Source organism: Rhinichthys klamathensis, unplaced genomic scaffold (assembly GCF_029890125.1).
Source record: "Rhinichthys klamathensis goyatoka isolate OS25496 unplaced genomic scaffold, OSU_Roscu_1.1 h1tg000184l_1, whole genome shotgun sequence".
Lineage (NCBI taxonomy): Eukaryota > Metazoa > Chordata > Actinopteri > Cypriniformes > Leuciscidae > Rhinichthys > Rhinichthys klamathensis.
This window is the reverse complement of record NW_026606712.1, coordinates 1-282,305: the sequence shown is the minus strand read 5'-3', so window position 1 is coordinate 282,305 and position 282,305 is coordinate 1. Positions and strand designations below refer to the sequence as shown.

Below are 282,305 nucleotides of genomic sequence, written 5' to 3'. Positions count from 1 at the left end.
AAATGTGTGCAATGTCCTGTACCAGCCTGTAGGCTGCCTATAGCTTCCTATATAAATACATAGAAAGGCTTTTTGATTAATTTTGTTGTTTTAGACATGATTTCTCTATCTTATTCGTTTTTTTTAATTTAGATATACATTTAGATATTCTAAAAGACTACTTCTCTATTTTTTTAACAAATTTTTTTAGGTATCAGGTTTTGCATTATGATTACAATCAAACTATAGCATTTGGTTAGAAAGGGAACACAATGCAAACATGTTTGTTACTCAGTATTTGATCATTCAAATAATTGAACAAAATAAGGGATGGTTAGTGATAATTCAAAACACTTTATACAGATGTGTCTTATCAATATATGCATGAGTGTATATGCATGCTATTTTTGTTGCTTGTATATTTTTCGTTTTTTTATTGTGATCAATAGATTCGTTGCTGAGAACCATGTGAGAGATGTGCCCTAGCAATATATGCATGAATATATATGCATGCTATTTGGTGCCTGTGTGTTTTTTGTTTTTTGTTTTTGTTTTTTACTGTGATTTATAGTTTTAGTACTGGGAACCGTGTGAGAGGCGTGTCTTAGTAATTACCTGTGTAGACCTTCAACACCTGTATGAATACTTGCACCTGTGTTTGTTTCTACTAGTGTGTCTTTGTTATTATAAGATCAGTTTTCTATCTGCTTCACTATGCCCTGAAGAAGGCTCCATGCCGCTACGCGTGGGTGTTTTAAAATTGTCTGTTTAGGACATGTCATTTTTCCAATAAAGACATTTTAACTAAGGAGTGCCTCGGTCATCAGAGATTTCTTTTCTCTACACTGTCTCTAAAGATGTTCTACCTTGGACCGAAGAGCACCCAAATTAAACTCAAAAGGAATTGAGCACGCCATTCATCCTGAATCTAAACTTTATACAGACATTTTGCAATAAATTGGTATTTTTGCATATTCTCAAAATTTTCTGTTGTAGTCTTACCAGTTAATCTCTCTCTCTCTCTCTCTCTCTCTCTCTCTCTCTCTCTCTCTCTCTCTCTCTCTCTCTCTCTCTCTCTCTCTCTCTCTCTCTCTCTGTGCATTTGAGCAAGACTTTTTTTTTAATTTATTGATTTTATTTTGCATATTCTACAAATTTGCTGTTGCAGTGTGTGTGTGTGTGTGGGGTGGGGGGGGGGTCTTATTTGCACTCTTGATGTTTTAGAGTGTCACCCCTTCATTGCTGTACACTTTTTTTCTGCACAGTGGCTGATCTGTAGCTTGTACCACCAAAAGTTTCTCTGAGTTTTCCTATTTTTTCGTATTTCCCATTCATTTCCTATGTCGGTCATTTTTGACCGGGAGGAAGCTAAGTGTGACTATTTTTTTACGACCCTTTAACATATCAGAATCATCTCCTTGATTTTTTTGTGTGTTCATATAGGTAATACAACAAAAGTCACCAAGTTTCACCCCCGTCCGACGAAACAAAAAAATTAAACAATTCAAAACGTTAAAGTTTTCGGTCATTTTCGGACGAAGAAGCCCAGAGGGTTAAATGTCCAACTTAGACTTTGATCAACTTAGCTCACGATGTGTTTGAGAAATGCAGCCCTGGGCAGTGGAGTTGTAGTTCCCAGCATGCTTTGCAAGGGACTGCACTATAGTGAGACTATAGAGAGTAAATTTAGGGATTATTTTGTGTGTTTTACAGTAAATGGAAAGGTGTTGGGACATTTAGAGGAGTTTCTGTTGAATTTTGTGGTTATACCATTGTGTGAAGAGTATTTTTTATTTTTTATTTTATTTGTTTATTTAACAGGGACAATACACTAAGCATTGTTACACATAGACAACCGATGCTGTGTACATAGGGCATATAGCATAAAGCTAGTTTGCGGCCCGCGTCCCTGGTTAGGCTTTTACATAAAATCAAAACATCCAAAAAACAAAACAAAAAAACAAACAAACAATCATCACAAGAAACAAAACAAATACAAATACACACATGTATACATGTGTGCACATGTTGTACCCAAACAAATCAACAATGACATATTGACATATCTAAACACATCAACTTCATAAAAATAACGTAACTAATCTAAAAAAAATAAAAAATAACCTCAATGTTCACATCGCTGTATAGATTTCAGCCATTGTTTCAGCTTTGTACAGAAAACCCTAAGTTCTGGTTGCAACTTTAGATTCACCAGCATGGTGTTCCATAGAGTTGTAGACATCCATTAGTGCTGTCAATTGCGATTTTCAGTTTGACGCAACCTAATGTGTTTAATAACCTCAAATCACAATTTCTCATTGAAGCAATATTTGCAAAGCAGCAAAGAGCAGGTGTGCATGTGTCAAATGTGTCCATCCTGAGCTTTGATGGAAAGTGTATGTTGGATCAATGTAACTCTAATAAGTGAAAACAGCATTCCCTTGCTTTACGTTACATCAAACTGATTGAAGTAGGTTACAACAACAAAATTAGAATTTGTAGGTATAGAATCAGGTAGAATAGATACAATTGAATAATACAACTGCATATGTTTACTTTTTACAGTGTATATATACAAGGGTCCTTCTTAAATGGAAGTCTGCATCCTGTGAGGCTGTGTTTAAGGAAAAGTTCACTTCAAAATGAAAATTCTGTCATCATTTACTCACCCTCAAGTTGTTTCTAACCTGTATGAATATGAACACAAAATAAGATATTTTGAAGAATATCGGTAACCAAACAGTTGATGTCAGCCTGGGAAAACCCAGACAACTTCCGGCAAATTTAGATTTGCTCTGAAAGTTAGTCTGGCAAAGAGCTCATTCAAGCCCATTTCCAATCCGTCGAAATCGTGGCACCAATCAGAAACGTTGGGGCGGGCGTTACACGATGACGACAGCGCTGGGATTTTGAAGCAGATTTTGTAGCCTACATTACAAAGATGGATGCCGCCGTCGAACATCACTCGTTCGAATCAGCTAGCGTGTCTGTTTTAAGCGATTTGAACGTTTCCTTTTTGTTAAAAACCGAGCAAAGAACAACACTCGGAGATGTTTCTGCCGCTCTGCATACGTCATCTCCTTCATCGCTCTGGAGTGCGTTTCCCGAAAGCATCGTTATCCAACTATGATCGCAATTTCCATTGAACTCTATTGGTAACGACGGAACTTGCGACCAGTTGGCTTTGGGAAATGCACCCCTGATTGGTTTTAGGTCTATCCGCGACGTCCATTGGTGACGCCCCTCTGGAAATGATTTGCCTATGACGCTTTGCCAGACCATAACTCAGTTACAACTGAGAATGGTCTGGTTTTAACCAGGCTAAGTTGATGTAGTACCCTATTGATTTCCATATATAAATGACGACAGAATTTAAATTTTAAAGTGAACTATTCCTTTCAGCGTGCATGGCTACATCACACATGTTCCTGTCGCCACGGTCATGGCACAAAAATGCTATTAAATCTTATTTTTGGAAAAATACTTTGTATTAAAAATCTTTATATCAACTGGTTTTCTATTAATGCAATACAGTGAGTGACAGCCATCTGCGGTCTCCCAGTGGCTTACATTACTGGCAGTTTAGTGTTTTTTACATATAAAAACAAAAGATAACATTTATATGCCTTCATCTTCAAACACATTATTTTTGTCTTACACTTCATAATAAACTCAGATAAGCTCAGTTCCGACTCGTTTTCCGTCATTTCTTTTACGTGAATTGGAATGTGTGCAAGGCATTGTGGGTGATTGAAGGACGTGAAGGATACACTTGATGCATCCTTCAACATGAGCTGAATGAAGGACACGAAACGAAGGCTGCCTTCCGAGGATCCTTCAAACTGAGACGGCCTTCAGGGGCACTTCAGCTTAGCCCCAACCCTGATCAAACTCACCTGCCTGTAGCATGTAATCCTGAAGACATTGATTAGCTTGTTCAGGTTTGTTTGTTTAGGGTTGACACTAAACTAGAAAATGGATCTCGAGGGCCAGAGTTGCCCAGCCCTTGTACACACCAATGGATAACATTTTGTGTTTTCTTAGAGAGTGCTTCAGTTGTGTCGTCTGCTGCTTTAATACATAAAGTCAGGTGGATTCTGATTGGCTGTCACTGTTTTTATAGTTCATTAGCTGAAAAAAAAAAAAAATTCTGAAAGTGATTCCAATGATATTGCTGTCACAGAGTCAGCCACACGTCTCAGCCCCAATCATCAGTCAATCACCAGGACCCGCCCACTCGTTCACAATCACCAGAGTACTGACTCGCTGCACCTGCACTCATCAACACACCCTTTATATGCCCCAATCTACTCACCTGAGATCGTCTCGTCCTGTGTCCAGTCTGTCTTCCATCCGTCATCCTGATCGCCTGTCTTCGTGTTCACTCGTCACCTGCACTGAGAATCAACTTTAGTCATCGCCAGCTAAGTCACCATCCTCTCACCATCATCTGGTTCCTGTTGTTCCACCACCACTCTGCTTCTAATAAACACCATGTGCACCTAAACCTGTTTGTCTCCTCCTGTATTTGTGACAGAAGACCAGACCATCATGCAGAGTCCTCCACCGGATCAGTTTGCCGAACCTGTGCTAACTCTGTGTTCATCTAGCGGCTGAAATGAGACGGCCCTGTTGATAGCCTTTCACCAGGGTCTGAACCCGTAAGTGCGTCACCAGATTGTAATTTATGACGACACTGTCAGTTTGGAGAGTTTCATTCAGAAAGCTGTGCGTATCTCTCAATGTCTTTCAGCCCACTCATTGGATCAACCCGCTTCGCATCCTCCGCTCATCTCTCCATTTGTCGCCCTTCCAGCACCAGAACCCATGCAGGTAGACACTTACCATCTGTCCAACACTGAGCTACAAAGAAAACTAACACCGCACTTGTGTCTGTATTGTGGGGGAGAAGGTTATATCATCACCAACAGCCCGATATGACCAGCATGCCCAGCTGTGAGTACAACACAGTCTCATCCCAAGACGTCATATAACTGACGTCTTGGGACGTCTTTTGACCATACGTCAATATCCGCCTTTTTAGGGTACCCTTAAACGTCGGTTAGATGACGTTATCGGATCCTAACTCTACCCCAGACCTAAACCTACCCCTAAACCTACCCCGTCACCTAACTGACGTTAAAGGTAAAGCGTCAGTTGTATGACGTCCCAGGATCGTCATAAACCAACGTTTAAGGGTACCCTAAAAAGGCGGATATTGACGTAGTCACTCGCATGCCTGTCCAAATTTGAACCCTTAAACTTCTTGTTTCAGCGCAAGCGCTCATCAACTCCGGGTCTGCAGGGAACTTCATTTCTCATCAACTTCCCCATAGACTCAACCTCCAGAGGAAAGGCTGCTGACAAGAATTAGCCATTCCTCGGCAAGCCGCTGGGCCGGGGTCGTGTCCGCCACTTCTCCCCCACAGTCACACTACGTGTTGGCTGCCTGCATGAGGAGAAGATCTCATTCTTGGTGCTGGAAGGATCCACTGTCGACATCATTCTGGGACGCCCCTGGATGACGCAGTACGAACCCACCATCAATTAGAACTATGGAGAGATTCTACAATGGAGTAATTCCTGCTTCAAAAACTGTCTGTCATCTGTGATCAAACCGCCTACACGTCGAACCTGTCGACATCTCTCAATCTTTATCCAGTCTCCAGTTGAACTCCACCTCTATCGAAAGCCCATGACTGAGAATAAAACTGAAATCCCTACAGAGTACCGGGCGTTCCAGGATGTATTAAGTAAACGGTTGGCAACCCCGTCTACCACCTCATCGGCCATGGGACTGCGTCACCTGCACTGAGAATCCACTTAGCCAGCTAAGTCACATCATCTTTCTACAAGTCATCATCCTCTGGTTCCTGTTCCACCACCACTCTGCTTTTAAAAAACCCTGTGTGCACTTAAACTTGTCTGTCTCTTCCTGTGTTTGTGACAATTGTTCCTCTGTGCCATTATTGTTATAATTGTGGTGTGGACTGCTATTCTTTTACATTTAGAACTATTTTTAAATCTTTCTTTCTCATTTTAGTTATCATCCCTGGTGTAAGCAGGCCTTTATAATGTGTATTAAAACTATATAGTAATGGTTAACTTTTTGGTTATCGTCCTTGGTGTGAATGGGCATTTACATTTTAGACTAGACCAGAGATTGGCAACTCGAGTCCTGGAGGGCCACTGACCGAGTTGAGTTCCATCCCTATAATACATCCAAGAAGTCAAACTTTTGGGCCTGGTTACTTCATGCATTTTTACCAAGGCGGTAATCCAAACGAAGCTTCCCTGGGGGCCGCCATTGATTAGCAAGCCATCCCCTGCTGTTAGCATTCCATTAGTCTCGCGTAGCCAGACCTTCAGACTGACAGCTGAAGGTCTGCAATTCATAGCAGCTTTCTTTGGCCAAGGCCCGCCCATAAGGCCGTTTGACCGACATGTAAAACAACCAATTACAGATCGTTTAGTTCAGCATCACGTTTCGGGGCGTGGAAATGTCCCCACAACAACAGACCGGCGTGCAACAAGTCAGTCAGCATAGAAAATCAAAGGAGGAGAAAACTTCAAGAGTCTATGCCGTGAACCTCGCATACTTTTGAGAATCCTACGTTTAGCTCAGGGGTCTCAAACTCAACTTAACTGGGGGCCGCTGGAGGTAGAGTCGGGGTCAGGCTGGGCCGCATCAAGTATTCCACAAAAAATAGTATTCAAGTATTCCAAAAAAGGAGCACAACTGATCCAATCTTCTCAATATTTATTATTAACGTTTCTTCTGAACTGTTCCTCTGAATTTGAACATTCCTTTCTGTACATTGGTTCTTCATGAGCTGTCCTTCTGACAGTTGAAGTTCATTTTACAAACTTTCTTTATCTTTTCCTTATAACACATATTTGTGATATTTATATTTGCTTATGTCCTTTTTATTTTCTTTATACAACACATTAATGATATTGAATGTTTTTTTTTTTGGAAGGCACATTTCCTTTTATTATACTTAGAAAAACAATTATTGCTTTTGAAATACAAATATTTGCAGTCATGTCTGCCCGTCTTATTGAATTCTTTCTACACATGTAGCTGCTATAGTGTCTCAGGCAAATACTGCACAAATCAAAGCAAACCTTCTTATCAACCTGTTGGACACATATTACAAGCTCAAAATGATTATTCTCACATTGTTTTAGAGCAGGGTCTCTCTCCAACACGTCGCTCCCGTTCACATATCGCGCTCACATATTTTGCGCGCTCAAGTTCGTTATTTCAAATGTAGGTGCGCGGCAAGCGCGCTCATAATTGAAGCGACGCGCTCATTTTTTCCAGGCGCAGTATGTTTGTACTTCGCGGTTGTCTATGACAACTATTGACAACAAACCCACCGTAAACTGTCACGAGACTATCTATGGTAGCCCATAAGGGATAAAAAAAAATATATTTTTTTAAAAAACGCGGCACACGCAACGACGGGCCGCACTAACATTAAACTTTAATGTCAAGTAGGGGGCCACAAAATATCACCCATGTCACTCATGTAAACACAACAGTTTTTCTTCCGCAATCACACGTCTGCGCTTTGTTTCCCGGCGGACCGAAAATAAACGCGACACTCGCGCCCCCTCGAAAATCCGATAAAATTCAACCAATCAGATGACGACTTCGACATTCCTGAAGTGTTTCCAGTTAAGTGTACCATATGCAGGCTGAGACTAGCATTCCATTGACTCCCATTCATTTTGGCGTCACTTTGACAGCGAATAACTTTACATCTGAGGCGTTTAAAGACTCCATTTGTCCATTGTTTATTTCTAAAGAAACACGACAATGTATAAAGCTCATGCTAGTCCTGTATCCAGTCTCCTGTCTTCCGTCCATCATCCTGATCCAGATCGTCTGTCTTTGTGTTCACTCGTCACCTGCACAGAGAATCCACTTCAGTCATCGCCAGCTAAGTCACCATTATCATTCTCCATCCTCTCACCATTATCTGGTTCCCGTTTGGAATGTGTCTCAAACCACCTCCTGAAGTGGTTTGAGTAAACAAATTTAAATCCATCTCGAAAGCATTTCAGATATCGGATAGTGTGGTATCCATCAGGAGTTAAGCAAAGAGACACATGAGACAGGAGCAGCGATCTTCATCCATCTTTTTTACTCTTTCACTTCTGTTCTCACATACTACGTCATTAATTACACAGCACTTCAAAATAGTTGTCACAATATAATTCAGGCATGAACACAACAGATAGCTATCCAATCAGAGGAAACACATGAACTGATCAAAAGTAAACAGGCCCCAAGGCTTCAGGATTGCTTGAAAAATGCAGGCAGGTGTGTTTGGAAAATTTTGATAAATGCATTTTTAAAATACTGCTGGACACACCTTAGCACATTTCAATTATGAAATAACAGGTTTGGCTTCATGGTCTCAAGTTCAGCACTTATCTCCACTTCACATCTGAACGTCTCCCCAACAGCCCAATTACTCACATCATGTCATGGTTGAATGTGCTTCTTTCTGCTGACAGACCAGTTTGACGCATGGAATGAAGTTCTCCATGCAGTGAGGAGAGATGCACCATTCATTTATTTAAAATCTATTTTATCAGTTAGTGCCCACCCCTTTTACTCTGAGTTTGAGATTTTACCCTCAGGCTTGCAGTTAAAATTTTCCTGTTAAGAGCAATGGATATATATACTCATTTATTCCCACAGCAATTTTCCTTCTAAATTTAGGAAAAGGCGGTAAGTAGGGTCAGCATTTTATTCAGGGTCAGGGGGAGTGGGGGCGGGGGGAGTTATAATTATATTTTTTCTTGTATTTTGTTATGGTTGTCTGTCTGTATGTCTTGCCGTAAAACTAAATGCCCCCCTAGGGGACATAAAAAATATTTTATTTATTGTTAAGTGTATTTAAAGCCTGATGTATACGTACACATCTTTTCCTTTTCAAGCTGGTCTTGCCTTAGGCAAACATAATGGAAAAAAAGTGGATTTAGTGAGAAAAGATTCCGATTTCTGTCAGTCTTGTGACTCTATATTAGACTTGCCAGAATATAAATTTGACAAGTTTACTTTCTGCTTTTTTTTTTTATCAAGAGCAAAAATTGTTTTCTCTGTTCACAGTGACTATGGTTCTCTGATGATTAAAATAGTTATTGGATTTGATTCTTAGATCAGAGTTTTGGTGTCTAAGCAGAAAAAGTAGTTTTAAAAAGTTAATTGTGTTCTTTTGGCATTACATTGTGAAACTCTTTCTGGTGTATTTTTAATAATGTAGTTTATTACTCTGTGTCTTTAAATAAACAGCACTACTTGATATCATATTGGTAAATATATATATATATATATATATTAATAGAAAAAAGAGGTATGACTATGATATTAATAAAATAACACAATTAATAAAATGTAACTCTCTTTATTTTATGTTAGCCACATACCTTATTGTAATCATAAATCTGAAAACATTGTTCTAAAACCCATAGGAAATTCCTGAGGGAACCCATGGCTCAAAAGAATTATAATTCTCTTCAGGTTTCAGCACTATAATCAGCTCTATTGTGGAAGGTAAATTGTCTTCGTAATTTATAAGCATGTGTATTTGTGTAAATACACGTGTATAAATATTTATATCACTCATTCTTAAAGTATATGTAAAAAGTAAATGCATGTGTTTGTACAGACAGATTTTCATAGCTTAAATTTATTTAAATGAAAATACACTCTTAGCTTGTTTTATTTGGAATATACACTGTTCAAAATTTCACCTTAATTACTTTATTCAAATTCAGGATTTTTTTAAACTTATTAACTAATGCAAAAACAAATAATCTATAAATGCCCCCATAATGTTAGTTAATTCAGTGATAAAAGTGACAGATGACAGCTTTAATAAATGGCCTGGAGGACTGCTGGGAAAGAGAGCAGCAGGATGCAGGTGAGAGAGAGGGGTGAGAATGACTCCACCCCATCCAGAATAGATGGGTATTCCCTGATAGTGTTAATCAAGAAGTCGGCGAAGGGAGAGGTCCTGATGAAGACTGTGCTGTTGGAGAATTGCGAGTTCATGCCACTCCCAGGGGTAATGGACAAAAGGCCAGCCTGGATCCACATGTCATTCATTCTACACAGCAGGGGGATGCCGTTATCATTCTGAATGAGAGTAAGAAAGATCGTTACTAACTTCATACTAAACACTCAGTGGAACATAGCCAGGAAACATTACAATTGGACAAGGTGGTATGTAGTATCTCAAATGTGTTTCAGTCTGGAAAATCAAAAGACAAGCCTGCAGATACCTGCTGAAAGCTCAAAGGCAGTTGCTCTGTGCAGATGTTGATCAGTGAGGTGCTTGAAGGATCGCAGTTTACAATGGTGGTCTGGAGTTCCTGAAAAGATGGTTCCCCTTAGGAGGAAAGAAAAACGAATGGGAAATAAATATAATTCTAAACAAAACTTTGAATTTACTGAGATAAAAATCTGCATAAGTGGTTATATAAACTCACATCCTGAATTCAAACCAACTACTGAACATTGAGTACCAGGGCCAAAGCTTGAATGATACATGTCAATCGGAAGATTGGCAGTGTAATAAAACGGATTAGACAGTTCCACAAGTGCTACACCATTGCCGTAAATATCTTCGAATAAGACGTTTGCCACGCGAGCCGACATGACGTTGCTGGAACAGTCCCACTGGACAACATTGAAGCTCACTGTCCATCCATCCGTACCCATGAATCTGAAGAATGAGATATTGAGGTCAGGGCGCAAATCTATGTCAACCTATGTTTAGGTCACTGGTTTCATATGAAATTAAGTTTTCCTGTTTTGATTACCTGGAAAAGCAGCTAGCAGAGGTCATGACGAATCGGTCATGAACCAAAGTTCCTACACACATAGGATAACCGTTAAAAGCTAGAGTAGCCATCCATGGCCATGCACCTGCAGAACCTCCGCACAATGTCGCTGGAGAGAAAAGAGAGAGAGAAAGGGTAAATAGAGCTTACTTGCACTTTCCCATTAGCTCCCAATTTCAATAATATAATTTTGCTTTATCATGGTGATGTTAACAAACTTACGTGTAGTAGGGCAGTTCACAATCTCGTCTGGAAGAGGAGCGGTGGAGGTAAAAGTGACGAAACCAGCTCCGTCCTGTCCGATTTGTCCACTGATCCACTGCTGGTACTGAGAAACTCTGGCATACACACCAGGAATTTGAGGCAGAGCACAACCTTCGCCAAAACTCACAACGCCAGCCTGGATCCATGTAGAGCCCTGTTTGATGACCATTGGACCTCCAGAGTCACCCTGTACAATGACAAAGAATTAATATCTATCTCTCAGATATTTACTATTTCTAATAAATGTAGACAAATCATTCCATGTTGATCTTGTTGATACAAATATATATATATATGTGTGTGTGTGTGTGTGTGTGTGTGTGTGTGGTCCTGGTAAACCCTACGTTATGAGGCAAAAATGTCATGTGAGGGCCTTTTTTGGTCCCCGTGAGGAAAATTATTAATCAGCTTATAAATCAAATTATGTTTTTTTGGAAAATGTAGAAATGCTGAACATTTTCTGTGATGGGTAGGTTTAGGGGTAGGGGTTGGGGTTGGGTTAGGGGATAGAATATACATATATTATTATGATTAAATATTATTAAATTAAGGCAAGGCAAGTTTATTTCTATAGCACATTTCATACACAATGGTAATTCAAAGTGCTTTACATAGAAGAAATTTAAATAATCAAAACAAATAAGAATAATTAAAACAGTTTAGAATAAAAAATAAAATAAAGTAATACTGGTCCACGTCAATTTGGGTCACAACTTCTTTTATTTTTTTCTCGGAATCGTTCCTGATGCATCCCTGGCAAACAACCCTATGTTTTGTTAGTATCCCTAACTGCCTGATTCACTAAATTCGGGGATCCCCTATCTGAGAGGGAAGAGATTGAGCCGGTTTACGGTGCCACTGGACCTCTAGCCCAGGGACGTACTCTGCTGGGGTGGTGCTACACCAGTAATGCCCAGCGGGGCCCCCACAGAGCACGCTTCGTGTGCGCTGTCTGCTGCCGTTACCCTTAACGACGCTCTCAGCGACTTCTTATACTCTCAGCAGTATAATCAACTTACTCATTCACTCGCCTCATCGGAGTGAAGACTCTCACGCTCTCCTTCAAAATCTCTTCCAGAGATTATAAAAAAAAAAAAAAAAATTAAAGCAGTACAGTAAAAACAGTCAGACGAACAGTGGCACAGTGCTCATTCAGCAAATGCACAGCTAAACAGATGTGTTTTGAGTCTGGATTTGAAAGTGACTACTGTAGGAGCACATCTGATCTCTTCTGGAAGCTGGTTCCAGCTGCGGCTGGCATAATAGCTAAAAGCAGACTCTCCGTGCTTAGAGTGAACCCTTGGTATTTCCAGCTGATGTGATCCTAATGATCTGAGTGATCTGTTAGGTTTATATTCAGTGAGCATATCTGCAATATATTGAGGTCCTATTGAATGATTTATATACCAGTAATAATACTTTAAAATTAAATGAACTTAACAAGTACAAGCCATGTACAATTGATACCTGGCAGGAATCTTTTCCACCTTCCGGCAGTCCAGCACACATCATGTTGTCTGTTATTGTTCCACTATAAAGACAGTTACATTTACTATTTCCAACCAGGGGCACATCCACCTCCTGTAGGATTTGAGGTGAAGGAAGGGATACTGGGAAACAGAAAAACTCATCAGTAACACTTAAATAACAAGCTGAGATGATTGATTGATTCTGTTTCTAAAGATCAGTATATTACTCAATCACATTGACCCTATTTACACCTAACATTAAAGGAATAGTTCACTCAAAAATAGGAATTCTGCCATTAATTACTCACCCTCATGTCGTTCCAAACCCGTAAGACGTTCATTCACATATGATGAACAGATTGAATTTACATTAAATTTACATGAAACGTTCATGAACTCACACATCAGTTGTGGTAAACAGAAGCTCAAGCGGTAACACTTTATAATAATGGTCCGTTATTAATAACTAACTATGCAGGAAGTAATGCAGGACTAAGGAGTAGTTCTACATTAACACTTCAGCTACTACTATTAACTAATATACAAGCTTAACTAATCAGTAAGTAATATCAAATTTAGGAGATTATTCCTTATTAGGTAATCAATAATTACTTAATGAGATTAGCCTCATTAATAACTATTAACTAACTGACAAATTATCAAGAACATTATCGTGTGTCTGAGACGTAATCATCATTTTTACTATGAATATAGTCATAAAATACATCACTATTTACTCAAGTGTTACCCTAGTCGGTAACACTTTATAATAACTACACGCTAATAATCATTAGTTAAGCATGAGTAAACAGTTAATTCATCATTCATAAAGCATTAATAGACATTAATAAGCAGTTTATAAATACAGCTATAAATGCTTTCTTCTTGATTTACAAGCATATAACTATAATTTATTTAATAATTGTATTTTCATCCTTTATTAATGATCAATGTATTATTTCTAAATGAATAATTGCATTTTTTATAAACCAGTTGTTTAAGAGTTTTCAGTGGTTCATTACATTACTTAGAACGTGTAAGTAAATGATTAATAAACTATTTAAATGTACATTCATACATCTTATTATTCAGGTGATGGTTACTTAGTGTGTTAATAAATGCTTTATTAACATGTATTTATGCTGTAATTCAGGGTTAATTCGGGTAGTTATAAAGCATTTAGTAGTGGTCAGTTAACTATGTTTGTGAGCTCATCTAAAGTGAGGACTATTCATGCCTTGTAAAGCATTTATAAAGGAGATTTAAAGGCTGTTAAATATTTCTATGTTCTGTATCACTGTGTTGTGTTTGTTTCATTTTACTGTTTAGAAGATTGATGCGCCTTCAAATCTCCTTTATAAATGTTTTACAAGGCATGAATAGTCCTCACTTTAGATTAGCTCACAAAATAGTTAACTGACCAATACTAAATGCTTTATAACTACCTGTATTTACTACATTTACTTACACTTTCTAAGTGATCTTATGAATGACTGACAACTCTTAAATAACTGGTTTGTAAATAATGCTATACTTCATTTAGAAATTATTAATTGATCATTAACAAAGTATGAAAATACAATTATTAAACGCATTATAGACATGCTTATAAATCAAGAAAAAAAGTGTTTATAGCTGTATTTATAAACTGCTTATTAAAGTCTATTAATGCTTTATAAATGATGAATTAACTTTTTACTCATGCTTAACAAATGATTATTAGCATGCAGTTATTATAAAGTGTTACCCATTATTCTAAAGTGTTACCGCTCAAGCATGTTTGGTTGATGTGAGAGAACAAATGAGGTTCATTCCCATGTGTTACGCAACAAAAACAATGAGGTTAGTTCTGGCGCATCAAGCAGGTTCAGTTGAACTTCAGTTTATGTTCGCTCATGTTTATATGTGAATAAAAGTCTAAGTTCAATCTGTTTATATAATGCGATCGAAACGCTTAAGGAAATTTGGACTAAACCGCTCGATTCATATGTATTAGTTTTACGACCTCTTCATGAACTTTTTGAAGCGTCAAAGTGGTAGTTGTGTAGCTGTCAATGGAAGGACAGAAATGCCTCAGATTTCATTCAAATATCTTCATTTGTGTTTTGAAGATGAACAAAAGTCTTACAAGTTTGAAACAACACGAGGGAGTGATTATATAATTGAAATTTTTGGGTGAATCCTTTAACATGCCTTTTGGTGATTGGATTGCTATTGTCATCATTAAAAGCCAGGTTTAAATGCATCCAAGGTGCATTTTTGAATGCAAATGCGAAATTTAAAGGGGCCGTAGACCAGTTATTTATCCTTATTATGTATCATTGATTATAGTTTTTTCGTTGTAATTAGTTTTTAAATTTCCGATTTTAATTTTAGTTACAGTTGTAGTCGTTTTGATAGTGTTAGGCCTATAATAACTCTGCCATAGACTCTGTAAGAGTGTCAAAAGATCACATGCTTTATGTTACGACTTTAACATAACCCATCTCTTTTATATTAATTTTTTTAAAATCTTTTTGTCTTGATCTTAGGAATATTTAAAAAAAAATTAAATTCAACAATAACAGGCTTGGCAATCTCCTGCATTTTAATCGCTGTCACCATGTGTCCACTGGTTCGGCGCTGAGTGGGCATTGCCAATACATGCTTGTGCGGTATCCCATAGTGGTATCCTATAGTGTAAAAGTAGTAAGAGTAGTATGCTAGTATTCTTAATTCAACCATTGCTCAACTTTATGCATATGTGGCATAATGAGCTAGAAGCCCATTTGTCCGCATTATAGTAAGTGACGTCATTAATCTCTGCACTTGTATTTAGGCTTGAGCGCGTCTTTAGCATAGACAGTATAAGAAGTGGACAGAGCCATCTCATTGGAACTCAGTTCAATATTAAAGGTTCTCTAAGCGATCCTGGGTGACGTCACTTCTTGTTGACGTTCGAACTATTGTCAAACAAAACGGAGGCTAGCTAGACCCTCCCTCCTCCTCATCCGCACACTAACCCCCCAAACCCCGCCCCCAAACCCTTCTTGTCGGTCATTGGCTGGAACAGTTTGTTATGTTTCGTGGTGCGGGTAAGCCCAGTTTGTTTTTGTTGCTGTTTGTGGAGCCTGGGGTGTCTGCAGAGACCGCGTTTTTTTACGGTGTGTTCAGGGGACAGGCAGCTAGCGGTAAGTGAGGAGATGTTTACTGTATGTGACAAAAAAAGGTTTGGCTTAAAAAACGCGTGACATCGCTTAGAGCACCTTTAAGGCCTGTTGGTGGATTAACTCTTTTTTTTCTTTTTCTTTTTTTTTTTCTTAATCCACCTGCTAGCTTGTGTAACCCTCTCTCTTTTCTTTTCTTTGTGGTATGTGTGTGGTGTGGAGAGTGTGTGTCTTTTAGGAACTGCGGCCCTTTTTGCTTGGGGAATTGACCGTTCCTCTCCCTGTTTTGGTGGTGGTGTTTACACCGTGTGCCGTGACTGATGACTTCACTGGGGCTCTTGTGCTGTGAGTGTGTAGTGCGTTTGAGGGGAACGTAATATCTTTTGCGAGGGCACCTCTAAATAGAGGCCGCAGTTTTCTTTCTGTGAACATTGTGTTTGTATTTGATTGTCTGAGGCTTGTCGCCTTTCTGTGTCTGGGTTTTTATTATAAATTATAATAATATATATATATATATATATTTTTTTTTTTTAAACAAGGACGCTAAAGACTCCAGTCTCTAGCTTCAGTCACTATAGTGCGCCTCTTGAGATCAAGTGAGTGAGGTCTGCAGTGCACAGCTCTTACTAGCTGGCCTCCGTAATATACACATGGTATATATATGCATGGCCCCTAAAGTGTCAGACATCGAGCACCAAGTGGTAAGCATAAAACATTTTTCTTGATTCTTACCTCCTGAATAAATGGTTCCCCAACCTGTGACCCACATCGTGTCATTGTTGAAAGTGCTTCCCTCTGCAGCCAGACAGACTGGTCCGATGTAATTAGTGAAGTTCACAGGTGAGGAGAGTTGCAACAGAGCCATGTCATTGTTATGAGTTTGTCCATTGCCATAGCTTGGATGAACTATGAGTTGAGAGACGTTTCTGGACACCTCGTTTGGATTGGGTTGTTCTTGAGACTGTCGCCCCAGGTACACAGTAATGCTTGAAGCATCAGTCCTGCAAGGAGGACATGACCAAGTGATTACAATCATGATATTCATCAAGAAGAAGCAAACATGTTATTGAAGATCTTTGTGTTGGTTACCCTGGAAAGCAGTGAGCTGCTGACAGAACCCATTGATCGTTGATTAGTGATCCACCACAGAAATGACTTCCATCCGCGTGAAGGCTGACCTGCCATGGCCAAGCGCCAGCGGACGCATTAATTCCCCCCACGATCTTTGTGTTGAGAGGGGCTCTGCCACATGCTTCAAACAAGAGAGATAAAGGAACTTCATTCTGACGCTCTCAGGAAAAAAGTGAATATGTTACTCAATACATTTTATTATTATGTGATGATAAATTATTTACCCGGCTGGCAGTCGCACCCTAGAGAAATTGAAACAAGACCAGTTATTAAAAAAGACAAACCGATGTTCAACAAAAGTATCATGGGTTGCTTTAGTAAAATCCAAGGAAGATATGCATGATGCACAATGAACAAATAAATGATATTTAATATAGACAGAGAGCAAGATTACACAGCCCATTCTCATCCCTAGGCGTCATGAAACTGACGCCTTGGGAATCATTTTGACCATGCTTCAATATTCGACGCTTTAGGCACCCTTTAGCGTCAGTTACATGACGCGATCCTAGGGCGTCATCTTACTGACGCTTTACCTTTAACGTCAGTTAGATGACGCTATCTAATCGTAACCCTACCCCAGACCTAAACCTACCCGCGTCATCTAACTGACGCTTAGGTAAAGCGTCAGTAAGATGACGCCCTAGGATCGCGTCATGTAACTGACGCTAAAGGGTGCCATATTGAAGCATGGTCAAAATTGTCATTTTAGTGACGCCTTGGGGTGAGAATGCGTTGGATTACACCACACATTCCAAATAATGTTAACACATGACAATGAACTGAGCAAGAGGCTTAAATACACAGGATGATAATAAATGGAATGAGGAACAGGTGTGTCACTAGTCAGAAACCATAGGCGTTTCTCAATATCAAGTACGCAAAGTTCGGACTTGCCAAGATCAAACTCCTGAGAACGGGAGGACGCAAGTGCAAATATATATAACAAAACAAACTATAAAACACAACCCTGCCTCCTTTCGTTAACATAAAAAAACATATTAATATGTGGTTCAGGCAATATGTGCATATCTGATAATCTTCACTGTAATAAAATAAAATATGACATAAAACACAACCCTGTCTCTTTTTTGTTAAATGTCAGTTTTAATGATCAATAATAGCCATTTTAAAAGTAAAAGTAAAGGTATAAGAAGCTATAAAATAAAGTGAAACAATTCGGTCAAACGTACAATGTCAGCGGTCTAGTAGGCTACAATGGTAACGTTGAATAGCCTAAATATATAAAGTTACGAAACTTTCCAAAACGATGTGACGGAACAAATGATAGATTCATGAGACCAAAGATCGCCAGTTAGATATACACAAGACAAATTATATCTCAAGTTTAACCACTACAGAGCCATTAGAGTCAGCGGCAAACATCAGAAGGACTAGCCGAGGTAAGGATGTTCTCGGCGGGGTTAATGAGCACGGAGCGCCCGGTGATCGCCTGAATCTTACAACTCCGAAAACGTCAGATCAAATTTTCAAATAGGAGCTCTCTTTATAAATAAACCACAGACTTAAGCTTTAAACAACTACATTCTTGCCTGAAAAACTCTTAAAATTACATTTCGTGACACAATGACAGTAGTATTTTTAAATTACGCGGGTGGTACGTGCAAGATGCATTCTGGGATACCTGGATGACTTAAGTCCGCACAAGTCACCTCTCGATGCATCCTTGATAAAAGGGGCGGATCAAGAACACATCCGGGGATTTGAACTTTACTTGGGTGAACTTTGAATAGGCTTTATGCACAGCTTCACTACTTCCTGAACTTCAGCCAGCCCTTTATTTCCTGTCTGTCATTATTGGACAAACTGATTAATCCAGGTGTGCCTGATTATTGTTACTGAGGCCAGGCACACCTGGATTAATCAGTTTGTCCAATAATGACAGACAGGAAACAAAGGGCTGGCTGAAGTTCAGGAAGTAGTGAAGCTGTGCATAAAGCCTATAGGTCAGGGGTCTCAAACTCAACTTAACTGGGGGCCGCTGGAGGTAGAGTCTGGGTCAGGCTGGGCCGCATCAAGTATTCCACAAAAAATAGTATTCAAGTATTCCAAAAAAGGAGCACAACTGATCCAATCTTCTCAATCTTTATTATTAACGTTTCTTCTGAACTGTTCCTCTGAATTTGAACATTCCTTTCTGTACATGATTGGTTCTTCATGAGCTGTCCTTCTGACAGTTGAAGTTCATTTTACAAACTTTCTTTGTCTATAACACATATTTGTAATATTTATATTTGCTTATGTCCTTTTTATTTTCTTTATACAACACATTAATGATATTGAATGTTTTTTTTGGAAGGCACATTTCCTTTTATTAAATACTTAGAAAAACAATTATTGCTTTTGAAATACAAATATTTGCAGTCATGTCTGCCCGTCTTATTGAATTCTTTCTACACATGTATAGTGTCTCAGGCAAATTACTGACTGCACAAATCAAAGCAAACCTTCTTATCAACCTGTTAGACACATATTACAAGCTCAAAATGATTATTCTCACATTGTTTTAAAGCAGGGTCTCTCTCCAACACGTCGCTCGCGAGCTACGAGTAGCTCGCGGCCTGATTGGTGGTAGCTCGACAAGGGGCAGTTCACATATCGCGCTCACATATTTTGCGAGCTCAAGTTCGTTATTTCAAATGTAGGTGCGCGTGCGCGGCAAGCGCGCTCATAATTGAAGCGACGCGCTCATTTTTTCCAGGCGCGCAGTATGTTTGTACTTAGCGGTTGTCTATGGCAACTATTGACAACAAACCCACCGTATGGTAGCCCATTTAAAACGCGGCACACGCAACGACGGGCCGCACTAACATTACACTTTAATGTCAAGTAGGGGGCCACAAAATGCGGGCCGCGAGTTTGAGACCCCTGCTATAGGTCTTGGGCAGCGACCGATGACGTTTCACAAGTCCACAAGAACACGAGTACAGACAAGAACACATATTGAGAAACGGCTCATGACAGCGAAGGAATGACTAGAACTAAGGTAAATGGTGACAATGAAAACTTAAAACTAACGTAAAACTTTTCATGCGTTTTGATTGTTGATTTACACGACAACAGCGTTTTGGAAATGCAAGCGTTTGAAAATGTGATTCAAAGTGCAAGTTTTGAAAAAGATACCGTTATCATCTCCTTGTAAACTACAAAAACACGAATTTGTGAAAACGGTGACGTCATGCGTATTACGTGTTCAGTCTATAGGCGCGTACTAGTGTTTCTTTACAAAGTGACCTCGCAAACTACTGGCCTGAATAATGCAGCGTTTTTAAACATTTTCGTGGATCCGTGTGAATGGGGAATGTTTTGACAACACTGTGTCTGTATGTCACGATTAACAGTTGGAGTGCCCTTGATAGCCACCAGAGGGCACTCCACCCCAGACTATTGCCACATTGCCCCGGACTACATTATACCCATAACCCACTGTCCGGACTAATCAACCATGATTGTCATCAGCTGTTCCTCATAGCCTTGTAAACTCTGTGTATATAAGCCTGGTTCACTCTGTCATTCACTGTGAGGTTTTGTTAGCCGTTTACTCTGCATCTCTGAGCATTCTCCCAGGTTTCATTGTCTGACTTGGTTCTTGGATTTTTGCCTGTTTCTAGGGTTCCCTTTTTGCTCTGACCCCTGTTTGTTTGTTTGTTTGGACTGCCTTCCTGTGCTTGACCCTTTGCCTGCAAGATTACGATTCTGGATTACTCAAATAAAGCTGCATTTGGATCTCAAGCTTTGTATCTCAGTCTCAGAGCAGTTTGTAACAGAGTATGTGAAAAAAACAAAAGGAAAACCTTTTCTGGTTTTAGAACATCGTTGTTGTGTAAACGTACACTAGACTGAAAACTAAACAAGACAGAAACTAAACATGACGTGACATGAAGTAGCTTATAGTATGTGAGACTCATATTATCTGCTAAGTAATCTCAGATATGAATTGGAAGGAAAAAAAATTATTGTAAAAGTAAAAGCTATCTATTCAAGAATATTTTCTGCAGAATAATTTAGAAATTGACTATTAATTACTGTATTTGGTAACACTTTATAATAAGTATACAGTAATAAAGTACTTAAAAATCATTTGCAAACTATTAGTTTATAGTTAATTCTTGTAGTTTCTCTACATTGTTAATATATCAATATTTACATTTACATTTATTCATTTAGCAGACGCTTTTATCCAAAGCGACTTACAAATGAGAACAATAGAAGCAGTTAAACTAACAGTAGGACAACAATACGTAAGTGCTATAACCCTTCTCAGTTTAATTTTAGTGGAGAATGAAAATATGGCTAATAAAAATAGTGAGATCTTCGTTGATTGTCACAATTATTATTGTTTAATTAGCTCATATGTAAAGAGTTAGATATTGAGTTAGATAATGTTTTTTTATGCTTTAACTTATTAACTAAATAGTTCTCACTTTAGATTAGGTCATGGAACATAGGAAAATGTCAATTATGCCTAGAGTTCCCGTAAACCACATATATCAACATGTATGTGTGTGCTTAATGTATTTGTAAACATTTTAAGGAACACTGAATATGAATGCCATTAATGTCTAATACAGGCCTAATAATGTGTAATAAAGCACTTAATTAATGACATTTTCCCATTTTCCATGACCCAATCTAAAGTGAGAATTGTTTACGCCAATAACCAATTAACAATTTCTTTACTACAAGCTACTTAAACAATAATAATTCATTAGTGTTAATTACAGTGACAATAAATGAAGAACTCACTATTTGTGTATAACCTATTAATGTAGAGAATACAATATATTAACTATGAATTAACTATAGACTAATAGTTTGTTAATGAGTTGTAAGTACTTTATTACTGTATACTTAGACAAATAATTGGTAACACATTATAAGGACCACATGAAATAAAGTATTCATAACTTTATAAATAATTATAGTATTTCGTCAAATGCTATATTTTCTTCTATATTTAATATAAGTAATAAAAAAACAGTCATTAAGAAATATAATAAATATAAGTAACTCAACTTGTAAAAAATAGTTTTTGTATTTTTTAATTGTATTTATTTTGTCAGGAGTAAGTGAAAGAATTTCTAAAGAAAATTTCTATTGAGATAGGCATTTACCTTTGAATAGGAGAGTGACCACAAACACCAAACTCAGTTTCCAGAACATCTTCATATTGCTGATATCAATGATGACCGTGCCCTTATATATCCCTTATGGCCTGATGCCTACACGCCTCATTTCCTCAGTGAAGTCCGGGTTACCTTTGGCACACCTCAACAATTCTTGGAAAGCATTCAAGCAAAGATTCTTTCACATAAATGAACAAACTTGACTCTCAACACATACCAGCATATGAGCTTTAAAGGACATTTTGATGTTCATGTTTTATGTACTTGCTTTAGAAAACAATAACTTTACGAAACAAAATTAAACCTGTAATGTTTGACTTTCTTAAGCATCAAAGCTTTGTCTTTAGATCATTATTTTGAATAATGTAGTTACTCTTATATTGAATAATTATAGTTATTCTTCTAGTATTCGTATAGTGCCTTTCCAAACATAATATTGATATCAATGTACAATATTATAATTCATTAATCAAGTGCAAAAAGAAAATATGAAAACCTCATTGCTTTGAAATTCTCCCATAAATAACAAGTTCTCACATATTTATTTTACAATGAAACTGGTTTCCCAGGTTTTCAAAGAAAATCACATGTCAAGTCTCAATCAAAACTATGCAGTATCATAATAGATAGAGTTGAAAAGAAGGTGTGTTCACTTATTTTTTTTTACTGTTATTTTAGTATGTTTAGAATGGCCTTAAAAGTCTTTGTGGTGTCAGATCTGTATGTGTACAAAGGTGCAATGCTAAAAATGACAAGCACAATGAAATGAAATCTTTCATCGGAAAGGTTTCTTATATAACAATGATATATGCAAAAAATATAATTTCAGCTTAATTAGTTAAAAACTTAAAGTATATATTATTTTATTATGTTATACAGTAGTGGCCAAACGTAATGTCCTTTATTCAAATATCATTAAAAAGGTGTTAAAGATAAAGTAAGCATATTGCAATTGTTTTATTTTTGATAACGCAATGAAACATGCCAAATTGTGTGGACATCATTTTTGACCGGGCAAGAATTGATGAAAACATGCAAAAAGAGAACCAACGAAATATTAACAACTGATTATGTTGTAGTGAATGTTTTTTCCCTTGAGCTTTTTGTTTTTCAATGCATTTCTTTTTGCATATAAAATAAAACCTGTTGCTGTATTTTGCTTCTTTTTTTTTACCAAATAATTTTGTCAGATAAATACCTTAACCAGGTTTAATGTTTTGTTCCTCCCTCATATTTAAAATAAATAAATAAATATTAATAATGTAAAATAATATGATTAATCCCCTCCAGACATCATTTTGTCCACTACTGTACATTGTGCTTATTTATTTTCTTTTAAACATACTTAAGGACATAATATCTTATTTCTTACTCTTGGGAAGGCTACTTTAGTTTTCTATGTTTTTAGTCTTTTTACTTTTAGTTTATACTTTTAGTATTTTTTTAGTAAGTTAAGTTCCAAATTACAAATTAGTTCCAAATTATTCATTCCTTCTTTTTTCATGGGACCAATTACACTGTTTTTGCTTTTTGGAAAATGAACAACAATGGATTATATGAACTTAATGAACAGACAATAATTGAGAATATAGGAATATATCCAAAGTAAAAATGCTCCGTCTGATTTGACTTTTTTGCATAGGTTGTTCATGGTTTTCTGTGCTTTGAGCAATCAAAGAGCAAACACTTTAGAAAGTACAAGTCAGGAACCATCGCATACAATGACAATGTATGGCAACTGAATGTGGACAGTTCATTCAAACACCTATAATTTATTACATATTTCCTGTAGATGTCAATTTGATTGGATTATAAGAACATTTAAGCATTTATTGTATATTTTATTGTAACTATATTTTAAAATTAAAATTTAACTTTTGTATGTAATGTAAATGAATTTGTTAAAAGTCGTGCAAATCTCAACACTTTATCTTAAGTAGGCTAAAGCACCAAGTCTTCGTACATGCTTTTGGTTTGATTTTGAACCCTGGCCAACTGGCTGCAATCTATCTATCTACCTATCTATCGCTAAAGAACATTTAGTTACGATATTCACAGGAATGTCAATCAACACAGGTTTGTTTTTCTGTCATGCTGTTTACACTGAGCTTATTTCCTCTATGCTCTACCTCTAAATCTAACCATCAGACAAAACGTCTGCATTTTGAGGTGTTCATTGAGACCCTGAAAGTGAATTCATAGCTTTATGCCAATCCCGGTTTGATTTTAAAATTCTTTGAGAAGATACAGATGTAAAAGGAGTTTCAGCACAGTGAATGGTATGCCACAGGTTGGCTTGTTAGTTGAAGCTGATAATGGAAATGGGTGAGGTGAAACAATTGAAAGTATGCTTGTTTGATTCAACAATGCATGCTGAACATGCGATGTCAAACCTGACATGATACTGGTTTAAAGTTACAGACTCAGGGATGGGCTGAGTAGTGTTATACCCTGAAAGTACCACAGCACCTGAGCAAATATCACAATATCATTTACTCTGAGGTAAGATTATTTGAGGAAAGACAAACAAGAGAATGTGTGATAACACTTTTCAGCTGAACAGTTGATATGCTTGACAGAGTTCTGAGATACAAGTTAATGTGGGTAAAGATGACATTTAAATTTGTTTCGTGTTCACTTTATAAGTGTAAATTCTCATAAATACTTACGAATGAATTTGTCAATGTTTGCTTTAAGAGATTTTTATAAACTACAAAGGCTAATTTTCTTACCACAATAATTATTTAATTTACAGCCATTTTGAATTTAAGAAAACTATGTTTACTATTTAAACCCAGGCTGTTTATCCAATTGCATGGAATTTCTTTGCATCATCTAAGTACCCTTGTGACAAACACAGATATTCTCATGTCTAGTTTTGAGTTATTTCATGGTCATGTTTCATGTTACTAGTTTTGGTTTTTGGTTCATGTTTCATGTCAGTCATGTTTCCTGTCTTGTCATGTGATTCCCTTGCCCTCATGTGATCCTAACATGTGCTTCCCTATAGTCTTTTGTGTCATGTTGGCTGAATCCGAAATCGCCCCCTAAACCCTCAATAACTAATCCCTATGTTAGTCCACTAATAGGCCTACTGTTCACTTTTTTTTTTGTGATCAATATTTTTTATTTTAAGTTAACATACCAGATACAAATCAAAGCTCACTGAACTATATACAAACAGATGCCATGAAAACTCTCCACCTATAAGAGTATATATATATATACAGTATATAAAAATAAAAATAATAAAAAAAAAATATATAAAAAAATAAAAATAGTAATAACAATAATAATATATATATAAATAAGGAATTACAGAGAGAGGGAGATGTAGGATGTCAAAATCTTAGTTCTTCTAACAGAATGTTTGCAATTTTTGTCCAGCTCTGAATAGTATTGTCATTTGCGCCATTGACCTTGGCAGTGGTGCCTTCCAACAATACAATGTCTCTGAAATACGATAACCAGATGAAAGATGTTGGTATGGATGGCTCTATCCATAGCTTTAAAATAGTCTTTTTAGCAGCCGTGCTAGCTGACAGTAAGGCCCTTTTTTGATGAGCATTCAGCTGAAGAGCGGAGTCATCTAAAAGTAGAAAAATCAAGGGGTCTTGAGGTATGTCCAAAAGAAGGATTTTTGAAAGAACAGTATTTACATAGGTCCAAAAAGGAACCACCTTTGGGCATTCCCAAAACATGTGTAAATAGGAACCTATTGTAGCAGAGTTGCATAAATGACAGTATGGATCAGATCTAGCCTTCATCCTAAATAATACACTAGGATAAGCCCTATAATACATTTATAATGAATCATCTGGTGAGCCAGGTTCTTAGATGCAGTGAAACATCTGGCCCATACCACATCCCAGTCAGGTTTAGCTAAACCATCCCTTTCCCAGGAGTGGACAGCTGGAATATATGAGTATTGCAGAACAAGAATTGAATTATAGATCTTAGAAACTAAGCCCTTGGAGGAGGTATTAGGGTCCAGCCATTTCCATAATGGATGAGGTAAAATGTCAGTGGTCCAAGGAACGCCATATGCTTTCAGAGCTGACCTCAGTCTCAAATATAAAAAAAAAAGAAAATCCAGGTAAAGAAAATTCTAAACTTAATTCCTGAAACGATTTGATGCCATTTTCACAGAAAATGTCCTTCAAGGTAAAAATTCCAGCATCCGACCAAGCTTTAGACAAAAGGTTTTTTACCAGTACACAGACAAGAGTTGTGCCACAAAGGTGTAACTTTAGTGTATAAGAAGGGGCCTCCCATACTTTTCTCAACCTTTTTCCATACCTCGAGGGAGTACTCTATGATTGGTCCATACATTTTCTTAGAGGATTTAGAAACACTTACAAAGGGTAAATCCTGTAGGCGAACCGGATGGGTGATATTCACTTCTAAATCTCGCCACGGAACCCGGGAATCAGGGTTAACCCAGGTTTGGATTGTTCTTGTTTGGAAGGCTAGATTATAAATCTTAAAATCAGGGAATGAAAGACCTCCATCAAGTTTCTTACGCTGCATCGTTTTAAGTCGGATTCTGGGTTTGTTCTTAATCCAGATGAAACTAGAGATAGCCGCGTTGAGTTCTTTGAAAAATAAAACAGGTGGTGCTAGCGGTATCATAGAGGACAAAAAGTTTACCCTTGGAAACACATTCATTTTAATAGTAGATATTCTTCCATGAAGAGCTAAACATAAGGGGGACCACCTATCTAAATCTTCTTTGATCTTATTCAGGAGAGTTTGATAGTTAGATTTAGAGATAAGATGAATTGAAGGAGATATAATGATGCCCAAATATGTAAACTGTTTGACTACGGGGATCAAGGGAGGTAAGTTACTGGATTCCTGATTCGCTGCGTCATTAAGGGGCATTAATGCTGATTTATTCCAATTAATTTTGTAACCCGAGAGAGTACCAAATAAATTAAAAAGTTTTAAACGTTCAGGAACAGACTCAGAAATATTGGAAACATAGAGCAAGATATCGTCAGCATAAAGAGAAATTTTGTGCGAGGTATCTACACAGATAATGGGATGTATGGCTGATGACTGACGTATTGCTTGAGCCAAGGGCTCCACTGATAAAGTGAAAAGTAAAGGCGATAATGGACAGCCTTGACGAGTACCCCGACTAAGAGCAAAGGGTAAAGACATTAAGGATCCCGTAAGAACACGAGCTGAACAGCTATTGTAAAGAGTTTTAACCGTTTTAATAAATCCTTGTCCAACCCCTGCGTATTCAAGGACTGCCCAGAGAAAGCTCCATTCAATTCTATCAAAGGCCTTCTCTGCGTCCAGTGAGATAACTGCGGAGGAGGCTGGATAAGAATCGGATCTATGAATGATATGTAAAAGTCGCCTGATATTATCGGACGCCAATCGGCCTTTGAGAAAGCCAGACTGATCAAAGTGAACGATACTGTGTATGCATTTATTCAGTCTGAGAGTTAGAACTTTAGCGAAAAGTTTAGCATCGGTGGGGATTAAACTAATAGGACGGTAGCTAGCACATTCTAAAGGATCCTTTCCTTTTTTAAGTAAAAGGGTTATCAGAGCTGTGTTTTGGTCCCTATGTAGGGCTCCGTTTTCAACTGCAAAATTAAATGAGTTTAAAATAAGTGGTAATACTATATCCCAGATAGCAGAGATTAATTCAGGGGGGATTCCATCAATTCCTGGAGATTTTTTCTTGGGCATAGAGTCTAAAGCCAACTTCAATTCTTCAAGAGACAAGGGACAATTTAACATCTCCTGATGATGTTCATCAATTCTAGGAAGATTAAGCTGTTGAAGAAAGGATGTATGTTGCTGATAACTTGAAGAATTCGAACTGTATAGTTGTTCATAATAAGTTTTAAAAGTCTGCTTTATATCTTCAGGTTGGGTGCATAAAGTGTCTTTATTCTTTATAGCGTGTATGACTGCTCTATTTTCCATTTGTTTGATTCGTAGTGCTAATAATTTACTTGGTCTCTCACCGTTGAAATAATAAGATTGCCTTGTTCGATGCATAATGAATTCAGCTCTGTGCGAAAGCAATCCTTTTAGCTCATATTTAATTGCACAAAGTTCTTTCTCCTTCCGTTGACAATGCTTGTTTTTAAGGTCCTGTTCCAATGTCTGAATCTGATCCTCCAACTCATTTATGCGGCCAATTCTAGATTTTTGACGAAAAGAAGAGAAAGAAATGCATTTCCCTCTAATAAAGCATTTTGTTACCTCCCATAAGGATTGCGGGTTGTTTGAAGAACTCCTATTCAAATCAATAAACTCAACTAAGGAGGTGCGCAATTGTGATATAAATTTTTGGTCATGAAGTAAGGATGTGTTAAATCTCCAACGTTTACGTCCAGAGGGAGAGGAAAATGGGAAAAGACATAAAGTTACTGGTGAATGATCTGAAAGAAGAAGGGGTAATATATCTGCGTTGTCAATAAATGGAATATATACAGGAGATACCAGCAGATAATCAATGCGTGAGTATGATTTGTGGCGTGCTGAAAAGAATGTATAGTCCTTAGCGCTATCATTCTTTAGTCGCCATATGTCACACACATTGACTTGTTTTATAAAATCATTAAACAACTTTGAGGGGGTTAGATCAGAGTGAGATATTTGGGACCTATCAAGTAAAGGATTATGCACAGCATTGAAGTCACCACCTATCACAAGATAATAGTCACCAAAACTTAGTATCATTCGAACAAGCTGTTGATAAAACTCACTATCATTTTCATTTGGGGCATAAACTGAAACAAAAGCGCATTTAATATTGGACCATGTACCGAGTATACAAGTAATACGACCTTCTGCATCACTCTTTGAACAGTGAATGGAAAAAGGAAGGCGCCGAGCTACCAATATCAAAACCCCTTTAGTTTTCTTGGTAGACGAAGAAAAAGAAACTAATTTATAGTGCCTATTCTGAAAACGATGCACGTCACAAACTTTCAAATGAGATTCCTGTATTAATACAACGATGCTTGTTTAGTTCGTAAATAATCCAAGCATTTAGTTCTCTTAATGGCGCCGTTTAAACTATTAACATTCCAAGATACTACTTTAAGAGCCATAAATCATTAGAAATAAGGTGCCTCCCTTTTAATATAAAACAAACAATTGTGGACTTATATGAAAAAATCATGGCATCTGAAACTCTAAAGGAACAACAACAGGAACAGGATGAGAAGGCAGAAAGCAGAGAGTTTGAACGAACTCTCCTGCCTGCCAAAACAGAAACCTCGTCTAGATACGCGGCCAACATAACAGTGGATCCCTCGAGTCCGAAGGTCGACTCGGCGTCATCGTTCACCAATGAAGTGCTTGTCACAGTCGCGGCGTTAGATTTAGTAGAACCTTTAAATCCGTTCATAGAAGTTACGGGCAGTCGGAGTCCGTAAGCATTTCCGCAGGAGTGTCATCAGATACGGGCAGCAGTGGCGTAGCAAATGCCTGTTGCTGTGCTGCATACGATTCCACTTCAGCCGGCGTTTCGAGAAGGGAGGTTGATCCGCGATGCATCACTTTGATCGTAGAGGGATAAATCATGAAGGATGTGATCCCCAGTTGCGTGAGCTTTTTCCTAGATTGGTTCATCTCGCGCCTTTTCATGGCGGTTTGGTTACTGTAATCGGGGAAGAAAAGAAGCGAGCTGCTCCTATATAGAATTTGGCCCACAGATCGGGCTCCTTTAAGGATCGCGTTTCTGTCCTGAAAGCGTAGCAATTTGAAGATCAATGTTCGCGGGCCTTTTCTGCTGCTATCCCCCGCATAAATGCGATGAGCCCTTTCTATCTCTATCGGTCTGTCTTTAAGAGAGGGAATCCACAGGGGTATTTGAGTCTGCATGAAGCTTACCGCGTCGCTGCCCTCTTCCCCTTCTTTAAGACCAACGAGGCGAATATTACATTGACGACTCTTGTCTTCCAGCCTTGCCATTTTGTCTTGAAGCGTATCAACGGCCAACTTAACTGCAGCCGAATCTTGCTTAACTTTCCGAACTGCCGTCTGAATATTATCAAAGCTGTTGCTAATCATCCTCATCTCTTTCTCCAGGGAACCGATTCTTTCTGCGATCGGTTGAAATTCCTCCTTAAATATTTCTCGCACGACACCAAGCTGTAGTTTCAATTCGTCGGCCACCATGACCCGCATTGTGTCGTTATCAGGATCCTTCAACCGTTTTTTCTCGGGAGAGGCTGGTAAAAGTTGACGCTTAGCCATCACCACTGGTAACAGACCTATATGCTGCGATAGTGCCAAGGTTAGAACTTAAACGGATGATTAATTGACGCCGAGTTGGGAGCTCAAGACTCAGGCAGCCATCTCTGTCAGAGGGTCACGTGATCTCCCCTACTGTTCACTTGAAGGAATGAATGAAAAAGAGCGGGCAAATTCGGACAGCCATTGAACGTACATCGGCTGTTCACTCGTTATTGCGGTGCAATGTGGGATAGAATGAGTGCACTCAATAACATCCACTTGGTTACATATTATATTGTTATATTCAGGGTTTGAAATTAACTTTCACTCACCGGCAAATTTGGCTAAATAAAAGAAGAAATGAACCAGAATACACACACATACACAGTCTGCCGGAAGCTCTACGCCCTAAAAGTATGAACTCTTTTTGTGAAGAAAAAGTAGATACTTTTGAGCGTGTCGCAAAAAGTAGACAAGCTTTGGGAGATACTTGTCATGGTTGGCTTAGATAGGAAGACGAAGACAAATAGAGCAAGATCAATATACATCTAGTTTAATGAAAGTTCTCCAAGCAAGCAGGATAAACAAAACCATACCTAATGGAGATCAGACAAAGACAAAGTGACCGGGAGGAACTAAATAGCAAACACAGATGATGGTAATTAATAGGACACCGGTGATACAGATGAACTAATGATAACCAGGGAGACAGACTAGTGGTGGGAAACTGAACAAAGGAACATGTGACAAATGACAAATGACAACTACCTGAAAAGTCCATGAACAGTGGTGACAATACTATCACGTCATACAATTGCGTCTTTAACGGTTGCTCTCCGTCGCATCCTGTCACGGTAAACTGGCCTGTCAATCATCTTGTCACAGTTAAAATCCTCCACATTTAATCTAATTTCCTACCGTATCGGAAAGAAATAGCACGTTGATCTGCAGTCACGTGTCTTACATGTGTGGAGAACTATCCTCTTTAATGCATAATGATGCATTTAAAAGTTAATGGCCAAACGGATCTTTATAAAAGTCCATAATTGTTATTGCAGATGGAATATAACATTATAACGGATAACATTAAATAAATATTTTTTATCAGGTTAAACTTTGATTAGTCACTCAAACCTTTATCTGAACCTCACACCGTGGGTCGTGCATATCCGCCATTTTGTAATTTTTTAACACTTTTTAGTTCAGTTTGTAATTCCTCATCCAAAGCACAATGGGTTGTGGGGAATATTAGCTTTTATAGTGAGCACGGATCCACACTTCGAAAATCCACTGGAAATAGTCAGCCCGTTCTCATCCCAAGGCGTCATACATGTGACGCTTTTGACATTTCGTCGAAATCTTACGCACATGGCATCCTTTAGCCCCAATAAGAGACGCAGAACCCAAGGCGTCATACAGGTGACGCTCGTCTAAATCCGACGCACATGGCATCCTTTAGCGTCAAAATGAGACGCAGATCCCAAGGCGTCATAACCGTAACCCTACCCCAGACCTAAACCTACCCATAACAGTGCGTGTTATATTGACGCTAAAGGATGCCATGTGCGTAAGATTTCGACGAAATGTCATATGGTGTCACCTATATGACGCCAAAGGATGAGAATGTGTTGAAATAGTAGACCATCCGGGGACTTCTGGCATACTCTTTTCAACATAGCCTATATGCTTTGGGACACACTTACAGAGGCGGACAGAGTACAGAGCTTTGTTACTTGAGTAAAAGTACAGATACCCCTTGCTAAATTTTACTCAAGTACAAGTAAAAGTACTACATTCAGATGTCTACTTAAGTAAAAGTATTAAAGTACTTGTTTTTAAAAGTACTTGAGTATCAAGAGTACAAGAGTAGATTTTCTAAATATTGCATTACTAATCTACTGCCACAGTGCTTACATTTATGCACAGAAACGTCCTACATGGAGTTATGAAAAATGTTAATGTTAATACCTTGGAGAATGTAAAAGGAATTGAAAGTAAAATCAAGTCATTTTCATATTTTTACCATGTAAAAATACCTTTATTTAATTTAATTTAATTTTTGGGGGTCCCATCTTTAAATGCGGGGACAACACACACACACACACACACACACACACCACATGTAAGGGTGGCGCTGCCAATAAAGCACCTAAAAGCTGTCACATAGAACCGGCAAAAGGAATGATTATGAATATGTAAAATATAGCAAGGAGATATTTTAATTGTTTATTAATAAACACTTGTTAATAAACAAGTGTTTTCTTTGTCAGTGTCGGCTAGATGAAGTTGACGATGCTGACTCGCGATCTTCAGCAGTGAACGAGCCAGAGAGAAATGCACATTTCATACGGATTACATAAGCAGAGAGCAGTCTGTAGTCTGTTTTCTTTCGTTTTGATTTTTTTCTGTTTAAAAGTAGACATGTCTGTGAGAGGCAAGTAGGCGACCTTATACACTGAGTTTCGGTTCATTTATGAGACGAGATCCAGTTCACGTGCCGGCGCCTCCGTTTCTTATCTATCGTCTGCTATTTACTTCTTATTTATTAAACCCAGGCAATTGGTTGATGAAACATTGATTAAAATTAAGATACAATTAATGCAAAACGACATTCAGGTTAAAGAAAGGTTTTGTGTTTTCTGTTTGATGTCGCCGTGAAAGTTTTAAAGCATTTTTTATGCCGCTTTCAGAGCGCTCACGTCCGTAACGGAGAACACGACGTCCATAACATTGTTTTTTCCTCATAAATGCAAACCGGAAAAATAAAATAAAACAAAATTAATATTTTATGTACTGTGGAGACTAAGCGCCAACCCTTCTTCATTCGCTGGGTAGTAGCCTACTTTGGTTTGCGCAGTGTAATTCACATAATCAGTAAAAATATATTTTGCCTCCTAAAGTTTTTTTTTTAAGAAATCAGAAATCCCTCGTGGCTACGCTACTGCCACATTTGAACCTGACTGTGTTAAACACACCACATACTCAAGAACATCAAACCAAATGCTTGGCTTACATTAATGTGTAATATAAAATCTGACCATGGAGTTGACTTTGGCGGAAAGCTGAAAGTAGCCGCGTTTCCATTACCCTTCAAATTGCGCAAATTGAAATTGCGAATTGAAATTACGCTCAATGGAAACACGTCAATTTCGCAAAAACTCCCATTTATCGCAAAAAAGTTTTTACGCTCGCATGAGGAGGTTTTTCAGGCAATTCGAAAAAGGAATATTTCGCAAAACTGCAATGGAAACAGTTTTTGCGCATTTACAGTCACCTGACTTAGAAGACGCGGTGTGTTTGGGGTCCGTCCGTGGTATACGCAAATAATAATGGGCTAATAATTATCATCATTATTATAACATTTATTAGGCTACATATTTAGAAGATGCTTTTATCCAAAAAAAGGAACAAAGCAATTCGTCAAATGTCATTCATAATGGTTAGACAAAATAAAATAGTAATAAATAATAAAATAAAACAATCATGCGCGCTTTCATGATCTCCGTGAAAAAAGCTAAAGCTTGAAATGTCCACTTTAAAACGAACAAATTCGAATCGAAAGCTAATACCTTCTGATTATGTAATCCGTATGAATGGTGCATTTCTCTCTAAAGGTGCATTCGCGCGGCGCGCCTCAGCGGAGATGGAGATGTTTTTAGCCGACACTAATTTAGAAAACAATAGTTTATTAATAAAATTAAAATGCCTCGTTATTCTTTCAGACACATTTATTATCATTAGCCTATAACTCACCTAAATCACCTTTCTGTAGGCTGTGGTTCCAGAGACATAGGCCTAAATATGGCTCTTCTCATTCAGCACTGCGGGAAAAATATAATTTTCAGGTTCTAATTTGGCCTTAGAAAACCATTAAAATCTAAAAAAAAATTGTATTAAGTTGGGAATATTTTAAATGTTTAGTAAAGGGGCAAAAAGTCATAAACAAACATCTGAAATTTAGTCGATTTTTTTTTTTTCGCAGCATTTGTGTACAGTTTAAATTTAAAAAAAAAAATTGGTGTTCAACTTTGCATTTAAAAAACAACAACCACCGTTCATTTTTCGTTTTGCAATACGGGTTAAATAAGGAAAAACGAATGGACACAAATGTACACTGACCGTTTGGACAGAGTTCTTTATTAAATTCATAAAAGAAACAATAGGCTACAGGAATACTGGATTCTAAACCTCAAAGAAATGCCACAATCAGACCTCGGAGCAGAAATGAGGGAGAAACACCCAGAAACTCCTTATGCCGTTCGCAGTATACGGGTCTTTCCCTGCCATTAATGCTTGGATAACACACCACGTCTCCTTCTATTAATAATAATGTCTAGTGTGGTGGTGCGGTGGCTGTGATATAGGGATATAGGCTATAAACCTACCCGTTGATGTTTAAATGACTTATCGCGAGAGGGGAAAAAGTCGCATAACATCAGTTAATGGAAACGCCGTCATTTCGCAATAGTTTTTTATCGACATTTAGAAAAAATCGCAAAAGTTTTGCGCAAATCTGTAATGGAAACGCGCCTAGTGATTGCTCATAGGCTGTCCCAATCAGTGGCGCCTGCACAATCCAATCACGTTTGAGAGGGAAACAACAAATTGAGGGTTTCCGAGATTTTGCTTTTTTTTTTACCTTTTTTTTTTTTTTTTTACTCGGGTACTCACGGTTATGGATAGAAATGTATTGGAGTAAAGAGTACAATATTTGCCTCTCAAATGTACTTGAGTAAAGTCATGAGTACTCCCCAAAAATGATACTCGAGTAAAGTACAGATCCCTCAAAATTGTACTTAAGTACTGTACTCAAGTAAATGTACTCCGTTACTGTCCGGCTCTGCACACTTAGGCCTATTTTAATCTCACATACTGTTTAGAATGGATAGTATGGACATTGAGACGCAGGGAGTGTTCAACGAAGCCTCGATCTGCCCATAACATTAAATCAATGTTTTTTTTATCAGGTTAAACTTTGATTAGTCATTCAAACCTTTAATCTAAACCTCTCACCGTCGGTTGCGCATATCCGCCATGATTTTGTGGGTTTTTTTTAAACACTTTTTACTCGTGTTTGTATCCAAAGCGCAATGGGTTGTGGGCAATATTAGCCTTTAGAGTGTGCACGGATCCACACTTCGAAAATCTGCCGGAAATAGAAGACCATCCGGGGACTTTTAACATACTCTTTTCAACATGCTTTGGGACACACTTATTCTAACCCCTTCAGACCTGAATTATGTGTCTGAAAAATATAAAAGTACATTTTCCCAGCTCATGAGGCTTCTATAAATGAGACCAAATGAAAATAATAATAATAATAATAAAAAAATTGGCTTTCATTGTAATTTTTTTTGTCCATTCCAATGGACGTCAGGTCAAAACAGGTGTACTTCCCAAAAATGTACCAACGTGAAATAAATTAATAAACGTAAAAAATTGTTGTCCTATACTTTTTTTCTCAAGGTCAAAAACTTTTCAGCAGTATACCATTTCAACTTTAATTTTGAGGTTTTTGTTTTACAGATTGCACATTGTTTGTAACAAACTAAATATCTTCGAATCAATCAATATGGTCATATTAGAGTCATTTTCTGTGTGCATCTTTCTTTTTTTTTAGATCAAAAGCTTGAACATTATAACATTTCAACTTTAATTGTAAGGTTTTTGCTTTATAGATCGCACATTTGTTTATTCATAACAAAATAAACCAAGGAATCAATCAATGCATTCACATTAGAGTCATTTCCTGCATCTTTGAAACAATTTCTCTGTTAACGGTTTTCTTGTATTTTTACAATACATTACTGGCAGCACGGTTGCCAGCAAGTTACTGTATTTCGATTTCCAGTAACTGTAGTGTAATTCACTTTACAGTACACAAGATCAGTACTGCAAACTACAAAATAGTACTTTACTGTATTTTTACTGTATTTCGTAATTTGGTCTGCTTCTGCTGTAATTAATTATACGGCATTGTACTGTAATATACATTACCGTTCAAAAGTTTGGGGTCAGTGAGAATTTTATTTTTATTTTTTGGAGGAAAGAAATCAATACTTTTATTTATCAAGGAATAATTAATTTGATCGAAAGTGACAGTAAAGACATTTATAATGTTACAAAAGATTCTAACCCTAACCCTATTCATCAAAGAATCCTAAAAAAAAAAAAAAAAAAACTGTACAACTGACAGACCAACAACTGTTTCAACATTGATAATAATAATAAATGTTTCTTGAGCATCAAATCCTCATATTATACTGATTTGTGAAGGATCATTTGACACTGAAGACACTGACACTGGTGATGCTGAAAATTCAGCTTTGATCACAGGAATAAATTACACTTTACTATATATTCACACAGAAAACAGCTGATTTACACTGGAATAATATTTAATACTATAACTGATTTTTGTTGTATTTTTAATCAAATAAGCGCAGCCATGGTTAGCAGAAGAGAATTCTTTTAAAAGTATTTAAAATCGTACCGACCCCAAACTTTTGAACGGTAGTGTATATATTGATACATTACTGCTAAATATTATTGTAATTTTCAAAATAATTACTAATAATGATAATATTATATTATAATATTAATAATATAATATGTAGTTATTAGGAAAATATATAGTAGGAAAAAAATACTATGGAAGTCAATGGCTACTGTCAACTGTCTTGTTACCGACATTCTTTAAAATCTCTTATTTTGTGTTCAGCAGAATGAAGAAACTCATACATGTTTGGAACAACATGAGGGTGAGTAAGTGATGACAAATATAATTTTTGGGTGAACTATACCTTTAAAGGGATAGTTCACCCAAAAATTAAAATTAGCCCATGATTTACTCACCCTCAAGCCATCCTAGGTGTATATGACTTTCTTCTTTCAGACGAATACAATCGGAGTTACCGCATATTGTAAAATGTCCTGGCTTTTCCAAGATTTATAATGGCTGTGAATGGTTGTTTCTGTTTCAAAAGTCCATAAAAGTGCATCTATCCATCATAAAAGTGCAGCTATCCATAAAAAAATATCAATATAAAATAAAATATGAAAAATATTCATATTCAAGTTGCGCTTTAGATTTAAAGGTGCCATGTGTAAGAATTGAGGTAAAAATATCCAAAAAATGAGCTACACGCATCAAAAGAATGAGAAGAAATAAGGGCGTTGATGTCATTAAAAAAATGACAAGTTATAGTGCTGCTGAGATATCAACCTGAATTAGCATGCTAAATTACTAGCCACGGCCCGACAGGTGTCATAATACCAGTTTCGGCCATAGGAGGCGGTATGCGGGCAACATAACCACCAGCCAAACTGCAATACACGAATAACTCGCACGGCTTGTGGGCGTACTTGAACCTGATGTCAATCGTGTGGAAAGTACAGCCCACTACTACATTTCAGTTCAGGGAAGAGAGCGGAAGAATGGCTGAAGCCCTTGGCGAGAAACGTACTCGTTTACTAACGTAACCTCGGTTCTCTCTAGAGAGGAAACGAGTACTGCGTAATATCTTACGCTATGGGGGAAAACCTCTTTTCCACGAGATATTGAAGCCAAAAATTATCCTTAATTCTGATTTAATGTAAAACGCTGTGCAGCAGCATGCAGACATAGGCAAGACTGCTCGCGCGCCTATTGGCTGCCCTGCGGCAACAGCAGCAGCCTATCGAGAGAGGCCCTGCGGGACGTGATACCCAATGGGGGCGCTTCGCGCCCATTTCGTCATGTTCCGCCAGAATAGGCGTGGCCTTGGCCTATAAATACACTCGACAGGCTGATACAAACTGGTTTTCATCGCTGAAGCGAACCAGCGCTGTTGTATGCACGGCAAGATACGCAGTACTCAATCCCTCTCTAGAGAGAACCAAGGTTACGTCAGTAACCGAGTACGTTCTCTTATGAGAGTATCTCTCGTACTGCGTAATATCTTATGCTATGGGGAACACAATGCAACACGCCGTGCGTTAGGGATCGACCGATATGGTTTTTTTAGTGCCGATACCGATACCGATTTTTTTCCCATCCGCCTTAGCCGATGACCGATACGGGCTGCCGATTTTCTTGAGCCGATATTTGGAGCCGATACATTTTGCTCCCTCAATTTACATAATAAAAATGACATGATGTTAACAAATGTTACAGGTCTCAATTTAATAAAAGTAACATTTATTTAACGTAAAAAAACAATATTTAAAAAATAGTAAAAACATGTGAGGTAGAACAAGAACAAGTAGATAAACAATATTTAACAAATATTAAAAACATGAGGTAGAACAAAAAAAAGTTCACTGCTGAAAATAAATATTTAAGCATAAATAAAATAATTACACTATTGCACACAGTAGCAACCAGCATAATAAAGTGCACAGTGCACACTGTACTTCATTTTAAAAGTAACGAACTATTTACTGCCATGGTTTAAATTTTTCTACATAAAATAAAATGAGCATGTCTAGTCTCTAATATCACTGCGATGGCGAGAGAGACACACACCACACGCGTCCTGGTGCCACACACCCAACCTCAGCCAGGTGGTCGCTGAATAAATCTCCCACAAAAAGCACGGAACAACGTTGGTATTACTTAATCCTATGACCAGTGTTCGTAACAGCTACCGTACGCATACTAGGGCTGTCAAAATTGCTCAAATGGCGTTTGTATATTCCCTCTAAAAAAACATATTTGAACATATCGTCGTGCATTTGGTCAATGACGCGCATTACGTCAATAACAGGACAAATTAATACAAAGAGACATAACTACTAGTATTAAGTAGCTTATTTGAGTTTAAACATATTTGACAACGTATTACTACAAAAAAAAAAAAACGAGTAAATCAACTAATGGCCAAGACCGCAGAGCTCACTCTGGCTCGCCCGGACTCGCAGGCGCACTCTCTCTCTCTCTCTCTCGAACTCACCCTCACGCTCTCCGCGCATACCGGTTTAAATGAACAACAACAAACAAATGTTGAGTGCTGATCAAGAGTTTTGTGCAAGCAATTTAAGGTATATAGCAGGCTTCATTCAGTGATTGAAACAAATACATTAATTGAAGTTTCACAGTACATAGAACCGACACTGAGTGCTCCGAGCGAGCTGTGCTGTGGTAACGATAGTCTGCTACCGCGGGCGTGTTTTTCCACATTCGAATATTAATTTTCACCTTTTTCACCTTCAGTTTTTTTTAACTATATTCGAATATATATTCGTATTTAGAATATTCATTGACAGCCCTAATGCATACTGAACGGATAGCCTACAGCTATTTGCAGCTCCCTAAATACAATGGCAAGCAAGCAGTTTTATAGACGAGTCATTCGCGTTTTCCATTTGGACCCACAAACTTGCTTAGCTATATAGTTGCAACCACATAACAGTTATAGAGCAACGTGTTTCCATTTTCAAAGTGTTTGACAATGTTTCAGCCGTCAAACAGTTAAAAGATGCTTTGAAAGTTTAAAAGTTACAGTTATCTTGAAGCGCAGGTTGCACTCTGCTAGTGGGGGAGGGGCAGTGCAGGGTCTGCACATGAACTGCAGCGTCTCCAGCAGCACAGAGCTGCCTGTGGATGCCTGTCTATAAATAATGCCGGGAAAAAACTATCGGCGAACGCAGCAGCCGCGTATCGGCTGATTCTGATACACGTAAAAACCGCAAATATCGGCCCGATATATCAGCCGGCCGATATATCGGCCGATCACTACCGTGCGTACTGGGATCCGACACCAAAGTCCCAAGGGCAGTAGCCCGGGGCTCATATAGTGCATAATCACCGTAGACTCACAGAGAGTCGGAGAAGAGAGGCTACAAGCATCATTCCCCATGAAATAGTATCCCACAGGAGCTAGTTATGTTAACAGTATTTCACGCAGACAGGGTGAACGTGTTCAGCCTGAACTGGGTATAAGTACGGGTTATTCAACACCCATGGAACTGTTCTATCGATCAGTGAGCGATGCCCAAGCAAAACTCAGCATTCTGCGCCAGCGCAGCGGGGCAGATAGTACTGAATTCTAGACCGACAGCAGCTTGGCCTGTAAGGCGGGAACCTCTAGGTTATAAAACCTTATAAATGTAGACGGCGAGGCCCAGCCTGCCGCCATACAGATATCTTGCAAGGGAATCCCGCTAGACCACGCCCACGACGAGGCCACGCCTCTCGTGGAGTGCGCTCTGACACCCAAAGGACACTGCAGGCCCTTAGAAGTGTAAGCCAGCGCTATGGCATCAACTATCCATCTGGATAGGCTCTGTTTTGATGCGGCCAGTCCCTTGGAGCGCCCACCAAACAAAACAAAGAGCTGCTCGGTCTGTCTGAAGACAGACGAGCGGGACACATAAGCTCTCAGCGCCCTGACGGGCCAGAGGAGATTAGCATCCTCCTCCTCATTATTCACCGGGAGGGCGCACAGCGAAATAACCTGGGCCCTGAACGGTGTGTTGAGGGATTTGGGCACGTACCCGTGCCTTGGTTTGAGTATGACTTTAGAGTCATTAGGCCCAAACTCCATACATGACGCGCTTACTGAAAGCGCTTGTAAGTCCCCTACGCGCTTCACTGAAGCAAGAGCCACAAGAAATACCGTTTTGAAAGACAGGTGTTTCATGTCTGACAAATGGATCGGCTCGAATGGGGCACCTTTCATGGCTTCCAGAACCGTAGAAAGGTCCCACACAGGGACTGAGGGGGGTCTGGGAGGATTCAGCCTCCGAGCTCCCCTGAGGAATTGTACGACCAGGTCGTTTTTCCCCAGTGACTGGCCAGACGTTGGTTTTGCAAACGCTGCTATGGCCGCCACGTATACTTTGAGCGTGGATGGGGTTCTACCCTTATCCAGCAGCTCCTGAAGGAAGGAGAGCACTTCCGTAACCCCGCAGTCTACGGGTGAAAAGCCCTGAGCTTGACACCAGATAGAGAACACCGACCATTTTGAGGCGTAGAGCCGTCTAGTAGACGGGGCTTTAGCCTGCGTGATCGTGTTTTGTACTCCCTCCGGGAGGTTAGCGGGTACCCGTTGATGGCCCATGCGTGTAGGGACCATAAATCCGGCGAGGATGCCAAATTGAGCCCTTTGCCTGAGAGAGGAGGTCTACCGGTATAGGCCATGGGGCAGTGCTGGTCAGCTGCATCAGGACTGGGAACCAAATCTGGTTCGTCCAGAGCGGAGCCACGAGCAGCACTGGGCATCCGTTTTCCCTGATTCATTCCAGCACTTGAGGCAGGAGCGAGACGGGGGGAAAAGCATAGAGGGGGCAGCAGGGCCATTCGTGGGCCAGCGCATCCCTGCTCTTGGAGAAAAAGTCCGGACAGTGAGCGTTTTCCTGGGACGCGAACAGGTCCACCTGCGCTCTGCCGAATGTCTCCCACAGTAGTTGGATCGTCTGCGGGTGCAGCGACCATTCCCCTGCTGGGACATTGTCTCTGGACAGTCTGTCTGGTCCCAGATTCAGGTGACCAGGCACATGCGCTGCTTTCAGTGAAAGCAGATTGTGCTGAGCCCAGACCAGGAGGCGTTCCGTCAGCCTGTAAAGATTTCGGGACCTGACGCCACCCTGGCTATTTATGTGTGCCACCACTGACATGTTGTCCGACCGGACTAGGACGTGGTGGCCTTTTATCTGGGGACAAAAACGCCGTAGCGCGTTGTCGACTGCCAGCATTTCCAGACAGTTTATGTGTAGAAGCTTTTCCCGTACCGACCACTGGCCAAAGAACGGTCTGCCCTCGAGCAGCGCTCCCCATCCCGAGGTGGAGGCGTCCGTAGACACCACCGTCACACTCGAGGGAGTCCCCAGACTCACGCCTGACTGATACCAGTCGGCTATTTTCCACGGTTCCAGAGCCGAAACGCATTTCATGTCGACCCTGAGGCGAAACAGACCAGGGGTCCACGCCCGGGGTGGAACTCGCGCTTTCAGCCATAACTGCAGTGGGCGAATGCGAAGCAGGCCCAGCTGAAGTACCGAAGATGCTGAGGCCATGAGACCCAGCATTTTCTGAAATCTTTTGAGCGGGACTATAGAGCCCTATATATAGATGCTGAATGTCCAGTCCGCGTTCCGGCGACAGACGTGCTGTCATAGACAGCGAGTCCAGCACTGTTCCCAGAAAATAAATTTTCTGGCTGGGAAACAGCGAACTCTTCGCCCAATTGACTGTAAGACCCAGCCTCTCGAGATGCTCGAGTAATGTGGTCCTGTATTCTATGAGCTTTGAGTGTGATCGAGCTGTGATCGAGCTAGAATCAGCCAATCGTCCAAGTAGTTCAAAACTCGCATGCCCTGAAGTCTCAGGGGTGCGAGAGCCGCGTCCATGCACTTCGTAAATGTACGGGGTGCTAGGGACAGGCCGAACGGTAGTACTGTGTATTGATATGCCTGGCCCTCGAAGGCGAATCTCAAGAATCGCCTGTGACGTGACGCAATCTGTATTTGGAAATAGGCGTCTTTCAGATCTATTGACATGAACCAGTCTCCCTGGCGAACTTGCGCGAAGATTTTCCTGGTTGTCAGCATTTTGAACTGGCGCTTCAAAAGTGCTCTGTTCAATTGCCGCAGATCTAGAATGGGTCTGAGACCCCCGTCTTTTTTGGGCAACAGAAAATATCTGCTGTATAGCCCCCCTTCGCTCTGAGCCTGAGATAAAGGTTCTTTGGCCCCTTTGCTCAGCAGTTTCGCTATTTCGGCTCGAATTAGATGAGATACTTCTTTGTTTACAGTGGTTTCGACACGCGCCGTGTAACGGCGGGGACGTTGAGCGAACTGTAGCGAATAGCGTCTCTTTATAGTATTCAACACCCATTCTGATACCCCGGGAAGCTTTGCCCATGCATTTGCGTGAATAGCTAGAGGTAGAATGCGATCCGGGCTCTGGCTGCGTCACAGCGGCGGCTCCAGAGCTTCGGTGTGCTGAGACATAAACACTGTGTTTAAAGTGTGCGAGGCGGGGGGCGTCCACAGAGCTCGCCCAATCCTCACTGTCCGATGCCAGGATAGAACAGGCCTCGGCTATTTCGTCGATCTCAATGGCGGAAGCGGGGGCAGACGGCGGCCGCCGTCCGTCGGTGAGCGACTCGAGCGATGCCGGCGAAGCTGGCGGGCGAACCGGCGAGCTTTGGCGGGCAGGAGAAGGCTCGGGAGCGCGCTGAGCACGCCGCTTTTTACGGCGCGGCGTAACAGCGGGCTGAAGTGCAGGCTCTGAGAAGGATGCCAGGCGAGTCCTCAAAGTCACCATAGGCAGCAGCTCACAGTGAGGGCATCCGCCGTCGACGAGAGCGAGAGCCGCATGATCCTCACCCAGGCAGGAAACGCAGATGGCATGGCGGTCCCCGTCGCTGAGTGTGGCTCTGTACGAGCCGCAGGATTTTTGCATCTTTAAAAAGACACAGCTCTTTTAGAATTAATAGAGAGAGTGTGAGTCGCAGCGGCGAACACACACCAGCAGTGAAAAAGGATATCAACACCGGAAAGCGTAGCAGGTACGGCGGCTTCAGACTCGAAGGCACGTCTCGCTGTAGGCTTGCACTCAGACGGCGCGGCTTCTCACTCCGGATCCAGCGATGCAGTAGTGCTTCGCTGAAGAGATGAAAATCAGTTTGTATCAGCCTGTCGAGTGTATTTATAGGCCAAGGCCACGCCTATTCTGGCGGGACATGACGAAATGGGCTCGAAGCCCCCCCATTGGGTATCACGTCCCGCAGGGCCTCTCTCGATAGGCTGCTGCTGTTGCCGCAGGGCAGCCAATAGGCGCCCGAGCCGTCTTGCCTATGTCTGCATGCTGCTGCACAGCGTTTTACATTAAATCAAAATTAAGGATCATTTTTGGCTTCAATATCTCGTGGAAAAGAGGTTTTCCCCCATAGCGTAAGATATTACGCAGTACGAGAGATACTCTCGTAAGTGAACCCTTACCACCACCACAACCACCCGCTGCAGGAAAAAAAACGTGCTCGGAATCACAAATAGAATCGGATAAAAAAAGGAGCAGAACCAGAGTAAACATTGGCACTGCTTTCCATCGCTGGAGACAACTAATGGACATGAAAGAAATGAGGTTCGACTCCGAACTTGCAACATTTCTTTTGGATTGGTAAGTAAGATGCTGTTAGTATTTCGCTAGAAGTTTGTTTTATATGTTTGTTTAGTTTTTTCGGGAAGTTATAACATAGAAATGTATCGAAGGCTGTTCGATAAAAGTGCTAATGTTAGCGATGGCTAACCGTATCTGTTAGCGTTTGATAGTTAGTTCTACCCACAGATCCGATCCGGTTTTTACCTGTTATCTACCAGAGCCCGTCTCTTGAATTGCGTAATAAAATTGACAGAATCTGAGAGCTGAGATTTTTTTTTATATCATAACTAACCTGCTCTGTCTAGTCTGTCGGTCTCCGTGTCCTCTTTGCTTTGCGATTTTTCTGTGCGTGACAAAATTGATGTGTGGCGTGAGAGCGTGTGAAAAGTGTCAATTGCATGTGTCTCACGGTGAATTCGTGAGAGTTGGCAGCTCTGAATGGCGCTAGCTTGGTCAACATCAGCGAATGCTGTCTGTCAAATTAATGTAATTCAAACTAACAATAAAAATGTAATATGAACAAAACGAATATGAACATATTCACTGGTAAAGGTGAAGGGGAGTAGCTTGAAGATGTCTTATTTAAAAATCACTTGACATCAACCAACGTTCCTCTGGAGTCAAAACGTCCTCTATTAGGAGTTGGCTCGGCTTCGGCTATGGCTCTAGGGTCGTTGTGAAGGTAGGGGCGGAGCATAGAGACCGTTTCTCGTTTGTTACTCTAGAGTAGACCAACTCACTTTCTGGAGGTATACTGCCCCCCAGGGGCGTAGCCAGTATTGGGCCAGGGCGGCACTGGCCCGCCCACATTACTCACTGGCCCGCCCAGTGTTTGATAAAAATACATTTTTAGTTTATTTTTATTATTCAAATGTATTTATGAAAATATATTCATTTATACATGATTAATTGTTGACTGCTGTGTGTGTTTAATTTGTTTTCCGAATAAAATTGAACTGGTGAAGCAAGTTGTAGAAAGCCTCTCTCCGGAACGTTATTGGTTGCTATGGTTGCGGGGGGTTCCGACAGGAAAACTGTCAGCGGCGTCGGCGCCACAATAATAGCTAAACAACTTTCTTTAATGTGCTATTTGAAAAAAAGCAAGAGTTGAGGAAGAAGACATGCCACTGCCTTCATCTTCCGAGTCCACCCAGCCCAGTTCTTCCGACTCATTACCCCAGGAGAAGGCTAGTCAGGTGCTGGCGCCGGCCGCTTCTTGCTCCCTCTCTCCCCGTCAGCCTGACGCGGGTTTATCCGCCGATCTAACTGTGATATGATTATTTTAGCTTACTTTATTTTCGGGTGAACTGTATTTGCACTGCTGAATAGAATAAAAACAGACAGGTTATTGTCTATACTGGTTTGTCCAGCCTTTATTGAGCTCTGTTGGTTGAACATGATGATTTGCCGAATATAAAGGTCTGTTTTTTCAGTTTGTCTATTAATGTTAATTATTATTGAAGTCATTTTTCAATAATTATTATTATTGAAGTCATTTTTTCTAGGAAAAACTATAGGCCCAGTCACATTTTCAGTGGCCCACCCAAAATACAATTTCTGCCTACGCCACTGCTGCCCCCATCTGGTATGAAATGTGGAGTATGAATGGATTTTTTGGCGGACATTACACAAGGCACCTTTAAATCAAATCCGTATGTTCGTTTGGCCGGAGCTAGTTATTTTACTTTATAAAGTTTTAAATATGGATATTTTTCTTACATCTCCATCTTCCTCATCACTCCACATAAAGTCAACATCTGAGATATTTCCATCAGCTATATGTTCAAGCACTTCAAGAACTGTATATTCTGCATATGAAAAAGTTTCAAAAATGTATCGGTACTGTGATATAGATTTTTTTATATAAGAAATTTCAAGCAGCATTACTGGACATGTGATTTCAGTAACAGGCTTTTGAACCCAGCTGTCCATTCTAATGGACAGACACATTTGAAAAAATCCTGATTTAAAACGTGCAAATCTACAATCGATTTTCAACTTTAATTAATAAGTTCAACTTTCTATTTTACAAACTATGAAATACTGGTAAAAATATATAAAAAATGTAAATAAAGCCATAGAAAATGTTGCTTGCTTCTATGTTTGGAGTGAAGTGCTGCCATGCTTCTCTTCAATGTAGTGTTTTGTTTTATAATTAATACATGCAGAGCTTTACTGCCATTTGATTGGATGACAAACGTCCAATCTCATGGACTGCAGGCTTTAAACTAGGAGAAATGCTTCAGAAAAAAAAAAAAAAAAAAGGGGGCTGACATGTGATGTCCATTGTAATGGACGCAGGGTCCGAATGCGCTAATCTCACATACTATTTAGGATGGATAGTATGGACATTGGGATGCAAGGTAAGAGTCAATGTGGGTGAAACTTAAGCATAATCTTGACAAGATATAAGACAAATAATTGGTGTGACGTGTGACCCACAATTACTATCTTTAAGTCCAACCTAAGTAAATTGCCAATCTTCATCAAACATGATATACCTAATGTTTTTTTTGTGCCCCAAAATATTTGGCCATAGTACACAGCAGTAGGCTACAATTTCATAAAGGAATGTAAGAAACTTTTCAACTGGTTCTACTGTAATTAAAGAGGTTGCTACGATTTTTTTTTTATGACTTAGGCTAGGCTATGTAAAATTTGTATGTTATGTTTATATGCTAGTCTGTTCTTTGACGTTCATGTGCTTAAGATCACATATACCATATAGGCCTATATAAAAATCTAAATGGCCAAATATTCTCATTGCAAATAAAAACATGAGTATTTCAGTCGGGAGCACTCAATGAGGGAAACTTCACTGAAAAATGAAACTAATGTCAACATTTCTTTGTTCCAAACTTTAGTTCCAAATAGTTTCCAAACTCTATCACTTTCTTTCTTCTGCAGAACACAAAAGAATATTTTCCAAAGAATGTTGGTAACCAACTGTCTGTAGAGATACAGGTTTGGCCAAACAGGGACCTAACCCTTTAACTATTCCTCTAAGTCAACCTGACTTGGCTTAAGTTATAACTCATGACCGATATGGAATTAAATGACATTAGGTTGAATTAACAATGAGGTTCATTACATGAACGTTCTTCTGTCCAGTCTCTATCAGTTTATATATCAAACAGGTTGTGCTGGTTGTCATCATGGCCCCATTTGCCCCTGTTGGTAGATGTTGTAGCTACACCATCTGGTTCATAGGGGTTGGGTTACTGGAGGGGCGTGGTTTGCGTACTTTCGCACACTATGAGAAGCGATGTCTTTAAAAATAAGGAAACTTTTCAGAATGCATTATAATGGATTAGAATTCCCCCAAATCTTTAATTAATAGCCTACATAAAGATTTCATCTGTAAAACTGTACATTTTACATCCTAGCCTGCAAGTAGCCTACTGAAACAGTACTAATAGTATTAGTATTAGATGCCAGATATATTCCTTTACAGCTTAATTTATTACTCTGGATAATCAGTAGGCTATTTTAGAATAGAGATCAAGGTACAGCCACAATTCTAAAAACAAAACATTAGGCAACCAAACAAAATAATATTATAAATGTGTCTTTTTATAAATGTCTAAAATGTTATAAATGAGTCTATTAAACGTCTTGAAATGAATTCATTAGGTAAAAAACTCGTTTGAATTTTTTTTTTAATTAAAGTTTCATTTGAATGAATTCAGTGATACAAATACAACAGTTACTCATAATGTAGCAGACTTATCTTTATTTCAAGCGTAACATACGTTTCAATTAGGCTATTGTTTTGAGTCTCCGGACTATAAACTTTTATCCCAGTTGCCTACTTTGTTTATTATGTAGCCTAATGTTTGCAACACAGAAACAGTAGGCTAATAGATGTGTAGTTGAAAAGACTGTTTGTGAAACTGTTTCAAACATAAAGCTTATAGCGGAATCATTGTCATATGATTCGGAATAAGATCAAGTGTGTGTTAGAATTGAGATCGCGATCTTTTAATAATTATATATCCTACATCCATGAGCCAGTCTATCAACATCTGAACTTGCAGCTTCCTCCCTTCAGAGCCAGAGGTCACCATTGGACTGGTTTTTTTTTTTTTTTTTTTGGCAAAACCATCATACAAATGACAACAATCATCATTGTTTCGTGAGGCTAAAATAATGAAGCCAGTGGATAGATAAATGACCTGCTACGGTAGCAATGACCTATACGGCTTAAATCATTCAAAGGTTTGAGGTCTCAAGCCCCTCATTACCACAAATGACCAACACATTGATTCATTGATCGCCTTTGGTGCCCATATCTGTAGCTCTCCAAAATGGCATGTCAACAGATCATCTCATCAGGAACGCACTTCAGATATTGTTCTTCATTTCATCTTCACTTCTGTTTTTCTCGAGACACCTTAAAAAAAAAGAAAGAAAAAAAAAATATATATATATAAAAGTCTTGATTTCATACCTTATTTTAGCTGCCCTGCTCAAATGTCCCAAACTGCACTTTTTAAAAACACGTTCAGTCTGACTGTAACACATTTAAATAATGCCCATGTTTAACATCATCAACACTGTTTTTGATGTTTTCTGACTCAAGCCATTGTGTATAGCCTATCTAATCTGTTGTGTGTTGTATTTTGCACCGTGTGCACAAGGCCTGGATTCTGTTGTATTGTTTTATTTAAGTTGTCACATGATATTGCACGCAATCTTCCAAATATTTCGCCTGTATAGGCACCAGACAACAGAGTTTCACAACTATGCTGATATTCAGACCAACAGCAGGAATGTCACTGTGATATTGCTTTTATACAAGAGTTCAAAAAACAAGAAGTTAATAATAATAATCTTATATTTTAGACACAATATATCTAGATACTCTTTTTTTTTTGGTGATGATTACTGTAACTGCTACTAATTAATGTACAGTCAGGTGATGATCACTATAGCAAAATAAATCCAGGTATATTTAGCCTAGCTTTTGTTTTGGTATATTCTGGTATAAAACAGTCCAATTTAGGCAATTGTCTGTTTGTTAAGGCTGAGTGGAAAAACAAGAGAACCAGAAATTCCGGTGCTTTCTATTAAAAGGTTTTTGACTTTAGACAGACATCATGTCACTGAGTTATCAGGAACATAATAGCTGATAATGTACTATTGAATAATCCACATTCACCCAACAAATATGGTTTGTGATTAATTTACATGAACTTTAAAACCAAAAATCATGTCATATCATTGTCTAAAAGCCACATAACTTTAGTTCTGATGGATGGGGTCTTTCACCTAAAGTGTTGTTGTTGTTTGACAACTAAGTATGTAATGTATTAAACTAGAATGTTTGTCACATCTTTTATTGCTTTTCACAGACTTTGTTTACAACCTGCTCTCTTGATGAACTCACTGTCAGACCTTTAGATAAACAGATGAATCTGTAGTTCTTGTTACATGTATAAGCTTCAAATGAATCGTCCTCTGATTTATGAAGTAGATGATATAAAAATCATGTCAATATAAATGTATTTATATACAGAAAATCTGTATTATCCTGCTCTATTACACAACTATACTGCTGTCATATTTCACATATTAATCTGTACTGTGACTCTATTTTAAAACAACACTGCATATTTTACCAGACTATGAATTCATCACTTATCATTAATTACTGAGCAGGTTAGAAATGGAATTTTGAGCCTTTTTAAAATTTGTTTTCCTGACATTACAAACACTGTACGGTTATTAAATACCATATGATGATGATTAATTATTATATTAATCAGTGTTTTCATAAATCCTCTCAATTACACGAGTTGATGGTGCACAACCAGGTCATTGTGCAATTGTTGAACTTTCTGTTGCTGGCAGACAGACCGGTTTGAGATACTTACCGAAAGCGTTGACCGAAATTAGTTGTGAAGTGATTGACATTCATTGTAATAATAATAATAACAACAACAATCATACCATTAATTTGTGAGTCACACCCTGGACAAACTTAAACTAGATCAGTTAATAATAAAACCACTAAAGGGAAAGTTGGTAAACCTTGACCACAATCACCACCACCAGTTCCCTGAATATCTTCATCATCTTCATCATCTTTCTCACTTAGACAAATCTGTCACTTTTTACAGTGATATTTGGTTGGCTATTACAGACAGTTTGAACAAAGAACAAAAGGACATAGTATGACACAATCAGTATTTGAAAACTTCCTTTCATTGTGCCTTTTTCCATGCTAACCTTTAATATGATGATCTGTGTTTGAACTGTTACACACGCTATGACAAAAATGCCACCCAATAAACAGATGATTGCTACATAACTACCTATTCTTTTATATGACAATTCATGTGCTGTTCAACAAAAAGCTCAATGAACCCGTCTCTCAAGTAATTTAGGAACTTTAGATAAGCATCTTCTAAATTACAGAGTGCACAGTGTATGTATATTCTATATAGAGTATATTCTATCAGTCTGATTACATATAATCTGGTTATAATTTATAACCTACAATGCAATATTTGAGTTTATGGCTGATGGAGTGCTTATATATCTTCATCCGCATCACTCTCCCTTTGTTTTTGTATACCATGAAAACAAATTTGTGATCCACACTTCTGAATGTGGTGATGAACCATGTTTAAAACAAATAATTATGCAAGTTACTAAACAATGTTTCTGTTAGTAAATTATTTATTCATTTTAATTTGACATTTTTTAATGATTTCATTAATTATTAACTTTTATCAACTTTTAAACCACCTGCAGTTCTTTCAAGAACCCATAGCCTAAAGTAATATTTCATGCACTTCATGATGTTGATAGCAAAGAATGGAATACATTTTCGGTAACACTTTACAATAAGGTTCATTAGTTAACATTAGTTAATAACTAACATGAACTAACAATGAGCTAATACTACTATATTAGTTTATCTTTGTTAAAGCTGCAGTCCGGCGTTTTTCCTCTTTGTCGCCATCTCTGTTCAAAATCTGCAATTGCAGTCATTCGCGGAATTATCAACTTTACGTGAGTTGTACTTCGACACCCTCGACACGGCACAGCGCGGATGAACACAATGTTTGAGGAGACTGTGAGGCTGTCAGTCACCGCCGGTGTGGATACTGGCATTCAGAATCACAGATTATTCTTTTTGGAAGTATGACCAACATAAGATTTTTCACCGGAAAATGTCATCTGAACTAGTAAGAAACATCCACTTTTTTTCTGGTTCTGACATTGCAGTAAATCGCGCTGATCTAACAATCGCTTATAAGTTATCATATCACGCAAAACCGTGCAAATTATACTTTGTTCTCAAATTGTTAATGTTAACAACGTCAGCAAGCATTGTGTGACTACATGTAATGTCCTTCCGATATTTATCCTTGTCTTCGCATGGGTCCGGTTGCAGTCTCTTTTGTTCTGTAGTCTTTTGCATTTTACAGCGGGTGAGTCTCTAGTTGTCACTGATGATCGTCGCTTGAACCTTTCTGGATCCGCCATCATTTTGATAAGTTTAATTATATCAAGTGCTGTGAGAAAAGGCTATAAATCTCCACCTCCAGCATCCTCACTCGCAATATAGCCTACTAGCCGAGACTCCTTCTTTATGTGTATAAATGTGACGTAATGATGCAAAGACATGCTCGAATCTCCCGCGGAAATCCACCAGTACCACTGAAATTAAAAACATTATTACAAGCTTACCGCTTTGAATCGAGCTAAGGCAAGCGGATAGTTTTGAACACTGGCTAGTTATGTATTTTCTCAAACATGTATTTTGGATAATTTCTAACCAAAAAAAAAAAAGCTAGGGACTGCAGCTTTAATGTTAATAAAAATACAGCTGTTCGTTGTTTGTTCATGTTAGTTCACAGTGCATTAACAAATGTTAACAAATACAACCTTTGATTTTAATAATGTATTAGTACATGTTGAAATTAATATTAAGTTAGATTAATAAATTCTGTAGAAGTATTGCTCATTCTTAGTTCATGTTAACTAGGGTAGTTAACAAATGTTAGCTAATGAACCTTATTGTAAAGTGATACCATATTTTCTTTGTCTTGGGTTCTAGATATGGAAATATATACATATTCCTGTGATGCATGGCCATTCGTCCAGGGTGTCCTCTGCCTGTGGCCTGAGGCGGTGGGATAGGCTCTACAATCCCTGTGACACAAATTGTATGCAACTCAAATTTGTAACACAAAAGTAAAAAGGTCAGAAACTGCATGAGGTCTGGTGGGTTGGATGTGTTGACACTATATCATTCAGTGTTCGAGAGTACAATAGTTCAGTTAATCCAGCCACAGTATGAGCAGAACCTGTCTGTACCTATAGTGCACGTCAGAAACCTACGCATTCTCAGAAACACACGTTGAGGAGAAGGACACAGTAAATAGTTAAGCAACCACCCACTATTCAAATTTTTTCTTACATCTTCACATTTTAAATCAATGCTCAGTTTTTACACAAGCAAACCTGGGGAATTCAGACGCCGTATTCAAAGCTGTCACGTGTCTTCATCAGAATGCGATTAGTGACCCTGAATGTGTCACGGTAGACATATTCTCCGTTCCTTCTAGTCTTGTGTTTATGTTGTTGTGTGAGTGCACGTGTGTAGTGGGCGTGAGTGTATGACATCACCTGATCCACTCCAGCTGATCGTCATTCATCACCAGCTGCAATCAATCTCACAACTCCTTAAATACTTACCGCTGTTCTATCATCCCTGTCAGATCGTTGTTTGATGTCCTGCGTGTTGGTGTTCTGGTGTTCTGTTCCTGCTTCATGTTCCTGTTCCTCGTCGTTCGCATCTGGGTCTCCTGTCTTCTCACCGTCACCTCTGCACAGCACCTCATCACGGATCCTGGCCATCGAAGTCCCTGCGTCACTGTGTTCCACCTGCTTGTACTGTTCTCATCTTATCACTCATTAAATCTGTTAACTTGCGATTGTTTCCTGTCCTTCATACAGACATTATGACAGAACGATCTGACCCGCAAATGGAAGCAGCAAGTTCGTCTTCGGGATCTTTAGAAGAGTTTATCCAACACAGCATTCGGAGGATGGATTCTCAACAGCGGGATATCGGCGACACGGGCCGGGCAGTACAAGCATTAGTGACGCAGGTGTCCGAGCTCACCCAGCAGATCCAACGCCTACAGAATCCCGCTGCGCCGCCCACGCCGGCCGTTCCCCCACCACCCCCAGTGAGATCATCGCAGACCGAGCCCCGCCTACCGGTACCGGAGTCATATGCTGGAGAACCAGCATTTTGCAGAGCGTTTCTTACACGCTGCTCTATGCACTTCGCTCTTCAGCCACACACTTTCAACACGGAACCGGCAAAAGTGGCATTTGTATTGACATTGCTTACCGGGAAGGCGGCGCTTTGGGGGACGGCGGTGTGGGAGAATCAGAATCCATGCTGCGCCTCGTTCCAGACCCTCGCCGCCGAGATGAGAAAGGTTTTCGATCGGGCTGTCTCCGGGAGGGAGGCAGCCAGAACATTGGCGGATCTTCGGCAGGGAGAGAAGTCTGTCTCCGACTTTTCGATCGAGTTTCGGACCTTGGCGGCGGAGTGCGGCTGGAACGAGGAGGCGCAGTGGGATATGTTCCTGCATGGGTTGGCTGACCACGTCCAGAAGGAGATTTACGCCCTGGATCTGCCGACCACACTGAATGGTCTCATTGATCTAGCTCTGCGGGTGGACGCCCGACTGTCAAGAGTCGAGCGTCGGGTGCCGTCCACCCGTACCTTCGGAGGGAATGACGGGACACGATCCAGCGGCAGGGACGTGGTCAGCCCCGTCTACGATCCCGAGCCCATGCAGGTGGGTCGAGCTCGGCTTTCCCGGGAGGAGAGGGAGAGGCGGAGGTCCCATGGCCTTTGCCTGTATTGTGGAGGAGCGGGACATTTTGCGTATAATTGTCCGGTAAAAGGCCAAGCCCGATAGTAAACTTGAGGCTACTATCGGGTGGGATCTCCGCCAGGAAGACCTCATCAGCGATCACATCTACCTCCACGCTCCTCCCGGTAAGACTAAGATGGTCAGTCCACCAGCACGACTGCCAAGCACTTCTGGACTCTGGGGCTGAAGGTAATTTCATGGACCACAATTTTGCACAGAAATTTCAGATTCCCCTCAGACCTCTCACTCATAGGATCGCAGTTCACGCACTCAATGGACAAGAACTCCCCACCATTTCCCTCTCCACTCAAGACATTACCCTTATCACCTCTGGCAATCACTCTGAGACAGTTTCATTCTACATCATGGATTCACCTCTTGCACCCGTCGTCCTCGGACATCCCTGGCTCCTCCAACACAATCCCCGGGTGGACTGGCTTCATGGATCAGTGCTGGAGTGGAGCAAGGAATGTCATAAGTCTTGTCTCGTGTCTGCTTGTTCGTCTGTGCCTGTTTCTGTTTTTCAGGAGGAAACAGGGGATCTGTCTAACGTGCCCGCAGAGTATCTGGACCTGAAGGAGGTGTTCAGTAAGTCTCGTGCTGCTTCTCTTCCTCCGCATCGTCCCTATGACTGTGCTATAGATTTACTGCCAGGTAAGTCTCCGCCTAAAGGCAAATTATATTCACTTTCTATTCCTGAAAGAGAGGCTATGGAGAAATACATTTCTGATTCTCTAGCAACCAAGTTCATTCGCCCTTCCTCTTCTCCAGCGGGGGCGGGGTTCTTTTTTGTGGGGAAGAAGGACGGTTCTCTGCGACCTTGTATTGATTACCGGGGGTTGAATAACATCACGGTAAAGAATACGTATCCTTTGCCGCTGATGTCTTCAGCTTTCGAGAGGTTGCAGGGAGCGTCTATCTTCACAAAATTGGATTTGCGTAACGCTTATCATTTGGTTCGCATTAGGGAGGGGGATGAGTGGAAAACTGCTTTTAACACCCCCAGGGGGCACTTTGAATATTTGGTTATGCCTTTTGGGTTGTCCAACTCCCCAGCAGTTTTCCAGGCACTGGTCAATGACGTGTTGCGAGATATGATCGATCAGTTCATATATGTCTACCTGGATGACATATTGATTTTTTCTTCTTCTCTCCAGGAACATGTGCAACACGTCCGACGAGTGCTTCAGAGGTTGCTAGAGAATGGGCTTTTTGTCAAGGCGGAGAAATGCGATTTTCATGCACAGTCGGTTCCGTTCTTGGGGCACATCGTGTCGTCTGAAGGTATGCGGATGGACCCTGAGAAGATCAAGGCTGTGGTGGATTGGCCAACCCCGGATTCTCGCAAGGCCCTGCAGAGGTTCCTGGGGTTCGCCAATTTCTACCGGCGTTTTATTCGCAATTTCAGCCAACTAGTCGCACCTCTGACCGCCTTGACCTCCCCCAGAACTACGTTCAGGTGGTCTGACACGGCGGAAGCCGTGTTTACCAAACTGAAAGGCCGCTTCGTTTCAGCCCCCATCCTTGTCGCCCCTGATCCCTCACGTCAGTTCATGGTGGAGGTCGACGCGTCAGAGGTGGGAGTAGGTGCAGTGTTGTCCCAACGCTCTCCGGCAGACGACAAGATGCATCCCTGCGCGTTTTTGTCCCACCGTTTGTCACCAGCCGAGCGTAACTACGACATTGGTAACAGAGAGCTGTTGGCAGTTAAGCTAGCATTGGAGGAATGGCGCCACTGGTTAGAAGGGTCGGGGGTACCTTTTATCGTCTGGACTGATCACAAGAACCTAGAATACATCAGAACCGCCAAAAGATTGAACTCCAGGCAGGCTCGGTGGGCACTTTTTTTCGGTCGTTTTGATTTTACTCTTTCATACCGTCCGGGTTCTAAGAACATCAAACCTGACGCCTTGTCTCGCATATTTGATTTTTCCGAACGCCCGTTTACTCCCGAGTGCATTTTACCCGAAACTCTATTTGTTTCCACACTCACATGGGAGGTCGAATCGAGGGTCGTGAAGGCCTTAGAAGGGGTAACGCCTCCGCCCGGTTGCCCACCGAATCGTTTGTTTGTGCCGGAGGGATTACGGTCAGACGTTATCCAGTGGGGTCATGGCTCCAATATAGCTTGCCATCCAGGAGTTAATCGCACTAGCTTTTTAGTCAAGCAACGATTCTGGTGGCCACTTATGGCTCGCGACATTCACGATTTTGTTTTGGCCTGCTCGGTTTGTGCCACTGGCAAGACTTCCAATCGACCTCCAGACGGGTTACTTCAGCCGCTGTCGGTTCCTTCGAGACCCTGGTCCCATATCGCTCTAGATTTTATCACCGCCCTCCCCCCTTCTCAGGGGAACACAGTCGTTTTGACTGTGGTGGACCGGTTCTCGAAGGCAGCCCATTTTGTTCCCTTACCCAAATTACCCTCAGCTAAGGAGACAGCGGTGACGGTCGTTGACCACGTCTTTCGGTTACATGGCCTCCCGATTGACGTGGTTTCCGACAGGGGACCCCAGTTCGTGTCCAAATTTTGGCAAGAGTTTTGTAGATTACTGTAGATCACGGTAGACATATTCTCCGTTCCTTCTAGTCTTGTGTTTATGTTGTTGTGTGAGTGCACGTGTGTAGTGGGCGTGAGTGTATGACATCACCTGATCCACTCCAGCTGATCGTCATTCATCACCAGCTGCAATCAATCTCACAACTCCTTAAATACTTACCGCTGTTCTATCATCCCTGTCAGATCGTTGTTTGATGTCCTGCGTGTTGGTGTTCTGGTGTTCTGTTCCTGCTTCATGTTCCTGTTCCTCGTCGTTCGCATCTGGGTCTCCTGTCTTCTCACCGTCACCTCTGCACAGCACCTCATCACGGATCCTGGCCATCGAAGTCCCTGCGTCACTGTGTTCCACCTGCTTGTACTGTTCTCATCTTATCACTCATTAAATCTGTTAACTTGCGATTGTTTCCTGTCCTTCATACAGACATTATGACAGAATGTATTACACAACTCTATCATAAAGAGGCAATTGTTAGTCCTGTGTATCGATTCTGTACTGTATGGTATTATAAGTCACAGTCAACAGAAATGGAATATTACAAGCAACTGATTATGAAACTTTAAACATGAAACATAAATAAGGAGTATCTGATATTGGACTGTATACATATTTTAAGTAGGTCTATACTTTAGTTCTACAAAATATACATTCTCATATTAATACAAAATCTTAAGAAACTTAAATTATAACAAGAGGCTAACATTTCCATTCTTTCGTGTGGAATAAGATAATTTTAGATCTCAGATTTAGACGTAATAAAGATGGTATGTTCTTTTAGATGAAAGAACATTCATTTTCAACATTTTCACTACACACTGGTTTCAAAAAACATGGAATTACGTCACTTGGACCTTGGAATTAGTGCCTTTTAACATTTACTGTAAAACTTATATTACACCACCCATATAAAAACAATTCACGTCGCTTTATAAACTGATAGTAACAAAGATTTAAAGCAATGTAATCATTTCACACATCTTATTGAAATGTGCCTTGTGTTATCTTATCATATTGTGCTTTCAAAGGGACATGGTCATAGATGAAAAAAAGGTTTTACATAGTGTGCTTAAATATTTTTTCTCTCTATACCATTTTAAAAGGTGACCATTAAACGGCTTCTTATCTTTAACTTGCCATGCCAAATAATGCATTTTCAACTGTTCTATTCTATTAAATAATTAATAAAGTGACCTTTAATGTTTGTCCGGGAAGGTGAAAATACAGGTTTTGTGAGATGCTTCAGGCAGTATGTTTTGTGTTGATCTTATAGGGATTCAGAGGTAAACTGCACAGGATCACGTTTGTAACTATGCAGAATATAAGGCAGATTCTTACCTCTGCTTCTCACCCAGGATCCTTCAAATAAATGCTCAACAACGTCTTGTTTTCCAGCTTAAATTGTTATTTTAATTGAATAATTTTTACAACCTAAAAAATACATCACTTTTCACATTTTAACAGTGCATTGAAAAGTTACTTCCTTCATATGAAATCATAGAACTTTTCATAAAAAAACAAACAGAAAATAGATAAAAGGTTGTACAAAAAAAACATCAGAAAAATATAGTTTACACATTCTTCCAAAAATGTTGTGAAAAATGATTTTTGCAAACACTAATATAATATCCCAAGTGTGGAACAGCTTGAGGTATTTGTTAGTTAACATACGTTATAGTCAGTATTAGAACTGAACCACTCAAATTGGGACATTTCCATAAAGTGCCATGCTGAATCTGCTACAATGCAAATATATGTAAACCACCTGCTTACACAAATTATTAGCTATGCACTTGTTTTAAGGTACTGCCAGAGACAATCATACAATGTAATTGTAGTGTAAGAACAACAGGCAACAGCTTGGTGTGAGATAACAAAGATCTTAAGAGTTCACATTTGTCAGAAGTAAAAATGAATGATGTGCTCCACAAAAGCTTTTCATGCTGTTTGATTATATAATGGGTCATATGGAACACACTGAAAATTTACAGTCACACTCATCGTTAATGAAAAATGTCCCCTTCTACTCAAAAAACTCAATTGATGCCTTGAAGAAAGATTTGGAAAGCTGCATGTGAGAGGAACAGGACAGAAAGGGTCAAAGAGAAGGAAGAAGATAATTGTGACCCATTAGCTTGGGTTGTGTTGGTGCTGTTTGTAGGTGCAGTGGGGCTTGTGACTTTTTGAGGGAAAGAGCCCACCAAATCTCTCAGGAATGATGCAAAGCTGGAGGTTTTAGTAAATGCCTGGACATCTACACGGAGAGAGCGGGATGATGCAGTGCTGTTGCTGGAGCTCGTATTAGAGCTGCTCGGTTTTAAGGTCAAAACAGCAGCATGGATCCATGACAGACCCTGCTTACACATCAGCGGACCCCCTTGATCACCCTGAGAGAGAGAGAGAGAGAGAGAGAGAGAGAGAGAGAGAGGGAAATCTTTATTAAATGTTACAAAAATTGTTATTTGTCACATATCTTTGCTGACTGATACTCATTTTCAGGAGAGAAAAAAATCTGGTATATGAAAAAGTTTAGTTTTCATACAATTGGAACATAAACTACTGTTCAAAAGTTTTGTCAGTAAGATTAAACATAAACTTCTATTCAGTAAATATGCTTTTAATTAATCAATGAAAGTCTAAGTAAAATTTATAAGTAAAAAAAAAAATCTATTTCAAATAAAAAAATATCTAGCAGCACAACTGTTTTCAACAGTGATAATAATAATAAATGTTTCTTGAGCATCAAATCATCATATTAGACTGATTTCTAAAGGATCATGTGACACTGAAGACTGGAGTGATGATGCTGAAAATTCAGCTTTACCATCCAGGAATAAATTACAGTTTAAAATATATTTAAATAAAAAACAGCTATTTTAAATTATAATAATTCATGTTGCTGTTATACTGTATTTTAGATTAAATAAATGCAGCCTTGGTTAGTTTTATTGAAATAAGTTAATGAAATAGGAATCATGAACTAATAATGAACAACAATTTTTGTTTTAGCATTTGTTAATGTTAATTTAGAATGTACAATGTTCATTGTTAACTAATGTTTGTTCATAATTCATTAACTAATGTTAATACAACTTGAAATGTATTAATATATAGAATTGAACATTCATCTAACTTGATCTAAACGTATTTTAGTTCAAGTCAACTAATGCATTTAATAATAATAAACTAAACCTTATTGTAAACTGTAAATATATTACATTTCCTTCCTGTTGTAAACATAATTAACTTGCCTGCTGTAAGTTCAAAGAACTTGTGCAAATACTGTTGCTTGCATTTACACAATCCACAATAGAGGTCTTGAATTCCTGAAGAGTTTGATTCACTATAAAAGAAGGAAAACAACTTCAAATTTGGAAGACATGGAAAAAGGATAAACATTCTAATAATCTAATTTTAGCAGTTAGTGATGTTTCAAAGGATTCACACACGCACAAACACACGCACACACACGCGCACACACACGTGCACACACACACACTAAACCTACCCATTACAGAAAACATAACTTATTATTATTTAGACCAATAGACCAAACAATGTCCCCATAAGGACAGGGATTTCAGATATTGCCATCCTTGTGGGGACATTATGTCCCCATAAAGTAGGGTTTAGCAGGACACGCACACATTTTCCATATTTCCATAGACATAATGATTTTTTTATACTTGCATTTTTACATTTTCAAAAAATATCACTTAGTATGATTTATAAGCTGTTTTCCTCATGGGGACCAACATATTTATTTTGGGGGGACATTTATCCCCATAACATAGGATTTACCCAAACCACACACACACAAAACACACCTCCTCCTGCTCCTGAGCCCCATCCTGCCACCCAGCATTGAGTATTAGCGCTGAAGGTATTTTCTCCCATGTCCACGCATATAGGCTGGATGAAACTTGTAAGGTTTGGTGCAACGGCCAGCTGCAAGACTGCAACGTTGTCGCCTGTGGTTTTGCTGATATTGAGATTCGCCACTTTTATAGAGACCTCATTGGGGTTGGAGCCGTTCTGATTTAGACGGCCCAGGATCACGGTCCAATCGGAGGTATTGTTGGAGCTGGACAAATAAGTATTCCATTGCATCAAATCAATCTGATTTCTCTAATCAAATGTCCTTTTTTCATATTTAAGTGCCATTACCTGGTAAAACAGCTGGCAGAGCTCATGACAAAGCGTTCAGCAATCAGCGCTCCTCCACAAACGTGACTGCCGTTAAACTGCAGACTGGCCATCCATGGCCATATGCCTGGAGACACAAGGGAGCTGATTCCTCCTACACGGGTGTTCAGACTGGCACTTCCACACACTACAGCTACAGGAACAGAGAGAAAGACAATGATGCCGGGTTTTATCAGTCAAATGTTTCTTTGATTTGTTTTCTTTGAGACTTTTATATGGCTGCCTTAAAGAGCAACAACAAATTTGTTATGCTTAGACTACACAGATATTAGCCTGGTTAAAACCAGACCATTCTCAGTTGTAACTGAGTTATGGTCTGGCAAAGCGTCATAGACAAATCATTTCCAGAGGGGCGTCACCAACGGACGTCGCGGATAGACCTAAAACCAATCAGAGCGATGAAGGAGATGACGTATGCAGGGCGGCGGAGAAACATCTCCGAGTGTTGTTCTTTGCTCGGTTTTTAACAAAAAGGAAACGTTCAAATCGCTTAAAACAGACGCGATAGCTGATTCGAACGAGTGATGTTCGACGGCGGCATCCATCTTTGTAATGTAGGCTACAAAAAATCTGCTGTCGTCATCGTGTAAAGCCCGCCCCAGCGTTTCTGATTGGTGCCTCGATTTCGACGGATTGGAAATGGGCTTGAATGAGCTCTTTGCCAGACTAACTTTCAGAGCAAATCTAAATTTGCCTGGAAGTTGTCTGGGTTTTCCCAGGCTACACAGATATGGTCCATTAGCATAGAACATATCTCATGAAAGCTGTGTAGTGTACTGGGAGAACAGGCTTTCTGGCCATTGTTTGAATAGTCACGTCTTTCGGCTTTTACCAAAACTCGTCAATGATCAGTGGACAGATAAGTAACTTAAGAACAAGGAGGTCACATTTTTCAAGTGTCTGTACTTTATCAAAGTGTTTATCTTTGGAAAACTTTTACTTCACAACATTCCAAAGCATACTGTTGTACTTTTTACTGCACTATGTTTCAATTTAATTTAATTTAATACTGAATTACATTGTAAATCTAGTACTTTATTACTTTTACTCAAGTAAAAGCAATTCAAAGTTTTACTTGAGTACAAGTAAGAAAGTACAACATTTCTAATGTACTTAAGTATCAAAGGTTAAAAAGATTTTTTTTGGACCATGGACTTTTATTTATGAAATGCATGAAATTATGATTTGGAATATTGTGAAGTAAAAGTTTTCCAAAGAAAAACATTCTGATAAAGTACAGATACTTGAAAAAATTACTTGAGTAAAGTAAAAATACGTCACTACTGTCCATCTCTGGTCCCCAGAAACCAGTATTTAAATGATACAGAAAAGATGAATCGCTGTCGGGCCAACTGATATTTCAGTATGGAGGTCAAGGTTAGGATCATGAATTTCAAGTAATATTTTAGCACACCGTGAGTGTATATTATACATAATAGTATATAGGTTATTAGCATTAACTGTTAACATTAGTTCATGCACTGTGAACTATATGAAACAGCTGTATTAACTAACGTTAACAAAGATGAACAAAAACAGTAACAAATGTATTGCTCATGGTTAGTTCATGTTAATAAATACATTAACTAATATTTAATAAATGAACCTTATTGTAAAGTGTTACCATAGTGTTTATTGTATATTATTATAGCAAGTCTGAATCAAGTCACAAGCATGAAGCTTTTTCATGATTACTTTTGACTGGCTCATTAAAAAGACATTTGTTTGTTCATTGTTGCATTTAGGAAACACTGTGGCACGCTCTAATGAAATGATGATATCTGATGAAAGTGTGGGCAATTTTGAATGCATTTTAAATTATTGTAGCAATGTTTTTTGTCGCATTGGGTCTGGAGCTCTGTGCCTCTTTCACCTTGCTTGACTGAATTTCATTCACTAGTAATATAAATATGTGTCTATCTGAATTTAAGTGAAACACTTTGAAATCAGGTAAAAGTCCTTGGACAAGTTGCCAAGTGAACAATGTATGCATGTTTTTTCAGGATCTTATAACTTGAAGGAACCTTACGTGGGACAGGTGTAGTTGTAGGGGCAGTAGTTGTCGGGATGGCAGGCACATCAGCACAGCTGATGCTCAGGTCACCGTCAGTACCATTGGAGTTGAACGTAATGAAGCCTGGCTTGTTGGTGGTGATATACCCATTGATCCAGTCCTGGTACTTAGACACTCTGACATACACACCAGGGAAGTTTGATTTAGCACAACCTTCGCCAAAGCTCACAACTCCAGACTGGATCCAGACCGAACCCTGTTTGCTGACCATAGGACCACCAGAGTCACCCTGTAGGATGAAGAACAGGTTAGTGATATGCCAAGTAACATGTTCTACACATCTACACCAGTTGTTCACAGCTGTAATATATAATATGCATGAATAATGGGAAGATGACATCCTTGTGATTGCATGTTTAAAGCATCAAGGTAGTCTTACGTTAGGAAATGTCCTGAGGATTTTAGTGGATGATCTTTTTTATTATACTTAATAATAAAATTATACTGTTATGGTTGGAAGACTTGTCACATGAAAACTACAACATGACCACACACATGTGTCTATACCAGGGTATAAAAAAAAGTAAAGAAGATTCTAATGGGTCCATAAAAAATATGAGGGGAAAAAAAGATTTTACAAAATGGAAGTAGAAGTTAATATTTAAAGTTAAAGTTAATATTTTCCAGATAATATTTTTTGGAATTTTGCATTAGCTTTAGTAAACTAACAATATAAAAGCCAATTATTTATTTTTGCCAAAATCAAAATCACACTTTTTCTCACATATAAGTGGGTATTTTATGGATAAACTATATATAGCTGTATTGATATTTTAGGAATGGGGAATCATCATTATCTGTTCATCTGTAACCTTCTTCATTGTTCAGTTGCCAGAATTGTGAAAAGCACAAAGTTAATTTCGCCAATTTAATTTTGCAAACATGTTGCCTTTATACCACACTGTTTCTAACACAGTTTACATGGGTCTTTTATGAAAAAATAAAAATGTACAGCTGCCTTCGGAAGGGGATCAAAATATATCGGGGCCCTTGACATTAAAAAGTTTCAAAACCCCTGGTCTATAAAACAATCTCACATCTTCTTCATTACAGTACAAACATTAGCAATTCCATTTATTTATTCTGAATAAAGCTAAACTGAAAAACTGATTTGTGTATAAATATTACATTTCTGCTTGATTCACTAGGTTGAATTCCCTAACATTAGTCAAAGTTCAACCCTTACATTATCAGGTTATTTGAAAGTTTTAGTTTAGAGACCCCTCATTCTACTTATTCTTAATTATAACTATATACACTTTGCAGAAACTCATTTAAACTATATGAAGTAACACAAACAGAAGTATAGGAGTTGTTACCTGACAGGAGTCTTTGCCCCCTTCCAATAGTCCAGCACATATCATGTTGTCTGTGATTTGTGAGACGACACTATAAAGACATTTACACTGCCTGTTTCCAAAAACAGACACTTGCACTTCCTGTAGAGGTATCGATGAAGGCAGGGGAGCTGAGAAACACATACAATGATCAAATATACATCAGTTATTGCAATAGTACAGTATGATGTGACTGTAATCGAGGTTAGTTCAATTAAATACGTACTGTTTGAACGAATCGCTCCCCATCCAGTGACCCAGCTGGAGGTTTTGTTGAAGAACACACTGTTTGAGGAAGCCAGACAGACCGGACTGATAAAGTCAGTAAAATTCACCGGCGAAGCCAGTTGCAGAAGAGCGATGTCATTATCGTGAGAGGAAGTCTTATAGGCTGGGTGATTTATGATACTAGAGACAGTTCTGGACACCTCATTTGGATTTGGTCCAGCCTGTGTCTGTCGGCCCAGGTACACAGTTAGGCCAGAGGGTGCTGTACTGGAATATGATAGAAGAAGAAGTGTTAAGCATTTGCCACATCAATTGAATGATTTAAAAAAAAAAAGTAATTGCAATGATTGGTTTATTATAATTACCCTGGAAAGCAGTGAGCTGCTGACAGAATCCATTGATTGTTGATGAGTGATCCACCACAGAAATGGCCCTCGCTCCCATGAATGCTGACCTGCCATGGCCAAGCGCCAGCCGTTGCATTCTGCCCCCCCACTATCCTTGTGTTGGAACGTGCAACACTTGTTTTGCCACACACTGACAATAGACAAGGTAAAGAAAACACATTTTAGATTAAAAAAATTGGTCGTTTTAATGGAATTTGGGAACTTAAATTGTTGAAAAAATGGTTACCATCCAGTTGTGCATTACACCCTAGAAAAGAAGAAACACAAAGTTCACTTAGTGATAACTTCAGTGGAGAAAAAAAGTGTAATGCAATATAAAAAGTAAGTAATGGTTATGTTGGTTCAAATTAATTATTAGGTATCCTAAAGCATTAATTATGCAATAAAAGGTCTTACCTATCACTAGAAGAGAGATGACAAATGCTACACTATGTATGTGGATCATCTTCATCTTCATCTCTGACAGCACGTACGGTACACCTGCAGTCCTGCTCTTAAATACCCCTGCTAACCTGTTTGCAACACGCCCACATAATCTCTCATCACATTTTAACGCCTTCACCTCTCTCCGTCTGTAAACTCCTTCATTGTTCATTCGAGTTTCTTATTGAGCAACCGGTATGTCTGAAAGTGTAATAAGGGACATGTTGGTGACTCTCAGTCATGCGCAATTGTCACCTGCGCAAACTCTGCAATCTAAACTTGTAAAAAAAAAAAAGCGTTAAAATAAGATTTTTGTTTCTGATGGCTTTTTAATGTTGAGATCGATGTGCATGAGCCGGGTGATTTTAGTGTTTCTAAAAATAAAACTATTTTATGAGGTTATGTTTTCATATGAATTTGTGCCATGCGTGATACACACTGAAACAACATTTTTCCAAAGCATGAAGGTCCTATAACCGTACAAAAAAAACGTATGAATGAAGTCGATACATATTTATAATTGATGGTATAATTTAACGTCCTAAAAATGTCAGTAAAATCTTCTCAAAAAGAATGATTCGGTTGCAGCGCACGGTAACAGTGGCAAGTTAAAGTTGTCTTGCAATAGTAAAATGATTGATTAAATAACTAACAGAGATGCAATAGCTTAAAGTAATACTTCAGTGACCTAGAACAACTTAAAGCATAAAAGAAATCTGTTAAGTCATCTCTCATTCTTCTGTGAAGGAAAATTATTCTAAGGGTGAGTCATGTAGCAAACATCACTTGGCTCATATAGCCGGAAAAACAATGACATTATTCCGGTAAAATGAGGATAAAATAGCTGCAAGCTAACTTTCCTGTTATAAAGTGAATGTACTGACTGATCTTTTAGGCCGATACCTTTTTTATTTAACATTGCATTATTCATTTCATATTTTTATTTCAAACGTATAATTAAAAAGAATTTAGGGTTGTTTGACTGATTATTTCAGAAATTATTAATTATAATGGGGTGACAGTAGTGTCAGTGTTCCCTACCTAAATCTAAAAATGTATATTTTCTTATCTCTTAAAATGATTAACACTTGCTACACAGCTGTCTGGACTGGGGTAGATGTTTACTGTGTGGTGCAGGCAGAAGAAGATGAAGAGTCCAAAGTTCCAAGGCAAACTTTTACTTATAATAATAATTCAAACAGGTACATAGAAGACGGGCAGAAGGTACACACACACTTAATACAACAGAGATCGGACAAAGACTAACTGAACAGACGGAACTTAAATGCAAACACAGATGTCGATGATTAACTGATACTGTAATTCTAATAAAGAAGAAACAAATAATGATAAGCATCCTTATAAAACAAATAGTTCCTAGTTTCTGATTGGGCAATACAGTTGTAATAAAATCTGCAACAGAAAAGGCTTTGACCCAAAAACAAACAAAAAAAAGAAACCTGTTCTGCGAGTGACCGTGCGTGTTCATATGTTCAAGACCTCTACAGGATGCCTAAAAATTCCCCAAAGTTTCTTTGAAATCTGATTAGTAAAAAAGAAGGACTTGTTTGAAGAATGAACTGGTTTTGCATAAAGTGGCGGGTTTAAAACAAGAGCAATATGATCTTAACAAATAAATAACTTTAACAGCTATCTAATCAGGCAATTAAATTAAGCAACAAACAACAAGATTAATTACTGGAAAGGGTGTCTTCATTTTTCAATAAATGGTCTAATTATAGAATAGCTATAGCTTTTTCCTCAACAAAAGGGCAAGTCACGTACAGCAGACATCAACCGGCTAACCGCTGAGGGATATCACACCATGTGTGTGTCTTCGTAACATGAGGCATAAATTCAGTAGTTCATTTAGAGGATTTGGCTTTATGTGACTTTAAGTGCTTTTGCTCAAAGTATTTTCTCATTTTTATGATTAACCAATCAACCACCAAAAACACCACACCAACCACTGTTTTCAGGTTTTCCAGGTTTGTTTCTCAGAGATCTGCTGGCTTAGTCATGCACACAACACAGGAAATGCCATTTGCTAATTTGCATAGAAACCCAAAGAAACAATGAGGATCATGGAGAAAGACTGAGAAGAAGAAGATGATGATGAAGTACAGATGGAATTGATAAATGAGAAATGAGTTGGTGTATGAAGAGAGGAAGAGGACAGCAGGGTGGAAGGAGAAGACACAAATGAATCATGATGGTCTAGTGGGTCCCAATCCTCATTTTTGTCTGAAGATGTTTTACATGTGTGGATTAACACTCGAAGTGCCAGAATTCCATAACAGATGTCAAACTAAATGCAATGTCGTGAAACCTGTTACCTGAATATTTTTGGAGGAGAAACTGCAACAGAATCATTTTACAGTTTGACATTTGAATATAGAGATTTCTCGACTAATAATCAAATATCAGCTTCTAGCAATAAAAAAAAAAAAAAAAAAACTTTAAATCATTTCAAGTGGGGAAGAATAAAGATCTGTTTGTTATTTGGCATTTTGTGTTTATAGGACCTGTGTTCTGGTAAAAGGATTCCTTGATCTTTTGGACTTACTTTTTCTAAGATGGACTATGAGGAAGTTGTTTTATTGTTGTTACTATTTTATTAACATCTAATTATTGACATCTAATTTTGACCATTATTGCAAACTCTATTAATGATAAATACCCAATTGAGAGATTAATGCATATTAGGATATCTTTTAAAAACAAAACAACACCAAACTGTACATTTAAACCAGTTTAATTATACATTTATAAATAATAATATCATTATTTTTTTCAACAAAGTTATTGCAGATATAAAATTTAAAACGGTCAAAATGACCGTCGTGGCCGTTCTAGTGTTAATAAAATAGTAGCAACAATAAAACAACTTCCTCATAGAAAAAGTAAGTCCAAAAGATCATGGAATCCTTTTACCAGAACACAGGTCCTATAAATACAAAATGCCAAATAACAAACAGATCTTTATTCTTCCCCACTTGAAATGATATAAAGTTTTTTTTTTTTTTTTTTTTTTATTGCTAGAAGCTGATATTTGAATATTAGTCGAGAAATCTCTATATTCAAATGTCAAACTGTAAAATGTTTCTGTTGCAGTTTCTCCTCCAAAAATATTCAGGTAACAGGTTTCACGACATTGCATTTAGTTTGACATCTGTTGTGTCAGAATAATGAGTCGATTTCCAAAAGTCAATTTAAAAAGTGTTTACATTTCACTTTTAAATGCATTTGTATATAGATACTTTTTATTATTTTTACTACTTACTATAGTAATAACAGTAAGAAATCACAAGTAACGCTAAACCAAACCCCAAGCCTAACTGTAACTTTATAGTAAATAATATGGAGTTTATTAAAATCAGTACTTATTTGAGCAAGTACAATGTAACTAAGTCACCTTCAAATAAATTGTAAACCAAAATGTTTAATTAAGTACATTTTTTGACATAGTATCTGTACTGTTACGAGGTGGCTGGAAGTGGACCGAGACCCACTGAAAAGATGGGTCTCGGTCCACTTTGTTTGGTGCGCACGGATGGCAGCGTTCACACTTATTCAAATGAACCGCACTGCAATCGCACCAGGGTTCGTTTAAATCAAACCTAACATACACAGAGTAAATGAGGGAACTAAACGGGAACAGCTGAACAGAATGATTAACTGGCTAACCATAGAAACTAACAAGAACTCAGACAGGCCAACAGGAACAAAATAAAACTAAACCGAACATGACCGTGACATGTACATCTGTACTAATTATATTGTACACCTCTGGAGGTTTGGACTTGGAGAGACACATGAGGGTGAGTAAATGATAACAGAATTATCATTTTTGGGCGAACCATGTCTTAGGCATTGTTGAATTTGACAATGAATCTTGATTTCACATTTCAGAAGGTTTCTCAACATTACTGTAGATCACAAAGCACAACACATAAGAAAGTACTGTTTGTATCTCTGTACCTCAATACTTCTGGAAATCCACTCCACAATTGCAAGTGGAGTAAAGTGGCTCAGTGTGTTAAAGTGGGTTTATTTCACAAGTTTGTAAACCTTTTTCTTCATTTACAATGGAATGCACAAGCACATTAAACCTGTTTGTCCGGTCAAACACATGTTCTCAAATTGTACAACAGCTCAACAAACAAAACTTTTTTTAGATCAATAAAAATGTCATGCCAGGGTAGAGTTTCCATGAAATGACGTCATTAAAACTTCCTTGACAACGACTGCTTTTGTGTCACAGTAAAAAAAAAAAATCACCGCAATAAAACACACACACACACACACACACACACACACACACACACACACACACACACACCTCAAATCAAAGAAAATGTAGGCCTACAGATAATTTACATTCTGTGTACAGAAAATACACCGAATATTCTTCAAAAGTACATTGGTTTTTATAATTTAGCCTACAATGGGTTGGGTTACAGATTTTTAACCTGTGGAAAAATCTTCACCATTAGGCCTATACAGTCACATCTCCACTTGACTATGAAATGGCACTTGTTTATTAGAAAGGGACAGTGATGTAACAACTAAATTAACAACATGATAACATATTGCACAGACATTTTTCACAACACATATTGCTACCTTACAACTCTCAATAAGGAAGTACATTAAAATATTAGCCTAAGGTAGAATGCGCAAGATATCTTGTTTTAAAACCACAACAGAGAGAAGGAATGTATGTGGAGAATTAAGGAAATTTATGATTTGAGGACATTTGATGATGCTTTTTTGAATCTTTAAAATATAAAGTTGTCAGCGCCATCTATCTATCCATCTATAAATCACTCTACTTCCATCTAGTGGACAAACATTTAAACTGCATCTAGATTTGTAGGAGGCGAGGCAAGAGCATAAGCATGTATGGGCAAACGATAAGAACATGTGAGTGATTTAAACAACTGTCTGAACAATTACATTTACAAACAAAATGTTTGATAGTAACCACTTTAAAAGTGACATATTGTACTGCCTCTTCACAAGGGGATTTATTTCATTCCTCCCATGCTATGTTTGTAGATTTTTGTGTCTAAATTCGAATTTGTTCATGATAAAAGTGCTCTGCAGCTTTCCCTTATGAAAATTTACCGTTGTTTTACTACAGCATTTACAGTAAAACTATAGCAACTACAAAACACAGTTTTGGTTTAACTATTATTGTTGTAGTAAAACCATACACAAATAACCATGGCCTTACTATAGCATTTTCAGTAAAACCATAGTAACTACAAAATTCATAAACTTACTACTACCACAGTTTTACTCAAGTATTACTACAATATTACTATATTAGAACCAGTGGCGGCTGGTGAAAAATATCTTAGGTGGGGCTGTGTCATACTCATATTCAGTCAGTTTCAATAGTCTGGTAACCATAAGCCATCATGTCATTTAGCGTTGTGGCTCTTCCTCAAGACAGCCGTCAAGCATTCACCTTTCTCTCATTCAAAAACCTCTTAAAAAAACATTTTTTTCTATGAATATTACTCTTCAGCTCACAGTCTGTTCATTCTACCTTATGTTGTTTGTTTGTATCTTAAACCTAACTTTGTAAGTGACCTCTGTATGTTACTTTCTGCCCTTGGTATAGGCCTATGTGTATTGTGCTTTGATGTTGATTTTGTTTTATTCCTTAACCCAGTGGTTCTCAAACTTTTTAGAGTGTTGTACCCACACTTTTAACATCCATGCGTACCCCCTCTCTGCAGTCACACCTTTTTCAGTAAGGGACAATATTTGCCCCCTTAAATCGATATTTCCAGTCCATTTTTTACCTTTATAAAAACAAATTATGCTTTAAATAATAATAATATGCAATACTTGTAAAAACGTGACGCTTTAAAAATTACATTTTTAAATATGAAATTAAATCCGCCAGTAATGTCCAATACAAAGCACAATACAATGTGCTATTAATGGTGGCATAACTGTGAACAAAGAAAACATAATGATCATGCGTAATAAATCATAATTCATGATGATGTGCTCATCTTAATGTTTTAATTAAGGTGTTGTTCATCCATGAAGTCATGAATGAAAAACGTTGAACTCGTGTTAGTTCCTGATGGTTCATGAGATATTAATGCATGAATTTATACATGAATTCATGATAATTCATGTACCCTTACCGTAAAGTGTTGCCGAATCATCATTATTGTTATTATTAATAACCATCCAAACACAATACAAACTGCAGCTGTGAAAAAAATCTTTATTTAATGCCAATATTAAATGGTTGAGCACAAACTTTCAATTTGCATTTGAAATTGAACTCAAACAATTTACTTTCTCAGACAGGTGCATATCCCTCACTCCGGTAACTGTCCATGCTGCATCATGGCCACATTGTTTTAAAAATTAAGAATGTAAAGCACAATAAAGCATTAGCATGACCGCATCCAGCTAACCAGGCCTTTTGTACCAGCTCCGAGAGAGCCCTAGCGCCCTCTATTGGCCAGCCGCCCCTGATTTGAACCATGGTATCAAAACCATGGTTTGAACCAAAAAAACATGGTTACTTACACACAAAAAAATGGTTCCTTACACGTCAGCAGCGTCTTACGTCATCAGCGTCACTGAACGCGGCTTCAGAACCGGAAGAAAATGCTGAATAAAGTCGTAGTTTTTGTTATTTTTGGACCAAAATGTATTTTCGATGCTTCAAAACACTCTAACTAACCCACTGATGTCACATGGACTACTTTGATGATGTCTTTATTTCCTTTCTGGACAAGGACAGTATACCGTACATACATTTTCAATGGAGGGACAGAAAGCTCTCGGACTAAATCTAAAATATCTTAAACTGTGTTCCGAAGATGAACGGAGATCTTACGGGCTTGGAACGACATGAGGGTGAGTCATTAATGACATAATTTTCATTTTTGGGTGAACTAACCCTTTAATGTTAATAAAAAATAATTTGCTTGTATGGAACCACTGTCCATAATTGAATTAAGTTAGTTTAAAGAGTAATTTTTTTATGTTTACTACTACAGTTTTACCTTAGTAAAACTATGGCTAATTTTGGTAAGGGTCCCTCCTTTGAGGCATCTGGGGACAGACAAAGAAAACAGGCGAGAGAAAGAAAGAATTTGTAGAATATTTGAGAGAAAAGCAAGAAGACGGAAGGAGTGACAACAGATGAGTAAGGCAGAGGGGAAGTGTGACAGATAATGCCTGCCCGACTTGGCTCAGTTCCTGTTGTGGTGGGGTGAATCATGGATTTTCTCCATGTAGGAAGAGGGAAATGACCAAGGATGTCTTTTTCCTGAGTAACCAAGCAGGCCTGTGCCTTCCAAGCCTTTCCTGTCTGTACAAGCGACTTTGTCTGTGTGTGTGTGTGTGCGCGTGCCCTGTAACAATAGTTTGACAAAACCTTTCTTTGGGGATAGGGGTGTATTCAATTGAAAAAAGAAAATAAAAATTCTAAAGTAAAATAAATACTTAAAAAATCTAATAATGATAAAGGTTTTATATATTAGGATAAATAATTTATATACAAACTGTCATGTATTCCCTGTGTGTTTGTGGATTTTTTCCTGTCTTGTAGTTCTTTGTAGTTTTTCCATGTTGATTAGTTTCCCCAGGTGTTTCATTTACCATGCCCCCTTGGTAAATATGATCAAAGATGGCTGTAAAAAATAAATATGTATTGTTTATCCTTTTGATATATACAGTATAGGCTTTTTTTTTAAATGCAAAAATCTAACCTTTTATTGAAGTAAAAGAATTGAAAGTGGGGGAAAAATCACATTATGAAAAAAATGTTTTTCTCCAAAACACATTGGGAACAATTATTTCCCCCCTTTTATTAAATACTTTTTGCAACCTCTTTTTCCCAAGAGAACAGCTCTGAGTTTTCTCCTATAATGCCTGATGAGTTTGGAGAACAACTGACAAGAGATCAGAGACCATTCCTCCATACAGAATCTCTCCAGATCCTTCAGATTCACAAGTTCATGTTGGCGCTTCTTCTCTTCAGTTCAGCCCACTCATTATAGGGTTCAGTTTAGGGGACTGGGACGGTCATGGCAGAAGCTTCATTTTGTGCTCAGTGACCCATTTTTGTGTTGATTTTGATGTTTGTTTTGGACCGTTGTCCTGATGGAAGATCCAACCATGACCCATAATAAGATTTCTAGCAGAGGTTGTCAGCTTTTGATTTTTTATCTGTTGGCATTTGATCGTTGGTATTTGATTTGACAACCTCTGCTAGAAATCTTATTTTCAGCATCATTACTCCAGTCTTCAGTATCACATGATCCTTCAGAAATTATTCTAATATGATGATTTGCTGCTTATGAAACACTGGGACTGTGTCCGAGATCTTTAAAATGCTGCCTTTAGAGGCGCATTCCAAGATATAAACGCTTTAAGGCATGTCTGAATCCAATGTTAACTTTACTTCCTGTCTCCTGACATACCTTCATCTGAATGATTTTTAAAGGCATAAAATGGCAATCGCAAACTTCCCTAGTAGTAGGTGAAAACAATGTGTGACAATAACTATGTCCGAATTCATAGTACTCAAAGAATGCAAAAAGTACCCGGATGACCTACTACTTCTGGCGAGATTCTGAAGTGTGCATACAATGGACACTTTAGTATCCCATGAGGCCACAGGAGAGGATTTGTGAATGACTGTGAAGCGACGCAACTGACGCTGGTAGGTCACAATAAGGGCAACAATGCGAATGTAGTACGTCCAGATTATAATACAAACATTCATACTAAATAGAACACGGTTTTAGCGGCCGTGGAGTAATTACTTATTCAAAACAAATACCTACACGAAATTATGTGATTTCAGACGCAGCCGAAATCACATAATCTGTCCTTCGCTGCCTTTGATATCCCACATGTGCGTTCCATTCTGTGACAGTTGGGCTAAAAAATAAAGATGGCATCTAAATGTTGTGGTTGGTTGGTGGTCAGTTTGTGTGCAAATGTAAGTCGTTTTCCACTTCTGATGTCATTTCTAGTGAGAAATTACTGTAGTATTTAAATATTTGTTTAGTTTTCACCGAAGCTTTTGCTGAACTCTATTTTGCTGTAGATTATTAAACTGCCTCAGAAGTCTGTCTGAAATCAGTTTTGTGAGGTGCCTTCGTGCACAAACGCTGACTGAGTCATTTGCCTGATATATAAGGCAGCGAGACATTTGGACGCTGCCTGGATCTCATTCATTAATAATTGCGTGGATTATTTTGTATTTGTTTTTATCAGTTTAGTATTTTGAGATGTTATGCTCTTAATAATAATAATAATAAATCAGTGCATTCAACGTTGGACTGTATTTTATAACACAGTGTTACAGCTGATGACCACATGGATGTTTGCCTCATTTTCTCAGCGACCTATGGAAGTTTCAGATTTAAGCCACAGTAAAAGCAATGCATGCTCTGACACTGCAAGTAGCAGTGTTTTGTTTCTACATGATTCAATAACCCACTCAAGTATTAGAAATGTTTTGGTTTCTGGCGGGGCAAAAATAGAGAAAGTAACTGGCAATGTGTCCAAAATATATGTTCGTTACTCAATATATTAACCTCTTGTTTATTGAACTGTTGCATACAATCCATCACAGTCACAGTCGTGCTGTTGCACGGAATATTTATGTGTGATTTACCTGCAGTCTCTTGTTTATATTATTCAGAATTCTAGGATATTCGGAAGAGCACTATTGCTTGTGTGATGTTGTTTAATTAGAAATCCAGTAGCAGTCAGAAATCAATAATTTCTTGTTGAACACTAAAGAATTTCATTAAAAAGAAGTTGTAAAAGATTATTGGAGTAGCCCATATTTTACAAGAAAATAGTATTTCAGACTTTCTACTTCAAAACTTCGAGCCCGTTCTCATCCAACGCACATGGCACCCTTTAGCGTCAATATGAGACGCAGATATATATGGGCCAGAAGGCGCCTCCTAGTGGTCTAACCCTAACCCTAACCCTACCCCAGACCTAAACCTACCCATAACTATTTTGACGCTAAAGGGTGCCATGTGCGTTGGATTTAGACGAAATGTCAAAAGCGTCAGTTTATGACGCCTTGGGATGAGAATGCGTTGAAACTTCATGTTTAAAGGGGCAGTGGGTGATTTCTAGCGCCATCTAGTGGTGAGGTTGCGAATTGCAACAGAAGTTACGGTGGCCGACAGGAAAATATGTTGCCGACGTCATCTGAGACAGCAGAGAGTGGCCAGTAAAGCAATGAGGTTTCATTACAATTATAAATTATGTTTACTTAATTATTCAGTAAAACGATATGTGTCAGGGTTTTATTCGCTGACTTTAGCTAGCTTCTTTGTACGAAGAACAACATGGTGACGAAACACGTTTGTCCGTTTAGGGCTACCGTAGAATAGCCTGACTACGTCAGACTTCGTACTTCCGCTCAATTTCATTTCGCTTCTGTACTTAGTCTGAGACATCGACATGTCTCTCAGTTTTCCTCCGGCCTGAAAACAGCCGGCCAATCAACGAACAGAGGGCGGGCTGAGAGCCGTGACGTAGACGCTAAGCGCCGAGTTTAAGATTGGGGAAATCGAAAACGACCGCGGATATGGAGACACGGGATGCAATTCGCTCTGTTGTGGAGAATATTCCCGGCATTTCCAAACTGAAGCCCGAACAAGAAGAGTGTTTGTTAAACATTTTGAATGGAGGTGATGTTGTGGCCCTAGTCCCGACTTTTTTGGGAAAAGTTTAATTTATCAACTATTACCGATCGTCAGCGAGAAACTGGGCAGGCCAAAGGCCGGCAAGGCGATAGTTGTGCTTGTGTCCCCCTTGGTTGCACTCATGGAGGATCAGGTTAAGGAGGCAGCAAAACTCGGTCAGCCATGCTCACTCCGGTATTTCGCTCGATGGTTTCGTTTTCGCATCATACATGTGTTTACAGTGGAAGTTCGATGCGGTTGAGCTGGCGAATAACACACGTCATAACCAAACGTTATGTGATTGGCTTACGGGTAACCAATGATTTTATACTTCAGACAAGCGCCCCCGCGATAAAGAAAACACTTTTCAATGATGACATGCCAGACTCTGTCTACAAAGCAAAGCGAAGTAGCAGAGTTTGGTATTACCAGGCTAACTGTAGAAACATATCAGCGCAAAATAGCTATTTCAATGTAAGGGGACCCACAGTGTATGTAGATAGAAACGGCTCGTTTTAAGGTAATAAAAACATAACGGTTCATTATGTAAGGTCTTTATACACCACTGAAAACAGTTATAGCCTATATGATATTGCATTTCTGTCAACAGATCCTCCAAAATATTACACAATGCGCCTTTAATTCAATGTGTTACTTGCCATTTCTTTGTAATTATTTGTAAAACTTACTAGCAATTTTAGAGTGAAAAGTAAATCTTACATACATTTTTTTCCAGTGAAGAAACATAACTGAGAATAACTAGCACAATGTTTTACACGACCTTTAAGATTTTATTCATTTCCGCAGACCTATCACTCCCTGATAGGTTTTTCCAGAACTGTGGGAATTAACCTGACATCTATATTTCATCTCTAAGAAAATGCATGACTTGCAGAGGTCAGTAAAACTCTAAATCACACACTTACACGCACACATACACACACAGCTAAAGCAGCCCTATTTCTTTAATATGCAAACTGCAAGTAGCTGCATGTTCCCCCAGCACAGCATGTTGCTGCAGAGTCTCACGTGAACATTATGTCTGTCACAGTCACATTTCGGCTGCTGTGCTTTATGGTTGCCAATGGTGACAGAAGCTTCATCTCAGGCATGAGCAGGCTGGGCATCAGGGGGTCCCACCATAGAAACAGAAGAAGCTTCAGTTGATTGGGCCCTATTGCTCAGTGCTGGGAGTCACATGGTACCACTATGACCAACCCCCCCCTTCCTTTCCCTCTGAATCCATAAGAGTGGGGGAAGGGAAGGAGAGGAGGGAAGTGGGGAGAGAAAGAGGGAGGGTTGAGTTGGAAGCATGAAGGCAAGGTGAAGAGTGTGAAACAAACAAACGAGTGAGAGGAAGTCCCTTATCCTTCGCCGTACCGGAGTAAAACATAGATGCAGCCCTGCCCCTGTGTCTTTGCTTTAGCACAGAGCCTGGAGCAAATAATCACAGCACAACCAGACAGAGAGAGAGAGAGAGAGAGAGACACAGATAATAGGAACACTTCGGAGCATTTGACTGGATAACAGGCTGTCGGAGAGGGAATGCATCTCAGAGGCTCATCTTCAGGAAGCCTCCCGGCTATGTAAGGACGTCTGTGGATTTTTGTAAGGATTCCTTAATTAGGGAGGCAAGCAACTGTGGGAATATTGCTTTGGGAAGCCGGAATACTGTGCCATGAGTGGGAACAGGAGGCGGAAGGGGGATTGCTGAAGCATGGAGCAGGTGAGCGATACAGTCAGCGTACAATTACGCAGAACAAACATGTTTCCTGTTTCATGCCAGTGATGCTTCGGGCAAAAGCAAACGGCACAGCAGGATCCTCGCATCAGTCTCTAGCAGCAAATCCATCCTTAACACTATAGCATGTGGCTTGCTTTTTTTGTTCATCATTTTGTCTTTGTGATGCTGTTGTCATGCTGAGTAAATCCTACAGCATGTCCCGTATAAAGGGGGTTGGTTGATTTGAACAGTGTATTTTATTTGCCGTATGATTGTTTAGAATCAGATATAAGTAACCTTACTCTGCTTTGCATGAGAGAAATGCACCTTAAACACTAACACAGATACAAGTCCAGACAAGTAAATCATTATTGATAACTCATACTCTTACTGCGTGCTTACCCAAAGCATAAGAGTAAGGGTTACCATTGTACTGAAGTATATATATATATATATATATATATATATATACACACACACACATACGCGTGTGTGTGAATATATATGTGCGTGTATATATACATATATATATCAGTATTTATTAAATATTGTTATTATTACTTGTTCTCACACGGTTATTATTTAATAAATTAATCATTTTAATCGAATGGTAGTGATGGTAACGTGTAAAAGCAGTTGCATTTCTTTCCAGCTGTTGCTTGCCATGCAGTGACACTAAAGGGAAACAAGGATGCTGATTCCCTGGGCTGAATCTGCTGCCTAAACATTATGTCATGCTCTCAATAGTCTCGCTCCTTTGGGACAGCAGTGTGTGAAAGAGAGACACCATGACAATTTATTTAGTTTGTATTTGGGCTATGACTTAATGGCATTTAGCAAAATATTTCAATCTTTCCTTCTCTTTAAACGGGTCGCATGCCGTTGTCCCGCTCTCCTGTGATGAATTATTCATGCACTCAACACTGCACGTCCTCAGCCACGTCTTGCATGGGTCTAACGTCAACCAGGTGATGTCATCCCCATGCAATGGTTTGTATAATATCTAATATTGACCTCAATGATTGACATTCAGAAGTATCTGGATGGCCACTCACATAATGATGCCAGTGGCTCTGTTATGAGAAGAACAGTAAGACAGGCCAGTGCTAGACAGAGCTCCAAAGTTGTGTAAATGTATTGTCATGGAAAATGCCAGCAGGCAAATGACTATCTAGCCAAACAACAGACCAGCGAGAGCAACAGTAGATCAATACTTCACAAAAAGTCAGTAACACATCTTTGCCCTAATTGGTGCAGGAGTGTATTTAGGCTACTGGGTGGCTGAAAGGTAAAAGCTAAACACTACAAATAGTTTCCCTACACTGATACAGTCCAGAAAGTGTGTGTGTGAGAGAGAGTGAGAGTGTGTGAAGGTCGTCTCATTGATCAGGAGTATGGAATGACTATAGGACAGTAATAGTAGCTGGCTCTGTGAGCACAAGTGCAAAGTGCGTTCGTCCTGCTAATTCCTTCAAATCTGTTTACAGCTCCTCCTTCTCAGATTGTAAAAAGCTATATGTTATCTTATAATAGCATGTATGAAACAGGCCCACGAGCCAAAAATCTGCTGCAATTGTGGTCAGTAATGCAGAAAGAGACAGTTGGCACACGATGGCAGTGTGCTCAGGGGGATCGGGGTGTAGTGATTAAAGTCACCATGAAATCCAAATTGACAAATAGATTTTTTTGAATGGAATATTGCAGTATTTATTATAAATAATTTACCTGTGCACATTATTCATATTTTAAAATTCATGTGCCCTTATAATCTTTAATCCAATTAACTTGCTCTCCCTCTTATACTGACATCTTTTCGCTGATGGTGTGTTTACTGGCGGGACAACCTGTCACTCACATGACATCACAGCAATAACAAACCACAACCATCCACCGATACATTCCATACAATCCACTTTTTTCTTGTTTGAGCAGCCATTTCACTAGTCACAATAGGAAAGAAAAGACAATTGCAACTTACGTTTCATGCCGACTTTAAAGATCCAGGCAGGTTTGAATCTCTCAAACACTGATTCATCATTGTGATGCTGATTTTCAGGTTGGTCCATAAAGATTGTTCCTGTAAAAAGTGAGGCTAGTTATAACATGTTGGTTTTCAATCAGATCCATTTGATTTTGTATTTATTGATATGTGCAACCAATTAGCAAACGCCATCGCAGGTGATAGGTGCGTGGAAAAAAAAGAAATCAAAAGAAAAAGAAAAAAATCACCAAAAAACAAGGACCTTATATGCAAGCATATACAGGTATATGCCTGATGAAGGTTGTGAGATCGAAACATTGCTAATAAAATTGAAATACTCATTTGCAAGTACTGATAGTGTGCGGGAGTTCCTTGTTTGTTTGTTTTTTGTTGATATGAGCAACGAAAAAACTTGGCTCCATGCACCTCTGAAATGACTTTTAATTTTTTGGCTGAGGTCACAAGGCCTCTTATTTTAGCTCCATCCCTCCAACCTTTCTAAAAAAGACCGTGTCCAGCTAGCTACTCTGGTCTATTCTAGTATGGAACACACACTTGTGACAATCAAATCAATTCCTAATGGATAAAATCAAGTCCTTTTCATTTTTTTTTTCTCTAATAGAATGTTCTAATAAGCACGCCACCTACTGGAGGATCTATGTAACCTGCAGAAAAAGTCGCTGAAAAATCCCTATGCACAACACAGACAAGCGGAGTAATAAGTCCTAATGCTGTTATGAGCACTCTTGGAGCTTGTCTAAATTAATGGAAAATAATGGAAAAAAGGAAATTGTCACATTACGGAAGTAAAATGGGTTGCAGATGCATCCTTTTTTCAACAAACAAAAACAACTCTATACTCTTTTTTTTTTCCTGCTTTGAGTTTTGACCATCTTACATGAGATTAGTTTTCACCAAACTATCTAAAAGCCATTTTTAATGCGTCCAGGGAATGATTGCAAATGTACACAAAGTATTGAAAGGATCACAGAAAACTGAAGATGCTCCAGCAATATCAGCTTTAAATCATTCTAGATCAGCAGTCGGAGAGCAACTGTGCACTTAATAAAATACGTTTCCATTCAAAGTAACCAATAAGCTCTTGCAATGTCCTTAGAGGGACAACCTTTAGGCCATCATTCTTCACTGCAAGACTAAAAACCAGGACATGTGATGTCTAGATGGGCCTGTTTTCTCTGCTGATGTCTGAGTAGTTATTGATGTTACAGCTGGAGCTGATGACCTGTTACTTCATCACTGTCCACCAGCCCTGAATCACATGAGCGAGAGAGCTTGGGAGGCCGTCTTGCACTCGTTTGTCTGTCTCTTTCATATTTTCTTCATCTTTCTTGTGCATTCCATCGCTCTCATCTCCACCCATCACCTCTTTTACTCTGCCTCTGTCATTTATTTCATGGCCATATTGTGATATTTTAGGGTTTGGTATCATAATGAGTTAGATTATGGATTATATTTGTTGGGAAATTCATCCCACTCTGCAGTTAGTGGGCAGATGGCTGAGGGTTTGTGAGGCAGATGTTTCCCTGCTTAATCTGGATGGACTGTTTCCACATGGCAGCACAAAACGGCCTCATATAGCAAACTAACATTATGGATGGATTTATAATGTAAATATTGTTTTTGTAGTTGTAGTAAATTATAAGGGGGGTTTATGGGGTAAAACTATTGCTCTTAAATGGAGCATGGACTGTCTGGCTTTGAAGAAACTGGTGTACTTCAGGGATATGTTTTACAGATTACGCTCTTTCCAGATCGTAATGTGTTTAACAGAGTCAGCTAGTTCTAAAGCAATGCCTGGAGCCGTTCTGATTGGCGGTGGGATCAACCAGGCTATTACGTTATTATACAGAGACATTTCAAATGTTAATGCCGTCTCAAATGAGCCCATATAATTTACAATGAACTTTGACATTTACTTAGAAACAATCATTTATTTGTCCTGTGCTGAAATTGTACATGAAAATGTCAAAAACATTTTAGTATGTATTCATACGTCTGTGCGTGTGTGAACATTTTTTTTAACATGTAGGGGTCAGACAGAAGGGTCCTCACCTTTAGCCAGGAGGAAGTGATGTGAAAGAGAAAGGAAATATTGGTATGTATGCTATGTCACATGAATTATGAGGAAACAGGACGTTAGCGCTTTACAAGCACCATGAGATGGTCTCTACGACCAAAAACAGCCTCAGTACAGCTCATAAATAGAGAAAATGGTAGTTCGTGTAACACAATACAGTTCCATTCAGAGCATTTCCTCTCACTCCAGTTATTTTTACCTTTTTAGTACTCTCTTCTTTCCTCCAGGGATAATATGGCAGAGTATCACAGATGTTTCTGCTGCATATCTATACACAAATACTGTATACAGTGCTTTTTAATGGCCTCGACATACATTAAATATGTATAGCAAGTTGAATAATTATGTTTTTATTCTAAGTCAGAGTTGAGTAAGTAATTGAGTTCTTTATTCCTGAAGTCTGGTAATTTGTAAAACAGACCCAAAACGCTGCATGGCCTGCTGTAGAGATTGAATAGCATAGATTTACGACAGGTTGTAGGAGGAGCCACAGAAAACATGGGGTCATGAACCCTGTAAACACTTCCTCCTCCTGCCCTTGACACGTACAGTGGGGTTCAACCATCTGAGTCCACGTGAAAATTGGGATTTGACTGATAATTTGATCATTTTTCAAATCTGAGAAATAAACAAAAAGCTTTGGGATTCTTTTTTGAAAAGTATAAACAAAGAAACATTATGATGCAAAATGAATAAGACTGGTCACTAATCAAATCTGTGACACTGATCATGTGACTGAACAGATGGTCAGGTGCTCTTCCATTGAAGCTCAAGATGCTCTTTGGATCATCTCAAATCATGCTGGAGAACATGATCATCAGGTTTGATCAAGTTCATTCAGCTCAAGTGTGCAAACACTGAAACATTCAGAAATTCATACAACTCAAAATTGCTATGATACACATTTTTTAAATGAAAAAAGGTATTAAATTAGAAAAATACAAAGCTGAAGCATATTCACTATGTGACTCTATTGGAACCCCACTGTACATCCCCTTAAAAGAATGGGAAAGACCCACACAGCTTGAATTTATGGTATAACATTAGCTCATTACATAAAAACACATTGTGCTAAATGTTTTGTTTTTTTACAAGCTAGCTGCCGTGCTTTGTTACGAGCGCTGCATGGATGATGATGATGATGAGAGAAACACATGAAGGATTCTGAGCAGCACTGGAGCTACATGCTTGATTTAACAAATGCTTTGGTACAATAATAAAAAAAAAAAGTTCACAATCTTTCCTCCTGTGAACATTTTAAGCCCATAAGAGCTCGATGGGCAAAAGGGTGGCAGAAAAAAATGGATGGAAATAACGAGAGAAATAGCTCACATGTGGCTGTGTTTTGGCACAGAGCTACAGTATCACAATCGCTCCATCTCCTCTTATCTTGTGGCTTAGGGCTTATTGGGATAATTTGACCTGGTTTGGTGGTAGGAGAGGATAATGAGCGCTGAAGGGAATACTGAGTTAAACACACAAGCATGGACACATACACATTCCAAGTTTGGAATGAATTCATCAGTGCAACACGCAGATGCATTGCCTTGCATATACCAACGATCAAACGTTTGGGGTCGGTATGATCTTTTTTTTATCTGTAAGTAAATAAATAAGCAAAAAAATCTTACAGACTCCAAACTTTTGAATGGTATGAATTTAAATGATCGCATTTAAAAAAGATCATTCTACTATTATTTACTCAAATATTCACTCATATTTTTAAAAAACAAAATGCTCAAAGACAATTGTGACCAGCGGTTGCCAAGCTCCAAAAATGAGAAAAACAGCATTAAAATATTATAACGGTAGTCTGTTTGACTCTGGTGCTATAGGCATATATGCCAAATCTTCTAAATCCATTTGCATTTTTATCTCTGCCAAAGTAAATATTGACTTGATTTTTAATTTGGGTGAACTATATGATAATACATCATTACTTTTGGCGTTATTAGGACCACTACTGTCCTCAAAACTCACCTGCACACAAAATCAGCGAAACATCTCCTGCTTTGTTTGATTTATGTGTTGAAGAAACACACAAAACGAGCTTGGAGTATTGCAAAAGCCTCTCTCTCTTTCTTTCTGTCTCTCTAATGACAGCCACATGGGCTGAAGCAGTGAAGAGTCAGCGGTAGGGCCCAGTGCCACGTTCTCTGTGTTTTCTGCAGCACCAGTGTGTTTTGCCCTGCCCCTGAGGACGAGAAACTTTAAGGAGCTGGCTGATGGTACACAGCTTTCCAGAGCTCCCGGACACTCCAATTCAGCCCAGTTCCATTTAATCAGCAAGAAAGTGTACAACAGAAAGGTTTTCTTTTTGTCTTTGTCTTGCTGTGACCTAACACACTCCACTGCTGAGTTTCTTAACTTGATCTAAGTGAGGTCACCGTTTGCCATGTCTCCAGGCTGCTTTGTCAATGCGCCTCCGGTCGGCCAGTAACAATGAGCCAGCTTGAGTCGACTTCCTACTGTATATTTACTTGACAGTCATTTCACACCAAAGTCTTCCCGCAAATCCAACTAAAATACCAAAAAAAAAAAAAAAAAATAGCAGACTGAGTTCTCCAAGGAAATCAAAAGCTTCTGTGAGAATGTGAGCTATTTTTATTCATTGTTTCTAAGAAAGACTCTAAATCCGGCATTGCATTTTTTCCCCCCTGTGGTAAAACGACCGGCCTAAAGCAGCGACCTCTAAATCAATACTACATTTGCTCGTCTGTTTGCCTGCATCTCATTGATTGATCTGTCATGACCACAGCGTGACCTGCACAGCTCTAGTCTGAAGCGCCTGTATGTTTAATCGTCACATTCTTCCCAATCCGTAACCTCTGACCTCTCAAGCTCCCATTTCCCTCCCAGCACGACTCATAATTGTCTCACGTTGTGTCACTCTTCCAGAGAAAATTATTTTTACCATGATTTCTCTTTAGTAAACACAGTCATTTAACAACATTAAGACGTGGTATGATTCAGAATAACTCTTAACAAATACATGTTAGGACCATGATTTATCAAATCAATCACTTCGTGTCATTCAGTTATTTATATGAACATGATTTAACTACAAATCTATGTTTTCTGCATGTGCGGTGATATCTCAAAATGGTTAAAATTGTTTTTGTGATAAACATTTAAGCTTGTGTAGAATTACGATCATTAAATAAAATCGATTACAGATCGATTTATAATCTGTTATAAAACAGATTATAACTCGATTTAGTTGTCAAAAATGTAATAAAATATTTTTTACAAAATTTTTGTACAGTTTGCGATCTAAATGGTGACTGAGCAAATCACAGATTTTTTTTCCTGTTTCCCTCTTGAGAGCGATTGACTGTTAAATAGAAAGTTGTCTAATATTTGAAAATTAATTTTTCGACATGTAGGCTACCATAGTTTCCCCATGATATTCTTTGAAATACCTTATGTAGGCTAAACATCATTGGATGAAAGTTGTAACCTTTCAAAAAAGGTACAGTGGGAGTATCATGGCAATATAATCATGATATGAAATGTATTTCCTGTGGTTTTATATAGGCTATAAAGGTAGGCCTATAGCCTATGTAAAAAAAAAAAAAAACAAAAAAACAAAAAAAAAACATAAGTACAAACATTTAACACCACTGTATTATCATCAGCTGTTATCATAACTTTAGCACACTGTCGTTATTTTTTAACTCGCTATCATTTCTGTTCTGTTTTAGCAGTTGCACCTCTCTCTACACACACTCATACTTTACTCACCTTCCTTATTTCTGTAATGTCTTTTCGTTCCCGTCTATCTTTTTATCTGGGTACAAAGCGGGCTTTGTTTTCATGGCCTTGAACGCACCGCGCTCTGGCGCCCGTCACGCGTCCCGCTACGTCATAGTTTCCGAACGCACGCAAACGCAACGCGTCGTGTTTTGTAATGCCCGCGTGCTGCCGCCAGAGGGAGCTCCACGCTATTCGTCACAACCCAACACGCAGATTAATCCAGCGCGTTGTGCTGTAGTGGGACAGGCCGGTGGAAGAACTGAACGGATTTGCATCGGGGCGAGGGAAAAGGGAGGGCACTGCGGGCAAACAACGGGAAAGAGTCGAGTGGACGGAAGAAAGCTGGATAGGTGAACGCCACGGTTTAATATAAAGCGCTCATAGCATACTTATTTTATACATATCTTAATCGCGACCCCCCGAATCCCCCTCTCGGTATCCCCCTGCCAAACAAGTTAAGCTGTCCAATGAATGGAGTTGCATTTTGCCTTGTTGGAATACCTCCGTATCCAGAAAACGAAGTAAGTGCAAGAGCTTTCCTCACTAAAGCGAAACGCGCTGAGCGTCTGATGCTCTGCAAACGTTTGTGTAAGGTCGAGTTAAACATCATTCTGTGTGTTGAACGGTGTTGTATTAATCAGAGAGCATGATTTCCTAAGAGGATTAAGGAGCGTTGATACAATGTGTACAAACAGATGAGACCGCTATTCCTACAGAAACTCCTTTTAACTGCCAGCTTGGTTTAATCGTCGCATTTTACTCTTTAATAGTTTATGAAGCACGTATTTACCACGATATTCGACTGAAATGGTCGTACTTTAACATCACAAGCACATTGTTGTTGTTGTTGTTGTCGTCAGTATTCAGCTGCACAGCCTGTCAATCAATCAATCAATCACTGTAGGCACACGTCATTCACTTATTTATCGGAACGTGGTTTAACAAAAAAAAATGTTTGTTAATGTTGTATGCATTATGTGCATGATTGATATAGCCTACATCTCAAAAATGTTTTTTTTTTCGTGGTAAGTGAAAATGATCAACGTACTTAGACTGTTTTTTTTATATGATAGGCTATAGCCTATACACAGTTTTTACATTTTATGAAGAATATAAAGTTGTTTGCGATCTTAAATATTCATGTTTGGATCTGTTTCTCTCTTTAGAATGAATAGCTGTGTTACATAGACAGTTCAGGTTGTATAATTTAGTCCAACATTATTATTACTTAGCCTAATTTTTACTGAAATAAATGATCCCTTAAAGACCATATCTGATATTGGTAAAACTGACTATTGATTGATCTCATAGTATCAAATAATATATTCTGTTGTTTTTATTATAGACTAGGCTACTTGACTTGACTACTGACATTTTTAAAACAACAAATGACTTTTCTATTTTATTTCTCAACATTTCTTTGTCTAAGCAGGCTTGTCTCCTTCATTAGTATGTCTGTTTATATTTACTAGGAGAGAAAGAGGAACCGTTTATGTGTACCGCTGTATATTTGAGTGTGTGTGTGTGTGTTGTCCATGTGTGTATGGGTGTGTACCAGCACATTACAGCATCAACTGGAGAAATAGCTTTACTGTATTTCTCAGATCTTTTCGTTGTCATAATTCTTGTTTTACAGTCAGAGGTTTTCCTCTTCCCTTTTATTGGACCCTTTTGAGGTGAGATGAGGAAAGAAAGAAATGTACATGCATATAGTCATCAAGACTACTTTTTTTTTTTTTTTTGCATCATTAGCAATAGAGCTGAATCAGCGTGTCTGTTCTGTGTCTAATCTAAAGACTCCCATAGTAAAGATTACCACACTGCTGGTGTTTGCAAGTCAAAATGGCTTTAGAGCTCACTGGCATTAGTAAAGAGATCTTGATTTGCACTTAAAAGTATTTAAACTCTTGAAAATGTCTGAATGTCATTGCATTAGATAACGAAATATCAAAACAAGTGGTAGCTTTCCTTTTTTTGAGCCATTTTCGTGTCAAGGTGATTTTTAATGGACGTATAAAGTCAGTTCTCCTCAAGTTCACACAGGTGTCCTATCAGAGTAACCACAGCTGCAGTCCTTCACATTAACTATTGTGCCCTTTTTACTGCCCATGCAGTAGAAAAGTGATTTAAAAAAAAGAAAGTGCTATATGAATAGAGAAAACAGAAAGAAAGGATGTTGTCTTCCCTTTTACCAAATAAGTAGGAAAACCTCAACACTGTTGCCATCCAACACCACTCCCACCAGTTTGCTACATGCTTACCAGAGTCAAATACCGCCTTGCTTGAGTAGGAAATATTTCTTAGCAAACTTTTAGTCATAATGGTGTCAACTTTTGTTTCCGGGGGCAAGAATTCAAAGAGTAAACGTTTAGCGGGAGCGAGTTACTTTCAGTTTCCATTGAAGGATCCAGCGTGTTGTAGGCAGTGGCTAAAGGCTGCAAAGAATATAAATATGGAGAAAACGCTGTGACGGAAGATCTGAAAAACCTCTGTTTATAGTCAACGTTTCAAATTGGATGACTGTCAACACAGTGTTTTAGGGCAAATGGAGTGGAAAAAAATGAAAGAAACTGCCGTTCGGTCAGTTCTGCCCGAAGCAAAGCGCCGTCACCTACAGATGAGAAAGCTGTTGCCATTTGTTCCATTTACCATAATGCTGTTTAAAGAGTAGACATATTATGATACAGGTTTCAGTGATAAACTTTGCAATAACTGTTCTGTTAATAGCCCTCTGTTGATCCGACTGAACGTGGGTGGGGAGACAAAAATGCAAAAGTGTAATCTATAGTTTTCACGAAAGCCTTGGAGATGTAAAAAGCAAAACGGTTCATCCAGCGGACTTTTGTTGACAAATAAATGTAAATTTCTCAGTCCAGGTAACACAGAGAATGAGTAAACATTGTTCATTTTCATTAGTACTGACATTGTAACAATACAAAACAGTTTGAAAATTGGCGAAATTACACTTTAAGTGCACAATATCATAGTCGGTAATTTGTAACTATGAGTTTCGAGCACATAAAAGACAGACCGAAGTCGTATTCATGGGAAACAAAGGGAACAATTTCCAACAATTCTAGGTGATGCACAAGTTGTCGAATTTGGAAGGGTCGTGTTGATTTGAAACATGGTGGAAGCACTGATCTATAATATAGACAAAAAAAGTGAAAAGCAAGTTTATAGTGAGTGACTGCTTAAAGTTAATTGCTCAACTTTCACAGTTTGCTTTAACAAAAACATTTGGTTATGATACCATCTAAGTAAGTGATAAAATGCATATTGTTCATAATTTTGAATTTAAATGTAATTATTTAGGTTTATTTTTCGGGGTACAAGCTTCCCGCGTGCACTTGAAGACAGCATAATGACATGAATCACTAATGTGATTCTTTTTGAGTCACTAATGTTTAACTAAAGAGTCCAGATTTTGAACAGTATATTCATCTTTTTTTAGCATTTGAAACTTGACAGAATTATATTTCTGACGCATTTATTTTTGCTTGAATAATTAACATCTGCTATCTTTATTTAAAATAATTCATGTTTCGATATATAACATTCATGGCATGCATATTTTAACTGTGTAAAAGTGTGAATTTTGGTGGATTCTGTATGTTGACAGACCTATTGGCCCAGTTGATGATTTTGTTCAGCATCCATTATGTGGCAATGTAAAACTTATAATGTTATTGACAATAGTGGAATAATAATCTTATAGAGTGTGGCAGTTATGCATGTTATGTAAGTAATAACCTGTTCCCAACCAACACACACAAAGAGAGACAGAGAGAGATATTTAGGACAAGAAAAGATCAGGGAGGGAGATTAAAATATCTTATTTTCTCATTATGGACTAAAGTAAACCCAAATACACTTGATAAATATAGTCTGCTGTTGTTGTGCTCAGAGGATGTGGTACGAGTGTGTGTGAGAGAGAGAGAGAGAGTGAATGTGCTGCTCTCCCTCCCAGTCATGCCTAATTGAACCCTGATTCAATTATCACAAAGCGGTTGGGCAGAGAGGAGGGAAAGGAAAGAAGAGGACATGAGAACACACTTCACTTCATTTAGAGAGATCAGCAGACTGCATTTAGTGCTCACAAATATCAGATCAGAGCAGTCAGTCATATGCACTCCAATAAACACATTCAAAACCATTGTCAGTCTATATTACTTAATTTGCATGATCTATATTAGCTAAAGGGTTAGTTCACCTAAAGGGTTAATTACTCACCCTCATGTTGTTACAAACCCGCAAGACCTTCATTCTTCTTCGGAAACACAAATGAAGATATTTATGATGAAATCTCAGAGCTTTTACGCCCAAAAAGTCTTCTCGTCGCTTCATAAGGTTGAACCATGACTATTTTAACAAAGCCTTTTCTGGGCCTTGAAAGCTGAAATGACGTTGCTGTCAATTGGAGGGATTTCGGATTTCTCAGATTTCATCAAAAAGATCTTCATTTGTGTTCTGAAGATGAACGAAGGTCTTACGGGCTTGGAACAATGAGGGTGAGTAATTAATGACAGACTTTTCATTTTTGGGTGAACTAACCCTTTAATTATTTCATGATCTATATTGTTTAGTCATACAAAGAAACACAACTGTTTGATTCCCCACTGCTTTAAAATCACAATAAATGGAAATAAATTCATTTCAAGACTGCAGCCTAGAAGATCGAACTCAATGGAAGGATCTCAGAGTTGTACACGAGCAGTTTGGTTAGCACTTATGTATCCTGAAAGCCCTATTGGGATCACTTGCTCTGCGGTATGGAAAGAGTTTGTGTGTGTTAGAAAGAGAGAGAGAATTTGTGCCAAACTACAAGCTCAAAGTTTAGGTGTCTATGAGAGAAAAGAGGTTGAATGTTTGGAGAGCAGAGGTCCATTAGCACTTAGACACTGTTTAAACATCATTACGGGCCTCCAGAGCTGCTTTTCACTCTCAACTCACTTTATCCATTTCATTCTTTCTACACTACCATTCAAATCAAATGTTTGGGTTTGGTTTTAAAAAAAATGTTTATGTAAAAAGCCTCTGCTTATATGATCAAAAATACAGTTAAAACAGTTGATATTGAAATGTTATTACCATTCAAAATAACTGTTTTCTATATATTTATAATATATTTTGAAATTAAATTTCTGTGATGGCAAAGCTGATGGCAAAGTCTTCAGTGCCACGTGATTCTTCAGAAATCACATACTGGTTTGGTGCTCAAGAAACATTTATTATTATTAATGTTGAAAATAGTTGTGCTGCTTAATATTTTTGTGGAAACCATGGTCCATTTTTGTCTTTGAATAGAAAGGTCAAAAGAACAGCGTTTATTTGAAATAGAAATCTTGTTTAACATTATGTATAACGGCTGTCGATTTTACAAGTTTATTTAAGTTATGGAAAAATGAAATGATTTATTGCATTTAACGCACCCGTGTGTGTAATAAATTGTATGTTGAATCAAATGAAATATTTCTTTTAAAGCTACTTTTTATGTGTATTTGATACTTTTCTCATTTAACGCAATAATGACTTTAAATGATCTTTTGGCGGTAATTTCTCAGACAAATTTGATGTGCGATTAATTACAGTAATTAATTATTAATTTATCAATTTAATGCTTTCTTGCTGAATAAAAGTGTTAAAAATTCTGTAAAAATCCAATATTTTGTTGGGTCTAAATGTCTATATTCATATTCAGTGATCCCCCCCCCCTCCACACACACATTCTACTAAATGTATAGGTCTTGTATCATCACTTTGAATCATCTTGTTGAAGAACATGTTCATCAGTTTTGACACAAACTGTAGGTGGATGATGGATGATGAATGGATGGATTGATTGGGGGGAAAAATAGACAAGGACAGAGGCTAAATGTGTTGATGCATGGAAAGATATCATTTAGAAGGAAGTTCATTACGAGTGATTCAGGGATTTTGATTGGTCAGACTTACACAGTAGGGAGTGTTTTAGATCCTCTCTCATCTCATGCCAGTTTAATGCTTCTGTGAGTTCGGGAAATTGTGTGGTGAATGAGGAATTGATGCACACTGATCCAAATTTAGAAATGCTTCCTTTCTGAGAAAGTGTGGTCTGGGTGGGGCGAGATGACACACACACCCTCCGCCAGTGATTTACAGAAACAGAAGAAGAGAATAACAGGGATGGCGAGAACTAATCGAACAGTTCTGCTCATCAATATAGTGTCTTCCTGTGACACATACATTAAAACAGCACTGAGCTACAGTTATGAAGCTACTTCAATAACGCTCCACCCTTCAGATATCGCTGACTCATCGTATTGAAATGCAGGGGCACAGTGTAAAACATGTGTGAGCAGTATGCTGTTATTCACTGCAGTATTGTTGGGACTATTTGAAGAATGATGGCTGTAGGCTTTAAATGTTGAATGCTGAGCCCCAGATGGGCGTCGACCTCCACCACTGCTCCCAGTGGATGACGGCACTCACATAATGGCTGCTTATTGATCTCTCTCTCTCAAGCTCTCCTTCTCCCTCTGTGTCTGTCTCTATAACCTAATGTGAACCTGACGAACCATTACAGAAGTGCTCTTGTTAGTCATTTGACTGTCTCGGTGGCCTGCAGTCACTTCAGTGACCTGCGTTTGATGGGAATAACCATGACAGTGACCCAGTGACCCTGCATGTCCACATATCTTTTCCAGCAGCTCATGTGACTTAATTGACTCATGAGCATGTTTTTTTTGTTGCAAGCATGCTTGTGTACATGGTTTCTGTTGGGTTAGTCACACTACAGTATTACTTACAAACATTTACCACATTACCGTTTCTACAAAAATACTAGTTACTTACAGTTACTACTGTAAAATGATGGTATATAGGGTGGTTGATGTAAGTATTCTGCAACATATTATACTTCATATTATACATATCTAAAACATTTTTAAACAATGTTTTTCTTTAATTAGTACTTATTATGTAGTGTTCTTATGAGCTTTGCCACTGTAAAAACAGTTTGCCAAATTTAGCATAATTTAAAATAGGCTATATTTACAATGTTTCTAGTACTACATGCTGGTGTCTGTGTATATTTCACAACTTATAATCATGTTTCATTAAGTGAAATAATATTTTAAGTTACTTGAAGTACCAAAATCTGCAAGTTTGTACCTTAAAATGTATATTGATAACCACTATAATAATACAGGTGTCCAGACGAAGCTTTCTGTTATTTTGTTTTTCTTTTTGATGATAAATGGCTAATAATGTAATGTAAGCAAAAATAACGAAACATAATAATGAATATCCTAAATTATACCCTGAAACCACATCTTTCTGCAGGTATTGTAATTTCTCCAAGATTTCTTTCAGTCTTGCAAATCTTACGCACATTTGATTGTAATATCGGAGCAAAAGCCAAAACTTTCCATTCCTGTGATGAGGACAGTGTGGGCAGAGGGCAATTTTTGCTTGAGTGTGATGAAAATGCCTCTCTTCCCACTGGATTGCATTCCTGTGTGCCCTGCAGAAAGACAGAGTGGGAAACGAGAGCAGAATTAAAGGAATAGTTGGGCAGGGCTGTTGTGTTGTGAGGAGAATCACACAATGACTCTCTCTTTCAGCAGAAAACAGCAGCTAATACAGATCCGCTTGTTGATGTGGTACACAGCTGTGTGGGGAAGAGAGAGAGAGAGAGAGAAAGAGAGGAAGGAAGAGAAGACCGATCAAACTGTATATTTAGCTGTAACTCAGTGGGCATGATGTCATTGTCAAGAGTTTATTCATTCCAGTGACTCGAATCCTCACCTAAAAGATTTGTTCAGAGATTTGTTTAGTAATCCTTTCTCAACAGTAATATCAGTAAATCGTTCACATAACAGATTAGTTCAAACGGATTCATTCATATTCATTAAAAAAACTGATTGATTCCTGACCAAAACATACTCCAGTAATCTTTGTTGTATTTATTTGAAAAACAAAAAAACATTTTTTTTTTTTTTTACAGTGGACTAAGAGACTTTAAAAATAGTGTTTAAGCATCATAAGAAATTTCTCATTTATTACACAAAATTCTGCAAACTAATTGACATTTATCAAGCAATAAGTTAACAATAGCCTATGGGCTATGAGTGTCAAAAACATCTTTAGTCATTGTAATGTATGTGGTGATAAGTCATTTTTACGCATGCATAAATTGGCCCATTTTTAACTCGCGTGCCGATCTCGCATTCAGTCTGGAGATCCTTGTTCTTCAATATGCCTCAATTTGTTTCTTTCATGAATAAGATGCTTTGTTCATTGGGACACGCTTTAGATTAGGGTACAATTCTCACAATTAACTTTTGCCTCAAACTCGTTGTTATGTTTAGGTGTATAGGATTAACGGATGTCGAATATGGTCATGCAGAATAAGGCATTAATATGTGCTTTATAAGTACTAATAAACACCCAATATCGTAGTAATATGCATGCTAACAAGCAACTAGTTAATAGTGAGAATTGGACCCTAAACTAAAGTGTTACCGTTCATTGAGTTTCTCCACAAAACTCGTTCGATGCCATCTTGTTCAGGCTCAAAACACTTCAGTGAAGGGAGCATATTCGTTCAATATGTCCAACAAATAGAATTCTTCTTTAGTGGATGAAAAAATTACTAAACGGAAACAATTTGTTAACGTAAATGATTTGTCCAAAAAACACAGATGTGTTCATGACTGAAACGCCACTAGTGTTGTTTTTATTCTTCTGGGTATAGATGGTGGAACAAGGTCAAATACAGTCCGTGTGCTTTGTGCGGTTCTTTGTGTTTGTATATTCTGAGTTTATTGGTTTGTCCTTAACAACTTGCAAACTTGTCAGCAACCTCAGCATTATGTTTATCATTGTTTAGACAAATACACTGCTTGATAGGCTCAAGTTCTGTATATGATTAAGCATGCAACCCATGCCTATAAACACAAACATCCCTCTCTCTGAGTCTGTGTTAGGGGATAAGATGTTTTCCCCTAGGGAAGCATGTCCAGGCAGGCTGGGATTGGAGCCTGGGACTTGCCTCGCTGGAGCGGCTGATGGAGAGATAATTCGAGCGGGTAACTGCAGCCCGAGGGCAGGGAGGACAGCTCTCCGGTCTGCCCGATCCTGTCATATTCTTCATTAGTTATCCATCAGAATTCATGTTTAAATGATCTAAGGAGCCGTATTCTACACTTTTGCAGCAGTTTATTTGTTCTCTGAGGCCCACTGATATATTTATCAAGGCTATTTTGATTTAAAAATGTACATAATTTAGTTTAAATGACAATTTTCTGTTTTCTCAGACTTTTAGAAATAGTCATGTCTTAAAAGATAATAAAAAGTAGGAAAAAAACTATTAATGACCCCTGGTTGGAATCCAATGCTTGAACACAGGCAATAAAACAACACTTAAAGTTGGACATCCAACTTGGAAACTCATGTGGAAATCAGTTTGCAAATGCATACTACAGTTCAAAAGTTTGGGCTCAGTCATTTTTGACAGAAATGAATGCTTTTATTCAGCAACAGCAAGGATGCATTAAATTGATCAAATGTGAAAGTAAAGACATGTAAAATGTTACAAAATATGTCAAAATGTCAAATAAATGCTGTTCTTTTTGTATTTTCTATTCATCAAAGAATGCTGAAAATAAATGCATCAGGGTTTCCACAAAAATATTAACATTGTTTTTTCAACATTGCCAATTGTTAAAAAAATTTATTTCGGCGCGTGCCGCCTTCAGTGTGCAACAAGATCACAATGTAGGCTACATTGTGATCTTGTTGCACACCGAAGAAGGCATGCGCCGAAACGCGTCTGTGCAAATTAAAAGAAAAAGAACACATGCATATAGTGCGGCCTCTCTCCTATTTTTCGTATTCTAATCATCCAGGCCAGCACTCTTAAAGTTTATTAGTGTATACTTTGAGTGAAGCCTGCTCATATCCTCACTTACTTGCTGCAAATTTACCACGTTTACAACATTGCTAATAATAATAAATGTTTCTTGAGCATCAAATCATCATATTAGAATGATTTCTGAAGGATCATGTGACACTAAAGACTGGAGTAATGATGCTGAAAATTCAGCTTTAACATCACAAGAATAATTACATATTAAAATATATTCAAATAGAAAACAGTATTTAAAAAATTGTGATATTTCACAATATTGCTGTTTTACTGTACTGTGTACTGCTGTATCACTTAAAGGAGAACTCCGGCGCAAAATGAACCTTTGGTCTAATAAAACATTGGTACCTAGTCAACCGTTCTCTGAGATTTGTTTTCATGATAATCGAATGTAAAGAGTTTTATCTCTAAAAACTGTTTAGCGTATAATGCTAGTAATGGGGGCATCTATTAAGTAAAAAGAAATCGCTAGTTTATACCACTAACAAGACTCAAAATAGCCCCACACTAACACAGTAACATAATGAGGGTCCCTACATGCAAAACGAAGCATTGAGAACTTTGTAAGTGTTCAGACCGTTTAATAAGAAGATATTTTATGAAGACAGTCCACTTCGTGTATACAGACAGGAGCCATCTTTGGAAAACAGTCTCGACTAGTCAAACCACGAACGCCATTCATACAGTTCAGAAGTTCACTGAACTTCATACAGTTCAGCTCACTTAGCACGTCGTTCGTGGTTTGACTAGTTGAGACTGTTTTCCAAAGATGGCTCCTGTCTGTATACACGAAGTGGACTGTCTTCATAAAATATCTTCTTATTAAACGGTCTGTACACTTACAAAGTTCTCAATGCTTCGTTTTGCATGTAGGGACCCTCATTATGTTACTGTGTTAGTGTGGGGCTATTTTGAGTCTTGTTAGTGGTATAAACTAGCGATTTCTTTTTACTTAATAGATGCCCCCATTACTAGCGTTATACGCTAAACAGTTTTTAGAGATAAAACTCTTTACATTTGATTATCATGAAAACAAATCTCAGAGAACGGTTGACTAGGTACCAATGTTTTATTAGACCAAAGGTTCATTTTGCGCCGGAGTTCTCCTTTAAATGCAGCTTTGGTGAGCAAAAGAGACTTTCAAAAAATATTAACCATCCCCAGATTTTGAAATGGTCATGATGTCAAGCAAACAGAGTTGGGAGAGTTGCTTTAAAAATGTATTCCGTTACAGTTACAAATGACTTCATAAAAAATATTCAGTTACGTAATCCAAGCACCACAATATGAAAGTAATGTAATCTGATTACTTTTGGATTCCTTCAAGGTCACATAGGGTAAAATCAAGTAAAAAGCAATATTTAGGAGAATGATTGTGCATGCACCAGTATGTGGCTCACGTGAGTCAGATTTAGATATCCGCACCCGATCGTCACATTACAATTATTCTAATTCTCAGTGTTAAAATGTGATGATATGGTAGCATATTACACTGAAGTAGGCTGCTTTTAAATGAACATTTAGGCCTAGCTGTTTAACTTTAAAGTAAGTTCTTCTTTGGCAAAATTGCATTTCCTTAATAGCCTAAACACAGTCTTTACTCCCCTCAAACATAAATTAGTAAGTAAGTAAGTAAGTAAAATTTATTTATACAGCGCCTTTAACAGACTAAGTCACAAAGCGCTTTACAATAGACAAAAATGGATATAAAATCAAATACAACATAAAATTATCAATATAATAAAGTACAGAGATTACTCAAAAGCTAACCTGAAAAAATGAGTCTTCACTTGTCCCCTAAAACTGTCCACATTCTCAGCAAACCTAATACTGGTTGGCAAAGCATTCCATAATCTGGGTACCATAGACATAGAGGCAAAGGCTCTATCCCCACATGTCTTTAAACGAGTGCGTGGCGTAGATAGCAGATTTTGATTATTAGACCTGAGAGACTGGAGAGGGGTATGAAAATGAATTATGTCAGCAAGATAAGCAGGGGCCTGGCCATGTAAAGCCCTATAGGTTATGGTTAGTATTTTGAATTGGATCCTGTAAGTTACAGGAAGCCAGTGAAGGGAGCAGAGTATCGGGGTGATATGGGTGCGCCTATTTGATCGAGTAAGTAACCTAGCAGCTGAATTTTGAATGGATTGCAGTCGATGAAGAACAGATTTGTTAAGTGAAGAGAAAAGTGAGTTACAATAATCAATACGGGAGGAAATGAAGGCATGAATGAGCATCTCCAGCTCTGAGTGAGAGACCACAGACCTCAATTTACTTAAATTACGTAAGTGGAAAAAACAGGATTTGGTCAGCGATTTGATGTGGGTTTAAAAGGATAGGGATTTATCAAATGTCACCCCAAGGTTCCTGCAAATTGTCACTGCTACCTCCCATACAAACACACTAATTAAAATGCGTTCATCCCAAGCAAAGGCTGGATATAGACTTTGAGTTTATTGTCATATATATATACAGCGCTTCACAGCCGTTACCAAATACCCCGATCCACCCGCAATTAATTGGAATGCTTTATTTTTTTTACTTGGCCCACCCGACCCGCAGATTATCAGCAGTCTCCATGGATCTAACAGTGATCCACGCATCATACTGTCAATTATGTCAAAATACTAATTTATTTCGTTTTAAGTTAAACCATTGTAATCCTGATTGTATTCCCATTTTTACAAAATGTAATTGTAATCTGATTACTGTATTTTTTGACGTAACTTCAACGAATTACAGTTACCAGATTTTTGTATTCTGATCACGTAACGCCGTTACATGTATTCTGTTACTCCAAACAAAGTTCTTACATGACATGACAATCTGCTGAATACTGAATGGACATTGATTGTGTAAACGTAGTTGGTCCTATAAGTGCTCATGGTCGTGACGTCAATATCATCATGATTTATGAATGACCCATTTTTGCAGCTTAGTTTCCATAAAGTCTGAGTGGATCGGTTAAGGAGCTTAATTTTAAATTTTAATTTTAATTTTAATTTTAAAGACCAAAATCCAGCTTTCTGTGATATGGCCCCTTTAACAAATCTCAGCAGTTTGTGACCTTTATTTATCTCTTTAGCTACTTTCTTTTTCAAGATCAGTCTCTTCTTTAAGCTGTTGCCTTATTTGGTTAGGCCTATCTCTCAGCTGAAATCTATGAATACACATTTCTCTGCCTTCCTCTTTCTCCTTCAAGTCATCTCTCTCTCTCTCTCTCTCTCTCTCTCTCTCTCTCTCTCTCTCTCTCTCTCTCTCTCTCTCTCTCTCTCTCTCTCTCTCTCTCTCTCTCTCTCTCTCTCTCTCTCTCTCTCTCTCTCTCTCTCTCTCTCTCTCTCTCTCTCTCTCTCTCTCTCTCTCTCTCTCTCTCTCTCTCTCTTTCTCTCTTTCTCAGCTGTTGTTGGAGTTCCACAACCTAGTGAGCTGCCTACTTAGGAAAAAAATATTAGTGACTATAGATATGCTTGTGATGCAAGGCGGTTTAAAAAAATATACTGTATGCAAATAGCAAAACTGGTTTTGTTTTAACATGGCTGTCAAACAGTGAGCAGCTTTTGGACAGAATAAGCTACAAAGAAGACTGGGTCAGGTATCTGAATCTATTAATTTATTCAAAAATGTATGAAAATTATATTTATTTTATTAAATTTTAAGTTATTTGAAAATTCAAGTGGTGCAACCAGCATTCAGAAAAAACAGGAAATGATATCATATAGAGACCACTGCAGACCCTCATGAATGTGAGTCAAGATCATTCATTCTCTTAAAATATCATATCATTTTAAAAAAAACATTTTAAGAAATGACTTTTAAGATGTGTACACTACCATTCAAACGTTTTCTTATGTTTTTGAAAGAAGTCTCTTATGCTTACTAAGATTGCATTTTATTCCATGAAATTGTATTTTATTTCACTTCAGTGTCAGATGATCCTTCAGAAATCATTCTATGCTGATTTGCTGCTCAAAAAACATTTGTTATTATTATGCTGCTTAATATTGTTGTGGAAACAGTGATACATTTTTTTCAGGATTATTTGATGAATAAAGAAAAGTTCAAAAGAACAGCATTTGTTTGAAAGAGAAAGCTTTTGTAACATTATAAATGCCTTTACTGTCACTTTTGATACATTTAATTAATCTTTGCTGTATAAAAGTATAATTTTTATCTGGCTCCAAACTTTTGAATGGCATTGTTCATCCACATCATATTCAAGAGGTTAAGAAAATGTTTTCAACTATTTTAGAGTCATTTCGATTTTTTTTTCTCCAAATCATATGAAACTAACATAAATACAAAGATTTTTTTTATTTTTTGTATTGGTCCTTTTCTTCATAATGGATCCTTTTACGTGTCATTGACCCTGCAGTCAAAAGTACGGCTCTGCAAAACTAAGAGACTATCATAAGCAAATAAAAATTCCCCGTCAGCCATGATACACAGCAGGAAGTGCCCACATCTGTAATCGGCATTTGCGTGACTCCTCGGCCAGTTCTGCTAACCTGAATCTCACATGGCAACATGAAAGGGCCTGCGGGACAAAACACCTACAAGAACCCATTTTATACACGCATATTAGAGACTGTATCTCTGCAAAGTCCTTACAAACAACAGGAAAGAGTTCACAGATGGGTTGATAGTGAGAACCATGGTTTATTTTCAAAATAATGTCTGGAGCTTCGTGTGCGTTTGTTAGAATGTGTGTCATTGGGATAGGAAACCAAAATGTTCTGTACGTGTGTGTGTGTGTGTGTGTGTGTGTGTGTGTGTGTGTGTGTCTGTGTGTCTGTGTGTATGAGAGAGAGAGAATGATTTAGCCAGTATCATTGTAAAACCCATAGAGAGTTGCTATCTGTTTCAGATGAGCTGTTTTCTGCTCAGAGCTGGGCTGGAAGCTCCTAGGGGCTGGTCTGTTATGGTTGAGTGCCATCGTCTGGATGATTCGGAGGGCACTTCTGGAATATTCCCAGCTTTATTTTTTAATTCAGGGTCCAGAATTAACACTTGGCAAGCAGCTAATGTGAGTAAATGGACTTTGGTAGTAAATAAAACTACCTGCCAGTTGGCTGAATACTTCATTAGGAACGTAACGCATTGTTTACACTTGGTTTGTCCAGTTTGTAAGAATAAAAACTGGACCCTCTCTGATTTCAGTGATGAAAGTTATTTAAATTCAAAGCCCAAAACAGTCTGATAATTAAACATCCAGGTCACCTAAATATATATATATACACTCACCGGCCACTTTATTAGGTACACCTGTTCAACTGTTCATTAACGCAAATATCTAATCAGCCAATCACATTCAAAAGCTGCATGCAAAGACCGAATGCATCATACCGGCGCGAGGAAGGCTGTCCCAATTCCAAGGCTCCTTCAAATGCGGCCTTCCTTTCCCGGGCCATTAAGGATACAACAGATGGATCCTTTGCGGCTCACACTATCCCAAGATTCATTGCACGCTGGTGATGATAGGATTTTTGCCGGATTACTTTTGAATGGTAATGTGTATAATGAAAAAAGTCAAATAAAAATTTTCAATTCACTTGACATTTTGCAGGTGTAGCACAAATTAAAACACATAAGTAATTGTTAAAGACTACACAAATAATAATACAAAATAATAACAGGAATAATCTCCAGTAACCATGTCTGGATTTGTGGAGGGGCAGTGACCCAGGACCTCAGACTTTCAGGGGCCTCCAACACCTCAGGCAGTTTGACCCAAGGCTTCCAGAGGACTTACAGAATGAACTGACACGGACCATGAAAAAGACCTCTCCTCTCCTCTCCTCTCCTCTCACTCCTCGCCTCTCCTCTCCTATCCTCTCCTCTCCTATTCTATCCTATCCTATCCTCTCCTCCACTCCTCTCCTCTCCTCCTCTCCTCCACTCCTCTCCTCTCCTCCTCTCCTCCTCTCTCCTCTCCTCTCCTCTCCTCTCCTCTCCTATCCTATCCTATCCTATCCTATCCTCTCACTCCTCTCCTCTCACTCCTCTCCTCGCCTCTCCTCTCACTCCTCTCATCTCCTCTCCTCTCCTCTCCTCTCCTCTCCTTTCCTCTCCTCTCCCATTCTCTCCTATCCTCTCCTCTCCTCTCCCATCCTCTCACTCCTCTCCTATCCTATCCTCTCACTCCTTCTCTCCTCTCCTATCCCATCCTCTCACTCCTCTCCTCTCACTCCTCTCCTCTCCTCTCCTCTCCTCTCCTCTCCTCTCCTCTCCTCTCCTCTCCTCTCCTCTCCCATCCTCTCCTATCCTCTCCTCTCCACTCCTCTCCTCTCACTTCTCTCCTATCCTATCCTCTCACTCCTTCTCTCCTCTCCTCTCCTATCCCATCCTCTCACTCCTCTCCTCTCCTCTCACTCCTCCTCTCCTCTCCTATCCTCTCACTCCTCTCCTCTCACTCCTCCTCTCCTCTCCTATCCCATCCTCTCACTCCTCCTCTCCTCTCACTCCTCTCATCTCCTATCCTCTCACTCCTCCTCTCCTCTCACTTCCTCTCCTCTCATCTCCTATCCTATCCTCTCACTCCTCTCCTCTCACTCCTACTCTCCTCTCACTCCTACTCTCCTCTCCTATCCTCTCACTCCTACTCTCCTCTCCTCTCACTCCTCTCACTCCTCCTCTCACTCCTCTCCTCTCATCTCCTATCCTATCCTCTCACTCCTCTCCTCTCACTCCTACTCTCCTCTCCTATCCTCTCCTCTCACTCCTACTCTCCTCTCCTATCCTCTCACTCCTACTCTCCTCTCCTCTCACTCCTCCTCTCCTCTCACTCCTCCACTCCTCTCACTCCTCCTCTCCTCTCACTCCTCTCACTCCTCCTCTCACTCCTCTCCTCTCATCTCCTATCCTATCCTCTCACTCCTCTCCTCTCACTCCTACTCTCCTCTCCTATCCTCTCCTCTCACTCCTCCTCTCCTCTCACTCCTACTCTCCTCTCCTATCCTCTCACTCCTACTCTCCTCTCCTCTCACTCCTCCTCTCCTCTCACTCCTCTCACTCCTCCTCTCACTCCTCTCCTCTCATCTCCTATCCTATCCTCTCACTCCTCTCCTCTCACTCCTACTCTCCTCTCCTATCCTCTCCTCTCACTCCTCCTCTCCTCTCACTCCTACTCTCCTCTCCTATCCTCTCACTCCTACTCTCCTCTCCTCTCACTCCTCCTCTCCTCTCACTCCTCCACTCCTCTCACTCCTCCTCTCCTCTCACTCCTCTCACTCCTCTCACTCCTCCTCTCCTCTCACTCCTCCACTCCTCTCACTCCTCCTCTCCTCTCACTCCTACTCTCCTCTCCTATCCTCTCACTCCTACTCTCCTCTCCTCTCACTCCTCCTCTCCTCTCACTCCTCCACTCCTCTCACTCCTCCTCTCCTCTCACTCCTCCACTCCTCTCACTCCTCCTCTCCTCTCACTCCTCCACTCCTCTCACTCCTCCTCTCCTCTCACTCCTCCACTCCTCTCACTCCTCCTCTCCTCTCACTCCTCTCACTCCTCCTCTCACTCCTCTCCTCTCATCTCCTATCCTATCCTCTCACTCCTCTCCTCTCACTCCTACTCTCCTCTCCTATCCTCTCCTCTCACTCCTCCTCTCCTCTCACTCCTACTCTCCTCTCCTATCCTCTCACTCCTACTCTCCTCTCCTCTCACTCCTCCTCTCCTCTCACTCCTCTCACTCCTCCTCTCACTCCTCTCCTCTCATCTCCTATCCTATCCTCTCACTCCTCTCCTCTCACTCCTACTCTCCTCTCCTATCCTCTCCTCTCACTCCTCCTCTCCTCTCACTCCTACTCTCCTCTCCTATCCTCTCACTCCTACTCTCCTCTCCTCTCACTCCTCCTCTCCTCTCACTCCTCCACTCCTCTCACTCCTCCTCTCCTCTCACTCCTCCACTCCTCTCACTCCTCCACTCCTCTCACTCCTCTCCTCTCACTCCTACTCTCCTCTCCTATCCTCTCCTCTCACTCCTACTCTCCTATCCTCTCACTCCTAGTCTCCTCTCACTCCTCCTCTCCTCTCACTCCTCTCACTCCTACTCCCCTCTCCTATCCTCTCACTACTCTCCTCTCCTATCCTTTAACTTCTCTCCTCTCACTCCTCTCACTCCTACTCTCCTCTCCTATCCTCTCACTACTCTCCTCTCCTATCCTTTAACTTCACTCCTCTCCTCTCCTCTCCTCTCACTCCTACTCTCCTCTCCTATCCTCTCACTCCTACTCTCCTCTCCTCTCACTCCTCCTCTCCTCTCACTCCTCCACTCCTCTCACTCCTCCTCTCCTCTCACTCCTCCACTCCTCTCACTCCTCCACTCCTCTCACTCCTCTCCTCTCACTCCTACTCTCCTCTCCTATCCTCTCCTCTCACTCCTACTCTCCTATCCTATCCTCTCACTCCTACTCTCCTCTCACTCCTCCTCTCCTCTCACTCCTCTCACTCCTACTCTCCTCTCCTATCCTCTTACTACTCTCCTCTCCTATCCTTTAACTTCTCTCCTCTCACTCCTCTCACTCCTACTCTCCTCTCCTATCCTCTCACTACTCTCCTCTCCTATCCTTTAACTTCACTCCTCTCCTCTCCTATCCTCTCACTCCTACTCTCCTCTCCCAGTGGAGGTTTAAGTTTCAGCCGCTGGGGTCGGCACATACAGTTCTACAGATGTGAACACATACACACACACACACACAACACACGGAAGAAACACGTCATCCTTGCAGTTCAACATTATAATTTATATCTGTTAATTACACAGGGTTGAGTGAACTAAAGGGGCCCATCAGAAACAGAGAGTCGGTCCTGTGAGGGAGGGCACTGGGCCACTTCTGACCACAACAAGCCCCTCTCTCTGCAGAGCCAAAAGAGACTCAGCGTAATGGAGAGCAGGAGATGGCGAAAGAGAACTGGAAAATTGTTGTAAAGTGAATTGAAAAGAAGGTGGACTTAATATCGCCAGATGTGACTTTTAAAAAAATTGGTTAACCCATGAATACCCAGGTTTTCCCAGAGCTTTTATTATTAGCTTTTAATTCTTTATTTTATCTTTCAAATGAAAATATCTTTCATAAGTTAATTTGTAAGTGTATTTTTCACATAAATAGGTTTTAAATATGACAACCTCCATGACTGGAGGACACAGATCTCTAAATAGAAACTCCCAAAGTTTGTACTTGAGTGTAGGGTTGTGTAAAACCAGTCGACTAAACGATCCTGCTGCACATGACATTGGAAATGCTAGTTTTTCACATTCATTTAGTTTGTTTCATGCCAAACTGGCATATAAGTATTAACAAACTTACTTGACATCAACAGATCGTATATTGACATCCTAAGGAATAATAGAATACCCTTAAATAATGTATATTGATGGTATACGTCAAGCTTTACTATTCATACAGAAGCATGTTCAAACCCAGATGTGCGAGTGTTTGCCGTGATAACGAACAGCAATACCTTGATGTGTGTTGCTGCCGACTAATGTTGGCTAACTTTATTTGAGGAATTCTGTTTATAATCGGCTATTGAGTTTGCTGTGCTATTGTTTCAGTTGATTTTAATGTTGTTTGTCATTGATGTATATGACCTATTTTTCAGCATTGTTCAGTATGGGATTTGACTGTTTGAGTCATAGATTTAAGTAGGCTATTTTAATTAGACCGTATACAAGCTGTTTTTTTTTTTTTTTCCTTCTGGGCGTTTGTTAGTGAAATTGACTAGTCGGTTACAACATTTCTATTTAAAATTGAGTCGTAGCACACATCTCTACTTGAATGCCAGTTGTCTTTAAAATATGGATGCACTGATACTATAAAATTATTTGTGTTTTTATAGATTAACTGTAGGTGAGTTTTCGCTGAAGGTAATGTAAAAGTAAAAATAGAGGTATGAACAATTAAATATACAATATCTACTGATACTGTATTACAATATATCTAATATCGGCTGATAACCCATGTGGTACCAATATTGTGCATTTTTAAACAGTAACACTCCAACATAGAAAACTGCAGTTATAATAAAACAGCACCTCAAACTCTGCCCTATTGAGAAATTATTTGGCTTATGGTTACAGGAACATCAGGAACATTTAATTTGGTGAGTTGTTGCTTAGCGTCCTATGGATTGTGGAAACAGCGATGGTTGCCAGGAGGCATGGCGATGGGGTGTGGTTGTTAAAGCAGCTGTACTGATGTGGAATTCGGCAATGCAGAAGGGAAACCACACACACTGAAACGTACCATTCACACAGGCATTAGCGTTCAGAGCCAAGGAGGATGTATTTTTAGAGCAGAACAATTTCACAGCTGACTTAAAAGGGGTCAGTGTTGAGATGAACGCTGGTGAGAAGAATATCTTCAGGTATCTGACACATACGCAACCCATCTCAATCCCCTCAGCCCCTCTGAAGCTTCTGAAAAACACGTTGTGTGATTGATTGAAAAAGTGATTGTGTTACATTCGCTTGTGTGACTACATTTACAAGTTTTCATTCTAATATACTGCTTTGCCGCTCGAAATGTTTTTTTTTTTAAAGGATTATCAATGTTGAAAAGGGCTCCTGCTGCTTAATATTTTATTGTGGAAACCGTAATACAAATTTTTTCAGAACTCTTTGATGAAAAGAAAGCTATTATTTGAAATAGAAATCTTTTGTAACATTATAAAAGTCTTTATTGTCATTTTTGATCATTTTTAATGCGTGCCTGCTGAATAAATAAATTTGTGTGTGTCTATGTAGATGTGTTCATGTCGGCACATCTGCTCTGTGTTGAGTTTTTGCTCTAATCTCTCTGGTCTTCATGTAGAACAGGTGTGATGCCCCTTAGACTTCCTCTCATGCACGTAACTCAGATCCCATTATACACATGCATACCAGTTGTGTAATGATTTGACATTATTATCCTTGAAAATAGATTAGTGTACTGTAATTGCGAGTGTTTGTTTCTGCCTGGCTGTGTCATAAATCTAAAGCAGCAGCCTTTCTGCCTAATAGAAAGACATGACCTAGTGCATATTTCATGATTTAAATGCTGATTTGTTGATAGACATTGAATCATGAGTGTTTGCTATTAGGTTTGGGCGATGTCTACCAATTTGGCATCAGACGATGTCTACAGTGAAACATCGCGATGGACGATGACATCGGGAGGGGGAGGGGGAGGGTATTTTCGTAATATTCTCATTTTCCACTAGATATTTTCCTCTATATCTCATCAGCAATTGCGATGTCGGCAGCTCTGCAGCAGCTGAGCACTAAGGAGCGAATGTACAGTGACGTGAGTGATGTGACATCACTGCCAGATTCAAACATTCTGCTTTCGCGCTAGGCTGGCGCTGGGCCAAAGACGGACGCGCTCAGCGCTTGTCATCACAACTGTTCAGTGTTTTTAACCACATAATGTTTATTTTAGGTTTCAGACATTTAAATACATATAATCTATAGCAAAACAATACATTTATAGTTTGTAAAATACACAATGGTGGGAAGCAGCAATAACAACCCATTCAAATATATTTGACGACGGTTTTTATTCATATCAGAGACACAGTATAGCAGTAAATAACTATAATGTCAACTCAATTTTTCTCCCAGTTCACCGGCCACTAACTTTCATGTTTTTCGGGAGAAACTGGTGAATTCACGCGCTGTAATAAATCCAACAGACAGGAATCTCTGAACTGCGGTCCAAACACGGCGCCCATCTCACGTTACAGATCAAGATAATTTATAAAGTTTTTTTAAACGACAAAAACTCACTTCCACATATATTTGAGAATCGGAATAGAAGATAGTTCATGACATGTTAAGCAAGTTTGTTAATATTTAGAAATAAAAGCGTTAAATCTGTCATACAGCGCTATTTTGGCTGTGGTGAATCACGTGCCAAGCATGACGCGTCACCATGGAAACGGGACACACGATGTTTAGCCAATGCTATGGAGCGAATTATGTGCCAAAACCTCACACACACACAAAACGTGTTTTACTCACACCCAATGATTCACAAACAAACTCAATGTGGTTTGTAAATGCAAAACATCACTCACAAACTAATGCATATTGTTCTGCAAATACAAAACGTACCTATCAAACAAATACAGTATGTTTTACATATACATAGAAACGTATTTCTTCAATGACAAAAATATCATCCAAGTACAAATTAAAATCTTTCAAGTACAAAACAAAATTATACAAGTACGAAACAAAAACCTTCATGTACAAAGCAAAATTCTACAAGTACAAAGCAAAATTCTACAAGTACAAAACAAAATTCTACAAGTACGAAAAACTGTCACGTGACTTTTGGCACTATTTTTCCGCGTCCATGGACAGGCAGATTTTCTCACAAATGCAGTTGAGCAACTTCCTCTTCTAGAACAGTAGATGGCGCTAAGATAGCGGATCAATTTCGCGCTAGTCTCTCGGGAGAAACACTGATGTGAAACGCGTGCTTGCCTTTGCCCATGGGAAAATGAGCGCTGAACAGGTGTGTTTCTGTCTTACTTTATCTATAATTGACCTTTTTGAGGTTTTGGTAAATGTTAGAAATCCACACTAGCACTTAGTAGCACTCCACTCTAGGATAAGGGAATCTATAAACTGAAAGCTCTGCCATCATGTTGCTTTTTACATTTTTGTAAAAACGTTTCATTTACTGAATGAGTCTATTTCTTTCGTTCTCTATAAATGAATGAGAACATTTCATTTAATTGAAAGGGTCCCACTTATTCATTAATTTAGTTGGAATTCAGTCAGCGTAACTGTTAATGTAGCCTAATAAAATAATGAATGAACAAAACAAACAATAGCCTATACAATTGTTTCTTAACTTCCCTGTGGCGTATTGCCCAAATTATTATTTTGGACAGACAAATGAAGCCCTCCTTTCAATTAAATTAAATGTTCTATTAAAAATAGTGCCAAAAGTCACGTGACAGTTTTTCGTACTTGTAGAATTTTGTTTTGTACTTGTAGAATTTTGTTTTGTACTTGTAGAATTTTGTTTTGTACTTGTAGAATTTTGCTTTGTACTTGAAGGTTTTTGTTTCGTACTTGTATAATTTTGTTTTGTACTTGTAGAATTTTGTTTTGTACTTGTAGAATTTTGTTTTGTACTTGTAGAATTTTGTTTTGTACTTGTAGAATTTTGTTTTGTACTTGTAGAATTTTGTTTTGTACTTGTAGAATTTTGCTTTGTACTTGAAGGTTTTTGTTTTGTACTTGTAGAATTTTGTTTTGTACATGAAGGTTTTTGTTTCGTACTTGTATAATTTTGTTTTGTACTTGAAAGATTTTAATTTGTACTTGGATGATATTTTTGTCATTGAAGAAATACGTGTCTATGTATATGTAAAACATACTGTATTTGTTTGATAGCAGGGACGGACTGGGACTAAAAAACGGCCCTGGACTTTGACTAGGCCCGGCCCAAAGCAATCGGCGCGCGGAAACTCGACAACAACAACAATAACGCCTGCTGCCTGGCATGAGTGTCACAAGACTTTAATTGTGGCTCATAATACTATACCTAGCTAACAGCAAATTATACAATTTATTCCATGCTGTCTTAAAATGAATTTATTACTTAATAATCTTAATTAATTTATGCAGTAATTAATCTTAGCTACTGCACAAATAATAATACCACATCTAAATGAAAATAGGCTACACCATTACAAATGTAACTTCTGTATTCAAAATCTTCAAAGTTTGTAAGCATTAACTGTAACGTTACCAACATTTTTAAAAGTAAAAGCACAACATATTTCTTAATATTAGCTACTGCATGTGGCATTTTACAGCTAAAATGTTGAAGTTTAGCTGTTTTAACTACTGTAATCATTAAAAATGTAGCAAGCTGAATATCACTTCCTAACATCATCCCTAGCAAGTAACTTGCAAAGTAATTTCTGATTAATTCGGTTCGTCAGTAGCATACCTGTCAAGTTTTAGATTTGAAAATAAGGGAAATTTTCCGGCACCCACCGCGAGCAGTCCCACCACCCCAACCAAGCTCCAGTATCCCTTACATTTTAAGACAGGTGTTATAGCCTAAATGAAAACACACACACACACACATATATATATATATGTGTGTGTGTGTTTTTTCATTTAGGCTATAACACCTGTCTTAATAGGCCTATGTATGGTAACGTTATAGGGTATTAAGAGCATTTATTTAAAGGATTATTTGCATATTTTCTGTTCATTTAACATTGCTTGTCTTTACATTTACATTTTATTTTCATTCCACACATTTTCATTTCATATTGCTTTTCTTTTACAGTTTTTCTTTTCATTTGCAGTTTTTCTTTTCATTTCACATAACTTTTCTTTACTCTTTTAGTGAGTTATTGAAAAAAAATTTGTTGCAGACTTTGTAATTACCTGTTTTGGAAGGAGTGTATTTGTGGGCTGGGCCAGAGTGGTTAATTTTACATGAGAGTAGAGCAAACAGTTCTGTTGTCTAACGTCATCCTATTCTGTGTAACAATCTTTCGTACCATGCTAAATCACCCTTTCTCGTGTTGACACATCATTCCTTCCCCGTGTGAGATACTAAAGTCGCAGTTACAAAACTTACAAAACGCGTGACTGTCCCCTACCCTGCTCCTCTTCAGAAAAGTAAATTCGCTATCCCATTGATCGATCGCGGTATTTAGTACATGAGGGTTTTGTTTTTTTGGCAAGAGTACCTTGCTCTGTCATGGCGTCCATCATCCGTCTCTGTTTTTGTTTGTTTTTTGTTTGCCCCGCGTTGTCACTCATCATCTGACCTCACAAACTAACATCGCGACAACTGCCACCTACAGTACCTGGAACGTTAGTTATCGCGAGGCTAGTGACAGCTCAGATTGGATTTTTTTTTTTTTTTTACTCCGCCCGCGGTATTATTATTTTTCAATAATGCAAAAATACGGGAGATTTACGGGAAAATCCTAATACGGGAGGACGGCGGGAAAGAAGGGTTAAATACGGGACTTTCCCGGCCAAAACGGGATACTTGACAGGTATGCAGTAGTAGAGATAAAAGCCCGCCCGCACTTGATTGGTTGGGTCCTTACATGCGCTTCGTGAGGCACACGCGCACACTAGCACACACACGCAAGGTCTCTAGCTCGCTCCCTCTTTCTGCCGTGCGCGCGCTACGCATGCGCACTCTTATTCGCTCTAGATTCCGAGAGATTTTAACTAATTTGCGGGCATCAGTGAGCCGCTATAAATATGCGGGGAACTTCCGGGAGACTTGGGATGTCTGTGACTGCGTGTGTGGCGGGTGGTGGGCCGGCCCACCGGCCGTCCTGGAGTACCGGCCGTTCTGTGATTCTCCAGATCACACAGATGGCCAGTCCGCCCCTGTTTGATAGGTACGTTTTTTATTTGCAGAACAATATGCATTAGTTTGTGAGTGATGTTTTGTATTTACAAACCACATTGAGTTTGTTTGTGAATCATTGGGTGTGAGTAAAACACGTTTTGTGTGTGTGTGAGGTTTTGGCACATAATTCGCTCCATACAATGCCGTCTAAACATCGTGATGTCTGTCAGCCATCACGATGGACCATCGGCACAACCCTATTTGCTATGAGCATCAATTAAGAGGACATTTCGTGAGTTATTAGTTTTATATATTTCACCTAACCCCACACACATAGGATTGTGTGATATCACAAACTGCAAACGATACATCTGTCTACATTTAACAGATTAATATATTCATAATTTATTAAAGGTACACTATATGTAACTTTTTTTTTGTTCAAAGTTAACAAAATTTAAATACGTCGATATCGATACACCATCTTTTTCCAAAATATATTTTTGTCTTACTCTGATTCACTATGGTAAGCCTATTATAAGTGTTTATTCATATTTTAGAGGATGATGGTTTTCACAGAAAAATTACACACATACATCACTCGTCCGTGCGTGTCTCGTAATATCCGTAAACAGAGAAAAGTTGCTCCGTTGTGTGGTGTGGGAGGGGTATAGGTTAGTTGTCACAATAAGCGAGAAAGGTTAACATGGAGCAGCTAAACCTCGAACCTCCGGAGAATCACCCGTTTAAAAAAAACACTGAACAGAGGAGAGTCTGCTGGCTAAAAGAGAACAAGACAGAGCTCGTAATAAAACCAGAATCAACATTGGCTTGGCTTTTTGGAGATGGCAAGAACTGAGGGATTAGAAATGTTGTGAAAGCGACGCAGAGAGGTTTTTTTTTACTACTTAACAGGTGAGAAAGGTATTTTATTGAACAGATACATTGCCATATGTAGCTCTCTAACAGAGTTCATTGTAAAGCATTATCTATTGTGAATGGTCATATTCATCCACACAGTCACACAGAGCTGAAGCACAACCAAAACAATGATCTTCTGCAAAATGCATGCAGTTTTGTTTTTTAACTGCTAGGGCTAAAATAATTCTGAACATATCTTTCTATTGCAAAAATAGAAAGAGTGGTATGTTAGTATCCGGTTCCGAGTTCAGCAATGGTGTACCTTTAAATAAACATATAACATGTTTTATACAGTATTTAACTATGTAATATATAAGGTAATAGTTAAAAATGTCAATTCTGTCATTGTTTGACTTAGTTTCTTCTGTGGAACATAAAAGAAGATATCCTGAGAAATGTCTCAGTGTTCTTTGTCCATACAATGAAAGTCAATGGTCACCAAAGCTATTTGGTTACCAAATATCTTCTTTTTTGTCCTTTCTTACATTCTTTTATGAAGAAAGAAAGTTATACAGGTTTGTATTGACATAAGAGTTAGTGAATGATGACAGAATATTATTTTTTGTGCATTTTATATAATATTTCTGCAGGTTTCAGGCACAGTCTACCTACATGTAAACATTTGAATTTCTGAAACACTCATTGGGTTGTGCTGTAGTGCTTCCATCTGTTGGTGGTTTCATGTCATTACAACTCATTGGTTTTGCTTCAGGTTTGCAGCCTATTGGTCAACGGCTTTGCTGAGGATTACAGCTAAAATTAACCAGCTTAAAGAAGAGTAGTTTTTTACACACACACACACACACACACACACACACACACACACACACACACACACACACACACACACACACACACACACACACACACACAGCAGAGGCAGATTAAAGTCGGTCTAGACTGTGTTCTGCTATCTAATGCTCTTGGGACCAAATGGTGTTGTCAGGTCTCCTATTATCTCCTGTCTCTGTGTCGCCCTGTGCTCACTGAGGCCTCAGCACACTTTATACATATTCAGATGTAGCTGTGTTTATATTGTGCTATTTTAATTGGTTTTTAGCTTTGAGCTCACATTCATTCATTCATACTTTAGAGGAGTTGTGTGTATGAATGTGGGCTGTTTCTTAAGTGACCAGCAGGGGACATACTTCATCCTTTTTAATAGGTGCATGAATAAATGTGCACGTTTGCTCTTGCCTCTTACTAAGATACTGGCATATATGATGTTTTCAAGATTATATGGTTGGTTGCACTTTATTTTTTTGCATTAAGCATTATTTTTGAGGGCTCTGTCAGAACAGATGTGTGACCCATGAGTTTAGTATTTGTTCCATCAGCATGTGTTGATAGATGAATCAGCCGTGTTTGTGTGTGATGATATTAAAGGGAGATTTATATCAGAGCATGTGCAGATCAAACATCTGCTGCTCATAGCTTTCACAGCTCCAGTCTATTTAAACACAGGGCTCTATAGTGCTGTTTGGGTTTCTTTTGGATGAAGTAACGGATGCACAATATATCAGCATCATATCTGTGTTTTAATATTTTTTTATATATTGCTATTATAATTGGGCATTATTGGATATTAATCTGCCGAAATTGGATGCTTATTTCCTCTTGTTTTAGGATATAGATAATCGTATAGCACTAATTAAAGTTTGAGTGAGTTGATGTGTGCATGTAATAATATAGTTTTAATTTTCTGTTTTATACAAATTGGTATAGATTAAAAAAAAAAAGTTAATTATTGAAAACAAGTTATTGGTCGTAACTCGTAACATTACAATAATTATTGGTGTCATTAGGTGAGATTAAATGGAGACTCCTACTTCTAACAACTCTTATTTGTTTCTATTTTTATATCTCCATAGGAATGTTAACCCTCTAGTATTCCTCACTTAGTTAGAAGTCACACAAGTGTGATCCTTTGCATCAGAACAGACCGAAGACAATAAGCATATTTTTTTTTAATGAAGTGAATTACTTTGTATTTTGTTTCAGTAATATTTATTCTTTAGTATTTAGTATTTTGAGTGGATTTCATGGTACTAGACAATATTCCATATTATTTTCAATTAATACACTGTTAAAGTTCAAATCCAATGCATGAAAGGCAGATTAGTTAGACTGGTCCCACCAGACTCTCGTACATGTCATTTGTACAGAGAGTCTGGCCTCGCTAAGCGTTAACTTCCTTGTAGGTGGGTACACTGTTGAAGTTTAAAACTATTGGATCTGCCCAGAGCCACTCTGGATCTGCCATAACCAATCGCTGACGTTTAGTCGTGACGTATGACGACTCAAACCCATAGACAGTAAAAGAAATGGACACAGCGACCCCATTTCAACAGAGAAAAGTGAAGTCAATTAGAAGCACTCACTTCCTGATGGCCGAGTAAACTGCGCAGGCTCAAACTGAGCTTGACGTCGTAGATGTGACGTGAGCAACCTGTCTGACAGTTGTACGTCTTCTAGTAGCTGTGCCAAGAGGAATCTGAATCATTCCCTTCCGAATCTTGCAGAGACGGAGAGCGTGAGTAGGAGCTGTCCATGAGCTGGCAGCAGGAGCAACTTTATGACTCTCTATGGGCTTCTCCCTTGACTTTATGCCTCCACGTCCCCCCGATTGCCTGTGAGCTTCTCCTCCTGTCTATACAGTAATTTCTCCACTGTGCGACAGAGAGTCGAGTGGTTATGACGCAATCGTTAGCCTATTTTTACAAAAACTGCTTCTGCAGGGCCATAACAAGATACAAGGTAATGGAGCCTTTTATACATTGTCGTGTTTCTTTAGAAATAAATAATGGACAAATGGAGTCTTTAAACGCCTCAGATGTGAAGTTATTCGCTGTCAAAGTGACGCCAAAATGAATGGGAGTCAATGGAATGCTAACAGCAGGGGATGGCTTGTTAGCCAATGGCGGCCCCCGGGGAGACTTCAGTTTCCGGCTTGATGGATTACCCCCTTGCTCAAACCACTCAAACTAGCGCACGACATCGACGTCATCGTTCTCAGCCACTCCCTCTGTTCGCTGATTGGACCGGTAAAAAATTTACCGGAGAAAACCAAAAAATACACCACAAACCCAGACGTAGTACTGAAGGAAAATGAAAATTGAGCGGAAGTACATAGGAGGGCGGCATCTGATTAGTGGCATCTGGTGGGAGAAATAAAGATAATCATATGTAATACTGTGGTGTAACCACTAGATGTCTTTATAGCCCTATATATACATATTGATATAGAGCTGTGTATTCCCTTGCTGCTATAATTACTTGATTTTTCAGATATAATTAGGTTTTGCATTAGACATTTTACTTCATCCTTCTTCATTTTTAGTGTGTGTGTGTGCGCGTGCGTGCGTGCGTGTGTGTGTGTGTGTGTGTGTGTGTGTGTGTGTGTGTGTGTTAATATAGTAAGTGCCACAAAAGTCACTGTAGTGCTGTACCATTCCAATGAAGTATTTTTTTTTTATTATTCAAAATGTAACATCTAAAATAACTCAAGACCACCAGAGGTTTTAAGTTGATATAATATACGTTTTTGTTATTACTCCCTTTTGCCTTCTGGACTTTAAAGTTGTCATCACTTACCCTCAAGTTGTTCCAAACCTGCATGATTTTCTTTCTTCTGCTGAACACAAAATAAGATGTTTTAAAGAATGTTGTTAATAAAACACTTGACTGTAGCAAATTACTTCTATAGTTGAAAAAAAAACAATTCTATGGGAGTCAATGGGGCCCATCAACTGTCTAGTTACCAACATTCTTCAAAATATCTTCTTTTGTGTTCAGCAGAAGAAAGAAACTCTCATACAGGTTTGGAACAACTTGAGGGTGAGTATATGATGACATAGTTTTCATAAACTATCCCTTTTTAAAGAGAAATCTCTGAGCAATAACTTTTTCATCTGGAATTGTTGTTGACATACAAATGAATGTGGATTGCATAGCTCAGATAATTTCATATGGGGAAAAATTTTGATGGGAAAGGAGGAGTTCTTATTGACTTTAAATCGCAGACTTTTGTGTTTTGGCAAATCTGGCTACAGAGTGAGATCTCATTTACTTTGAGAATTTGTGGTCATTGTTCTGTTTAGTAGTTCATACAGCGGTGAGGAAAAGGAGGATGAGCTGGTTAGACTGCAGGAAGTCTTGAGATTCATATTTAATTACTAGAGCTTATGTGTCTTCAATCCTCAACACACCTCAGGAATGTGTGTGTGTGTTTGCTCCATTAAAGTTTTCAATGAATATTCTTTTATAATAACACAAACGGATATTCAACATCATACATGTCTTTCGTGCATTTAAAAATAAACTATGTGGCATATATGTGATTCACCGTGACTTGACTTAATCTTCAGCCTATTCATGACACCTTGACCTGACGTGATAAACTGTGTTGTGTTTCCTGTATTGTGTACATGTTCTGGCTGTATGTTGCCGTGCCGGTACACGTTTAACAGTGCGGCAGGTGAAACCAGTCCGTCCTCATTTGTAACGGATCTCAGGTGTGTGTGTGTGTGTTTGGTGGAGTTGAATGAGAGGGAAATGTCTCACCGATGGCCAGCTGCCTGCCCCTCTCGCACACACACTGGAGGCCTGCCTGTTGGGTGAGATTTTCCACGGATGTGTGTGTGTGTTAGTGTCAATATGTGACCTGATAGATGATATGTTACTGTGCATGTCTTGTGTTGTGTTGGTGTGTGTTGTTTTATAGCAGCTGTTTTAGTCTGGCCTCAGAGAGCAGCTGCAGTGAGGTGTCTGGCACCCTGTGTTTTTGTCTGCCATTCTGGGTTTTCTCTCAGTCTTTTGGTTTTTCTTTCTCATAGTGGTCATTCCTCCATAAGGTTTTTTTTTTTTTAGTTAGAAGGAATATGTAGGCCTACTGGTTTTTTTGTGTGTGTGTCCTTTTTAGACTTTTTTAGGCTCATTGTGTTTGCTAGCGGAGCTATTATTTTGTTCTTTCTCTGAGGGGACTTTTAGAGAGCGGGAAAACACACACATACTGTACACACACACACACAGTCGAATGGACTTTCAGAGCTGCTGGTGGCTCCGGCGGGTTTCAACGTTGTTGGACTACATGGACTTTTTTTTAGGACTGTCAGAGACCTTAGAATTAGTTTTTTTGTTTGATGGAACAAAGGACTGAATGAAAAAAAGATGAAAATGAATTGAAAGATTAGATAAGACAGAAATCTGAGAGCTCTGATGGGGAAAAAGGCAAAAGTTTTGTGTGCCAGACGGGGATGAGGGCTGATGGGAGAGACTGCAGAAATGACAGTGATAAAGAAAGAGAAGGACCCAGAGGAATATGGATGGCAAAAAGAAAAACAAGCCTTTATTAAATCACACTACAGTTTAGGATTTATGTTTAGTTACACATTGAAAGGATTTTGTTTAACCTTTATAAGATCTTTGGTCATTTTCGACTGATTTCTTCCCCCTCCTCAATCTGAGTGATTGACAACTTGGTGACTTTTTTTGAGATGTAGCTACAATCTGAACAATCAACCTTTATTCAATGAGTCTAAGTGGGCTTTAAAAATTACAACTCTGACATTTTTTTAAATGGCCAATAGGCTTTAGTTACATTACAGCCAGGAAAAGGATATTATGCAAATGAGTAGCTGTTTGTATTAGAGGGTGGGACATACTCATTCTAGAGAGCATCTGATTGGACAGAACTCTGTGCAGTGCAGGATGAGTCATCCAGATTTACACTTAATTTTTCCTGAAGAAAAACAGTGTACATTTTAAATATGCTAAAAGGTGAAAAGGTAAAAGCCTCAACGCTAACAGGCATGGACTAAAAGCCACAGAACTCTCATTTTGATTTTATAGGGCATTTAAAAAGAGTAGAAATAAGCATAAGAGTGTGCGAGTGAGATAAAGAATAACTTTGGGAGCAGCAAACAGATACAGACAGGAAGGAGTGATAAAGAGGATGATAACTGAATGAATTAGAGAGAGAGAGAGAGAGAGAGAGAGAGAGAGAGAGAGAGAGAGAGAGAGAGAGAGAGAGAGAGAGAGGAGAGAGAGGAGAGAGAGGAGAGAGAGGAGAGAGAGGAGAGAGAGGAGAGAGAGAGAGAGAGAGAGAGCGAGAGAGAGCGAGAGCAAAAGAAAAGCAGCAGGGCCGGCCCACTCATATTGACAGAGAGCCGGAGTTTAGAGCTTGTCAGGAGATGACAGAGTGGAGAGAGAAAGAGAGAGAGCGAGAGAGAGGAGCTGAATGGTTCAGAAAGTGAAGGAATAGAAGAAAAAAGACTGAAGCAGAGTAAGAGGGGGAAAACTGATGCGTAAAAAAACTTGGATTTAATTCATTTTTCCATCCAGCAGCCGGCTTCCCTGGATCTACATCTTGCCAGCACTGCCACGTGCTTGCCACACACACACACACACACATAGTTCAGGGACTGCCAGGGGTATGTGGCTGCATCCTGGTTCGCTCTCATCTCTGGATATGCCTCTGTGGTTGTAACACTCGTCTGCGTGCGTGAGCATGGGATGTGCGGAGCTCATCGATGTGATATGGAACTATTAGTTTAACTCCAGAATCCTTTAAGAAAATTCACCAGCATGGATTAACAAAATATGAGGAGATTTGGGCATGTTCAACAGAAGCCACATCTGGAATTTCTCCTCTCTTTGGGGGAGAGGATGGACACATCTTTATTTTGACTTGTGGTTTTTAACATTTCCCTATCTCCTTTTGGCCAAATCTTAAAAAAAAAAAAATTTATGTAATGGTTTTTACCTTAATGGTTCTTTTGTGAATGCGACTCGTCCTCTTGTGAGCCCTTGCACACTCCCGTACGTGTTTTATGTGTGATGTGGTCAGCGGGTCAGGTGCCGTTGGTAATGCCCGCTGTGTGCCCGCGTGTAGAGGGTATGGAGTGGTGTTTTCGGGATGCGGTGGGGGTGGACTGCAGCTCTCCAGAACCTCGCTGTATCTGGGTGGCGGTTTTACACGGGGATACACCACAAATGAATGTTTCGAAAAATGACACTTCTGAAAGTACAAATGGCATCAGTGCCAGAAGAGCAATGCTGAGACGCTCACAGACCTGCAGGGTAAGCTGTTTTTATATATGTGTATGTTTGTGTGCGTGTGTGTGTGTGTGTGTGTGTGTGTAGAGATAGAAAAATAGCCTGATGTAGTTATTAAAAGGCTTGTGAAAAAACTTTTACCTTTCACCAAAAAAATAATACCCACAATATTTAAAATGGGGACAAAAATGCCATGAGTTTTGTTCTTTAAATATTTGTGCTGTGTGTGTGTTTTTTAATAAGGTTTGGGAAAGGTAAAAAAAAAAAAAAAGAGGTCAATTTCAGGGAACAACATTTTTATTGGCTAGAGCCAGGACATTAAGTTGTTATTTCTGACACTGTTTCTTACTTGCATTTATATCTCAGACTTTTTACCACAGAGATAGTGTAGTGGGAGGTCAGATACTCTAATTAGAAAGTAAAGGCACCAGATAAGGGGTTATAAAGACCCTTTGGGTGACTGTGTTGTTTGTGTGTGTGTTAAACTGAGTGGCTTTGCTTCAAGCACCTAGATTATAGGATATAGTTAGGGAATGTCTGTTGTATGGGAGTCTATTTGTGTCTGTGATTGTTCTGTCATGTGATCACACACTTTAAGAAGTTTGTAAGACATATTCTCTGGAATGCTAGGATGGAATGGGATATTCTTCAGAATTATACATACAGACAGCTGTCGGCCAGACACACTCTCATATGAGACAGTAACCCAAACCAAACTCAACCACTTTGAAATATGTGTGGTTGTGCTGCCCTTTCAGTTAGATTAACTATTCCAAATCCTCCTAAAAAAGCAAACTGCATCACCATGTTTGAATAACCATCATAATCCATTCAGAGGTGAAGCCTTCCATTCATTCCCATTGAAAAAAAGGAATTTGTATCTAGAACAACCTGATCTGTTAATAAAGGCGAGGAGCCATGTTGTTTCAATTAGACCTGCCTGTATTTAAATGAAGCTGCTGGGTTTCATTCAGATTTACTGTAGGACTTAATGCTCCAGTTTCCTTGTTCAGTGTCGTTCATCTGTGCGTTTCTTTTGGGTTATTCGGCTGAAACAGAAGGTTGCCAGGTGGTGTACTTTAGCAAGGCTGTGTTAAAATACACAAGCTCTGGAGGTGGATTGCAGGGTTACTGAACGTTTGGTCAGGATGGACTCTAGATGATACACACCACATTTTGTGTGAATCAGACCAATGACCTAAGACAAAAAAAGAAAAGAAAATTTAAAAATTTAAAATGGTGGACTCTGGGCAGGAAAATGTTTGAAGGTCTAAACAGGAATTTTAATCCCAGGACATCATTATAATTTATGTGTAAACGTACTCTTTATAGTACTACGTGTGGCCAATTGTCATAAAATTTGTTACACCGCCTTGTTATAACAATCTGCATATACATAGCAAATTTCAGAATGATCAACCCTTTGTATTTAAAATAATTGACTTCTGATTTTTTTTTTTTACCACTTTAACTCCACGCTAAATTTTAATTTCCTTGATCAAACAGTCGCAGAGTCACGAGTACTTTTCATTTATGGTGCCCCTACTGGTAGAATTTAACTAATAAGAATGTTAGTGCAAATACCTTTGGTTCTTGGACCCCTTATAAGTAAGTAGTCAGTTAGCAGACACGACCCTAAGTGATTTAACATAGACTTAAGGACGATCCCCCTGGATCAACCTGGGTTTGGTTGACTTGCTCGAGGGCACAATGGTGAAAGCTAATGTATCAGTTTTGAACCTGCAACCTTTCAGTCACCAGTTCAAATATTTACCACAATGGCATACCACTCCAGCAATGTAAAATTAGCTGATTCGAAGCATTGTTATGGTTAACTAAAACTGTTATTTTATGAAATAAAACTGAAATAAAATTTCATCCATGATATGCATCACAGTAATTCCAGATGTCTATTTAGTACATTATATGGTCATCTTATGCTTACAAGCATGTAGTAGAGTGTAAAAATATGAGAAAATATGAAATATTAAAACCGTACCCTGCTTGATACAAGTACATTCATTCATATTCCCTGCAGTTCTGTTTATTTTTTTAGTCGTGGATTCAAACATTGCTGTAAAGGTGGAAAACCCTGTTTAACGGAGTTCCAGCGGAACTGAAAGAGCTGACAGACAGGTTTAAACACACACATACACACACACACCTCTTCTCAGTCGTGTGTGTGTGTGTGTGTGTGTGTGTGTGTGTGTGTGTGTGTGTTGCAGTCATAGGGCAGGGTGTCAGGGATTAAACACTCAACATTAATTACGCTCAACTTTTCAGCAGGATCACCCACTCAGCTGTTTGGAGTGTATTGTTTCTGGCGACTGTCTGTGAGCATGTGTACGTAGCATAGCCTGCCAATAGAGGACTCGAGACATAATAAAACACTCATCAAATGAGGTATTTGAGGACATTAAGCTATATACATTCATAAGTCAATGTCCACATTAAGTTTCCCATTCTTTCCCTGATTTATGACCAAATTACCCTGAATCAACGCTAGAAACACATCACCACCAGAGAAAAATGTGTCGGGTGTGTGTTAACCCATCATCAGCTGGTCATAAACTATGACCTCAGCCTAACTTCTAGCCTGAATGAATGTTGGATGTTAAGCAGAAGTCATCAGAGGACTTTCTAGTGCACAACACTACTATGATTTTAACAGGTGAAGCAGATAGTTTGATATTTTCATTTATGAAATACATTTGTCTTTTTTCCATTTAAAAATATCTTACGATAAGATAGACATTTACTTTAGATGTAAAATTGAATAAGATATTAGTACTTCAGAGCTTATGTCCAGAATTATATGAATAAAACAAAATAATAATAAAAATCCCCAATGGTCTGTAAAAAAATAAACTTAATTCAAGATATATTCCCTATTACCAAGATATTATTTTATATTTACCTAATATCTTAAATTGTGTTGCTTCTCAAGTAAATCACATATTTTTACTGGACAATGGGACAAAAAAAAATATTAATTTGGACATCATTGGATCTTTGTACATCTTCTGGCTTGCAACATGTCAGTGAACTTGTCAAAACCTTGATGATTTAAAGGGATAGTTCACCCAAAAATTAAAATTAGCCCATGATTTTCTCACCCTCAAGCCACCCTAGGTGTATATGACATTCTTCTTTCAGACGAATACAACCGGAGTTATATTAAAAAATGTCCTGACTCTTCCAAGCTTTAATAATAATTAATAATAATTCATTACATATAGCGCTTTTCTAGGCACTCAAAGCGCTCCACATGGAAGGGGGAATCTCCTCAACCACCACCAATGTGCAGCATCCACTTGGATGATGCGACGGCAGCCATAGTGCGCCAGAACGCCCACCACACACCAGCTTACTGGTGGAGAGGAGACAGAGTGATGAGGCCAATCAGTGTATATATATATATGGGGCTTATTAGGAGGCCATGATGGACAGAGGCCACTGGGCAAATTTGGCCAGGATGCCGGGATTTTTAATGACCACAGAGAGTCAGGACCTCGGTTTAACGTCTCATCCGAAGGACGGTGCTCTTTGACAGTATAGTGTCCCCATCACTATTGGGGTGTTAGGACCCACACAGACCACAGGGTGAGCACCCCCTGCTGGCCTCACTAACACCTCTTCCAGCAGCAACCTGGTTTTCTCAGAAGGTCTCCCATCCAGGTACTAACCAGGCTCAGCCCTGCTTAGCTTCAGTGGGCAACCAGTCTTGGGCTTATCAGGATGATAAGCTTTATAATGCCAGTGAATGGCCGTTTATGTTTTGAAGTCCATAAAATGCATCCATCCATGATAAAAGTGCTCCACATGGCTCTGGGGGGTTAATAAAGGCGTTCATGTAAGAAAAATATCCATTCCACATTTAAAACTTTATCGACTAAAATAACTAGCTTCCGGCAGACGGCCTACGCAAGTCGACTTACGCCAAAAGAGTAACACTTGACCCGATGTATGACGTGGGATGTAGGAGTAGCGTAAGCTTTGACGCCTCTCGCGATTCAAACAAACAGGGCTGGGCGACAAACTCAAGCTCCTCCGAAATTTCTCTTAAAAAAATTGTGAATAGTTTTATGTTTTGCTCTATCATCGGCACTCCCGCGTTCGTCAATGCGTCAGGTCAAGTGTTACTCTTTCGCCGTAAATCGATGCGTACGGCCGTCTGCCGGGAGCTAGTTATTTTAGTTGATAAAGTTTTAGCCGTGTGGATTATTTTTATCATGGATGGATGCACTTTTATCATGGATGGATGCACTTTTATCATGGATAGATGCACTTTTATGGACTTCAAATAAGAAACCGGCCATTCACTACCATTATAAAGCTTGGAAGAGCCAGGACATTTTTTAATATAACTCCGATTGTATTCGTCTGAAAGAAGAATGTCATATACACCTTGGGGGTGAGTAAGTCATGGGCTAATTTTCATTTTTTGGGTGAACTTTCCCTTTAATAGGGGATGTTCTTGTTCTTGGAGAACATTGGAGGTCTCTCTGACGTCAAAGAGATGACTTGTTTGAGTTTAGTATTTGGTTTCCCTGGAAAATCATGTTTCCAATCCATTAGAAAGTTACTGATGAAGAAACATACATGACAAAAAACAGAATGTGGAGGAAAAGTTGAATGCTTTAATTGGTTGGACATTACTGGACCAACATGTGTGCATGTGTTTGTGTGTACACTTGTGTGTTTTGGGGGGGGTAATAACAGGGTTTGGTATTCTCAGTGCCGGGAGGAACCTTGTGGTCGAAACCTGCGTGTTGGAGCCTGTTGGAGACTCTCTTTCTCTTTCTAAGGCTAGCCTTTCCGTCTCTGTCTGAACATGTCCTGACTTAACAGTAAATGTTATGGAATTCACACATGCCCCTGTACATTCATTCTGTCACTTACACAGCCTTATTGTGTCTTTCACTTTTATTTGTCTCTCTAATCCATTGAGCAGGCCCACGCGCGCTTGAACTCTGCAAAAAGCTCTGAAGAATTTAAGTGGAGAAAGACAAGTCTCTTAATATATTTGCAATATCTATGCAAATTAGCTTCTCAAGTAAATGTATTAGGGCCTTATTAGGGCCCAAGCACCGATGGTGAGAGGACCCTATTGTTTTAAATATTTGTAAACTCTTGTGTTTGTTCATTAAATGGTTTTGATTGTTTTCAGTCATCAATACGACACCTCAGCTCTGTTTAATGTGAAGTGGACAGATCCATAATTCCAAAAATATTTTCAAAAAATCACTGCAGAAAATGTGCGAAATGTCTTTTCACTCCCTCCTTCTTTCCTTCTCAAAATACTAGAGGGATAATTCACCCAATATAAATTGAGTGGTTCCAAACCTGTATGAATTTCTTCCATAAAACAGTTATAGAAATTAGAAGTTTAGCAGAATGTTGTTGCTGCTCTTGTGAGTCCAAAACTTTGGTCCAAGTGAGTCCAAAAATTGGTCATTCAATGGAATGGATTGGAATTGAGGTCTGTATTCACCGAAAATTGTGACTAAAAATGACTTGGCCATTTTCACTGTATAGAAAAGTACAGTTTGAACATTCTGCCTAATTTCTCCTTTTTTGTTCCACGGAGAAAGTACATTCATTCAGCTTTTGAAGACATGAGGGTGAGAAGGTTCATTTCTGGGTGAACTATCCATTTTAATAAGGGAAAAGCAAATGAAATAAAAACATTACATCATTCCACACAATATGCGGGACTGTTTGAAAAGGAGTGTTACCGTTTGTCTATTTGTGTGTGTTCATGCGTGCAAGTTGGTAAGAATGCAAGTGAAAGAGAGAAGGTTCAGACATAAGCCCAGCCAAATGAAAACAGCGTGTGAGACAGAAATAGAGTGAGAAACAGAGAGGGGGTGAGCTTGCGGTCGGTGTCAGGACCGCTGGATTATAGACTAGGACTTCTGCTGAGTGCAGAGAGAAGTGAGGAGTAACGGGAGGTGAAGAGCAGAGATTTGAGAAGTACATGTCTGCTGCTTTGTATAAAATAAGTTGGAAACAACGACAAGAAAAAAAATCCCCTTCTGTTTATATATATATATATGTATATGGCGACTGGCACCGTCCTTGGGGAACTTCCTGCTCTAACCAGATACTTCCTGTTATAGTAAAACCACAGGGCTGGTGAGGTTGTTGATTTTAGGTTGGAGAGGAAAGAGGTATTTTCTTGCAAAATTAGGGGAATGATGATGTCACCTTTTAAATAAAACTCCACCAAATACCTCTTTCGTCCTAGTAATCAAAGGATTATTTGATTTGATTTCTGTACAGATCCTTGGCCTTTATCCCTACTATCTAATAAGAAATGTTCCTGTTAGTGGCCTCTAAGAATTCCTTAGAGAATGTTGGCATCACAAAAATGACATCATGGTTCCCACATGTGAAATGTCTCCCTTGCCCCTCCCCCTTTTAGTTACTTTTCCTCACATACCCACGTCTTGTTTGTACAGGTGGCGTAAGTAGACTGACAGTTGGGATGGTCATTTGGAACAACAGGGTGTTATTTCTTGCAATTATCTGCCAAGGGCATTCACCAATTATCACATTAAATGTGATGTGTTCATCAACACAGATGCATTTCATTTACACTTATGCATTTGGCAGACATTTTTTATCCAACACGACTTACATTTCTCTCAAGTTATACTTTTACATTTGATCAGTTCTTGCTTTTCCTGGGAATCAAACCCTTGACCTTGTCGTTGCTAGTGCCATGCACTACTGTTTGAGCTACAGGAGAGCTTTTGATTTTCATAGATTTTCTATGTGACGTAATCCCAATGGAATAGTAGTTTTGGACTGCGTGTATCAATGGCGAATGTCTAAATTCAAATATCTCTCTGTGTTTCCTCCAGGCAAAGGGGTGGAGAGATGGGACCTCTTCATCCAGTGAGAACCCTCGGCCAGTGGTCAGGAGCGGGGCAGATGGGTTGGGCATGTCCTGGCAGGGTCCACGTACACTGGTGCTCCAAAAGAACTCTCAGGGCTTTGGTTTTACGCTACGTCACTTCATCGTTTACCCGCCAGAGTCTGCCCTGCACACCAGTTTCAAGGTGAGGAGGATGCCTGCCAACTATCACAATATCAAGCCCTGACTAATCAATCATTCAACAACTGAAATAAGACATCTAATATGATACAAAACTCAACAAACTGTCTCTGTCTCTTAACTAGGGGTGCAACGGTACACGGTAAAATCCCGGACCGTTCGGTCAGCCCTGCACGGGACAATCTACCCTCGTGTCCCGCGGGACTTCGGTTTTGCCATTGAGTTCGCGCTGATCCTTTTAGTTTTTGCTTTAAACCTTGTTTATACTCGACGCGTCCGCACGAGCGCGAGTCTCCACTGACTGCGCGCGCACCTCTTCAAACGGCCGAGGCGTTTATACTTGACGCGCTCGCCGTTGTGCTATTCTGTGAAACGACAGGGGGCGACCTGTCGAGGAGTAATTTTCCTCTTAACCACCAGGAATCAGCAGTGAAGAAGTAGTTTGCCGTTTATTAGTAGTTTATTAATTGCTGATTCATAAAAGAGTAATAAATGCAGTAGGTTTATTGTAGCCTACTTTCACTGCATGTAAACTAGTTAAACAATTGAAGCCTGAGTGTTTAAACCTTAATTTCATCAGCAGGGCTTACTTCTGCTATTGTAGGCTTATTTTGTAAATGTAACCAATTACTTTAGACAAGTGCAAACTGGGTGCTTAATGCAAATGTGTTCCTATTCACAAAATGAGAGGCTTTTATGGTCGCCCATCAATGCAAATGTCTCTGTGTATAGAAGGATCATAAACATGCTGGTACAGACGTACCAGTTCGGCCTGATTCGGCTCGAAGTCGTTCATCTTCACAGAAACACAGAAAGATAACCGGTGCATTGGGATTCCATACACATTGATGTTCTTCCTACTGTGACATTCTGTTTATGCTCATAAGAAAAATAAAACATATTTTTGGGATGAAATAGCAGTCTCTTTCTGCACAAAACATGTACCGAAACCGAACCGAGACCGTGGCCCAAAAACCGAGGTACGGACCGTACCGTGGGCTATCTGTACCGTTGCACCCCTACTCTTAACTACAAACAGTAGTTAAGTAGTGCTCATTCAGCCTTCGAGGCCTTCTATCTTAAAAAAAAAAATAAAGTTCTTATAAAGAAACTTCTTATGAAGAACCATTTGCAATATCAGGGCTTAATAAATATTCTGGTATCAAATTTTTGAAACTTTAAAAAGACACATTTTTGGCATCAGAATCTAAAACCCCTTTTTATTTTTAAGGGTTTAAGCCACACTTGCAATTGTGGTTGGACTTGACCTCAGAGACCTCAGAGCCAGACTTGCATCATTTTTCCTTTGGTCTTTTTTTCTCTTTAGAAAAAGATGCTAAAGAAGCAGGGAGAGATACAGTGTAATCTACTAATGAACTTAAAAAAAGGGACAGCTTATACAAAGAAAGCCATGAGATGCCTAATCGTGTTTGGTCACATGACATCTGATTGTTGGAACTACTTTTTCATGCTGTAAAATGTAGATATGTGCAGTTATTAACTTTTAATTATTTTGTTTTCAATTATCAAAAGCCATTTACCTTGTTGATGTAGCCTAATATAGCCTGATTCAGTCATATAAAATACTTTTTCAATAAAACCAGTTGGTTTTAATATTACTGCTCGAAACAAACGGTGCTCTGCTGTTTTACGGTGCACTACTATGTGTCTTATTAAATGTTGTAAATGCAGTGGACATAAAGTGTCTTTGTCATTTTTATGTTATAAACAGGGCATATACTCTGGTTCAATAGTTTGGGGTCAGTAAGATTTTCTTTTTGAGAAATTAATACTTTCATTCAGCAAGCATGCATTAAATTGATCAAAAGTGACAGTAAAGGCATTTATAATGTTACAAAAGATTTCAGTTACAAATAAACGCTGTTCTTTTGAACTTCTGGAAAATAAATGTATCATGGTTTCCACAAAAATATTAAGCAACAGGATTCTGAAGGATCATGTGACAGTGAAGACTGGGGTGATGATGCTGAAAATTCAGCTTGGCCATCACAGGAATAAATTACATTTTAAAATATATTACAATAGAAAACAGTTATTTTAAATTGTAATAATATTTCACAATATTCACTGTTTTTACTGTATTTTTGATAAACCAAACTTTTGATCGGTAGTGTATATTATTGAGAGCGGGCTATAGATGTTTGAATGGTGTGTGTGTGTGTGTGTGTACATGATGATGGAGAAACAAAGCCCCATTATGATTGGTCTATATGGCATCTCTTCTCTGAGCAGCTGCTGTTTGCTTTTCTTAGTCAAAAGGCCTATTTTGTGTTTGACTGGTACCACACGCACTCTGAGCTGGGCCGTACCAGGGCTGCTGGGACAATGTGTTCTGGTCCATTCTGTTCTTCACTGTTCCCAGTGTCCACATGGTCACATGACTGTGTGACTCTCTCCATCTGTCACCACATCACCTTCTAGTTAATGCACACGTGGACTTACATTTTGATCTGTGGGTTGGATGCTGATTATAAACTTTAAAGTTGTGGTCACTGTCCGTCACAGTCCCTACTCATCTGTTTGCCCCCCCGTCTGTCTTTTTCCCGGCACGGCAAAGCCTCAGTATTGTGTGAGTTTGTTAGGAATGAGCCCAGTCAGCGCAGACTAAACATTGGGCTGCCCACTTTAAACTGCCTGATCAGCGTTGCACGTGTGTGTGTCATTTGAGCCTCTGGTTTGCAGTCTGGTTATTTTGTGAAGGTTGTGCATGTGTGTTATCTAAACTGTGTCTGTTGTAAATAATGATTCACAATGAATATTATGAATACTATGTCATTTCCAGCACAGATGGAAAGATGAATGTGGTTGCGGCTCTTCTTGAGACCTTGCGTTTATGTGTGTTTGTGGCTAAAAGCAGCAAATTCACTGCTAGAGGGGTCCATATTCCCAGTGCTGACCTCTAGTGCTGAGACAGAGTCAGGGCTGATATCACTGTGGTTCATTTAGACTCTGTTACTCTGTATAAAAATAATGTAGATGTGCAGACTCAGTCCTCATCCTCAGTCATTGTAATTGCATGGAAATGAGTCAGTAACCAGCATATTTGTTCAAAATGTCTCTCTTTGCCTTCTAAGAAAGGCATATTGTTTTTTTAAATGTGACACAAGGATGAGTAAACAATGACAAAATTGAAATTTCTGAGTGAAACTAAAACTTTTAAAAAGCTCGATGAACACTTCTTGTTAAATACTCCAAGACTCCACTATCATTTCTATTATATGATTACTTTAAGTACTTATTACAGAGGATAATACCTCACTTAAGTATTGTGTCTTTTGTAAATTACTATTAAATCATTTAAGTTTAAGGCTGTCTAGTTATTTTGCAATGATCTAACTCTCCTCTTATTGTTTCCTGTTAGGATGAAGAAAATGGGAATGGAAAGGGTGAGTCTATCTTTTATATTTCTTTGTTTTTAAAAAGTCTCATTCACATTGTGTGAATTGCAGTCATTTCAATTTCTTATCATTTTGAAGATGAGTGACAAATCATCTTCAAATTATGAGTTGACTAAACTTGGCGTCACTTGATGAACACTTTGTTTTTCTCATTCTTCTTACATATATTATCATCTCTCAGTGATTGATCTGAGATTAAATTGTGGCATACGCAATTTAGTGTCACATGGTCAACGATCAGGGAATTTTGTTTCATTGCACCCCCTAGAGCAAGTTTCCATTCATGCACACTAAAGTTGCCCATCTGCATTCAAATCAGTCTGGTTTAAGCAGGGTTACAGGAATGAGCACAACTGATATGAGATATATATCATATCATTTGCAAGTTCTGTCATATGAAAAATGTTAAATCATTTCCATATCAAACAAAACAGATATCATATCGCAGTACTATATACCAATGTACTTGTACATGGAAACAGATTTAATAGAAATATGTCCAGATATCCAGTTTTTGATCATTTTCATGGCGCCCAGAATATTTTGTTGTATATTATCTGAACATGCAATATATTAAAAGAAAGATCAGAGCCTCTGCTTTAAAAAAAAAGTTTTATTCTAGCTTCATGCAAATTTGTTTTACCAACACTTTAATGTAGGTAAGTTTCATTTAAAAAAAGGGAACATTTTGAACAAAAAGCTTAGAAAATCACTTTTTTTCCCCAATGACAGCAATGTGCATAAGCAATGCTTTTATCGCTTGTTTCTACTCCTTTTTTGCCTGTGTTTTTTTGATCCGGAGATTCTCTACTCTTTCAGAAGATGCGTAATAGCGCGTAATAGCGCCCATAACACTGAAAATGAGGAAAGCCAGAAAATTCAGTCTCATAAATGATGGACAATTCAGTCCATTGTAGAGAGAGAGTTCATTTATTTGAAGGAATTATTTAAATAAATAAAAAAAGGTTTGAATGAATGACTCACTCATAAATACTTCACCTGTTTCATTACTGGATGAATCAACGTCCAGAAAATGAATCTCTGGAAGTAACGATTTAATGACAAATAAAAAAGAATTAACAGTAATTTCTCACCCCTTTTTGGTGTAAATGGTGTTTTTGATACAATCTTTATTTTGAAGCGTCAAGTTACTTTTACAAGGTGATTTATTCTATTTTGATCGCCACCACCATTGTTTATATCCAAACTATAAACTTATACCCCAGTACTTCTGCGATAATTTTAATTATTGTAACAGAAATAATGATACTGTGGTTGAAAAGACTGTTTGTGAAGCTGTTTCATACCTGTATGTGACAACTGCTCTCTCGGGTCAGCGGAAAATTTGAATGTTCCACTGTGATTGTACTTGTCAAAAGGTTTAATAGACACAGCCGAATCATTGTCATTTAGGAATAAGATCGCGGGGGTGTTTTAATTTAGATCACAATCATTTAACGATGAATCGTGCAGCACTACTTACACATATAGAGGTACACACACACACACACACACACACACACACACACACACACACACGCATGCATCTACACAGATTTGTGAAATGAAAGCTGCTTTTGACAGATCATCTGATGAAATAAGACAAGTATTGATACTACAGAAAGCCCCAAAGTTACTAGATAAGTTTAGTATTACTACGTCAACCTGTTTGTTGACTGTAACTGTCTGTCCTCATCTTATCATGTCATCATGATGAGGACACTGGCATCAGAGCAAAACACATTCCTCAGTGCCAATCTATACATCTGTGTATGTGTTTTTGTGTCTCTGTACAGTGAAGTCTATAGTAAAACGATTTATTTTTTGCACACCTAATCTTTTTAGTTTTCAAATAAGGCAACATGGTTTATTTCTTTAAAAAAAAAAAAAAAAAACAACATTACTGTGAATTTAAATTAACAAAAGTAAGTATTAAAAAAAAGTAAATTAGTGTCAAAGACAAATATCCCTAATTGGAGGTGATCCAAAGAGCATCGAGCTTCAATGGAAGAGCATCTAACTGTCTTTATAAAGTGTCAAATGATTAATCTCTACTTATTTAATTAGTGACCTTGAGATAGTCAAAATCTGAAATATTTTGTGCTCATTTTACATCATAATGGTCATCAATATTTTAAAAATGTACATAATCTTTGCTCATTTTCATTAGATTTATTAGATTTTCTTAGACTTTTTTACAGGGTCGTATTTAGAGCCACTGTTGTGTCTTCTGTTTTTGTACAAACTATGAATTTACTATGCGCTATGTATTTGTCTATGGTTGTGAACAGGGTTGTGTTTGTGTTTCGTGCAGGGCTTCATCGGAGTTGTCTGGAGCCCATGGACACCATCTTCGTTAAGAATGTGAGGGAGAAAGGCCCGGCCCACCAGGCCGGCTTGTGTACAGGTAAAATAGAGAAGAAAACTGTGTGTGTGCAGCTGAAATTATATGTTCATAGAAACGACATGACATCAGACTAATGGCCTGTTCACACAAATGTTTGGTATGAATTTTAATTTCAATGAATAGCTGTTAATGTGTCTGTTCAGAGTCAGACTGATAAAAAAAAAAAAAAAAAAAAAAAAAAATTATGAAGAGGGGTTGTAATTTCCATCTAACTATGATTTGGACATTGTAAATGTTAACCAGTGTTTTGTTTTATGTTGAATGGATATGAGTGTAACTGTATGGTGGACTGTAATTGGTGGTATGTGTGTTGTCCTGCTCTCTCGATTGTCCAAAACAATCTTTTTCTAAGAGAGACCAAATAGATTCAACTAAACTATAAAGAAAACTGGCCAAGCAATAAGATTCTCATTTTTGTTCACATGCCCAGAGCCGCTGGTGTTACATAAAACAAAGACTTGGTGGCCCTCATGAACAGACTTATTTATTAAGAGATGGTGAATAGCAGAGGAAGAATCCAGATCTGGCTCTCTTGTGTCTGTACTCTTGTATTTGTTGTTGTATTTTAAACATAACAGCAAATACAAATTCAGTATGAAAATCTGAATGGCTCCTTGAAAACTTTTCTTCTCTGTGACAAGCGAGTGCCGGAAACAAGAATTTGCATAATTTTTCGTGTACCTGTGTAACCAAGGTATTTTTGCTTTTCTATAAGCACCATCTATTGTCAGAGAAAGAATTTGCAATTTCAATCAGTTGAAATGTTTTTTTTTTTTTTTTTTTTTTTACACATTGGTCTGAACAGACACATCGCATATTGGACCAAATTCATGTTGGAGTGAGAAGGCCTTGAGTTTTTCAGTTTCACTAAGTTAACTAGCAAACCTCACATAACCCTGAAATTCAATGGAAAGTCAAGATAACTATGTTGTTGACGGTTTCAGTTCTGAAGAGTTTTTAATCCACAGTTTACACATGTATGATTGTGTTTGGTGTGCGTGTGTGTGTGTACACGGCTTTGAGTGCATAATGATTTTAGCTTTGATTATACCCACCCGGTGCACTCGTGTGCACACATATGTGATCTCTTGTTATGACTTGCCCATTTAACGCGATGATGATCTGTTTCTTCTTTAGCACCTGTCACAGATTCACAGGAATGTGTCTTATTATGTCACTATACTAAGACATTTTTGAAGTGCTGCTTGGTCATGCTTCCTGTGACTAAACATGGATGGTCCACTTTACTCTCACTGTGTTCAGACAAACCGAGAGAGCTTTCATGCAAGAGTGTAGTATGTTTACCATATTTGTTGCAAGTATCTATTCTCCTATAAACGCATGATCTCTGATAGATTAATATAGCCTCACTAATTTCAGACACATTATAATGAGATTTCCAAGGAGCCCGTGCACATCTTCCATGTCAACACAGGCAATGAATGCAACAGATCATGCTCTACCTCTGATTATTGTATTTTAACATGATTGGTAATGGGAGGCTCAACCTCTATTGACTCCTCCGACGGACCGCCGCTGGTTGAGTTGATCCCATAACCTAACCCTGACATGAACCCAAAACACACCCGTCATCTAAGGAAAACAGAGTGAACACATGGAATGAGTCTACTTAATCTTTATTATTCAAACAGACTGCACACTCTCTCTATGTAAAGAATGTTGCAACGTTTGCTTTTGAAAAAGAAACTTTAAAAACACTAAGCCCAATTATAAAATGATTAATAAATTATACTTTTGTATAATTTATTAGTAAAAGTAGTAAATAAATACTTTTGTTGATGACACTAATAGCAAAATGTGCAATATTGTTCAAATGTTTGGGTTTTTGAAAGTAGTTTATGCTCAACTAGGCTGCATTTAATTGATCAAAAATACAGTGAAAACTGTAATATTGTCAAATAGGAGTAAATTTAACTATTTTACTAAATTTTATAGTATTTATTCCTGTGATGTCAAAGCTGAATTTTCAGCATCATTACTCCAGTCTTCAGTGTCACATGATTCTTCAGAAATCATTCTAATATGATGATTTTCTGCTCAAGAAACATTATTATTATTATTATTATTATCAATGTTGAAAACAATTGCGCTGCTTAATTCTTTTTGTAGAAACAGTGATACAGGATTCTTTGATAAATAAAAAGTTCAAAAGAACAGCATTTATTTGAAATACAAATCTTTTGCTAAATTATATGAATTTTTATATGAAAACTTACTGAACTTAAAACATTTGAACAGTTACGTATTTGCTAATGTGTGAGTAGTGTTGGTTGTTTTGGTATTAAGTGAATTTAATAATATTACTGTTTCTGCAAAATGACATCCAGTATAATGGAACACATTTCTGGTTTATAAGGGGTACTTGAGCCTTATTGGTGGCTATGCACATTAGACAAAAAAAAAAAAAAAGGTTGGAAAACCCTGCTTTAAATGTTTGCCATATAAGTGTGTTTTTGTGTGTGAATTTGCAGGAGACAGGCTGGTTAAAGTAAATGGAGAGAGTGTGCTGGGTAAAACGTACTCGCAGGTCATTGCACTGATTCAGAACAGGTGAGCTCCTCAAGTCAAACAGCATCAAATAATCCATTCAAAATCAAAAAAAGTTCATTCCACTTTGTTGCACGAGCTAATGAAAATGAGGTTTTCTACAGCTATCCAGAACTAGCCTGGGAAGTAAATGCATATGATGTCTTGATCTACAACATTGTTTAAATGGTTGAGTTTAAAGTTGAACGAACAGAACATAACTAAACGTTTACACATGAGTCTTGTTCATGTGTGAATTTGTGACATACTGCTTGTTTTATGTAGCAGGATGACCTCAGGCAGTGTTTGCCGTCTGGACGATTATGTGCATTACTTAGAAAGGTTATTACAGATAATCGGACCGAATTGACCACAATGTAAATGGTGGCTTTGAACTCAAACCAAAACTATTAATGGAGATGGATTAATGGAAACTATAAATGTTTTTTACTGTAAACACTACATACTGTATATATTCTTATTGAATCTCATGCTCTCTTGTCTTTTCAGTGAGAGTGTACTGGAGCTCTCCATCATGCCAAAGGACGATGATGTGCTGCAGCTGGTAAGTGTACGTTTGAGCATTTTTACCTTTTCTCATACACCCACATTTACCTTACTGTCTTAAGAAGTGCATATTATATTATATAACTAAATTGTATAAATTTTTAAGAATTGTATTTTTCTTGTTCTAAGCATACATCATTAAATTAAATTACATGTATGCTTAATCTATTTAATATATGTCTTTTGCCACTTTGGTTAGTGAATGTATCTTGTTTTAAGGATTTTTTTAATTGTATTTTTTACTGTAAAACAAGGTAAAATAATGATTAAGAAAATGTTTTGAGATGTGAACATTTAGCATTTTTAGAGTATAGAATTTCGGTAACTTCTTGGTCTAGTTTTATTTCCAAAGTATAGCTAGTAAACCCACAACCTCAAAGGTGTGTTCACATTTCCCACACTTTTTTAACAACTCCAATGTCAGATTATCTGAACTACTTGTAGTAGTCATTATAGAGCAATGTGTGAGTCAGTAGGTTGCTTCAGCAGTATCTTTGAAGCTCTTTCATGCAAGAACTCAAACATCAGTCATGTCGTAAGCATTGTCATATGATTAGCACACACAAACATACAAATACTCACAAACATGTATGCATTCTTACAGCGCTCAAACATTCCCACTCGCATATTTCTTCAGTTCCACAAGATTGGACATGCAACTCACCAAAGGCAAAGGGAAACCTTTACACATGTGTGTGACATACAGACACATGCTTTATACACACTTCAATAAATATCCGTACGAGGGCACTCACGCTAGGCAAATTACCCATATAGCCTCCCAAGAGACCCCACTCCTCCTTACTCCACTATTCTTCCCTCCATGTCTTTCTCTCCTTCTCTCTGTCCTTCTACACACCCCTCCTTACACCCGCATCAGCTACATTCCAGAGATGACATCATCAGATATGTGGCCCCTCCCACACTCCCACAGGGCGGAGAGACGATGAGAGAGGGAGAGAGAAAGGAGGGAGTTCAAGAGCGTTGGGTTGGGTAGGGCTCATAGACAGAAAGAAAAAAGAGATACCGAGAATAACAGAGAGACGTGACAACGAGACATGAATTTGAGAAAGCACAAATCAGGACATAAGAGGTAAATTCAAGCTTTTAAGAGAACAATATAAAGAAAAAGAGAGCCGTTCGACACATTTGAGCTTTAAGGAATGTTTCACTCGATTAGTGAGTTTCAATTCTCTCTGTGTTGGTTGTATTTGCATGTATTAGCAGACTGCATGTACTATGCTGTGTTAGACGATTTGCTTGTCTGCAGTCAAGACAGCTTTTCGTCAGTGAGCCATGTCTCTGATTTGTTAATAAATTCTTAATGTTGCATATGTTGAGTTTGTGTCAGTGTGTTTTGAGGTTAGTGTTGATGGAAGGCTGGTGCTTCTGGTCAGCTTGACATCCTCTCTACAGTCACACAGTAGTGGATAATTTCATTTAACAAAAATTGTATGTACATTTTTTTTTTTTTTTTTACTGGAAAAACAAGAAAAAAAGATTTTTTAGCAGTGTAGTGAATCTCACATGAATCTCTCAATGAATATAATATACATTTCAGTTTTTTGTTTCCTGATGATTTTTCAGATCATTGAAGTTACAGTTGCCAAAGCTGTTTATTAAAATCATTATATTATTAGCAGTCATCCCTGTCACCTAAATGTTTTTAGATTAGCCAGGTTTGGTTTTTAAGGTGTGTTTGTGTTGGTGTTTGAAAAGTTGTATAAGCTAGTATTACACTGAAACTCTATTATGACACAATCGCATGATCAGTATATCGTAATGGTGTCTCATTGTCATAGAAATGTAATCTCTATGACCCCTTTTTTTCTACAAACTTTTCACCTATGACCCTTGAGGACTTTCTCACTCTCATTAACTTCAGCCACCCCTTTATGTTCTTCTAGAATTAAATAAGTTGTATCTCTCTCTTTCAGGCATATTCCCATGATGCCTACCTAAGAGGGAACAATCCATATACAGGAAAGGCCCAAAATCTTCCTCCACCACCCCCTGTTCTCTACCCTCCACGTACAATATCCCAGCCTCCTGCGGGGTACTCCCCCTCCCCTGCCCCAGCTTCCTCATACATGGGGCAAAACCAGCTGGACAACTGGAGCCGCTGGCACGGCTCTTCCTCTGGTCCTTCTCCGCCCCTTGACAACCGGACAGTCACTTCCAGCAACGCTGTCTGGGCAGCTGAGGGCAGGAACTGTGAGCCAGGAGGTGTTTGTCACAGTAGCCCTGCACACCGAACTGAGGAGATCCAGTATGGAATGACTGACAGGGGACAAATGAGAGGACGTTCACACTCATCTTCTTCCTCTTCGGGAGGAATTATGAGCCCATTGCATCATGCTCATTTTGCCAACCACAATGTGGGTACTGCCATGGGGCACACTGGAGGCCGCAAGGGAAGCCCTTCTCAGCCAACATCAACACCCCCATCCAGCCGCAAAGAACACACCCAACAAGCCCTTTCCAACTGGTACTACAGCCAGGTACCAGGCCGCGAGCGAGAACGGGAGCGATCTAGTTCTCGCTCCATGCTCCCACGCCATAGGAGTTTCTCACAGGACCGCCTGGGTGAGCTTGGTAGGGCCAGGCGGTCGCAGCAAGCAGGCTTTCCCCACAGTGCATCACAAGACACATTGCTACTGCTTCAGCAGAGCTCTGCAGCGTACGCTGATCCCTACTGGAACCAAGGAGACTGGCGTGGCGAGCATGCATATGGACAGCACCCATCTGCGGTGGGCTATGGGCGCAATTCCTCCGAAAACCTTCTAGCAACCCGGTACGGACACTCGGGACGTTCACTGGAAACTCTCGACAGAGCTGTGGGGATTCTCTCACCACGAGTTGAAAGATCCACTTGGGTCCAGCAGCCCCCAAACAGAACTGAAGGATATCCGAGACGTGGTGGACATTGTGGGCAACACGCAGAGTCACACCAACAAAAACAGTCCCACCAAACACAACACCACACACCCCAACACCATCAACACACACCTCAGCATCAAAACCTCACACATACAGCATACCAATACTCATCTCAGACTCCACAACCTCAGCAGGCAGCTCCACAGGCAAGACGTTTGCCTTCTTGCCAGAGTCTAGATGAGGAGCCGATTGGCTACCGTAGCTACAGCCCCTCTTTCAACCGCAAGACTGGCCGTATCCTGCAGCAGGCCCACTCATTTAGAGACCCCTCTTATACAGGTCCACGCCTCTGGACTCCTACACCCAAAACCAGTCCCCCAGAGGGGCTTCCACCCTCGGCCGCTTCTTCCCCAGCCCCACCAACCACCTCCTCTACAACTGCTATTCCCACACCCCCTGAAGGACAAGACAGAACTTACCGACCCACTAATCATGACAGAGGGGCAGGGGAACCAACAGGTGAAGCCCAGACACAGGAAGTAGTTCTGAGGCAGAAACCACCCACTGGCCGCAGGGGTGTGAACACCCATCGACATCCACATTACGCCATAGCACTTGACTCCAGTGACCCTCTACTCTTTACCTCTGACCCTACGGAGTCCCCTGCCAAAGCAGAAAGTGCTATTTCTCATCGCCGCACGAATGGAAACCTGCCACCACTATCCATAGATGATGACTCCCTCGCGTCGATTCCTTTTATAGGTAAGTCCCTACTGCTCAATGGCTTCTTTGCTGTCATGATCTCCATTTCATCTCGTATATTCTTGTCTTTGCTGCAGAAAACACATATACAAACTTGTTCCGTCCGGTTCTCGGTTTATCTGTTCCCATCATTTGCTCACTCTATCCTGCACATTGTTGTTATTGGTTGTTATAAGGAAACGGATTAACTATCCAGACACCATTAAAATAGACTGATGGGAATGTTAGAGAATGACTAACTACTTGTTTTAATAACTCGCAACCCCACTGGTCTTACCCTTCATTTCCTATGTCTGGTGAATCAATGTGCATGTCTATGCATTAGGTAAGGCTGGAATCTCCCATGGTCAGCCCGACAATATTAGTTGTCTGTGGCTGAATCAGACTTACTGGATTTAAATTAGTCCTATTTTTCTTTCTTCCTCTTCTTCTATTTCCACTTTTCCAGTGCCTCACCCAATTCCATCCCGTTTCTACAGTTCTATGCATTTGTTCGACGCTTCTATCCAAATTGACTCTGGGAAATGAACCCATAACGGTGGTGGGAACACTATGAAGCTTAAGGATTTGATAACCCCAGATGTTAGCTAAATCCTACAAAACCAAATTAAAGACACACCTTCAATTAGGGAAAAGGCTCATCAAGTAAATAATGTCTCAAGTTTTCTTTTAAAGGTTAGGTAAGTGTTAAGTTAGGGTTAATGTTATAGTAATTATGATTAGTTTGATTTGAAAACAGCAGATTTCTGTGTCTGTAGTTTGTATGTTCGATCTGGCCTGTTGCTCAAAGTGATCTTGTCTCTGCTTGCCTTTATTACCAAACCATAGTGCAAGAGGAAATCTGAAACAAAATGGATGGTTGAATGCAAAATATTCAAAACAAACTGTGATGGACATGTAGACACCAAAACTCTTACTGTTAAATGTGCTACACAGTTATATGGTTGCCTATGAATCTCTGTTTCCTCTAATTATATGTTTATAGCACAGCTGGATTCAAGTGGAGTGCTATTGATTTAGCAGTTTCCTTAAAAGCTTTCATTTGGTCATTTGCTTTCCTTTAACATTGCATTAGAAGTTGTAATGGCAGCATTAGAACAAAACCAATTCATTTTAGGGCTATTTCTTAGTGATTTTCTAATTGTTCTGTCATTTCACTGCTGGACATATTTTATGATCTGTTGTCTGTTGATTGCATAAGCTGTTGTTAGTGCAGTGCTTTCATTCCTGAGGAAGGTTAAGCCTGTAACCACTGTGCTTTGCATAAAAGTGCCCCACCTTTAGCATTTAGCACAGAAAAGAAGCACGTTCCTGCTATTGCACACCTGTACAGCACAACATGCCCCTCGCACAGAGTTAGAGCCTTCAGTTTGATTACATTTGTTTTTATGATCTTCCTTAGCCTACACTGTGTTTGTGTATATTTAGGATTATTGCAAGAATGTAACTACATATTTATGATGGGAGCAAGGGGTTGTGTCCCAGGTCCTGTTTTAGAGATTGATGAACGCAGAGAGGCATAACAAACTGAAACTAACAGAAATGCCCGCAAGCTGGGACATGTTACAGCATACTGATAAAAACACAACAGACATTCAGCAAACCGTCTTGCTCTACCTGCTATGTCAGTGGAGTTGTTTGTACTAGACCTTCTCTTTATTGATTTGGGGTGAATAGTTCTGAAACTACATTATTGTGTTGGTGTAATTGGATGTTTGGAGTCATATGGTATTCATTGCGTATGGCCATATAATAATGAATTACAGCACATGCAACAAACTAAAAGCCTATTCACGCCATGTCTGCATTTTCAGCACCAATTTAAAATTAAGAAGATTTTTGTCATTTTTATTAATCTTGTGAATTAATTTTGAATTCATGGGTTTATATTTTCAGTTTTAAAGTTTTAGTAATTTTGTCAGTTTTTTTATTAGTTTTTTGTAAATATGTCTATAGATTTTATTCATTTTTTATTTCAGTTTGAGTTAAATTAAATGAAAATGAGAAATGTAGCTGGAATAAAATAAGCTTTATGGGTTTTTTTTTTAGATTTGACGTTACTTCAGTTAACTTTTTTAAGTGTTTTTCATAATTTCAGTAAACTATAATAACCCTGGTTATTGCATAGCTTATTTAACATTGCATAAAAATAACACAGCTAAATATACTATTTTCTTTAAAGAAAAAACATTGGCTTTGTAATATCATTATTCATTCCAGCCCATATAAGAATAATACTCCATCAATTTGTATGAACACATTTTACTAAAACTTATACTGTTCATGGAAATCTCCAGTTCATTCCCATTGGAGGTTCTGTAAAGCTGGTCACAGTAACCGAGGCAGGCAAAGCTTAGTGAAGGATCAGTTCGTTCAGGTATCCAATATTTTTTCTGAGAAATGAGGAAAGTTTGAATTGTTTTGGAGTGAATGTAGTTGTTAGACCTAGTGTATACCTTTTGCTTTGTTGCATAAGACTTGTACTTTTTACAATTGTGTGATTAACTGAGAATGGCAGAAGGAAGAGTGGCAGGGAGCAGAGGTTTTGGGGTTAGGGGTGAAGGACACACACATACACACTCTCTCACATTCAGATATTACTGGACACAATCGACACACTCAGCTCTTTCTGCCCTCAATGTGGTCATTGTGTCTCCAATAAAAAGGGGAGGAGTCTTCACTCCACCAACCATTCACACACTAACATGCTATGCTATAAGCTAACTCGCCAGTCTCCCTAAAAGCCAAATACTTTTTTTTTTGGGAGAAATCCCTCACAGTGTTGTCAGGCCTGGTTTCATTTTGATTGGTGACACTATAAAAGGAAACCTCACCATGTTAGTATTTGTGTTCTTCACTCTTTGGTTTTGTGGATATGTCTGTAGAATGCATATCTTGGCCAGTGAGAGCCCATTGGAGGTACTCATACTTCTGATGAGTTGGGTTATTTACAGCATCTCATCTGAACCTCAGAATACGACAGTTGCATGTGACTGATGTTGAAGCAGTACGGATGGACTCTGTACGTGCAAGTGTTGTACTGTATGTCCATGAAGTAGACTCTATGGTGTGTGTGTGTGTGTGTGTGCATGCTCATACTCGGGCTTCAGTAATGAGGGCCTTTGTTAAACCCACAGAGCAGCTATTTCTGCCAGTGGCTGGAAAACAAGCACAGTCCAGATTCCACATCCTAGATTGGGAATGTTTCCGCCCCTGCTCCCTTTCTAGTGCGAGTGAGAGAAACAGTAGAAAACTTCAGAGAATTAAAAGAAGGATTCACTTGATTTAAGAAGACATTTCATTGCAGGTCTGTTGATGTTTTTGTGATGTAATCAGTGTTAAAGTGATAAATTGATGAATGTGATTGATGAATAAGAAGGAAAGGAGTGGATTCATACGGAGTCAGAAGAGATGGATGACATGAGATAAAGATAGTCACACTATATTATGACAGCTTTCAGAAACAAGAAGATCTATATTATACCTGGAGAAAGCATTCTGTTTCATCTCCACCCCCTCAACCAGGTTTTATGTTTTATTGATTTAGTCACCTGAGCTAAATGTCATGTGATTAATTAAGCAAGGAAATGACATCACGATAACACTGATTGGCCGATGACACCACAATAACACCTTTACTTTTACTACTATTGAATGATTGTCAATTGAGAACGATGCTCAGATGGTGTAGCCAGATCTACCTGCAGGGCCCTGCTGTTTAAAAGGATCAGGATAATCCTGTCTTTTATTTTATTTATTTTTGGATCAAAGCTATCCAAATATCCAAATTTTGATATAACATATAACATATGATATAAGGCTTATTCCAGATCAAAACCAACACTGGATTACATGATTCATTTCAGAATCCTTTTTTCCCTTCTTTAAACAGCCCATTTTGAAGATTTGATCTAGTCCTGTAGCCAAAATCTGATCAAATTACTTGTGCCCAGGTGCCAATAGGACCATGCTATCCAACCAAACCTTGACTTCTTGCTTAGAAACCCTGTTGTTCAGTGGTGCTTGTGCGCTGCTGCCACCTGATGGTGTGGATTGGTGTTGTTGCAGGTGGTTTGCCAGTTGACAGTATCTCTTTAGTCACTGACATACAAATGTTCTGCCAAATTGTGTTTTTGATGTGATCATGTTGCCCCTGCAGGGCCAGAAAAACCTGACACAGCAAGCACATGCCTTGAAAACAGAGGGTTTTCCAAAGAATTCATTTAAGGTGCCACTTATCTTACACATGGTTATGTGTGATTTTGAGGGGGGGAAAAGACGTTGACAAGATGTATCTCTTAATGTGTTAGCTTAAATTAGCATAATGTTTTTCTCCGAATAGTTTGTTATAAAAGCATACCTGCAACAACCAACCACTTCCCATCAGTCACATACAACACTGAGCACTAAGCAAGAACTGAAACCATGTGCTAATACAAAGAGGACTTTTACATCTCATTTCCACATTAAGCACATTTCATGGAGGGCTACGAGTCAGGTACAAAATGCTGTTTGATTATTCATTCTTTTTCTTATTTTAGCTCTCATCGCCATTCAGTTTGTCATGTATCACATACTTTAATGTTTTTAATTTAGCACATGACCAGTGGGTACAGACAGATGCAGTACGTACTATAGCTTCTCCTTACCTTCTTCTCTCTGTATTATTATTTGTTCATTGTTGCGTATGAGTGTGTAAATCAAACCTCTCATTAGGTTGTGCAGTAAATTGAGTGTTTGCAAATTCAGTTTTCTACTATTGTGTGATCTATACGTAAAGAGAGGAAGAGTCTCTTGTGTTTTGGTCTATTGTGTTATCCGAATATATTTAAATTAACTGTGCAACACCATTTTGCTTCCCCTCTAACCTTTTCTTCCTTTGTCATTTTTTTGGTTTGCCTTGTTTCAATCTTTTTCCTTTTACCAATATAACTTTCTTTTATTCTTGTCTTCCGTCTTTCCTTTTTTCCTTCCTTCCCCTTCTCCTCTCCTTTCCTCCATTCCACTCCTCCCACAGATGAGCCGACCAGTCCAAGTGCAGATCTGCGGGCACGTCATGTCCCCGCCTCCTCCGTCGTGTCCAGTGGCGGTATAAACTCTGCCCCTCCTGTGGCCACAAGCCCCGCCTCCCCAACCTTCACCTTTCCCCTCAACCGCCTTTTCTCCCACGGCAGCAGTGAGTGATCCAGAGAGAACGAGAAACACTGTTACTACTAAATGATCAAACCAATGCCTGGAACTGTACACGAAAAATGGCACCAAAAATGTTATGTTTACATTCAGAAGCTGCATGTGATCGCCGTAGAGCTCCCCCTACTGCATGCGTAGTCACACTGCACAAATAAGTCAAATGTATGTGTGCATGCCGTACTGCATACTGCAAAAGTCCACATGATCGTTCGGTAATGCCCGTACATTGTGTTCACCGCATTTTACTGAGACTGTGATGAAGATCTGCTCCTTCCCACCTCCTAATCTGATTACTTCCTGTGTCCTACCCAACTCCACACTAACTGTCCTTCATCAACTCTCTCTCTTCTCCTGTATAACAGTGTTTGACATTTTCACTGTTTGTAATGAATGGATCTCTCTCTCTCTCTCTCTCTCTCTCTCTCTCTCTCTCTCTCTCTCTCTCTCTCTCTCTCTCTCTCTCTCTCTCTCTCTCTCTCTCTCCATGAGCAGGTGATGCCAAGTCTAATCGTCGTTCTTCTTACCTGCTGGCCATCACCACTGAACGCTCCAAGTCATGTGATGAGGGGCTTAATGTTTATAGAGAAGAGGGGCGTGTCTTCTCGTAAGTTTTGGGACTTTACTATTTGTATTATATAAATATATTCAAGGTATCTTTGCACAGGTGTTTTAAGGCTGCTCTGTGCCTGCTTAAAATTCTGTGTAAAGATGTAATGCTGCATAAAAGCCAGATTAAATTATGTCTACTCTGACACACTTTAGCTCCTAGTATAAAAGTGTACTATTAAAATTGCTGTGTAAATGCATTTCTGCCACCTCAGATCAGCATGAAACAGCCTGTGTAAAGACACTGTGCACAAGTGCTTCTGTGCCACCTTTACAGTGTAAATTTGGCAAAAAATACTATTCCCACCTCAGTAAGGATGTTTTTTTTGTGTGTTTCTTTTACTTTTAAACACACTCTTATTGTGCTCTTTCAACAGGAGGCTTCCAAAAAGAGTCAAGAGCTTTTTTATTGAAGGGGTGAGTGCAACTACAGTATAAACTAGGTTATACACTATGGCATGAACCAAAGTTTCTTCTGTAATGTTGTTTAAAATCTACATAATGTGATATTTCTGATTCTAGATCAGCTAGTTTTGCTCCTGGATGCTGATTGGTCAATACCAGTGTTATTTTAGTATTATGTATATATTATTGTTTTTGTTAATATTTCGCATTAGCTTTTACTTTTATTTGAATGTTTTAATTTTAATTTTAGTTTAAGTTATACATATATATATATATATATATATATATATATAATATTATTTTAGCCTTATTTCAATTAATGAAAATTATTTTAATAGCTCAAGTTTTAGTTAACAAAAACAACACCAGTCACGTTATAATGTTATATCCACAATATAGTAGCAGTTTATACATCTCTGTGATATCTATTTTTATGATATTATCTATTAAAGTGATGCCTAGATAGTTATCTATATTCTATATTATATATCTACGTATATTCTACATTATTATTTAACATTTACTTAAGTGACATCAGCGAAACAGAAAAGGTATTTTTAGAGGAAAAGCAAACCTAGTGAAAATAAAATGTACCAAAAAAAATTATTTGAAATACATTTATTTTATGCTAAGTGTACTTTAAGCTTTCCTGGAGCGCAAAAAAAGTAGAGCGTTGGCGCTTGCAACACCAATGTCATGGGTTCGATTCCCAGGGAAAGAAAGAATTGATAAGAATGTAAATGTGTACCTTGAAATGCAATGTAAGTCGCTTTGGATAAAAGCGTCTGCCAAATGCATAAATGTAAATGTATACTACAAAAACATTTACATATTATTTATGTACTTAATATAAATACCCTGCAATTGTAGGGAATTGGAACAACTAATTTAGTTCTTAATGCACTTTAGTTATCCAGAAATAGTGCAGAGGTCCAACTAAAGATATACTTAAGTATATTTGATTGTGCTAAAATGGAACTATTGCAAGAATACTTTCGGTACACTTTAAATATCTTGCATTTTAAAGACTGATATTATAGAGAGATCATACAACCCTTATTAATAATTATATTAAACACATTTTAGGCTTAATATTAAGCAATGTGCATTGTGCAATAAAGAAGTACTCCAAATCAAGTTTAATTATTATTTCATATCAGTAAGTCTCAAGTGATATGTCAGTAAATATATGTTAATGGATTTGTACTATACTTAGTATTAAATAAATATATTTAATCGGGTTTTTTGTTTTTTTAATTAAATTTACAAAGACAAATTATTTCTTTGTAATAGCATGCATGCACAGATTAATCAATCACAACAAGATTAAGGACATGCATTAAAAAATAAAAAAAGGCTCTTTTTTGTTTCAAATTGACCTAAAAAAAAAAAACATTTAAAATGTCTACAGCTTTAAATGTTCTCTTCCTGTATTCTGGTTCTTTGTATACTGTAGTTCCATGTCAGTGTCACATTTGTGTGTATCTCTGTCCTGTGTCATGGTTTAGTCTCTAGACAGTCTGGGTGCTGCTGAAGAGGCTCGCTCTAAACGACACTCTACCTCGGAGCTGGGCAGCATCAGCTACAGTGACGTGAAGAGGGAAGGATGGCTCCACTTCAAACAGATCCACACTGAGAAGGGCAAGGTAAGAGAAAGACACCGCGGGATTAGGGTTAGTTTATAATCCGGGAGAGCAGTTATTAGTGGTTTAGATAAAGATGTGGGCTGGCAACCAGAAGGTTTTTGGTTCAAACTCGACATGCTATAAGTTGCTTCGGATAAGAGTGTCTGCTGCTAAATGACTAATTAGTTACAGTACCTGTATGATCTGATGGATGAGATTTGTCTTTTCTCTCTCTCTCTTACAGAAGGTGGGTAGTGCCATCTGGCCTTGGAGGCGGGTGTTCTCCGTGCTTCGGTCCCATTCCCTGTTCCTCTACAAAGACAAGCGAGAGGCAGTTCTCAAAGGGGCGGCGCTGGGAGGCGGGGTCGACGATGAGCAGCCAATCGGCATCCGGGGCTGCCTTGTGGACATAGCGTACAGCGAAACCAAGCGCAAGCACGCGCTGAGGTTGTCCACGCAGGACTTCTGTGAATACCTGCTACAGGCGGAGGACAGAGAGGACATGCTGGAGTGGATCAGAGTCATCAGAGAGAGCAGCAAGACTGACAATGAGGTGAGAGTGCGATAATGATGTTACATAGAGGCCTTAAACAGAGTGAAATGGCAAGATTAAATTTGTTTCTGGGTTTGTTCAGACGAATGCCACTGGTTTTTGAGGTTGTCATTGCCAGTATAGGAACCAGTGCATGTTGACATGATGTTTGTGTTTGAGATCTGCTTCCTCTCTTACTGCTGCACTGCTGGTGTGCTAATAAATGTGCATATGGTCATAACACATACATTTTATTTGATTTATTTTGAATCATGAAGTCTTTCCAATTATGTTTTTTTTATTTTAGTTTAATAACACCGTTTGTTGGTTGATTTCCCCGACTGTGGCTTTGTGGTTTGCACAGTCCAACATGGCAACATTAGCTCAACCAATGGTATTATTTTTCAATGAAATTGAAATGCTCCTTTGTCATGTTTGTCTGTAGGAACTGGGTTTCCCAGGACAGGCTCTCATAAGTAAGAAACTTAATGACTACAGGAAGCAAAGGTGAGATTGGAGACCATTGTCACATTTTGAACACATTTTTTACATTTTACTATTCCAAAGTCAAAACGATCCTCTTCGTCTTGGTTCCCTCCTTTAGTCCAACGGGTAATAAACCAGACTCCTCACCCAGAGTGCATCGAATGGCATTTCCACGTTCCCCAAAACACGAGGCCAAAGATGAGAGCAGCCCCCCTAAATCTCCTTGGGGCATAAATATAATGAAGAAGGCTAAGAAGGCAGGCCCTAAAGCCTTTGGGGTCCGTCTAGAGGACTGCCAGCCTGCTACCAAAAACAAGGTGTGTGCTTTTTGCAGTGTGCTGAATGTGTTTCTAATGCTTACTGGTTACTTTATGTTAGTATGCTTTAATGTGTATGTGTTTTTGTCTGTGAAGTTCATCCCCCAGATTGTGGAGGTCTGCTGCGGGCTGGTGGAGGAAATGGGTCTGGAGTATACGGGGATCTACAGAGTCCCGGGAAACAATGCAGTAGTGTCCTGTCTACAGGAGCAGCTCAACAAAGGAGTAGACATCAACATCGCTGAGGAGGTGAGATGTTTATACACGATCTCGGTCAGAGACACCATAATTGTTAAACCGCCTCTGGCTCTTTGAGACTGAGGCAACATACTAGTTGTATTCACTTCCCATGTTTAAGCGGTGGCTTCCTCATATACTGAGAACTTCAACAACAACTACTTTCACTTTTTCCTCCTGTACAGAGATGGCAGGACCTGAATGTGGTCAGCAGCCTGCTGAAGTCCTTCTTCCGTAAACTCCCAGAACCCCTCTTCACTGATGGTGAGATTATGAGCATGCTAACTGCGATTTTAGTGTGCTTTTGTGTGCTTAAATCAATCAAATTACTGGAAAACTTTTAAAAAGGTGTATAAAATGTCATGTAGTTACATTTTCTTTCTTCCTCTATTTCTCATTCTCTCTCTATACCATTGAAGACAAATACAATGACTTTATTGAGGCCAATCGGATGGAGAGTGCCAGTGATAGGTTAAGGACAATGAAGAAACTGGTATGAATGTGTTTTCAGCATATTTGTTTAAACCCCACATTCTGATACAAGCTTAAACCATAATTTATTCCTGTGATGCCAAAGCATCATTACTCCAGTCTTCAGTGTCACATGATCCTTCAGAAATCATTCTAATATGATGATTTGATGCTCAAGAAACATTAAGAGACATATATTTTAATAACTGCTTTATATTTTAATAATATGTATATGTTATTTATTCCTGGGATGGCAAAGCTGGACTTTCAATGTTAAAAAAAAGTTGTGCTGTGTATTTTTTTTCATTGAGGAATAGAATGTTCAAAAGACCAGCATTTTATTTGAAGTATGAATGTTTTTTAACATTATAGATGTCTTTACAGTCACTTTTGATCAAATTAATTTGTCCTTTCTAAATAGAATTAAATAATGTCTTACCTCAAACTTTTGAATGGTAGTGTATGTGCAACATTTAGCATTTATGTAGTATTCTCCTTGATTTAGTTTTTCTTTTGCCCTTTTCCATTTCTTCCTGCAGATCCGTGATCTGCCAGATTATTACTTCCACACTCTAAAATTTCTAATTGGACACCTAAAGACCGTGGCAGACCACTCTGAGAAGAACAAGGTGAGCAATACTTGATTTTCTGTTATTCAGATATTTCAGTATTTTAAATAACAGTGTTACCATAAATTACAATGCATATTTGAACAACACAGTTATTAATTTTCACATTTTTATTCAGATTTAAGTTGGGTTCAAATTTGAGAGTAATAAAAAAGTCAGGTTCAGATTGCTCTGTGTATTTTTTTCTTGTTATTTTCTCATCTCATAATGCTTCAGAAATTTCCCATTAAAGACGCAGCAGAGCAGCTCATTTAAACTGCATACAGTAGCATGCTTGTTTATGGTAGTTGAGTCTTACGGTGCACTTGTGCAGATGGAGCCACGTAATTTGGCGCTGGTGTTTGGCCCCACTCTTGTCCGGACCTCAGAGGACAACATGACAGACATGGTCACCCACATGCCTGACCGCTACAAAATTGTCGAGACACTCATTCAGCATGTGAGGCACAAAACACACCACTGAGTTTACAGATAGCCTCCATTTTAATTATTTTAAACAATGATTTTCTTGCTCTCTACGCAGTATGTCTGGTTTTTCGTTGAAGAACACGAAAAGGATGAAAAGGTTTGTTTTCTTTATATTTATTGAGATTTATAAAAATCATTTATGAATCATCAAGTCATCTATTGTATATGACTAAACTAAGCATTTTAAAAGAAAATGTGACAGTTTTTCATGTGTTTTGACTAAATATTTGAATGTCGCCCCTCAGACACCTGTGGACACGGAGGATGTTCAGCCCGCCCCAAACATAGATCACCTCCTCTCTAACATTGGCCGGACAGGCCTGCTAGGGGAGGCGTCAGGTGAGACAGCTTAACCTGTAGTCTCCTGACTAACTGCCATTGGCTAGCAGTCATATTCCACCTCAGATGACTAACACTAGATACATACTTTCATCTGCACGTGAATGGATTCATCTGTCTTTTGGACATGTGACAGAATAATAGACAGCAGGTCAAACATGTTTCTGTTTTCCTGCATGTTGAATGCTCTACACTTCTAAGTTTTGGTTTTTAAAGAATCTTTTTCATTATATTCACTTTCTGCTGTCTTTCTCTGTACATTTCTGCATTCCTTTCTTAGCTGAGCCTGTGGAACAGCCACTGCGGTAGGATGGGTTTCCCCTGCCATGCTCTCTCTCTCTCTCTTTGTGTTTGTGTGTGTGTTCAGGAGTGTGTATTTAATGCCTATATGCACAAGTGGGAACATTCATGTTTGTATCAAGCGATGAAGGTGCTTATGGGCCCCGTTTATACCTGGTATTAACATCTGTGTTACTTTGAAGTGCTAAATTCAGCTGTAAACAGGATTCCATGTTTTGTTTTTTACAAAAGCTAGTTTATCCTCATTCAAACCAACCACATTCAGAAATAGCTTAGAAGGGGTGTATCTAATATTTTGCATTTTTTAGCATGATAGTATGGGTCCAAGTTAAAAATAGCAACTCTGTGTGCTATATAAATTGTTTTTAAAATGATTTTGGACATTTCTAGTCAAAATGTTATAGGTTATATTTCAGTTTTGACTTTTAAATGAGCAGATACTGCTAAATATATACTATAATATATTGACTAGTATTTATAACAATTTTTGATTGATTGTTTTTAAAATAAGTCTCTTATGCTCACCAAGGCTGCATTTATCTGATCAAAATACTGTAAAAACAGTAATATTGTGAAATATTATTACAGTTTGTAAGTACCTTTTCTGTTTGAATATATTTTCAAATGTAATTTATTCCTGTGATGCAAAGCTGAATTTTCAGCATCATTACTCCAGTCTTCAGTGTCACATGATCCTTGTGCTCAAGTGTCACATGATGTGCTGCTCAAGAAACATTTATTACTATCATCAATGCTGAAAACAGTTGTGCTGCTTAAATCTGTCACTTTAATCAGTTTTGCCACTTAATATGCCATTGTTAAATACATTTTTTTATTTCTTTTATAAAGACTTTTGAATGGTAGTGGTTTGTATCACAAAAGTAATTATCATGTAAAATTATTTTTGCAAATTATTGAAGAGCAAAGGCTTCACAGTTGTGACTTTTGATACAAAGTGACACCCATGCCAGGTAAACGGGGCCTGTGTGTTGTGGCAAAATTGTGTTCGGTTTGTCCTTCTCCCCCTCTGACAATTACAGTTTCTACCCTTGCCTCTCCCATAGCTTCTTTCATGGGTGATGTCATCAGTATGTGCCGTGATGTCATCAGTGTGTGCTTAATTTTTACCACTGGCTGCTGCATATATGGGCTCCTTCACTTCTTCTATGACCCTGTTCACATTGGAACATTAACTGACAATCAATGGCTGGTCGTTTGTTACACAGATGTTGCTTATAGTGTATCTTGTGTGAACACCGTCTCACAATCACTGTTTATGGGGGTAATGCTTAATGATTGACAGACACAGAGGCTGCTATAGGTCTTGTTTAATAATGTATTAAAGGGATCATTCACCCCAAAAAAATATATTTCTGTCATCATATACTCACCCTCAAGTTGTTCCAAACCTGTATGAATTTCTTTCTTCTGCTGAACACAAAGATATTTTGAAGAATTTCAGTAACCAAACAGTTGATGGGCCCCATTGACCTCCATAGTATTTTTTTTTTATGCTATGGAAACCAATGGGGTCCATCAACTGTTTGGTTACTGAAATTCTTCAAAATATCTTCTTTTGTGTTCAGCAGAAGAAAGAAACTCAGACAGGTTTGAAACACGAGGGTGAGTGAATGAAGACAATTTTCATTGTTGGGTGAACTATCCCTTTAAGTTAACTTACTGACAACCACAAAAGTTCACTTCTCCTCTGTGCCTCTCATTAAAACAGCATATATTTAACATGGTGCCAAAATGTTTGTTATTTTCACTAACTTCTTCTCACAATCTCTTTCCCTATCTCTCTCTGTTTTTAACTGACCAGACTCAACCAACAGTGATTCTGCAAAATCTAAGGTCAGTATTGACCAAAGGCTATTTCCTATGTTTGTTCTGTTTTAAGAGTATAATGTAGGTATTTGAATGTGTTTTTCTATGCATTTGGATGCTAGAAATTAGTAATACATTTCTGCAATTTTTTTTTACTTTAAATCATAATTTATTACTAATAAAATAGTCATATTTAATTTTGCTTTCTAGATTTAATATAGTTTAATATTTATTTGATTTATTATAATATATACTTTCCCTCTTAATTTAATATTAGTTTTTTATTGTTTTAATATTTAAAATGAATTATATATATTTTTATTTATTCAGTTTTAATTTAAATATGAATGTTTTTCTTTTATCTTTTTAAATACATATTTAATAATAAATACATGCATTTAATATCTATTAATAAAAATGTATTTCGAAATTTTAATTGTATAATATTTCAAACTTAGGGGTCGTGGGGATCCAAACGTGACTTTACTGCCAAGGATATCCTGACGTTATCGATTATGTCGGCTGTGACCCGAAAGCGCCGGAAACGGCATAACGGCCGTCTCGTCGGCAGCAGCACAGACGACGATTCTGAGCACGAACCCATTAAATCCTGTGTCTCCGAAAAAGACGATTTGCAAGAGATGGGGCGGGTGGCATCCTTCTGCGCTCCTCGAGCGGAGGGAGAGGAAGATGAAGAAGAGGAGGAGGAAGATGAGGAAGAGGAGGGTGAGAGACAGAAGGCACAGGAACAGAAAGAGGAAGTAGTTCCCAGCATTTCCTCGACAGAGGAAGCGCCACCAGCTGTGCTGCTGAGCGAGGAGGAGGAGCAAAGGTCTGAAGTGAAAGGTCGCAGCTGGCGAGGAGATGATGCGCGGTCTATTGTTTCGGGCTACTCTACTCTGTCCACTCTGGGGCGGAGCTTAGCATCAGAGGGGCGGGGCGATGATGCAGATGATGAGCACAGTGAACTGGTGAGTGAAACCGACAACGAAAGCGGATTCGCCTCGCGCTCCCTCACCCAAGAGAGGCCGGAAAAACCGACCCGTTCCGATCAAAACTCACACGCCTCACCCGAACCGACCGCGCCACGCAGTTTCCTCTATGCGCACTGCAAATCCCAGACGCCCTCTGGCTCCACCCTCGCTCCGCCTCCTCCTTCCCTCCACATCACTACCAACCCCGAAGACCAAGCGAACGATGTCGCAGCACGTTCATCCACTCCCTCAACCTCCTCTCACTCATCATCCGCCTCCCAGCGCCTCCACAGCCGCAACTCTTTTAACTCCCACCGCCTCATACAGTGCGACACCCTCGCACGGCGTCGGCTAAAGTCAGACAAAGCCAAAGCGTCCTCGTTGGACCTGTCAGAACTGTCAAGCTCCTCCGCCATGGAGGGAGAACGCCAGTCAGGTGCAAATCAAATCCCTGATTCCTCTCCGTCTCCTCCACCAAAAGCCAAATCCTCCAAAGAGGTTAGCGTGAGAAAAGAGTGTACGCCAACATCCTTGGCCGGTCTTGGAAGTAAGAGCTGCTTGTTGTCCCCTGGGCAGGGTTCCCTGGCGGATCAGGTACGGGCTCGGCTGATGGGCTCAGCGGATGACCTGCGCAGCGTCGGCCTGAGGAAGCAGCTCTCGCCTGAGACGCGCAGAAAGAGACGTGCGTGGAGGAGGCACACAGTGGTGGTCTCCCCTACAGATTGTTCAGGAAAAAAAACGCCGGCGCTACCCCTCAAACCGCTAACTTCACCCTCCCCTGTTGAAAAGCTGGACGTTGGAGAGTCCCACCCAGAGTGCTCAGAGACTGAAGCCCCTATTGCACGTCGGGCCCTGCCTGCCTCGCGTTTCCGTGATTTCTTGTAGCAGTGATGGTGTGTACAGGCTAGTGAACCAAGAGAGTTGGATTTGTGTTGTGTTGTAGCTGCGTCCTCCGTATGTTTGATATGAGTTCACACTGACAGCGATTAATATCATTGTAGAGTACTTTTGGTCGGTAGACGTTCATACTCACTGCAGTGTCAAACTGGACCAGGTGGCAAATGATGTGATCGTTTCAGAACCATTCAGAATTGAACTGAGCATTCTTTAAACTTCCAGTTCAGTTTTTGAATTGGCATTGAATTTGAATTGAGGTAGCAAACAGGATGCCCAATTGAAATTCGAATTTAATAAATTGGAATTAAAATGAGCTGAAATTTAAATAAAACTGCAATAAGGGGGTTTACAGACCCGTCAATTGTTTGCTTCTGAAACAGGGATGTTCAATGTTACATTTCTCCCTTGGTTCGTTTTCACAAAGAACATTTTTATGCAATTGAATATTTTTACGTTTATGAAAGTCACACCTGGTTCGAAGAAGAACAATGACATTTTTAAATGAAGAGGTGCGCACCTGCGTCTGTTCAGTGTCTCTCTCTATTAACAATGAAACTGTGAGTTTACAATTGCTTCAAAATGAGAAATATATAATGTAGCGATTCCGTACCGAATCTATTCTATTACTAAAAGTCGCGGGGCTGCGTTGATAAGTTTCTGTGCTCCTTTCTGTGTGAGAGGGACTTACATGTGTGTGCGCTTAAAACAGCGAACGGTGATTCAACTGAATTGGAACTAAATGTGCATTAAACGATTTTATTGCACACCTTCCAGCCAATCAGAATCGAGTATTCAGACAGACCATGGTATATGCATAAACAAACTGAAACTAAGGGAGAAATCATGCCAGGTTCCGAAGCAAATGCTCCAATTGAGCCATAGGTATATAGATGTCGCCTTGGGGTTCTAAGTATGCGTCAAAACTGCCGCCATCTTGGAACGGGTCTTGTCATAGGAAGTAGCTAGGAAACGCTGCTATCTCCACCTGTAGGCCTACTTCGAATTCATGGATTTTCTGACTTTTGTGCTGCGTATGGATGTTCACACGAACGAAATCTGAACTAGGAAGAATGTTTTTTTTTCTTTCTCTGGACTCAATGATAAATACATGTCTGACCATTGGAACAAACAAACAAAAAAAACGAGAAAATCGCATTCATGACGATTTATTGTGATTTTATTTCCGTTAGACCTTTGCCTAAATTGACGCTTATGCATTAAAGAGGAGGGGCTCCCCTGTTACATGATGGCGGCTCTATTGACGCATTAATCCAATGAACTGCCGTAGCCAAGGCGACATCTAGTGTATATCTATGCAATTGAGCCAGGTGTGAAAACGCCCTAATTGTCATTTGTAACAAGAAATGGAGGTTATCAAGACAAACTTCTGCTTCATTTGAAATGTCACCTATAGAAATGCGTGCTTATTTTTATATACTTCTTTGAATTTTACAAAAAATGAAGATTCATTTTATGGACCAAGGAAAAACACTTCATTTCCCAGAATGTCATGAACTTTTTAAAAAAAATAAAAAAATTATATAAATTGTAATTTCCTTGAATTGTTCCGTTTACATTCCAATTCAAAATCAACTTTCTGTGGGGCGTAGCTAATTTGACCTAAAACTGAATTTCCATGAATTGAAATGGATCCGACACTAAACTCCAAAAAATGTCTTTAGCCTGGTCTGTATTCCCATGCACTGTCGCTGCCTCACATTACTGTTCATTTGCATAAACATGAACTCTTCTTTATCCAAATAAGCAATTAATGTCACAGTCGCTTACGTTGCCTGAAATCATTCTTAATGAAGATGAATCCAGTCATTTTTTCACTGCAAATCGCTGTCGTGTGAACAGCCTTTTAGGTTGCCATGCGAGTATAAAACTCAGACTGTTTAAACCCCTCGCTCAAATCTAATTTACATCACTCTTTCTCTCTCTCTGACCAACTTCAGCTGCATGGCAAAAGGGGCTTTTCAGTGTTGCCAAAGTTTTTTCCATCATCATCTTCTTTTCACTTCCTCTGTTTTCTTGGGCAGTCACATGACAACACTCTGTAATGCCAAGACCCTCACGACTCGAAAGTGCTTTTCTTGAGTCGTTCTCAAGTTCCAGACGAACCAATTCTCCGAACGTGCCGGTACAGTATTGGTTAAACAGTGTTAGCAAACAGGAACAGTGTTGACAGTTTTACTAGTTTTAACACAGGCCGTTGAGCTCAGCACAGGTGCATAATTCAACCATTAACTCGCTACATTAAGTTCCATAAGAGGCCGTGTGGTGTGTTCACCTTCCCACATATTCCTTTACATTGAGTAATGGCTCATTGGTGAAATCACTTCAAATGAGTGTGTATGTGTGTCTGAAATTTCCTGTGTAAACAGTATGTGCTTGAGTATGTGTGTCAAACGATTTTGTAACATTTGTACAAAGCCTTGCTTAAGTTAACCTTGTAAATATACATATATTATATTGTCTTTTTTTGTTTTTCTTTCTTTATTTTAGTTTTTATATGGTTTACAAAAGTGCACTTAGGTGCACGGTCATTTCTTTCAAGATGTTACTTGAAATGTTTTCCTTAATATTTTTTGTTTGTTTGTTTTATACACAGTATATATTATACATAAATTTTGTATGAATATAATATGTACTTTTATTTGGAAATCTTGGGGTGTACCTGTTTTAACTCCACTAGACTGTTTTCCCTGTTAATGGCCTTTCTCTGTGACTTACAAATACTATGCAGAAATCTATTCACCTCAATGAAAAGAACAGAGATCTAACCTGCAAAGAGTGTCTGTCACAAGCTATAATAAATTCTTATTGCAGAGCTTATTTCATTTGGGTTTTGTCCTTTGTCTTGTGTCATGTTTGTACTTGTACACACACCACATGAGTTTCTGACAGTAGTTCTCAATTATTTACACGTGTGATTATTATTATTTTCATATCTACTAATCAATAATAAGAGGTCTGATACACAGTTGCCATTTCAGATGTCTTTGACCTTGGTACTGATGTTTTATTATACAATGTCAATTATTTAATGACAGAGCTTCCACGTGTGTGTGTGTGTGTGTGTGTGTAAATTTGTTTACACATTTAAAACTTTATAAATCATACTAATTAGTTTTTTGAAAATGTAAAAATGTAGAATATTTCTGTGATGAGGGTTAGGGGATATAATATACACTTTGTAAAAAACATTACATCAATGGGAAGTCCCCATAAAACATGGAAACCAGTGTGTGTTTACAGCATTTTAGAGGGACCTGTAAAACCTGTATACAGGTCAGTGTGTTCAATGAAACTGTTTAACAGGTTTAGCGTGAAAGAAAAAAAAACTAATACAAAAAATACAGTCACTACCCCATAGGATTACTTTTTTATTATTATTATTACTCATATATTTTATCCTGTTTTATTTGATCTCATTTTAATTTATTTTATTTCAGGTCATTGCATTAGTATGTCAGCAGATGGCAGCATTTATCACGGTGTGTGAGCTGTCAGTAGCCTAAATCTCACACAGCAGCTCATGTACTTTTAACTCTGAATAAAGGACAAAAAAATTGAACTCTGATTAAACACAAGAGGTGGAGTCTAAGGAAGGGTCTTTGTGAAGTTCATTCAACCTCATGTTATATTTTTGTTTGCAACAGTGTCTCCAAAGACAACATTTTCCAGGCTAAAAACAAGTAGGCTAACAAATCAATTACGCAATCTATTTCTCTATCCAGACAGTTTATCTTAAAACAGAGGCTGTGACAGTAAATGTGTCATACAGTGTGTGAGTGAGTGACTCGTGTTCATCAGAGAAATATTTATCGCTCCTCGCCGGACTCGAGTTACGCGCTGCGTTTTTAGAAGCGTCAAGTGTTACGACAGGCGTCGCAGCAACAGCAGCGCAGCCTTCACATGCATTGACCGAAGGATTTAAACGCACTTCTGGACTTTTTTTATTTTTTATTTTTTTGTCTATTGATTATTCACATTTACCTCTCGGTTCAGGGCGGTTATAAGGAGTACTGTCTGGAACCGACGGAATATATTCAACATGTTGGGGAGAAAGAAGAAACCAGAGACCGTTCAGACTGAAACTAAAGGGTTCGAGTCGAAAACCCACGATCCGCTTCGGAAGCTTGGTGAGATGATCATACATTAAGACAAAAATGCCTAATATACTCCTGAGTCTGAATGCTACTTTAAGTATGCATGTTATGTTTAACCTAGGCTATACAGACAGTAAGCGCAATCTCAGCAACTAACTTCTTCTAAACTCTATAAAATCGGTTTGTTAAAGGAGTCATATGAGCAAATTCACCCATTCCACACTAAATCAATAAAGACCTTTAACTCTTTGATATTTGTTAATTTTGCATAACATGACATATGAACGTGAACTCACGAGATTTGCTGTTTTATTAACCCTTTACTGTCTTTGGGACTTTTTTAAACCTGTTTTTGGGTAAGAATACGCGATAAATATAGGCTACACATATATATTTTTTGCATTGGCCTACCTGGATTTGTGATTTGATATATTTATACAATTATAATTAAACAACAGTTGAATTAGTTCTGGTCCTCTAGTTTGATTGGCTGAGCGTTGCCTATTAGCATCACTCTGATTGTCTGTTTGTTTCAGACCACAGTATTGGCATAATTGGCATAACCACATTAACCACTGACTCTTCTCACACACTTATTATCTTCCCACTCATGTTTACGTCTTATCTCTGCCCTTCAGCAGCATGACTCCATCTGAAATCACCAACACATACACTTATGGCCCATGCTGTCCACGTAAAAAAAAAAACAATTCAACATGTTTTCCTTTTTAAATTAAAATTTATTTTGCAATTAAATATTATGCAACAAGCTAATATCTGAGACGAACACAGGTCTTAGTATCAGCCCAGTTCTGAAACCAAACCAAAATGTGCTAGTTTATCCTTCACGCTTTTGAAATGAACCACGATAAGAATAGCCTACAGTCATGTGAAAAAGAAAGGACACCTTTTAGAATTGTATGGTTTACGTATCAGAACATAATAAAAATCATCTGGTCATTAGTAGATCTTAAAATTAGATAAATACAACCTCAGATGAACAACAACAAATGACATATTACACCGTGTCATTATTTATTTAACAAAAATAAAGCCAAAATGGAAAAGCCATGGGTGACAATTTGACAAACTAAGTACACCCTATGATTCTTGTAGAGCCCCTTTTAGCAGCAATTAGTTGAAAGAATCGTTTTAATTTATGAATGTGCTGAGTATTGTCGCTATATCAAGTACAATACCTGCCGAAGACTCGTCTACATTCGCTCGTTTCTTTCCATAACTACAGCACTGTAACTGCAGTTACTTGAGAAAGAGTTAGCTTGAACTATTGCGAGTGGGCGATAACCCTGCCTCAGTTTAATTATCTGTACTTAATGTTGTGCTCATAAGTATTACTTTCCATAGCAACTTATGGAGAATTAGTTATTTTTATTGAATGTTTTAGTAAGACCTGTTCCATGGCTGCCATAGTGGTGATTTATCTCTGCCATGGCTACTGTGTCAATAGATATTCTAGAAATATTATTAGTGTTTCGATTTATTGCACTTGTAAAATAATGTTGAGTGGCTTTTATGAAGAGGCTGTGCAAGTTGGTGCTCTTCAGTGGCGTGATTCAATGTTACTATGCCAGCACTTCAAAATACAGCACTCCAGTGGGAATAGTCAAGAGGTTGTTTTAGAAATGAGATTTGCTGAAATACCCAGTGTGGTGGGTTTATTATATATATATATATATATATATATATATATATATAGGCTATATATTAAGTTGCTCCCAAGTTTGGTTTATTGTACTTGTACTTCTGCAAGTAACGAGAGAGAATAAGTCATCTATGCAATTGCCCCACATTTATTCTAAATATAGATATGCTTACTATGTACAAGATGCACCTTAGGTGAACTGTAGGGAACCGTAATAGTCTAAGGCCTGGTTTCACAGACAGGGCTCAGATTAAACCAGGATTAGGCCACAGATCAATTAGGACATTTAAGTAGTTTTATAAATTTGCCTTAAAAAAACATTACTGCTGTGCATCTTGAGACAAAACAATGGCACTGACATATTTTAAGATAAGTTAAATTTTTTACGTTTCAGTTTTAAGTTTCTTTCAGTTGAAACAGCTCAAACATGCATTTTAGCCTGGGACTAGTTTAAGCCTCGTCTGTGAAACGGGGGGTATATGTTGCATGAGTGCAATAAAATATGAGACACATCCTCACTTTTATAATCATCTTTTTTTTCCCACTGAAGTCGATACTACATTTATGTTTAAATGTATGCATTTAGAAAACACTTTTATCCAAAGTGACTAGAGGAACACAAGAACTACCAGTCAAAAGTTTGGGGTTGTAGAATTTGTTGATGTTTTTAATGCAAAGGATACATTTATTTGATAATAAATAAAAAAAAAAACAGTAAAATTATGAAATATAATTAGAATTTAAAATATCTGTTTTCTACTTTAAAATGTTTTACATCTACATAGGGCTTACACACAGCTGAATTTCCAGCATCATTACTCTAGTCTTTAGTGTCACATCATTGTGAATCATTCTAATTTGATGATTTGCTGCTCAAGAAATGTTTCATATTATTATCAATGTTGAAAACAGTTGTGGTGCTTAATATTTTTGTGGTAAACCATGATATGATTTTTCCAGGATTCTTTGATAAAAGTTTAAAATAACAGCATTTATTTGAAATAGAAATATTTTGTAACATTATGTATGTCTTTACAATCTCTTTTGATCAATTTAATGCGTCCTTGCTGAATGAAAGTATTAGTTTCTAAAAAAAACAAAAATCTTGCTGACCCCAAAATTTTGAACAGTAGTGAACTTTAAAGTTAATCAAGGTTTTTTCATCCAAAAATCAACTGAAGTGGTAGATTTAATTTCACATGACCAGCTTCCACTTCCTCATTCTCACTTACCCTTAGAATTAAGTCTCCTGTTTTCAGTACTGTATCATTATAATTAGAAGTAAGTGACCTCTATTATGACTGGCTAACCTGTTTGCATATGAAATAAGTGACATCATCTATGTGTTGTGAGTTGCTGTCCGATGTAGTCTGTGCTGCACTTACAGGTTTTGGACATTAAACCCTTTGTATGTCTATACATTGTGGCATATTCACAAAACAAAATACGCCAAATTCTTTAGTCAGAAACGTTCAGGGACTTGGTTCTAATATGAGATCCATATTGATTGTGACAGCACAGCCATGAAGATGTCTAAATGAACCATTTTTTGCAGCTTGGTTTCTTCGAGGCGACACGCTGCGTAAAATAAATTAGCTTTTACTAGGCTTCTGATATGCAGTGTTATTTTAGTATTACTTATACTATTATAGTGTTATTTATTAATGTTTTGAATTAGCTTTCTATATTTTAAGTTTTTATTTTAATTAAAGTTTTAGTATTTTATGTTTTAGTTTTTTATATTTCTATTCAGCTGTAGTTTATTCTTTATTTTAGTTCTAGTACAATTTTAGTACTTTAACTTAAGGGGGCTAGATGTAGAATTCAGAAACCCTTGTTATTAGCGACACCGGTGGCCGTTAAGGGAACTGCAGCCAGCAAGGTATTGCTCGTCTTCGCACTCGTGTACACGTACCGTACAAGAGACTGAACGTATTTCAATGCCCCAAAATACTCACTGTGAAGTTCTTTGCTTAGAAATTCATTTGCAGTGGTATACTGTTAACGAACATCCAGACACCGTCCACACTGCTGAGAGTGACGTTTAGATGTGCTGCGCTCTTTCCTCTCTCAATAACAAAATAAACACATAACAAAAATCTGCGGTGAGAAAGCAGCAGTTAAGAAAGCATCGGATCATAGCAATGTGCATATATTTGCACAAGCTCTGCAATTTATCGGCATCATGTCGACAGATGAAGTAACATTACACTGTTATGATGGTTTGATATAAAGAATATTTAAGACTAGACTGTATAGATCTGGCTATGTGAGACTATAGTAGGGGTGTCACGATTTCGATCTTAAATCGAAATCGATCGAAATTAAATTTTTTTCGAATCGATCGAATTAAAAAATGGAATCGTCGATGCTGCCACGCCCCCATGTCACGTCCGGTCGGCGTGCCAAGCGGGAAAAAAACACGCGTGTTGAAAAGCTGCAAGACTATGGTCAACCTCCTCTAACTTAGCTACAGCCATTCAAAAGATAGCATGGCAACTGCAGATGCAGGAGACCCATCGACAGAACTTGAACCCCCTCCTCTTTCATTGAAGTCGCAGGTGTGTAAGTTTTTTGGATTTCCAGTGAGTTATTTTGACAACGTTCGCGCTTCAAAAAAGCCAGTTTACTTTGGAGACATCCCAAGTCTCGCGGAAGTTCCTGGAGTCTCCCGCATATTGATAGCGGCTCCCTGATGCCCGCAAATTAGTTAAAATCTCCCAGAATCTAGAGTGAGCGAGCGAGCAAGAGCGCGCAATCGCGCATGCGAGACAGAAAAAACTGTGCTCCAAACCGTACAGCGCGCGCACGGGAGAGAGCGAGAGATCTTGCGTATGTGCCTCATGAAGCGCATGTAAGACAGAGAGCATCCTGATTGGCCGGTTTCGGCTTTAAAAAAATAAATGTAAAAATCGAGAATCGAATCGAACCGTGACCTTAGAATCGAAAATGTAATCGAATCGAGGATTTGGAGAATCGTGACACCCCTAGACTATAGTATGAATTAATCCCTTTTCTTTGCATAACGCATTGACATTACAGTACAGAATACCTCTCTTGGCATTATCCTGAACATTGTATAAGCATTAATTTAATGGTCAAAATACCCACACTTGCAGTCTTGGCCGCTTGAGAGCTTGTGCACGCAACAGGAAGTATACTGTAAGTGTGCAAGACTGTCCCAGGTCTTAAAAGTCCCCCTGTAGTCAATAATTAAATCCCTTAAAACTCATCTTTGATCACCAAAATTACATATTTAAAGTTTTTTTTCCTTGAAAAAAAAAAACTTAAAATAGCTTGAATGTACTCTACAGTACACCCTTGCCTTGTTAATGTTTAGTAAATGCGGTTCTATGATTATGCAAATTAGCTCACACCAGCTCAGGGATCCACTCGTTAAAGATCTCTCGTTGACGTGATTGATTACAAGGTAGTTTGTGACGTCAGAAACACCAGCTATTTCAAACAGCAATTTTGAGACTGTCCTTGGTGCACTACAGTTTTAAAGAGAAAATACTCAGCAATGGCGTTGACTGACGAATTTGCACATGGTTCGTCTTAAAGCATATTAAAAACACCACATAGACATATAAACAACATTAAAAGCTTGATTTTCACCAGAGGGTGACTTTAAAAATACTCAACTTCCTCACCAACAGACAACAGGCTGTGCGGGTAAGCTCAACAACCACACCTATACTGACCTCCAACACAGGAGCCCCGCAGGGCTGTGTTTTAAGCCCTTTTCTTTACACCCTCTACACAAACGACTGTACCAGCCCCTCATCCAACATCAGGTTTCTTAAGTATGCCGATGACACTGCAATCCTTGGACTACTCACAGACACTCATTCAACTCAAGAATATCTTGACACCGTCTCTCACTTTACGCAGTGGTGTGGAAATAACTATCTAAAACTCAAAATAAGCAAAACAAAAGAAATGGCTTTTTGAGCGGTACAATCCCACCCCCCCATTATCATTAACAATGAAACAGTAGGGATAGTTGACCATTTCAAATATCTTGGAATCATAATTGACAATAACCTCACCTTTGAACACCACACAACAGACATACAGAAAAAAGGGACCCAAAGATTGTCAGCGGTGCGCAAACTAAAAGGACTTCATGTTGCCCCCCATTTACTCTTACTATTGTATATTAGCATTGCTCAACCTATCCTACTATACTGTTCCACCTGCTTTTTCAATATGCTTACTGTAAAAAACCGAAATAAACTTACCTAGATAACCAATATCGCCACCAAAATAATAGGTCTGCCCACTCCAAATCTACATGAACTAAACACCAAAGCCATCACACGTATCGCTCATGAAATATCCCTGGACATTACTCACCCACTAAATCGATACTTCTCACTCCTACCCTCTGGCAGGAGGTTCAGAAGCATAAGATGCAATAAGACTCGCTTCAGCAGAAGCCTAATTCCTTCAGCTATCCAAATACTCAATAAGGTCAAAACCACACAGATAAAATAAATCTAATACAGTGCAATGATATATGTTTCTCCCATATATGGCTATGTCAAATGTCTACTGTGTATGAAATATGTATGTATATATGTGCCGTGAATATATATATATGTATGAGGCAAAACGTTTTCTGGAAATGTGAAAAAGAATTTCCCTAAAGGGACAATAAATATATACTACATAAAAAAAATGCTAAATCTCAGTGCCCTTAATGCACACTAAACTTTGCGCGTGAACGTCATATCCTTCGTCTCTGTCCCAAATGGAACCCTAAACCCCTCGCAATCTTCCACCAAGTCCACACTTTAGTGACATTATGTCTCTTTGACTGTCGGGTAGAAGTCTGCTACGGTGCTTTGCGAGCTCTGCAAAATTTGTGATACCCTACGACACGCAATGGCTATTGTAAGTCCACAAGACCGCAAGTTCACATGAAGTCATGAAGTGTGTCATTTGGTACTGGGCCAACGTGTCGAGTCCTTCACATTAAAATCATCAGGCTATCATAGACAACCTAAGAAGTCGGGGAAGGTCACATTTTTTAAGTTTCAGTACAAGCTGTTCACACAGAAAAAAGACTAATACATGGAAAATTTTACATATAGCCCCTTTAAACGTATTTTATTGCAGTTTAAGTTTTTCCTTTAAATTCAAACTTTCATCTATACTCTTTATTACTGCTTTCTTTTAACGAACAAAAGTTTTAGTTAACAATAACAGCCCTACTGATATGACTGGAGTCTTCTCATGTACATATTTGTCAAAACTTAATTTCTGTTACTTGTAGAATTATATTACACACATTCTATTACAAATAGAAATGAATGAGTTTTTCTAAAAAGTTCCATTCAATTCTAGTTGTCGTTTTGCTCATTTTGACCTCAAATCATATATTTCACGAAAGCGTTAATTTCCTTTAGTTTAGTTTGTAATGGCATTTCATTGCCGTGTTCCCAGTAGCAAAATAACACGACCCCCCCCCCCCCCTCCCTCCATCCCTCAGCTTTCCCCCCTGACCTCTGTCTTTTACTAACACACACACGCTTGTCAGAGAGACTTTATTCTGGTTGCCGTGGTGAGGGTCTCTTTGCTGCAAACACTCTTGGCTGTTTAGCAGAAGCAGTTGAGGGAGTTTGCACTGCCTCTTTCCTACCTCATCATTTCTCTTCTGTTGATCGCCAACTTTCTATATTATTTATTTCTAGGTCCATTACTGTCACTCCAGTTTTTCTCTTTGATTTAATTGACTGAAAAGATATTAAAAATGAAAGAAAGCAATGTTTCAGAGAGCTGAAGAAGATAAGAGGGTTTGAAGTAGTGTTGACTAGAGCAAATCTCCATGCTGTGAAAGAATGCGCAGCAGCCATTTCACTGTGATTGTGACCTCTATCTTTTTTTCAGGTCTTTTTGAGCCCAATTAAAGCTATGGCAGAGAATCAAGGGGGAATTCACTAAACAGTTGCTTGCACAACATTTGCATACAGTATTTGTGCATTATTCACTGCTCAATCCAGTTAAAGGCACTAAATGCACTAAAATAGCTCTGCACTTGAAGTCATTGTCATTCTTCTCAGTGCAAACATGGCTTTTAGACTGCAGCTTATTCACATGACTGTTTGCCTGGTCTCTAAGTGAACAGTCTTTTTCCAAGCTTGCGCAAGCCTGTGGAGATTAGAAAGCCATTTTAATCTGAACAACAAACTAACTAACAAACAAACTAAGTTGATGATTAAGAATGAAAATATGACAAAAACAAAGTAGGGGAAAAAAAACAGTTCATTTTGCCTTCCATTTTTCATATATACGTGCAGTCATTGCTGCTGACGTTGACACACAGAAATTGGTGTCTTACATCACTGTGGATCATTCCTCATGTTTATGACTGTAGACTGACCTGCCAGTGCTCTCACTTCTCCAGTATGTGTGAGTGTGCACATATATATATTTTGGAAGTAATGTTTGAGTAATGTGTTGATTTTGGTTCATATTTTGGATGAAATATCAAAGCAGTGAATGACTCAGTGCTGGGAAGTGTTAGTCGCTGGCACGTATAGCCTGAATATGAGAACTACTTTGGGACGGCGCATTATGAGTGACATGCATGCAATTACAGCATGTGTAACTCTTGGAGTCTTGACCCTTCAGATTTACAGCGTGTAGCAGGTGTGTTGGACAGACTTGAAAACACCTAGAAATAACAGAAGGTGCATTTATTTTAACGTTGTGTGTGTGTGTGTGTGTGTGTGTGTCATTCATAGGTGTGTTGGACGATGAAGATGTGCGTGTGATGCTGCAGGGATCAAAGATGGTAAAGGTTCGATCTCAGCGTTGGAGGAAGGACAGGAGACTGAAGCTTCTGGAGGACTGTGTGACGGTGTGGTGTGAGTCCAGCAAAACCTCCCGCAAGGGCAAGAGACAGCAGACCTGTGAGTACTGTATGTCTATGTCACCTGCCAGACCTGTGGTTGAGCTGCATACAAAACTGCACACAAATATCAAAATTCAGCTTTTGAGTTCACAATTTGTGTGGCAAGCTGAGAAAGTGCATCATTTAGGGTCAGTTCCTGAGGCCCTTTTTAACAAGATGTTTTGTGTTTCTACAGAGTGTACCTTCCCACATCTTTACAACATATTATGTATTTGTTTAATTTGAATCACACAGAAACAAAATGCAACTTGAAATTTGAGATTAAATTCAGTAAATAGAGCCTTCTTTACAAGTTCAAGGGTTTTGTCTGGGGAATTAATTCATTTATTCTTACAATACAGAAAGAGTTGATTCAGGAATGACTTCACAGAATGCTGGTACACTGATGTCATGATCATAGGGGTTCAGGATCCGTGATGCCAGACTTTAACATGTGAATGAGAGGCTTTAATACTGCTTTAGCATTTGTTGGTCTCAATCACAGTATGGGATATTTTTCATAACTAGTCAGATCAAGGAGTCATAGTCACACCCTAGAGGAATAATAATAATGAGAAAACAAACAGGCTATTTTAACTAGTGTTCTTCTTTCTCCTCTCACTCTGACCTCATACTTGCCTTTAAGTCAAAACAAGACATTATTAATGTTTTGTTTGCTCTGCTCTCTTTGCATACCTATTGTTAACCTCATCCCAAAGGACACAGCAGGCCTTAAATCTTATGACGTTCAATTTTTAGAAAATAAATGACACTTTTTTTAACAGGACGGATGGATTTGGCTTAGTGTAAGGAACTGTAGTGACCCAATTAATCACAGGTCAATCGAGGTAAAGATTTCCAGTTGGCGTAACAAAGGCCTAAATGCTGCGCGAAGGGGAAGCATGTTTATGTTGGGGAAGCATGTATTATGCTTTTTTACCCCATAGTAAACTGACTCATATTTGACCATACTTGCTCTGTGTAATATATTTATTTATTTTATTTTAAGTTTATTTGAATAGGGACAAGTATGTTACATAAGCTCATGTTCCATACTACAACATTTTAGCCGAGGCTAATTCTCAATGTTAGTCCCTAATGGGCCTTTACATAAAATTACACAATACATAGTTAAAATAAACATTTTTGAAAACAAACTTAAAGACTCTTTAATCAGAGGTCAGAAATGTGACCACTGACTGTCCGCTGCGTTTATATATTGCTTGGCAGGTTTTTGTTGAGGGACGGGACTTTCCAATCAGTGCAACAGCAAACAGAAAAACCATAAAGTTTTGTGTGCATATATCTGAACTCATTAATGCATGTGTGCAGGTGTGTGTTTGTGTCTATATATACAGCATATACTGGCTTAAACGCTCAGCTTCTTTTCTTTGTTCTACAAGGAAATTAAACTGGAAATATTTCAGGTTATATAACTGTATAATGATATACCAGAACTTTCTAAAGCTCCCTTAAATGCTGGATACCAGCTGGTTCCAGTTAAGTTATGACAAGTTTTATTTTTTAAACTTTTTTTTTTTTTGGTGAAGCAAATGTTGGGAACCTTACTTTTTAATGTTCTCTGAATATTCTGAACATTTTAAACATTAGACCATCTTTCTACTGAAATGTTTCAGAAAAATGATATATTGTATAAATATTGTTTTTGTGCTAGCGTTTTGAGAACATTATTAAAGACCAAATAACTCTGAACAAACGTTCTATTAACATTACCGAAAAATGTTCCTAACTTTGAGAGAACCTTTCCAGAACGTTTGCCAGAAGTTCTGAGAACTTTTTTCCGGTTTTCTGGTTAGATGATTTCAGACCAGCAGATTTGGTGCTTTTACTTTGAATAGAGATGTTATGGGACATGGCCCAATTAATTATCCCAATCGGTTACTTTCACCTTGCTTTTCAGGTGATTGTTAATCTTTTTTAATCACACAAATTTAACAAATTGTTATAATGGAAACGTACCACAGATTCATCTGTGACGAGACATTATGGTCATGCTCTATCATCCCTAATTTCTAGATGTTCAGATGATTGTTAATCTGTTTTTAATCTCACTTATGCTCTTCAGATGAAATGATAATCTGCTGTGAGAGTGAAGTGATTAGACCACAGGTGTTGGTGGACCATATTTAGGGAGCCTTCAGCCTCTCTGTCATTCATCTCAGCCCTCTGAAATATCTGCGATTACCTCAGCTGTCATCACCCTTAAAATCGGTCTCCTCTCATGTTTGCTGAAAACATGGCTATGAGAAATCTGAGGCTATTCAACTCTGAAATACAACAAAATACGTCACCGTTACAGATATACATCTACTGATTTTATTTGGTTACATTGTTATGTTTTTTAACAAATTAGACTTATTCTCACACATGGACTGTGAACAGCACATTGGAAGCTTTTGTATAGTGATATATTTCTACAGTTGTAATCATATGTTTCTGGATTTTCTGGATTACAATACTCTAGGTTAAAGCCCAGGTCATCATGTTTATGAATAATCTCTGCTCTAAGGAGGATTTATGGGTCTTTCTGATGACTTCTGAAACCTTGAGGATAAAAGTGAACCTGTGACTAATCATGTGACTCACTGTGATTAATAATTTGTGCTCTCTGACACACACACACAATCACAGGGTATAGTGTTAGTAAGCACAGATGTCCCTGTGCAACTCATTTTAGATGTTTTGTTATTTTGGTAAATAGTTCTTTAAAGACATTGTTGATTATGTAATATTATATAATTGGTGTTTTTATTTTAATTGGAACAGATTTGTGCTTTATTGTTTCTTTTGACTCATTCAGATGTGCTGCGTTTGTGGTGTAAACATAAATGCATCTTGACTCACCTTAGGCAACATTAAAAGTCTGAACATTTATTCATTTGGAAGTATATTTGGAAACAACAATCAGTAACACTCAGTAACATTATTCAATATGAAATGTTCAGTGGACTCTCTGTTAGGCTAGTTGGGACAACATTTGGGGAAAAAAATATATTTATCATATACATTTATTATATTTGATCACATGGTAGAACATCGCTATTCAGCATAAAAGGATAGACTTGTAAGCAACATAATCAAGGTCAAGGTACTTTTTATTGTCTCTCGTAGGATAAATTTGTCTTAGATGAGAGAACTGCTGCAACATCAACCCACCAAAAACATACATCATTCAAACACTCTTCCCTAAGCTAAATAAAAACACTAGTATTAAATAAAGAAGATAAACACTATTAGTTCATAAATGACCTAAAAAACCACACCTGTATTTATATTACCTCTAATCCGCCAACAAATGTGCAGTTGTATCACCACCTTACCGGAGATGCAGCTTGTTTTGTCGATAATGGAACAAACAAATGTTTGTAGCAATTATGCTTGCATAACGGGACCTTATATCTACTACCAGAGTTCATCAGCAGATACTCTGAACACAACACATGTGAAGGGTCCGATAAAATCTTATTGGCATGCTGTATCGTAGACATCTCAAAAATATCTTGTAGGTATTGAGTGTCTGTATTCCATAATGTGTATAAGTATAGATGGGTAAACTTGTGAAAGCATTTGTACATTTTTTCCTTTTTGTAGTTATTTGAAAAATAAAGACTTAACATATCTGTTCAAATGTTGCTTAATACTGTACAGTACAATAAAGCTACTACTGTTACAAAAGATTTCTATTTAAAATAAATGCTGTTCTATTGAACTTTACATTCATCGAAAATCCTGAAAATAAATGCATCACGGTTTCCACAACAATATTAAGCAGCACAACTGTTTTCAACAGTGATAATAATAATAAATGTTTCTTGAGCAGCAAATCATCATATGTGACTGATTTCTGAAGGATCATGTGACACTGAACACTGGAGTAAAGATGCTGAAAATTCAGCTTTGCCATCACTGGAATACATGGAATACTATTTTCAATTGTAATAATATTTCACAATATCACTGTTTTTACTGTATTTTTGATCAAATAAATGCAGCCGTGGTGAGAATAAGAGACTTATAGACAAACTTTTGAATGGTTGTGTATAACATGAACCTCACTTCTACTCGCAGTAGAAGAGACGAGACGGCCTCTCTTTCTGTTTCTGTCTTGTGCTGCGTCACACTGGGTTCAGGAATGCAGGCTCAGCTGCTTCTGTCCTATCCCAGCATGCCCCTCACAACTCACTGACTGACACACACTTGAGGGAATAAACATAGTCCACTTAGTGCATGACTGTGTGTGTTCGCATTATGTGTTTGTGAATGTGACGTTACATCATGCACCACTTCATTCCTCTGTTATTTTGGCTATTTATTAGGGTAGATAAAGATAGAAGACACGTGGTTATGTCATACGTGTCAAATATAAGCTGGACAAAATGATGCCGGTGTGTGTAGGAGATGAGTCTGTCCAGGTGTCGTCGTGCTGTTAGGCACTGGGCGGCAGATGCAGGGCCGGACCCCCAGAGAGTTCATGCTCCCATAGATCTATGCAGCGGGCATTAGTGAGGAATGCCAGAGGCATAGTAAACGCCCATTCACTGCACATGTCTCAGCGCACACGCTGTTAAAATTAACACCCTTCTTCAGACATACACAAGAATCATGAATGCGTGTTTGTCAGATGGCTGTTGAAAGTGGGCAGAGAGTCTTTGCCATTTAAAAGAGCTTGTGTCTGTCTTCCCTTGTGTCTCTTTGTTTATTTGCAGTGTAGGAGTTTCCACATATCAAAGATGTTAATGTTGCGACCACTGTCTCTGCTGTGCTAGATTATGATTCCTCATTATAGCTGACTTGATATGGACACTTGAAGAGTATTAGACTCTGTCTGTGTGTGTGTGTGTGTGTGTTTTAGGATTAATGAGTGCACATCGTGAACATTTTTTGGCACTCTGTTGCACAGGTCGTGTTTTACAGGAGCCAAATGAATCCTCATGTCCAGCTTCACACACTGCGATGACGTCATTGACCTTCTTGCATGGACAATAATGATTTAAAAAAAAAAAATAATAATTATTATTTTTAGCTGTAAGTGTTCCGGTTGCTTGTTTATTATTTCCCAGACTGTTTATGGTTTCTAATAACTAATAGAGTTAGACAGCCTTTCACTTGAATGAAATATCTGAGACTTGGATTCATTGTGTTTAATTTAAATTTTGCTTAAACTAATGTTCTTTTAATTGACACAACTAAGACTTCCTTTCGTTTTTTTCATTTCTGCACCACTAGTAACACCAAAACAGAATTGTAGTTCTGTTTGTTTGAGTCGCCTGACTGGGCCTGACAGAATGACATTAAAGATCGATGTTTGAAACTTGTTTGATTCATTTCTTTATGCAGTTCTATTTGGTGCCACTAGTGGCGCATAAATTACACACTTCACCTTTAAGTAACATATTATATAAACGAATAGCAGAAGTAATGGACTACGCACTCATTTGCGTGTGTTTTCTCTCTGTCAGTCTCTGTGACGGAGGTGGAGTGTGTGCGGGAGGGCTGTCAGTCGGAGTGTCTGCGACGGATGGCAGGTCTGGTTCCAGAGACCAACTGCTTCACTGTGATCTTCCGTGGAGGAAGGAAAAGCCTGGATCTGTGCTGCCCCACACAGGAGGAAGCGGAGCGCTGGGTGCGAGGCATCCGCACACTCAAAGACCGAGTCTCCAACATGAGTCAGAAAGAAAAGCTGGACCAATATCCTTAAAGCCATACCTGCAGGGTGAAACCTCTACACATTTAATTATAGTATTTAAACAGAAGGCTTAGGTCAAGTTTCCTTGGCCACCATTTGCCAATAAATGCACATGTTAACACACTCTCCATTACTCAGTGAGAGAGCTGACTATATATAGACCAGATGTAGAACAGATTTCTACACGCACACATGAACCACATGCTGAAATACCTTTGTCCTGTTTCTCTTTCCCCCAATGTGGTTTTTACTCTATTATCTTTTCTTTTTTTAAACCTCTATGCCCTTTATTATCTTTTTCTTTAATATATTTTAGTTTCAGGTGCAATGTTAATTTTCGACTATGTGCAGCTTCTAATTTTAATTTTAGAGCTAAAGTGTGTCAATTTAAGTTAAAATACTTTTATTTGATACCAGGCATATGTTGATTTCCCTGAATCAAAACATTAGCTATGCTTCCATTCACCTATTTTTATGCGCTTTTTGGGGTATTGCATAAACAACTGCTGGATAGAAATGCCAAAATGTGCATTTAATCTAGAAATGTGCATAAAAAATTGAGGCGGATACATTTTTTTATCTGATAAGAAGTCATACGTAGGCTATAAACTACGATGTAAAAACATTTACCGAAACAATCCCTCGATGCACAACAAAAAAACGTATGTGACTTTGCCTCAGCAGTGGATGTGATTGGATAACTGGACAAACCAGCGGACCAATTTAATTGCACAGCATCTCAAATCTCGGTTTGGTCATTCTGAAATGCCTGAATCAAAGTCTGTCATCAGAATGATTTGGTTTAATTCTCTCCCAGAAGTGTCTCACATGATTGCGTTCCCAAACACCAGCATCTGAACAAAAGAGAACATGACGGGTTTAAAAAATGCTTTATTCGCAAATGCTTTATGCAATATTCCAATTTTGCACACAAGTTATATTCGCAACTTTGGATGTTTGTTTGAGCCTAACAAGCCTGACACAGTTAAAGAGTGGGAAGTGTTTGAGAAACCGGTATACAAACTATTCTTATTTGTACAATTCTGCAAAAATAAATTCAAGGCAATTAAATTGGCTGAAATGTAAATCGGTCCATTTGATCTGACATGATATTGGTACTGTAAAATTTTACGACCAAAACCCTTTTTGTTATTTTCTCATCAAGCTTTTATCTCACAGTTAAAAGAGTTACAGTACAAATGCAAAGAATTTGTTCAAATATATTTTGATTAAAAATTATTTGGTAACGCTTCCTTTTACAGTCCTGTTTCCCATGGACATACTATGTACTTACTATAGTAATTACAATTACTGGGTAATAACCTGGTACTAACCCTGAACCTACCCCTAACCCATGTACTTACCTTATATTAGCCAGTACTTTCTAGGTAAGTACACTGTAAGTACACGTAAGTACTGTACTGTAAAAGGAGCGTTACCAATTAATTTTATATATTTTTATATATTTATAATATATACACTTTATTAATATATTTTAATTGAATATTTTATATTTTCTGTTTATAACATTATTTTCTTTTTTATTTAATTACAAACTAAGTAAGTTCCTTTGGGCTGAGGTTGGGTTGCAGAGAGATTGTTCATATTTTCATACTGTATGGCTGGCATCATGTTGTGTAGTATGCATGTAATGGCTTTGTCAAGTTTCCCCTAACTGTGCACACTTGGATTCGAGGCTATCTGAGACGTGCAGATCAGAACCAGGATGGGAAGATGAGCTATGACGAGGTGAAACATCTGCTACAGCTGATCAACATTGATCTGAACGAACAGTACGCTCGCACCCTCTTTAAGGTTTGTGCGAGAGATCCATATAAGTGGCAGGAGTTGTTGTAAAAAAAAAAGTGTTTAAATTAAATTAAGCCTCGAGCAATCTTTCTCTTTTGTTGTAGAAGTGTGATCGTTCCTGTGACGGGCGGCTGGATCATGTGGAGATTGAGGAGTTCTGTCGTGAGCTGATGCGCAGGCCGGAGCTGGACGCGGTGTTCAGGCATTATTCCAGTAACGGATGTGTGCTCACAACATTGGAGCTGCGGGATTTTCTTGGAGACCAGGGCGAGGACCCATCGCTGGCCCATGCGAAGAGTCTCATCCACACCTATGAACTCAACAACTGGGGTACACAGCCATCAGAACCATACATTATTTGTTATTGAAGGCATGTTTATGGGCACACTGGGTTTATATATTTATATATTGAGCTGGAAAGCTTAATATTAATCTTTTAACTCAGTCAAGACTCTTGTACAATGAAGTTTTCAGTTTATTCATTACGGGCCTCTTAGCAAAAAATGTCACCATTCAATATGCATGCACAATATCTATATCCTTACTCTTTCTCACTGGTTCACTTATATATATATATACATACAGTAGTAAACATTTGAAGTTGATCAAAAAGCTTATTAAACCACCACCCAATGTAAGGTTTGTGCCACAGCTGCCCTAAACTAACAGTATTGGTGATTACCAAAACCCCTTTTTCTGTGTCTGTAATGGTTAATCCACCAGAATGTGTAAGCTCTTTAGTCATAGTTGGCCAAGTCAAACTCCGGTCTTGAATCATATTGAGCAAATTTGGGATTAAGTGGATTTAAAGATAGATCTCACAAGATTTTAATCAAAAGCAATTTTTCGAGAACAACTACAAACTATTTGGAAGTCAATAACAACAGAGACTTCGTTATGACAGGAGGCCTAAATTTGTTAAGCCCAATATATAATTTTTATACATAATATTATATACTTTTTTTTTTGTACTGTAGGCTACTACTGTAATATGAGAAATGAGATGCTGCGTTTCCACAGAAATTACACAGATCAATTTGTCCCAGGAACTTTTTTCCCCCCTGACCTTTTGCTTCCTCCTTTTCCACCGCGGTCTAAAGTACCTTGAAGATTAGGCAAATTAGTCAGGTGATGTAGGACTGCACGCACCGCAACATATTTTTAAAAATGGTGGTTGAAATGAAATGCTGTGTGGAGTCAACCAATCAGCATCATCCACCAAGTCCCACCCCTAAAAGTTCCTGAACTTTGAAAAAGCACTACCTTGCAAGCAGGAACTTTCTGAGGGGGAATTTTTTTACCCGGAACTAACCCTAACCCTGGTGCCTGCGGTCCAAACACACAGAGTACCACCCCAAAGTTCCTAGAAATTAAGCTTAACAGGAGACCCATGGTGTTCATGCAGGTAACATCAGAAAACCACGCCTGAAACACTGAAAAACCTTGCCTGTCCACTTCCACAAACTAGTGTGAGCACATAGCTCAGTAGTGCGTCATTGGTTATTGTGCTATTGTTACAAACCTTGGTTATTCCTGATTGCTCTTACTAGAATTGAGGGTAACATGCTAGTAAAACTAAATATGATAAAAAGCATGTATTAAACACTTCCTCAGCCAATACATGTTCTTTCTGACTCTCAGCCCAGAAGAATCTGTTCATGACCCAGAACGGTTTCACCATGTACATGCTCTCGAACGAGAACGATGTGTTTAACCCGGATCACGCTCACGTGTATCAGGACATGAGCAGACCACTGGCTCACTACTACATCTCTTCCTCTCATAATACATACCTGACCAAAGACCAGGTGACCAGCGCCAGCAGCACTGAGCCTTATATCAGGTACAACATCCACCCACCCACACCTTATCATCTGCCTCTAGCACCTCAAAGATACAGCAGAGAGAAGAAAACACACTTATACTTCGTTCTGTAAAATTGCAATGATTACTTGTGTCTGCATTACAGCATATTTTCTAACCATTTGTGTTGTGTTCTATTACACTGACTGGGAGAAATGTAATACAATAGACAAGCAATTACATTTGTAAATTAGAAACTAATTAAAAGGAAAATGATGCCCAAGGTCCCAGTAAAAGGAAAAACTTTTAAGGTGACTTTAGATGAAACATTCATCACCATTCAAAAGTCTCTTATGCTCACCAAGGCTGCAGCGTGGTATAGTTTATTTAATCAAACATATAAACAGTAATATTGTAAAATACTATTAGAATTTAAAATATTTATTTTAATATATTTTATTTTTGTCTATTTAATATATTTTAAAATGTAATCTATTCCTGTGATGTCAAAGCTGAATTTTCAGCATCATATCTCCTGTCTTCAGTGATCCTTCAGAAATCATTCTGATATGCTAATTTCAGAAACATTTCTTATAATTATCAGTGCTGAAATCAGTTGTGCTGCTTAATATGTTTGTAGAAACTGTGAAACACTTTTTCAGGATTCAAAAGAACAGCATTTAGAATATGTTTTGTAACATTGTAAATGTCTTTACTGTCGTTTTGGGTGCCTGAAAACGCAAACTTTTGAAAACAGGTTTCAAAGTGCAAGTTTTTAAAACGGTCTTCGTGTAAACAGCAAAAACATGAGGGGGAGAAGAGAAGAAGGAGAAGAAAAAAGTGAAGAACAAAATAAGAGCAAAGAATATATATGCAGGAAACTTACATCCTCCTAAACTTGTGCTTTGGTCTGATTAGGAAAGGTCAAACAGACGTAGTTTGGCGTGACCGGTCAAATGCTATGGTTGCAAAGAAAGATGAAAATAGATAGAAACAGGTGTGTTTTTGACACCTTTAAGAGAATACCGCAGATCTTGCATTATCTATGTCTGCAGGGATGGAAACAGACATATTTTGATACAAAGATTCATCATGTAATCAAAATCTTGATGGAAAACACACCCACTCGATCTTACAGCACAGAAAAGACACCAAAGATCTTTCATTTGGAAATAATCAAACATATTACAGCCTACAGTAGAAAATATATAAATGATTAAAGTAACCAATAACATGTAAAAGACTATTAATGCAACATAAGGAATATACAATTAATAATGATTAAATGAATACATAGCTATCAATGACTAGAATTCATAAATAAGGGATTAACATAAATTCATAAAAATTAAAAAGACATTAATCAAAAGAATACATTGCAAAAGTTCGAATATGAATAATTTCTTATACACCAGAATATCAGGCAATCCAATTCTGCAAGGCATTTTGTTCAGAATGAAATATTTGATCACCAGAGGAAGCTTAGTCTCCCGTAGCCAGACCTTCAGACTGATGGCAGAAGGTCTGGACTTCATTGCAGACCAACATCACAGTTTGTTTTGTTCTGCGTTGTGTTGGGGTGTGAATGTGTAAAGCCAATGTCTCTACGATAACAGACCAATAACTGCATCTAATAAATGATTCATTCAAGAAAGATAATTTTGCAAGTTTACTGCAACTTCACACACTTACCATCTTATACCAGACAGAGCGTTAAAGAACACGACACACACGTCTCCCTGAAATCCTGTAGAATTCAACAAATCAGATAACAACTTCAAAACTCCCAAAGTGTTTCCCATTTTGTGCGCATTTTGAGACTAGAGGCAGCTATACAAAACTTACAGAACCACTAGGGTTATGAGACACAACACACAATGCTAATGATGACATTTAATGTTCATACTCCTTGTTTGCTGTTAAACTCATGGGTCTTGTGTGTGTGTTTAGAGCTCTGCATCAGGGCTGTCGCTGTGTTGAGCTAGACTGCTGGGACGGTGATAAAGGAGAGCCCATGATCTTCCACGGACACACGCTCACTTCCAAAGTGCTCTTTAAAGAAGTCATCGAGACCATCGCTCAGTACGCCTTCAAGGTGCAGACGCATGAAGCACAACAACAGCCTATAATGAAAATCCTTGTATAATGCAACAATATGGGTTAGCGTAGCATGTTTTTTTTTTTTAAATAGTTCTCACTTAGTGTTGTTTCTCTTAAACAATCATGTCTCTCTCTTTCCGCAGGCGTCTCCATATCCTCTGATCTTGTCTCTGGAGATTCACTGCTCAGTGGAGCAGCAGGCGGTCATGGCGCAGCACCTCAGCTCCATTCTGGGCAAAAAGCTCCTGAGAAAGCCACTCAACGAGCTTCCCCTCAAACAGCTGCCCTCGCCTGAGGTCTCACACACACTTCCAGTTTTCCTCTTCCTTGAATTAATAATTAATAATTCATGGAATTCATTTCCATGTTAAAAATGAGGTCATGTGACCTCAGTGTACCTTTCTACTCTTTGAAGCATTTATTGTTGCATACTACTTATGTAGGCAGTTTGTAGTATCTACTGTACTGTGGAGTAAGCAGTACTCTGAATCTCCCTGTTCTAATACAGTGGTAATACAAAAGTTACTGTATGTAACTTTTTCACACCTCACTTGTTTTTGAAAGAAGTCTCTTCTGCTCGCTAAGACTGCTTCATTTGATCAAAAATACAGTAAAAACAGTGATATTGTGAAATATTATTTCAATTGAAAATAGCTGTTTTCTATTTTAATATATTTCAATTTTTTCATGTATTCCAGTGATGGCAACGCTGAATTTTCAGCATCATTACTCAGTCTTCAGTGTCACATGATTCTTCAGAAATCAGTCTCATATGGTGATTTGATGCTCAAGAAACATTATTATTATTATCACTGTTGAAAACAGTTGTGCTGTTCAATATTTTTGAAGAAACCATGTTTATTTGTATTTTATTTTTTTATCCATTAATTCATCCTTTCTGAGTAAATATATAATTATTAATATATATATATATATATATTTATCTTACTGACCCCAAACTTTTAAACAGTAGTGTGTGTATTCAACAGATGCTTTGTCTAAAAATACTTTTTTGGTATTGCTAATTCTTCCTTTCTTGCTCTTGGGAACTTCCTGTTTACAAACAACGTTTAGGACATTTGCAATCATGTAGTACTAGGAATGAATTCAAGTCAAATATAAGTCAACACATGCCAGTGCTCATACTCGTGTAGTGTAAATTTTCTTACTGTGTCAAGCACTCTTGCCTCTTTTTTCATATGCATGACGATATTCCCTCCTCTCTTTCACTCACGCTGTTTCCAAGACTTTTCTGTCATCCCACCATTCTTACATACTATCTAAGGTGTGTTCAGCCTCTGATGTAAATTATTATGTTCACTGTCACAGTGTTATAAAACGGCAATTTTCCAAGAAGAACAAAGTGTCCAATGTTCTTTCTCTCATGTGCCTGTTTTACTGTAGGAGTTGATGGGGCGGATCCTGCTGAAGGGGAAGAAGTTGAGTGGTCTGCTGGGGAAGAATGACAGCTGGATAAGCTTCTCAAATAGCTCAGATGAAGATTCTGCTGTGGGAGGGGGCGGGAGCAAAAAGGAATCTAAAAAGGATCCTGGGAAGGTGCGTCCAGATATGAATGGCTTTCCTGGCCAAGTTATTAAATCCTGTTCTGTTTTGTAAATTATTGGATGATTATGTGATTTGATGTGTACTATTTGTGTTTTAACATGATATTTTAAATAATTATTGGGGTATGTGTATGAGTATGACTGCAGCTCAGGTAAACGTATCAGCTAAATGCATCATACTGTATGAAGTGTATGTTTATGATTCATAAACTGCCTAAACATACTCTGAAGAAAATCTGACCGTATATGTGTGTGTACATACGCATTGACATGTTTAACCCCCCTGTCCCTGCCCCCCAGTCTGTGAGCACTAAACTGAGTCCAGAGATGTCAGATCTGGTGGTGTATTGTCAGAGTGTGCCCTTCAGTAGTTTCGAGACAGCCAATCAGAGACCTCCTAGCGTGATGTCCTCTTTCTCCGAGAATGAGGCGCTTAAACTCATCAAAGACTCAGGTGAGATGACCTGAACAAATCTTACACTGCATATTTACTCAAGCCACATCATGCTCTGTGTACTTTAGGACCGGCCTGGTCCATAGAACCACTGCAATGAGAAGCATTTCCTGTCTTTTTAAGAAAAAGCAATAGGGTGGATGGATGGATAGAATATAATTCTGTGATATCCATCATAATAGAAGTGGCACGCGACTTCCCAGAAATACACTGCTGTATGAATGTATTTCACAGATTACTGTGAACTGTGTATTGTTTTAATGTTTACTGCTTTTATCAGGGCCTGTTGCCTAGGGCTCCACCAGATGGTTTATAACAAATGAGCAGATCACTTCCAATACAAAGACGCTGCTCTTCCAGCCAACTCTGACAGCCAGCGGCATGACAAATTTACATCAAACTCACATTATTTCATAATTAGGTCGTGTCACACTTCTCAGTTTCAGAGCTCAACCTTTACCACACAAACCACAATAACTGTGACAACCCAAAAAACAAACATAATTAGACAAAGGTCAGTCACGCTATCCTTTTGGAGAAATAAAAATCTATATTGAAACTATAGGATATATAATCAGATTATATAATGGGTTTAGTTAATCAAAGCAATGTTTACTCAAAAGTGTGGATCATAAAAGAAGTCCCTTAAGCCCACCAAAGCTGCATTTTTTAAATCAAAAATAGAGTAAAAACAGTAATATTGTAAAAAAGGATTACAATTTAAAATAACTGCTGAATGTTCCAGTCTTCAGTGTCACATGATCCTTCAGAAATCATTGTAATATGCTGATTTGCTGCTCAAGAAACAATTCTTATCAATGTTGAAAACAGATGTGCCGCTTGATATTCTTGTGGATATCCTTGCGTGAGTATCTGTTCATTGTTTTATGTGTGTCCCCTGTAGGGAAGATGTTTGTTCGACACAACAGTCGGCAGCTGAGCAGGATTTACCCATCAGGCCAGAGACTACAGTCCTCCAACTACGACCCCCAGGACATGTGGAACGGGGGCAGCCAGATGGGTGAGCCGAACGAGCACTCGGACATTCCTGCATGTCTACAAGTCCAGCAGTAAATGCTTGAAAGCTTCATTCTCTCTGTTCTCCAGTGGCTCTGAACTTCCAGACACCAGGAGAGCAGATGGATCTGAACCAGGGCCGATTTCTCCCCAACGGGCGCTGTGGATATGTGCTCAAACCTGACTTCCTGTGTCACCCGAAGTCCGACTTTGACCCTGAGAACACTGGTGGAGGACCAGGACATATACCCACACAACTTACCATACGGGTTAGTAACTGCTCCACTCCTCTTGTTTAGCTTTTCATTTCATGAATGTCTGACAGGAAATATTGCTCAGCTTCCCATGTGCTGTGTAAATATTTTAATAAATCTCTTTTTCTACCATTTTTACTGTACTTGTGGGCCGTTTTGTTTCTCCCACAGGTGATTACAGCTCAGCAACTTCCTAAAATAAACACTGACAACCCCAACTCCATTGTGGACCCGCAGGTCTGGGTGGAGATTCATGGAGTTTCCATCGATAAGGCTCGTGCCAAAACCCAGCGCATTGACAACAATGGTGAGGCAAATGAGATTTTCCATAATCTAAAGGTATTATGTTGTGGTGTATGATTGTTTAATCCATAAAGATCTATTCAAATATCTTATTAATGGGAAATAGAAACATTGCTGTTTTAATGGTGTGTATATACATTTTTCATGTAATAGCACATTTATTTTGCTGACAAACAACAGATTTTGTCATTAAGACAAGAGATGTTCCTGTCAGGGTTGAAAATTGAGTGTGTGTGTTTGTCTCCCCCTGCAGGTTTCAACCCCCGCTGGGATTGTACTGTGAGCTTTCAGCTGCAGGTGCCTGAACTGGCCTTGGTGCGTTTCATGGTGGAAGATCACGACCACAAATCTAAGAACGATTTTATTGGTCAATTTACCCTCCCCTTCACCAGCCTGCGAACAGGTGTGTGTGTGTGTGTGTGTGTGTGTGTGTGTGTGTGTGTGTGTGTGTGTGTCTGGGTGTGGTTTACGGTATACACAATATAATGTTTTTATAAGACATATATAATAAACATATGCATGGTTTGTGGTGGAAGAAAATACAAAGTTCTGGCATGAAACTCTAGATGGTGCAGGGCCTGCAGGCTAATAGGTCCTTTTACTCACCTGTTCATAATCACATCATTATCTATAGGGCGCAGCTGATTGGTTACTGCCGTATCAGTAGCCAATAAGCTCGCTGCTCAACCTTCAAATACTTGGGTAGCATTTGCCTTGCAGTGCAGCGTGCTCAGAAACCCTCCAACTTCCCCAGCTCCACCTGTATAGATCTGCTGCTGGTAGTTCATGTACGCTATATTGTACCACAGCAGCATGTCGTGTATGTATTGGCAGTAGCAAGTCCCGTACTTACTCTGCCGCAGAAATAACCAACAGCAGCAGCAGCGTAGCAGATTTATTCAGCCAAGACAAAACATACAACATCGTCACAATCAATCACTCCGAGAGTTGTCATGACAGAACTGATTGTATTTTATATTTTCCAACACTAACTGTCCTTCAAAAGTGTAGGGTCAGTAAGATTTTTTTAATACTTTTGTCCAGCAAGGACACATTAAATTGATCAAAAGTGAGTGTAAAGACATTCATAAAGTTACAAAATAAGTTATATTTCAAGTAGATGCTGTTCTTTTGAATCCTGATTTTTTTTTTATCATGGTTTCCACACAAATATCATGCAACTGTTTTCAACATTTATAATAATAAGAAATGTTTCTTAAAGGGTTAGTTCACCCAAAAATGAAAATTATGTCATTAATGACTCACCCTCATGTCGTTCCAAGCCCGTAAGACCTCCGTTCATCGGAAGCTCTCGGACTAAATCTAAAATATCTTAAACTGTGTTCCAAAGATGAATGGAGGTCTTACGGGCTTGGAACGACATGAGGGTGAGTCATTAATGACATAATTTTCATTTTTGGGTGAACTAACCCTTTAAGCAGCAAATCATCATATCAGAATGATTTCTGAAGGATCATGTGACACTGAAGACTGGAGTAATGATGCTGAAAATTCAGGCTTGCATTACATTACATTTTAAAATATATTCAAATAGAAAACAGTTATATTCAATTGTTATAATATTTACAATATTACTGTTACTCAAATAATTGCAGCTAAATATTACTGACCCCCAAACGTTTTAACAGTATTGAAAATAAAAATGATAAATGCTTCTAGGTAAACTACTGTATTAGCCTATATACAATTTGTCAGAACACAAGACTGGAAACATCTAACATGAATCTTTTTCAAGGATATAAGAAGGATATAATAAAGAGTCAGATCAACCTTTTTCCTTCAAAACAGCTCTAGTCATTTTTGGAATGTTGTTGTTCAAGTCTCCAACTGTGTAGAGTGGGATTTGTGCCATTCCTGACGAAGAATAGATTCCAGATCACTGAAAGATCAGTTAGATGGAAATCTGCTTCTTAGTATGTGGCCTAGAGCATGCAATGTTTAAAAAATGTCTAGATCTGAAGTTCAAGAAGGTTCTGAAACACATTTAAATTAATCCTGATGTTCATGAAACTTTGACTTTGATTGGTACACATTACTCTGAACACTTGCTTGTGACACTGCTTTTATTTTAGTCTAGTTTTTTCACATATTTTATTAAAGTGTTTTGTGTTATTCTCCAGGTTATCGTCATGTTCACCTGCTAAAAGCAGATGGCTCCAGTCTGTCTCCTGCCACCCTCTTCATCCATGTAAAGGTGGTGCGGCGGGGAGTTCCAATTAAAACCGTTTCTGAGCGGATAGGCAAAGCCTGATGCTTCTGTCATACAGTTGTTCCTGGAAATACTGAAGTAAAAGCCACTGAGCCGAGCTCTTGAGGTGCTGTGACTCTTCAGAATGAGACCACCTGAAGAAAACATGTGACATTGGACGTATATGGACAAACTCTGTGCGCAGCAATCTGAAGAAAGTCAGTGTAGACCTGCATTTGGCTTTTTTTCTATTGTTAATCTGTGGTGTCAGAGCGTGTTATGGACATGTTATGGTGGAATCTAAATATGCTAAAGTAAGTATTGTTAGAAGTTACAAGTCAGTGTTGTTTATATAGTCTGTTTCCATGGAGACAGAATTCTATTGAGTCTGAGCCTTGAATTTAGAATATTTAACACATTTTATAATAATTATTTAATATTTCAATTGAATGTAAGCTAGTCTTGAGATTCTGGACAAGAATTGGATGTGCATGTAGATAGAAATGATCTGTCTTTAATTGTTTTAATGTTTGAATATTGTAATTGTGTTGGTGGTTTTGATATGCTGAATACTGACAAGATAAAGAAAGCGTAGACAAAAAACATATTGAAAGGATACAGAAAGCATAGCAAGTATGGACTGTTTAGTAAGGTTTATGACTGATTACGTTTTTATGCAAGTATATTTTAATTGATTTTAACACTTTTAGCGTTCCAGTTAGGTCATTCTGAGAAATAATATATCTAAAATCTAATCTAATATTTTTGAAATAACCATGACTAATGATGAAATTTGTGTTTAACATAATGTCTGAGACATTAATTAATTTAATCGATTTATTAAGATTTTATTAAAGCTAAAAGCAAGCATTGTAAATGCTCAGTGTCCTAAGATGTCCAAATTTAGACAAATTACACTTCTTGACCTGCTGAAGGTGCAGGCAACTATAACACTTGCCCCAAGATACTTTATTTTATGACTAAGATTGAGGAATCATGGTTATTGAGTTAAAGAGTTTCCAAAGGTCTGTTTTTTGCACTAGGCTATGATAATCTATTTTATATAATATATAATAATATAATATCAACTACTTCTTTACAAACATGTTTTAATTGTAGATTTTCTGTTTCACAGTTGAAAACTACCATCCCTTGATCTGAATGTCTTGTTGTTCATACAGTAGGCTACTGTAGCCTATCTGTATGTGTGTGTGCATTTTTTTCTTAGGTTGTACTGAAATAGATAATCAGTATAATAAATTAATATTAATATTTCTCTACCTAATTGTAGCTAATTATTGTGTGTTTAGATAGACATACAGGCAGACAGACAGACAGACAGATAGACAGATAGATAGATAGATAGATAGATAGATAGATAGATAGATAGATAGATAGATAGATAGATAGATAGATAGACAGACAGACAGACAGACAGACAGACAGACAGACAGACAGACAGACAGACAGACAGACAGACAGACAGACAGACAGACAGACAGACAGACAGATAGATAGATAGATAGATAGATAGATAGATAGATAGATAGATAGATATATAGATAGACAGACAGACAGACAGACAGACAGACAGACAGACAGACAGACAGACAGATAGATAGATAGATAGATAGATAGATAGATAGATAGATAGATAGATAGATAGATAGATAGATAGATAGATAGATAGATAGATAGATAGATAGATAGATAGATAGATAGATAGATAGATAGACTTAATATGAAAGAACTACAGAGCCCATCGGCCAGTGCGACAGTCCACCAATAGTTTTGCGGGGTGTGAGAGCGCAGGGCGAGATCCTCACTTCCTGGTTAAAGATGGCGGATGAGAATGAGACAGCACCGCAGCTGGAGAAAGAAACTGAGGTAGAAGATGATCATGGACATTGCAGCAATTGTGAAAATGAAGAGCATCACTCTGACGATGGGTGAGCGTGCATGCATTTTATTGTTAGCTCGTAAAAGTACAATACTCTTCCTCACGGCCCTAAAAGACTGGGCCCTTGTTCGGCTAGGCTGGGGCACGCTAACAGCATATTAGCCCGCCCCTGTGGTCCTACGCCATTGGTTCACCGCCTTGATTGACGTACGGACCTCTAAAACGATTGGCTCAGACGCCGTCAATCAAACAAAAGGACGGTTCCATATGGCCAGTTCTCTAGGATCATTGGCATTTTTGTGCGAGGTGTTTAACAGCCTAAACATAATTCATGGTATGGTAAAAATGAATAAGCTATCACGTTTAAACGCGCTATTTCATATGCTGTTTAATAAATATTAAACTGACAAATATTTATAAATCACCACCAAAAATCGCTTTCAAATCTGTTCATGCAGGCCTTTGTGGCCACTAGGTTGAAAGTAATTTGGATTTTCTGTCACTAAACGATGTCTTGTCGTGATCTAGTTAGCTTGAGTGCTGCTAGTTGCAAGTGAAGCATCATTAAATAATTGTTTTATCACATTGCTCTCTATTTGCAGTCTCTCTCGGTCGTTTTCCCCGATGGAGTTTCACTTTCAGTACCAAAGAGCAAATCTGTTCACTAAAATATAGTAATAAAGCCCCACTAACCAGCTTCTTATCCACTATATGTTCCTCAAGGTCATGTACAGAGACTGACTCGAATGTATTAGGAAACAAGAGAGTGAAATATTGCACTTAATTATCATAAAGAAGTAATTGTGCCGCCTGTCATGTTGCGCCTCATACAATTGATGCCGTTTTTCTTCCGTTATAATAATAATACGTAAATAAATATTTCCATAAACATTTTCTTTTAATTTATTCTTGTCTAACTGTCATGTGACAAGTTGGATAGATTTATTGTTTATTATTCTGGAAAATGTTTAACAAAAAATCACAGAATCATTTACATTTAATACTATTAAAAGCAAACTTGGGCATTTTTTTTGTGTGATAATTTTGATAATTCACAGTATTTTCTTATTTATGGAGGGATAAAAAACCTTTAATATGTCAAACAACCATTGAACCTGGTTTTATTCAATGAATTATGTTCTGCCAATGTATGACATTTAGTGAGTATTTAATTAAATTGTGCCTCATTTACATATTTAAACATAACAATTAGTAAAACTTGTAATACAAAATTGACTGTCTTAAATGTACTATGATTAATTAACTATGGAAGTAAGTATTATGATATCTAAAACATACATAAATTAAAACTACTCTACAATTGTCAGTTATGTTATGAGGACATCCTATATTGCAGCTTGCTTAAATCTATTGAAGTAATACAGAGATAAAAAAGGGAAGCCCTGGTGGATAGATGGGGATAGACGGCTGTCAAAGCAATAGTCACAGAGGTGCTTGTTTATCCGTCAGTCTTTGTCATATAGCCCACCACCCCTCGAACACACAAAAACATGCTTTTTCTGCAGGTCATGTCATAGACCATCTGTCCCCCATTAACAAATGTAGCTCAGCGCTGTCACCTCTCTCCCTCCGTGGACATTAATAGGATTAGCTGCGCGTCTCTCTGTAAGTCGCCCCATTCCATCTCGACTACTGGTGTGGGTCTTGACTCTTGTGCCTGTGTAGTTCAGGCATGAGGTGAATTTCATGAGGTGACATTAGTTATTTGTTTCAGTATGCCCAGTTTTATCTTCTTCTTCTTTTTTTTTAAAGCTCAGATTCTGCTTGATCTTTTTCATGCACATGCTACCAGTGTGTATATTTGTCACTATACTATCAACTGAAATAAATAGGCTCATTAAAGGGATAGTTCACCCAAAAATTTATTTCTGTCATAATTTCTTCACCCTCATGTCGTTCCAAACCTGTATGAGTTTCTTTCTTCTGCAGAACACAAAAGACGATATTTTGAAAAATGTTGGAAACCGAATGATTTTGGTGTCTATTGACCTCCATTGAATGTTCAAAGAAACACTGAAACATTCCTCACAATATCTTCTTTTATGTTCCACAGAAGAAAAAAGAACTTGTACAGGTTTAGAACGACGTGAGGAAATGATAACAGGAGGTCTGAACTATCCCTATATCTCTGGGAAAATCTAGACCATTTCTCTTTGTTCTGTGAAAATTCTTGCTTTATGTTAGAAATGTCAAAATAAAATCCAGCCTATAAGTATTGTTGTACTCTAACGAGAGGTTGTCATCGTGAAATACTGCTGAATGCATCAGGAGCAGTGATGCGTCCATTGAGATGATGCGTGATGCCCTTTCACCTGCATCAGCTGTAGTTAGTGCTGAGTGGACACGACCTCTCATTATATCTGCCCATGTCAACTGAGTTCATTTGACCCGCAGGGAGAAGGGTGACACAGGTGCCAAGAAGAAGAAAAAGAAACAAAAGAAAAAGAACAAGGACAAGGCTGGAGGAAAAGATGTAGCCGAGGATCCGTTGGCCAAAGTGAGTGTGTTTGCATGACTCTGAGTGTTAAACAAGATTATTTAAATTTTCATCTCAAAAATCCCTTAAAGTCAAACTTTTAAAAACACTAATAATTTAATAACACTGCTAAATGTAATCTAGAGCAATTATCAAAATGATTGTCCATTTTTTTGGCAACAACAACTACTACTTTGGCGATTTAAAAAGTTCATAAAGAGACCTTAAAACTAATCCATGTGAATTGAACTGTTTAGTCCAAATTTTCTGATGAGACACAATCGCTTTATATGATGAAGAGATTGAATTTAGGCTTTTATTCATATATAAATATTGATCAGCTTACAGATACAGAAGCTTAACTGTACTTGCTTGATGTGAGAACAAACCTCATTGGTTCCTGAAGAAGCTCAAATGTGCTGCGTAACGCGAGAATGAACCTCATTGGTTCTTGCTGAAGCTCAAAGGTGCTGCGTAACGCGAGAATGAACCTCATTGGTTCTTGCTGAAGCTCAAACGTGCTGCGTAACACGAGAATGAACCTCATTGGTTCTTGCTGAAGCTCAAACGTGCTGCGTAACGCGAGAATGAACCTCATTGGTTCTTGCTGAAGCTCAAACGTGCTGCGTAACGCGAGAATGAACCTCATTGGTTCTTGTAGAAGCTCAAACGTGCTGCGTAACGCGAGAATGAACCTCATTGGTTCTTGCTGAAGCTCAAACGTGCTGCGTAACGCGAGAATGAACCTCATTGGTTCTTGCTGAAGCTCAAACGTGCTGCGTAACGCGAGAATGAACCTCATTGGTTCTTGCTGAAGCTCAAAGGTGCTGCGTAACGCGAGAATGAACCTCATTGGTTCTTGCTGAAGCTCAAACGTGCTGCGTAACGCGAGAATGAACCTCATTGGTTCTTGCTAAAGCTCAAACGTGCTGCGTAACACGAGAATGAACCTCATTGGTTCTTGTAGAAGCTCAAAGGTGCTGCGTAACGCGAGAATGAACCTCATTGGTTCTTGCTGAAGCTCAAACGTGCTGCGTAACGCGAGAATGAACCTCATTGGTTCTTGCTGAAGCTCAAACGTGCTGCGTAACGCGAGAATGAACCTCATTGGTTCTTGCTGAAGCTCAAACGTGCTGCGTAAGGCGAGAATGAACCTCATTGGTTCTTGTAGAAGCTCAAACGTGCTGCGTAAGGCGAGAATGAACCTCATTGGTTCTTGTAGAAGCTCAAACGTGCTGCGTAACGCGAGAATGAACCTCATTGGTTCTTGCTGAAGCTCAAACGTGCTGCGTAACGCGAGAATGAACCTCATTGGTTCTTGCTGAAGCTCAAACGTGCTGCGTAACGCGAGAATGAACCTCATTGGTTCTTGTAGAAGCTCAAACGTGCTGCGTAACGCGAGAATGAACCTCATTGGTTCTTGCTGAAGCTCAAACGTGCTGCGTAACGCGAGAATGAACCTCATTGGTTCTTGCTGAAGCTCAAACGTGCTGCGTAAGGCGAGAATGAACCTCATTGGTTCTCACACAGCATGCTTGAGCTTCCGTTTATCATAACTGATCCGTGAGTTGATGAATGTTTTTATGTGAATTAGGGGTGTAACGGTTCACAAAACTCACGATTTGGTTCGATACGATACACTTGTGTCACGGTTCGGTACGTTTTCGATACAGCAAAAAGAAAGAAATGCCAGAGAAATTTCCGTGATTTAATTTTTTAAATTATATTTTTATTAAAACTAACATCATAAAGTATGATATTTTTTTACTTAGAGCAATGATGGAGCTATACTTGACTTTTCTTAGAGCATATAAAACAAAACAGCTCCTTGGACAAAATGAAATGTAATCTTGTAGGCTAGTAGTTATAAACAAAGGTTTATTTTAGTTCAGATTAACATTTGAGGGCAGCAATTGTATTCATAATGTCAAAATAAAACCGACTTAATGTTACTTGAAAGCCTACTATTCCTGCCAAACTTCCATGGTTACAGTTAGTAGTGTTACTACAGTAAATCCATGGTGAATGTTGCTGATCTGTGGACACTGGATAGTTCATTCATGGCACAATGTTTCTTCCTGGTTTCCCACGTCAGCGCTGTTTGATCCGTTAATAACGGAGAAATGTGGATGTTTGTCACTAGATCTCGCAGCGATGCTATTACTTCAGTGGCCAATTCGCCTTTGGCTAAGCCACACCCTAGAATGTAGATTGACCAATCACAGCGCAGCCAAGAACGAGCTCCCACAGAGGTCCGACACTTTTTCACAGCGCTCCATTGACTTTAACACAGGCGTCTCATATTTTTGTAACATAGAAACGCGTTTCCCAGAGAGGTTGGAGGGGGTGTCCGTTTTTTTCCCTTCCCAAACCCAAAGTCAAATCCTGACAAGTGTCGTCTAGCACACGGTGCTAATAAATACAACGTTATACTCGCGTAGTCCGTTTGCTTTGTAATAACGATTATAGAAGTGAATAGAGACCTACCCAGCTTTGCATGAACAGTGTTGCGCCTTGATATTGTTAGTCCCCGCCTCCATCTCGATTAGTAGGATATGCGGTGGTTCATTTTTTGACTGTGGCCGGTATGCTTTTGCCTCTATTTTGGATGCCTTGTTGTTCCTTGCGTTTCACCTGTATGTCGTGAATATAGCCTTCGAACGTATATCGCAGCCCCTTTTGCCTACTTCTATCGGACACTTTATTTGCTGCTTTATAAAAGTTTGATAAAATTTCAGCAGGAAGAGCTGTCACAACATAAGCCATGTTGATGATACCAGAGCCCAGATGAAGTTTGTTTGTCGGACGTAGCAACAGTAACTAAGGGGGGCGGGGCTTAGCCAAAGGCGAATTCAAATGCTTTCTTTACTGGATTTGGCTGTGTAGTAACAGTGCTGCTTGATCAAGATCGGCTCGCGCTGCATTTGTCCAAACTGATAAACGGTCCGTCAACCACACAATAACGAGTAGCTCACTTTCGTTCCGCTTACATTAGCCATTTGATGTTGGGCAATGTTGTGGTCACACAAGCATCTCTTACATTATGAGCGCGCTTGCCACACACATGAAAATGCGTACCGAAAACCGAACCGAAAGCCTCGTACCGAACGGTTCAATATGAATACGTGTACCGTTACACCCCTAATGTGAATAAAAGCCTAAATTCAATCTGTTCATCATATAAAGCAATCGTGTCTCTTCATAAAATTTACTAAACCGCTCAATTCATATGGATTAGTTTTATTTTCTCTTTATGAACTTTTTGAAGCGTAAAGTGGTAGTTGCGTAACTTTCAATGGAGGGACAGAAATCTCTGCAAAAGAAATATCTGCATTTGTGTTCCGAAGAAGAACGAAAGTCTTGCGGGTTTGGAACAACATGTGTAAATGATGACAGAATTCAGGTTTGATACCCTCAGTCTGAACATCATCATACACTAAAACAACTGTCCAGACTGCAAATCGGGGCAAACGTCATGAAGTGTATTTCAGCCTTTAGCAATATAAGCCAGAAATGTAATATTGGTGCGTCACTACTTTAGTATAGGAACAAAGATTTTCTTTACAAGCATTGTCCTAACTGCTTGGTTTATATGTGTAGCTATATTTTGTAATAATATTTGTAATATTTTGATTTAGACCCATATATGAGTGCAAGAAATGCCTTAAATACCATGGTATTCTTTGAAGTACCTTGGGTTACTTTCTAAATACCATTGTATTGATTACCATCATCTGATAATATCACTGCACCATGGTACAGGCAAAGTACTTTTGTAAACATTTGAGGAATTTTTTCTTTGTCTCTTCCTCAGGTAAACTCCCTCCCTGCTGATAAGTTACAGGAGATCCAGAAGGCCATTGAGCTGTTCTCAGTGGGACAAGGTCCAGCTAAAACCATGGAGGAGGCCACACGTCGCAGTTATCAGTTCTGGGACACTCAGCCTGTTCCTAAACTTGGTATTGATCATTTGTGCAATTGTACTCACAATAGTTTCATTATTATACCTGTTCCTTGGACTGACGTCAGTTTGTTTTCTTTCTAGTAGTGTAAATTTTCATCTTTACAACATATGTTTTCTTGAGACTCATGAACGCACGTGGCACAGTGTATTCTGAGTCTGTCGTTTGTTTATTTGTAGGAGAGACTGTGACATCACATGGCTGGATTGAGGCGGATAAAGATAACATACGAGAGGAACCGTACAGCCTACCGCAGGGCTTCAGCTGGGACGCTCTCGATTTGGGAAATTCTGCCGTGGTACAACACTCAAACCATTACATTTATCCCTCGAATTCTTATACATACAAATATACACCTGGAAACAACTCGTCTAAAGCTCTTTTGTTTCTTTTTTTCTCTGTCTCTCTGAAGCTGAAAGAGTTGTACACTCTCCTCAACGAGAACTATGTGGAGGATGATGACAACATGTTTCGATTTGATTACTCTCCTGAATTTCTGCTCTGGTAAGAATGATTGGCTTGAAAAATGACAGATGGGTTATGAAAAACTTGATCTCAATATTTTTTGTCTTGTATTTGAAAGGCTGGCTATCTATCTTTTTTTTTTTTTTTTGTCTAAAAGTCATGTGATACCTGTCCTCAGTTTCTCTGTACTGTGTTTTTGTCCCAGGGCTCTGCGTCCTCCAGGCTGGTTGCCTCAGTGGCATTGTGGAGTGAGAGTGAACTCTAATCAAAAGCTAGTTGGTTTCATCAGTGCCATTCCAGCCAACATCCGCATCTACGACATGTAAGCAGTCATAAGTGTATCTAATGTAAATAATGGTTTAAATGCAATAAATTCAATTGACCCATAACTGCTCTTTGATCCCCCCAGAGAGAAGAAGATGGTGGAGATTAACTTTCTGTGTGTGCATAAGAAACTTCGCTCGAAACGAGTGGCTCCGGTACTCATCAGGGAGATCACAAGACGGGTCAATCTGGAGGGCATCTTTCAGGCGGTGTACACCGCAGGTGTGGTGCTGCCCAAACCTGTGGGCACCTGCAGGTAAGACACTGGCAGGGCCTAAAGTATTCCGGCCGGGGGCCGGATTTCCGGCTTGAGGGCAGGTCCGGCCTCCGGCACAGGCAAAATTTACTAATCAGGCTGCAAATTACAGTCGGAGGCACTTTCGGCGCGGACGCGCTTGGAAAAAACGAGTGCGCCGCTTCCATTATGAGCGCGCATACCGTGCGGCTACATTTGAAACTGGGAACTTGAATGCGGTTTAATATTTTCGAGTCAATTGATTTCACCTACCAATCATATGAGAGGAGCGCAGCTCTAACTAACGTCACAAGCCTATCAGAAGCAGAGCAGGGCGGGTCCTGGCAACAGTGTGATTGAGATCCATACCTCACGTTAGCGTCGTCGGTGAAAGCATGGAGCGCAGAACTCCAGAAACAACATCAGACCTGACTTTAATGTCATCATGGATGAAAAGAAAGAAAGGAGATGTGAGTTGGTTGATTTTGTAAATTAGCTCAGGTCAGCATAATCATATTTTCTGTCTACACCTTTTGATGTTAGCCTTATGTTGACTGAGCTAACATTAACATACACTGCTGCTAGGTAACTTCAGACTGTTAGTTAAATATTTAATGTAGAACATTCTGTGTAGCTTACTTAAAAAAAACATTATGTGTAGGCCTACCATGAAAACGAGTCCACTTTAAACCGCTTCATTTTCTGTCAGCAATGTATGACAAGTAAAGTTAGTGCTGTCAACGTTAACATATGCGATTTCTTTTTTTTTTGTCCAGCTTTAATGTTTTAAAATATTTAACACAATTAACGCTGCATCCGTTCTTTGTCATTCTTTAGCTAGGGTTATGATCACGCTCTTATTAGTTATTAGTTTGTCCACCATATGCTTTAAACCATTAATGTGCGACAAGACAAAAGGGAACACACTTCAGTAAATGTCCTCCTCACACACACACACACACTAGGCACAAAAAGTCGCGAACCAGTATCGAATTCTCTTTCGCGCTTGAACGAACAATAACACACACATTTATACCAAAATGTCCGTTTTGTCGAGTATCCTCACAAGAATCAATCATTATTAACCTTAAATGAGTTAAATAAAATCTTAAATGGATGTAAAGAGTAGTGAGAGAATAAGACGCGTGAGATCCTGTCACCAGCTGTCAGTAAAGTTAACCGAAGAACAAAGGGAAAAGAGAAAACTACTAACTACTCTTTGACTAAAGAACGCTTGTAGCTTTAATAAGGATTAATCTAATTTAATTAATAATTTATGCAGTGCGGACTATTTTATAACCCTAAAATTGTGGGGGAAAGAATTTTCATCGAGACAGCATTAGCTATATTAATATCAGTGATACTGGCCTTCATTAATAAAAAGATGCCATAAATGGTTCCATTTGAAGATAAGTCAGTCTGTGCAGTCCACTGCTGTAAATGTAACTAATTTTAGTTGCCATTTTTTTTAAACCCCTGTTTTGTACTAATTGCCTTGCTTATTTGTGTGGTAGATACTGGCACCGGTCTTTGAACCCACGAAAGCTGATTGAGGTGAAGTTCTCTCATCTGAGTCGGAACATGACTATGCAACGCACAATGAAGCTCTACCGACTGCCAGAGGTGTGTGCCATCTTCTTTCCTGGGTGATGTCTGGGAGGTTTCCTCTTTTCCATTTTCTCTTATTGCGTGTTTCTCTCCTGTAGGCTCCTAAGACTTCAGGCCTGAAGCCGATGACTGTAAAGGACGTCCCAGCGGTTCACCGCCTGCTGAATGAGTACCTGAGTCAGTTCAACCTGGTTCCTGTCATGAGCCCTGAGGAGGTCCAACACTGGCTGCTTCCTCAGGAGAACATCATCGACACCTATATAGTGGAGGTATTACACTCACTGGACACCAATAATTCATGCCATGTATAATCCTAGAGGTATCTCTCATGAAAGTATTTCTAACATACAAAAATAAGAGTGGGTAATCAGCGTATTTCTAAGTAATATATTTGGCATGTGAACAGCTGTTATATCAACTGTGTTGTAGAGTTCAGATGGGAAGGTGACTGACATCCTGAGTTTCTACACTCTGCCGTCCACCATCATGAACCATCCTGTGCATCGCAGTCTGAAGGCAGCGTACTCTTTCTATAATGTACACACCACCACCACCCTGCTGGACCTGATGGGAGACGCTCTCATCCTCGCCAAGTCGGTCAGTCACTGAAAGTGTGTGTGTGTGTGTGTGAAAGAGAAAGAGTTAAGGCTGCAACTAACGATTATTTTGAAAATCGATTAATCTGTCGATTGTGTTTTCAATTAATCCAATTAAAACTCACATATTTTATTTCCCAAAAAGAGTTATTACATCCTGCCCGATGTTGTCCTCCAAACAGTGTGCAAACTGAAGGTTATGAAAACAAATGTAGAGCGTATCTACGCATGGCTGTGTTATACATTATAAAACTTGGTGGATGTTTTCCCTGAACAGGTGTAATTAATCGATAATCTATTTCTTTTGATTATATTCTCTATTGATTTTATCATTTAGTTGTTTCAGCCTTACTTTAAGTCTACCTATCTATAGTTTTGGTGCAAATTTCTCACCAAAAAAAACAAAAACATTCATAAATGAAATGCAAACCTGTGTTTAAGAAGAACATATGCAGTAGTATGAAATGTATCATTTGCAGGCACTACTGGAGCATTAAACTATCAGCAGATTTATTCAAGCTTTTCTCGTGTCATTCCCCCTGCAGAAAGGATTTGATGTCTTTAATGCACTGGACCTAATGGAGAACAAGACGTTTTTGGAGAAGCTCAAGTTTGGCATTGGAGATGGAAACCTGCAGTATTACCTCTACAATTGGAAATGTCCCAGCATGGGCTCAGAAAAGGTACAAGTTTTCAGATGTCAGTCCAGAGTTTTTCTCAATAATTTTTTTTTTTTTTTTTTAAATCAGAATCAAGCTGAAGTTACATGAATTGGCCACTAGGTTGCCATAGTACTTCACAGTCTGTCTCCCAAACACCTAGATGTCACTTTCTATGGTTTTTAGGGCTGCCCCCAAATAGTCGACTAAATATTAGTCGATATGAGGAGGGCTTGGTCGAATACATTTTCATTAGTCGGTTAGTCGCAAAAAAAAAATCACGTGAAAAAATTACGCAATCAGGGGCTGCGCAGTCAGTGTATGACATGACATCAAAGACGGAAACTGACGGAAAATATCGCGACCAGCATTTATATAGGCCTACAAGCTGCTGTCTTAGACCCACGTTTTAAGAGCTTGTCATTCTTTGACCAACACGAACGAGAAGATGCGTACTCCACATTGTCGGATCTGACAGAAAGCTGCGCCAGAAAGTGATCATGACAGCATTAGCCCTGCAGAGGAGGGTGAGCCCGAACCGAAAAAGGAAAAGCAGGCCGAGATATCCATGCTGATGGCCATTGATGAGGAGGAGCATGCAGAAGAGAAGGATGAACTAAAAATGTACTTGGCAGATAAAACAAAGGTTGATTCGGGACCATTGGCATGGTGGCAAAAAAAATTAACATCGATATCCAAAGCTCGCTAAAGCAGCTAAACGCCTCCACTGTATCCCTTCCACATCCACTCCATCAGAGCGCATCTTTTCAAAGGCCGGCTTCATTGTGAACAAGTCGAGAAGCTCCCTTCTTCCCAACAATGACAAGCTGGTGTTCCTCTCACATAATATGAAAAAAAATAAAATCGAATTGAAAGCTAGGTAAGAATGCTTAATTTCCTTTTTGTAGTGTTTCTGTTTGCTATCCGTTAGGCTATATAAAAAACGGGTATTTTTATAACGGGTATGCTAGCTATACAAATAAATAAATATTATTTTTATTTATTCGTTTTTATATAATGCAGAAGTTGTTTTTTATTCTGTAAGAAAAATTAGTCTGATGTTTGCAATTTGTTGTCTCATCCGTCGTCTTAATGGCAGTTTGCGGCATTGCTCTGATATTTTTTGATTTGTATTAGTGTTCTTTAAATTAGCCTATTTGTTCCACATTTTGTCTTAAATATAGCCTAGTTGTTCTAAACAATTTAATCAAATACTTAGGCTGTTGATTTGTTTGCCGCCTTCTTTTTTATTCTAAGTTTTGGCGATGTGCCGTGCATTTATTAAATTGTTCGTTTTTGTTAATTTTCCTTTTGAACAATATACAAATTATATTAATTTAATTTTCCACTGTATTTTTATACCAAACAGCGTTTTTGCTACAGTATTTATTTGGGGTTTTTTTTGCCTTGTTTTGTACTAGGCCTAAGTTACTAATAAGTTTATTTAATTTATTTTAAAGAACGAATTTTAGTTTATTTTATTCAAAACTGTTTTTTTTTTTTACATGTAACTGTTACAGTTTGTATTTTTGATAATATTCTTAAAATGCACAGGCAGTCTGATTGCTGTTTTTATGTCATAATTAGCCTATAACGTGTCGCAAGCGCTGTATACTTTAAACGCTTTACTATTCTGTTTTAAGCGCTTAATTTTCATTTTGAACGCGCTAATATCACGCTTTAGCATTTTCTGTCATATGGAAGTGTTAAACTTCAACTTGGACTATACCTTTCCTTGTATATACGCAAGTTTTTATATTAATATCATAAATGAACGATTATTCGACTAATCGCTAAAATGCAGGAGTGTTAGTCGACTAGGAATATCTTTAGTCGGGGGCAGCCCTAATGGTTTTCTTTTTAAAGCTGCAGTCCGTAGCTTTTTTTAGGTTAAAAATTATCCAAAATACATATTTGAGAAAATACATAACCAGCCAGTGTTCAAAACTATCTGCTTGTCTTAGCTCGATTCAAAGCGGTAAGCTTGTAATAATGGTTTTAACTCCAGTGGTGCTGGTGGATTTCCGCGGGAGATTTGAGCATGTCTTTGTGTCATTACGTCACATCTGTACACATAAAGAAGGAGTCTCGGCTAGTAAGCTATATTGCGTGTGAGGATGCTGGAGGTGGAGATTTATAGCCTTTTCTCACAGCACTTGATATAATTAAACTTGTCAATTTGATGGCGGATCCAAAGGTTCAAATGACAATCACCAGTGACAACTAGAGACTCACCCGCTGTAAAATGCTAAAGACTTCGTTCGGACTTCGCTTGTTTTACGTGATATAAGCGATTTTTAGATTTAATCAGCACGATTTATTGCAATGTCAGAACCAGAACAAAAGTGGATGTTTCTTACTAGTTCAGATGACATTTTCCGGTGAAAATTATGATGTTGGTCATACTTCCAAAAAGAATAATCTGTGATTCTGAATGCCAGTATCCACACCGGCGCGGTGACTGACAGCCTCACACTCTCCTCAAACATTGTGTTCATCCGCGCTGTGCCGTGTCGAAGTACAACTCACGTAAAGTTGATAATTATGCGAATGACTGCAATTGCAGATTTCGAACAGAGATGGAAGTGGAAAAACGCCAGACTGCAGCTTTAATGTTTTTTATATTTACACCCACATATCACACACACACACACACACACACACACTCACTGGCTATTAGGTACACTCTGCTAGTATCGGGTTCGACCCCTTTTTGCTTTCAGAACTGCCTCAATTCTTTGTGGCATAGGTTCAACAAGGTGCTTCAAGGTTTAACGTGTTGTGTTTTCAGAGATGAGTTACTGTTGCCTTTCTATGAGCTCAAACCAGTCCGGCCTTTCTCCTCTGCCCTCTGGCATCAACCAGGCATTTTCTCCCACAGAACTTGCCCCTCACTGGATATTTTCTCTTATTTGGACCATTCTCTGTAAACCCTAGGCCTAGAGATGGTTGAACTTGTGCGTGAAAATCCCAATATATCAGCAGTTTCTGAAATAGTCAGACCAGCCCGTCTGGCACCAACAACCATGCCATGTTCGAAGTCACTTAAAATCACCTTTCTTTCTCATTCTGATGCTCCTCAGCAGATCGTCTTGACCATGCCTACATTGCTAAATGAATTGAGTAGTTGAGTAGATATTTGCATTAATGAGCAGTTGAACAGTGGCCCGTGTGTGTACCTAACTATGCATGCATTTACATATGTGTGTGTGATGTGTAAAAATTCATAAAGATCAATACTGGGGTATATAATTATTATTAATTTTTTGTAGGTGGGTTTGGTTCTGCAGTGACCCATTTCACCATCCACAACCTCTGTCTCGCATGACAGCGAGGCTGATTTATGACATCACGCACTGACCACCTGACAGATGCTACCAGTGGACTTCCTGATTCAGGAAGGAGTATTCACCACCCATTTTTAAGTTTGAACTTTGACCTTTTGGACCTGCACTACTGCTGCCAGACTGAGAAGATTTTCTTCTATTTCCTCCTTTTTTTTCTCTCTCTCTCCCTCACTTATCATCTTATTCTCTCTCTGCGCATGGACCTAAAGCCATTGTAGTTACCATCATCAGAGATGAGGAACCTTAATCTGTTATGATTGTTAACAAAGGTGCGCACACACACACACACGCTGATATGTAATTACCATGCTCATGATGAACCCAGATGCATAAGTGTCACGCTAATCGCATCGGTAGATTCAACTCATTCAGTATAAAGTGATTTTACTCTCCCTATCCAATGGGAGGTGCTTTTTTGCTAAAAAAAAAAAACAGGATGAAAATGTTCATTTCCTCAGTGTTTTAGAAATGAACATGCAACAATCAAAGACACATGAAAGTTCCTAAAAAATAAAAAAACAGCCAATGAGATAATAAAAATCCCAAGTGGACATGACAAGGGCTGCTGTCAATGAGTTTCCTGTGGTCATTCTCTCCTTCGCACATCTTAAACAGTTTTTTGCCATGGAAGCCTCGTCTCTACTTTCTTTTGACAAACGTTGACCAACTGATGGATGCGGTACACAGTGAGTGAGATCTTTTTGTCTTGGTTTTGCTTTGTTATTGCTTTTAATCTGTTCTAATCAGTTTATTGCTTATTTGTCTCTAACTGCCTGTGATCCTCTTTCACGGTTTTGCCAACAGAGAAGCACCAGTGTAAATAAACAAGGAAGCAATGAGAAATACCATAATCGATCCACAATTTGACAGTGGTTGGGACTACATTGTACACCTGGCAGATAGCAGGGGGGGTCATCATAAATTAGCAATAATGATGGTGTTTTTGAGGAAACCGTTTTGATCGGAGGGGTGCGGGAACTGAGACGTGTTAAAAATGAAATGTGGTGATTTGTCGTGGATGATAGATTATGCCTGCTCATAAAGTTGTACAGCTCTAAAAGTATTGGAGAATATCCTGATCGTGGTGTAAGCATATGCCCCAACTCTTATTTATCACATGATCTGTCCCACACATGGAAGTAGATGGATGTATCAAAGCCGTACAACCTTATGAGTAATTGGCAGTATCTACGTAAAATTGTGGTTTTGAACGCAGTATGTGTAATTTGAGGAAGCGGGTTGGGGAAAATACAATGGAAGCAACTGAAAACGGGTCTTTAGGTTTTTATGATGATGGAGTGAAAGATATCAACGTGTATTATTATAAAAAAAATTTTTTTTTGTGCTAAATAAAAAGTAGCAGCTGCTGTGAACGGTTGGTTTGTGGTTTGTTATTTCTGAGTTCGTGGCCTGTGATCGATTGATCTCACATGTTTTCACTCATGGTAGATAACATTATTTCTGCATTCTATAAATGCTGTTATTTCCTATACACATGTGTTTTTAGTTCTTTGTGTAGGAAATTTTAAGTCTAGCCATGTCCAAGATCAGTCAAAACCTCAGTAGGGTCGATGAGATGCGTTGTTCTGTTAATCCTCATGATTTAAGCATTCAGCAGGTAAATGTTAGATATTGCAGCTTTATATTGCAGATGTGCCTGTTATACACCCTAGAGCCAGACTAGTAGAAACTGCCTGATTTATTTCAATCCTTCATGAACATGACGATGTGTAACTCTCCAACCACCCTTTACTGAGGCAGTGAACTGTGAGAATAACATGGTATGCAACCTTTAGGCATACTGCTGAGTGCTGACTGAAATGTTGCTTTAGTACCACAATAACCAATCAGTAAAGTACAGTAACATGTACTTTTAGGTTATCTGAAATGACTAAGGTCTCTGGACAAGGGTGTGCATTTATTTCTTTTTTTTTTCTTTTTTTTTTTGCATGCCTGTGACAGTATTAATATAAAATCACTTTACATCTTACCAAAATATCTTACTTGCTATCTAGCCGTTGATCTCTAGTTTAGTATAATAGAAGTGTCATTGTGTAGGTTGTGAATGAGAGTGTAGAAAGAGGGGTTTTGCACTGTTCTACAGATTCAGACCTAGAGCAGGAAGTGGTTATGCTTTAAATGTTAGCGTGGTCTCAGCTGAATCTCACTAATAGAGGACTGCATGACAGACTGAGACACATTAAGACAAGAAATTAGATGTGCACATATTTAGATCTGACACTAAAATATTGTTAAAGGGGTGGTTGATCATGATTTCACTTTTGTTTTACTTCAGTTAGTGTATAATGTTCCTGTTTGAGCATAAACCACATCTGCAAAGTTACGACGCTCAAAGTTCAAAGCAAAGGGAGATATTTTCTTTTAAAGAAATTGCTTTTTAAGGACTACAACTGGTAGGGACTACACGACATTCCTCCCGGGTTAGTGACATCACCAACCCTAAAATTTACAACCCCGCCCCCTGGAACGAGATTTATAGATTATCATGACAGAATATGCTAATCAATGACTAGAAGATAACACCACATAAGCTACATAAATTCATCAACTAACCATTCAGAAATGTTGTCACTTCTTCTTGAGTCCATCTTTGTCCGACTCCGGTTTGACTTTGAACATGAATTTTCAGGCCACAAGCTGTTGAAGCTCCGCCCCCTGTGCGGGAGCAGCAGCTCTTTTGCATTTAAAGGGACATGTACAAAAACGGTGCGTTTTTGATCACCTTCAAAAAGTGAAAATTTTAACATGCTACATAAAAATTTCTGTGGGGTATTTTGAGCTAAAACTTCTCATACACACTCTGGGGACATTAGAGACTTATTTGTCATCTTGTGAAAAGGGCATTATACCACCCCTTTAAAGGGTTAGTTCAGCCAAAAATGAAAATTAAGTCATTAATTACTCACCCCCATGCTGTACCAACCCAGTAAGACCTTCGTTCATCTTCGGAACACAAATGAAGATATTTTTGATTAAATCTGAGAGGTGGATCACTGCTACATAGGCTGCCTAAGGGAATGAAACTTGACGGCCCAGAAAGTCATTAAAGAAAATGTTTGAATATTCCATGTGCCTACAGTGGCTCAACTATAAGTTTATCAAGCGACGAGACTACTTTTTGTGCGAAAAAACCCCCATAAATAACGACTTTATTCGACTATTCCATTACTTCCTTGTGGGCCTTGAGACGAGAGTTGAAGAGATTTCCACGACGCATGCGCGAGAACTGAGAAGAGGACGTTCTTCTTCTACTACTTCTTGTTCAGTTCTTTTACATTCACATTAATAAAAAGGAGAACAACGACAATGAAGCAAACTTCTTCAAATGAGAAGTTCTTCTCATATTCTCAAGTACAAGTACAACTGATTAAAAGAAAATTATGAAAAAACAGTTATTTTAAAAAAATACATCAAATGTGAAGTGTCACGCAGGGAATTGTGGGAATGTCAATTTACGTTTTTTCACTGTAAATTATACAATGACTTGTTCTTTTTCACTTCCAAAAACGGTATTTTACAGTAAAATGTACCATTATATATATCACAGTTATTTACCGTATATAGTAAGGAAACTTTCCTATAACCAATTAACAGTTTTTCACTGTAGCATTTTTACAGTCTTTTACCGTTAAAATCACAATAATTTTTTACAGTGTAACTCAAGTCAGTTCAGTGTTGGTTCAGTTCAGTTCAATAACTGCGTAATTAATTATGAAACGAGTTCAATGGACCTATAAGGCAGCTCTACATAAAACAGTGGTGTCATCATCCAGCTCAGTTCAAGTTTTGTTCTCATCCAATAGTGTCAATGCAGTCAGCGGATAATATTACTGAATATTAAGCAATGGAAAAGCGACAGTAGCAAAGAACCCAAACTCCCATCAGGTGATAGAAATGGAGAGAAAAAAACCTGGGGGGCAGCTCTCCTCTGGCCGAATGTGTTGATTTGTGTCCCATGTGTCTCTTTTCGATACATGTTTAATGTGTTTTCTGTAGGTAACAGATCAAGTATAGTATCCAGGTTTTTCTGACTGTTTTCCTCTTCTTGTCTCTGCTGGCTAATGGTGTGTTTTCATACCTGTGTGAGTATCCACAAATGTCACACACAAACGAAACCATGTGGTACATTTTTACTTTTACACTATACATTATGTTTATAGTATCACTGATTATTTTATTTTTTGTTTTTACAGTTTATAGCAGTGGAACAGATCAGTTAATGGGATGTGGGACAGAAACAAACTTCTCAAATCCATGTGGATGAAATCCACATTGTCTACTATTGCACTCATAATATTCTGTTTTCTTACTTCAGTGCAAATAAATGAACGATGAAAGACCAGAGGTGTCATGCTGATTGATCATGTGTCCCTGACAGTTTAAAGTCACAATGAAATCTAAATTGACGAATCTTATTTTTAATGAAATATTGCAGTATTTATTATAAATGATCTATCTGTGCACATCATTTTTTTTTAAATTCATGTGCTCTTACAATCTTTAATCAGAATAACTTCCCCTTGTCCTCGTATCGACATCTCTTCTCTTCTCCGATGACATACTGGCGTGAGGGCGGGACAATCTTTTTGAACATTTCTATCTTTTGAACATTTGTTCTTGTTCGAGAAGCCGTTTCATTCATATATATATATATATATAGAAATAATCAAAATAGGTTAGAAAAGACTACAATTTCCATTTTTTAATTACTTAAACGGACCATTTACACCTGCTATTAACGTCCATCTCAGAGGATCCAAACATTACACTTTTTTTCCCCTTAAGAATCATTTGAGTGGAGACTTCAAAGTATTCTTAATATTACTTGAGCATTGATTAATTTTGGTTAAGTATTGATTTTTATATTTTATTGTAATTGCCCAGTCTTTATAATTACTATAGTAGGTACGTAGTATGTAAAGGTAGAATTAATGTAAAATAATGTGTGAATTATATTAATATTAATAATTTTTCAGCAATAGGCACTGTGGATTTGTATAAATCTCATACAAAAAAAGTAAAATGCCATATTTAATTGTTTTATTTTACTATTTCTTTAGAATATCTTAGATTTATAAATGTAGGCTAGGTTTCAAAACGGCTTTAATTTGTGGCAAATAAATAGGGGAAATGTTATCAGTTTATAATATAGTCATAAGTTTAAGTTTTGAGTTTAAAATACAGTACAAAAACATACTTTTAAAGTAAAAAAGTGTTACAAAACACCCTAGTTTCCGTTATACTGGTTACTCAAAGGTTATGATGGTTAACTGTTGTGCTGACACTGTTTGCAGGAATCTTGCAAAAGAGTATCATTTGAGTTTAGAAGGATCAGTCTTATTGGCCAATGTTATAAATGTCTTGTGATGCTTCAAAGTGTTGCTGAATCAGCATAAGTGTTTCTAAAATCCCTCATTTCCTGCACTAAAGAACCATTGTAGATATTGTGTTACTTGGTGCTTCAAAAAATACCTCAAACAGGAATTAATATTGCATAATTATGGACAGAAAAAGAAAGTTCCAGATTGTTTGCCAATTTATTCTCTTCCATTTTACCCTAGTATGAAGTAAGTGGTGGCAAACTAGTATTTTCTTATCTTGCTAATGTTGCTATTCACAGCTAGCCGAATATTAGAACAACACAGTCATTGATATTGATAAACTGATGTTATATCTGACAATGTAAAAAGGTTAGAGAAATAAATACTGATAAATAAAAACTATAACCCTATGGGTTTGTATATCCCAAACACCTAATAACCTTCTGACAGGAAATGATGAAAGCAGCTGAACCCCTTAAATACCAAGTCAGAGCAGTTCTCTATTTGAAAATCAGCAGTAGGCTCAAAATGCCTGAAAATATTTACATAAATACTTTTCAAAATCACAATTCAAGATCAGCTGAGAAAGATCAACGTAAGTGCTTTTTTCACACCCTAATTTATATTTTATATAATCTGGGTAAGTTTGAAATGTGCCTAGAAAATCAGATGTGAATAATAAATATGTTTCAGCAATTTCACAGAATTAATATATTGGTATTGTTTATATTTGTAAATTTCCATCAGTGTTATGACGTTAACATTAAAAGTGTTATGTTATTTGATTGATTTTCTTTCTCTTCATGTTTAACACAACATCATTCACGTTTTAAATCTGAGAAGTCATAAAACCTTGTGTTGCTTTCAACTCCATAATTCTTGTCCTTTTTACAAAAAGAATTACAGAATAAAATATCTTGTAATATAATTATAGTTAGGCTATACACTTTTTTTTGTTCTTTCTAATGATGTGAATTGAATATTGTTTTCCAATTATTTTTAAAAATGCCATTCCTTTGCTAAAATGCATTCTCTGCAAGCTTTATGAAGGAGTTGAAGCTGGAGTCGTGTGCAAGGATGATTATTTCAACGGGCTCATGACACGGCCCTGTGGGACCCCTTTTGGGAATGAGAGTTGACAGTGTTTGGTTGGCCAAAATAACCTGTGATCTGACTGACAGAAAATGCTTTAGAGAACTATTGATTTGTTTATTTACTTATTTCAAAGGCTATTAATTTCTCTACTAATAATGTATTTTCAGAGAAGGAGTGTGTCAACGATAAGAGAGATGGGGTCTGTGTGGTAGTTCTTCTCTCTGTTCTCCTCTTCCTGTCTCTGCTGGCAAATGCAGCTTTGGCTTACCTGTGTGGGTATCCTCATGTGTCAGAGTATCAGTTGTGTTTGCACTGTGTATCAGTTTCTCAATACTATTTTATGCTTCACAGATTACACCAATGACACAAATCAGTTAATGGGATGTGAGCCAGTGACAAACAACTCAAACCTAGGTTTGTAAAACCACATTTTCTTATTCCATTATTTATCAAAGTATTTCATATCTAATTAATTTATCATTTAAATTAATTGATTGACTTTTTAAACATTTATTCTATACACTACACAACCGCAGAAGTTAACAAGCCATCACTCCCTTGTACTTATAAAGGTATGTCATATAACCACTATTCAACATATTTGGCATGTGTAAGGCCTTATAATCATTATGTGTGCTACTGCGTGTTTTCTCTGTGTATGTTCAAGTTAACAGCAATTTTTTATGTTTTGTATTATGTTTATTGGATGTGCATGTTTGTATGTTTCTTTAAATTGGACAATTATTAATTCTGCTGTTCAATGAGAATTTTTGCACACATAAATAAAAACAGAATAACCTGTCACTTCAGGTTTGCCAGAGAAGTGGGTCCAGGACAAGGGCAGATTCTATGTTTTCTCCAATGATACCATGGACTGGGACAGCAGCAGAGAACGCTGTCAGGATCTGGGTGGAGACCTGGTCATCATCAACAGCAGTGAGGAGCAGGTACATATAAAGATATTTTTGATTAAATCTGAGAGCTGGATCACTCCTCCATAGGCTTCTAAGGGATTGAAACTTGCCGGCCCAGAAAAGTTATGAAAGACATCGTTAAAATAGTCCAAGTGACTACAGTGGCTCAACCTTAAGTTTATCAAGCGACGAGAATACTTTTTGTGCGCAAAAAAACAAACAAAAATAACGACTTTATTCAACTATTCATTTCCTCCTCTGTGGGCCTCGAGATTTCACGTAGTGATATTGCGCAAAGCTTCTAGGTTGTACGTCACACGCATCACACACATGACCAGCGTCGGCCAATAGTAAGTCTACGTGTGACGTACAACACAGAAGCGTTGCGCAGTTTTACTAAGTAAAATTTCAGCCATATGTCTTTTTTAGGAATTTCTTGCTCAGCAAACAGTCAGTTCTAATGCATTGGTGCTCCACTGGATTGGTCTGACTGACCGCCATACTGAGGGGACGTGGCTATGGGTGGACAACACCCCCTTAAACAGCAACCTCTCGTAAGTACTGTTTTATTTCGAAATCTGATGTGCTTTAAATGGCCTCGGTTTGATGGTACAAGTTATTTAAAGGTCATATGGATTTTTTTTTTTTACATTTTTACACACTTATTTTGTCCTGTCAGATGGTGGATCTTCCCTCCTGACGATCACGATACACATGATCCCTTGGGTGAAGACTGTGCTGTATTAAATGGATATTTAAGAGGAGAAAAATGGGGAGATATTTCTTGCTTGAAAAAGGAAAGAAGCATTTGTGAGATTCCATGTTCTTGATCAATGCTAAAGCGTCTTTCATGACTTTTTAATATCACTGTTCATGTATATTTTATAGCCTATGGATTACACTGTAGAATCTGTGTAGCTCTTTATAAATAATACATTTGCGTTCTTTTTGTTGTTATTGTTATATGCACTGGCCAATTGCACATAATGTCATTGTCTTTAAAATATTATGCACTTTCTTTACAGCATGAATTAATAAATGAATGAATGTAAAGACATGAGTGAATATGTACAATGGAAAAAGCACTAACGCATGCAAGCTTATAATGTATTTGCCAAATATATAATTTGAATCTTTTTAAAGCTTCTATTTAACATCTTTTCTAGAGTCCAGTCTCCAGTTCTAAGATGTTTAGTGGGCCATTTAATACTCAAATATCTTTTGATATTTGGTTGGGGATGTCTTTTGCCCCCTGGTGGATTAACCAGTGCTCTTCAAGTAAAAGGACTCGCAAAAAATATACAGTAGTGGCCAAAAATGATGTCCAGAAGGGGATATTTGCACAATATTTCCTTTTAATGACACTTCAGATCGTTCGACTAAATTAAAATATGAGGAGTTTGTTATATTGGGAAAAAGAAAATACTAAACTTGGCTTTAGTATTAAAATGACAACATTTGGCAAGAAAGGCAAACTCCAGCATTTAATTAAATATGGGTTTTATTGTATCACACAAAAAAGGCATAGAAAAACAAAGATTGCAGGAAATAAAGCATACATTGACTGCAATGTGATCAGTTATTAATATTTAGTTTGTTCTCCCTTGTTTTTGAATACAGCAGCCATTCTCCTGACCTGGGCAGTGACTCACTAAACTTTGCTCATGTGTCATGCTTAAAGGGATAGTTTGCCAAAAATGAAAATTCTGTCTTTAATTATCCACCCTCATGTATTACATTCGTTCTTCTTCGGAACACAAATGAAGATCTTTTTTATGAAATCTGAGGCATTTCTGTCCCTCCATTGACAGCTAACTTTGACGCTTCAAAAAGAGATCATAAAACTACATATGAATTGAGCTGTTTGGTCCAAATTTTCAGAAGAGACTTGATCGCTTTATATGATGAACAGGTTAAATTTAGACTTGAACGAAAGTCTTACGGGTTTGTAACAAATGAGGGTGAGGAATTAATAACAATTTTCATTTTTGTGTGAACTATCCCTTTAATGTTCCCAAAGTTGAGCTTCGTTGGAAGACCAATAGCCTACATTGTTATTGATATTTCAAAATTAATATTTACTGGATTGAAACATATTATGCTTTTATTTTATATTTTGTTCATGATTTCATAGAAAACCAAGTCGAAAATATAGAGGAATGCCTATATGTTTATTGCAATCATCATTGTACACTGTAAACGGCAAACGTTGCCTTATATTTTACAATCAACTTTGATGTTTAAGTCATTTTAACTTAAATTACATTAAACTGGCTTAAATTGATGAGTTAAAGCAATTGTAAAAACATGTTGTCATAAATTATTGATCTTTTTTTTTTCTTTTTCTTTTTTTACAGTGTAAAGCATTCATAGTGTATTATGCCCATCACAATCAAATTAATCAAAAAATCATTTAATCAAGTATATTTTACTAAGGGCAAATGGCCCACACTAAGATATATAAGTGGGAACTATTGTTTAAAAAAAAAAAATCATTTATTTATCTTTTTGTGATCAGTTGTTCCCTTTCGTTGTCACTCCGAGTTCCGTCGGATGACGACGAATGGGGGTTTCGCTTAGAAAGCCAATCGACTTCGAGTACTACAAAACGAGCCAATGGCAAAGAAATGCCATGGGTCTGCGGAATTTGCATAGCGTAACTCCGCCTCACCTCGTGAGTATATAAGGAGAACGCTGGCAGCAAACCGGCATGTTTTCGCTTCGGAGCCAAGGTGATCCTTCGCTCCACAAGCCATTCCTGTACTGTCAGTTCTGCAGACGAGCGAGATTCTCTGGTGTTGGTGTGACGGCGATCTCCGGCGAGGACGCGCTTCCTGCTTTTCTGTCCGTGATTCGACAGCGAGTGTGTTTCTCCCCGGGCGCTTCAACACAGTCAGAGTTTCTTTTTCTCACAAAAGAGCTTGCACGCGGCACGTCTTTTTAAAGATGCCTCGCCCGTGCACTTCTGGTTGCGGTAGACTCGTTGATGACTCTGATGGGCACGAGTGGTGCATAGTGTGTTTGGGCGTTAATCACGCTAGAGCAGCACTCGTGGATGACTCATGTTCTCTCTGTGGGAACATGACCATCGCAGCATTACGATCAAGACTCGGTGATCTCGCAAGAGTGAGGGTCCCCTCATCCACACCCCGATCTACTGACTCTAGAAATAGAGCTAGTACTTCGGCTGGTGGCCAGGGTGATCTGAGGATGACGGTTTGGAACAAAGCGCCGACTATCAGTCCGTGCCCAGCCGCATCCTCTCCAGTGCTGCAACCCGTGAGTGTTCGGGGGATTCCGGCGGGATCATCTTCGGGTGTCCCGCGGCTTTCCTTTGACGCTCCAGAGGATGACGCGATGTCTATCGCAGCATCACAAGGTGGGTCTGAGTCTTCTGGAAGTGAAGACTCATCACAGCTGCCACCTTCGGGTGTGAATACAGTTGTGCTAGAGTCTGATCCAGAGATGACGGCCATGCTGTCTCGAGCCGCCGCGAGCATCGGGTTAGAGTGGAACCCTCCGCCCTGCCCCGAGCGCTCGCGGCTGGATGACTGGTATTTGGGTCAGGCTGCGGACCCCCGTCCGCGTCAGGCCCCGATACCTTTCTTCCCGGACGTGCATGATGAGATCTCGAAGTCCTGGAAGACTCCCATGTCTTCCCGTGACCGCTCGCTGATTTCATCCGCCTTTCCTCCCCTCGATGAGGCCGCTGCCCGTGGGTACACTGGGCTCCCCCCGGTTGAACGCTCTGTTGCGATGCAACTGTGTCCTCAGAGCGCTTCTTCTCGTGGTGAGCCTAAGCACCCATCCAAAGCCTGTATGTACTCGTCTGCGTTAGTGGCGAAGTCCTACAGAGCTGCGGGACAGGCAGCCGCCTCTTTGCATGCCATGGCCATTCTGCAGGTCTACCAGGCCCAGATGCTCAGGGACATGCACGAGGGCAGGACAGACCCGGGGCTCTTCAATGAGCTGCGCGCCGCCACCGACCTTGCTCTCCGAGCGACGAAGGTGACCGCACGCTCCCTGGGTTTGGTGATGTCCACAGCCGTGGTCCAGGAGAGACACCTCTGGCTTAATCTTGCTGATGTGGAGGATGCCGAGCGGTCCCGGCTGCTCGACACCCCCATATCGCAAGATGGCCTTTTCGGCGGTGCAGTCGAGGATTTTGCCCAACAGTTCTCGACTGCCCAGAAACAGACTGAGGCTATTAAGCACATTCTGCCCCGACGGCCCGCTGCTGCCTCCACTCAGCCGACCGGGCAGAATACTCAGTCTGTTTCCCGCCGAGGGCGCCCTCCTACGGCTCCCACCCCTCCCGCCCGGCCCAAGCAGCAGCCTTCACCCGGGCCCGGTCGCGGAGGAGGCCGTAGGAAGGCGCCCCAGCCCTCTCCAGTCCCGCCCCCCGCTAAATGCCGGGTCAAGCGGCGCTCCTGAGACGGGCTGCTCAGGGATGATGTACACTTCTCAGGAGGTGGTAGCAGGACCACTCCTTCCCCCGGTGGAGGGCCGGGGGAGAATCTTGAGAGAAGTGACACATTCATCCCTGAGCATACGGAGTTCTTGGACGACACGGTGCGCCGCCCCCGGGCCGTGCACCCCTCGTCCTCCTCTGTCCCAGAGCCGGATGACAGTGCGCGCCGTCCCCGGACCGTGCCGCTCTCATCCCCCTCTGTCGCCAGACCCCTGGCAGAGCAGACCCCCGTGGAACGTTCGTCCTTCCCTGGTCTGCTCTGTCAGGACGCGGTCTATGACTGTACCCCCACATCGGGCCGCTATGCCGTCCACGTCTGGGTCAGTCATACCGCCTCGCTGCCCCACCGACGGGAAGTCTGTGGTTCGCATGACCCCGCTGGTTCAGTCCTTGGGAGCCTGGCTAGAGCTTCCCAACCTGTCCCGCTGGGTCGCACGAACGATCAGGCTCGGCTACGCGATTCAGTTCGCGCGGTCTCCTCCCCGCTTCAGGGGAGTCCGCTCCACTTTGGTCGGTGGCAATGCCCCTATCATGAGAGCGGAGGTTGCTACCCTGCTGGCGAAGGGTGCGATCGAGACTGTCCCTCCAGCCGAAATGAAGACCGGCTTCTACAGCCCGTATTTCATTGTCCCGAAGAAAACCGGTGGGTTACGGCCAATCCTGGACCTGCGCGTTCTGAACCGCTCCCTTCACAGGCTGCCGTTCAAGATGCTCACCGTCAAACGCGTTTTCGAATGTGTGCGGCACCAGGATTGGTTTGCAGCGATCGACCTGAAGGACGCCTACTTTCATGTCTCCATTCTCCCTCGACACAGACCGTTCCTTCGGTTTGCTTTCGAGGGTCAGGCATATCAGTACGCAGTTCTCCCATTCGGGCTAGCCCTGTCCCCTCGCGTCTTTACGAAGGTCGTCGAGGCAGCCCTTGTTCCCCTCCGGGAACACGGGGTTCGCATTCTGAACTATCTCGACGACTGGCTGATTCTAGCTCACTCTCGAGATCAGCTTTGCGAACACAGGGATTTGGTACTCCGCCATGTAGCCCGTTTGGGCCTTCGGGTCAACTGGGAGAAGAGCAAACTTTGCCCCGTGCAGAGGATCTCTTTTCTCGGTATGGAGATCGACTCGGTCGCCATGTCCGCGCAGCTTACGAGCGAGCGCGCGCAGTCACTGCTGACTTGCCTGAGACAGTTCGAGGGCAAGAGTGCGGTTCCACTGAAACTTTTTCAGAGGCTCCTGGGGCATATGGCATCTGCAGCCGCGGCAACGCCGCTCGGATTGCTTCATATGAGACCGCTTCAGCTTTGGCTTCACGACCGAGTCCCGAGGTGGGCATGGCAACACGGCACGCTCCGAGTACCAGTTACTCCGACCTGCCGTCAGACCTTCACCCCGTGGGGGAACCTCAGCTTTCTACGGGCAGGAGTGCCTCTGGAACGAGCTTCCCGGCATGTTGTTGTAACGACAGATGCCTCCACCACGGGCTGGGGTGCCATGTGCAATGGACGTGCTGCCGCGGGCTCCTGGACAGGACCCCACCGCTTATGGCACATCAATTGCCTCGAGTTGCAGGCTGTACGTCTTGCTCTGCGCCGCTTCCGGGCCGTGCTCAAGAATCAACACGTACTAGTCCGAACAGACAATACCGCCACTGTAGCGTACATCAACCGTCAAGGTGGTCTGCGCTCCCGCCGTATGTCGCAACTCGCCCGCCACCTCCTCTTATGGAGTCAGAAGCATCTGAGGTCGCTTCGAGCCATTTACATCCCTGGAGCCCTGAACTGTGCAGCCGACGAGCTGTCACGGCTTCAGCCCCTCCCCGGAGATTGGCGACTCCATCCCCAGACGGTTCAGCTGATTTGGGACCAGTTCGGGGACGCACAGATAGATCTGTTTGCCTCTCACGACTCGACCCATTGCGCCCAGTATTATTCCCTGACCGAGGGCACGCTCGGCACGGATGCTCTGGCGCACAGCTGGCCGCGGGGCCGCAAATATGCGTTTCCCCCAGTGAGCCTTCTTGCGCAACTCCTGCGCAAGGTCAGGGAGGACGAGGAGCAGGTCACTCTGGTCGCGCCGTACTGGCCCACCCGGACCTGGTTCTCCGAACTTGTACTCCTCGCGACAGCACCTCCTTGGCCGATTCCTCTGAGGAAGGACCTCCTTTCTCAGGGACGGGGCACCCTATGGCACCCTCGTCCCGATCTTTGGAACCTCCACGTGTGGCTCCTGGACGGGACGAGGCAGGTTTGAGTACCCTGCCACCAGCGGTGGCGGCTACCATCACTTCCGCTAGAGCGTCGTCCACGAGACACCTCTACGCGTTGAAGTGGAACCTCTTCGTCAGCTGGTGCTCTTCTCGCCGAGAAGAGCCCCGGAGTTGTTCGATCAGTGTTGTGCTTTCCTTTCTTCAAGAAGGGTTGGAGCGAAGGCTGTCTCCCTCCACCCTTAAGGTCTATGTAGCCGCTATTGCCGCACAGCATGACCTTATAGAAGGTAAGTCTTTGGGGAAGCATGACCTGATCGTCAGGTTCCTGAGAGGAGCGAGGAGACTGAATCCTCCTCGCCCTCCTCTCGTACCCTCTTGGGACCTCGCAGTGGTCCTAACTGCCCTGCGTAGTGCTCCCTTTGAGCCTTTGCAGTCAGTCGAGCTAAACTTCCTATCTATGAAGACAGCGCTTCTGACTGCATTGGCCTCCGTTAAGAGGGTGGGGGACCTGCACGCATTCTCCGTTGACGAAGCGTGCCTAGAATTCGGGCCGGGCTATTCTCACGTGATCCTGAGACCCCGGCTTGGATATGTGCCCAAGGTTCCTACCACTCCCTTCCGGGACCAGGTGGTGAACCTGCAAGCGCTGCCCCCGGAGGAGGCAGACCCAGCCTTGGCACTGCTCTGTCCAGTACGTGCTCTTCGCATCTATGTAGACAGAACGCAGTGTTTCAGGACCTCAGACCAGCTCTTTGTCTGTTATGGTGGGAAGCTGAAGGGAAGGCTCTCTCCAAGCAAAGGTTGTCTCACTGGATAGTGGACGCCATTGCTTTGGCATACCAGCAGCAAGGTCGACCGTGCCCCCTTGGTGTGACTGCCCACTCCACCCGGAGTGTGGCATCCTCTTGGGCTCTAGCGCATGGCGCCTCGCTAACAGACATCTGCAGAGCTGCAGGCTGGGCGACACCTAACACATTCGCCAGATTCTACAATCTCCGAGTGGAGCCTGTGTCCTCTCATGTACTCGCTTCAACCAGCTAGTACCGGACTCGCTCAGGTGTCTTCGCTTGCTCGCCATTCCACTCTACGGACTGGATACGTGCGATATTCTCCTCAGGTGAGCTTCTCCGAAAGCCCTGAGTTCCTCCAGCACTCCTGACGTCGGCGCCAGTGTCTCTTGCCTGCGCGTCGGCTAGGTGCCTCACGTGTGCATGGTACCTCCCGGAGCTACCCCCACATGTGTATTCCCACTGTAAGCCTCTCTGAGCATGTGTCTTTCCCTTGGCAAGCCACCTTGCCACCCCTGGGGTTGAAATATTCCACCTGCGGCTGGATACCCCAGTGATTCCCCATATGCATCCCTCGGGTCATATGTGTATTTCTAAGTCCCCCCCTCTGGGTTGGCAGTAATTGCATACTTCCCTAAGACCTGGGATATGCTCCCCAGTGTACCTTGGTATTCCTGTGTTAAATAGGAGTCCTTCGTCCGTGCTAGTCTCACGACAGGGATCTCAGATTTACGCAGGGCACTGGAAGACAGCTGAGAAGGTGGCGTGATTAGACTGGTATCCCCATTCGTCGTCATCCGACGGAACTCGGAGTGACAACGAAAGGGAACGTCTCGGTTACGGATGTAACCCTCGTTCCCTGAGTAGGGAACGGAGACGTTCCGTCTTCCTGCCACTTTCCGCTGTACCGCGGGGATCGCCTGAACTCAGGTTGGCTCCTCAGCGAAGAAACATGCCGGTTTGCTGCCAGCGTTCTCCTTATATACTCACGAGGTGAGGCGGAGTTACGCTATGCAAATTCCGCAGACCCATGGCATTTCTTTGCCATTGGCTCGTTTTGTAGTACTCGAAGTCGATTGGCTTTCTAAGCGAAACCCCCATTCGTCGTCATCCGACGGAACGTCTCCGTTCCCTACTCAGGGAACGAGGGTTACATCCGTAACCGAGACGTTTTTATTTCAACCAATAAAAACACAACAGAGAAAACAGTGAAAACACAATTAGGTAAAGTCTGTTTCTAGTCCTCATTACAATAAGAATGCCAAGATCCAAAAGAACCAACAAAATTCCCTCATACTTACAGTAACCGTTATCTAAACAACTGATATGTTGGCAAGTAACCAAAGTCCAAAAAGTCCAAAGACTCAAAAGTTTCAAACCAAAGGTATTTATTGAAATAATAAACTCAGATAATCCAACACAGTGTAACAGCGTGTCTACACACAAACAATAGCTGACAATGAACAGACAACTTTAGTAGACAATGATGATGAACTAGAGTAACAGGTGTGATGATCAAATGAAATACCATGGTAAACTGATAAGAGCGGGAAACTTAAACAAAGGAAACAGGTGACTGATGATAAACAAACTCAAAGCCCATGAAAATGAAACCAAACTAACAAATGACTAAATATGTGACGTATTGTTGAATGTTTTTTGTTTTAATGGCATGTATGTCTAAAGGTCTGTGCTTGCTGCTGCTTTATCACCAACACGCCGTGTGCACTGTGTACAGCAAGAGGCCTACTGTTCAGTAAGAAAGGGATGAAAAAGAAACGCTTTAGCAAGTTTCTATCTAATGTAACATATTACATTAATATGGAATTAGAGTAAGATTCCAACAATGAGGGAAAACCATAAATGGCATGAAACACAAAAAGCGAGCGTTCAAGAAGCATTGACCACAGATGATCTTTTATTGTTTGAGATGATGCCCCCAACTACTAATAACCAAGTGACAGGAAATGATGGCAGGAAACATCACTACTAACCCCCAGCAAGAATACTTAACCAGATCCTCTCTTCAGTTCTCATTTCTTTACTTGCAGAAGATGTCAGAAGCTATTTATTCCAACACTATTCCGAGAGCCGTCTTAAGACCAGCTCATCAAGATAGAAGTAAGTGCTATTTCGCTACTTCATTTTCGCAAATTAATTGTTTCAACAGCTTCATTTCACTTTAACTTTTTATTGTATTGATTTATTATTATTTTTATTATTATTAATATATACACTGAACAAAATTATAAACGCAACACTTGTTTTTGTCTGTTGATAGAAAGTCTGTTGATAAGAGAGATGATTTGTTTATTTACTTATTTATTTCAAAGGCTATTAATTTCTCGACTAATAATGTATTTTCAGAGAAGGAGTGTGTCAACGATAAGAGAGATGGGGTCTGTGTGGTAGTTCTTCTCTCTGTTCTCCTCTTCCTGTCTCTGCTGGCAAATGCAGCTTTGGCTTACCTGTGTGGGTATCCTCATGTGTTACATGTACACATTGCATTGCAGTATGTATGTTAACTACATGCATTGCATATTATTATTATTATTATTATTATTATTATTATTATTATTAGTAGTAGTAGTAGTAGTATTTATTTTATTTTTTTTACATTTGCAACAATCCAGCTATATTTTCACATGATTAATTTCAAACGTGGGCAACACTTTACAATAAGGTTTCATTAGTTAATATTAGTTAACAACTTTAGTTAACATGAAGAATGAACAATACTTCTACAGCATTTAATGTTAATGGTCCTACATTTACTAATACATTATTAAAATCAAATGTTGTATTTGTTAACATTAGTTAATGCACTGAGAACTAACATGAATAAACAATGAACAGCTGTATTGGTCATTGTTGGTTCATGTTAGTTAATGCATTATCTAATGTTAACTAATGAAACCTTATTGTAAAGTGTTACCCAAAACATGTTCTTCACTGACACTATTATCTCCTTACTCACTTTGATAAACATTTATTTGTGGCAAAATTTTAATGAAATGGTACCACAAGTAAAGGACAGTGGTAATTTGTTTTCAAAGTAGAAAATATTATTTTCTGTATCTGGTCATAAATAGTTTTGTAATGGTTTTCTGTAGTTTCTTATAGACTACACAAAGTTTTATGAACCTATAAAATACCTTTTGTTATTTATTTAGTCTCTAAATTGTGGGGAAAAACTCTAATTTAGTCTCAAATCAATTGGTTTAAAGTCAAATATCAAGTGTGACTCAATCTTCTAACTCTCATGCATTTTTATACAACATATATTTCATAGAAGTTCAAAATAGTTTTTTTTTAGTTGTTCATATAACCCTAAATACTTACTACTGTAAATATATTGTAATACTAAAGCTGTAATGTTACAGTATATGTGATCTTTTTTGTATTACAGATTACAGCAATGGCCCAGAACAGCTTTTGAGTTGTGAACCAGTAACACACTGCTCTTATTCAGGTAGACAAACTCCACATCCTCTCTGTTTAAATAAGACGGTAAGTTTATTCAGAATAAGATTTGTAATTTTCTTTGTTTTTATGTTAGATGTTGACGACGATGCCCAAATCAAACAGAGCTTTCACAAGGACATGGAAAACAGGTCCAAAGTACAGCACTGTCCAAAAAAAGGCAAATCAATTTATTACTTGTGTTCTTATGCATAAACACATTAGAAACATACATCAAATATTTTAGTAAACACTGGAATATTTTCAGACATGTAGAGACAGCTGCAGAATAAGTCAGAATAAAAAAATGTACACTCATGTTACACAGAACAGTTTTGTACCCCACACTATATCGAATATATAATTTAAAATTTAGTTTAGGGCACTGATATTGAACATTCAAAAACTGTCACGCAAGATTTCCCTGCGAAGTGGGTCCAGGACAAGGGCAGATTCTACGTTTTCTCCAATGATACCATGGACTGGGACAGCAGCAGGGAACGCTGTCAGGATCTGGGTGGAGACCTGGTCATCATCAACAGCAGTGAGGAACAGGTATAGATATATAACATGACATCATTAGAACATTTCATTTGAGGTGAAAGATGTACATTGAACTTAAATGAAACAAGCTGCAGATTAAAGAATCTCAATATGTCAGTCTTGACAACTAGGAATGTTTGGCAAGGTAATGAACAGAGTGGATTTATTTTGTCTTGGCTGAATAAATCTGCTACGCTGCTGCTGTTGGTTATTGCTGCTGAAGAGTAAGTACAGGACTTGCTACTGCCAATACATACACGACACTTGCTGTGAGCGAGTAAGACACGCTGCTGCTGTACAATATAGCGTACATGAATTACCTATAGCAGAATTATACAGGTGGAGCTGGGGAAGGTGGAGGGCTTCTGAAAGTGCACTGCACTGCTAAGGCAAATGCTACCCAAGTATTTGAAGGTTGAGCATGTGAGATCATTGGCTACTGATACAGGAGTAACCAATCAGCTGTGCCCTATAGATAATGATGTGAGAATGACGCAGACTATAGTTATGGAGCTATTAGCCTGCGCCGTATAGAGTTTCATGACAGAACTTTCTATTGTAGAAACGTCTTGCAAACCAAATACGCATTATTGGCGCACAAACATTATATTGGATTGGTCTGACTGATAGCCGCAATGAAGGTGTTTGGCTGTGGGTGGACGACACCGAGGATCATCTTAGGCAAGTATTATTTTAAATGTCTGTGTTAATAAATGTATCTGATGTTTAAAATGTCCCTTTCAATTTGGAACCCGTTTGGATATATGATACATTTTTATGCAGTTTACACTCTAAATGATTTATTTATTGATTGATGATTTATTTATTTGTCAGTTTCTGGGCACTTCCCCCTGATGATCACAAATCAGCGGACAATCCTCTGGGGGAAGATTGTGTTGTAATGAATGGACGAACGACTGAGTCGAAGTGGGGAGATGTTTTGTGCTTGAGGAAGGAGAGAAGCATTTGTGAGATTCCATGTTCTTAATAAATATTTACTTAATAAAAGTTTCTATTTGTCATTTGAACATCATTAACAGGGGTAGTGAAATGTGCTTTCTGCAAGCCCCCTACAGACAATAAAAATAAAGATGATAAAGTAAAAAAAGGACATTTAAAATAATGTAAACAATATTATAAGGCAGAATAAAAGTAGTTATGAAGGGAAAAAAAGCTTGATCACTTTATGAAAATGAAAACTGACTTAAATAAACAGGAGAAGCCATACAAGTCCTATAGATAATGTAAAAAGATATTTACTTAATTTATAAGAAGATATAGTAAGTTTGATTTCACAGTTCAATGATTTAAATAAAGGACAGTTGAGTACCTATTAACTGATAATACTGAGTAATTACTGATGTTATTCAATAATAAAGCAAAGAATAACCCCCAGCATTTGCAAATACCTTTGGATGAAGTATGAATCTTGAAAGGTGAGTCTTGACTAAATGTGTCTGAACTGGAAAGGACAAATTAACTGGACAAATAAAACATTTCATATATATGACCAGTGGTGATAGAGTATTTCAGATGCAATGCTGTTGGGCAACTAATGAGGCAGTTGTGCAAATATAATAGTAAAATGTCTACACTCAAAATAGCTCTTTGGCTGAACATGATTCAATAATGGACAATCGGTTCCACATGAGTGAAACAAGTAAAAACCCAATAGAATCAACCATGTACGTACATGGTTGATTCTATTGGGTTTTTACTTGTTATTAAATGTTACATGTTTTTATCTGGTTAATTTCACTGATTTTAATGTGTTATTTAATCCTACTTATTTTTTATTATTAATTTTCAAATTCACTACCCTTGTTTAAAACAAGCTAATTTTATTCAATTAAAAGTAATTAGAAATTTTTTTTTTAATATAAAATTGTGGCAACAGATTACAGGTAATATTATTAATTAAATTGAACACATTAGAATTGAGTAATAATTAATCAAAATAATTCCTTAAAAGTTAACCATTTTCAAACTGAGAGACTGATTGGTCGTCTGAGTAAAATGAGCCCGCCCCCTTGTCTCTATGACACTGTGATCCAGTTCAATACAAAATCCCTATGCATTTTAAACAAAAATATCTGATTAACAGACAGACGTCAAAGAAGAAGTAAGAAGTCTTTATTTTTATTGCCAACATTGAAGACACCTGATGTTAACAAGCAGAATCACTGAAGGAGAAAACCGTAATTTTGTGTTACCATTATGGAGATTAGTGTTTGTTTTAGTTGGGCTCTTGACCCCAAAAATCATTTAATGTAGATTTTGTTTGACTGCTGTACCTGAGTCAGCAATGACTTCTGAATCTCAGCAATGGTGACAAACTGATCACCTCTAATCACAAGTTCATTATGTATTCATGAAGCAATGCATGGTGGGAGCTGTGAATGTCTTTTGATTGGTGCACCCAGAAAAACTGCAACATGCTTTATAATTGTCACTGTTGATGAGATTCACAGGCTGATTCTTGAAAACTTTGAGTAAATTCAATTCAAAACAGTTTTAATCTTATGAACACAATTAATCTGAAATTACTTATACAATTTAAGTACAACCAATTTACAAAATATAAGTACACTCAACTTAAAAAATATATCTGGATTTAGATCAATTTATTTCGTGCAACCCCTTGACATAATAAAATTAAGTAAATTCAACATAAAATTTTTTTCAGTGTGTACATCTAACTAGAATCAATGGTGTTCCTTTAACTTGAATGAATTGCTTAAGTTTAACTTAAATAAATGGTTTTCATTTCAATTGAATTATTCAAATATTCCAACAATTGATACTAAAATGCCTTCAGGGTGTAAGTGGTTAAATAAAGTTTTTTGTTGTTGTTGAGTGTACTAGCTGATAGTGACAAAGACATTTTCTTATCTACATTTTATCATTATTTAGAAACATTAACACACGAGTAAGCTGATTTTTTATATTCTCTTTTTTATATTGACTATATAGATAGGCTTATACATAATTATGTATACGCACAGACAAGACAGAGAAAACTATTTCTATAGACAAAAGCTACCAGCATGATAACCCATAATGTTAACAGGAAATGACAGTGGGTTGGCATGAGTGTCTTCATTGACAGCCTGATGTCACTTCACCACCTCTCTTGCTGCACAGTGCACACTTCTCTGCTTGACACAACAATGCCCAAACATGATATGTCAGATCATATTTATGACAACACTAGATGGATGAAAAAGAATTCACTTGGAAGTAAGTACTTGATTCTTTTTCTCCTTGTGGTTGTGGTTCTAAATTTAGGTTAAAGTATTATAACGTTTCATCCGAGTTTTCAAACAATTTTAAAACAAATTAGAGTTTGCAAAATGTATTATATGAGGTAGCCTATAACCAAACCATAGCAACAGTTTTATCGATCTGTGTCAGTAGCTTAAACAGTTACTTGAAATGCAAATGCTATTTTTAGACATGCAGGCTATACTATCTTTGGACAACTCTCTGTTGGTGCAAAGGTGTAATCTACTGAATTAAAATTATTTCTAAAGATTTTTCCTCAGTATTCTACACTTTTAAAATGTATTTTATTTTGTAGGTAGGAAATCTACCAAAGAGAAGAAATGTAGACCTATCTTTGCCGTTATTGCTGTTTTCCTCCTCCTGTCTCTGCTTGTAAATGGGGTGCTGGCATATTTGTGTAAGTATCCTCATATTTTACAGGAACTATTATGTTGCATATACAGTATCAGAGGTATATATTACATTTAGCTACATACATTTTTTTATTTCACTGTTCTTACTTTTGCAGATTTCAATAAAGACAAAAATATGTTGTTGCATTGTGAGCCAGTAACAAACTGCTCAATTTCAGGTAAATCATTCATCTGTATGTGTTCAAATGTTATATGATATTCTACTGACAATTTCCTAAAGTCTTAGGAACATGACCAATATTGGGCCCTATCATACACCAGGCGCTATGCAGCGGCAATCGCGACGCAAGTGTCTATTGCTAGTTTCAGCCCGACGCAGTTATCATTTTCACGTCATGTGCCGCGTTGTTTAAAGCTACACTGTGTAATTTTTTAAGTCGATTCTTAGCAAAAAAAAACACTTTGTTCTTTCAAAATTATATGTGCTCATTAATGTGTAATTACTTCTACCAACTAATCAAGTATTCTCGTAAGCGTAGAATCTGCCATTCAGAATACATATGAGCGAATCGCTCGAATGGCGGATAAGACTAACCGTGTTGAGCTATACAAGTTTTCGGTTGATAAATACATCCAAACAGTTGCTCAACTGTCTAATAAAACACAATATATTAAAGCAGAAATTGAGGGTTACGCGGATATATTACGTCATTGACAGGCGATGCAATGACACAGGATGTTACACTGGGTAAAATAGCTGATTTCTCTGGATTTAAACAAAAATATTACATATTGTGCTTTTAAAAACAGGCTGAAATATTTGTTGAGTGTGGTCAATTTTGATTTCATAGTGACTTTAAGTAATCTTTGATTTTCTTCATTCCTCACATCCCTATTCAGAAAACGAACAAGGTAGTCCAGGGTGCACGTATGAGGAATGGAGGTCACTTGATTACTGCCCAGGTAAAACTATGTCTTGTTTTTCAACATACACAAGAGCTGGAGGATTATCTTCAAAATCTGCAAATAATTACCTGAAGCGCCTAAAGTAATCAGTCTTTTACTTCTTTTTTTTATCAGTAAAATAACAGTCTAGAATGCTCTGTGCTTCTGTACACATTCTGTCTGAGTCTTCTTGCCATGTCTATTCTTGTGTTTTTAACAATGAGTCATTCCAAAATATTTTAGAACCCCATTTAAAGTATGTAAAGGTGCAGTTCAGCAGGGTTGCCGCTTTTTTCCAACCTACAAATGTGCTTCTTGCTAAACCACAGACTTGAAACAGACGTACAATCTTGTTTCCTCTTTATATACAAAAAAACCCTGTCTCTGTAGATTTGCCAGAGCAGTGGTTAAAAGGCAACGGCAGCTTCTATGTTTTCTCCAACCACAACAAGACCTGGAGCTCCAGCAGAAAGCACTGCCAGGATCTGGGTGGTGATCTGGTCTTCATTAACAACACAGAGGAGAAGGTCTGAAACTAAAAATGTCTGTATTATCCCGACATTGTGCATGTTTTTTAAAAGAACTAATGTGAGAGAAGTGGGTCAGGTGTGAAACAGTTACAAAGTATTTGGTCACATAAAATATTGTTCTTCTAAAATATATTTTAATTGATAAAGCCATACACACGATTTGATTGAAAATGATGAATGAAACCAATGTTTTTAAAAGAGAAACAAATGTGAGAGAAGTGGGACCAGGTGTGAAAGCCCACATTGTGTTTTCACCCAAAAATGTGCAAAACAGTAATATTACTATAATAGATATTTCAGTTTGTAAAGCCATACATCATTTTTTTTTACGATAAAGCCAAGAATAAATAGAATATGATGTGTTTGTTACGCAGGAATTTCTTGCTCGGAGACTATGTGTTACTGGTGAATCTGATCTCTACTGGGCTGGGAACAGTGATGGGAACTGGGCAGATCTGAATTCCAAACAACACAACTGTGCTGTACTCAAAGGAAATGCACAAGAAGACATTTCTTGCTTGAGAGAAGAGAGGAGCATTTGTGAGATCCCATGCCTTCAGTAGACCTAGGGGTGTAGGGGTTTCCTTTTTTTTTATGGTTGATTTTTTTTTTTTTTTTTTAACTGTGTCCTCATAATAGTCTTATTTGATATTCCTTTTTGTATACTTGTTTTCACATTTCCATACTATTCCATGTTTGATATGGGAATATACTTTAATGTCATATTTTTCATAGTTATTATTATTTATTTATTTTTTATGGACAACATCGTTTGTGTACACAATTTATTAGTGTCTAGTGAATAATTGCAGATTCCTCTTTATTGTCATTTTTTTTAAATTATAATTAACCATGTGCAAAGCCTATCTGATGGTAAATTCCTTAAATAATCTGTCTATTTTGAATAACTGTCTGTTATCCTAAGAAATCCTTCTTATGGTCTATCTTCCATAGCAATAATAGTATTTTTAAAATGTTCTTTTCTAGCTATACTTTATTACATATGCAGGCTAATCTCTCTTTTTAAATCTCATCCTCTGTTGTTAACAATAAACGTTTTTATATATCAATATGTTTGTTGTATAATTAACAATAATTTGTGTTAATTGCTGTAATTGTAACTTTTTATATTTTTATCTCAAGGGATTTAAATAGTTTTTACTATTAACAAAAATCATTATCAAGTGATTTTTCTGTAGTCAATACCAACTATAAAAAGCAACAATTTTGCAAAATAATGCCAAATGAAAATACATGTGAGGTATCATATGGTTGAAAACATACACCACTAATAAGCAGCTGACTGGAAATTTTGCATGCACGGTTAATTGGTCGATATATGGTCGAATAAAGCCCCCAGAAACCTGCCTTTCTTTAGAGTATTTTGTCACGAGACCTGCGTGCTTCAGTTCTCTCTTCACGGGATTAAATATCTCTCTTCAGACAAAAGAGCCTGACAATGTATATTTCAATTATTTATTAGACTCTAAACTGATGCCAGAGGAAGAAGATAAGAGTAAGTGCTTGTCCTTAACTTATAATTACTATTATAGAATAATGACTTATACTGTAACGTAATCTTCGCCAAACATAAAAGATGCTCAAGCCATTACTTTAATCAAGTTGTCAGTATTAATGTAAAGATATTTCTTCTTTTCTCCTGCATTTGTTTATCTTTAAATCTCCTTCAATGATACGTATAGCCACATTTAAGTTCTGGCTGAAACTACTTGTGCTTTCTCACACTAAACACTGTATATTAGGGTAAAAGCCCGGTCATCTGAATGAAAATTACCTTTTTATATGTAGGCCTACCTTTATATATTTAGCAGATGCTTTTATCCACATACTGCTACTAACAAATGAGAATAAGATCCTCCACAGATTAAATAAATTATCTTAAGGAGGCAGTATGACAAATGCTAAAATCCAAAATGGTTCAGCATATTATATATATTATTACATGCATATTTGTGTAATTATGTGGGTTCAGTTATGATTAGGCTACTGTATATACGTTTTATTTCAGATAATATGTATCTTAGACATCTAAAGGATCACGCACTTTATGAAAATGAACTGTTGGTCCAATGTTAACTTAACTAAAATTAAACCAAAAAAAAAAAAAAAATTGAAATAAAATAAATACATTTGAACTTAAAGGGATACTCCACTTTTTTTGGAAATAGGCTTATTTTACAACTCCCCCAGAGGTAAACTGTTGAGTTTTACCGTTTTTGAATCCATTCAGCCGATCTCCGGTTCTGGCGGTACCACTTATAGCATAGCTTAGCATAGATCATTGAAGTGGACAAGACCATTAGCATTTCTCAAAAAAAAAATGACCAAAGATTTTCGATATTTTTCCTATTTAAAACTTGACTCTTCTGTAGTTACATCGTGCACTAAGACCGACGGACTACAGAAGAGTCAAGTTTTAAATAGGAAAAATATCGAAAATCTTTGGTCATTTTTTTTGAGAAATGCTAATGGTCTTGTCCACTTCAATGATGTATGCTAAGCTATGCTAAAAGTGGTACCGCCAGAACCGGAGATCGGCTGAATGGATTCAAAAACGGTAAAACTCAACAGTTTAACTCTGGGGGAGTTGTAAAATAAGCCTATTTCCAAAAAAAGTGGAGTATCCCTTTAAATCAATAAAAAAAAAAAAAACTTTAAAAAACATATATTTTAGCTAGTCGCCAAGGCAACAATTCTCACTTTCATCTGATGTACTAAAATAACTAATACTAAAACTGAAATAATAATTAGTATAAACAATTAATAACTATCTGGAGGTATTACAAAAATTATGTTAAAAAAAACATATCAAAATTATTAAAGGTTAAACTAAAATTAAAATTAAAACAGAAAATATAATAATAATAATTCAAAATATTGATAAATAACACTGCATGATCCAATGTCTCTTATGGCTTGTTATGCAAGTGCTTGTGGTTTATGCAGGGCACTGTTTAGAACAAATTCAGTTCAGTTCTCCTCTTCCTGTCTCTGCTGGCCAATGGGGTATTGGCATACCTGTGTAACTATAGACATTTCATTTCATTTCAGTTCTGGCTATTTGATTATTGACCTAAAATGTTGCACTGTAACTTTCCGTTTACTTTCTGTTTTTTGAAAAATCCCAGATTTTCAGTGTGGACTTATTTGGACTCCAATGTTTATATTAAATATAATTTGCATCTTTAATTTCATTTTCACTACACCACAATGATTCACAGATCTTTCCAAAAATGCGAATCAGCATTGTGAACCAAGAAGAAACTGCTTAAACTCATAAATCATCATTACTCTCTTCCAAAGCAGTGACATTGCTCTGATCACCAATTTTACCTCTTTCCACAGGCTCTCATTTAGATTCTCAACCAAAAATGAAAAATAACTCCAGGTATAGTAGAGATGTCATATGTTTTGAATATGCACCTGTCCATGCAGATTTAAAAGAGAAGTGGGTCCAGGACAAGGGCAAATTCTATGTTTTCTCCAATAATACCATGGACTGGAAAAGCAGCAGAGAACGCTGTCATGATCTGGGTGGAGAAATGGTCATCATCAACAATAAAGATCAACAGGTATAGATGGGGAGCAGCGTGACACTGATATAGAGAGAAAGAGATACTAATAGTCTACAATTTAAAAATGATTGGGTTTCATTACACAAGACAACAACAAACGTTTTTGTGTGTTGTATAATTTCTCTCTGAGAGAGTAAATGGCGACTACCATTGGATTGGTCTGAACGACAGGCATACAGAGGGAGTGTGGCTTTGGGTGGATAACACACCCCCCTTAAACGACATCCTCTTGGAAGTATAATTTTAAAAGCCTGTCAGGACCTTCAGCTCTGTAATTAGTGACAAATCACAAACCAATGAAGCTGTTTTTACACATGAAAAAGGTTCAATGCGGTTCTATGGTACTTGACTCAATTTTAAGAATGCTTAATGCAAAAAAGTCCTATAAGGACAAATGTCTTAAATGATAGCATAATCCTTCACATGTTTTTATCATTTGTAGTGTGGTGTGGGAACGGGGAATATATGTATGTGAAGAGGGAATTTATGTATGTTTGTACACCTGGAATGCAGGAGCGAGACACTTTGGGAACAGCTGGGTAGGGACCTCTGACCTCAGAGGTTATCTATTTTAGGTCTTAAGGGTCAGCTAGTGACAAATCGAAGCTAGCAGCAATGGGTCCTTTATCTGTGGAATGCGTAGCGGGAAGAAGCCCTGCTGAAATGAAGACATTTGAAGTCAGTATAAAGGCTGCCCAGTTCTTCCTGTCAGGGTCTCACTCACTTCACAGAGTAGCAACTGTGTGGCGACTTGGGCCTTCTTGCAAGAATAAATACTTTTTAAAAGACTATTTGATTCAAAGTGTCTCTTACGCAGTGATGATGGTTTAATAGAAAATTTTGCCACAACAATTTGATGTCAGAATAGTAGGATTCCTTGGAAGTGCCTTCTGGACCTGAGAGCGGACGGTGGTTGATCACCTGGACTGAGCAGTTCCAGCCCTACCTCGCAAACTTCAGAGAGAGGGACCGACCGCCATCAGGGCCAGGAGAACTCCACTGGAATTGAGAAAACGAACCCGGGAGGCAACAAAAGCATCACTGGTAAGTAGGGTTGGGTACCGAAATTCGGTGCCAATAGGGAACCGGTTCCGACGTAAACGGTAGTAACCAGACCGAATAAGAACGAAAATTTCGGTGCCTGATTTCGGTGCCTAACTTCATTAGGCACACACACACACGCAAGGTCTCTCGCTCTCTCCCTCTCCGCCGTGCGTGTGCTACACAGTTTGGAGCACAGTTTCTTCTGTCTCGCATGCGCGCTCTTTCTCGCAAGGTTTGGCTGCATTTCACGTGTAAAACTACATGTCAGAACGCCCTCTGGGTGTGCCGATAGTCTGAATCCCATATAGAATCAAGCCAATTAATTGGCTAATGGCGCGGGCGCCGCCTCGACGCACTGACGTCGTCATATTATGTTGGCGCGCGCGCGCCATCTGCTCCTCACTCCTCAGATTTCTCTGCCGAAAAAGAAAGCTGGTTGGCAGCGCGAGCAGCTTGGCAGCGTCCGGGCAGCGTCCCGTTCCCTATTGAGAGATATGTTACACCAGTAACCAGAGATGTTCTCTTTCATAGGTTCACTGCGCTGCGTAGCTAAGAAGCAGTGGATTTGTAGGCTGCTGTATCACGTGCCGTTTGAACTGACGCGCTACAGCGATCTGTCACATTTCAAAGAGCCAAAACGTTATTTATTGTGTGAATCTCGTAAAAATATTGACAGAATCTGACAGCTGTGGATTAGTTCCATATCAAAAGTAACCTTCTCTGTCTTGTCTGTCGGTGTCAGTGTCCTCTTTGTCCGCGATTTTTCTGTGTGAAAAGGGTCATTTGCGTGAGTCTCACGGTCAATGCGTGAGAGTTGGCAGCTCTGCAGTAATCTCTATTAATCTCTAGTATTATTACATTTTTTGATACAATATTGTTTCATTTGATATTATGTAAATATGAATTTTTATTTTATATTGGTTTTATTATTACCATATGTTACTTGTATTTATATTGTTTAAAGATTTAAGTTAATATTGTGTCCAGTTTGGCCCTGTAAATTAAAGTTTTTTTTTTTTTTATAAAGTGTGTACGGTTTCATTTTCTTAAGTAGCGATTTAAGAACCGTTTAAGCACCGGAACCGTTTAAAAAATACCGAGTAGGTACTGGAATCGGATAAAACCCAACCGATACCCAACCCTACTGGTAAGAGACAGTTACATTTCTTTTCATATAAAAGTGAGTGAACCATTAGTGGCTAAGACTATTTCTGTGGTGCGGGTACAAGAAGTTCTCTGGGAGAAATTGAGACCTAGAGACAAGTCAAGAGGTTTCTGGCCGGAGACTGAGTTCTCGCAGGGTGGTTCTGGAAAGATTCTGGAATTAGGTGAACTAAAATCAACTGAGCGCTGAAAAGTGCTCCCGGGTTAGATTTTGAGTAAACCATAATTAACAAAGCACTGAAAAGTGCTTCCCTGGCCGATATTAGGTTAAAAATCAGATCTGTTGGAGACGTCTGACAGATTATAAGGCGTGCGTCGAACTGGTAAATAGAAAACAGCCATAATGGGGAAATCTCAAAGCAAGCTTAACAAATATGATACACCAGTTTTCTGTCAAATGAGGAAAAATCACCGGCAAAAATGTATGCAAGATATAGAGAAGCTAATTAAACACCATGATTTTCCAAGGGAGGGAACATTGAGCACCGTGAGATTAAAGGTGGTAAGGGAATCAGTTGAACAGGGCAGTGAGAAACAGAAAGGTTGTTGTGGCTGCGTTCAACATGTGTGTAAAAAATGTGAACAAACAGTGGATTGTTGGCTTGAAGAAGCAGATAAAAGAGAACGAAGGCAAATGCAGAAAGAATTAGTTTGTAGAAATGAAATTGAGGGAAAAAATGAAGTGGGTGAGAAATCAGCACCACCCGAACCAACTAACCCACAGTATGTTTGTGTTCTCCCACATGCAACCTCGGTGACACCGGCGCCGCCGGCGTACAATCATCACTATCCCGTGGCGGAGCTGAAACCCCAGAAACTGAACCCCGATCTCGATTGCTCTCCGCCCAGAAGACCAGCACCAGCGCAAGCAACGAGACAAAGGCAGTCAGCTCCTTCCGCCTCCCGACATGCAGAACAGGATGAGGATCCTGGTGAGATACCCGACACCCCTACGGGGGAAGATGCAGGGGCCGAGAAGCAGATGAAAACAAGATCACAGATAAAAGAAGAAAAACACAGCTTCATGGATCCAATGGAGGTAGCGGGGGCTGAAGGACCGATGATGGTCTTCAGACTCTGGACGGTGACTGATATGAAAGAAGCCATGGCCCATTTGCCGAATCAGGATGACGCAGATGACAAGTTTTCAACTGAACTGATCACTTTTTGTCAAGAATTCAGCCCCACCACACAAGAACTGAAAAGGCTGCTAGCCGTGAAACTAGGGGCCACGAACTGGCACAAGGTGAGCGGAAGGATGCAAGGAGCAGAACAACGGCGAGTACACAGAGACTGGGAAGATGAAACCAACACTCTGTATCGTGCGGCAGTGGAAGCTCTTGCTAGGGCCATGAAAGAGGCATTCCCAGCGCGCGTGGACACAGCAAAGATTAACAGCTGTTGCCAAATGAGAGAAGAGTCTGTTCAGGACTACTACACTCGACTTTTTGAGACATTTAAAAAACACAGTGGCTTGGAAGAGCCCGCTGACAGAGGAAATCAACCAGGTATGTGGGAGTGCCATTTGCAAGGTTGTTTTCTGAATGGACTGAGACCAGAAATCGCGCAAGCGGTGAAAACAAGCTACATTGAGTGGAAGAACGGGCGGTTAAACTCCACTATGGCACACGCTGTGCACGCAGAAGAGCAGCTGCTGACAAAGAAAGAAAGGGCTAAGGCAAAAAGGGAGAGAGAGCTCCAGCTGGCGGTTGTGCGATCTAATACCAGCGCACCTCCATCGCGGCAGAAGTGGGCTGATAAGAAGAGGAGAGGTGACGGTAATTATAACAGGGCTGAAGGAAACCAGAGAAGGTGGAATTGTGGCTTGTGTGGGACTGATGACCATGCTTTCAGAGAATGCACGAAATGCAAACTGTGCAAACAAGACGGACACTGGGCTAGAGAATGTCCGGGAAAGCAGAAGGCGGACTGAGGCGAGCAGAGCAGAGAGCAGAGAGGAGAGGGTCGGGCAATGGGCGATCAGCTGGCGGCCACAGAAAAGGGAAGTGAACATTTATTAACCACACACACACATACACTGATTTACATACTGCTCTCTGCAATGAAGAAAATGCTTGCAAATCTTTCCGTGTGAATGATGAAGTTTTGAATAATGATGTTTCTGATGAATGTTTGAGAATGTACAAAAGTGCAGGGTTTTTTAGAAATGCCAAGATATCCAATGTTAGTTGAGGGAACATTATTTCCTTGTTGGATTTCCTTGTTGATTCTGGCGCAGCGCATTTAACCATACGACCATGTGACTTGCCGTGTGTACCAAAACTGACGAGGTCAGTGCATGAGAGTACTTCGGCCTCAGGCCATATAATTTCTGAAAAATTCACAGTGCCCTTAGAGTGTGAGACGAAAGCGGGGAGAACATTGACACATGCGTTTTTTTGTTCACCAGCCTGTCCAGCACCGCTAATGGCCAGAGATTTAATGTGCCAATTAAATTGAACCCTTACTGCAGGTTCCTTTGGAATCAGCATTGAGGAAGAACTGCAGATGTGTTGTTCTAAATTTGAGCCACAATGGGCGTACAAATGGCATGTGAAAAATTTTGATTGGGCAAAAATGATTTTGTTATTGGCAAGACATCAAACAGTGTCATTTAACACAGAAAGTATGATGCCTGACAAATTGCATTGCACGCCACATGTCGTAGTGGAACATGAGACGCAGTATGAGTGGGATTTAGTTTTAATGGGGCAGAAAGTGAGACTGTGAAATTTGATAGGATTTTCTGGACAGAAAATGTGTGTGTACTTTCAACTTGCCTAACAGAAAAACAACAGCAGTTCTATTTGATAGCAGGAGAGACTGTGCCGCACTTATCAGTGACCAAGGCCAAAGAGCAAGCGTGGGCAGATTTGGGCCCTTTTTTAGAAAATGCATGAAAGCCACATATTGGGCTGAAATGAGTGAGGGAGTGAAACACAGCAAATGTGTAGGAGCATTTATGTCACATTGTGATTTTGAAGTGGAAGTACAGAGAACTGTGACTCCTATTGTAAAGAGTGCATTGAGAAACATGGTGTGGTGGCTATTTCTGTCTCAGACAGTAATCTGCCCTGGCAGAAATACCCTGACAGCTGGAATGGCTTTGTTGCAATATGTGGATGACTTGTTGATCTGTGCATGTGATGAAGCTACGTGTGTGACTGACTCTGTGTCCTTTTGAAGCACCTCGCAAATGAAGGACACAAAGTCAATCTTTCAAAATTGCAGTTTGTCAAACAGGAAATAACATTTTTGGGGCATGTTATCCGACCGAACAGTAAATCCATCTCTGAAAAACGGGTGCGGGCCATAAAAGATGTGCCAAAGCCAATTACAAAGAAACAGTTGTTGTCATTTTTGGGAATGTGTGCATATTGTCGTACATTTATTCCCAACTATGCAATTCTTGAACAGCCCTTACGAGCCCTGACGACAGGGAAAGGGTTAAAGTTGTATGACAGAATTGTTTGGACAAGTGAAGCAGAGGAGGCATTTGCAAACATGAAAGTGCAACTGGCTCTGGTTCCTACTTTGAGTCTGCCCATTGTACACAAACCGTTTATTTAGATGGTGGATGAAAAGAATGGGTTTATGACTTCTGTTATTTTGCAGAATCATGGGGACAGACTGCGGCCTGTGGCTTACTTCTCAACTAAACTTGACCCAGTCGCGGCAGACTCCCACACTGTTTGAGGGCTGTGGCAGCTGCTGAGCAGGCAGTAATGACATCCAGAGAATTTGTGGGGTATTCTGATTTGACTTTAATGGTTCCACACGCAGTCTCTATGATTTTGCAAGAACAAAGAACATCACACTTATCCACAGCCCGATGGATAAGAGGAACATCATTGTTGTCTGTCAGCGCTTGAGCAGGTGTGCACACTGCGTCCAGATCTTTTGGACACACCACTGGACAATTGTGACAATGTCCTCTTTGTGGATGGGTCGGCTTTCAAAGATCCACAAACAGGACAGAATAAGGTTGGTTATGCGGTAACCACTGAATTTGAAGTCGTGTCGTCTGGGAAATTGCCATCAAATTATTCAGCCCAGGCAGCTGAATTGGTCACTTTGACAGAAGCATGTAAACGTATGGCAGACAAATGTGTGACAATTTACACAGACTCGCGTTATGCTTTTGGGGTCATGCACGATTTTGGAGTGCTGTGGAAACACAGAAAATGTTTGAAGTAAGATGGGCGTCCGATTTTAAACGCCGCGCTTGTGTCTGCCCTTTTGGAGGCCATTCTTTTACCAGACAAGGTCGCGATCTGTAAATGCGCAGCGCATACTAACGATAAAAGTCTAGACTCAACAGGAAACGGCAGAGAGGACGCAGAAGCGAAGGCCGAGGCAGCGCAGGAGACAAAAGAAACGTCATGTACATTGATATATGACAATAACCTCGACATTTCTCCTTGTTTATAGAGCATGCCGACTTTTGCAACAGGTGCAGAGAAAAACAAGTGGAAGGCATCTGGCTGCAGCTTTGAGGAGAATGTGTGGATGAGCTGTGATGGCACGCCTTGTTTACCCAGACATTTCTTTCCACATTATGCAAAGTTGACACACGGGTTAGACCATGTGATGGGGATGGGGAATTCCAAGAAAAATCAGTTCTGACAATGAAACACACTTTGTTAATGAAGCAATAAAACAAGTGGGTCAATTCTTGGGAATTGATATGAGAACACATTGCAGCTACCACGCTGCCTCTGGGGGGCGCTATTGAACATGAGAACCAGACAGTCAAGAACAAATTGGCTAAGTGTTGTGAGGAAACTGGGCTCACATGGGTTAAGGCAATCCCAATTGTGTCGATTTACATGAGAATGAGAAAACGAGTCAAAACAAATCTAAGTCCATTTGAAATAATCTTTGGTTAACCACCATTCATGGGAATAGAAGGGGGAAAACAAAGGCTGCCATCAACAGATCTGTGTGAGCATGACATGTTGAATTCCTGCAAACAAATGTCTTCTCTGTTGTCCAATATTTGTGTGCAGGTAAAAGCTGCCCAGGGAAAGGTTGCTGAAACTTTCCTCCATAACATCAAACCTGGTGAGCCGTGATCTAAGGAGGAAAAGCTGGAGGGCGAAAAGGTGATTAGGACCATTCCAAGTGCTACTGACGTGACAACACACACGGCTGTGAAGGTCGCGGAGAGGGCAAAGTGGGTTCATGCCAACCACTGCAGGAAAGTCCCGCCTACATCGTGGAGCAGCAGCAGCAGGAGGTGACTCAACGTGAATGTCAATAAACGCCAAAATCAAGTTTGAACACCAAGTACCATTATCAGTGCAAGAGCAAGGACATTCAAAAAGATTAACATGGCCTGTGTGCAGAGTGGAGCCCATTGTGCGGTCACAAGCAGTAATCATCATGAAAAGGTATACGAACTGAGGAAGATTCAAGAAATATTAACAACAGACCCCTGCATTCTAGCTGTGTGTTTTAGCGGAAGCAGATACAGGCTGCAAGGAGGAGACTGGAAGAGGCAGGCAACCATAGTTGCGCAAACAAACAAATCTCTAATCAACAGAGAAGATAAGACTCTCAGTGCTTCAAAGACTGAACTCCCTCATACTTTCTGGTCATACAGCTGCACTACTGATCTAGCTAACTGAAGAAATGGAGCGTCTGAGACTGTGGCACCCATTCAGAGTGCCGGGAATGTGCGGCCTGGTTAAGAGTATGTGCATAATGATTTTGCTGTCAGTGACAATTTGCCTGATAATAATGCACTTCACTAGCCGCGTTTCCATTACAGATTTGCGCAAAACTTTTGCGATTTTTTCTAAATATCGATAAAAAACTATAGCGAAATGACGGCGTTTCCATTAACCAATGTTATGCGACTTTGGACGTTGAGCACATGTGAATAGACGTGCAGCCACCGCACTAGACATTATTATTATTAATGGAAGGAGACGTGGTGTGTTATCCAAGCATTAATGGTAAGGAAATACCCTAATACTGTGAACGGCACATGAGGTGTTTCTGTGTGTTTCTCCCTCATTTCTGCTCCAATGTCTTGGCATTTCTTTGAGGTTTAGAATCTAGTATTCCTGCAATTCTTTTTTCTTTTATGAATTTAATAAAGAACTTTGTCTCGTATTCTGTCCAAACGGTCCGTGTACTTTTGCGTACATTTATTTTTCCTTTTTTAACCCGTAGCCTAATTAAAAAACGAAAAATGAACGGTTGTTGTATTTTTAAAGCGCAAAGTTGAACAACAAATTTTGAATTTGAACTGTAGCCTACTACACACCAAATGCTGCGCAAAAAAATAAATATAGACAAATTTTCAGATTTTTTTATGACTTTTTTGCCCCTTTATTAAACATTTAAAATATTCACAAATTAATATGAAAAAAATGTTGATTTTACTGGTTTTCTAAGGCCAAATTAGAACCTGATAATATTTTTCCCGCAGTGCTGAATAAGAAGAGCCATGTCTCTGGAACCATAGCCTACAGAGAGGTGATTTATAGGTGAAGTGATTATAGGCTAATGATAATAAATGTGTCTGAAAAAATAACGAGGCATTTTAATTGTTTATTAATAAACTAGTGTTAGTGCCGACTGCAAATATATTTTCATCTCCACTGTAAAGCGCGCCTTTAGAGAGAAATGCACCTTTCATATGGATTACATAATCAGAAGGTATTTGCTTTCGATTTGAATTTGACATTTCAAGCTTTAGCCTGTATAGGCTATATTTTGTTTCAGTTCATTTCTGAGACATGTTCCAGTTCACGGAGATCATGAAAGCGCGCCTGATTGTTTTCTTTTATTTTGCAAAAGAAGAACGTTTTCTTGTTTAACAATAATATTGTGAGTTTACACAAATAAAAGTAGTTGCGGATTATGTATTATTATTTTCTGTATGACCATAAATGATAGAGTATTTTAAGTTGTTTCCACTGTTGACAGGAAAATGCAAGTGTTCGCGCCCGCGCCTCCGTCATGCAGTGCGCGCTCCACACTCCGCACAACCCTTGGATATGCGTCAAAATCTTGTGTTTATTTGTGATAATCTTAGCCCTGTATTATTATTGTCTAACCTGTATTATGAATGACATTTGACGAATTGCTTTGTTCCTTTTTTGGATAAAAGCGTCTTCTAAATATGTAGCCTAATAAATGTATAGCCTAATAAATGTAATAGGCTATAATGTATTATTTTTATACCTTTTACAGTTTGGGAAAATGAGTTTGTGTTATATATATTTTTTTTGTATGAGAAGTCTTTTTTTGCTAGCCTACTGAGCTTTTTTTCATTTAGGCTAATTTATTTTTTCACAGACGCTCCATATTATCTAAATGTTCCGGGTCAAAATGAAATGCAGAAATCAAATTTCGCAAAGTTGTAGGCCTATGTCAATTAGGCCTATTTGATTTTCAATTAAATAAGCAATAGGATATATAAGGAAAATAAGTTTGTATGTGAATATTTTTTCACCAGTCTAAAAACTAATAAAGAAGAAAGCATGTTTTTCGTTTTTCATACGAGTTAAAGGAAAAACGAATGGACGCAATAGCCTACACGGACCCCAAACACACGCGCCTTCTAAGTCAGGTGACTGTAATTGCGCAAAAACTGTTTCCATTGCAGTTTTGCGAAATATTCCTTTTTCGAATTGCCTGAAAAACCACCTCATGCGAGCGTAAAAACTTTTTTGCGATAATTGGGAGTTTTTGCGAAATTTACGTGTTTCCATTGAGCGTATTTTTAATTCGCAATTTCGATTTGCGCAATTTGTAGGGTAATGGAAACGCGGCTACTGAGGGCCTGAGAGTGCTGTTGACCGGCACCAACTGGACTGAGACATCTGTGCCAAACGACACCATCCGCCAGCGTGTTAAGAGAAACGCATTTACATCCGTGGAGCCGATGAGAGGTCTAGAGGGGAACACAGTCACGATTCAGGAAGGATCAAATGTGAGTTTCAAATGGAACCCATTCCAAAAGAACTGTCCAAACTGCGAGGGACGCAGCAGAGAGTATGCACCTTTCTATTTCTGCCAACACCCATGTAAGTAGGCCGGCGTGAAAGTATACTATTACGACCCCAAGAAGGGAAACGACGACAGATTCAGAGCGCAGACGGATAACAAGTGGAGCAGCAACAAGTGTGGAATGGTGGTTGAGCTGAGACAAGTACGACTTTCTGACCAAGGCAGGTACTACTGTGGCCTGGATAAGGAGGGGACGGATTGGGATGAGACAATGGACATTGTTGTAAATGAGGCAGTCCCGACGCAAAAACCTTTTGTGGCACCTGAGTTCAAAAAAACAACAAGGGAGGAGATGGCTTGGATGGGAAACGGAGACGCAAGAAAAGGTCAAGTGAATCCTGAAGTGCAGAAAGCCATGATGAAGTGTCTAGGGGACAAAGCCTGTGCACTGGCGATGCTGCAAAAGGAGGAACTGGAGATATCTACAAGCTGCTGGCTTTGTCTGCAAATATCCCACGCTTGGAAAGCTGTCCCACTGATTGTAGCGACAGCAAAAGAAACAAAGTGTCTGATTCCACAACAAATGACTGATGTGCTAATAATGTAATATAATCTAAGAAAATTTCCACACATGGATAGATAGGAGAGTATGTCACCATTAGTCAAGATAGTTGTATTTTTTTACAGTCTATTATGTGAACGGGAAATTTATGTACCATATGTTTGTACACCTGAAGTGCAGGACGAGACACTGGGAACAGCTGGCTAGGGAGGTCATCATCTAGTTTGGGTGGTCTTAAGGGTCAGCTAGTGACAAATCGAAGCTAGCAGCAATGGGTCCTTTATCTGTGGAATGCGTAGCGGGAAGAAGCCCTGAAATGAAGACATTTGAAGTCAGTATAAAGGCTGCCCAGTTCTTCCTGTCAGGGTCTCACTCACTTCACAGAGTAGCAACTGTGTGGCGACTTGGGCCTTCTTTCAAGAATAAATACTTTTTAAAAGACTATTTGATTCAGAGTGTCTCTTACGCAGTGATGATGGTTTAATAGAAATTTTTGCCACAACAAAGGTTATATGAAGCGCATGACAGAAACTTATATGGTTCCATATAGAACTTTTTCTTTTATCTTTTTAGAGTTTTTGTTCCAAATACATCTGTTCTTGATCTCATACATGTAATACTACACTTCATTTTAGATGGGAGTCACCACCAGATGACTGGAAAGGCGAAAATCCTTTGCATGGTGAAGACTGTGTTATCTTAAAGGGAGAGAAATGGGGGGACGTTTCCTGTTCAAGGAAAGAGAAAAGGATCTGTGCGATTCCATGCTCGCCGCAGTGACAGAGATCTAAATGAATAAGAGATATTATACCTTTATTGCTTATTTAGAAATAGGCTAGTTATCTTTAAACTTTACACCTGTCGTCATTTCCTGCGAGTGCGTGTTGAATTGAAATAGGCTATTAGTGGTCATGTTTGAATTCCATAAATGTTATGTTTGAAAATAGACACCTGTGTACGAAAAGGTTGCGTTGTCCAATTCTGCTGTATAGGCCTATCACTTTCCTTTCTTCTTTTCCAAGCTTATTTTGTAAAAAGTAAAAATGCGGAAATGTGTTGGCAAAATAATGCCCAGACATGTGCATAGAAATTTCACAACGCCAAAAATAAGAATTCATAGGATAAGATTCAGACAACAGCAATCAGAATTGCTATTGCTGACCGATTGCTTTATTTTTTTGAGGACAAGAAATCTGAGGTAGCCTATATTTTTTACAGACTTCTGAAAGCTACGGAACAGAGAAGCAAATGGATCGCTGCAATTCAACTGGACGCAGGCAGGGAAAGATGGATTTGCAGTTATCATTTCGTTTCAATGTGCTGAATTTAGGGGTAAAATCATACCCTATATTGTATTGTTATATTTTGCAGCATTGACAACTCATCAATTAAATATTTACCATCGTACATTCTGCATAATTGGACGTTTTTAAATAAACACTGACAAAAAACTATACAAGGTCTAAGGCTGGACGATATGACGATATATATAGCAGCTAGGTTATAAGGAACACTATATCGAGGCCAACCTTTAGTTTAAAATAATAATCCTTCGTTTTACTCGCGTTTTCGCAGCTTCCCCCTATTAAATCCACAGTCTATGATTAAATCCAGTCACGCAGCAGCTCTTTCGCCACTCGGTGCTGAGGGCGGCCCCCTTCCGGCGGGAAAGTGTCGTGACGTCAATGCACACCCCAAGTGGTGTGAGGAAGTATATTACAGTATGTATGACTGCACTTGTCAGCACATAGGTTAACAACATTTTGCGCCTTACAACATGTGGATTGCTGTCGTCTTAATTTCTTTGGCTTTAGTGGCCATTGTCTTTAAATATTTGTTGACAACGTCTGGGCCGAACCCTTTTGGTATCGATACGCGCGAGCCGTTAAAGCCCATGGTGTTTGACCGAAAGCTGAAGAACAAAGTCCTGAAACAAGGTCAGTTTACAAATATCAACTTACGCTCTACTTTACTGTCTATTGTAGTGTTAATATTGCTGACTAGATAATACGTTTTTGATTGACAATACGACCACACGATTGAGTTATGCTTATGAAGTCTTGAGTGTGTACTTTAAATTAATTAGCCTAAGTTAAGTTACCTTTTACTGATCCCTTGCGTCTATCTATCTATCTATCTATCTATCTATCTATCTATCTATCTATCTATCTATCTTTCTATCTATCTATCTATCTATCTATCTATCTATCTATCTATCTATCTATCTATCTATCTATCTATCTATCTATCTATCTATCTATCTATCTATCTATCTATCTATCTATCTATGACAGCTTAACCAAACATTTTTCCTGCATTAAACGATTTGCTTTTGCTTATCTCTAAACACCCTAAAATAGTCTAACTCCACATTTGTTTCCACATCCAGGCTTCCTGGCCAGTAAGGTCCCCCAGGATTTGGATGCAATAGTGGTTGGCAGTGGGATTGGTGGATTGGCAATTGCTGTCCTGTTGGCTAAAGTTGGTAAGAAGGTTCTGGTTCTGGAGCAACATGACCGGGCTGGAGGATGCTGTCACACCTTCACAGAGCAAGGCTTTGAGTTTGATGTTGGTGAGAATGAATTTTGTACCTCAGCAATCTCATCCTGATAATCCCTATAAAGTCTTACTTTGTCAAAGATAAGCACATTTATCTAGTCTTATTATACCAATTATCATAGCCATATATACTTCACCTTCAAAATTGCATACATTGATTTCCTAATGGTCAGTTTGTGGTGATCTGAATCCCTTTCCCCTGCCTCAGGTATCCACTATATTGGGGAACTGCAGGATCACAGGCAACTTCGCTGTGTGATAGACCAGTTGACAAATGGGCAGCTGCAGTGGGAGCCGCTGGATAACCCCTATGATAAAGTGGTCCTGGGTCCACCAGAAAATCGGCGCATATACCCCATCTACAGTGGACGGAAACGCTATATAGACGAACTGAAGAAGTGCTTCCCAGGGGAGGAAAAGGCCATTGAGGAATATGTGAGACTTTCCATGGTGAGAAACAAGTATAGTGTTCAGTAGGTGGTTTAAATATTAAAATACAGGGGTTGTCTATCAGGTATCAGTGGATATGCTGGTCATATGGAAGCTGTTTTTTTATTCAAATATATACACTACTGTTCAAAGGTTTGAGAGGATTAAAAAGGTTTTTGAAAGAAGTCTCACCACTTATGCTCACCATGACTGCATTTATTTGGTCAAAAATACAGTAAAACAGTAGTATTCCTGTGATGCAAAGCTGAATTTTCAGCATAATTACTCCAGTCCTCAGTGCCACATGATCCATCAGAAATCATTCTAATATGTTGATTTGGTGCTCAAGAAACATTTCTTATTATTATCAATGGTGTAAACCGTAATATATAAAAAAAATAATAGAAGGTTTTAAAAAAAAAGCATTTATTTGAAATAGAAATCTTTTGTTACATTATAAATACTGTCACTTTTGATCAATTTAAAGCATACTTGCTGAATAAAAGTATTACTTTTTTGTTTCCAAAAGAAAGATCTTGCTGACCCCAAACTTTTAGTTGAAGCCATTCAGTGCTCTTATAATCTAAGGTATTTTAATGCCCTTAGGAGTTAAAGAAAAACTGTCTTTATGACTGTATGTATCAGTTTGCATGACCTTTACCCCATAATCATAGCCACAAACAGATTAATGATTGTTAATGCACTATACTACGTGTCATTTGTTAGAAAGGCTAGACTTAGAAATTGATTAGACTTCATGAAGCTTCATGAAGACATGGAGTAAAACACAAACTGTAACCCTGATTCTTACTACTCCTGTCAGAAAGTTGGGAAAGGCGTATGGTTCGTGGGTCTGCTGAAGCACCTCCCAATTCCTCTTGCAAAGTTCCTGGTGTACACAGGCCTGGCCAAACGGCTCTCTACCTTTTTCCGCTATGCGTCCCGCAGCCTGACAGATGTGGTGAATGAGCTCACACAGAATAAGGACCTGAGAGCTGTGTTGTGCTACATCTTTGGGACCTACGGTAAGAAAATCATGCCTGATGGGAAATTAAGATATCAGTTTGTTGATGTATTGTTTTGGGTGCATAAAGCTCACAGCTACTGACCTTCTTTGGTTTTTGTGTTTGGTAAACAGGTAAAATGCCCAAAGAAGCAAGCTTTTCCATGCACAGTTTGCTTGTGTGCCACTTCATGAATGGTGCCTGGTACCCGAAGGGTGGTGCTAGTGAGATCGCGTACCACATGATCCCCATCATTGAGAAGGCAGGAGGTGCTGTGCTTGTTAGAGCACCTGTCAACCGCATACTCCTCAATGATGCTAAAGAGGCTATTGGTAACACGTCCCACTTCCCACTCAACTCTTTAATGAGAATATACTGTAGCATTTAGCTTCTTGCAGAATGTTTTGTACTGTACATTTTCCTGGCTGTGAATTATACGTTTTACAATTGATTCAATTTAAATGAGACATTTGCAAGACATGCATGTTTAAAGGTGTTTTCTGTGACTGGATTGTTCTGTTGGCATTTCTGCAGGTGTGAGTGTTCTGAAGGGGCAGGAGGAGGTGCATATACACGCTCCCATGGTGATTTCAGATGCTGGAATCTTTAATACATACCAGCATCTCCTGCCTAAAGATGTGCAGACTATGCCTGGTAAGAGAGAGTTTATTCTGTTATTAAAGATGAAGGTTCTCAGAGAGCTTCTGGATGTACTGCACATTGTAGATTGTTATTAATATTATTACCATCATCATAATTATCATCATTATTATTTCAGTCAGTATCACAATACCTTTTTTGTATTAAAGTGTTAAACTTTATATTTTATTAATGTAAAAGATCCATCAATGTTAGCATTGCAGTACAACAACAACAACATTTTTATATTATTATTAATCATCAATAATCAGATACATTTTTAAGTATAAAATATAATGTACGGTACATCTATAAAATAATATTATATTATTGATTAATAATAATATGTTGTGGTTGTTGTACTGTAATGCTTGGACATTCAAATAAATAAAGTACAGTTATTTGAAAGTCTCCTTAATGTTAGTATTGCAATACAGAATTGTATTATTTTTAAATCAATGTATTAATACATTTTGTTTTACACATATGCTTTATTTATCCGAAAGATTCATCAATGTTAGCATTGCAGTACAGTCTCAACAAAAAAAAACCCATCAGCAACATTATTATTAGCAATGCTAACATTCTTTCAAATAAAATAAGGCATATATTTGAAACTAAAACATGAGACCTAATGCTATGACATCAGTAAAATTGAAACCTCTTTGTAGGGCTGTCGCGATAACCGCAATATTGCAGTACCGCGCTACTGACAGGCCAACCGCAGAGGAATGCAAGTAACCGCAGCAACCGCGAACCGCGTTTTCTTTTTTCATAAGGCCACCCTTCGTAGCTCGTACCATGTGTATATTGAATGTTAAATAAGTTAATAATGATATCATGGTGATTTGTACAGAGGATTCGTGGATTTGGATTTAAGCCTAAACAGACAGTGAATGTGATCGACTGAGCGCGTGCGATTTGCGTCTGTCTTTGAAGTCAAGTCATGTATATTCGTGAAAAGGTTGCCGTTTCCAAGGAAAGCGAAATATTAGTCGTATCATCCTTTTAACGTGTCAGGGTATTTACCATGAATGGTGTCAGCTCTGGTCAGCATTACACAGCGCGAGGAAGCCGTGGGGGAAAAGCAGCGAGTCACGCATTGAATCAATGCCATTGGTCTCTATTAAGTGAAGTATTGCTTCAGCTTTGCCCAAAAGTGAAGCATTGCTGGCCAGCCGAGCCTTGAAAAGTGGAGCTCAAAGTTAAAAAATAATTAACACCTTGTTTGATTACATCTATCATTTAAGGAATCAGCTTTTTTGAACGTTTTCGTTGAATGAACGGTTTAATGACTCACTCAAAGACAGTCCGTTGGCGTAACAATGTGCGCACTGAGTGACAGCCTTTCAATGTGCAGAGACGCTGTTTAGTTTCGGTTACATTGTTTTTGTGTATGCTGACCACATCATAACACGTATTTTTTATAACAATAAATAAGTAAACGCCGGTAATACTGCATATCGCGCTATTGAGCCACTCAAAATTACTGCAAGGGAAATTTCTTCACCGCGACAGCCCTGCCTCTTTGCTGTGACGTTTGTACAGTATTCCTTTTAATGTGAGCGTACTGTGTGGTCTTTTTGTGATGGTACTGTGCAGCGATCCAGAAACAGCTGAGTATGGTGCAGCACGGAGATGGGGGTCTCAGTATTTTTATTGGCGTGGATGGGACAAAGGAGGAGCTGGACCTAAAAGCAGACAATTTCATTATCTTCCCTGAGAACAATTTGGATGAGCTGTGAGTGTGAACCTATCCGAAAAAGGATGCAATCAAAATGTTGTGTATTTCTCAATCATTGTCTACTGTAAAATCAGCACTGTTCACGTTATGTGCTAATGTCTGCTGTTCTTCCAGGGTGGAGGGTTACATGAAAGGAAACAGGGAAGAATCTTCTAAATGTAACCCTATGATTTTTGTGGCCTCGCCTTCAGCCAAAGACCCAACCTGGCCAGAAAGAAAACCAGGTAGAGAGAAAAAAAAGTTCACATCTGGAATTAATATTTTTGTTGATCTGATCACAAGTGGACAAAGCTACAGTACATAACATGTAAATGAGATGCAAAGTGTTTTGAGCTTGTCCACATTTTACCACACGAGCGTAAGAGTAATCAAATCAGTTACTACAGGTTCTCCAATAAAATAACTGATAATTCTACTACTTGATGCATCATCAAAATCCAAATATGTTTCGCCTACAGGTAAATCCACTTTGACTGTTGTTAGCTTTGCTAACTATGAATGGTTTGAAGAGTGGAAAGATGACAAAATCAAGAACAGAAGCACAGATTATAAGGAGCTGAAGCAGGCGTTCATCAATAACATATTAGAAGCAGTGACTGAGATCTTTCCTAAGATCAAGGACAGGGTATGAACTCTACAAACAGTCTTTTTCTTTTTTGATTTCATTTTATTATGCACTGTTTTTGTCCGTCTCTATCTGCAGATTGAATTTGTGGATGCAGGCACCCCAATCACAAATCAGCATTACATAGGCGCTCCTAAAGGGGAGATCTATGGTGCTGATCATGGAATTCCTCGCTTCAGCCCTGAACTAAATGCCATCATCAGACCACAGACACCCGTTAAAAACCTCTTCCTCACAGGTGGGTGCGTCTGATTCTGCCTTGTTTGGCTTGATGCAGGGTTTCATAAACTTTTTGTCAGCCGGACCGCTTAGATGTGAAATATTTACTTGAAGAGAGATTTTAAGTTAATACTTTAATTATTGATTAAAGAATTGTCATGTTCATGATTCTCTGATGTTGACAATAATAATGTTATAAAAAATAGATAAGGCAATTGTGTGTTTTTTTCCATCTCACAATTCGGACTTTTTTCCTTGTAATTCCAAGTTTATATCTCACAATTCCGAGATAAAAAGTCAGTATAGAAAATACTTTTTTCTCGCAATTGTGTTTATAACTCACAATTCTGACTTTTTTTCCTCACAAATGCAAGTGCATATCTCGCGATTCTGACTTTATTTATCGCAATTGTGTTTATAATAGGGATGCTCATATCAACCGTTTAACCGTTAACCGAAAGTAAAAAATTTGACCGATTAATGCTATCAGTTAAACGGTTTAACAGTTAAAAGTTTAGTTTTTTTTGCTGCACGGTTAAAAAAAATACTATATAGCCTATATTTGTTAACTCACGAGGCGCGTCGACACACGCGCAACCACACGTGCCTACAGACATATTTCGCTGAGCAAGCAAAATGAAGCAAGCGAAAAGAAGTAGCCTAGGCCTACTGCGTGGGACCATTTCGACAGAAAGGGCGACGAAGATACTTGCTAAATATGCTACGTGGTATTAAGATACAGCAGTAGTTACAAGTACAATGCAATATCACTTGCGAAGAAAATAAAACATCCACAAGCAAATGAAAGGTGCTTCCCGAAGCTGGCAACTCTTTGTGACGTTATCTGTGTTCCCGGGACATCTGTGCCCTATCAGAGAGGGTGTTTTCTGCCGCTGGTCTAACTGTCAACAGGATGCGCTCCAGACTAACCCCACATCATGTAGACATGTTACTTAAAAAAAAAAAAAAAAAGACAAGGTGTGGATTGAGGTAGGCCTGCTATTTTTATTTGACGAGAAAACTTAGTCTGACGGAAAAAAATTGCTGGCTTATTAGACACTACAATAATAATTTCACAAATATATCCAAGTAGCCACGTGACATAACACAGAACCCAACATAGCATAACTAAACCACTAAAAATAAGTACACATACAGTACCATCCCGAAGTATATTTTGAGACATGGGCCATGCCTTGCATTTTTGTATTTGCTGTTTAAAATGAAGAATACGTAAGGTGCATTTCAGTGAAGGTTCTGAGATCTCTGGTTTGTCCCCTTTCTCTTTCAAATCTGCACTTCACTTACAGGTCAGGATATGATGATGTGTGGTTTTGCTGGAGCGTTGGCAGGAGCGCTGACGTGTGGTTCTGTCATCATGAAACGTAATCTTCATCTGGATGCCATCAGTCTCGCCAGAAAAGCCAAGAATTGCAACAACAAGAAGAAAGAATAAGTGTCTGTAACACATAATCTACATAATCATTCATGTGTGTGTAAATCTGAGATATTTATATATATATATATATACACATATCTCAGATATGGTTTCGGAGAAGAACAGAGGGAGGATCTGGGTGATTATTAAAACATTACCCACTGCACAACCTAACAATAATGCAGTTGACCAAGTGCCTTACTGGTTTAAAACACGACTATGATTTCAAATCTACTTTTAAAGTGAAACAAATCAGATTCAGTCAAATGGTTTTACTGTAACCTGTAAAATAATGTACTTAATCAAGCGTTTTGTAAAAACAGTGCTGCCGTTATAATTAAATTTGACTAAACCCATTAACCTTTTTGTGTGTGTGAAAAGACAGAAGCTTTGCACTGTGTAAATTGGGTTTTTGTAACTAACTGTAAACTGAAGTCTTAGTTGCACTTAGATTTAATTAATTATTGTGGATCTAGGCCTCTAGGTCTGTATAAAGGGTTAACATGCAAATGATATATTTGAGAAGCTGTCGGATGAGGGCATGTGCACATTACCTGTGTTTTGCTACCTTTTAAGTTGCAGTGATATTGCAGACTTGTATAAATCTGCCTATAAATGTGCTAATTAATATACAATGGATGCTTGTGCATTTGGAATAAATATGTTGATTTGAACAACAAATCACTGTGTGGAATGGATGTGGTTTTACATCAAGGGGGCAGTGTGGCTGCAAGTCTCAAAATGGCAGGTTTTGATAAATGCATTTTTTTCTTAATTTGTTGTATCATCAAATTAATCATCAGGACCCTGCAAGAAAAAAAGAGATGATCTTTAACAAGCCTAAACTCAACCACTATTAACCAAATTTTGTTTATGTGTCTAAAGTCATTTGCATGGTATAGGTAAAGGTATTATATGCAGTTTATGTGTATGTATATATATATATATATATATAGCCTACAATATATGATTTTTGTCGACATTCAGTGCATACATTTATATATCTTTTCACCTGAGAAAATCGTTTTTCTTAAATCGTTGAGTGAAATGGGGGAAATCCAGCAGAAATCTACAGCTGTTCATTGGCTGGTGGTCCCGATATAAATCTCACACCCCTGCATGTCGCGAGGTTTTATTAAAATCATGGCAAACAACAACACATTGATTAGTGTCAGTGATCCAAAATAGTAGATTCTCCTGCTCAAGGTTTTGCATTCACAGACAAGGTAAGTCAGTAACGTCAATTATTACGTTTTATGTACAGTTTTCAAATGAATAAACAACGTGCACTCTTACCGCGGTATTAAACAAGATAGAATATTCAATAAACACCATTTTATCACGATATGTTGAGGAGAAATTCAGATCGCGTCACCGCTGATGGCATTTGGGTCATTCGACACGATGGTGGAAACTGGAAAAGTCCAAATATATACAGATACCAATTAATAAATCAAGTCTAATCTAATTTATTTTAATCTCAATAAATCAATTTACAAACTTATTTAATTTTACAAACAAATTTAATGCCAGTGGAATGTTCTTAACATTTTTTCCCACCGTAATTCAATCAATTATATTCATAAAGATTAATATATGCCTATTTATGTAATTATTGTTTATTCATTAGTTTATTAATTTAATTTTAAACGGTTAAAAATAACAGGCCGACTTAAATTTGAATCGCTTGAACAAACGTAAATTGAAAGTCAAAGCTCGGTCCGACTTTCTTAATGACTTAATGCCTTTTTGTTACTGCAGTAACACGTATTGACAGATTGCTCTGATCCAAACATGGATGACAGTTGTTGGGAGAGCTCAGAATCAGATTATGAATTCCTGGCAGAAATTGGCCAGGGCTCCTACGGGAAAGTGTACAAAGCCAGAGAGAGGCGCGACAAGCAGCGTCTCATAGCGGTGAAGAGACTGAACCTCCCCGAGGACCCAGAGTGTGGCATCCCTCAGTTCGTCATACGAGAAGTGGCTCTTCTGCGAAAAATAGAGCACTTCAACCACCCCAACATAGTCAAGTGAGTATAGAAAGTTTCGGTCGGTCAAATACCAAAGGTTTGAGAAGTATAGTGTGTTTTCAGTTTGAGCATTGTGACCTCTCTCTCTTTAGGTTGCTGAATGTTTCAGCTGGGTGGCAGAACCAGAAGTTTGACCTGATGTTGGTGTTTGAATATATCGATCAAGATCTTACCACATTTCTCAGCAAAGCATCAGCGAAAGGCCTGGCCAGAGACAAAATCAAGGTTTGAACTTTGCTCCTCTCATTTTGCAGTGACAATTTTTCATATTAAATATAATAAATTAGTTATAGGCCTAGTTGGCACACAGTTTTACTGCAGGACTATTTATTGTAAAAAATTAGGTTTTGTATAACTACAAAAAAGTTATTGAACACTTCCGCCATTATTGCCCAGGAAAAAAGATACAGTTCAATGAACATACAACATTCCCCAATGCGCTAGCATATTGTTGCACATAGAGATTAAAGGGTTAGTTCACCCAAAAGTTATCCCATAATTTACTCACCCTCAAGCCATCCTAGGTGTATATGACTTTCTTCTTTCAGCCAAACACAGTTATATTAAAAAAATATCCTGGCTCTTCCAAGCTTTATAATGGGAGTGAACGGTACCTTAGGTTTTGAAGCCCCAAAAAGCACATGCATCCATCATAAAAGTAATCCATACGGCTCCAGGTGGTTAATAAATGCCTTCTAAAGCGAATCGATGCGTTTTTATAAGAAAAATATCCATAATTATAACTTATTTTTTTTTTTTTTGCAGCTGATGAACGATAAAAACATTGATAGCCAATCAGAGCTCAGTTTTAAAGAGCATTTAAAGTGCCAGACTACAAACCTGCAGCTTAGAATAAACAGAATGATATTGTGTGTTGGTGTGGACGTTAATATAGTTACTGTTATTTTTATCTTCATAGTTGTAGTTCTTTGTGTAAATGGGCCTTTAGATCAGGGGTGTCCAAACTCGGTCCTGCAAAGTTTAGCTCCATCTTGCCTCAACACACCTGCCTGGAAGTTATTAGTATGCCTAGTAAGACCTTGATTAGCTGGTTCAGGCGTGTTTAGTTGGGGTTGGAGCTGAACTCAATGGAGTGGACAGAATTGGACTTTAGATTGATGTTTTTTTTCTCTCTTTATGTAGGATATGATGCGTCAGCTGCTCAGCGGACTTGACTTCCTCCATACCAACACTGTCATTCACCGGGACCTGAAGCCAGACAATGTGCTTGTGAGCAGTCGGGGGGTGGTCAAGATCGCAGACTTTGGTTTAGCCAGGATATACACATGCCATATCGCCCTCACCCCATGTGTATGGACCTCACATTCACAGTCATATGTGGAGTGGTCGGGAGCACTGGCATGTGATTTGTAATTGTGTGTGTGTTTTTTTGAGTAGGTTGCTACTCTGTGGTACAGGGCTCCAGAGGTCCTGTTGCAGTCCAGTTACATGTCTTCAGTGGATATGTGGAGTGCCGGCTGCATCTTTGCAGAGCTCTTTCTGTTAAGGTGAGAGCAAAACAGTTCAGAGAGATATTCTTTTACAATGGATGTCAAGTCGCCACCTGACATACACTACCATTAAAGTTCGGGGTCAGTTTGTATGCTTTTATTCAGCAAGGATACATTAAATTGATCAAAAGTGACACTAGAAAAGATTTCTATTTCAAACTAAAAGGCTGGTCTTTTAAACTTTCTATTTATCAAAGAATCCTGAATAAAAATTAGGTCACACTTTTATTTTAGGGTCCAATTCTCACTATTAACTAACTATTAACTACGACTTTTGCCTCAGTAAACTACAAATAGTTAATAGTTAGTAAGGTAGTTGATAAGTTTAGGTATTGGGTAGGATTAGGAATGTAGAATATTGTCATGCAGAATAAGGCATTAATATGTGCTTTATAAGTACTAATAAACACCCAATATCCTAATAAAATGCTGGCTAATAAGCAACTAGTTAATATAGTGATAATTGAACCCTAAACTACCATAAAACATACCTAGGTTTTATTTCCTTATAGTTGATAACTTTACAGTGTTTATTTTGTGATGGTTTCATAGCCTCTCTGCCCAATAATTCAGCACACCTTGTGAACATGTATTTAATGTATTTAATTTTTCTGCACCAAAACTAAAACTTTAAATAACATGTGTGACCATATTTAATTTTGTCTTATGCAGTCATGCTTATGGTTTTGAGGATTTCAAATAATCACTAATATAAGGCCTAATGTAAATGTTTAACCATGTGACAGATGAATTTGCACACAATACAAACAGCTTGTCAATTTCTGAGATTTGTGAGACGGTTTAACTTTCTCTCTCAACTTTTCTGCAGGCCATTGTTTTGTGGATTCACAGAAATCCAGCAGCTGCAAAAGATCTTTGAGTGAGTGAAAATAATTTTGCATTCCCAAATCCCAGTTAATATTAATTGCAACCAAGAACTATACACTTTTGTACTAATTGTATGTTCCCTCTCTCACAGGGTAATTGGTTTGCCGGGTGAGGAGGACTGGCCCATAGAAAGCCCTGTCTGCTACACTCCTGCCTGGGTTGAGACAAAGCCAACAACACAACTGCTGCCCAGCCTAGCCCATGAGGAGAATGACCTGTTGTCTGTAAGCGTTACTCATTGATTCCTATATGGTTAGTGACTGGTACTCAAAATACACATTTAAATAACTGTTTTCTTGTCTGAAACTTCCCTTTCCATGTAGCAATTTTTGGCTTTCAATCCAGCTCATCGCATTTCTGCCTGCAGAGCTTTGGATCATCCTTTCCTGGCTAACCGCAACAGTGAAGATGAGTGACAGATGGGCGGAGTCACATCATTTGCCTGGCTCCTCCCATCCAGTCTGAGCTGCACCAAGAATTATTCTGCCACAAGAGCGATTAGATTGATTTTTTAATAATGGAGTAAAGTGCAACACCTTAACCATTGGATCACTTTTTTTATTTTATTTTATTTTTATATAAACTTCTTGGTGGAAATGGAAAATGTTACTGATACTGTGTAATGATGATGTTTAAAAAGAAACAAATGCCCTTATGAAACATTCAGTTATTTTTGGAGCTCTCATGCCCTGATTTTTTTTTTTTTTTTTTAAATATATATATCACCACCTTGTTCACGTGTTTACGGAGGTGAGGAATGAGAATTTGTCTTTTTCACTTGTGACAACTCTCTAATAATGAAATTTTGTATGTTGCAGCACAATATGTTGTTTAACAGGTAAGTTTCCAGATTGTTTCAATGTGCTACTTTAAAGTTGTTTTTGAAAGTTGACTTTTTTCATAGTAATGTTTTTATACCATTTTGTTTTTGTTTTGCCTTAATTTTAAAGACATACTATGTTTTAGGTTCTAAGCAAGTTTTCTGTTTTCTGTTCATGATGAATTTGAGGTAAACACAAACAAGAGCCAGCAGTGCCTGTTTGTTGTTGAACGGGCTGAGAGTGATATTTAAGCTTAGTTGACATTATGATTTTATTATGAATACAAATCAATTAAATATGTAATTGAATGCACATTTTACCATTTTCTTTATACTGACACTTAAGTAATAAAACAGCAATTTCAACATTGTTTGCCACCTTTTTTCTCTATCGGCAGCCAAGAATATCTAATGCAAATAGTCAGAGTTGAGAGGGTTACTTTGAACATGTATTCCCTTACAGTTACAAATGACTTCATAAAAGGTATTCAGTAGTGTAATCTGAGTCCCACAATATGGTAGTAATGTAATCTGATTACGTTTGGATTCCTTCAAGGTCACATGTGCAAATAAAGTCAAGCAAATAAATAAAAATGTAAATAAAAAGCAGTCATCACAACTATTTTTTTATTTATTATGGATTTGATGCAAAATATACAATATTTAAGAAAATGGCATGTAGCTGTAACTATGCTTTAACTAAAAAGCTCTGCTAATATAAAACCAACCTAATATAAAAATCTGTTTCTTCAACAGAAAAATACAGAATACAAGTTTGCATTTTTCCTCAAGCAAATATAATAATAAAAGATGCACTGAATTATGTTAACATTAAACAAAGCTAAAAAAAAAAAAAAAAGGATTCAAAATTACTACAAATGATTGCAGTTACCGGTAGTCTGTTGGCAGCATTTGGCAAAAGCCTCTCAAGCTGATTGTCCAAATATAACCATTGGAATCCTGGTAGTATTCCTCCAATTTATTTTTGTAATTTGATAGCAAATTTGTTTTCGACGTAACTGTAACCAATTTCAGTTACCAGTATTTGTGTATACTGATTACTGATTACTGTATTCCGTTACTCCCCCAACCCTGCAATGTAGAGCTAAAACGACTACGAAAGGTGACCACTGGGAGGCAGTCATGCCACAGTGTCATTGTTTTTCTTTTACCATTAAATTACTCATTGGAACTTCCTAATTTTTTAGTCTGTCCGTCCCATAGAATGATATCTGTCATCCCCAAGAAATGTAGCTAATGCAGAGGGATCAGCAAGATTTTTTTCCCATGTACAAAATTATAAGTGCAAAATGTGTTCATATTGTGGCTCCCGTTGGTGCGTAGCCTGGTTTTTAATGACTGTTGGCCTGGATCTTGAAGTTTGTTTTCCAACAAAAGTTGTTTTGTTTTTGTTCAAATCCACACCATTACTATTTTTTTATTAGAAACTCCGTCGATTGCATGTAAACATTACGACGCCCATGAGGGGGCGACCCGTCATTTGTGGCCTGTTTCTATACTGATCACTTGCGTGTGATCAGTTTAATGATATTTCTTAAAAGGGTTTGTAATACTTTAAATTAGCAACAAATTAGTTCGACCAAGTAGATTTTTTAATAAAACTAGCTGTGCCCCCTTGCAATGGAATGTTGCCCCTAGTCACGGGGGTATTTTTCTCTCTCTCTCTCTCTCTCTCTCTCTCTCTCTCTCTCTCTCTCTCTCTCTCTCTCTCTCTCTCTCTCTCTCTCTCTCTCTCTCCTAACCCAGCCCAGCCGCACCCCCCCCCCCCCCCCCCTCCTCCCCCACTCACACCCTAAAAGGCATTTCACACTCTCTCATTGGCCATTAGGGCAGTGTGTGTGTCTGTGTAGCTGTCAGTGTTGATCCAAACGCACAGCTGATACATCCACAGATCGAGTAAGTACCGTCATTCATTTCTGCCGTTACATTTATCACGAGTTTTAAGACAACAGATTTTCCTATCGTTGTGAAACTAAACGAAAAAAAAAAGAACTTTTCAGTTCATATCGTAAAGTACTTAAAAGCAACGTTGTTTTAATGCTAAACATTAGTGTCTTCTTGTAATGCTGGCGCGCTGGATTTTGCTTGCAGCAGTCCAAATGAGCTTTCATTGTGTCGATGTTTACTGTATAAAGTGAGTGAAATATGATATCTGCTCCACCTATATGTGCAACCGTGCTTGCACCCATTTTCACCGCAGCAAACGCACCTGTAGCCTACACCTCAAATTAAATAACTGACTCACAAGTTTCTACGAACTATTAATGTACGCTACTGCAAATTCAAATGACTTCAAATGACCATTTGTTGATATAGCAAAATCAATTGTCCATGTGGCACATTATTTTCATATTGTGGTCACCCGCATTTTTTCTTATCAGTGCTTGTATGATGAGCAGTAGGCCTATATTGGTAAAATGCTTATAAAGGTAGGCTATATAATCCATAATGTATTCCGCATTCATAATGCCATAATGCTTTATATGTATATAATGTTTTATACATAATGCTATAGTTAATCAGACAAGTTGTTTATTCTTGTGAATTTAATGTTGCCTATCCAAAGACATAGTTTACAGTAGTACAGTACATTTTAATTATAGCATATCATCAGCATTCAGCAACATTATGAGGTTATTACAGTGTTTGCAGTTATTTATATAAATGCATTGCATAATGTGTCTTATACAGTCTTTTGCTTATCTGTAAAACATGTACAGGCTTCAGGTAAAGTGTTACAGGTTAATATTGAAGTTGCGTGCATGATAATTATCAGTGAAGGATAATTATTATAATGGGAAAAGAAAATGGACGTCTTGGAAATTCTTCCTTGTGCCCTGCCTTGAGATCATGAGTGAATGTGTGTGTGTGTGTGTGTGTGTGTGTATGTATGTGAGGGTTATGACTTGTCTAGCTTGTGTGACCCGTGGGTTATGTGAGTATAACCAAGGTCAAAAGCTAAATCATATTTATTATCCGCTGCCATTTATTTTTTTATTTATTATGTTTATGCAGACTGTCCCTTATTAGTCTTAAACATCTTGCTGTTGTACTATTTACCTCTTTGTCGTAAGACTATTACCATGCCTGTGTTAAATATAACCTTGACATTGCATTACCTGATCATAGCGCAGGATGGGGGCTAGAAGTCCTGGAATCCCATAATGGTTATAACTGTAAGTCCTTAAACTTGCTCTACTCTGAATCCTTGTGATGTATAGCTGGAGATAAATGACATGCAATAGGACATGTCTTGCAGAAGAGTGTCTTATAGCAAACAGAGTCTTTAAAATAGAGTCATGCAAATCTTGAGACTCTAAGTATGTATCTGTGTGTTTGAATCTGCTTGTCTGTGTTGCTCTCTCCAGACAAACTGTCAGTCTGTACATTAGTGGTGGAGATTTTAAGGGTGTGTTCACACTTGGTAGGTTTGGTTCAATTAAAACGCACTTTGGTGTGATCGCTCTGTTAGTGTGGTTCATTTGAATTAAGTGTGAATGCTGCCATCTGAACCTTGTGTGCACTGTGCACCAAAGAAAACAAACTCCAAACAAACTCTGGTGCAGTTCGACTGAAATATGAACTCAACTGGAATAAAGACATCTAAACAAACCAAAAACAAGACGTGTCACAAGATGCAACCCTAAAATGCTCAAGCATACCTGGTTTTGCATGCTTGGTAAGTTCTTGGTAAGTTTTGTATCTTTAGGTTAGTAGTAAAAAATAACAGTAATGAGTAAATGTATAATTTTCTATTTTTCATGAATGAGTCATTGAATCATTTACTCAACCGATTTGTTCACAAACACTGATGCTGTGACTCATTTCGAAGGCTGCGCCCTCCGGAGGTCGCATCGACCACATATGTCCTTGAAGCTGTCTCATTTTAGAAAAGCATCCATTATAAAATTGACTGTTATTCTCCGTAATTACTGTAATTTCTTTATTACTTTAGAATGTAATGGCTTTTCTAAAACGAGAAAGCTCTGTGTTGCTGTTGCTTTTTTCGTGGAACTCCTTTCAATGAAAAGGGAAAAACAAACAATGTTTTGTTCGAAAATCTACCTTCTTGTTTATTGAATTGTTGTTTATCAACACATTCATACTGTCTCTGCCTTTTTACTCCAATAACTTATCAGAAAGCCATCATTGCTAGACGTTTTCGGATTCGTAACAGAAGCTTGGGCACTTCTTTAAACTTAACATCATTTTCTGAATCTGTGGTGAAACCTACTGCATCGTTCTTTGCATGGCAGTTACACACTCTTGCACTCTTGCAGTCATGACAGTTACACACTCTTGCCCCTGTGAAGTTATTTACTTATTTAGTGTAGTGTAGTGTATCTCTTCTCTTCTCTGTTGAAGTGTTAACTGGTGTGAGGGCGGGACAATCTGTCACTCACACACTGTAAAAAGTGCTACACCCACAAAGTAGGTTTTATATATTTTAAATATTTGTAATCTAGTTTATTTTATTGGTTTTATACAAAAAAGGATCAAAATACTTCCTCTCTACTTAAAATATATCAGTTTTTATATAACAATATATTTTAAATAAAACCCATGCAATTTATTTGGGTAGTTATTTGTATGTGGTTGTTGTGTAAAATAAATGTAATAAAAGTGAGTTGACAATGCACAATTTATTTGAGCAGCTGTCGATGTGACAGGTGTGTTCATCAAACGTAAATATTTTAAATTTTATAAGTTGGCATTATCCCTTTTTCACTTGCGGGGACTCCAGGCATGATGCAATATCTTCCTCGGCACTTCAACTGTTTGGTCGCTGCAGCGGATCTGAATTTCAGGGTCTGATTAACACGGTAAGTTGAGCAAATTTAGCCGAATGACTGGTGATGTAAACTAAAGTCACGCAAAATCGCTTACTCCACTAGGGAGCTGAGGTTAGGTTTGCTAATTGTATAGCTAGCTATCCTGCACACATGGTAAGCTAAGACGGCTGCACAGTATGGTCGATCGGCAGACAACAGCAGTGTTTAAAAACACATACAAGTTACGCATGTAATAGCCTAATTAGTTGCACAAATGCCCTCAGTTATATTTTTAGATTGCACAGATTAAATTTCGGGATCATATGCGATCGAAACGGTCACAATTTCGAGCCTTCAGGCAATAGTTGTGCGGGCAAATAAGGGAAAGTAAGATGTGGTGTTTTATGGACAACACTTTGTTTTGTGTGTCTTTGACAGAACTCAGAGATTATGTTATTATACTTTTGCATTACTAAAGCAGATGCACAGATTATACTGTAGAGATGTATGTTTAGTAGTCTGTCTGATTTTAGTGATTTGATCCACGTTATTTTAATGCTGCATAGTCAATTAATGACAGATTTTTGGTCTAGATTTTTAAACTATTTCTAACCTATTACTTAAAGAAGTTACATTTACAACTGATTTTTTAACCTTATTTCTAACATCTAACATTTTCCTGGTCTTTAGATACCCAAGCACTTTTGTTACCTGGGGTCTTCGAGCTTCACATCCAGGTAAGACAAACTTCAGAATAGATTCAATTACAATTTGATCAGATTATACGTGTTCTGTAAGTCCAATAGACGTTCAGGGAACCTCCATACAAGGTTAAAAACTAGTTCAGATGTGGACATATTTTATGTCATTTAATGTCTCATTTAGACAATTTAAACTGTTTCTGGACCAAATAAACACTTTCAGGATGCATTAAATTAAAACTCATGTTTATTTCAACGTAATTTCTAATTGCCAAGCAACTCACAGACAGTGTGTGTTTGTCCAAAAATCATGAAATCATTACTGTCTACTTAGGGCAGCAGCTTAAGGTCCCTGGTTCGAATCTGATTTCTCTCACGATCCAAATATGTAAAAATTACAGATGCTAAAACTGTCTAAAGGTGTCAGTGCGTGTTTGTCCAAAAATCATGAAAAGAAACTTCACTGTCTGTGAATTGCTTTGCAATTACACATGGAAATTACATTGAAATAAATGTGAGTTTTAATTTAATATATCCTGAGAGTGTTTATTTGGTCTAGAATAAGTATAAATTGTCCAAATGAGACCTTAAATGATGTTGAAAATTGTCCACATCTGAACTAGTTTTCAACCTTGAATGGAGCTTCCGTGAACGTTCATTACAGAACACCTCAAAAAAAGTCGTAAAAACTTTCATTCTGGCTCCTCAGTGGACGTCTTTTCAATGTACGTCTTTGTGACAAAGACGTTGAAAAGATGTCTTTTGGACATAATTTTGCTTAGTGGGTTTATTAATATTGTGATGATATGGGGTGATTACGTTTGCTCTTGAAAGATATTTAAACTCTGTAGCTTAATTAACAGTAATGTGATGACCAATCAGGTACAGGCAAGGACAATTGGATTTGTTTTATTGTAATGAATGCTTTGAACCAGAAAAATACAACACTCATGCTAGAGTAGATCATGATATTTTAGTACCCACACTCTATGGCATTGTCATGGTAGACTTCACTCTGGTCACATGTTCTAGTCACAGTATCCATCTTGTATCCACCACCTTTAGCAACAAAAGTACAATTTGGACTTTGTGTCTTATCTCTTCTACCTGTCTGCTATATTCATCTCATTTCCTATTTGTCTGACCAAACTCTTGTTTCTTTTTTGTCTCCACCAATAGAGTCGGGCTGAAACAGAGGTGCACGCTGAGCTTGGCAGTTGCCCACTGGAAATTTACATGTGCCATCACCCCGACACGATTGGGATTATCATATAAGGACAGCCCGTGGTCAGAGGTGTGCCAAACCTGTCGAAAGCATGCTGCCTCCTGTTTGAACTTACCTATGCTCTCGACTTCAAGTATCCCTCAAAACTGGTGTATACTTGAGATATATCAGAGGCTTTTTGTAGGCTTGGACCCTGTGCGTCCTAAACCATCATCATGTCATTTTTGACATTGCAGTTCCAGTGTGATACAATGTGATGTTATGGCTCACATTTACCTTGATCCAAACATTTCAGATTGGGCAGTTTGGATATTTTACTGTACTGTTCAGAACAGGTTGAAAATACACTTCTACAGTGTTTGTTTTATATTAGAGTGTACATGTGCGGCCACATTTATTTGCTGTTTTGTAGTCACTGTTAAAAGTGACACTGGTTGACATTGAATAAATTGAATATTGTCTTCAATCTATCTTCTCATATTTTTCTTCTTCAATTGAATTTGTAATTGTTATTGACAATAAATAAATAAATAAAAATGTTTATTCACATATGATTAAGTTAATTTTACTAAGAAAATAAAGTTCATAAAAACTAATTAAAATGAGTACAGGTTACTTGTAGCAACCCATAAATAAGTTACCTGTACCAAGAAAAGTAGGTTTATCTAACTGAGTAATACTAGTACTATTAGTTAACTCAACTTGATTTTGTTGCGTTTGTATAAAGTAATGTTAAAGTGTTCAATATACTTAAAAAAGGCTGCAAGTTGAATCAACATAAAACATCCAATGCAGCCACTTGCCTCACTTTTTATAAGTTAGATCTAGGTATTACTTTTTACAGTGCATGACATCACAACAATATCACAAATACATCACATGATACAATCTATTCCATTCCTGGTGGTCAAAATCAAGTCCCACCCTACATTTCTTCTTGTTTGTTTCATGCTGACTTTAACAGTTAGTCAGCTCAAAACAAAATGGTTACAATTATTGTTAATAATAACAATAACAAAATTAAACAAAATTGCAACCATTATTATTAGTAGTATTATTATAATAGATATTCATAAATAATTCTTTTTGTAGACTGATTAATTATTGTGTCAAAAACCAGGAATAAAACAATAATTTAAAAAGCACATCTGAAGATGTGTGCCATACTGCATGCATTTCACCTGCTCCTGTTTTTCGTTTTAACATGAGTAAATTCCCTTTGGCAATTATTAAACGATTTAATTGGTGTATCTCAAATGCATCTTGTATTACTAGTTTTTCTGGGCACAAGCTAATGAGACTTCATTTAAATGCAGCTGGATTGTTGTAAATCTGCCACAAGAAAACACAACTGCCACAAGCTAACTGTAGTACAATTAATCCAACGGCTATTAAGCAAGATTAGTAACGTGTGCTGAGAATACCTCAGTCATGACTAGTGAATTGTGAATGCTGCCGTCTATGTGTGTGTGGTTGTTTGCATATGTCTGTGCTCAGCACATGTCCATGTCAGATGGAGTTACTGGATTAAGGACTGATGAGTCTAACTGATCCCAAACGTCAACCAACTACTACAGTGCCTTTCCATCCCGTATTCTCAAACTCCCTTTCACGTGACTCGCTCCATCTCTCCGACTCTGTCATACTGTCTGTAACCACTTTGTTTGGTTGATTACTGCTGGGTGCTGTGTATGTTTTGTCTTCAAAATATTAAGCAAACAGAAATAGTACGTTTTAAGTAAAATCAAAGTGGTGCCAAACTGACAGCCATTGCACAGTTCATTGCACTTTTATTACCACTTTATTTACCCCATGTTGCTACATGCACATTCAAAAATGTTTTATTATTTTTTAAACAAATTTGAATAGGTGTTTTATCGAGATGTTTAAAATCAGCAGCACACACATTTTGATTTTGTCACATACTGTTTGAGACTCTTATCATCATGGGATCATGACATGGCTAAGCTTGTTAAATCTCTCAGGAAAGTCTCTCTCAGATGAGACATGACTCTCATGCTCCCTACAGACAGGACAATGCTGCTGAAGATCCTGTTCACTATTGCATTAAAAGTCTATTAAGAGGTTTAATCTAATATTACCTAATATTGAACTGACTTGTATATCATTTATCTTCATTTCTATATTGGCCAACTGTTTAGTAATAGTATAACAGTCTGAGGAACCCTAAATGAGGTCTTGAGTTGCAGAAATGACTTGTTCTGAACCTTGTGACATTACAGAGTTAAATGTATCAGCCTGTAATTTCCAGTATTGATAGATGACATTACTTAGAGTTCTTGGAAGGTCCATTTTGTAAGTTTCATTCCTCATGATATGATTGCTGTAGATTTGAGAGCTCAAACTCTGCTTTGGGCTCCTGAAACCCCATATAAGGCTCACTGAGTGAAGCTGGACCCCTCTTTCTGCTGTGGTACTGCTGGATCTTTGCTCTGTTGTTATATCGGGGCTATTGTGTTTCAGTTGTGAGCGGATCTGGCAGAATGCTGATGCTTACAGTTTGCTTATTTAGGAGGAGAGGAGCCCACACACACACACACACACACACACACACACACTCCTCTTTGATGCAGCTTGGAGGGCTCCCATGGGTAGGCCATCGACCACATGCCAGGTCCATGTTGTATATGGGTGATAAGATGATGATGTCATTATTTATGTATGAGTAAAGCTGTGTTTGTGTTGTTATGGCAGCTTGGTGACTAGGTTACCACATGATCATTTTGGAAGGCATGTTCTGACCGGTCTTGTTTGGGTAATTTCATGTATTACAGCTGAGTGTGACTAACACGATGGTGGCTTAGTCTGTGTCTGTATCAGTTGCATTAGCTCCACTTGTTCTTCAGGTTCTTCATGCTATTGTTCATAAATGACTGTCTTTACTGTTTCTATGGCTTCCCAGAGATGCGTAAAATGAACAATAATACTAATTTCTAAACTGAATTATAGTTTTCCTTAAAATCAACATATATTTGACAGATAGTACTGTATCATCAACAATATCCATAAAGTACATTTTTGCTTGGTGTTATTCTTGCCAAATCAAACTCTTGCAAAAATCCAAAAAGATAATTAGTAGTAAAATATTATAATTTCTAAATAAAAATATATTGCAGCACTGTTTTCAACACTGATAATAGTAAGAAATGTTTCTTGAGCCCAACTCGTCATACTAGAATGATTTCTGAAGGATCACTGGAGACTGGAGTAATGATGCTGAAAATTCAGCTTTGCATCTCAGGAATAAATTACATTATAAAATATATTAAAACAGAAATATTTCACAATATTTCTGTTTTTTTTATACAGTATTTTTGTACAGCCTTGATAAGCACAGGAGACTTATTTTAAATGCATTAAAAATCTTACCAACAGCAAACTTTTGACTGATTAAAATACCTGAAACACAATAAACAAGCATTACTCAGTTTACTCATTACAGCAAAACAATCTGGCAAATTTAAGCTGGTTTAAGCTGGTCTAATCATTTTTGTGAGTTTGGCAATTGTTATTTGTATTACTGTTTCTGACTTGTGTTGTTTACTTAAAATGTGTTGTAGTATGCCAATACTAATAAACCTGCTGAGACTAAATATACTCAAATACACCTGTGTTGGTGTTGATGGATCAGCTTGTCTGATAAATGGCTTGCCCTAAAAAGACTGCTGAGATGAGCTGCACTTCTGTGGTGTAGAGTGTCAGTGCAAGAGGAGTTTCCCAAATTCAGAAGCTCACTAAAGCAGGTCATGGAGTACACTTACACTGATAAATAGGAAAGGTAAATGCTAATTTTGCAGGTTTGCAGGTAGGTTTAAGCTTCGGATATGAACAAAAATAAATAAATAATTAAACAGGGTCTAAATGTATAGGTGTTAATTGTTGAATGAAAGTATTTTCTTGTCCTTCCATTTATCTATAGATATCTGACACCTCGGTGTGTCGAGCGGATGATCTAAGAACTCTTTTATTTGCTTTCCGACAGTGCCATGTCCTCGGGGAAGTGATCAGGATGATACACACACATATTATTCGAGGAACCTGCTGTAATTTGTTCTTCTGATCAATCAAACATTTCTTCGGTTGGGACTCCTCCACCCTTGTTTTCCAAATTGAGGGGTTAATAATCATCTTGATCATACACCAGGAATTATTCTGCCTACTTCAAACATCCAAAGTGACAAAACTGGAGTTGATGATATGGACAAAATGGAAAATGCAGCCCAGGAGTCCAGAGCTGAACGCATAGCTCGCTACAAAGCAGAGAGACGGCGAGAGCTGACTGAACGTTATGGCAGCCAGGAAGAGGAGCTTCCATCTAAGTGGTCGAGAAGAGACAGGGAAGGACGCGGTGTCCGTGACTCTAACTATGTGGAAAAGTCTGTTTCAGGAGGAATGAATGGAGGGATGGGGAGGAATGGACAAACACCATTAGAGGAACGGCCTGTTCCTGCAATGATCTCCAATGGATGTAAGGTGAACACCAGTGGAGAGAACACACACCAAAACAGGTGAGCTTTCCTGAGGCTTTAGAGCATGAAAGATTTGTGTCATTCCTCTCGAAATTCATCCTAATTACTTTCTTAAAAGACATTCCTGGGTTTATTGTGGACATAAATCAGGCATTATGTATTGTGAGGGAGTTACATCCTCTGCAAATATTCACTAGATCACACAGGACTTCTAGTTTCGGATATATTCTAATCCTCACAAAATAAAATTTCTGCTAAATTTCCCTGTAAAAAAAAAAAAAAAAAAAAAAAGGCCTAAATTTAAGATTGATCTATTTGAATTACATATACAATTTCCATCCATCTGGAATACACTGTTTTAACATAAACAATCTAATAAAGTTAATGTGAAGCATATTTGTCAGTCATGCATAAAAGAAACAGGTAAGATTTACACTAAAAAAAAATGGCATAGTTTATTATTAAATTATCTATTTTAATTGTATTTTATTTTATTTAAATAATCATATTTTTAAAATGCGTTTAGTCAAACTGCTTAGAATCAGCACGAATCTATTCATTGTGAATTTATTCAGTTAAAAACTATAGTTAAAATATGGCTAGCTGTGGAACAAGCCATTATTAAATTAGTCAAAATGTATGAGATTGAAACAAACTGGATTTATTGATAAATATATACAGCTGGCCATTGTGTACACATTTAGTTTATAGTGAGTACTACAGAAATCTTACCTGCTTTATACTTTATGCATCACATTCAGTTTATTAGTTTCTTTGTCAAAGCTCTGTAATCCAAATGGATGCAAAAATGATATGCAAGTCAGATAAATAAATTTCAAAAATTTTTTTAGTGTAATAACTTTTTGCAAGCTACATTTTCTTCATTCTCTATATCTACGCCATCCCTCCCTGTGCATGTCTCTCAGCTGTCCCTGCCTTGCACACTTTATTTCCTCCAGTTGAAGTCCTCTGTCTCTCTCAATCACCCTTTCCAGGGAGTGTTTGTTGGGCTCGTCTGGTACAGTGGATGGGGAAAACCCTCCAGACTCCCATGGGCCCTCAACCCCTGACACACGCCAGTTACACACTCATGTATCAGTAGGCCAGCTGAAGAGCGCTCTTCTACAGCAAACCTCGAGTCCTGCTCCGTCTAATAGAGTGTAGGGAGTGTGTCTCAGTGTGTGTGTTCATTTCCTGCTTCATTCTGTTTGTATTGCCACAGGCAAAGACATTTGCAGTTATCTCTAACACCACTATTCTGCATAATAATAATATTTCATGAAAGGTACACTATGTAACTTTTGGCCCTTTAGCGGTTAAAAAACAAAACAGTGCATTTTGCGGTACAACATTGTTTTGGCTGTGCTTCGGCTGTGCGGATGAATATGGTTATCCTACTGCTCATAAAGCTATAAGGCTTTACGCTTTTACAACATTTCGAATCCCTCAGTTCTCGCCATATCCAAAAAGCCAAGCCAATGTTGATTCTTGTTTTATTACGAGCTCTGTCACGTTCTCTTTTGCCAGCAGACTCTCCTCTGTTCGGAGGAGTAATTTAGCTGCTTCGTGTCAATCTTTCCCAGTCGTTGTGAAAGACAACTAACCTATGGTACTCCTGCACCATACACACGTCAAAGTAGCCAGAGCAACTTTTCTCTATTTGAGACGGGTGCAATTTCCTGTGAAAAACATCCCGCCCCTTCTAAATTATAAATATACGTTTCAAAAGGAGGATTGATGATGTACTGACTCGTTATTTAAATTCTGAATACATTTTTTTACATGGTGTACCTTTAAGTATCCACCTTTTTCTAATTTGCTGCAAAAATACACTTAAATTAGACTTTATACATTATTATTCACACATCTAGGAGTCACACCATATTAAAAAAATAAAATGATAAAGTAGTTTTTAAGTTGTTTAACAGTGTTTTAGCTTTTCTTTGTTGGCTGTATACATTTCATATCAGTTTTAGGGTATCTCTTTATGTAATAAATTGTATTATGTGCACATTTTGTGGTGCTAACATAATGCTAATGTTTACCTGTAGTTAACTTTTGGCACCATGGTGACAGTGTGATTGATGCTGTCTAACATCCTACCATCTTCGGTGTGCTGTGAGAAGGAGAGGTGTCCGTTTCTAATCTTTTCCTTTGACTCATTCCTTCTTTCTCTGTTTCTGTTTCTCTTGCAAACACACATTATTCCTCTCCGCCATCTCAAATATTAGCACCACTGATGGTGGCGTGGTGGCCTTGACTCTTGACCTAGCGGTTCAACCAGGTGCCGAGGGAAGTCGTCGGCGTACCCGTCGATACATGCCTGGGGATCCTGCAGGGAGTCGCAAAAACAGTGAACGTTTCCGTACTCAACCCATCACAGCTTGTGAGATAAAGGAGAGTTGTGGGTATGGAGACTGTCTCTGATCTCCACACAGGCATGCAGTGTGCTCACAGCAGTTGCTTACACTGTTAACAATTTATTGTAATTTTACAGGAAATTCCTGGCAACTAATTGCAGTAAATTTACAGCAAGTAATATACAGGATTTTTACTGTTTGCAGTAAAAAAAAAAGTACAATAAAGTACTGTATTTATACAGCAGTGCTACTGTGATTATAGTAGCATTATTACAGTAAAATGCTGTAATTTATTACAATTTACTGTATATTTACTAAGTTCCGTATTAGCCAATTAAAAACACAACAATGGTAAAAATTTACCATTGTACAATTTTTGGCACCATCATGGTGAACAGTGTTGCCTTTAGTTGGGCAATTTGACTCTAGACTTCTTATGTGAATTTATGGTCATCATACATCATTTGTTGCAAAGAAAGTCAGAAACAAAAGTGGTCTGGTGATAGGCGTATAGTTTACAACATAATAAAGTACAAAAAAAACAACCGAAAGTGGTTATTTGTTATTAATAGATTTTTTTTCAACAACATAATTTTTTTTATACAGATCAGACATCAAGCTGATATTTTTCCTAAAATTGGGAATGTAATATTTGGACACACACACAGACATCAAGAATCTACATATGAATCTCAACAATGGTGACATGCTGTATGCCGCAATGCATTCTGGGAGGCTACATAGTTTAAAACTCCCAGCATGCATTGTAGCATGAAGCATGTCACCATTATTGAGATTCATATGCTGATTCTTGATGTCTGTTTGTTTCTAAAAAAAATTATAATGTTTTTAAAAAAAATTCAAAAAATGTATACAAAAATTCAGAATGTCTGCCCTGTGTCAAGTAAGGTCAAAGTTATTTATTAATAACAAGTAACAACTTTTGGTCAGGGTCCAGGATAAGATTAGTGAATCATTCTCCTTTTTGATAATGAAGACTATAACACCTGAACACCTTTGGTTTTGTTTTCCTATGTAACAAATTATGTGCTTTGGTAAACACTGTTACAAAGACCAAAATTTAACTTAAAATGCTAAGAGTCAAACTGCCCAACTAAAGTAAACACTGATCACCATAATGGTGACCAAACATTTTAAAACATCAACATCTAACCTCCGTTCATAGACTTATGACTGAAATAAAGTCAGTCTGGTAAGTAATAAGTGAAGCTGGTAATGCTGTTTGTGGAGTTGTTTAATCCTCCTCTGCTGAGATCTTCAGAGATTTAATGTCTTCTTTTTATCTTTATCTGATTTTAAGGCTGTGACTGGATATCCATAGACTTATCAAATAGATTTCATGTTAATGTTTCATACCTGATTCTTCCTAAAATGTTTGATTCTGGTACCGTTGGCAGCCGCCGCGCAATTTCAAAATTCAAACAGCAGCGATCCCACAATGCTATGCGGTGGCTGTAAAATAATGCTTCTACAGTGTAGTTACAATAAAATTACAGGACTGTCCATACATTTCCCATCATGCATTTGCATTTACAATAAAAACATGAATACAATATGTTGTTGTAAAATGTATTGTAAAAATTACATCAATTGCTAACAGTGTACCTAGACACACTAACTTAGTTGGGTGTTATGATTGTCATTAACTTTTTTTTCATGTGACAAAAAACATTCAAACATGCCATACATGCACATGCTCTATTATATATATATATATATATATATATATATATATATATATAGAGAGAGACACATTATATCAAAAGAGACTGTTAATACATTTACACTTACAAAAGATTTCTATTTCAAATAAATGCTGATCTTTTGAACTTTATTCATCAAAGAATCCTGAAACAAATTGGTCACAGTTTCTACAAAAATATTAAGCAGGGCAACTGTTTTTCACATTAATAATAAGAAAGATTTTTTGAGGATCAAATCAAATCATCATATTAGAATGATTTATGAAGGATCATGTGACACTGAAAACTGGAATAATGGCTGCTTTATCATCACAGGAATATTTAAACTAGGTGAAAATAGAAGTATTTTCTTTGCACTAAGTGTAAATAGTAGATGCTCTATTATGGGATGATTTTAGTATCAAAATGATTAACACGTGCAAGCACACTTATCAATGAACTTGATACATGTTGCAGAAATGTTTTATCCATGCCTTTCAACTTGCGTGTGCAAAATTCAAAATTGAATGAATGTGAAGCAATTTGTACAAATAGAGACATTTTTGTGAATACAAATGTTTTCCTTTGTATTAGTGTATCATAATTTGCACATGCAACACAGAAGACGTGCATGTGTGGATCAGGTGACGCGCGTGCATTCATTGACTCGTTTCTGAGTCGATCCTATTTGATTCATTTGGATTTTGAGACTTTCATTTCGCGGGTTTCGCCTTGCACGATCCACACACAGCTGTCTGAGAAAAGCTGCTACCACTAGATGGCAGTATTCTGCTAAAACAGACAACGGCAGCATAATCAAGCGTTCTTCCGCATTTAAGACGCTTAATGAGAGTGATATTGAAGCACCAAATTTAGTACACAATAATATAGGCCTACCCTATTAATAAAGCATACTTTATAGAGGCAAACATTACGTCAGATTATGAACAACACCCATAGAAAACCATTATAAAACGCTTAACGTGCAATCGCGCGTTGCATGTTCAGTAAGGTGTATTGGCTACTGAGTTTAAATATCACCGTCTTACTGCATTGACGTTAAGCTTTTTCTTTTATAATATGCTCTATGGGAGGAAAACTATATAGCCTACAGACAAGAGACTACATGAACGCAACGCACGGCGTTTCAAGTTAATAACATTTCCTTCCCGAGCCTGTTAAAAAGAAAAAGCTTAACATGAAATAAAAATTCTGCAGTTGCGTTTAACTTTGCATGTGAATGGGAGAGCAACCGGTCCGAGAGTGCAGTGAAGTAAGTTTTAGGTTTGATATTCGCCTCATTTTATAAAGGGGCCATCTGCAAACTCCACTCACAGTCAAAAAAATATAAACGTCCAGTCATTCATTCAAATGAACATATTTCCAAGGTTATATTATAACCTTGGAAGTCTAGTGGGCAGACTGACTTAGCCTACTGTTACTGTACTATGTCCAGCCAATATCTCGATTGAACAGTACAATTTTTTTATTTACTGTAAATTGTTTTTCTATTCATGTTCCAAAGGTTGTAGTACGTTCCTAGTGACAAGTCAGGTGAAATTTTACATTATTCACTTGTAGTAAGTCACCAAAAACCCGTTTGGTTAATTACAGTAATTTTTTTATAAAATAATAATTGTTTACTAAATAGGCTACATGAAGGGAGTTATTGGGGCAATTTCACCTGTAGTAAGCCAGTCTAGTCACTGAACATACTACAACCATTTTGAACATGAAAAAACCCTTTTGGTGAATTACAGTATTTTTCTGCAGAATACAGGCTACATGAAGGGAAGTATTGTCCAAATTTTACTTGTAAGTCAGTCTTACAGAAACCTTCTACGAGCTTTGGAATTTGAAAATGTCTGTTATTAAATTTAAAAAGTAATTTGAATTAAAACAAATTATACGTTTTAACCACTGATCTATGTAGAATGACATTATAGATCAGTGGTTTTAACGCAGTTAGTGGAATTGGCAGACGTTCCCTTGTGCATCATGAGCTGTGGTTAGCGCGTCAAAGCATTCTCATGTAGAAATATGCAGCTACAGGCCCGCTACGCCAGTTGATTTTCAATTAATATTTCATGTCGATATACAATGGTTGCATATTGTTAAAACTCATCGTGCTATAGTAAGACTATAGCCGGCTTAAGGGTCAAGGGAAAACAAATGTACTGCGAAAATCGTCTTTAATATTTAAAAACAGACATTTTCAAATTCCTGCTTGTATACTATGTACACAATGTGTAGTCAGATAAAAATAAGCATATAATATGAACGCAACTGCGAAATTTCACCTTTTTTTTAACAGGAAGGAAAATTGTATTAACTTGAAACGCCGTGCGTTGCGTTCATGTAGTCTCTTGTCTGTAGGCTATATAGTTTTCCTCCCATAGAGCATATTATAAAGAAAAAGCTTAACGTCAATGCAGTAAGACGGTGATATTTAAACTCAGTAGCCAATATACCGTAGGCTATTGAACATGCAACTAATGGTTTTCTATGGGTGTTGTTCATAATCTGATGTTATCTGTTTACCTCTATAAAGTATGCTTTATTAATAGGGTAGGCCTATATTATTGTGTACTAAATTTGGTGCTTCAATATCACTCTCATTAAGCGTCTTAAATGCGGAAGAACGCTTGATTATGCTGCCGTTGTCTGTTTTAGCAGAATACTGCCATCTAGTGGTAGCAGCTTTTCTCAGACAGCTGTGTGTGGATCGTGCAAGGCGAAACCCGCGAAATGAAAGTCTCAAAATCCAAATGAATCAAATAGGATCGACTCAGAAACGAGTCAATGAATGCACGCGCGTCACCTGATCCACACATGCACGTCTTCTGTGTTGCATGTGCAAATTATGATACACTAATACAAAGGAAAACATTTGTATTCACAAAAATGTCTCTATTTGTACAAATTGCTTCACATTCATTCAATTTTGAATTTTGCACACACAAGTTGAAAGGCATGGATAAAACATTTCTGCAACATGTATCAAGTTCATTGATAAGTGTGCTTGCACGTGTTAATCATTTTGATACTAAAATCATCCCATACTCTTTATACTTAGTGCAAAGAAGATTCTTGTATTTTTACTTAGTGTAAATATTCCTGTGATGATAAAGCAGCCATTAGTCTTCAGTGTCACATTATCCTTCATAAATCATTCTAATATGATGATTTGATGAATGATGATTTAAAAAAAATGTATTTATAATAAACACTACTCCAAGTTGATTTGCAATGAGAAAAGGGAAAAGAATGAGTTCGGTAAAAAGCGGATTGGAACTTGGGTCGATCGCGTCAAAAGCTAACGGCACACGTCTTACTCTCCATGCAGTATTTCTTTTGTTATTTTGTCTAGCCCAATCAGATAACGGTTGGCTGAGTCAGTGTAAATAGCCTCTGACAACAACACGGCCTACTTGAACTTGGTGTAAATAGACACTAGGCATATTAAAATCGAAAACAGATATTTTAAATCGTAATAATATTTCACAATATTATGTTTTTTGAGATTAAGAGCTAAGTAACATTTCAGCACTTTCTTTCATTTACTATATTTTACAATTAAATATTTTAAAAACTAGGTTTAAACGTTATTTGATCAGGAAAATGACATACTGCATAGCAACAAATAAATGTTTAAGAAAGTGCTGTGTATGTTTGTTGATATTTAGTCATGTAAGAGTAAAATCCTTTCACTGACATAAATAGCTGGAATATATTAACAGATGCCAGATATCATACTCGGCACAGTCCTTTCCTTTGAGTCAGGAAATGAGTTCAGCATGTATCCCATGTGCTTGATAGGATCATCAAACAGGGTGTGTGTAAGAGCTCATAGTTTTAATTGTTTGGATTATGTCATGCATATAACCTGCACAGATGTGTCTGAGTGAGTGTGTGTCACAATGCCCGTAGTGCTGGAGAGGCTTGTTAAAGCAGATCTGGTGTGAAGTCATCTTACTTTTTTCTGTATAACATTGAAAAGACAGAGTGAGCAGTTGAATGTGAGTTTGATTTTTGTGGTCCTTCCTTTTACTTTGAGACTTCTCATAAAGTTCTTTATTTTACAGAACAATGGACGATGAAAATCAGGACACCTCGCAAAGTAAGTGCTTAACCTACAATTTTACACTGTAAAAAATGTTAATCAACTAAAAGTCAACATTAAGTCATTTGCTGCTTTTTAATTTAAGTAAAAAAAAAAGTGGTGCCAAAGTAAAAACCTGCAAGTGAGAAACTCTGAAAACTCATTAAATCGAGTAGACATTATTGTGACAAGCTAAATTGATGAAAACAGAGATGATGTTATAATATTGAAGCATTTTTATGAAGTATTTCAGATTTTTATGAAATTCAGTATTCATACACTATACCGTTCAAAAGTTTGGGTCAGAGTCAGGGTCAGAAAGATTTCAGCAGTGTCACATGATCCTTCAGAAATAATAATAATATGCTGATTTGCTGCTCAAGAGTTTATAATAACCACATTTATTTGAAATATAAGTATTTTGTAACAATGTAAAAGTCTCTTTACTGTCACTACCGATCAATTTAATGCATATGCTAAATAAAAGTTTTTCTTTTTCAAAAAAAACAAAACAAAAACAATCTTACTGACCCCAAACCTTTGAACGGTAGTATGTGTGTGTATATAGGCGTATATGGAGGAGGTTTTTTTTTTTTTGTAAATGGTTGTTTAACTAGTCTGAGCAGTCTTTTCAAATTTTGCAACTCTACAGCTTCATAGAACCATTGCAATGCAATACACATAAACCAAAACATAAACACACTCTTATACACTTTTACTCATGCATATATTCTGAGTAAGTGGATACTGTCATAAACAGTTATAATGACCTCTGTTTTATTACTGGTGAGTGGATACAAGGCTGTAGTAGAGAAAGCTTATAGTGTTATAAATATAAGCCATGCTTTTTAGGACAGTAATTTAGTGACACTCACATAATAATCTAATTCCTTAAAAACACATTTAGTATAATAATAATAACATGGGAAAAGGAGGAATGATGTGTGTATTAGGTTTAGGGTTAGGGGATAGAATGTTTGTACAGTATAAAAATCATGTCTATGGAAAGTCCCCATAAAGCATGGAAACACAACGTGTGTGTGTGTGTGTGTGTGTGTGTGTGTGTGTGTGTGTGTGTGTGTGTGTTTGAGATCAGCTATAAATCTGCCAGTCAAGAGAAGTATACGCACAGGTGAAGAATACATCTGCCAGACTGTTTGTGCATTTGGCCAAACACAGAGCAATGAGTTTATGAGCGTGTGAGAGAATATGTATGATATGTTTGTCAGTCATTTAGTGATCTCACACAGAAATTACACCACTATGATCTAGGGTGAATCACATGTGTATAGGTTTAGATAGCTATAGTTTGTTGACAAATTAATTAGTCCCCAGAACTAAGCTAAATCTGACAAGCTTTTTTAGGGATGTCCTTAATTGCAAACATGTAAAAAAAAGCCTGTGAACTACAGTTACGTAACTGTGTACTATATTAAACAGTATGTTATGTCCTCAATTAGATATGCATGTGTGTGTGTGTGTAGTGTGAATCAGCAGGATCCGTTCAGATTGTGCCACAAGTAATGCAGTCTGTTATGAAGTCTCAGTTTCGATTAGCTTGGCATTTTTTGTTGCTCTTAAATGCATGTGTGTGACTTGGAGATACTTTTCCCCTTGTAATGTTGTGCTTGCTGTTTTTCTTGCAGTGGATGTAAAGACAGATGCCAGAGCCAAGATGAGTGTAGCTGCCAAGATGTCTCTGTTTAAAGTAGGTGAAACAAGAGCCCACCGTATCTCTTTAGCAACTGCTGCTGCCTGAATAGAAAAAGGTCATTGCCATGGATGGAAAACACAGACACACACGCACCTTGTATATATTTACCCTTTTGGGGACTTCCCAATTTACTGTTCTTAATAAAAGCTAATTATAATTACTTTAGACTACACTTAGCATTACCATAAAATACACCTTTTAAGTATTAGCACTTTTATGACCAGACATTTCTCATTACACATATAGAACTCATTCTCACATACAAAAATGTTTTTAATCTTCTAAAATGTGTTCAGGATAAAGTATATTTATACACTTTAAAAAGCAATGTGATGCTGAAAATGAATTTTGAATGCACTGTCATTTATTTTACTAGGTATTTCTAATAATTTTGGAGTAATCTTTCTCTTTCTGCTCCAGTATGCTTTCTCCTCTCTGTTCTTATGCTTTGTGTTTGGGTCGTAGGTGGTAATAGGACACCTGTAGTGTTTGGTTACCGTATGACCCACTGGGTTTCATTTGTTACTGTGACTTCCTTACTGAGACTATCAGCGCAGGATCTATTTAATTCATCCTGCCACTGACCCATTTCACCAGAGACAGAGATATAAAAAAATTGCATTGCAATTGCATTTTCTTGGTGATACAGAAAATACAGGGATTGTTCTCCTAACAATGACAATTATGCCATTAACTCACTCACATGTTGATGTGACAAATGATATTCATTCTTACATGGAACACACAAGTAACTCTTTTTATGTACAATGAAAGTGAATTGTGACTAAATAGTCAAGTCAAGTCAAATATATTTATATAGCGCTTTTCACAATACAGATTGTATCAAAGCTGCTTCACAGTATCAATCAAAACAACTTAACAGTGTTTGTTTATTACTGGAAAAAGACATCCAAGTTTGGTAGAGCTGATCAGTGGTATGATGGGTCATTTAATTTAAATATCCCCAACTGAGCAAGCCAAAGGCAACAGTGGCAAGGAACCGAAAAACTCCATCAAGTGACCCGATGGTGTCCTAAAACTCCATCAGATGACCCAATGGAGAAAAAAAAACCTTGGGAGAACCCAGGCTCAGTCGGGGCCAGTTCTCCTCTGGCGTTTATGAAGTAGAGGCCGAATTTTCAGTAACTGTAAGATAAAAAATGTATATGAATGCCTGGCTAAATAGATGCGTCTTTAGTCTAGTTTTAAACTGGGAGAACGAGTCTGAGCAACGAACAATATCAGGAAGGCTATTCCAGAGCTTCGGAGCTAAATGTGAAAATGCTCTCCCTCCTTTAGTGGATCTGGATATCCTAGGAATGACCAGAAGCCTCGAATTTAGTGATCTTAAAGAGCGCGATGGATTATAGGGCGATAGAAGATCCGTTAAATAAACTGGAGCTAAACCATTTAGAGCTTTATAAGTCAAAAGCAATACCTTGTAATTAATACGGAACTTTATAGGTAACCAATGAAGTGATGATAGAATCGGTGTTATATGATCATATTTTCTTGATCTAGTAAGAGCGGCTGCATTTTGGACTAACTGTAGCTTGTTTATTGAAGATGCAGGACAACCAGCTAATAAAGCATTATAGTAATCTAGTCTCGAGGTCATGAATGCATGAACTAACTTTTCTGCATCAGAGACTTTATTACGTAGCTTAGCAATGTTTCTAAGGTGGAAAAAGGCTGTTTTTGTAACATATGAAATATGCTTTTCAAAAGACAGGTTGCAGTCTAATGTAACACCCAGGTCTGTTACTGTAGCGGATAAAGTAACAGGGCATCCTAATATGTTAAAGTCGTGCTGTGAAAGGTTTTGTGGACGGTTTTTAGAAATATGGGGTGACACATCTTCACACAGCATACAGTATTATCATATTCAAAGTACATGGCAACATGAATGATATTGCAAATATGCAATGACTTCTAACATAAATGAGTTTATGAGTTTACTTTTTGGTCAGTTTTTGAATTTGTTGGCCCCTAGTCACCATTCACATTCATTGTATGGAAAGGAGCAGCGTGAACATTCTGTTAAACATCTCCTGTTGTGATCCATGGAAGAAAGAAAATCAAACAGATTTGGTGAAGCATGAATTATTTTGTGTAAATAAAAAGGAATTTAAAGTAATTACGTTTTTCTACGCAGTTAAAATTATGTTTTGAATCAACACATTTCAATTTTTCAAATTACAATACTAGGGGTGGGAATCTCTAGGCACCTCACGATTCGATTCGATTACGATTCAGAGGGCTGCGATTCGATGCTAAATCGATTATCAGAATCTTTTTTTAGTGTGTGTGACTATAAATACTTTGCTTTAAAAGTAGAAAGTAATGACCCATAAAGAATTAACGTACAATATATTTTATTAACATTGCAAAGAACCAACAGGAAAATACATGTGTGTCTGAACTAGCAGGAGCATATTTGTAGTAAATTAATAATATAACAACGACCGGTAACGTTACAGCCGAGTGTTTTTCCTCCTCTGGCTGGAAACGTGTCATTTGGCTTCTCATATGTGTCTTGTTTCCGAAATATTTTACTTTTACTCTACAAAGCTTACAACTAGTGTGGCTCTTGTCCAGCTCCTTTCCCCCTTCAACGTCAGAAGCCAAAATATTTCCACACGTCAGCTTTTAACGAGGAGGGTGTGTCGGTACACGATCCGTTCCACCTGCACGATCCGTTCTACGCATGCGTAGTAGACGCAGTAGAAAACGCACATGCGCAAATTATAATTCTGTTTTGCGATGCTGATTTTGATTTACGACACTGCACGATCTGTTCCACGCATGCGCATATTTGTACCGCGAAACTTTCATTCACTCACAGCAAAAGAAAATGGAGTTCAGTGGAAGAAATGAGCGAAATGAGAAGTTTGCCCTTTACGCTGCCGTTAGACAATATTTGGTTGACGGGTTGGTGGATGCAGCGTTGAAGAAGAAGGTCTCACGAATGGCTGCAAATTTTGTTATAAGAGGTACGTGAGTGCATAGACATCATTATTGATAGACGCCCTATCAACCGCTAAGTTACTGCCAGTGTCCCATCTTAGACCGGTCACCCGCTGTAATCTGTTTGGCAGGTGCAATGAGCTGTCAGCGCATTAAATTAATTATACCTCACTGAATATCAAACTGATTTTCGCGCGGTTTTTTTTGCTGCAAATGTCATTCATGTAGCTATGATACAGGACACATGGTTCGGCGTATTTTAATATTCACAGTAGGCTTACAGTAATATAATATTCTGATATAAGATATACAGTGACCAGACACAATATATGATGTATGTGATGTAGGATATAAGGTATTTTATAAATCACACACTATAAATATGATAAAGAAGCAGAAACAGATAGTTGCAGTAAAGTAAGATATTTAAATAAGTTGACACAAACAAACACGAACAGACACTCTCTCACACACAAACTCACACACAAACAAACAAACCGGAACAGACACAAACATACTCCCTCTCACACACAAACACACTCTCTCACACACACAAACTCACTCTCTCACACAAACACAGACACTCTCTCACTCATACAAACAAACACGAACAGACACAAACAGACCATTCAAGTTGAATTATGATTTGTGACACACACACTCACACACAAACAAACACGAACAGACACTCTCTCACACACAAACTCACTCACTCACACACAAACAAACAGGAACAGATACAAACAGACACCCTCTCACACACAAACACACTCTCTCTCACACACAAACTCACTCGCACACTCTCTCACACAAACAGACACTCTCTCACACACAAACACACACTCTCTCACTCACACACAAACAAACAGGAACCGACACCCTCTCACAAACAAACAGACACACACACTCTCTCTCTCTCTCTCTCTCTCTCTCTCTCTCTCTCTCTCTCTCTCTCTCTCTCTCTCTCTCTCTCTCTCTCTCTCTCTCTCTCTCTCTCTCTCTCTCTCTCTCTCTCACACAAACACGAACAGACACACACACACACACACACTCTCTCTCTCTCTCTCTCTCTCTCTCTCTCTCTCTCTCTCTCTCTCTCTCTCTCTCTCTCTCTCTCTCTCTCTCTCTCTCTCTCTCTCTCAAAAAGCAAGACTATGTAAACAAAAACACAGCCACTGTACAAAAGTGGCAATTATAGAATAACGGACACAGCAATGCATCATGTTCTATAAGATCATCATGTTTTTAGCATAATCCAGGGGATTAAAACGTACAAAATATATTTCAGGCCTAGTGAAGTTGGTAACTAACTAATAATAGTAGTAATTGTGTAAAGTTGCATAAAATGGTAATACTCACTAATGCAAGAAAAAACTACCTCAAAAAACTGTTATCTGTGCTGTTGTCCAGTAACTCCAGTTGGAAACTTCACCCCAAAATGGCGGGCTACCGAAACGCCACCTAGTGGCTGTTACCAAAAAAAGCATCAGAGTTTCGCCTCTTGTTCTTCTATACTCTGGTATTTGAAAATAATATTTCGCATTGTTTTAGTTAACACGTGTGAGCATGTCAGTAACGTTCCATCTAGTCAGACATAGTAACCGCCAACATTTTTCACCACACGTGTTTGCATCCCTGAACAGACACATGTGCACATACGTGCTGTATTGTAATACCAAACAAAGCAGCAAAATCATTACGTTACAAACATTGTTTGTCTATCACAGAAAGTAAATTATTCTACATTGGCCCCAGTGCACAATTCATGAGGCTGGTTGTGCTGTCTGATGAGCAGAGGCGGGCTGTCCTGGAGGAGTGCCACAACAACCCTGGAACAGGGAACCATGGGGGCGTGAGGGCGACCATGGACAGGGTTGCTGTGGGGTACTACTGGGATAACATAAAGGCAGATGTGGCAGATTGGGTACTTTTTTGGAACTTTAATGGAATTTGACACTATGGCTCTCAGGCAATGAATTGATTTAGTGGCTTTGTTTGACTTCAGATAATTATTTTGTCTAAATAATATAATTATTTTGTCTAAATAATAAATGTATCCATCAGGTCAAAAGCTGTCACAGATGCCAAAAGAACGACCCCATAAAGACTGTGTCTCCTGCCCTTCACCCTATTAAGGTAGAGCTTACCTTGGTGTACCACTTAAAGCAACAAGTTAGGTGATGTGGTAATATTACATATCTCCACAGGTGAAAGAGCCGTGGGAGGTGGTCGGTATGGACCTCATTGGTCCACTGAAAAAAACCATGAAAGACCATCAATACGTCCTCACGGTGACAGACCTGTTCACCAAGTGGGTTATCGCTGAGCCTTTGAAGTGTGGCTCTAGCACTGAGGTGGCTGAGGCACTTGTGTCAAAGCTCTACACATTTGGTATGGTCCGGAAAATCATCACTGACAGGGGCCGTGCATTTGTTAACGAGGTATGTGTCCTTATTACCCTCTCCCTTCACACAGGGCATATGGCATCATCACAATTCATTGGTCATTTCTGAGACCAATAAATATTGAAAATAACCATGTGTGTCTGATGTACAGCTTAATGCACACATATTTGCGGCGTTGAACATCAAGCATGCCATCACAAGTGCATACCATCCCCAGTCAAACGGCCAAGTAAGTGTGCCCTCATGACATCCCGCAAAACAGTAAAGTCCATTTTAGCCAATGTACACTAAAGTGCATGTAACAATTCCTTTCTATGTTGAAGGATGAGAGAACTAATCAAAATATAAAGAGGACTCTCAGAAAATATGTTAATCAGCACCATGATGATTGGGACATCCACTTACAGGCCATAGTTTATGGAATAAACACTGCAAAACAGGTTATTATTCAAAATGACTAGATAACATATGTTGCATACATGTTTTAAGAGTTTTATTTTGTGATTTGATGCAAAACATTTTGTTTCAAATTAGAGATCCACCAAGTACAGCCCGTACTTTTTAATGTACAATAGGCACCCCCGTCTACCACAGGCATTAAATGTCTGTGAGACAGACGCTGCCTTTGAATTGGCGGACCCAGAGGAGGAGCTGGAGCTAAAACTAGCTGGAGTCAAGGCCCTCAATGAAACGGTTTGTTCAGAGTTGTGTGAATGGCATGTTCAATTTGAATAAGAATGTTCGCATAGTAATATATTCTTATCTTTAAGGTACGGAAAAACATTGAAAAGGCACAGGGGAAACAAAAAAAGGCTTTTGAGGCAAAGAAAAGGAAAGGGGTTCGCCAGTGCTCAGTTAAGGCAGGGGACGAGGTCCTAATTGGGGAGCCCAAAAAGAAGGTGAAGAAGGGAAATTGTTTACAGGATCTCCACCAAGGGCCATTCACCCTCACATCCCTGACAGAGAAGGGTGTGGCAAGTGTGGCTATGTTAGGAAAAATACAGAAAATGAATGTTGCACAGCTAAGGCCCTACTTTCGGCCACAAGGTATTGTAATAATCCTACTTGGTGACATAGCAAATATAAACATGACACTTGGCAATGCTGATTACTATTTACTTTCCTGTTGTGTAGATCATAGCCATGAATCGGAGGGCAGCCAAAACAATGCAGAAGACATTGGACTGGTGGACCACCAGTATGCCAATAAAGGTCCACTGTGGCACAAGAGGTTGTGTCCTCAACAAGAACAAGTGGTGAGTGCCAAACTAAACTGGATAGTTCACATGCACAGCTTGTTGGTGTGCTTTAAATAATAAATGCATGATTGCTTATTCCTAACAGGGATATTTTTTATTTCTAGCTGACCTATGTGCTGGATAGAACACGTCCAGCAAAAGAAATTGTTGTTCTGGATGGCCCAGTTTGTCTTCAAAGGGAAGACTTTTGGAGCCTGGGGCTAGATGAACAGGTGGAGAGCAGTGTAAGTGGATATTGCTGTAAAGAGTTTGGATGGTTCTAATGCCTTTATTGTAATTATGCAAAACATTCTGTGCTTTCAGATTGGGAATGCGTGCTTCAGGCTGGTAGAGGAGGCAGGCAGGAGACATGTATGTATTTGTATTTACCTTGATGACTTACACATAAGTTTGTGCAAAAGTGAGTGCACCTCTCACATTTTTACTACTCACTTTTGTGAGATGTATGTATATGAAATGCAGACATACAATTTTATTCAGGGAATGGATGTCCACATTGCTGACCTATTTGAAGTCCCTAAATGGAAACTAAGCGAACCTAGTTTGCCGGTAAGTTGTATAATGTGTTGATAAGTCCCGCAGATACACCTCTTTAAGTGAAGATTATGTCCAAGGAGATCTGAACATAGTTTTTTTTTCATAGGACAATGTGGAATCTAAAGATATCATCATTTTGCCAGCATGGTCTAGGGGGTCACAAACAGCAAGCCACTACATGCTTTGTGTACAGTTACATTGTTTTTTAGTTTTTCCTCTATTTTTAAACCAGTTGGTGCCCCTATAGCTGACATTAATAGGGTATGTTCTTCACAGGTGTTATTAGTTGCTAAGAAGGAGGCTATTTTTCTGGACTCATTATGTCCAAATGGGTTTGGAGATGAGAAATACCGAACCATATTTAGGTTTGAAATGCATAAGCAGAGGACATTAGCAAGGTTTGACCTGTGACCGATTAAGGCTAACAAAGAACATAAAGTGCATGTAGTTACGTGCTACTATGGGAATTAAAGTTAATACATGATAGGGGGTGTTTTCTACTTTTTTTTTCATCCAGTTAAGCCTGAACAGCACTCTGAAAATCTTCAATCTGATGACATTGTGTAACAGCCTTAACAAATACAGATCAAACTGAGTGAAATGGACTGATATCCTGTTCAGGCAAAGCCTTGTTCTCTGGCTTTAGGTTTGATTAAAAGCCTTGTTCTCTGGCTTTAGGATTGAGTAAAAGCCTTGTTCTCTGGCTTTAGGATTGAGTAAAAACCTTGTTCTCTGGCTTTAGGTTTGATTAAAAGCCTTGTTCTTTGGCTTTAGGATTGAGTAAAAGCCTTGTTCTCTGGCTTTAGGTTTGATTAAAAGCCTTGTTCTTTGGCTTTAGGATTGAGTAAAAGCCTTGTTCTCTGGCTTTAGGATTGAGTAAAAGCCTTGTTCTCTGGCTTTAGGATTGAGTAAAAGCCTTGTTCTCTGGCTTTAGGATTGAGTAAAAGCCTTGTTCTCTGGCTTTAGGATTGAGTAAAAGCCTTGTTCTCTGGCTTTAGGATTGAGTAAAAGCCTTGTTCTCTGGCTTTAGGATTGAGTAAAAACCTTGTTCTCTGGCTTTAGGATTGAGTAAAAGCCTTGTTCTCTGGCTTTAGGATTAAGGAAAAAACCTTGTTCTATGGATTCAGTTTTGCATAATGTTTTTCCAGACAACTTGCAGGAGCAGTGGCTAATGGACCGTGGGTGGAGAAGACGGGCAAAGATTTTGATGTAACTTTACTTACTATGTAAATTTGCCATTTCATTTTGCTCAGCGGACACTATATATGGTTGTCAACATTACATCTGAGTAACTGTATATTACTTTTCAGCCATTTCCAGTTCAGTCAGATGGACAGAGCTGTGGGATATTCATGCTTATGGTAAACTTATACAATTTCTACTCAATTTTTCCTGTTTGTCCTAAATCTCCATAGTAATTATTTTTCTCTTTAACAGTATGCCCTCTGCATCTGTACTGGTGCCATGTTTCACTTTTTGGATGTAAGTTGTAATTCATGGAATGTATATGTATCAAAGAATGTTAAAAAACAAACAATGCAAGACTCCAATATTACATGTGTATTACAGACTGACATACCATCTATTCGGAAGTGGTGGTGTCTCCAGATTCTGGAGAAATTCTCGATCGCAAGGTAGGGCATATATTTCAAGCAGTAAAACATTGGTCTGCTTTACAATTATGCTACATTAAAAGTACCATACTTTTGAATAGGCATGGGCAGAACTTCGGGCAGCGCTTTGCCTTCTGGACAGAGGAGGCAGAACAGCTGATGGCAGGCACCCTACCACCTATTTATAGGATTTCTCGACCCCAAATAGTCAAGGTATGGCCAAACTAACCAGACAACCATTTTCACGTACGCATTCTAAATGTTAAATTAACACCGGTAACACCGACTACCGTAGCAAGCCAAGTTACTACCCGAACCCCGAAGTTCCGTAGTGCCAGTAAAAGCGATACAGACCCCGTCAGGCAATGGCAGAAGTGCCTTTCACCCTGTTATGACTTGATGAACCACTGATAAGATTTTGGAAACATTATTTTAAGGTAAAAATGTTACATAGTGTTGCTTTAAGTATTGTGTTTACATGAGGTAAAATATAATTGCAATATTGCTAAAATCCCATTATAATCGCATTATGAGGGTGCATGTAAACGTTGTCAATCTTTCACCCTTAGTTACATTGCAGCCATCTCCAAGAGACATTTGTTAATTTTTTTGCTGAAAAGATGTCTTTAGGCCCCGTTTGAAAGACCAAAACATTTTATGTTGTAGTCTTAATTTATGGTATTTTACTTTATCATAGGAGGAACAGGTAGAAGTGGAGGAGCTGCCCCTCACATTGAAACATATGTACCAGGCAGAATACATCGTGAGGAACAGTATTGGGCTTTTCACTGGCCAGGTGCAAGAACCATCATACATGTTGATGGATCATGATGACCAAATGAAAGCGTGGAGGGTGCTGATGGAGTCGAGGAAGTGCTATGCCATGGAGCCTTTCACGTTCATTTTT

General features: G+C 38.7%; 11 protein-coding genes across 15 annotated transcripts; 9 read left to right on the top strand and 2 right to left on the bottom strand.

Annotated features, from left to right (window-relative positions):
* Positions 1 to 9,668: 9,668 nt before the first annotated feature.
* Positions 9,669 to 16,991, bottom strand: zgc:165423 (uncharacterized protein LOC100101646 homolog). The gene is made up of 8 exons (XM_056261598.1): positions 16,811 to 16,991; positions 16,454 to 16,722; positions 12,574 to 12,716; positions 11,065 to 11,293; positions 10,822 to 10,951; positions 10,489 to 10,724; positions 10,282 to 10,388; positions 9,669 to 10,135 (listed from the first exon to the last, which is right to left on the bottom strand). Exons 2-8 carry the CDS (start codon positions 16,584 to 16,586, stop codon positions 9,872 to 9,874), a joined length of 1,242 nt encoding a protein of 413 aa, XP_056117573.1. The 5' UTR covers positions 16,587 to 16,722; positions 16,811 to 16,991; the 3' UTR covers positions 9,669 to 9,871.
* Positions 16,992 to 58,153: 41,162 nt separating this feature from the next.
* On the bottom strand, positions 58,154 to 65,151 carry zgc:100868 (uncharacterized protein LOC554458 homolog; the record flags this gene model as incomplete). The annotated part of the gene is made up of 8 exons (XM_056261684.1): positions 58,154 to 59,152; positions 60,017 to 60,108; positions 60,593 to 60,849; positions 60,933 to 61,104; positions 63,001 to 63,274; positions 64,365 to 64,513; positions 64,609 to 64,877; positions 64,976 to 65,151. Coding segments are annotated over 8 exons (1,740 nt in total), but the record flags the coding sequence as incomplete, so codon positions are not given.
* Positions 65,152 to 77,441: 12,290 nt separating this feature from the next.
* arhgap23a (Rho GTPase activating protein 23a) lies at positions 77,442 to 154,371 on the top strand. Of its 3 annotated transcripts, none has more exons than XM_056261597.1 (23): positions 77,442 to 77,872; positions 125,787 to 125,984; positions 129,363 to 129,387; positions 131,714 to 131,806; positions 134,299 to 134,377; positions 134,864 to 134,918; positions 136,858 to 138,562; positions 143,580 to 143,738; positions 144,245 to 144,356; positions 144,736 to 144,775; positions 146,272 to 146,409; positions 146,633 to 146,941; positions 147,366 to 147,427; positions 147,525 to 147,723; positions 147,820 to 147,972; positions 148,146 to 148,224; positions 148,380 to 148,453; positions 148,971 to 149,060; positions 149,374 to 149,499; positions 149,584 to 149,625; positions 149,774 to 149,867; positions 151,990 to 152,021; positions 152,453 to 154,371. In XM_056261597.1, exons 1-23 carry the CDS (start codon positions 77,864 to 77,866, stop codon positions 153,851 to 153,853), a joined length of 5,274 nt encoding a protein of 1,757 aa, XP_056117572.1. In that variant the 5' UTR covers positions 77,442 to 77,863; the 3' UTR covers positions 153,854 to 154,371. The 3 variants fall into 3 exon arrangements, with proteins under 3 accessions (XP_056117572.1, XP_056117571.1, XP_056117570.1); XM_056261596.1 differs by lacking the exon at positions 77,442 to 77,872 and adding an exon at positions 85,982 to 86,225; XM_056261595.1 differs by lacking the exon at positions 77,442 to 77,872 and adding an exon at positions 118,612 to 118,941.
* Positions 154,372 to 157,548: 3,177 nt separating this feature from the next.
* On the top strand, positions 157,549 to 184,584 carry plcd3a (phospholipase C, delta 3a). The gene is made up of 15 exons (XM_056261594.1): positions 157,549 to 158,013; positions 166,396 to 166,563; positions 172,025 to 172,253; positions 173,937 to 174,066; positions 174,165 to 174,390; positions 175,702 to 175,903; positions 177,814 to 177,958; positions 178,107 to 178,259; positions 179,368 to 179,520; positions 179,829 to 179,982; positions 180,887 to 181,003; positions 181,090 to 181,268; positions 181,425 to 181,560; positions 181,810 to 181,959; positions 183,698 to 184,584. The coding sequence occupies exons 1-15, from the start codon at positions 157,926 to 157,928 to the stop codon at positions 183,826 to 183,828; spliced, it is 2,361 nt and encodes a 786-aa protein (XP_056117569.1). The 5' UTR covers positions 157,549 to 157,925; the 3' UTR covers positions 183,829 to 184,584.
* A 977-nt stretch (positions 184,585 to 185,561) lies between these two features.
* nmt1a (N-myristoyltransferase 1a) lies at positions 185,562 to 200,203 on the top strand. The gene is made up of 12 exons (XM_056261592.1): positions 185,562 to 185,714; positions 188,081 to 188,183; positions 191,977 to 192,121; positions 192,304 to 192,422; positions 192,537 to 192,628; positions 192,795 to 192,911; positions 192,999 to 193,169; positions 194,663 to 194,771; positions 194,855 to 195,025; positions 195,186 to 195,353; positions 195,898 to 196,035; positions 199,284 to 200,203. The coding sequence occupies exons 1-12, from the start codon at positions 185,605 to 185,607 to the stop codon at positions 199,302 to 199,304; spliced, it is 1,464 nt and encodes a 487-aa protein (XP_056117567.1). The 5' UTR covers positions 185,562 to 185,604; the 3' UTR covers positions 199,305 to 200,203.
* Positions 200,204 to 205,187: 4,984 nt separating this feature from the next.
* On the top strand, positions 205,188 to 207,769 carry LOC130095048 (C-type lectin domain family 17, member A-like). Of its 2 annotated transcripts, XM_056261694.1 has the most exons (7): positions 205,188 to 205,295; positions 205,963 to 206,067; positions 206,147 to 206,209; positions 206,332 to 206,367; positions 206,606 to 206,742; positions 207,139 to 207,263; positions 207,389 to 207,769. In XM_056261694.1, the coding sequence occupies exons 1-7, from the start codon at positions 205,229 to 205,231 to the stop codon at positions 207,537 to 207,539; spliced, it is 684 nt and encodes a 227-aa protein (XP_056117669.1). In that variant the 5' UTR covers positions 205,188 to 205,228; the 3' UTR covers positions 207,540 to 207,769. The 2 variants fall into 2 exon arrangements, with proteins under 2 accessions (XP_056117669.1, XP_056117670.1); XM_056261695.1 differs by lacking the exon at positions 205,963 to 206,067 and having other exon boundaries at positions 205,209 to 205,295.
* Positions 207,770 to 216,120: 8,351 nt separating this feature from the next.
* On the top strand, positions 216,121 to 219,190 carry LOC130095047 (C-type lectin domain family 4 member E-like). The gene is made up of 6 exons (XM_056261693.1): positions 216,121 to 216,295; positions 216,542 to 216,646; positions 217,584 to 217,646; positions 217,734 to 217,817; positions 218,055 to 218,191; positions 218,742 to 219,190. Exons 1-6 carry the CDS (start codon positions 216,142 to 216,144, stop codon positions 218,874 to 218,876), a joined length of 678 nt encoding a protein of 225 aa, XP_056117668.1. The 5' UTR covers positions 216,121 to 216,141; the 3' UTR covers positions 218,877 to 219,190.
* Positions 219,191 to 221,221: 2,031 nt separating this feature from the next.
* On the top strand, positions 221,222 to 223,894 carry LOC130095046 (natural killer cells antigen CD94). Its single transcript, XM_056261692.1, has 6 exons — positions 221,222 to 221,419; positions 221,760 to 221,861; positions 221,973 to 222,035; positions 222,718 to 222,780; positions 223,153 to 223,289; positions 223,667 to 223,894. Exons 1-6 carry the CDS (start codon positions 221,269 to 221,271, stop codon positions 223,853 to 223,855), a joined length of 705 nt encoding a protein of 234 aa, XP_056117667.1. The 5' UTR covers positions 221,222 to 221,268; the 3' UTR covers positions 223,856 to 223,894.
* A 15,425-nt stretch (positions 223,895 to 239,319) lies between these two features.
* Positions 239,320 to 246,311, top strand: LOC130094975 (all-trans-retinol 13,14-reductase). The gene is made up of 11 exons (XM_056261591.1): positions 239,320 to 239,560; positions 240,013 to 240,195; positions 240,391 to 240,632; positions 241,435 to 241,636; positions 241,750 to 241,947; positions 242,150 to 242,269; positions 243,857 to 243,995; positions 244,113 to 244,222; positions 244,457 to 244,623; positions 244,702 to 244,861; positions 246,153 to 246,311. Exons 1-11 carry the CDS (start codon positions 239,401 to 239,403, stop codon positions 246,296 to 246,298), a joined length of 1,827 nt encoding a protein of 608 aa, XP_056117566.1. The 5' UTR covers positions 239,320 to 239,400; the 3' UTR covers positions 246,299 to 246,311.
* A 1,734-nt stretch (positions 246,312 to 248,045) lies between these two features.
* cdk21 (cyclin-dependent kinase 21) lies at positions 248,046 to 251,284 on the top strand. The gene is made up of 7 exons (XM_056261691.1): positions 248,046 to 248,310; positions 248,403 to 248,535; positions 249,454 to 249,621; positions 249,709 to 249,818; positions 250,651 to 250,701; positions 250,801 to 250,933; positions 251,033 to 251,284. Exons 1-7 carry the CDS (start codon positions 248,075 to 248,077, stop codon positions 251,123 to 251,125), a joined length of 924 nt encoding a protein of 307 aa, XP_056117666.1. The 5' UTR covers positions 248,046 to 248,074; the 3' UTR covers positions 251,126 to 251,284.
* Positions 251,285 to 253,376: 2,092 nt separating this feature from the next.
* Positions 253,377 to 272,695, top strand: LOC130095044 (supervillin-like). 2 transcript variants are annotated; one of them, XM_056261689.1, is made up of 6 exons: positions 253,377 to 253,446; positions 262,252 to 262,777; positions 263,734 to 263,898; positions 264,970 to 265,146; positions 270,887 to 270,921; positions 272,550 to 272,695. In XM_056261689.1, the coding sequence occupies exons 2-6, from the start codon at positions 262,467 to 262,469 to the stop codon at positions 272,660 to 272,662; spliced, it is 801 nt and encodes a 266-aa protein (XP_056117664.1). In that variant the 5' UTR covers positions 253,377 to 253,446; positions 262,252 to 262,466; the 3' UTR covers positions 272,663 to 272,695. The 2 variants fall into 2 exon arrangements, with proteins under 2 accessions (XP_056117664.1, XP_056117665.1); XM_056261690.1 differs by lacking the exon at positions 263,734 to 263,898 and having other exon boundaries at positions 272,550 to 272,685.
* The last annotated feature ends 9,610 nt before the right edge of the window (positions 272,696 to 282,305 follow it).

Bases quoted from the DNA above. Each gene is read 5' to 3' on its own strand.
- LOC130095046 (XM_056261692.1), top strand. From the start codon at position 221,269: ATGAGTGTCTTCATTGACAGCCTGATGTCACTTCACCACCTCTCTTGC. The intron at 221,420-221,759 runs GTAAGTACTTGA...TTTATTTTGTAG, and splicing joins GAAAAAGAATTCACTTGGAA to GTAGGAAATCTACCAAAGAG. The intron at 223,290-223,666 runs GTCTGAAACTAA...TTTGTTACGCAG, and splicing joins TTAACAACACAGAGGAGAAG to GAATTTCTTGCTCGGAGACT.
- nmt1a (XM_056261592.1), top strand. From the start codon at position 185,605: ATGGCGGATGAGAATGAGACAGCACCGCAGCTGGAGAAAGAAACTGAG. The intron at 188,184-191,976 runs GTGAGTGTGTTT...TCTCTTCCTCAG, and splicing joins CCGAGGATCCGTTGGCCAAA to GTAAACTCCCTCCCTGCTGA. The intron at 192,629-192,794 runs GTAAGAATGATT...TTTTTGTCCCAG, and splicing joins TCTCCTGAATTTCTGCTCTG to GGCTCTGCGTCCTCCAGGCT.
- LOC130095044 (XM_056261689.1), top strand. From the start codon at position 262,467: ATGGACAAAATGGAAAATGCAGCCCAGGAGTCCAGAGCTGAACGCATA. The intron at 263,899-264,969 runs GTAGGGAGTGTG...CTCAAATATTAG, and splicing joins CCTGCTCCGTCTAATAGAGT to CACCACTGATGGTGGCGTGG. The intron at 270,922-272,549 runs GTAAGTGCTTAA...TTTTTCTTGCAG, and splicing joins AAATCAGGACACCTCGCAAA to TGGATGTAAAGACAGATGCC.
- arhgap23a (XM_056261595.1), top strand. From the start codon at position 118,699: ATGTGGTCAGCGGGTCAGGTGCCGTTGGTAATGCCCGCTGTGTGCCCG. The intron at 144,357-144,735 runs GTAAGTTTTGGG...CTCTTTCAACAG, and splicing joins GAAGAGGGGCGTGTCTTCTC to GAGGCTTCCAAAAAGAGTCA. The intron at 148,454-148,970 runs GTATGAATGTGT...TTCTTCCTGCAG, and splicing joins TAAGGACAATGAAGAAACTG to ATCCGTGATCTGCCAGATTA.
- zgc:165423 (XM_056261598.1), bottom strand. From the start codon at position 16,586: ATGGCTCTGTTGCAACTCTCCTCACCTGTGAACTTCACTAATTACATC. The intron at 10,725-10,821 runs GTAATCAAAACA...CTCATTCTTCAG, and splicing joins TCTGCTAGCTGCTTTTCCAG to ATTCATGGGTACGGATGGAT. The intron at 10,389-10,488 runs GTGAGTTTATAT...TTTCCTCCTAAG, and splicing joins AGTTGGTTTGAATTCAGGAT to GGGAACCATCTTTTCAGGAA.
- LOC130095048 (XM_056261694.1), top strand. From the start codon at position 205,229: ATGCCTGAAAATATTTACATAAATACTTTTCAAAATCACAATTCAAGA. The intron at 206,368-206,605 runs GTATGTCATATA...CTGTCACTTCAG, and splicing joins ACTCCCTTGTACTTATAAAG to GTTTGCCAGAGAAGTGGGTC. The intron at 207,264-207,388 runs GTAAGTACTGTT...TTGTCCTGTCAG, and splicing joins CCCTTAAACAGCAACCTCTC to ATGGTGGATCTTCCCTCCTG.
- LOC130094975 (XM_056261591.1), top strand. From the start codon at position 239,401: ATGTGGATTGCTGTCGTCTTAATTTCTTTGGCTTTAGTGGCCATTGTC. The intron at 241,948-242,149 runs GTAACACGTCCC...GCATTTCTGCAG, and splicing joins TGATGCTAAAGAGGCTATTG to GTGTGAGTGTTCTGAAGGGG. The intron at 244,862-246,152 runs GTGGGTGCGTCT...CTTCACTTACAG, and splicing joins TAAAAACCTCTTCCTCACAG to GTCAGGATATGATGATGTGT.
- LOC130095047 (XM_056261693.1), top strand. From the start codon at position 216,142: ATGATGGCAGGAAACATCACTACTAACCCCCAGCAAGAATACTTAACC. The intron at 216,296-216,541 runs GTAAGTGCTATT...ATGTATTTTCAG, and splicing joins ACCAGCTCATCAAGATAGAA to AGAAGGAGTGTGTCAACGAT. The intron at 218,192-218,741 runs GTATAGATATAT...TTTCTATTGTAG, and splicing joins TCAACAGCAGTGAGGAACAG to AAACGTCTTGCAAACCAAAT.
- cdk21 (XM_056261691.1), top strand. From the start codon at position 248,075: ATGGATGACAGTTGTTGGGAGAGCTCAGAATCAGATTATGAATTCCTG. The intron at 249,819-250,650 runs GTGAGAGCAAAA...ACTTTTCTGCAG, and splicing joins GCAGAGCTCTTTCTGTTAAG to GCCATTGTTTTGTGGATTCA. The intron at 250,934-251,032 runs GTAAGCGTTACT...CTTTCCATGTAG, and splicing joins AGGAGAATGACCTGTTGTCT to CAATTTTTGGCTTTCAATCC.
- plcd3a (XM_056261594.1), top strand. From the start codon at position 157,926: ATGTTGGGGAGAAAGAAGAAACCAGAGACCGTTCAGACTGAAACTAAA. The intron at 177,959-178,106 runs GTGCAGACGCAT...CTCTTTCCGCAG, and splicing joins TCGCTCAGTACGCCTTCAAG to GCGTCTCCATATCCTCTGAT. The intron at 181,960-183,697 runs GTGTGTGTGTGT...GTTATTCTCCAG, and splicing joins CTTCACCAGCCTGCGAACAG to GTTATCGTCATGTTCACCTG.